Source organism: Melanerpes formicivorus, unplaced genomic scaffold (assembly GCF_026170545.1).
Source record: "Melanerpes formicivorus ecotype bairdi unplaced genomic scaffold, bMelFor1.0.p_v2 SCAF_58, whole genome shotgun sequence".
In the NCBI taxonomy this organism is placed as follows: domain Eukaryota; kingdom Metazoa; phylum Chordata; class Aves; order Piciformes; family Picidae; genus Melanerpes; species Melanerpes formicivorus.
In genome coordinates this window covers 586,527-827,303 of record NW_027142410.1, presented here as the reverse complement: position 1 = coordinate 827,303, position 240,777 = coordinate 586,527, and the positions used below count along the sequence as shown (strand labels likewise).

The window sequence follows — 240,777 nt, the reverse complement described above, 5'->3', positions numbered from 1 at the left end:
GGGAGGTTGTAGACAGGAGGGAGTGGGTCTCTTCTCTCAGGCAACCAGCACCAGAACAAGAGGACACAGTCACAAGCTGTGCCAGGGGAAGTTTAGGCTCGAGGTGAGGAGAAAGTTCTTCCCAGAGAGAGTTGTTAGCCATTGGAATGTGCTGCCCAGGGAGGTGGTGGAGTCACCGTCCCTGGAGGTGCTCAAGAGGGGATTTGATGTGGCACTCGGTGCCATGGTTTAGTCATGAGGTCTGTGGTGACAGGTTGGATTTGATGATCTTTGAGGTCTTTTCCAACCTTGTTGATTCTATGATTCTCTAGAGCAGCTGTGTATCAAAACTAAAGCCTAACCAAGGTCAGAAACTGGCATTTTGAATTCACTCCTTGCAGGTTAGTATGTTATGACTGGAGCTGAGAGCAAGCAGAAAGTTGTCCTGTGCTAATGCCTCTGAGGGTTTTCATCAACACATGCAGGTTTCTGACCAGTCACGCCTTAATATCCTGCAAGCCCTTGTCCTTGCTCAGAACCTCACTATATTTTCCTGAAATTCAGGCAGTGCAGGTTCACATAGTCACAAGCTGTGATGGTGGCAGTGTGCTGGCCACAATGGGCGCCATTCAGGGGCACACCATAGCCCATGGGGGTCATCTATCACAGTAAATCTGTGCCTGAACTTCAGCACATCTTCATGAACTGTATTTTTGGAATTATCATCTCAAACTGCTATCAATATTCCAGGTTTGAATTAGTCACTGAAGATGAGACAGTCGCTGAAGATGAGACAGTCACCAAAGACAAGAGAGGGTGGAGGGCACCCACAATAATAAGTAAGGAGACAGAAAGATGGTCCAAGGGCAGAGAACAGATTGCAATAAATGGCAGAGCATTTTAAGGCTGGCAGGACTTTTCCACCCTAAAACATCCTGGTTTCCTTTCTCTTCTGTAGACCTTTGATGTGGAGATGATGTATGCTAGGCCAGTGTGGACATGTACAGTCTCTTTGAACTCTTAGGGAGACCGCTACACCCTAAATGTAAGCTCTTTGATAGCAAATCAAGGCTCAGTGGCCTGTGACATCTGCCTCCTCTCATGTGGTTAGGCATGGTCTCTTGCATGGCTATGCCATGGCCATGTATCAGGAACAGTGTGGCCAGCAGGAGCAGGGAGGTCATTCTGCCCCTGTACTCAGCACTGGTTAGGCCACACCTTGAGTACTGTGTCCAGTTCTGGGCCCTGCAGTTTGAGTTGCTGGAATGTGTCCAGAGAAGGGCAACAAAGCTGGAGTGGGGTTTGGAGCACAAGCCCTAGAAGGGGAGGCTGTGGGAGCTGGGGATGCTTAGCCTGTAGAAGAGGAGGCTCAGAGGAGACCTTATTGCTGTCTACAACTACCTGAAGGGAGGTTGTAGCCAGGTGGGGGTTGGTCTCTTCTCCCAGGCAACCAGCACCAGAACAAGAAGACACAGTTGGAAACTGTGCCAGGGGAAGTTTAGGCTGGATGTTAGGAAGAAATTCTTCACAGAGAGATTGGCCATTGGAATATGCTGCCCAGGGAGGTGGTGGAGTAACCATTACTGGAGGTGTTTAAGAGGAGACTGGATGAGGCACTTGGTGCCATGGTTTAGTTGATGAGATGGTGCTGGGTGATAGGTTGGACTTGATGATCTCGAAGGTCTTTTCCAACCTGGTTCATTCTATTCTATTCTACAAACATGTTAGGGCAGCTGTCTGTCCACATTTGAGAAGCACAGGAAATAGTGTAGCTGCTTTTGAACTCTTCCATGGGGAACAGCTATTAGCAACTCTAGGGCAAAGCCTACTTGCTGGCCTGGTGTATATTTGCTTCTAGACTCTCACTCGCTATGAGCCAGAACTCAAGTGATCAAATTTCTGACTTCATGGGCTCCATTCCCACATCTTAGTTTCCTTCTCTGCAGATATTCAAGACCCATCTGGAACTGATTGTGTGCAACCTGCTTTAGCATGTGGGGTGAACTAGATGATCTCGAGGTCCCTTCCAACCCCTACTGTTCTGTGAGCTTGATGTTACAGTGCTCTGCCAAACTCCTAGCAAAATTTTTGGAGAGCTGAGTGAAGAAGGAGCTTCAGGACCTCATCATAGGTAGGAATCTATGGAGCTGAGTCCTACCATGCCATTGTAGGGCTGTGGAGTCCTGTGGCCATGCAGTGCTGCCCAGCACAGCTCTATGGGTCTGGCTTTGCTGGCAGCCTCCACATCAGTTACCTCTGTGAAAACTGCAACCCCAGTAAAGGACTCAAACACCAGCTGTATAGCTTTAGAAGATGTGCATCATCCAAGCAAGGCTACCGTGTGGTAGGGTGGTCCCTCAACAACTTCTTCACCTCCACAGTGAAATGCAGACACACCCTCAGCACTGCTGCCCTGAAGAAGGCCCCGCAGCCCCTGCCTGTGCCACAGCCGCGCTGTGCGTGACAAGGCCAACCTGGCTATTGCCCAGCACAGGCTGACACCCTCGGGCTGCTCTCCCACCCCGGCCTGTTTGTCCCACGCAGGCCCCTGCCCTGCTGCTCGTCCAGAGGCGTCCCGTGCTGACAGGGCCAGAAGCGGCCAGCGCAGACCGGGGGTATTCACAGCACACAGGCCAGGACCCCGCAGGGCGGCGGGCACGGCACAGCGGGTCTCAACGCGCCCCGCGTTCCTCTGCGTCCCGTTTATCTCATGGATGGGAGACACACTCCCAGCTGTCTCCCTGCAAGGCGTCCGAGCTCGCCCAGCCGCTGCTCTAAAGCCCGCTAGCGGCCGCTCAGTAACGGTCGCGGCCCCCCACGCTCCCCGCCGCGTTTTGAGCCGCGCGGGCCGCCGTAGCACGGGCGGGCTGGCGGCCCGGGGCTGCGGGCGGCGCTGCGGCCGCCGGGGGGAGCGGCTGGGCGGGCGCTCGCCCCTGGGCTCCCGGGGCTGGCGCGGGGCTGGGCAGGCGGCCTCGGCCCCCCGCGTCTGTCCGAGACCGGAGGCTGCGGAGCCGCCCCCTCGCTGCCGCCCCCGCAGCCGTTGAGGGAGCGGCCCCCGCCCCGCCCGCGGGGGCGGCCCGCGCCGCGGCCCCTCCTCGGGGGAGGCCGGCTGCATGGGCAGGCGCTGCGGGGCACCGTGGCGGCCGACCTCGCTGCTCCTGGGCACCAGGTACGAGAGGTTTAACTGGGCGCGTGGGGCTGAGGCCGTTGGGAGCGTTGGGGGGTGGTGTGGAGGAGGAGGAAAGGAGGCGCGTCCCCTTAGTCCGCAGTGCTGCCGCCGCAGAGAGGGGCTGGCGGTTGTGCTGACTCGGACGTTTCTCTCCTTCTCTCTCCCCTTCTCTCTCTCCCGCTTTCTCTTACCCTCGCCCCCATTTTGCACGGAGACCGGGAGGATAATTTACTGCGGGCTTTGACTGTATCCCTCTTTCCCCCCCGGCCACCGTCGGGTCTTCGTGGAAGGTGACGCTTTTGACGGGGGTCTGTAAATCGTTCGTGGCAGTTACACTTCCTTCTCCATCCCCTTGATGAATGGGAGGTGCGGGGATGTGAAATATTCTCTGCCTTTTATTATTAGATAGCACCCACTCGAACTAAGTGTGTACTTGAAGCAGAGCTAAATTTGTGAGAGTTAAAAACTCCCATGTGTTTATTCTCGGTGTGCTCCAGCGACTTGGCGTTTAATGATCAAGTACAGCCTTGTGCTTTCCAGACCGAGGAAAGCCTAAGGTGGAAGGGATGTGTATGGAGCAAAAGCAAGGGGCTGGGTGGACCCCGTTAATGGACTCCAAGGGTTGGAATATGTGTCTTTGTGGTAAAATGATGCTGACACATAAAACATCTAATTTTGCATGGGGGAATTGGTTTAGATGTGCCAGTCGGTGCTAAAAAGATGGTAATTTTCCCGGAAGCCTCTGAGAACAAGTAACACAGCACCTACCCTTACCCCAAACCCAGGCATTTGGCGTCTCATGCAGAGTGAGGCTGGAATTTATTGCAAATGTCGTATTGACCCGCGGATGCATCTTTCAGTTTAGATTACTGCTGATTTGATCCTCTGGAATCTGCAAAAGGAAAGTCTGCCAGCCTCTGTGAATAGCTTTGCAGCGTAACAGGAGTGGAGCTCCCCAGCAGAATCTCCGAGAGCTATGTGACCGACTGTGAGCGAAGCTGAGCACATCGGTATTCCTGCCTCGGACCTGGGCAGGGTTTTGGGGGCGTGTGTGAGTACCCTGCTGGCACCCGGAGATGATGTCGGTCGAAGGGTCTACCATAACGAGCCGGATCAAGAATCTGCTTCGCTCCCCTTCCATTAAGCTGAGGAGAAGCAAGCCTGGGAACAAACGTGAAGACATAGGCAGCAAGGTGAGTGCTGCGTGGTGCCGCCAGCGTGCTTCAACTTTGTTGCCTAAGGTCCCATCGATGCTTACGATACTGCTTTGGGAGACCTGGTGTAACTGCTTAGTGATGCAGAGCAAGTGATAGGTGACCATGGTCGGTCTCATAGTTGGGATCTTTACTGTGCTACAGGTGTGTGCTAAAGTCAGGTGCCCATTGTTCATGCTCTTTTTGCTCGTGTGGTGTGTACCCAGTCTGCGTTGGAGAGCTTCTGGGCTTTCCCACGCTGTGGTGTGTGCAGTTGATACTGGTGACTGACAGGGGTAAGATAATGCTGCCTCTTCCTCCACGTTTCCAATTCTAGCCTGCGTTACCAGCAGCTAACGACACACAAAGACTTGTTCTGTGTAAGCAATTGCTCTCAGCCCTGCAAAGGAGTGTTCTGTGAGTGTGTGGGGAAGGGTAGGATGGTTTGAAAGATGGAGGATGCAAGACATGTCTTGGAGGTGGCAGTTCAGATGAGCTCTGTCTTCCACAGGTCTGGATGTGCTTTTCCCCATGTTCCTCCACTCTGTGTCTCAGAGTCCCTTCCTTTGGGGATGTCTTGTCTGGAGCATAATTGCTTCTACCTGAAAAGTCTGTCATTCTTCTTGGTGTTGTAAAGAATGCCTGACAGACAGTCAGTCACTGGGAACGGGCTGGTGTCATGAGGAGGATGACTTAACCCTGGCTGCAGGGAGAATAGGAGTTGGGTGGCATTGCTTGTGCTGACAGCAGGCGCCTCTGAGTCAGGGCATCTCATTCTGTCCCTGCCACTGATTCACTTGTAACCCTGGGCAAATCACTCAGCCTTTTCATATCTCTGTCTCCATAAATACAAAGCTTAATCCCTCCCTTATTACAAAGACACACTAATTAATAAGAAATGCTTGTAATCCGTGACTGAAAAGTGCATTAATTTGTCTCAAAACAGCAGTGCTTCAGAATTTACCTCTCTGAGTGGAAAAGTGTGTGACACCTTGCCTAAATGACCTGTCCTCAGCATGAAACCCTGTTCTTAGAACTCTGGTTCAGGTTGGAGTTTTCCTGAGATGGCTGTTTAATACCAAGGATCACAATATTCTTGTCTTGCCAAGTGAAGCAGAAACCTGCTGGGCTTCCTCAAAGTTGTCTAGAGGAGACAGCTACTTTCATGACCCTGGTGTGTGTGCAGCCTGGGGACTGCCAGTGAAATGTGCTTTGGAGCTATTGCTGATGAACAGATCATTGATCTGTATTCTGCAGACCTCTGTCAAAAGCCACCTGTACCACCATGTACAGTGGGCACAAGATTATGCAACTGTAAACAGGAGCTAGGGTCTGCACACCCTTTTCCAGAGTTGGGACCTGCTGCTACATACCCCAAGTATTCTCTGGTACCTGTTTCATTTTGTTTTCCTTGCCACATGCCTTTTGGAAGAGCTCCATTGTATCCCAGTGCACAGGCAGTGCTGCCTGATCCCCTGGGGATACTGTGGATTCATTCCACACCATCAAATTAGGGTTTGAGGGCTGAATTTTATGTATCTTACTAGTAAAAGCAGTTAATCAGTGAGATGCAAGGGAACTGCTGGGGAGTTTGCTGGTAGAAGCTGTTTGTCATGATGAGGAGTTAGGTGCTCTGCTCTGAATTTCCCTCAAATGAGTTATGGCCTGCCTTCAGTGGGACAGCTGGAGTGGGCAAGGCAAAAAGGAGTGGGTTCCTTACCAAAGATGAGCCCATGCTGGGTATCTGTGGAGTTGCTCCCTCTGCTATGTGTGTGCTCCTCTGCCTTCCAAGATGAGAAGTAGCTCTACTTTCTGAAAGAGCAGAAAACAGATCCTCTCAGTCTGCTATTTGGTGTGAGTGTAAATCCCTTGAGACTGGAATTGAGCATCATACACATCCCTCCCAAAAGACCTTTTGCAGACCTGCTGGGAAGGGGTTTTCAGGCTGCTTTGTCTCTTGGACTTTTTGAGAAGTGGCTGCTTCAAGAGATGCATGTGACTGCAGTCACATGGATGTATGGAAGGCCCAGTGAAGCTGGTGGCGTTGGCTGGTCATCTCTGCTGGATGCTGCTTGGTTACATAGGATAGAGCAGGACTGGTGCACTAGATTAGTGCCTAAAAGGTGATACCATGTTTTGTACATGCCCATGTAGGTGAAGACCAAGCCCTCAACACTCTTGTGGTTCCTCAGAGTCCCTTAAACTTTATTGCAACCAGCTGCTCAATTTAAGATGGACAAGCACCCTCAGTGGCACTGCTTTGACTTCCCTGAGCAGTGATTTTCCCCCTGCGGTGGAAAGTGTCCCTACTGCCCCTGCTCCTTCCAAAGCAGCCCTTGGATGGTGTGAGACCTGCCAGACCGCCTCAGTGGTGAGGGACAGACCCCTTGGGCAGTTTGTCATGCTGAGGAGAAGCCCTGTGAAAACTGCCCCTGTGAAAGCAGCTGTGCAGTGCTGGGCTGCATGTGGGCAGGCTGTGGGAGGCTGGCTCTGCAGAGACCTGTTTGTGCACTGCTCTGAAGGGGGAGTGTGGGTAAGCAGAGATGTTTGCATGAGGGCTGTGCCGGACATGCAGTGTGCTCCTTGGGAGCTGTACAAGAGAGAACTTGTTTTGTGACTTCTCTTAGGACTTATTTCTTGCCTATAATTAATGCATGGTTTTGCTGTACAGCCCTGGGAGATCTCTGGAGGAGCAAAACTGTGGAACCAATACATAATCATGGATATTAAAAATCATCATAAATAAAGCCAGGAGAAGGAACAGAAGCTCTTTAAGTAAACAAGTTGGATGTAGTGTTTGGTTCTGGGGATGCTTTTTGAAGGCAGCTTTTGTTTTGTGAGATTCAAATTGGTTTTTTTTTGTCTGCCTGACTAGCTCTGTGTTTAGACCTCTTTTTTTTTGTGTGTGTCTTCTGATCTTCATGGTTTGAATCCACTTTTTCTGCTCTTTCTAGTTCTCTGGGGGTTTTTATGTGCTTGCTTGAGTACAGTGGACTTAAGTCTCAGCCTGTTGATTGCTGGGATTGTAACGTGTCAGTGTGGTGGCTGGAGGAAAGAACTTCCTCAGATAAGTTGGTTGGCCTGTGTTTGATTTCTAGGGCATTACTGACCCAGCCATGCATCTGGCCACTGTGCTTGTGATTCCTCTAGAGACACAGAGTTAAGAACTGGGCTCTGGGTGCCTTTGAAGCACCATCCGTCCCCCTGAATGAGCAGCGCTAGTAGCAGGGTGGGTGTAATGGGTTGAGGCAGACCTCCTCCCCACCACGGGCAACAATGAGACTCAGACAAACGGATTGCAAAAGTGGGGGAAAGTTTAAATGAGAAGTGGTGAAGGTTTACAGAGGGCCAGAAGCACAGTGACTAAAGAAATCCCAGAAGTGTCCCATCCCCACCTGAGGGTACACCCAAGACCCCCAGGGCTCCTTCTTGCCCCCTGTCCCATTCCACTGCTAGGCTAGTCTCAGCTGGCCAGATCTCCTGGAGGTGTTCAAGAGGGCATTGGACGTGGCACTTGGTGCCATGGTCTAGTCATGAGGTCTGTGGTGACAGGTTGGACTCGATGATCTTTGAGGTCTCTTCCAACCAAACTGTGATCTGAGACTGCCCACCCCCCCGGCCTTGGGCCTAGCCCAAGGCTGGGAGACATCTCCCCCAAGTTACCGGGGGGCAGCGAGGGAAGAAAGAGAAAGTGCCAGACCCCACGCTGGATCTTACAGTGGGCACAGGGAATTATGGTATGAAACACCTGGTTTCCTGTGTCCACCCCTCTGGGCTGGACTTCTGGACACAGGAAGTACTCCTTGTATGAACACAGCAGAGGGCACCCAGCCCAAACTGCTACCGTGGGGAAGCCAAGGATTGTGCTATCTCCCATTGCTAAAATGTCCTGGTTGCTGTAGTACCCTGCAGCTTGGCACACAAATCTGTCTCTACTCACAGAAGGAATGTACCTGAGCAGGTAGAGCTCCTGCAATTTGTACAGTTAAGCTGGGCTCTTCTAAATACAACCATCTTTTTAACTGGCAGAGCTGTGCTTGTTTCAGGGGGTGTGGGGGTACCAACAGTCAAACCAGATTATCAGTGTCAACCTAGAAACAAATTGCTACAGAACCTGCAACAGGCTTTTTCCCTGAAAGGGTGAGCCAGTGAGTCAAAGGAAGCCCTGTGGAATTTGCTGCTTGTTTCTTTGATCTCTCCTGTTTTTTTCTAAGCCAGAAATATTTCAACTTGCCAGCTTAAAAGAGAGCTTAGACTAAAACCTGACATTCCCCAGCAGGAAGTCATTCAGCACTGGGACTGTTCTGTTGTGGTCTCCCCTCTCCAAGTATCATGCAAGTATGTGCAGCTGGAGCTCCAGTTCCTACTCCATGATGCTGGGCTTGACTGGGTGGCTCTGCAAAAGCTCTTTGAGAGCTTTTTACCTGAAAATGAGCCCTAAGTTGCTCTTAGTGGGACAGGGTTTCCTGTCCTCCTTTGCCGAGACTTGGTCTGTTCTCAGTCCAGCCTCTGGGCTGCCATCAGCCTGATGGTAGCTCCCTTGTTAGGACATCAGAAGCATGTACATGTACCTCTGAGTGGAAACAGATTGAAGAGGGAAACAGAACCATGGAAGCTTGAGTCCCCCTCATGCCTTGTCATGCCCCTCACATTCCCAGTGTAGCCTGAGAAGCTGCAGGTCTTGGCTAGGACCTCAAGCTGTCCTGGTCACAGGCCTGGCTGTAGTTTTCTGCCTTCAGTACACAGGCTTTTTTGTTTGAAAATATTGTAGCTTCCAGCACAGATCAGTTTAGACCACTCCTAGCTGTAACCAGATCAGCTGAGAATTGCTGAACCTGAACTGGAGCAGAACCAAAACCCATACAAGTTTGATTCACTGATATAAATGCTTCAGAAATCATCACCTCTTATTAAATCATTCAAGGTGCAGCTGAGGCTTGTTGCAGGGTGGGATTCTTTGTGAGTCTTTGGAAATAACTTAGTCCTGTGGCAGCAGAGCCTGCTGGATTCCTTGTGGGAGCACTTCCCAGGGAGCTAGATGGGGGGCTTAGCAGCCTGTCTGTGTGGGGGTGAGGATGAGAGCAGCCTGCCTGATGCTGTCATAAGTTTTTTCCTTGGCAGGCTTTGGAAGAGTCTTTTACATAATGGTGAAGCTTTTGAGAAGCTGTTCAATGCAGCATTGTCCTGTTCACCTTCCCCACTCTACTGGAGTCTGAGCAGTGCTCAGCCCACCAGGTCTGGAACAGGTACAGCCAGTGGCACAGATGAATGGGGAGCTTGGTGCCATGGTTTAGTCGATTAGATAGTGTTGGATGATAGGTTGGACTTGGATGATCTCAGAGGTCTTTTCCAACCTGGTTAATTCTATTCTCTTCTAAAGGCTGCATCTAAACCTGGTCTAGCTTTCTGCTGCTGTGCCTGTTCTGCTTCTACATCCACGAATGTTGCTTGGCCTCAGTTGATAGCTTGGTATCTGTCTCACAGCTTTGCACTGCTCAGTCTAAACACACCCAATTGCTTCAACAGCTTAGGGGCTGCTGTCCAGAGATAGAAGGGATTTCATGTCTGTCTCTGGTTGGGCTAATAATGATGTTCAGAAGGTGAAGGCAGGTTAGTTTCTCTATAGCCAGACCTGCATATCAGTGGCATGTTTGTATCTGTGGATAGAGTCAGAGGAAGAACTGGGAGTGTCATAGCTCAAGGGCAGAATCATTCCCTGCTGGGTTGCTCTGGTCCCCTCTGCTCCATCCTCAAATACATGGTGCTCAAGGTGACCTTGTGATGGTTAGCAATTTCACACATAAGAGCTTCCTCATTCCATTCTTCACCCTATGAATGTTATGCCTCATGCTGAAATTACAGGGTGACCTGCTTAGCTCTCTGGCCATGAACTGAAGCCAAACATAGGTCTCTCAATGTGACTTAGAGCCACAAGGCTTATCAAACCTGGTTATTTTTTTTCTTCTGCTGGTGGACTGCAGCATCAACTGCTTTTGGTTCTTGAATTATGCTGGACATAAAATCATATAGCAATTCAACATGCTTGGGTTTGTAGCCCAAAACTGTATCCATGAAGCACTGTGTGATCCTTCCTGCCAATCTTGGGGCAGGATTGCTGAAAAGATCCCCTCTTCTCTCCTGCCCTAAATAATGTGCTGTCTTGACCATGAAAGACAGGAGGAAGACCTCTCCATGACAGGGAGGAGTGATGGTGTGCTAACAGCTGGGGTGCAGTCAGCATGAATAACAACACAAACCAGAGGTCACTTGCCTAGTGGGCTTAAATGGTTCTTGCTTCCCCTGGGTGGTTATATGCTGCTTATCTGTGTGGTCTTTCAGAGCTGCTGAGGTCTTGCCTTTCATGTTGTTCTTCACCTCCTTCAGCTGAGCTGGGTATTCTGAGAAGGCACGTGGGACTTGCCTAACCTGGCTGGAGAGCCTTGTAAGCAGGTTACTCTGCCCTGCTGTACTGGATAAGCTCTCTGCATATAGACTGACAACCCCCTTCTGCCTGTGGGCTGCTGTTCTGCAGGGGGCTGTGAATCCTGAACTATTTTGCCAGGCTGGGGTGCTAAGATGGCAGAGGTCAGGGCTGGTCAGAGGTGTTGCAGGTGGTACATTTGCTGCTTGCTGGTCAGAGCTGTTGTTCACTGTGGTGCAGGCTGTTGGAGAAGGGAATCTACAGACTAGGCAGGAAGAGACCTCCTTCCAAGTGTACTGTCTGTTTCATTAGCTGGGTGCTTGGTGCTACCTGTGCTGTATCGCCTCATTTCTTTCAAGAGGGCAGAACAGTTGAAGTGATGGTTGGGAGTTGGGCCAGATTGGGCCACTGGCTGTTATTTCATCACCAAGAGTTTGCAAGGGCCTGTGAAATGATTTGTATGTTATTTTATCCTCCTCTATGTCTAGAGGAAAGCAACTGGAGGGCATCACCTCTGTTTCCAGATGAGAAAGTGGTGGTCAGCATTTTGTTGCCCTAGTAAATGTGAGTAGGTAATTCGCTTCCTGTTGATGAGGTCTTAAGGAGAAGTTGCTGGATTATCCTTGGTCCAATTTTCTCCATGAGACTGAAAGCAAAGGCATGTGCTAGCTAGTCATGGCTTTTCTAAAAAGTCTCTTTTCTTGGATTTTTGGGGCAGGGAGTGGCACTGACATGGTTTGCAAACTGCTTGGCAGAATGGAGCCCTGATATTAGTGCTGAGTGATCCCAACTAAAGTTTGAATAATTAATAGCACCAAGGCCATTTTCAGTCACTTCAGGCTTCTGTTTGTGTCAGATGTAGCTGCCTCCACAGAGCTGGAAGTTTCTGAGGGTTCCCAAACATGTGCAGTGTGGTTGTGGCGTGCTCTCTGCTCTGCTTCCAGCTCCAGATGTGGGCTGGTCCCTGTGCCTGAGATCTTGCAGGCTCTGCTGAGCCTGTACCCACCAAAGGGAGGCTGCTGCAATTCAGAAAAACCTCCCACTATTTCCTTTCACCACAGTGCTGCTGAGCCTTGCCCTCAGCATGTGTCATATCGTGCAAGGAAAGCACAGCTGAGGCCTGTGGCTGTTGTAAGCAGCAGCAGATCTGTGCCTCGTGATCTGTCATCAAAAATACTAGTGCAGAGGTGAGGTGCTGCTAGTACTTGTATGACCATGGGCTGGAGGAGCAGCCCAGTTCCCCATCTCTGTCTTGCTTTAGTGAGCACTGGACATCTGTGTTTGATAAAGTAGACCTAACCCAGAGGAGCTTCAAGATTAAAAAAGAAGGAAAAAAAAAAGGTGTGTGTGGAACAGGATGTGCTTTCCCTACACAGACATGGCTCCAAACTGCCATGGGAAGTCTGATACAGACCTAGGAATTAAATCCTGATCCTCTGGGGCCAAATCTTAGCTTTAGCCACAAAGCCCAGCCTCTTGTAGATTACCAGGGATGCTTCTCACCTCTCCTACGTGATGACTCTCTGTTCATTTAATATTCTTTGCTTAAAAGCCCCCAAACTGTGCTGTTGTACATGCTGACTAGGTTCCCTTGTCACTAAAGATTTTGGTACTTCTGGTGATGATGGCTTTCCAACAGGCTCAAGCAGATTAAGCAGCACACGAATTAGAGCTGTGGAAACCCCAGTCAGCCTTGTAATTTTGCTAGTGTCCCAGGAGACCAGTACTGTTGTTAGTTACTGTAGGGAAACTGGTTGAAAATAGTACTATAGAAAAGTCTATGAAGTGCTGGTGTATTCAGTGTTTCCAAGTCAAGAGCAATAAAAGCCAGTCCTGCTTGTTCTCCCAAATACAGTATTAAAATTCACCAGTGGCTGGGAGGGCTAATGTGATTTAACAGGGACTATGACATTCCTTCCTTACAGGGATGGATCTTTGATTTCTGCATCTTCCAAGCAATTTTGCCTGGTGAGGCTGAAATTTCTCCCAGGGTGGATCTAGAGAGACTCTTCTCTCTGGGAAAAGGGAGATTATTGGAGGTTGCATAGTAGCAGAGAGTCACAACGTTAACAAATGGCTTGAGAGCAGGCAGATGGAGGAGTTTCTGAAAGGGGGAGAAAGCAACTTTGTGGCAGTGTCAACAGATTCAAGGTTACAGACTTGTAGAGCTCTCTCCTCCAGTTTATCTTCTGAGAAAGCACTGTGAAAAACAGTGCTGCCTGCTCAGAAGCCCTTCCCCATCGACAGGCAGGCCCAGCGCGGGGCAGCTGTTGTTTGAAGTGCCAGTGCTGAAGTGTTGGCCCTATCTCCTCTGCTAACAGTGGTAGCCTTTGAGCTCTCCTCAGGGCTTTGAAATAGGCTGCTCACCTTTGAGTAGCACATAAGGGGCTGCTGCCTTTGAAGTCTTGTTTGTAGTAGGGATGCTTTTGCTTGCCAAAAATAAAAAGTACCATTGCTCAGCCCAGGACTTTGCAGCAAAGGAGCTCGAGCTCATTACACAGTCCTGGACACAAACCTGATGTTGGAGTTCCTGAAACATTGAATAGGACAGAGGGTGAGAAGAGTGTGTGCAAGGCTTGCCTTCTTGCTTGGGGACTGCTCTTTAGAATGGAATTATCCAGGTTGGAAAAGACCTTTGAGATCATCAAGTCCAACCTATTATCCAACACCATCTAATCAACAAAACCATGGCACCAAGCACCCCATCCAGTCTCTTCCTAAACACCTCCAGTGATGGTGACTCCACCACCTCCCTGGGCAGCACATTCCAATGGCCACTCTTTCCATGAAGAACTTCTTCCTAATATCCAGCTTAAACCTCCCCTGGCACAGCTTGAGACTGTGCCCTCTTGTTCTGGTGCTGGTTGCCTGGGAGAAGAGACCAACCCCCACCTGGCTACAACCTCCCTTCTCAGACTGTAGTCAGACTAACTGCTGCTCAGGACTTGTTCTCTATGCTTCAGCCATACTGTGGGGACCATAAGGGGATGGGGATGATGTCAGAGGTATCCAGACTGAGCGTGAATGGAAGAGTGTGCTTGGCCCTGTGCTAGAAATGATTTGCAAGCTGAGCTTCCACCACAATCTGTCTTAAGGGTGACATGGTATCAAAAAAGTCTGTTGCATGATCCTACCTCTCAAAAAACCAGGCTATACCAGTCAAAGGGCTTCTTTTTGCCAGTTGCATTGCATCTTGCTTTTTCTGCAAGAGCTTTGTCCGGGCTAAGAGTGAGGGTTTTCACTCCTAACCAGTGTTTCTGTGCTGCTGAAATGTGTGAAGGTAAAGAGAAATTTGAAACAGAGCTGTGTATTTTTGACTTTTAAATGCAATTAAAGAGTCTTGGTTCTGTGCTTTGCTCTTCAGACTGTATCCAAGCTTCTTTTTTTCCCCCTCAATGTAAAACAGACAAGATACTTATCCACTTACTGCAAAGTGTCCTAGCATCCAGGGCTTTAGAACAGCTGCACAACTCCTTGAGTTTGGCTTATCTCCCAGTTTGAACTAGATATAGTGGTCCCAAGTGCATTTGTTTTGAACCTGCTTTGGGGTGTCATCCTTCTTGAGCAGCTGGGTTCTAAAGCATTGCTGACCCTGAACTGTAACAGATAATTTTGGGATCTGCTTCGTATGTGGAAGCCCATCTGGTCTTAACCCACGTGGTTTTCTTGCACTGAATCATGGCCAGACAGGTTAAAAAATGGTTCTGTGCATCTTGCCCAGCCTGTGCCCTGAACCCCCACTATGAGAGTGAAGGTGGAGGGAAATGGGGACAGGATGACATAAATGCTCTTAATGAAATGCATTAACATGTATTTCTGATGTGTGTGTGGTATCAATGGATGCAGTTGTTGCTGAACTCTGCTTTTGAGGCTGGAATTGGGATTCCACCTTCTCCTGCATGGGGAGGATAATCTTCCTCCCTGATAATCCACGGTTTGCAGTGTGTCTCTCTGCAGGCTCCCCAAGCTAAGCTGCTGAGATGTATTTTACACGCGATCAGCAGCGTGAGTAGCGTGCTGGGGGGGAGGGCAGGGGCAGGGTACTCTGGGCTGGAGCTGGCTTCCTTAAGCTGCCTCGCTGCTGCCTGCTTCGGCTGTGACTTCTGGCAGAGGGGGTCTCCGGCACCACTGTTGCGGTGGGTGGCTTACAGATGTTGGTTCTGCAAAGCTCTTTGCCCGCTGTCTGTAGCGGGCTGCAGATAAGCTGTGTGGTGGCATAAATACGTTTTTGATGGAGCCATCAGGGGACAGGAGCACAGTGGTGGGGGAGGTGATTCTGCTCTCTGTTGAAGCTGCTCCATGTCCTTGATATGAGCATCTCTGCATATAAACATGACTATTAATGAAATGGCCAGAGGGCTGATTTACGGCCTCCTGCGAGGCGGGCTGGAGCTGGAGACAGCTGGTGGGCCACCAGCAGCACAGCTGCAGCTGCCCAGCCTGCCCCTGCTGCCCCCTCATGCCCTCGCTGCCCCCACTGCCCCCCCTGCTCCCGCAGCCCTAGGCTGGCCGCAGCCTCCCCTGCTGGTGCACCACCTCCCCCTCCCTCTGGTCCTGGGATACAGCCACGCTGCTTAATTTAAACATGGGTTTGGGAGAAAGCAGACAAACCAAGCTTCCGGTCTAGACAAGCCCCATATGTTCTGCTCAGTATCGTCTCCAGCGTCTGGGTCCTTCGTGGCGGAGCTCTGGGGGCCGAGGTTCCGAGCCGAGCGGCGGGGCTGGCGGAGCACCAGCAGTAACGCTGTCCTCCGTGGTACAGGATACGCTTGCGTGAGATGCATTGGGCAGCTTCCAGCTCTGCCTCTGTGCCGAGGGAGCGGAATTGTCCTCTTAGCGCAGGGAAATCTGCCTCTTGAGAAAGAAGTTGTTTTACAGGGCACCCGGGGAGCTCTGAGGTCACCAGGGGTGGAGAATTACTGCTTGCTGTGAAGAGCCCTGCGATGTTCCAGTGGGGAGAGAATACTTGCTGTGTTAAGGCATTTAGATTTTCTGTCACTGCTTTCCAGAGGTTTAAAACACCTGGGAACGCTCATCACCTACTGCCTAAAGGTTTGTTGGCAAGTGACAGGAACTCCTTTCTACTGGTAGCGTTTTCTAGCACTTAGGGCCTGTTGTGCTGGGAGGAGCAACCTGGCCTGCCTTATCCAGCAGCTCTGGCTGAGGAGGGGAGGAGGCTGTGCAGGGAATACTGTTAACTCTCCAGGCAGAGAGGAACTGGTATTCCTGCTCTGGGCTGTGGGGAAGGGAGTTGTGGGCCTGGAGCGTGTTTGTGTAGCACTTGGGATTAGCTGAGTTGGGGAGCTCTGGTGCTGAGGTGCTGGCAGAGCTGTAACTCATTAGTGATCTGTGTAAGCTGCGGAAGCAGCTAGGGCAGAAGGAAGGGCTTAGAAGCAAAATCCATTATAAAAATGTCAAAGTGGGTAAGTTCCCTGCCTGGAGAGGGGGTCCTGTCTCTAGGCAGCCAAGGGAATGATGCCTGTGCATTGAGGCTATCCCTCTGAAACAGATTTATTTCCAGATCTGCTGCCTGGGTTGTGTCCCGTGTCCTGCCCTCCCCCTCTCTAATGTGATTTAATTTGGATGCTTTTCTCAGATCCCCAGAAAGGAAAGTAGTGTAAACAGCTGCCAAGCAGGATTTTGTGTTGTAAAGCATACTTAAATGCTGGGGCCTGGTTGGATGATGGTATGAGTACGTTCCTATTTTCCTGCATGTGTGTGTGTTTAATAGGAAGAACATACTCTGCCCTGGTGGGATGTATGTTACTTTCCGTACTGTGCCTGCTAGTAGAGTAACTTAGAACCCACTCTTTTCCTCAGCTTACAAAGTGTCACTGGCATTGTGTTACAGCTGTAACATACACAGAGTCTTGCACTGCTCTTTGTGTAACTTTTACAGTCGTAATGACCTTGAAGAGTGTAAAAGAAACCTGAATGCAAGCTCTGGCACCCTTCCTGCAAGTACTCAAGCATGTGCTTCGTTTCGTGTGAGGCAGTGTGAGCATGAGCAGTGCTGCTTCACCCACTGGATGTAAAGGCCTCTGTGTCTGATTGCAAGATCAGAGTCTGTGTGTGATGAATCATTTCATGCACATAACTGTGTGTGTGCACTTGTTATATCATGCAGTTGTCTGTATCATGTTGTTTTGACCAGTTTAGCTGTGCTTTGTCTGTTAATCCATATCCCCTGAACATGGTGCTAACCGATCCTCTGAAGCCTGGAACAGAGGTAGTTTCTCTTTCCCTGGTTCCTACTTCCCAAGTAACCAAGTTAACCAGAGGAATTATTTTTTCTTCTGTAGCCACATCATCATCCTCAAAGTGTGGTATTGTTTTTTGATTTCCCCTTTTCTCCCAGCTGGAGACTCCCTGACAGAGCCTCCTCTGACCCAAGCAAGATGCTGACTTGCCATGTTCAGGAAGGGCAGCTTCATCCCTGAAGTTACAACAGGTTTATGCAAGGATAAAGCTGGGTTATTTATACCCCAGGAGAAGACACACCTGTCTCTGCAGAGACCTGAGATGGTGGCCATTAACTTTTCCACATCATGTAACCAAACATGCTGTGCCTTCTTAGATACTTCTGAAGTGCTGATTATCCTTTCTTCCACTTTAAAGTCCAGTCCCATGCGATCCAGACATAAGAAAGGGCAGGATTTATCCCCCCACCCAGTATTTAGCTGTTGCAGAAAAACAGGTGATGAAAGGTTGTTTTAATGTAATATGGGAAGACTGGCAGAGCTATCTTTGCAGCCCTTGTTGGTCTGTGGCTCCTGCACTTTGCCTTCCTTGTTTCTTTTCAGTGTGTGAGCTGATGGGTACTGATCTAAACTCAGGCTCATTAAAACGTGGTAGGGTTACTGATATTTTCAGTACAAGCAAGGTTTGCAAATAGAGGTGTGCAAATCTGACTATCTTCTGTTTGTCCAGCCCTTAAGTTTGCAAGATGACTTTAAATTGCAAGTGGCAGATGGTCTGTGTATTGCAGGGCTGCCCTTGTGCTGGCCCACACCCTGGTCTACCCCTTTGTGGTCTCTTGGCAGTCAGACACTGTATCTCAACGTGACAAGAGCTGGCTGTTAGCCTACAGCTATAAATCTGTTGGGACTGTACTGGAGGTCTGTCAGTGCTGTGCAGGTGGTGAGCAGCTCACTTAGCTTCTGGGTGGATGACTGCTTTGTTTTATTTATTTTCTGAGCATGGCTGAGGTGCTAGAGCCTGGTCACAGTGGAGCAGCAGAGTTAGCAGTGTTTATGGGACATTCTTTCCAATTGCTGTGGTCTAAACACATGGACACCAGCATTGAGTTACTTCTGCCTGGAAATAAGCCACAGAGCTATAAATAAAGTAAGTTTGAACTGTTGCAGTAATGTTGTTGGTATAAATAGGAGAATGGGACAGCACCGAGGCTTCCCTTCCTCTGAGTTGGTTCAAGAAGATGTCTTGGGGCTCCATCTTCAGTGGAAAAGGTTAGGCAAGGTGGGTGAAAGCAACAACAAAATGCCATATGGCTTGCCTTCAGGGAGGATCATGAAGTGAGAGGTATTTCATAGAATCATAGAATCAGTCAGGGTTGGAAGGGACCACAAGGGTCATCTAGTTCCAACCCCCCTGCCATGGGCAGGGACACCCCACACTAGATCAGGCTGCCCAGAGCCTCATCCAGCCTGGGCTTAAACACCTCCAGGCACGGCGCCCCAACCACCTCCCTGGACAACCCATTCCAGGGCTTCACCACTCTCATGGAGAAGAACTTCCTCCTCACATCCAGCCTGAATCTCCCCACCTCCAGCTTCATTCCATTCCCCCTAGTCCTGTCACTCCCTGAGATCCTGAGAAGTCCCTCCCCAGCCTTCTTGTAGGCCCCCTTTGGGTCTGAAGTGCTGGCTTCCTGCTTGACAGTTGCTCAGCTCTTTTCTCTTGTGGTGGAACATCTGTCAGAAATCCTACATGGTTCAGTTTGCAGCAGCCAAGTGTCCCAAAGCCATGGGGTTTGGTCTTTGACAGTCTCTTGGTTTCCTGTGACTCTCTAACTGTTGCTGAGTTTTCTTGAACTCCTTCTGGCAGGCAGTTCCCTGCTCAAGCTGTTAGACAAGTAGTCTGGGTACTTGTGGAGCTTCCAGTTGCCCTGGCCATCGTGTTGTGACGTGTCGTATGGAGAAGTATGTCGTTGTGGGGTTTCACAGCTGCTTTGCTATGCTGCTGTCGTGGTGAACCGTGTGGAGTGTGCATAGCACTTCTCTGAGGCAGTGCAATTTCTAAGGCCCTTGCTGGTTCTTTGTATGAGATTGTTTAGTGCAAGTCTTTGCTCGGTCAGCTTGGCTGCTGTAGCAGATTGCGCCAGTTTCTGTCACTAACAGATTTTTATCTCACCCAAAAGAAATGTAGGAAGTGACTGCTATAGAAATAGCAGAAAGTGCTGATAAGCACTCAGCAGCCAGTGGTAGTCTTTGCCTGTGGCTGCTGTTAATTCCATCTTTAAATGCTGAAGTGCTTGTTTGTCTTTGGCTAATTTGTAATGAGATCCTTCCACAATATTGTCTCCTCAGCTTGTGATGCTCTAAGGACATGAGAAGCTAGGTTTGAACGTAGGAGTGATGTCTTTTCATAATCAGACAGCTACAGCTAGAAGAGAGGCATGACTGTGGGCAGCTGGAGCACTTTGAGTTCAGTGTCCCATGAACAATTCTCTGTCATGATTTCTTTCTGCAGTACTTCTTTTCTTTTTTTGTGAAGAATCTGAATCATCAGTTGTGTTCTTACAAGTGTGGCAGGCAATCAGCTCCATTTCATCCCACACACCTTCCCTGCTTGGTGATGAGAATTGCAGCCTGGCTTCATGCACAGGCCAGTCCCTGTGCAGGGCTGACAGTTAAGCTTGTATTCAGCAATTGCCCACTACCTAGCTGCCCAAGCACCACAGCAAGGAAGGGGCACAAGCTGCACAGAAGTTTGCAGCTGTCTTTTTAATGGAGGAATGGAATACAGTTTGAGCAGGGTTAGTATGGTGGTCCAGTACAAAGAGCCAGCAGAGATGTTCTGACTCTTAAGCACTGCTTTGCTTTGCTTTGCTTTCAGTCTTTGCTTTGCTGTTCAGTCTTGCCTACTTGCCCTTCAAGTGTTTGTCTGCTTTTTAGAGCCTTTGTTTCAACCCTAGAAATGTACCTGGGACTTGTAGCTCAGGTATTTCTGAGCTGCACTGAGTGTCTGAGTGTCACTCAAAGTAACATATTGGCACCTAGTGCCATGGTTTAGTTGATTAGATGGTGTTGGGTGATGGGTTGGACTTGATGATCTCAGGGGTCTTTTCCAACCTGGTTAATTCTGTATTGTTTCTCACCAAGACAGGATCTGATAAATGCTTCTGAATAGGTGCACTGGCTAAGCCACACCTTGAGTCCTGTGTCCAGTTCTGGGCCCCTCAGTTTAGGAAAGATGTTGGCTTGCTGGAACGAGTCCAGAAAAGAGCAACAAAGCTGGGGAGGGGTTTGGAGCACAGCCCTGTGAGGAGAGGCTGAGGGAGCTGGGGTTGCTTAGCCTGGAGAAGAGAAGGCTCAGGGGAGACCTTCTTGCTCTCTACAACTACCTGAAGGGAGGTTGTAGCCAGTAGGGGGCTGGTCTCTTCCCAGGCAACCAGCACCAGAACAAGAGGACACAGTCTCAAGCTGTGCCAGGGGAAGTTTAGACTGGGTGTTAGGAAGAAATTCTTCGTAGAGAGAGTGATTGCCTATTGGAATGTGCTGCCCAGGGAGGTGGTGGAGTCACCATCACTGGAGGTGTTCAGGAGGGGACTTGATGGGGTGCTTGGTGCCATGGGTTAGTTGATTGGGTGGTGTTGGATAATAGGTTGCACTCGATGATCTCGAAGGTCTCTTCCAACCTGGTTAATTCTATTCTGTTCTATAATTATTGAGCAGAACATCTTGTCTTGGGAGCATTGACTCTTTGCTGAAGTCCGGAGTTCCATAATCTGTTTTGGGGCTTGTGTGTGTGTGTTCTGCTTTTTACAGCAGCATTTTTTACTAACAACTAAACATGTGAAAAGAGAAGTACTTTGAAGTGTTGAAGGAACAGGAGGTGGTTGTGTGCCTGGGTCTAGGGCTTTCTGACCAAGGGCAGTAAAGAAATGGTGGCTGTTATGGTTTGCTTTCTCGGAAGGATGGCAGGAGCTCAGTGATGATACATACAAAGAGGTTTTTAAGCCTGTGGATAAAATTTGTTTCCTCTGAGTATGGTTTTAATTCCTCAATTCTCACATTTGGTAATGCTACCAGTTACCCATGCTGCTGAGCCTAAGTATAGGCTACAGGAGACCTGGTTTTCCAGCCTTAGTTCCCCCTGTTTCAGGGTTCAAATTGCTTAGATGGCAACCTGCTCCCTTTTTCTTTTTGTTAAGCCACTTCTAACAAACTCCTCAAGCAAGTTATGTTGGTCAGTTGTACTCATTTACAGCCTTTGTTTCCTTCAGGAAAAGAAACTGAAACAGTGCTTGAGAAAAATCACAGGAAGAAGTGATTTAAGGATGAAGTACATGAAGAAGGAAAGTGGGCTGAATGGATGACTTAATGAGTTTGTTTATGAGTGCTTTGTAGTTATCTTTAGTAGTTATCTTTATGACCTTTTGTCTCTGTGGTTTATTGTCTAGTGGTGGTTTCCTCTGTGTGTATGTCTAAGGGAGAGAGGTGTTTCTTGCTGCTGACTTTCAGGGAGAGTTATTCAAGTCTTTGGGGTGCTGGCTGTAGGCCATAAAACTTTGAAGAAATTGTAGCTGTTTGGAAAAGACTAAGCCAAGTCCTACATCTGGGGTGGCTGTGATTGTGACTGACAGTTGCACCTCTCCTGCAGCACCAGTTTGCATCTTTGAAGTAGAAAGATGTCCCAACGGTGCCTGCTTGAGTGTGTTTGCTGGACTTGTCCATGCTGGTGGTTGAGCAGCAGGTGCAGTGATGGTGACACAGCAAAGGACTTTCCATCCATACTGGAATAGAAGGAGGTAGCAACAAGGCTGTGGAGGAGAACCAGGGAACTCCAGGCCAGTCAGTCTCACCTCTGTGCCCAGAAAGATCATGGAGCAAATCCTCCTGGAGGCACTACTGGCTCAGAAGAATAGTGAAGAGGTGATTGGGAACAGTCAGCATGGCTTTGTCAAGGGCAAATCCTGCCTGACCAACCTGGTGGCCTTCTATGAGCAGGTGACAAAATTAATAGCTGAGGGGTGGGCAACTGATGTCGTTTCCCTGGACCTGAGCAAAGCCTTCGACACTGTCCCGCACCACATCCTGGTCTCCAGACTGGTGACACATGGGTGTGATGGGTGACCACTAGATGGATAAGGAACTGGCTTGATGGCCGCACCCAAAGAGTGGCTGTCAATGGCTCCATGTCCCAGTGGAGGCCAGGGACAAGCAGAGTCCCTCAGGGATCAGTCCTGGGACCTGTCTTAATCAACATCTTTGTGGGTGCCATGGACAGTGGCATTGAGTGCACCCTCAGCAAGTTTGCTGATGACACCAAGCTGTGTGGTGCAGCAGACAGCTGGAGGGAAGGGAGGCCATCCAGAGGGACCATGACAGGCTGGAGAGGTGGGCACAAGCCAACCTCATGAAGTTCAATAAGAGCAAGGGCAGGGTCCTGCATCTGGGTCGAGGCAATCCCAGGCACAAATCCAGGCTGGGCAGTGACTGGCTGGAGGGTAGCCCTGAGGAGAGAGACTTGGGGGTGCTGGTGGATGAGAAGCTCAACATGAGCTCTCAGTGTGCACTTGCAGCCTGCAAAGCCAATCAGATCCTGGGCTGCATCAGGAGAAGTGTGGCCAGCAGGTCAAGGGAGGTGATCCTCCCCCTCTGCTCAGCCCTGGTGAGACCCCACCTGGAGTACTGTGTCCAGTTCTGGAGCCCCTATTACAAGAGGGATGTGGAGGTGCTGGAAGGTGTCCAGAGAAGAGCCACGAGGATGATCAGAGGGCTGGAGCACCTCTCCTATGAGGACAGACTGAAGGAGTTGGGGCTGTTCAGTCTGGAGAAGAGAAGGCTCCGAGGTGACCTCATTGTGGCCTTCCAGTATCTGAAGGGGGCCTACAAGAAGGCTGGGGAAGGACTTCTCAGGATCTCAGGTAGTGATAGGACTAGGGGGAATGGAATGAAGCTGGAGGTGGGGAGATTCAGGCTGGATGAGAGGAGGAAGTTCTTCCCCATGAGAGTGGTGAAGCCCTGGAATGTGTTGTCCAGGGAGGTGGTTGGGGGGCCCCATGCCTGGAGGTGTTTAGGCCCTGGCTGGATGAGGCTCTGGCCAGGCTGATCTAGTGTGGGGTGTCCCTGCCCATGGCAGGGGGGTTGGAACTAGATGATCCTTGTGGTCCCTTCCAACCCTGAATGATACTATGATACTATGAGATAATGAAAGTCAGTGGTTGTGCTGTTCTCTTGAGTTTGTTCTCTCAATCTTTGGCCTGTGTTTCTGTGTAAAGCTTCTCTTGGATGACACAGTCTCCTTTCTGGCTGGCAGGAGAAATCTCCTGAGTGCTCAGCATCCACGCTGACAGACAGATGCAAAGAGCTTCTTAATTCTAGGAAGCACGAAGGACAGATGATGATAAAGGCTCTTCTGTAAGAAGCTTATTCCTCAGGGCAGAGGGCAGGGAGCAGTGCAGGAAGGGATTGCCGAGAGCTAGGCGGTGAGTGGTGGCTGGGGGTGGGCAGGAGGATTGGGTGGCCTCCATCCATATAGCATGGGTGGGTCAGGGAAGGCAAGAAACTCTCATGCTTTCCTTTGGATTAATTTTTTTAAGCATTCTTTGAATATATGGTCTCTAGCCTCAAGAAGCAGTGAGATACAGCATGGTGCAGTAGACAGGTACTAGAATTTGGGAGGGGTAATGCTATTGCCAGCTCTGCTGCTGATTTGATGCATAACCATAATCAAGACCTTTACCTCAGTGTTTCTGCTCTTTTGCCACCTGCTCCTCTTGTATCTGGTTATAGATAGCAAGCTCTATGAGAGTGCATGTTACTGCCTGCTGTAAGCACAGGAGGCCTTTGTGGTTGGTAGGACTTCTTGCAACTACAGTGAAACAAACCTTAAATAGTCCAGATAATGTTTAGGGAAAGATTGAATGCTAATCCCTTTACCATCTGCCTCCTTCCACAGGGATGCTTGCCTGTGTGATAAATGCCATGTACTTGCTCTGTCCCGTCTGTTGTTCCAATCTTAGCATCTTTTCAATTGCTGATAAGTGGGGTTTTAAATATAATTTAGATTGGCTTAAACCAAACCCATTTTCTAATCCCCCAAGGATGCAAGGATGTACTTTCCCCAGTAGCATCACTGCAGTCTTAGGGAGATGCAGGCATAGAAAGATAAGGTGTCCAGTCCTGGGCGGGGGTTGGGGTGTTACAGACAGGAGCCTTCAAGCACTGGGAGAAGTGTGGTCTCTGGCCTCCAGAGGAGGGGGCAGATAACTTGCATGGTGTGAGGAATCTGGGTGAGGCTTTTACATACAGAGAGTCTCTTGAAATCTTTCCTGGGAACATAAATATGGTACTTACAGCTGTTCTTCAAAGAAACAGAGTGGCTGCCTTCATGGCAGTGAGGGCTGGGGAGGTAGGGACAGGATGGAGAGACACAGTTTACAAGTGGCAGATCACAGTATCACAGTATCACCAAGGTTGGAAGAGACCTCAAAGATCATTGAGTCCAACCTGTCACCCAACATCTCATGACATCTCATGGCATCAAGTGCCACATCCAGTCCCCTCTTGAACACCTCCAGGGATGGTGACTCCACCACCTCCCTGGGCAGCACATTCCAATGACAAATGACTCTCTCCATGAAGAACTTTCTCCTCAGCTCAAGTCTAAACTTCCCCTGGTGCAGCTTCAGACTGTGTCCTCTTGTTCTGGGGCTGGTTGCTAGAGAGAAGAGACCAACCCCTTCCTGTCTACAACCACCTTTCAGGTAATTGTAGAGAGCAATGAGGTCTCCCCTGAGCCTCCTCTTCTCCAGGCTAAACAACCCCAGCTCCCTCAGCCTCTCCTCATAGGGCTGTGCTCAAGGCCTCTCCCCAGCCTTGTTGCCCTTCTCTGGACACATTCAAGTGTTTCGATGTCCCTCCTAAACTGAGGGGCCCAGAACTGGACACAGAACTCAAGGTGTGGCCTAACCAGTGCAGAGTACAGGGGCACAATGACCTCCCTGCTCCTGCTGGCCACACTATTGCTAATGCAGGCCAGGATGCCATTGGCCTCTTGGCCACCTGGGCACACTACTGGCTCATGTTTAGGCAGCTGTCAATCGGCACCCCCAGGTCCCTCTCTGTTTGGCAACTCTCCAGCCAGATGATGACTTTTAGGACCGAGCTGCTGTACAAATCAGGGGTGAGGGATACAGATAGATTGATTTGGCATGGAGTGATAATGTGTGAATAAAGAAACCACAAATGAATTGTGAGCATCACCTCGGCATAGCTCTAGCTTGTGTGTTTCTACTCTGGGACTCAAAGTTAACTATGAAGTTCCCCCTCTGTGTTCTGTCTAACAGCACACTGAGCCCTTTATACCAAGAAATAAGCCCCAGTGAGAAGAAATGAAGGAGATTATAACATGGTGATTTTCCTGAAGCATTGAGATGTGGCTTCCCTGGTTCTCTGTGGCAGGGTTAACTGTGGGGAAGGCTTTCTGTGCCCTCCCAGCCTATCTTCCCTGTGTCCATGTTTGGTTTGAACGTATGCATTGTTTATAGAGTTCAGCAGAGGTGATTTAGGATGGAACTCCTCACCACGGCTGTGCTGGTACGAGAAATGCTGTGTCCGGGCTCCTGTGCTCCACTTCTCTGGAGTCAGAGTTAGGCAGAGCTGCCAGTTTCCTTGGACTGGATGCTCATCTCTGACATGAAGCTGTGGACTTTTAGCTGTGGGCTGTTCATATTTAGGAACAGGCCCAGCTTGGGGCCAGGACTGTGGGGAGGGACTTTGGCTAAGCTGCAGAGGGAGCAGCCTTGCCAGCCTGTACCCACATCCCTCTTTGGCTCTTTTCCTCATTCTTGTCTCTTGAGTGCTAAAGCCTGGGCAAAACAGAGGGGAAAGAGCCTTTCCTATCTGGGGAGCGATGATTAATGATGATAAACAGTGACCCTTATGCTGAGAGAACCATTTGTTCCTGCTTGATTTCAAACCTTATATGAGTAACTGAAACGCTGCCCAAGGGAGCTGTATTTACTTCTTTTACTTCTACTCACTGAAGCCCTTTCTTTGCCTATATTCAGGCCCTGTGTGTGGATTTGTAGGAGACCAATATATAACCCTGCCAGAAAGTCAGAAGTTGCTTCCTTTGATCTCCACTGTTGGGACAGATTGATAGAGGAGCATTGCAAATCCTCACTTGTACCAAATCCTTATACAGATGGTTTTCCATGCAGGGGAAGGGAAATTGGTTTCCTTTCCTACAATGAAGAAGAAATCACTGGACAAATTGCCTATGTGTGAGAGCAAAGGCACCCCCTGTGTGAAGTCTGGTATTTTGCCTGCTCACTTTCCTTATGAAAAACTAATGCACATCTGCAAGTCAGAAGAATCTGTTCCTTGTGAAGAACTGATCCTGCAGAATTCCAGGTCTCAAGAGCTGAAGGTATGGTTTCTTTGAAGCCTGCCCACACAGGATGTGCCTCCTTGCTGCGTCCCATAGGGCTTGCCTGCCCATGGAGCTGGTCCGATTGTCTCCATGTGCAGATGCTTAGTCTGGAATAAATCAGGATTGACTCTTTGTGTGCCTGTATGCAAACCTGTAGCCTGTTTGAAGTCACTTTTTTTCTGGTTTAAAATACACATTCATCACACAATCCTTATAAACTTTGCTTGCATTGACAAAAAGCATTCCCCACACCAAAGTCAAACAGCATCATCACAGCATCAGCAAAGGCAGACAATTTGCATACATTCCACCCTTGGTCACATTTGTATCTCTGAAGCAGAGATATTCTGAAAGTTTTGTGAAATCATGGACAGCAGCACTCTGTGCTGGGTTAGGAACTGGCTGGAGGGCTGAGCCCAGGGAGTGGTGGCGAATGGTGCCACATCCAGCTGGCAGCCAGGCACTAATGGTGTGCCCCAAGGATCAGTGCTGGGCCCCATCCTGTTTAGTATCTTCATTGATGATCTGGACGAGGGGATTGAGTCAGTCATCAGTAAATTTGCAGAGGATACCAAGTTGGGAGCAGATGTTTATCTGCTAGAGGGTAGAAGGGCTCTGTAGAGGGACCTTGACTGGCTGGACAGATGGGCAGAGTCCAACATGATGACGTTCAACAAGTCCAAGTGCTGGGTGCTGCACTTTGGTCACAACAACCCCAGGCAGTGCTACTGGCTGGGGTCAGAGTGGCTGGAGAGTGTCCAAACAGAAAGGGACCTGGGGGTGCTGATTGACAGCCGCCTGAACATGAGCCAGCAGTATGCCCAGGTGGCCAGGAAGGCCAATGGCATCCTGGCCTGCGCTAGGAAAAGTGTGGCCAGCAGGAGCAGGGAAGTCATTGTGCCCCTGTACTCTGCACTGGTTAGGCCACACCTTGAGTCCTGTGTCCAGTTCTGGGCCCCTCAGTTTAGGAAGGAGGTTGAGACTCTTGAATGTGTCCAGAGAAGAGCAACGAGGCTGGGGAGAGGTCTCAAGCACAGCCCTATGAGGGGAGGCTGAGGGAGCTGGGGTTGTTTAGCTGGAGAAGAGGAGGCTCAGGGGAGACCTTCTTGCTCTCTACAACTTCCTGAAGGGAGGTTGTAGATGGGTGGAGGCTGGTCTCTTCTCCCAGGCAACCAGCCCCAGAACAAGAGGACACAGTCTCAAGCTGCACCAGGGGAAGTTTAGACTCAAGGTGAGTAGGAAGTTCTTCATGGAGAAAGTTGTTAGCCATTGGAATGTGCTGCCCAGGGAGGTGGTGGAGTCACCATCCCTGGAGGTGTTCAAGAGGGGATTGGACGTGGCACTTGGAGCCATGGTCTAGTAGTCATGAGGTGTTGGGTGACAGGTTGGACTTGATGATCTTTGAGGTCTTTTCCGTCCTTACTGATTCTATGATCTCATGAAAATCAGAGTTGGGGCTGCTTTTATGGTGAGTTGATGGCAGGGTGGGAGAAGTTGCTGCTTGCCCTGTCTTTAGCCAGGGTTGATAAGGTTACACACCCCTCTCCTCATCCCTGCAGTATTTTAGAAGAAATTAGACCTGGGTGTGGGGGTGGAGAAGAGAAACTGGGGGATCAGCCTGGTGTTAAGCGAAGAAACAGAAAGTAATAATTTAATGATGGCTAAGTCATGCTGCAGAAGCTGGTAGGAAATTAACCCTCTATGTATCCTCTTCTGCAGGCCACAGGGATACTTGCAGATGTGTGCTGGTGTCAGGTTTGAGTTCCTTCACTACGGTTTCTGGTGGAGGGGCTTTTAATAGCCTCCCACCCGCTTCCCTGGGGCTGCGCAATGGTATTTGTGGCCTCCCTGGGGCTGCCTTAGTCCAGGTGCTTGAAGAAGAAGGCAGAATGCAGATTCAGCACGTAGCCCCTGACAGCTGGGGCTGACGGGTCAGGAATGCAGTTCTGACAGCTGGAATTGGACTGCAAGCAGCCAGCACGGTGGGGAGGCCAGGAGGGGAGAGCAAGCAAGAGGGCCTGTGTGGAGAGATGGACAAACGTACACTCTGTGCAGGCACGTGTGGAAAGACAGCCTGCAGGGTCCTGCTCACGTTCCCATTCTTCTCTCTCCTTCCCTGTTCTCTTCCCAGTTGTCTCAGCTGCCTGGATCACTTCTAATAAATACGTGCACACCCCTCTGCAGCCATTGTCCTGGCACCTGGTAGAGCCATTAGAGCTGAGGCTCAGCACTTCCATCAGAACACCCCCAGATCCCACCTCTGCTTTTGTGCAGGTTTACAAATGTAATGTAATGCTTCCTCTAACTCAGCAATTCAAAACCCCTGGCAAGCTGATTTCTGCCACTCCTGTGCATAGTTTATGTTGTTCCCTGATGTTCTTAGATCTTGAAATCAGCTTGCCCAGAATTAGGAACTGCCTGTTGGAGGTGGTGGTGTTCTGATCAGGTGGTTGGTTTGGTTGCCTGGTTTTTCCTTTCTTTCTCTTTTTCTTTGAGACTGGCTCAAATGTGAGGGCCTGTTCAATGGTCAGACCTGGCTCTGAATTGTTTCACCCCATGAAACAATTGAACATTGGCTGGAAACACTTTGAAGTGTTGCAGCAAGCCTTTGTGTTGGATTGCATGAAACTGGTTTGATGATGGTCTTGGAGAAGTTCCTAGAGGGTCAGTTAGGCAACTGGTGCCACTCTGCAACGGTGGCAGTGAGCAAGGCTTGTGAGATTTGCTGAGGGAGACATGGAAACTGCTCTGTCAAGGCAGAGATGTTCTGAATTGATTGTGTGTTGGAGCTTGGCTTACTACTGTGGCTTTTGCAGGTGGAGTATTTTCAGTCTCCAGGCTTGTTCAGACAGTGCTCCCCTAGCCCTGGATGCTGAGGGATAGAAAGCTAAGGCTGGAGAGGAGGGAGGGGGTAGAATGTAAAAGTGCATATTCTGTGTGCACATATAACACCAGGGAGGCATTGGGTATGGGAAGGACAGAAACCAACTGTAGAGCTAAGTGGCTTTGTTGTTTGTGTGCTCTTGTAAGTCAAACATCCCCTGCAGTTAATTCCATCCGCCCATCTTCAGCCCTCTCCCAGCCAGGCCAACAACAAAAGCCCCCAGCTCCCCACAAAAACAAACAGACAGAGGAACTCGGGCCAAAGCCAGACCTTTGCACGTCAAGCTCGAGTGCAAAATGACTGTTTCACAGCTGTGTTAAAGCCCTGAAACGTAGGCTGTGCAGAGGGAAGGCTGACAGCCCTTTAAGTAGAACAGTATACTGTAATTAGTGCTCTGTGTTTCATGTGCCAAACGAAGCACCGCAGAGCAAAATGTAAAACTTGAAGCCTTTGTTATTCTGCAGCAGTAACAGGAGATCAGACAGCGTGTTCAGACGGTGGATTGGAGCCTGCAATGTGTGCGCAGGTCCCTGGAGGTTCAACGTGCTGTTTCGCGGTGGGGCTCGGGGGCAGCAGGAGGGATGTACAAACAGGGCCAGCTGTGAGGTTTGGAGCTCTGTATCAAATGTCACTTATGTAAGAAATAGATGGCTCTTTCTTAAGTGCTGACACTGACAGTGTCCTGCCACGATGCATTTTCACATATGGGATGCCAGGGTGTGTTGATCCGACGTTGTGGCAGCACGGGAAGCCTGCTAGAGCGTGCACAGCCGTCCTGGAAACACTGAGCAGGATACAGGCAGAGAGGTGGGAAAACCGCAGTGCTGTGGTGAAACTCAGGCCTGATGTTGGGGTTCCCTCTCTGAGTGTTTTGCCAGGACTGAAGAGCTTTGGGGTCTGGAGTTGGGCCCTAAGAGCATTTAATTTACTTTTTTTAAAGGCAAAAATTTGCAGACGACACCAAGCTGGGGGCAGGAGTTGATCTGCTGGAGGGTAGAGAGGCTCTGCAGAGGGACCTCGACAGGCTGGACAGATGGGCAGAGTCCAAGGGCAGGAGATTGAACACATCCAAGTGCCGGGTTCTGCACATTGGCCACAGCAACCCCATGCAGTGCTACAGGCTGGGGTCAGAGTGGCTGGAGAGTGGCCAGGCAGAGAGGGACCTGGGGGTGCTGGTTGATGGTAGGTTGAACATGAGCCTGCAGTGTGCCCAGGCAGCCAGGAGGGCCAATGGCATCCTGGCCTGCATCAAGAACAGTGTGGCCAGCAGGAGCAGGGAGGTCATTCTGCCCCTGTACACTGCATTGGTTAGGCCACAGCTTGAGTCCTGTGTCCAGTTCTGGGCTCCTCAGTTTAGGGAGGAAGTTGACTTGCTGGAACGAGTCCAGAGAAGGGCAACGAAGTTGGTGAGGGGCTTGGAACACAAGCCCTATGAGGAGAGGCCGAGGGAGCTGGGGTTGCTTAGCCTGGAGAAGAGGAGGCTCAGGGGAGACCTTATTGCTCTCTACAACTACCTGAAGGGAGGTTGTAGCCAGGAGGCGGTTGGTCTCTTCTCCCAGGCAGCCAGCACCAGAACAAGAGGACACAGTCTTAAGCTGCGCCAGAGGAGGTTTAGGCTGGAGGTTAGGAAGAAGTTCTACACAGAGAGAGTGATTGCCCATTGGAATGGGCTGCCCAGGGAGGTGGTGGAGTCACCATCACTGGAGGTGTTCAGGAGGAGACTTGACAGGGTGCTTGGTTGCATTGTTTAGTTGATTAGGTGGTGTTGGTTGATGGGTTGGACGTGACGATCTTGAAGGTCTCTTCCAACCTGGTCTGGTCTGGTCTGGTCTATTCTATAAGGACAGATGATTCTGTAGCCACTCCTCAGACAAGGCAGTAGCTGATGTGTGTGGCTGGTAGCTGGTGTGCTAGGGAAGACTTTGCAAAGTAGCCCTCATGAGTTATGTATCTCTGGGGTTTCTGTGTCCACCGCTTCCTCAGGAGCACGTGCCTTCACGCATACATTATTAATGTGCCCACATTCAGCCAGGAGAGGGGTGAGAGCAGGCACGCTGTGCAGAGGGTGATAGATGAGGTCTGATGGATGTTGTCTTTTCATGCTGACTCAAGTGCTGCTACTTAATTAAATGGATTCAAACGTTAACTGTGTTATACACAGGCCCGTGGGAAGGCTTTTAAAACAGAGCTTGTCTGCATGTGGACATTTATTGAAGTAGCCATTCTGGAGTGGAATGGAGTAATTGCACTGTAAGAACTCCCTCTGAGGATGCTCTTGTTCGTGAGTAAGAGTCAGAAAGGCTTTTGGAGAGGAAGGAAGAAGTTGAGACCAAACTGTTGATTCAAGAATAGGATTTCCCTTTCCATAGGGGAGCAGAGAGGAGAGAACAAGGGATTTGTAGCCCAAGAGCAAAGCAGCAGTTCTTACCTGTGTCTTTGCTGAGGAGAGTAAGTGACCTCTTTGCTGCTCACTGTGAATAGAATAGAATAGACCAGACCAGGTTGGAAGAGACCTTCAAGATCATCATGTCCAACCTATCACCCAACACCACCTAACCAACTAACCCATGGCACCAAGCACCCTATCAAGTCTCCTCCTGAACACCTCCAGTGATGGTTACTCTACCACCTCCTCAGGCAGCCCATTCCAATGGGCAATCACTCTCTCTGTGTAAAACTTCCTCCTAACCTCCAGCCTAAACCTCCCATTTAAATGATATTAAATGTCAAAAAGGCAGATTGAATGTCAGGTAATAATGGGAAAAAAGAATGGAGAACAATCCAGAAGACTTTATTTTTCTGCTCTCTAAACACTTGCTGTGACCACACTCTGAAGCTGTACACAATCTTTGTGTTTCCTCTTCATCTCAAGAAGATTAGTGGGCTTGGAAGGTGGCTCACAGAAGAGCATCAGGGCTGATATGAAATGGCTCTCAGGACACTCAGAAACTGAGTAAGTGTAGACTCTTGTACTTGGAACACATGACTTGTAATAACATAGCTCCTTATAAAACTAGGAGCCACCTGAAGATGGTAGGTGGGGATTGGCTCTTCATGCTCTCTTCCATACAAGAACTAGGCCACATCAATCAGAGCTAGTAGAAGTGAGGTTTAAAACGCCATGTTCTCCTTACAACATATACCAGACTGGTGGAATTCCTTGCCAAAAGATGTGAATGATGAACTTTTATAGACATAGTGGATGAGTTCATGGTAGAGAACTCTACTGGAATAGGTTAAAAACTGAGAATATCTATTTTGAGACTAAGAGACTGCCAAGGAGGTGAGGAAGGTGCAAAGTTGCTTTCCCTGCTCTGAAACTTTATCTATGCATTTGATTATGATACTGTGCTTCCTTGCTTTTCTCCTTCGCTGGAAACAGGAACCAGGGTTAGATGGATGTATCTGATCCAGGATAGCCAGTTTTATGAAGCCCCTATTACAAGAGGGATCTGGAGGTGCTGGAAGGTGTCCAGAGAAGGGCCACAAGGATGATCAGAGGGCTGGAGCACCTCTCCTGTGAGGACAGACTGAAGGAGTTGGGGCTGTTCAGTCTGGAGAAGAGAAGGCTCCGAGGTGACCTCATTGTGGCCTTCCAGTATCTGAAGGGGGCCTACAGGAAGGCTGGGGAGGGACTGCTCAGGATCTCAGGTAGTGATAGGACTAGGGGGAATGGAATGAAGCTGGAGGTGGAGAGATTCAGGCTGGAGGTGAGGAGGAGGTTCTTCCCCATGAGAGTGGTGAAACCCTGGAATGGGTTGTCCAGGGAGGTGGTTGAGGCCCCATCCCTGAAGGTGTTTAAGCCCAGGCTGGATGAGGCTGTGGCCAGGCTGATGTAGTGTGGGGTGTCCCTGCCCATGGCAGGGGGGTTAGAACTAGATGATCCTTGTGGTCCCTTCCAAGCCTGACTGATACTATGATACTATGATAAAAGTTTGGAAGAGACACATCTGCCTGGTGGACATGGTTTTCCCAGGCTGTAGCCTCCTGCCTTACGCTGTAGGTACTGGGACATTCGGGCAGCCTTGTTCAGTAACACCAAATTCATTTCCCCTTGGTGTTTTTGAACACTGGAGGGTTGCATGTGTCCTCTCAAATGTGTTGCTTCTTTATTTCCATGCTTCAGTAATTTGCTGTTGTAGAGAATGATGAGTTTTGGGGCCCAGAGGAGAGCATAGTTAATATTAGAAGGTGCAACTTAGGTGATTGAGTCAGAAAACTCTTTAATTTCTTGATCTTATGAGTGTGGGGAATTGGGGCTGAATATTACTGAACTCCTACTTAGTGTTTTGTGGGCCTGGGAGGATGATGGGATGAGCAGCATCATCATTCAGCCTACAGCTGAAACCCTTTGAGGGATACCTGGTGTTAAAAATGGCCTTCTCTGGAAATTTCTTTTTCTTCTCTTTCTCTAAGGTGAAAGCAGATTGCAGAAGTCTGCTGGTGGCCAAGCAGGCTTGGACACAGGGGCTCCTATCCAGCAGCTATGGCTCAGTAGTAAAACAGTTGAGCTGCAGAGATGCAGAGAGTGTCTTTGAATCATAGAATCAATAAGATTGGAAAAGACCTCAGAGATCATCAAGTCCAACCTGTCACCCAACACCTCCTGACTAACTAAACCATGGCTTCAAGTGCCATGTCCAATTCCCTCTTGAACACCTCCAGGGACGGTGACTCCACCAACTCCCTGGGCAGCACATTCCAATGGCCATTCACTCTCTCAGTGAAGAACTTTCTCCTCACCTCGAGCCTAAACTTCCCCTGGCACAGCTTGAGACTGTGTCCTCTTGTTCTGGTGCTGGCTGCCTGGGAGAAGAGACCAACCTCCACCTGTCTACAGCCTCCTTTCAAGTAGTTGTAGAGAGCAATAAGGTCTCCCCTGAGCCTCCTTTTCTCCAGGCTAAGCAACCCCAGCTCCCTCAGCCTCTCCTCAGAGGGCTATGCTCCAGACCTCTCCCCAGCCTCGTTGCCCTTCTCTGGACATGTTCAAGGGTATCAATGTCCTTCTTAAACGGAGGGGCCCAGAACTGGGCACAGGTCAGGCAGGACTGTCATTGTGACTGGGTTGTCCCCTTTGGCACGTGTTTTGGTGGCAGTTATAACTGCACTGGGAGTGTTTACTACTGCTTTCTAACAGCAGGCAGGTTAGATGTGCAGGCCACAGTGTGTACCTCCCGTGTGGCTTTGCAGTGCAGGTGGTCCCAAAGGGATGTAAACAATGGGAAGGAGGAGAGTGTTTGCAGGGGGCTGAAATTAGGCTGATCCTTCAAGGATTTCTGTGTTTTCCTTTTAGCATGTGGAAACAATTGCACGTGGTGACTTCCTCAAAACAACAGAAATAGCTCCATGAAGTATGAAACTCACTGCGTGAGAGCTGGGAACAGCTGGTCGCGTATCTTGTTTCCTGAAAAGACAAACAAGGCTGGCAGGGGTTGCTCAGACCAGCCTGTCCAAAAGATTATCTGCACCTCAGCACCGAGGCAGATGTGGCATGGCTTTGTCACGCAAGCATGGGCTTCCCCCTCATGCTGCATGGAACCATGCCTGAGGGAAGCAAAGGCAGCTCTTGGACGTGTCCTTGGACTTTCAGGTGTGATTTGGCTTCAGCAAGCCCCTCTCCCTGGGAAGAGCTGGCTGGCATGAATACCTGTCTGTATACTGAGTCCTGGAACTCAATTCTCTGCTGGTCTGGTCCTACCAGGTGTGGGAACTATCTGATGATCTTGGAATCTGCTGTGGAAGGAACAGGGGAAGTGATAGGATAGAATAGAATAGAATTAACCAGGTTGGAAAAGACCTTTGAGAGCATCATGTCCAACGTATCACTGACACCATCTCACCAACTAAACCATGGCACCAAGTGCCTCATCCAGTCCCCTCTTAAAGACCTCTGGTGATGGTGACTCCTCCAGCTCCCTGGGCAGCACATTCCAATGGCCAATCACGCTTAAGCAGAAAGAACTAAACATTTTTAGCGCTTGTGCAGCTCCGAGCAGCCACATTTAGGTTTTGGCCTGGAAAATGAGTGAATCTCAGGTTTTGCAAGGCAGGTAGTTAGCTGCACAGCTGATTCTGGTTTTGGTGCCTAAGAGTGTGGGGAAAAAAAAGTTGATCCTGGAAGGAATGGAGATGGAGTGGTTACAGGTAACATAGTGGCAGTGGTAAGTGAGCTGCAGAAGCAGGTTGTGTGGGGATCGATTCGACAACCCTTGCAAATTGCATAGAGAACCTTGGCCCAAAGTGCCAAGCGCTATTAATAGAAGCCTCCAGATGAAGTAACAAATGTGGAGAGCCAGCCTCCTCCTCCCTGCACCTCTAATTTAGGCATGCAAAATGACAGGTTTAATCTTGCAGTTGTTTCCAGGGTTGGAGGAGGGTGCTGAGGTGGCCCATTGATTGCCTGTGAGCGCCTGAGCAAGCAGGGACATGTCCCTCGACTGCGGGAAGCAGAGCGGGCCAGCGTGGGAGCGATCGGGAATGAACGTGGTGTCTCAGGTCTGCAGGGGGACTCTCCAGGTTCTGGAGTTAGCTGGGAGAGGTGTGTCAGGGGATTTATTTCTGATTGGGATGTGCTGAAGTGCCACCTGGGAGGCTTGTTTGAATGGCAGTGGTTCCATGAGGAAGTGGACTCCCATCTGGCTGTCATTTTGGAAGTGGGATAATGGCAGACCTGTGCCCACAAATTTCCTCTTTGCTAGTGAATTTTAGTTCCAGATTAGGAAGTTGAAGTTGGTGTACTTCAGCCCTGTAGTAACTACATTAATATTTGTTTTGTTTTAGCTAGCAAGCTGAGAGGGATCCAGTTTATCCTGTGTTTCTCTCTGAGCTATTTTTTCTGTTCTCCTGTTGTGTTTTGTGCTGAGTGACTGAACCTCTTGCCCTTATGTCACCTAGTCTGGGGTTTGTTCACGGGGATAAAGCTGTAGTACACTGTGGGCAGGGTGGTGGGAATGGAGCTCACAAGTGTCACGAGATCAAAGTTTAGATTTGCATGCACTCCTTTTTGAAACAAGTAGATTTTGTTACTCAAGGATTGTTATGTGGAAAGTCTTGTAAGAACATCCATTGGACAGGCTTATGGGGTTGTCTTTCAGGTTCTTTACATTAGGAGGGGTTTAAAGATAAGCCTAGGAGCAAAAGAGGGAGAGTCTTTTTCAGAAAGTTAGTTATGAGTCACTGGACACAGGTATCTATTTCCATGGCACTAGGTGTATCAATACCAGTGCTACAGCCTTGATAGTTGTCTTTTTCTAGTGGAAAAAGTGATCTGTTGGAGGCCAGAAGGTGCTTATTGGCAATAGAATAACTGGACCCCAAGACTGAGCTGGTCCTTCTGTGTCAAGCTTTGTGCTGACCATAGGAGGAAGGTAGACAACCTCCTGGCACTGCCACAACGATGCTATTGGCAGAGCAGCGGGGGGCTTCCAAAGACCCTAGAGCAAGAGAGGAAGCTGGGGCAAGCATGACATTTTGTTGTTGGTAGGGTGAGAGTGCCAGGATGAATTTGTGCTCTTCTTTCATGTCCCTCCGTCTTGAAGACCATGAGGGGGGAGATTTTTCTGCACCACCAAGCACAGGGTAGGCTTTGAAGGTGCAGCTGGGATGATCTAGTTGCCACTGGAGGAAGACAGTTTTTCTTTCCCCTGGCTTTGAACTCCCTGTGGCTTCCCCAGCCTGGCAAACAGAAAACAAAAACTGCACCATGGTTTTGTGCTGTTTTGGCCTGCTGGGCAGGCAGCTGCCATGCCAGTGCTGCCATGAGGGAAATGGCAGGAGGTGTCACTGGGCTGCGTGGGATGAGGGGGGGGAAAGAGCTTGACCCCTCCAGAGCAGGCAGTTGTAAGATCAGCTCAGCTGTGGCGTAACACTTAATGCTGAGAGGCTCAACATACATCCCCACAGAGCAAAAATGTACCTGTTGGTGAAAGTAGGTTGCCAAATTGCTGCTGAATGGCTGCGTAGCCAAGGTCAAGTAGTGCCCCGTAGGAGAGTTGCAATTACAGCCAGCCTGAGCTCAAGCCTACGCTAAGCACAGCATTGCTAAATTGATGTTTGCTGACAGCATCAAGTAATTGGTGCCTTATCTGGATTGGAGCACTTAAATGGCACATGTCTCTTCCACTTCCTCCCTCCCAGTCAAGAATGCAGTTTCTGTAGAAATTTAAACCTCTTGTAGTTTGATGGGTTGGGAACTGCTGATAAGAGCTGGAATCTCAGCAGCAGGACTGAGTTCTCCTTTCTGTGCATTTGTGAGGCTGCTTTAGGAAGAAATGTTTGGAAGTGTTGCTAACGAGCCTGGAAGAGTGGATATCCTCCCAGCCTCCTTCCTCCTCCCCAACATTTGTGTTCCAGCTTAACACTGGGACAAAACTATTTCCTTTCCTTACCAGTGGATTTGTAAATAGGTTTTTAATTGTATGTTCTTCTCCTAAACAAAAATCCAGTGGGTTTTTGTAAAAGCCATGTTCCCAGAGACAGTCATTTCACTGGGGAAGGGGACAATTTGGTGTCCTCTCATACTGTCTCAAAGTATCTGGGGTATATTATTACCAAAATGGGGGGGGAGGGGGGGGGAAGAAGATGTTTCAGGGGCTGAGATATGAAATCTTCCATTTTCCATGTCACTGGTTTGAAACAGGCCACATTTGAATGGCTGGCTCTAAGTGGTGGCACCTCATCCCTGCTTTACCTGCTGAAGCAAGGTGGTTCTCGGGAGTTACTTCTGTCTCTAGTGTGTGCACTGGGCCATGAGCAAAATGACACCTAGTGCCTTCACCCCACAGCAGAACTCCTTAGGGCTGGTAAGCTGCATGGTCAGGGTGTCTTGGGGAACCTGCTCTGCCCCTGCCTTTTGTGCACCATGTTGGTATAAACACAAGATGTTCATCTCCAGGGCAGCTATTAAAGATAGCAGTAATTATTACAATAGTCACTTACTAAGCCACGTCCACGCCCTTAGGGCTTTAGCCAAATATAACTTAGATGATGATGATGATAATTAAAAACAGGGGACTGTGACCCAGCGAAATGCATGAGTTTGGCAGGGACAGCAGTGCTGGGGAGGAATGTATGCATCAAATTCATTGTAAATAAAATCAAGCTGTGCAAATGTAAAGGAAAGGGAACAATTTTGTGTCGGTCAAAACAACCCCAGGGCTGAGAACTGGTTTGTGTTCAGAGGTTGAGTCCTTTCATGTCAGAGAGCAGGTTTTGTGCAGTCTAATCTCACTGCAGCCTTTTACTTTGGGCTAACTGCAAACTCCTGATGCTTCCTCTGCTATGGAATGCTCCCCAGAATCTTGTCTTGTGTCTCTTTGTCCTCTTCCCTTTTTTTTGATTGCTTTGCCTGACTTCTTGCCTCAGAGGCCTGCCTATGAATCTTTCTATCTTCCAAGTAGCTCTTCCCAGTTGCATTCGTTTTCTTATCATAGAATCAGTCAGGGTTGGAAGGGACCACAAGGATCATCTAGTTCCAACCCCCCTGCCATGGGCAGGGACACCTCACACTACATCAGGCTGGCCAGAGCCTCATCCAGCCTGGGCTTAAACACCTCCAGGGACAGGGCCTCAACTACCTTCCTGGACAACCCATTCCAGGGCTTCACCATTCTCATGGTGAAGAGCTTCCTCCTCACGTCCAGAAGTACTTGTAATACCTACTTCTGCAGCTACTTCTTCTCTCACCTGCTTTTCTTATGATGCAAGAGGTGGATGCTGAGCCCAGGGAGTTTGTGGCCATGCAAGTGTAGATGCCAAAATCAGCACTATCAGAGAGAATAGTTAACAGCTGGAAGTTCTTGAGTGTGGCTGAGATGAGGATCTGGCTGCTGCTCTGGACAGGTATCCCATCTGAAAAGCAGAAGGTAGGAGAGAGAGCCACCAGTGTATCTAAACCCCTCCCTGTACCTCTGTCCCAGAGATTAAGGTCTGCTTAGGGAGATGCCAATGTCACCTCTGAACCAGTTGATGTCCTAAAAATAGTGGAGATCTTTGCTCAGGGGTGAGAGCATTGGTCATTGGTGTATGGATTTGTGAACCCAGCCATGTAAGCTGTTCTGCCCTTTGAGATTCCTGGGGAGGGATGCCCTGTTCCCTGGGTGTGATTTCCCATTCCAGCACTGTGGGAAGAAAATGTATTCTTCAGTTCCTGGGAACCTGGGACTGGTAGCAGGCTGCATGAGCTATTAGTGGATGGAAGGGATAAAGAGAGTGGGTCAACCTGGAAACATGTTTTGGGAAGAAGCACCAGAAAAGTGATTTGCTGCTCTTGCTTGGAGCATGGGAATTGCAGGACAGTGAGTATGCTTCTCACCAGCACTACCTGCTGCCTGCAATCCTCTGACTTTTGACACAGACAAAGTAATCAGTGGAATGATGACCCCTTCTATGTACCCTAGCAGTATTTTACTGTGCCTGAGTTGCTTCTCTACCTGGATGCTTGCCAGTGCATTTCTGGGAGCTGAGATTCACCTCAGTGCCAGTGTGAACCAGACCATCAGCATCTGTGTGTAGGTCCATCTGAACTGCACTCACCTTTCATAATATTTCTTGTTTTGTTTTTCTCCTTCACTAGGTGACTTTGGAGAAGGTGTTGGGGATAACTGTGTCGGGAGGCAGAGGATTAGCCTGCGACCCCAGGACTGGCCTCGTTGCTTATCCAGCAGGGTGAGTCACTAGCCACATTCTTCAAAGCTAAGACAAAGCAGGACTGATGTATCAACATGAAGATTTAGGGTGTTTCCACCATGGTCTTCTGCAGGGAGGCCGTTTGCCTTTCTTTACTCTTTTAACACCAGAGAACAATGGCACTGAGCACTGTTAGTGTCATTAGCAAGGGAGAGGATTGCATTTTACCCACCGAGTGTTAATGGGATCCCTTTTGGTGGAACCCTTTTCCTTTTCTCTGATTTGGATGTGGGCTTTTTAACTCTGCTCTGTAGTGTGGTGAACTTGCACGTGACTCCATGTGCTCAAGCCAGTGAATACCTAATGGAACAGGTGATGCTTTCAATGAACTGACAAAAGCCTTCTTGCAGATTGTGACTTTGTGTGTTCCTCATCCAAATGAGGAGAAAGATTTTAGGCTGGCAGCCCCTTGCATGTGGGTTCTCTGGAGTGCAACACATCTATCAACTGCAGTCTAAGTCTAGATAGAGATATCCAGAAGGAGACTCTGATTTGGACAGAAAAAGAGATACCTTGAGAGAGGTAGCTGACGGCTGGAGAGGTGGCTTTGTGAGCTGCACGTCTAGCAAAATCGTAGACAACTGAGAACAGATCCTGATTGTGCTGAAGGCAGAGCTCACCCAAAGGGCTTGTGTCCCTGGAGGAGCAGAGCATGTCATTCTTGCTGATCTGTGGGATGAGAATTATCTGAAAGAACAAAGCCCTGGAATTATGGGCTGTGAAAGAGGCAGGCAGAGATATCAGATGGCATTTTGAAAAGCTGAGGAGGAAAAACATTTTACCCTGCCAGTGTAAGTGTGGTTATTGAGATGGGATACATTTATGAGTGAGGTCAAAAGATATGATACTGTAGTGGGAACAGATTGGAAAGACAGAAGAGTGACTCTTGAGGAGGACCCTCACTGCCTTATGTAGCACTGTGTGGGGATACTCTAGCTGGCTGGGTTACAGAAGTTCACATGAGCACAGCTCTTCTTACAAGCTACTTTATTCTGCTGGTCAGCAAGCTAAAGGAGAAGAGGAAGGGCAGTATCCTCAAGAGGCATTGCACAGCTATGCTCTTAGACACAAAAGCTGAAAGTAGAAATTTTTGTCCATCCTGGTGATAGCCTAGTTCACAGAATCACAAAATCATTGAGGTTGGGAGGAACCCCTTGAAATCATTTGGGCCAACTCCCATGCTTAAGCAAGGTCACCCAGAACAGGTTGCTCAGGGCCACGGCCAGGCAGCTTTTGCATATCTCCTGAGATGAGGATTTACACAGCCTCCCTGAGTAGCCTGTTGCAGTGTTTGACTGTTCTCACAGGAAGAAAAAACCCTCAACAACAACCACCAGCCAATCAACCAAAAAACCCACCACACACACATGAATAATACCCCTCCCCAGAAGCCCCCAACCAAACAAAACAGCGACAAAAAAGGGAAAAAGAGAGGAAAAGATTGAAGACAGAAAAAAGAAGTGTGGGGACTTTGTTCTGTTTTTCTTTTGTGTTCAGTTGGAATTTCTTGTGTTTAAATTTCTACCCATTGCCTCTTTTTCTGTCAGTGAGCAGTCTGTTAACTTCCAGACTATTTGAGATCCATATCTGCATTGACAGCATCCTTTATGCTTGAGCTCTTTGGATCCAGGCAAATGCATTCCAGCATGTGTTGCCTCTTCCTCTGCATCTTTTCTGATACTGAGTAAGTTCAGACTTGAAGAGGGCAAGGAGGGAGAGAAGCAAACAAGTGGAGCAAACAGATGTTTTGGGCTCATGCATAGCTAAAGATAGATTAGTTAATAGTGATGTCCTCTGATGAGCTTGTGCATGCCTAACATTGATTTAATCAAGCATGAGGACACCTGGGATTCTTTTGGGTAATTAAAAGGTTATGTGATTCCTTAGGGCTTTACAGAGAAATTCCTGTTCTTACTTGTTGGTGATGGCATCTCATGGCCTGGGCAGGAAACCTCTGGAATATACTGCTGTAGCAGTTCAGTGGCTTGTGTGACTTGCTGCTCTTGTGCCATGGCTGGCATGTTCTGTGATGCTGCTGTCATTTGCTGCAGTCAAGACAATCTCTAACAAAACCAGCATTAGTTCAGGAGTTGTTGTTTGGTTTGTGCTTTTTCTCTGTTCTCATTTCACAGTATCACCAAGGTTGGAAGAGACCTCAAAGATCATCAAGTCCAACCTGCCACCACAGACCTCATGACTAGATCATGGCACCAAGTGCCACGTCCAATCCCCTCTTGAATTTCCAGTGAATTTCTCTTGATGTGCCAGAATCCTGGCATTGGCTGTGTTTATGTCTATTTGTTTTAATTTACTAGACACCCAAAGCCTCTTACGTGAGGCTGATGTAACAGACTGGAAGTGGCTCATGCACATTTGGTTCATGACCTGTCCATGCAGCTTGGTCATCTTCACCTGTGCTGCAGGTTCTCCAGGGATTTCCTCAGCCTTCCGCTCAGCTGAGGTTTTGCAATCCTGGCCTGCAGATGCTCTGCTCCTCCAGTCTGCCCTACCCTTAAAAGCTGGATTTAGGTAACAGCTCTGTATTTTCCTAAGAGCACTTTCAACATACCTAGGTGCATTTGGTTAGGATCAAAACAGCTGCCCCAGGTGCCCTGACTTCACCCACTTCAGTCATACGAATGCATACATAGTGAGGACTTGTGCATGAGAAGCTCAGGCATTCTTTGAGCAGCGCCTTAGCCATGGCCTCTGGTTTGCCTACAGTGAATTAAACAAAACCCAACCAACAATCTGATTTCATTGCTGGATTTTCTCTTTCCTGGAGTTTCTGAACCTCCTGAAAGAAGCAGTTCCCAAAGCCACAGTGTCCTGAAAATGGCCAATGTGGTCCCCATCCACAAGAAGGGTCAGATGGAGGAACCCAGAAACTCCAGGCCAGTCAGCCTGACCTCAGTGCCAGGGAAAGTGATGGAGCAGATTATCCTGGCAGCAATAACTGCACACCTGAAGGACGGCCAAGGGCTCAGGTCCAGCCAGCATGGATTTAGGAAGGGCAGATCCTGCCTCTCCAACCTGATCTCCTTCTATGATCAGGTGACCCGTCTGGTGGATGTGGGGAGGCCTGTGGATGTGGTCTACCTGGACCTCAGCAAGGCCTTTGACACCATCCCCCACAGCAAACTGCTGGCTAAGCTGTCAGCTTGTGGCTTGGACCACTGCACTCTGTGCTGGGTTAGGAACTGGCTGGAGGGCCGAGCCCAGAGAGCGGTGGTGAATGGTGCCACATCCAGCTGGCAGCCAGGCACTAGTGGTGTGCCCCAGGGATCAGTGCTGGGCCTCATCCTCTTTAACATCTTCATTGATGATCTGGATGAGGGGATTGAGTCAGTCATCAGTAAATTTGCAGATGACACCAAGTTGGGAGAAGATGTTGGTCAGTTAGAGGGTAGAAGGGCTCTGCAGAGGGACCTCGATGGGCGGAGTCCAATGGGATGGCATTTAACAAGTCCAGGGTGAAGGTTCTGTTGGTGCTCCTCCCTATCTCCCTGTGTATTGAAAACTTCACTATCTCGTGGTCACTGCACCCTAGGCAGCCTCCCATGATCACATCTCCCACCAGCCCTTCTCTATTGGAGAACAGCAGGTCAAGCAGAGCCTGTCCCCTGGTAGGCTCAATTAACAGCTACATCAGGTAGCAGTCCTCCATTTGCTCCAGAAATCTTCTGGACTGCCTCCTCTCTGCTGAATTAAGTTCCCAGCAGATATCTGGCAGGTTGAAGTCACTCACAAGGACAAGATCTGATCATCTTGAGATAGCCTCCAGTTGCTTATAGAATAATTTGTCAGCTTCCTCATCCTGGTTGGGTGGTCTATAACAGACTCCAACCAGGAGGCCACTGCTTTCATATAAGGCTGTTGTCTTGGGAGATAAGGCAACACAGGTGAGAAAATGACATCCTCTCTGAAGGTTGTACATCCACTGCCTACACTTGCCTGTTCTTATGCTGGCAAGTGAAATAAACCCAAAGTAGCTTAGTTTAATCTGTCAGAGTTATGCAGGGACTAACAAAGTCAGTTTTGTGGGAGGGGTGAGGGGCGAGAAATGCAATTGTTAAGGACCAATGCTCTGTCCTTTTCTTGCACATTTCCTCCCTCCCACCCCCCCCTTTGCTTTTTCTCTGCTCTCATTTTGATTTATTCTCTTTTGGTGGTGTTTCTCTTTTCCCTTCCCCCCAGTAGCTAGTTGAGGTTCTGTTTCCTAGTAACAAGAAAGGAAACAAAGCTAAGAAAATCCTCTGAGGATGACTTGCATTGAAAAAGTTAAAAAAGGAGTGGACACAACATCTCCATTTAAATTCTAGGTCAGTTGCTCAGATAGCTTGGGTCAGCTTATCTGGTTTTGGGGTTGTGCTTGCTGTTGTTTTTCAGCCCTGTGGGTTTGTATGACTGATTTAGTTTGCTTCTCTTTATTCTTCTTGCCTTGGCTCCCCACTGATAATGATAGCTGGTTGGGAGCCTTGTCTTCATGTGAGGCACTTGCTTGCTTCAGGGTGCAGCCTGTCTTTTTCCTTCATAGGAGCTCTTCAGCATGCTCTGCCTTTTTGAACACTATTCTGTTATGTTCTGTCCAAATCAATCCTCCCTCTAACTCTGCTCAACAATTCCCAGCCATCCTGATAGAAGTCAGGGATTTTCACCTTAGTGTTCCCTGCTGGTGAAACGTATCCCATACATAGCACGTGTGATGAGTTCACCGCTCTCAGCTTGCATGTTTTTTCCCCTACCTTCAGCTCTCTAGCATAGCTCTTAATATACAGCAACTCCTGCTGAAGGCAGACACGGTTTTAACACAGTGAATCCTCTTTGAGGCACAGTGAAGTGAGTTTCTTTGGGTTTCTCCCAGAAACTGTTGTAGCCAGCACCGATGTGGTCCCCTGGCTCTGTCGGTGTGTGTGCAGTACATCTGCTGAACAAATGGTTTGGAAGTCCCCATATTCTGTACCAGTTCAGAATGAACCACCCTTGTTTGTAGTTAGGAAGGGAGGGACAATGAAAGAAGGAACCATACCATCAAAACTAAGATGAGATATTCTCTTCTCCTGCTGCTTTCTAGCCACAGGATCTTGATGAAGACCTGGACTTGTTCTGTTTCACCTTTATCACCCTGAGGGTTTTTTTAAGACAGGACAACTAATGTTCAGAAATGAATAGTGGTGTGGTGTGTGTTCAAAATCAGAAGACTGCACAGCTGCCCAGGCAAAATGTTATTTTGCTGCTGTTGTGCCATTCATGTGGGACATAAATGCAGCAACCTCTCAAGTGCCAACCTGCACTGCAGCAGAATCGAGCCAGTCTCCTTCATTTGCTGTGTCTCCTTCTGTTCCTTGGCTGGTTTGCAGTACTGAGAGGAAGCCTCTTAGCTCTGTCAGCCCTTCTGACTCATACCCCTCCTGGCTCTCTGTCCACAGATCAGGGAGGTAAATGTCAGGTCCTGCAATCACAGGGCTGTGACCATGGTCTGTGTCATAGTGAAGGGAGGAAGAGGAGGAGCACGGTGGGAAATGAGTGAGTTGTTTTTAATCCAGCTAGGAGTCTGCTCAGCACGTGTGGAGCTGTCTCACATAATTGAGTGGTAAATCCCACTGGGATCTGAAAGAAGTGGCTCCAGAAGTGGTTGCTGGTTTTGTCCCAGATACCTCTTTCCCGTTCCGGTAGATAGACTGTAAAGCTAAGTGGTTTCCAGCCCATCCTTGGAAAGTTTTAATCATCATTTTCCATCATTATGCAGATAAATTGCTCCACAACGTAATAAATTATCCTCTTTGAACAGTTTCCCTTTACCTTAAGCTGCATATAACCTGCAATGGAAGAGTAACATTTAGGATAGACGTTGTGTGACTTTCCCAGGTGTGATGCTGCTTTGCTCTCTCTCTCTGTCCTCTTTACAGTGGAAAGTCTTGGGCAGTGGGGTGCAGTAATGAATTGAGAGGCACACCTAATAGGTGACAGCTGGTGAAAGATGCAAAATGCTGTTCTGAACTGAATTTTGTTTTCAAGACTTGGAACCATTGAGGCCAGGTTAGAAGTGGTGGCTACAAGGACAGTGAAATCCTGATTTATAGGATGATAAGTACCCCTGCCTTATTCCAGGGATGATCAGAGGGCTGGAGCACCTCTCCTGTGAGGACAGACTGAAGGAGTTGGGGCTGTTCAGTCTGCAGAAGAGAAGGCTCCGAGGTGACCTCATTGTGGCCTTCCAGGATCTGAAGGGGGCCTACAGGAAGGCTGGGGAAGGACTTCTCAGGATGTCAGGCAGTGATAGGACTAGGGAGAATGGAATGAAGCTGGAGGTGGGAGATTCAGGCTGGAGGTGAGGAGGAAGTTCTTCACCATGAGAGTGGCGAAGCCCTGGAATGGGTTGTCCAGGGAGGTGGTTGGGACCTCGTCCCTGGAGGTGTTTAAGCCCAGGCTGGACGAGGCTGTGGCCAGGCTGATCTAGTGTGGGGTGTCCCTGCCCATGGCAGGGGAGTTGGAACTAGATGCTCCTTGTGGTCCCTTCCAACCCTGACTGATACTATGATACTATGATAATTGATCACTTTGCTGGAGTGTCCCAGTGGTGGTTGCCTTTAGAAATCCACTGCTTTACAGATCCAGTGTACCTTGTGGTACACATTAACTTTGTGCAAAGCTCTCCTGCTCTCTGCAGGTACAGTTCTTCACTCATTTTTCCTAAGCATAGATGCTAACACCCTTGGGCTGGATCCCAAATGCAGCTTTAATAGGTACAGGGACATTGAAATACTCAAACTGCTGGGTTGCCAGTAGATAAATGCAGTTCTGCTGATGCTGCCTCCTTCAGTTTTACTTAACCCAAACTTCTGAAGGAGAATGTCTAGGCCTTCCTTGTATATTCTGTTTTAAAGAAGAATCCTGTGGTGTTGTAAAGACTGTAGAAACCTGCCCTAAAATGAACATAGTTCTCATCTGTGGTCTAAAGCAAATGTCAGCATCTTTGGCCACACCAGAAGCAACATGCTTAGTCCTTTTTAAAATAGGACAGTTGCATTTCAAGGAGGAGACTTCTTTCCCCTCCTTGTCTCCTAGGAATCTGGACTGTTGTTAGTGCATTTCTTGTGAGTGTTTCTACTGTGCTTGTATGTACCATCTGGGAAGATTTTCCAGCTGGCACAATTGTGGTGGACCTGGAGAGGAAGATAAGCAAATCCCCTTCATTGAGATTGCTAAACATGATTTGAATTGAAGAGCTGCAACTGCAGCTGTGTTTGAGTTGGGCCATTACAACCAAACCACACAGATTTGCCTGTGCCAAGAAGGAATAACACCAAGTTTCAGAGTCCTGAAAGTGTCCAAAAAGATGATGAAAAGTATCCAAACCCTTTGCTCTCTTTCCTTCCCCAGCAATAGATCTCTCAGAAGGAAGCAGAGATACTTCAACTCTTAAATCTCCCTGTTCTAAATGCCCACTGGAGCATATCTGCACTGAGTCATGAAGACCTGAAGTGTAAAATACTTCCTTTCATTCCTTGCTTTTATTAATGTAGATTAGACTGGGAGGGTGGGCAGAGGAAGCCTAATCCAGTGTTAGTTTCTGGCAAGTGAGCAAACTCTCTGCACTTGTGACAAGAGAATGGAGAACCTCTTTGCAGTAGTGCTTTATTTTCAGACCAGAGAATCATAACTGTGATATTTTTATTTCAGAGTGGTTTTAAGGGGGCTAAGGCTTCTTCCCTGCTCTCTTGCTGTTGACCTATTTGATTCACAGATATCAAATATGCAGTCCTGAAGCTAATGCCCTTTTCCTATCTAAGGAGCAGTTAAATGCAGTTCTGAATCCCTATCAGAAGTTCTACACAGAGAGAGTGATTGCCCATTGGAATGGGCTGCCCGGGGAGGTGGTGGAGTCACCATCACTGGAGGTGTTCAGGAGGAGACTTGATGGGGTGCTTGGTGCCATGGGTTAGTTGTTTAGGTAGGTTGGATTAGTCGATGGGTTGGACACGATGATCTTGAAGGTCTCTTCCAACCTGGTCTGGTCTATTCTATTCTATTCTATATAGACAAAGGGAGATGAAGAAGCAGTGTAGGGATAGGACAAAGGGCAGTAGTTTCAAACTAGAAAAGAGCAAATGCTGATTGCATGTTAGGAACAAGTTCTTTACCATGAGGGTGGTGGAACACTGGAACAGGTTGCCCAGGGAAGTAGTTGAGGCCTCATCCCTGGAGATACTCAAGGTGATGCTTGACAGGGCTTTGGGCAATCTGATCTAGTTGAGGATGCCCCTGCTGACTGCGGAGGGGGTTGGACTAGGTGGACTTTGGAGGGCCCTTCCAACCCAAACCATTCTGTGATTCTATGAAACACAACAGCATTAGTGATCACCCAGAGCAGTGGACAAACTCCCCTGGTATGAGTCCAGAGAAGGGCAATGAGACTGGTGGGAGGTCTCGAGCATAAGCCCTATAAGGAGAGGCTGAGGGAGCTGGGGTTGCTTAGCCTGGAGAAGAGGAGGCTCAGGGGAGACCTTATTGCTGTCTACAACTACCTGAAGGGAGGTTGGAGCCAGGTGGGGGTTGGTCTCTTCTCTTAGGCAACCAGCACCAGAACAAGAGGACACAGTCTCAAACTGCACCAAGGGAAGTTTAGGCTTGAGGTGAGGAGAAAGTTCTTCACTGAGAGAGTTGTTTGCCATTAGAATGCGCTACCCAGGGAGGTGGTGGAGTCACCATCCCTGGAGGTGTTCAAGAGGGGATTGGATGTGGCACTTGAAGCCATGGCTTATTTAGTCATGAGGTGTTGGGTGACAGGTTGGACTTGATGATCTCTGAGGTCTTTTCCAACCTTATTGATTCTATGGTTCTTAGTGGAATGGAATCAAACCTGTCAGCCAGGTTTCCATCAGCCAGGCTCCAAGTGTGTGTGTGTGTGTGTGCAGGGGCTCTTGATGTCATATCTAATTAACTGAAAATCTTTACCTGCAACAACCAACTGTGGACATAATATTTGGAAGACTCTTAAATAATGAGATAGCCATGAATCATCTGCAGCCCTGCAGCAAATTGGCTGAAAAGGGAGACAAATAGGACAAAGTGTCAGAAGAGCTGGGCAGAAAAGCTTCATACTAAATCAGAGGGAGGCTGTGGTGAGTCTCTGCTAAAAGAGCTGCTGTGTCTGCTGCATGCACTGAAAACTGACTGCAGCACTGAGGTGTTTCAGTGCTGGAGGCAAGGTGTTGGAAGCCTGAGCACAGCTGCTGGCTGAGGAAGTGGTTAATGCTGTTTTTGCCAGCAGTGGAGTAGGTTTCAAGCTCTTGTGATGGACAGTGGGAATCTTGTGGGATGCTTGGCTTCAGTACCTGTTGTGCCTTTGTGCCTTGTGTCACACTTGATACTGAAAAACTAGTCAAGGCAGTGGTGCTGTTTGGCTTTGCCAGCTCCCTTGGAGACAAGCTGGTGTTTTGCTGTATGTAGAACTGCTGTTTTGACGTGCACAGAGCTTCTGGTTACGTCTCCAGAGTGCCATACACTTAATCCAGCCTTCAGGTTACAAGGGGATGGGTTGCTGTTCTGTAGCCAGCTGCTAGAGCCTCAGGAGAAGGAGAGATGAAATGTGATGCTTTGTCCCGCAGTTGCTATTTGAGGCTCTGGCAGCAGCAGCAGGTCTGACAGGACATCCTCCCTCAGGCTGCCAGGTACCAATGTGCCTGTTTATCCCCTGCCTTTCCACAGAAGCCAGGTGATATCAGCCCTTTCTCCCAAAACACTTCCTTTGTACACCCCATCCTTTCTTGAGTGAGCCTGTGCTCATCCCTACTTCTGTGCTTCCTCCTTTCTATTCAGGAAAGGGCTGGACTCATGCTGCTCTATCTCCAGCATGCTGCTGCTATAGAATGTCCCCAAGTGAGGAGCAGCACTCTGTGCTTCCTTTTGTAGCCCTTCCAGTGGTTGGACCCACCCTGTGGGCTCAGGGATAAATCAGAGTTGGAATCTGGTGACCCTTGGTAGCAGAGTTTTAAACAGCAACAGCCACGAAATAAAGCAAACCCCAAACCAGACAAGACCAAACAACCCAATAAAACCCCTTGACCTGTTTAGATTGCCAGATGGGATGAGGAAAAGCTCTTCACAGAAACATTTGTTGGCCATTGGAATGTGCTGCCCAGGGAGGTGCTGGAGTCACCATCACTGGAGGTGTTCAAGAGGGGTTTGGATGTGGCACTCGGTACCATGGTCTAGTTAGTCATGAGGTGCTGGGTGGCAGGTTGGACTGGATGATCTCTGAGGTCTTTCCCAACCTTATTGATTCTATGGTTTTGACATTTAGACTTTTTCAAGGGAATGGTCCAATTGCAATGAAACATTTTGGGGAAAGGTTTCACAAATTTGCTCACCAGGAGTCCTGTGGAGATAGGGAGTAACACAAATGGGAGCAGGTGCCTTTCCCCAGGACAAGTTGCCTGAGAGCATTGCCTTTGGGTATGGGCTACTCTGCTTTGAGTTGAGCAGAAAACTGGGTTCAGTTCAGAGATAAGCTGGTAACCCTATTTCTTCTTTCCCTCCTCACCTTCAAAATTACTGTGTTAGGGGCAAGAAAATCATGAAATGATTTGGGTTGGAAGGACCTTTAAAGGTCATCTAGTCCAACCTCCCTGCATTGAGCAGGGACATCTTCAACTAGGTCAGGTTGCTCAGAACTGCATCCAACTGTACCTTGAGTTTTTCCAGGGATTGGGCATCTGCTGCCTCCCTGGGCAATGTGTGCCAGTGTTTCACCACACCCATTGTAACAAATTTTCTTCCTTGCATCTAATGTAAATCTCCCCTCTTTTAGTTTAAAACCATCACTCCTTGTCCTGTTGCTAAAAAGTCTGTCCCCATCTTTCATATAGGCCCCCTCTAAGTACCGAAAGACTGCAAGGCCCAGAGCCTTCTCTTCTCTTAGCCTGTCTTCACAGCACAGTATCACACAGTATCACTAAGGTTGGAAAAGACCTCAAAGATCATCGAGTCCAACCTGTCACCCAACACCTCATGACTAAACCATGGCACCAAGTGCCACGTCCAGTCCCCTCTTGAACACCTCCAGGGATGGTGACTCCACCACCTCCCTGGGCAGCACATCCCAATGATGAATGACTCTCTCTGTGAAGAACTCTCTCCTAACCTCCAGCCTAAACTTCCCCTGGCACAGCTTGAGACTGTGTCCTCTTGTTCTGGGGCTGGGTGCTAGAGAGAAGAGACCAACCCCTTCCTGGCTACAACCACCTTTCAGGTAGTTGTAGAGATCAATGAGGTCTCCCCTGAGCCTCCTCTTCTCCAGGCTAAACAATCCCAGCTCCCTCAGCCTCTCCTCATAGGGCTTGTGCACAAGTAGGGCTCATGAAGAGGCAGTGTACCCCTGCTTGAGTGCCTAATACAGTGTGCTGCTCCTGCCTACTGTCCCACAGCTGGTTCCATACATGGGACATGTGCTTGGGTGATGTTGTGGTAGGCATATGCACAGAAAGTTAAGGGCTTGATTGAGGTAAAGAACACCAGAAGCTGCCAACTCCATTCCCTCTGTGTCCTCTTTTCTCCCTGTTCCCTGCTCTGGGCAAGCCTCGTTCTTGGCAGAGACAGGAGAGCAGAACAGGGTAGTGATGGAAAGAAGTGCTCTCAGAATGGTTTTGTAGAGGAAATTGGATGGAAGATGCATAGTCATGTCTTCAGTGCTGCATTTTGCATTGTTTTGAGCATCAGAGTGTTTTTTACACCCAAATGCTTTGATTTCTTCAAAGAAATAAGCGAAAGCTTTTCTTTATCCACCCCTCTCCTGTTCCATACCATGTGCCTTTGAACTTTGGCCCTTCAGAGCCACAGCATGGCACACAATTGTGTTAACTGAAAGCAACTTTTCTGCTTAATTGACAGTAAACCTGAGGGTGGCTTTTAGTGTAAGAATGACTTTCAGGACCCTTATTCTGGGCCAAGGAAGGCTCCTTGCCTGCAGTGTGCATGGAGGCAGCTTGAATGTGCTCTCGCCTCCAGTGATGGAAATCCTGGAGAGGTGATTTCTTTCCATGTGTGATGCTGCAACAGGGCGAGTGAGCTGTAAATAAAGTTTGGTAGTGTGGGTAGGGCAAATCTAGTTAGGTAGCTTCAGTCCCACACTGCCTTGCATGACTAGTGTGGCAGGTCCAGGCACTGCCTGTGCAGTGTGTCTTGGGGGGGCCTGAAGTATTAGCTGAGACCTCAAGAAAGATTATATTAGAGTGTGGATTCTTGCTGTCACCAAAAATGTTAGAGATGAAGAAAGTGAGAGCAGGGAAATGGGAATGCCCTTTATATTCTTTTCCCTCCACCTTTGCAAGACTGCAGTGAAAATTCTTGTGACAAAGAAAAACCACTTGACTCCCCTGCCACCACTTGAATCCTCCACTGCTTCCCTGTGCTGGATTCCTGAAGCTGCAAGCAGGGAAAGGCAGGGCTTCTTGGAGCAGTCCTGTGAATTTACTGCTCTTTGGAGTGAAAATGACTCCTGCCATTTTCAGGGGATCTCCTAGTTCCAGGGCAAGGATGCTGGTCAGAGCTGCTACAACAGTTGCTATTTAATGATTTTCTTGATCATAACTGACTTCCACCTGCCTTTACTATCATAGAATCAATAAGATTGGAAAAGACCTCGAAGATCACCAAGTCCAACCTGTCACCCAACACCTCATGACTACTAAACCATGGCACCAAGTGCCATGTCCAATCCCCTCTTGAACACCTCCACGGACAGTGACTCCACCACCTCCCTGGGCAGCACATTCCAATGGCCAATAGCTCTTTCTGTGAAGAATTTTCTCTCCACCTCAAGCCTAAACCTCCCCTGGTGCAGTTTGAGACTGTGTCCTCTTGTTCTGGTGCTGGTTGCCTGGGAGAAGAGACCAAACCCACCTGGCTACAACTTCCTTTCAGGTAGTTGTAGAGAGCAATAAGGTCTCCCCTGAGCCTCCTCTTCTCCAGGCTAAGCAACCCCAGCTCCCTCAGCCTCTCCTCATAGGGCTGTGCTCCAGGCCTCTCCCCAGCCTCATTGACCTTCTCTGGACACATTCAAGTGTCTCAATGTCCTTCCTAAACTGAGGTGCCCAGAACTGGGCACAGGACTCAAGGTGTGGCCTAACCAGTGCTGAGTACAGAGGCAGAATGACCTCCCTGCTCCTGCTGGCCACACTGTTCCTGATGCAGGCCAGGATGCCGTTGGCCTTCTTGGCCACCTGGGCACACTGCTGGCTCATGTTTAGGCAGCTGTCAATCAGCACCCCCAGGTCCCTTTCTGTTTGGCTGCTCTCCAGCCGCTCTGACCCCAGCCTGTAGCACTGCATGGGGTTGTTGTGGCCAAAGCATGGCACCCAGCACTTGGACTTGTTGAATGCCATCCTGTTGGACTCTGCCCATCTGTCCAGCCTGTCAAGTTCCCTCTGCAGAGCCCTTCAACCCTCTAACAGATCGCCGGCTGCTCCCAACTTGGTGTCATCTGCAAATATACTGGTGGACTCAATCCCCCTATGAGAAACAGTGACTGCCCTCAGTCCCTTACTGTGCCAGTTGTACCAATTTGATTTTCAAAATGGGAGGCAAGTTAGACCTAATCCCATGTAGATGGTTGCTTTGATCCTTTGTGCTTTGATCTCATTAACCAGCATGTGAACTAAAGGGAAGCACTGTCAAAAAAACCCCCAAAATCCCAACAACACAAAACCCCCAACAACAACCAAGAGTCAGTGCTGTGCTGGGGGTCACCAGCAGTTTCTGTGCAAAGAAGCTGAAACGAGAGAATGAGCATGTTTGCTTCATGTGATAACAGAGCTAAACACTCTGGTAGAGCTCTGCAAGTGGGAAGCTGTGAGAGGTTTGGAAAGCCATCACATGCCAGTGAAATAGGCAGGAGGAGTGGTTACAAAGCTCCTGCTGCCTTGGCTATTTTGGAACATGGAGAACTTTTCTCAGCTTGAAGCTCTGCAACTCCCTGGGGTTTGCTTGAGAAAGGAGGGGGATGGCATAGAGCAGGAGTGCCCGAAACCCTCTGTACTCTGTACCTGCAGGTAGTAACCTGCTCTCTTCTCTACCTGCTCTGCATCTCTCCAGCAGTTCTACCTCCAAGCAACCAGAGCCTTGGTGCAGCAACACGAGTTGTTCTTGAGCCAAGTCCTGAGCTTGCATAATAGCAAGGAGGGGGGGAATGGGGACTGAATAGCAAAGGCTGGGATGAAAATGAGATACCAACTGCCTCAGCTGAGCTCCACCCTTTGCAAGAATCTCAAAACAGGCACTATGTCTCCTGGCAACCCTGACACAAATCACAGAGTTTAACTTAAAAGATGTACATACAGTCCAAAGGATATATCCCATCACCAGGTGCGAACAACAGGGAAGTGATGCTTTTTCCTCTTCCTGGGAGATCTAGCATGGGTTTCTCTTGGTGTCAGGAAGCCAACAAGTTAAAGGTGAAAGAGCATCATGTTAGGATAGTCAAGAAGTGCCAAGAAGCAGTGTGTATTTGGTATGTTGTAAGTGTGCCCAGAAGTGCCCTGGTTATTGCTTCGGAACCAGATGTTAGACTTGGCCCTCCCTGCTAGGCTGGTTCTGGAAGCTGTGTCCAGTGCTGGAAGCTGTGTCCAGTACATGAAAACTGGGCTATTGTCCACCTGAACCTGGTTCTTCAGGTTAGCAGTCAAGAGCCAACAGAGCTGATACCAGCCACTTCCGTGCCTGTGGTGTCAGTTACTAGGCTTTTGCAACGTTGACCTAATGCTGCTTGATCTTGGCTTGTAACCGGGCTATGTTTCTCTGTGACAGAAGATGTAGATATATGAGAAAGCAAAACTGAGTTCTGTTGTGATTGCTTCTCCTTCCAGGAAAACTGTCTTTTCAGATCTCCTGACAGCTGATGCTCGTTAGCTCCTCTGAAGAAAGAGTTTAGTGCGTTTAAAGTGTTCTGTATTATGCTGAGATACAGACAAATTCGAGATGAATGCTCATCTTCCCTTAAAGCCAGAGCTGTCACAATGCTTGGAGCACAGCCCTATGAAGAGAGGCTGAGGGAGCTGGGGTTGTTTAGCCTGGAGAAGAGGAGGCTCAGGGGAGACCTTCTTGCTCTCTACAACTACCTGAAGGGAGGTTGTAGCCAGGTGGGGCTTGGTCTCTTGTCCCAGGCAACCAGCACCAGGACAAGAGGACACAGTCTCAAGCTGCACCAGGGGAAGTTTAGGCTTGAGGTGGAGAGAAAATTCTTCACAGAAGGAGCTATTGGCCATTGGAATGGGCTGCCCAGGGAGGTGGTGGAGTCACCATCACTGAAGGTGTTTAGGAAGAGACTTGATGGGGTGCTTAGTGCTATGGTTTAGTTGATTAGATGGTGTTGGGTGATAGGTTGGACTTGATCTCCGAGGTCTTTTCCAACCTGCTCTGGTCTGGTTTGGTCTATTCTATTCTATTCATACCACACAGGCGGAACTGGATTTTGCCAACCTGGCAACATCTGAGCTGTACCTGCTCTGAGAAGGGGCAGTGCTGGGGCACAGAGCCTACAGGAGCTCTTTACATTTAGGACTGGGACCTGCAGAAGGCTGCTCCTGGGTTGTGACACCACCAGCAGCTGTGGGGAGAAGCAGGATCCCCCTGTCCCTTCTTCCAGCATCCACCATCCTGACCTCATAGGGCTCCAAATAGGCAAGGTCGGCAGGAGGCTTTATAGCCTTTTAGCTGGCCCTGGCAGCCTGCTGCCCAAGGCAGCTGTGAGCTTTGCCTGTGCCTAGAGGAGCTGCAAACAATGACAGTCTGAGTGGGTGATTCTTTAACTGCATGCTTTTGAAGAAATGGGTTTGGATCTTTATGTCTCTTACACTGTTACAGAGCCGCAGCAAAGCTGAGGCTCGCCGAAGCATTCAGGGAGAAAAGCTGCTCCAGTTCCTCTGCCGCAGTGGGGGCTTTCGTCCTCTGCTCTGGAATGCAAAGGAGATCAACGTTGGGTCAGTGAACAATCAAGAGGCCTGCCCAGCCTTACCCCTGCATGTCTGTTCTCTCCAGGGAGATGACGGTGGGGACAGGGCTGGGACACAGACCTGCCTCAGTCTGGTTCTTTCTGAAGGTTAATTAGCTGAGAGCAGGGTGAGAGTTTAAATTGCATTACTTATTGGGTTGCTCCTTTGATGCCACTTTAATACTGACTGTACTACTTGCTCATGGTTAAACAATTAAAGCCCTGGGGCATCTCTCATGAGCTGTCATGTTCATCTGCTCCAGATGATTAGTTTGATGTATAGATCTTTGTCCATGGTCCCAAGCTGCTGAGGCAGTGAGGGAATGCTCTGGCTGTGCTTGCTGCTGGAAGCGGTGGTGTCAGCCAGTTGCTTGCAAGCAGGATATATTTTTCCTTTGGGATTTGATTTTAAAGGAAGACACTACTTCAGCTTTTGAAGCTTTTGTGGTGTGGTGGGAGCTGCTCCAGCAGAGAAGCCGGTGCAGACCTGAAGTGTAGAGCCAGATGATCCTGTGGAAGCCCAGCTGGGTTTGCAAATCTCTGCAGGGAGCTGCTTGCTCCCAGGAGGGTGCCTTCAGAGAGGGCCCCCATCTTCTCTGTTGGGCTGAGGAGATGAATTTGCTCAGCTCTTGATGGCAGATTGGTTATTCTGCAGGAATTTTATTGCAAACTTAACTTCCCTTTATCTCTGCCTTTAGAATAGAATAGAATAAACCAGGTTGGAAGAGACCTTCAAGATCATCGTGTCCAACCCATCAACCAATCCAACCCACCTAAACAGCTAACCCATGGCACCAAGCACCCCATCAAGTCTCCTCCTGAACACCTCCAATCTTGCCTTTCCCTCTGAATTGCTATGTGCCTGGGCTTTTAAAATATTTTCTCTCTCTCTCTCTTCTGTTTTTTTCCCTCTTCAATTTGTTTTTCATTGCTTGCTCTTCCCCTAGACCTGTGCATTTTCTTTCCTCTCCCCTTGGGCTTTGTTACATTCAGTGTTGTTTATGAGCAGAGAGGAAGCACACCTCGTATACATGGACTGTGTGTACACATCAGAAAAGGCAGGAGTTTATTGTTAGTATAACTGAACTATTAATACTCTAGTTCAGGAATCATTTTACTCTGCCACTGATTACTACAGAGAAACAAATGATATTAATAATGTATTAGAATGCTTCAATACAGAACAAGTCTCAGTAATTGTGCTAGTGCAGCAAAAACTCTTAAGACAGTTCTTCATTTCTGTGCAGTGTTCCTGGTGTTGTGCTTGTCTTGCTTCTCTGGATCTTAAAGTGAGTTGTTGGAAGGTAAAAGCACAAATCTTCAGCCTCTGTGGCCCTTTACTGTGACTGTCCCTGGATTCTTCCTCACTCCAGGGCCCATCTGGGTCATTTTTTGTGTTTGCTAACACACTTCCACAGCCTTCTTAGCTGGTCTGCAGCTCCCCAGTGCTTCTGAATTCACTATGTATGGTGTCTTTCCTGCATTGTTGGGTGTTATTTCTTTGTTTTCCCTCCTTCAACCTGTTTTGACCAGCTCCAGGTCTCTGTGTCTTTAACAGACCTTGGGTGAGTTGTTCACAGCCATGGAGTCCTTGCTGCCAAGCATGTGCCTCATCTCTTATCACTCTGTGGCTGTACTCCTCTGCACTGCATCCTGCATCTCCACTTCTCAAGGCCTCTGCTATCACACCATGCCTGCATTTCTCTCCAGTACATGATTGTGTTAGCTGTAAATATCTCAGTCTAGAAAAAATAACTGCTTGTTACTGTTATTTATATAAAACTCTGGCTGTGTCACACAGAGAGAAAAGGATGTGCAACAAATTAGCCATAGACACCTGGTCAGTTAGAGAAATTGCTGTCACAGCTCAAATAAGTAAAACAGAGCTACAGGCAGATCAAGGAAAGTTCAGAATGGGCAAGGCCAGGAGCTTTTCAGACTCAGCACAGAGCTTACAGCCTGTTGCAGTGAATGGCAAATCTGGGGGTGTCATCCAGATGCTGAAGGAAGAGGTTCTGGCTCTTGAGAGCTAGTGGAGGGGTGGAGCACAACTGGTGAGCAAGAGATCCCCAAAGCAGGTGTCTTGGCTGGCCTGTCAGGATGGAGGGTTGTTCTCTTCTACTTGTCCAGGTGCCTGTGACAGCTATAACTTTGGGAGGAGACCACAGCATATGGAGACAAGTCCTCTCTCAATAATTAGCACAGTATGCTGTGATTCTGTGACATCCATCCTGGAAAAAGTTGCACTCTCAGCCTTATGCAAAGCTCTTCAGGCTTTCAGCCATGTTCTGGCTGTTGTTCCATCCCTCTTGGTTGCATCTGGGACCAGCCAGGTTCTGCTTAAGGCTCCATTTTCTCCTGCTTCTCAGTCTCTCCTGTCTGACTGATGGGCACATTTTCTTGTGAACTGTCTCAGTGATCCTTTCATTCCTCCAACCTCCCTATCATCAGCTGCCCGTTGCTCCAGTCCCTGGGGCTGCTGCTCATTTGCAGTGTTCAGTGGGTGTTTGCCAGGAGTGCTGAAATACAACACAGCTCTGCTTCTCCTACCCTCAGCCTAGCTGATTTAATGCCTCATGTAGGTGTATTGCTGGTGTTGCTTCCCTGCCCCTGGGGAAGTGAGTGGTTTTGGAGAGAGGAATGTGGACTCTGTGCATGTGTGTTACAGTGTGGTCACATACAGTCAGCCAGGGGCCCTGTGTATACCTACACACACACCTGTATGTACACCTGCACACATGTAAGTGTGTGCACATGCATTTGGCATCAGTGCCTTGTGTCCTTTGAAGCTTGTCAGACAGTGTGTGTGCAGCTGCTGCTTTGCCTGGCCTTGCTGTTCCACCTACCTGTGCTGCAGGCTGGAGGAGAGATGGGGTGTTTCACAAGGCAGAGGAGATGGCCTGTTCCCAGTCTGCTGGGGCAGACTTTTATCCCTGTTTTCTCATCCATGAGGTTTGTTTTTTCCTTTCCTGGCCTTGGAGTGTTGCAGGGAATGAGGGTTTTTTGAAGGTGAAGTTCCTGCTGAATCAGTGGTGACTAGGCAGCCGTGAGCCATAGCTATTAACTGGAATCATTTTCATCTCCTCACAACTGTAGTAATTCCCAGTTGGTTAGCTGGTTTGAATTCTGTGGTTTTCCTCTGGGCCTGCTCCTCCCCTCTGCTTTCCCCACGCTCCCTCTTGCCCAAGTCTTTCACAATCTCTGTCTGGCACAATCTCTGCCTCCTCATCAAGCAGCTCTGTGCAGCCATCACTCTCCCAAGGGCACTATTGCTGTGTCTCTGGCTCCAGCATGGCTGCTGTGGAGTTGTGTGCAACTTTCCTGTAGGGAGTCAGGACCTGAGCTGTGTTTTGTCCCTGCATCCGTTTTGTGCAAAGCCTGGAGTCTGATTCTTTTTCTGATTCATCACTGCCTTATGTTTGCCCTGTGTCAGAAGAGTTGCTGGTTTAAAAACTCTTCCTTCTCCCTCTTCTGCTCTGCCCCTTTAAAAAGAGACCTTGAAATAACCTCGTGCTGGAGGTTTCTGTGCTGAGATGGAGTTTTCCATATATGATAGTTCCAGGGAGGCAAGGATATGTTGCAGTGAGATCAACTGGACTCACTAGAAATCACTGCAGCCAGTTCTTGTGAGCAAAGAGTGCCCTTGCACTGTGGCAGGAGGGCTTCTGCAGAGCTTCTCCTCTCTACCTGGTAAAGCCTAAACGTCAGTGGTGTCTATGAGTATGCAAGCCTGGAGAAGAGGAGGCTCAGGGGAGACCTTACTGCTCTCTACAAATACCTGAAGGGAGGTTGTAGCCAGGTGGGGCTTGGCCTCTTCTCCCAGGCAACCAGCACCAGAACAAGAGGACACAGTCTCAAGCTGCACCAGGGGAAGTTTAGGCTGGAGGTGAGGAGAAAGTTCTTCACAGAGAGAGTTGTTAGCCATTGGAATGTGCTGCCCAGGGAGTCACCATGCCTGGAGGTGTTCAAGAGGGGATTGGACGTGGCACTTGGTGCCATGGTTTAGTAGTCATGAGGTGTTGGGTGACAGGTTGGACTTGATGACCTTTGAGGTCTTTTCCAACCTTGTTGATTCTGTGATTGTAAGAGAGGTGTGGGCTGGTCAGTGTACAGTCACAATCTGTGCTCTTTATTGGATCTTTTCGTCCATTTATGGGTTGGGGTTTTTCAAGTCTTTTTGAAGTGCTTTGGGTGTCTGTGTGTCTGTCCCTGCCATCCACAGCCTGAGGCTGGATGTGTGGCTGGTTGTTTTAAAGACATAGTCTGGCAGGTGTAAAGTGGCTGTTGAGAGCTGCTGGTGGAAGCTAGTGTTTGCCCTGTGAAGGGCAGGAACTGCAGGGGAGCTTCCTGGGCCCTGTCCCCTCATTTGCAGCAGAGCCTGTATGTAGGCAGGCACAAACCACACCGGCAGCATCCCCATCAGGTCGTGGGGAGAGCAGTTGCCTGTTCTGGTTGTCATCAGATCACATAGGCACTGGTGGGGTTTTTGGGTGTGGGTAGGTGGGCATTTTGAGGTTCCCACATTTGGGGATGTAGTATTTATTCCCTTGCATGGTTTGCTCTTTTCCCTCAGTCCACTGAAGACTGGATGGGAAGGGAGCTGTTGCTGGTGTTATCCTACTTCAGCTGAGGAGAGTAATCAGAGCACTATCCAGTAGTTATGCAAAGCAAATGACACTGGGCAGAGACAGGGAGGCTGCTTGGTTCCTTCATCTTGTGTTCCCTCCTGCTGGACATGTCTGCCCTATCAGCCAACGAAATGTAGATGATGTGAATTCAGTAGCCTGAAATGGTGATGGTGGGGAAGCTGGTGGGGATTATCTCTACAAATCCTTCTTGCCAGTTCTACTCTGCCTTCTTATAAACTCTATTTACTGGGCTGCTCTCCCTCTTCTTGTGTGTGGGTGTCCACTGGCTTAGGATCTCTCAGAATGTCAAATTTCTAGGCTAGGAGAATAATCTGGGTAAGAGTCTAAAGTCTGCCCAGTTCATCCCTAGGCCTGGGCTTCTGGAGTCAAGTTTGGCCTGGTGTGGTTGTGTTTTCTTGGAGCAGAGCCTATTCTGTGGTGCCTTTGAGCTCCCACTCCTGGAGGTTCAGGGTGCCACAGCCTTTTTAAGAGAGCATGCTCCTGGTTGGCAATCAGAAATTCATCTGTGTTAGCCTAGCAACACATTAAACATATTATTTTTCACAGTGAGGTCCTCATTCAGCATTTGCAGCTTTCATTATCCTGTGCTGGTGTCTGAAGCATGAATGTATCATAGTATCAGTCTGGGTTGGAAGGGACCACAAGGAGCATCTAGTTCCAACTCCCCTGCCATGGGCAGGGACACCCCACACTAGATCAGGCTGGCCAGAGCCTCATCCAGCCTGGGCTTAAACACCTCCAGGGATGGGGCCCCAACCACCTCCCTGGACAACCCATTCCAGGGCTTCACCACTCTCATGGGGAAGAACTTCCTCCTCACATCCAGCCTGAATCTCCCCACCTCCAGCTTCATTCCATTCCCCCTAGTCCTATCACTACCTGAGATCCTGAGCAGTCCCTCCCCAGCCTTCCTGTAGGCCCCCTTCAGATACTGGAAGGCCACCATGAGGTCACCTCGGAGCCTTCTCTTGTCCAGACTGAACAGCCCCAACTCCTTCAGTCTGTCCCCATAGGAGAGGTGCTCCAGCCCTCTGATCATCCTTGTGGCCCTTCTCTGGACACCTTCCAGCACCTCCATATCCCTCTTGTAATAGAGGCTCCAGAACTCCAGGTGGGGTCTCACCAGGGCTGAGTAGAGGGGGAGGATCACCTCCCTTGCCCTGCTGGCCACACTTCTGATGCAGCCCAGGATCTGATTGGCTTTGCGGGCTGCAAGTGCACACTGAGAGCTCATGTTGAGCTTTTTGTCCACCAGCACCCCCAAGTCTCTCTCCTCAGGGCTGCTTTCCAGCCAGTCCCTGCCCAGCCTGGATTTGTGCCTGGGATTGCCTCGACCCAGATGCAGGACCCTGCACTTGCTCTTATTGAACCTCCTGAGGTTGGCTTGTGCCCACCTCTCCAGCCTGTCAAGGTCCCTCTGGATGGCCTCCCTTCCCTCCAGCCTGTCTGCTGCACCACACAGCTTGGTGTCATCAGCAAACTTGCTGAGGGTGCACTCAATGCCACTGTCCATGGCACCCACAAAGGTGTTGAACAAGCCTGGTCCCAGGACTGATCCCTGAGGGACTCCGCTTGTCCCTGGCCTCCACTGGGACATGGAGCCATGGACAGCCACTCTTTGGGTGCAGCCATCAAGCCAGTTCCTTATCCATCTGGTGGTCACCCCTCACACCCATGTGTCACCAGTTTGGAGACCAGGCTGTGGTGCGGGACAGTGTGGAAGGCTTTGCTCAGGCCCAGGTAAATGACATCAGGACCTGTAGCTGCACATCTCACTCTCGCCCTTCCAGTCGTCTTGGTTGTGCGGTGGTGCAGGAAGCTCCGAAGGCTTTTCTGCTCAGGCAGTGACACCCAAATCTTAACCTCTCAACAGATACATCTTTCTCCTCAGCATGCATGTCATTAATCAGGCTTGGATGAAAACACCTATTCAGTTACATAGGCAGCGTGCACATCCTCTCCGCTCGCCGTTAGCCTGCTCCCAGAACTGGCTGAGAGCTAAAGGAGCTTTCTGGCAGGAAGAGTTGCCACAGAGAAAATTAACACCAGCTTTTGTAGACACTGCTTCACTCTGAGCAAGCTTCCCTTGGCAACCAGTGCAGTGCAAGAAAAGATTTTTGTCCTGATCAATGTCTTTTTTTTATATTCTTTTTTCATACATTTAGTGTGTAGGAAGCCATTGTGCTCTCATTTGAACAGCTTTGGGGGGTCTGGGGGGGAGCAGAGAGCAGAGTATGAGCCACAAATTGAGAAATGGACTGACTTTAAGGGATGGGACTGCTTGCTCTTTTCATTTGTTCTTGCAGCAGCATGAAAGGGACAGACTGTGGGGGGAAATGAAAGCAAACGTTTGTGTTGATGTCTTAATGGAGGTCTCTTTCCTCCACACAACATCTCAGTTCAGGAAAGATGCTGAGTTACTGGAGTGTGTCCAGAGGGGGGCAACAAAGCTGGGGAGGGGCTTGGAGCCCAGGCCCTGTGAGGAGAGGCTGAGGGAGCTGGGGTTGCTTAGCCTGGAGAAGAGGAGGCTCAGGGGAGACCTCATTGCTGTCTACAACTACCTGAAGGGAGGTTGTAGCCAGGTGGGGGTTGGTCTCTTCTCCCAGGCAACCAGCACCAGAACAAGAGGACACAGTCTCAAGCTGTGCCAGGGTAGGTTTAGGCTGGAAGTTCTTCACAGAAAGAGTGATTTGCCATTGGACTGTGCTGCCCAGGGAGGTGGTGGAGTCACCATCACTGGAGGTGTTTAGGAAGAGACTGGATGGGGTGCTTGGTGCCCTGGTTTAGTTGATTAGATGGTGTTGGGTGGTAGGGTGGACTTGATGATCTCAAAGGCGTTTTCCAACCTGGTAAATTCTATTTTGTTCTATTCTAAACCAACTCCTGCACCATCACCATGGAGGACCCTTCAGCCCAGAATGAAGGAAAAGCAAGGGGGACAGCTGCTTTGCATAAATTCTTTCCAAACAGCTCACAGAGAAAGGCTGAGGACCCTTGCAGACCTCAACATCTGGATCATTGCTGGGGCCTCTTTTTAGGGAAGCAAGGAGACCCCACTGGAGGTGTTTAAGAAGAGACTGGATAAGGCACTTGGTACCAAGGTTTATTTGATTAGATAGTGTTGTGTGTTAGGTTGGACTTGATGATCTTGAAGGTCTTTTCCAACCTGTTCTGTTCTATTCTGTTCTATTCTATTCATTTATAGCATAGGGTGCATGCATTTAGGAGAGGAGGGCTTGACCTATGAGCTCTGCCTCTCACAAGATAGGGCAGTGCTGAGCTGATGGATAACTTGAAAGGAATGCTGCCACGGGCTTCCCATTTTCCCAAGCCCTCTGGAGGGGAGGTGTCCTGCAGAGGAAGGAAAGAGGAAAACTGATTTCTGCAGAAATCTGGCTTTTGTTAGCTTGTTGAGGAAGGAGGTGGCTGGGGGAAGGCAGCTGAAACTAGGGGAATGTACATGGAAACAAGAGAGCAATGAGAAGAGCAAAATGCCCAAGAATTAGGATTTTACTAAGAGCAGGAGAAGAAAAGGCAAAAGTGAAGGTGGGGTGTGTGTGTTTGTGGAGTGATCCACTGCTGCTTAGTGAGCCAGACACTTCACAGAATCATAGAATCAATAAGGTTGGAAAAGACCTCAAAGACCATCAAGTCCAACCTGTCACCCAACACCACATGACTACTAAACCATGGCATCGAGTGCCACGTCCAATCCCCTCTTGAACACCTCCAGGGACGGTGACTCCACCACCTCCCTGGGCAGCACATTCCAATGGCCAATAACTTGTTCTGTGAAGAACTTTCTCCTGACCTCAAGCCCAAACTTCCCCTGGCACAGCTTGAGACTGTGTCCTTTTGTTCTGGGGCTGGTTGCCTGGGAGAAGAGACCAACCCCCGCCTGGCTACAGCCTCCTTTCAGGCAGTTGTGGAGACATTTCTGGAACTCAAGCTCCTTTGAATCTGCATATATGGTGCACAGTTGTGCAACCATGGAAGTTTGGAGAGCTCTGTAAGGAACCTTTCACACTTTCTGGCTGTGGCTGGCCCAAGTGGGCTCCCTGATGAAGGCAGCTCAGGTTGTCTTCAAAAACCTCAGGCCATGCTGTGAGAGCTGATTCCCTCCTTCCTTTGTGTTTGAGGTTATCAGAATGTGCTACATGAAAGAGAACTGAGAGAGGTTCCACAGCCAAGCTGTTTTTAAAACCCTCCTGCACCATGAAGGTGTTCTTCAAGGTTGTGGAGTGGCATCACAGGCCTAGAAATAACACCTTTAACTATGTATGCCATTGCCAAGGGCCTCTGCAGACACCAGGGTGCAAACAAACAGGACACTCGATCTCAGCTGGCGATGGATGGTTTCTACAGCAGAAATCCATACAGGAGTCAATAGTTTCTATAAATATCTTGGAAATCAGAATGTGCTTGTGGATTATAAAGGTGCTGTGGTCATCAAGCCCTGCCTGCAGCTGCAGAGGAGGTAGGGTTTGTGCTGAAACAAGGGTGTTAACAAGGCTGACCTTCTAAGCAGCAAGTGTGCAGCAGGGTCAGTGTTTCTCTCCAAGTCCTGTGTGAGGTGCTTATAGTGCTAGTCTTGGTTCTCATATTGACACTAACATTTAAAAAGGTCTCTTCAGACAAAGGTCTCTTGAGAACTTGAATTTCTTTTGAAAGCTCCACTGTAGGAAAGGGTTGGAGTGGGTGGAAGAGGTGATGTGGCCATTACTGAAGTGTAGGTTCAAAGTACTTTGCTTGGTTTACATCCACAGTTGGAAGCCAGGAACAAAAAGATCATTGCTGTCTTCCCTTGCATCCTTTCCATCCCTCTGGCTGTAAAATACTAAATGCAGTCTTCTAGAGGATCAGGTAAAGGTGGAGGATGGATAGATGGGTGTATGCTCTTGTATGCAATTAATTCTCCATGGTAATTGTTTTAGTATTTTAACTGCTGGGAGATTAAAGCCAGCAGAAACAGGAGTAGATACTTCTGAGCCTCCTGAGGGCTTGGTAGCCTTACCAGACTTGGAGGTAGTGTGGAGGAGCAGGCAGGTCAGCAATCTGAACATTCAGTGTCCTCATTCCCTTTATTTTGCTAGACCAATTTCCTTTGCTAAAATGGAGCACATCCAGATTATTAATGAACTGTGAGCTACCTTGTATGGAGAGCTGCTGCAAGTTGTGCTGGGGAACAACTTTCTGGCTATGTGGAGGTGGATGAGCAGCTCTGGTGCCACAGTTAGCTGTGCTGTGAGTGTCTGAGCAGGCAATTGTGGCCACCCTGAACACTCAGAAGAAATCAGAGTGCTGTAAATGTGTAAATGGTTAATTTCTGCTCTTTAGCATGCAGTGGACTAGAAACCTTCCCAAGCATTTCAAGAGTGAGCTAGTTTTCAAAGCTGGATGCTTTCAGAACAGTATCTGTGTCCTGCTGTAAGACTGGTGGGTGGCTTGCCTTCTTCCTGAGTAAGGTGTCATTGGAGTTGGCTGGAGTCCTGGTTGACCCCTGTATATGGCAGACAAGAGAGGGATGGAAATCAGCATAGCAGTGGGGTAGCTCTTGTTGGGTAGCAGCTAATTTAAGAAACCAAGTTTGGAAGACTGGTTTATCATGGCCCAATGACTTTATTGGCATAACCAATTAGCAAGTTTCATAGTGTCATAGTATCAGTCAGGGTTGGAAGGGACCACAAGGATCATCTAGTTCCAACCCCCCTGCCATGGGCAGGGACACCCCACACTACATCAGCCTGGCCAGAGCCTCATCCAGCCTGGGCTTAAACACCTCCAGGGATGGGGCCCCAAGTTAAGTTAGTTATTAGCTTACAACTCAACGTGGCACTGTACAATCTTGTTTGACTCAGTCTGTGAGTTAAAAATTACCTTCTTGTAGCATAAATTGTGGCTTGCTGAGCAGTAAGAATATTGTCATTTATTCCCTGCACCCCCAGTAGAGTTTATCAATGATGGGGTCAAACTCAGTGAACTGAGCAAGGCAAAGTTAAAATATCCATGTTTGTCACAGCTGCTCTAGCACTAGAATAGAATAGAATAGACCAGACCAGGTTGGAAGAGACCTTCAAGATCATCGTGTCCAACCTAACATCCAACACCACCTAATCAACTAACCCATGGCACCAAGATCCCTATCAAGTCTCCTCCTGAACACCTCCAATGATGGTGACTCCACCACCTCCCCAGGCAGCCCATTCCAATGGGCAATCACTCTCTCTGTGTAGAACTTCTTCCTAACATCCAGCCTAAACCTCCCCTGGTGCTGCTTGAGACTGTGTCCTCTTGTTCGGGTACTGGTTGCCTGGGAGAAGAGACCAACCTCTGCCTGTCTACAACCTCCCTCCAGGTAGTTGTAGACAGCAAGAAGGTCTCCCCTGAGTCTCCTCCAGGCTAAGCAACCCCAGCTCCCTCAACTCGCCTCATAGGGCTTGTGTTCCAAACCCCTCCCCAGCTTTGTTGCCCTTCTCTGGACACATTCCAGCAAGTCAGTGTCCTTCCTAAACTGAAGCTGTGTTGTTGCTCTTGGAGTGGTTTGTTGGTTGGCCCTGTGTGAGTGCCGGGTGGCTTCTACCTTCACTGTGGGTTCTGGACTCAGCCAAGTGCTGGGAAGGGGAGAGGAAGCCTGCTGGTGGACAACCTGCTCCAAAGAGCAGCTATGCTGAATTCCTGATTTTAAGTGACCAAAGGCTCTCTTGTGTAAGTTAATGGCAAAGCCCTGGCCCTTAGTGGTTCCCTGTACTATTCTAGGAAGTGGTTTGTTTGCTTGCCTGGTTTGAAGACCATGGTTTGTATTTTGGATCTTTCCTGTGTTTTTTCAGCCTCTTGTTTGAAGTCTGTTTTTCTGCAGTTCCTCACAATAAAACAGAAATGTAGATTTAAGAGCTGCATAGGAAAGTCTGTACCAGGATTTTGTGTCTTTCCTTCATTCTTCCTGTTTTTTTGAAGCTTGTTTTGAGCACAATTCATCACTGTCACAACTCAGCAGGATTTTGGTCCATTAACCCTGTCCAGCTCCACATAATGGAGTTTTGCTTTGCTTTTCTGGCTAGCTGAAGGCTTGGGATTAGATCGATTTTCACATCTGCTAACTTCCTGTTTCATATCTCATGATTTGCAAGGCTTAACCTCCCCTGACTTGTTAATGGATCACAAGCCACCTGCTTCTTTACACTAATCCCTAAGAAATATGTAGCATAGCTTTGATTTAAAACTCTCTGTATTGGTTGCCCAGAGTAAAAAGTGCAGCAGGATCAATCCCAGTCGGAGCAAACTGGTTATTTACTTTCCCTACTCCTCCACAAGTTAACCTTTCCAACCACAGCTCTCTGCCTTAACTATCAAGAAAGTTTGGTGTTTTTATTGCCATGGCCTTCAGAGTAGGGCACGAGTGGAGAAGAGTAGGTGAAATGGCTTGGGTGGAGAGGAGTAGTCTAAAGAGGGAGAGACGTACCTTGTGAATGGTTGGTGCTTGGGAAGGTAAAGCTTTGGTACCATCTGATGGTGTCCTCTTTGAGCTGCTGGAGCATGGCATCTTCTGCCAAGCTGAGCTCAAGGTCTTGATGTGTCAGTGCTCCCTTTCTGCTCTCTTTTCCACTTCAAAATTTTCACTGCTCCTAGCAGGGTAGCCTGGTCAGGCCAAAGGAAATGTCAGCTGTCTGCCCTAGGAGAGGAGATACCAGAGGCATCACAGGCCCCTGTCAACCCTCAGCTGTGCCTGTAACACTGGTAGCCCTGCTAGCCCTGCCAGCTGCTGGGGATGTGGAGAAAAGCCTGTAAGACACAGCACTTGTCCTGTGCAGCACGGTGCTGGGGTGTGCTCAGCCCTGTGCATGAGTGTGCACTGCCTGTCTCGAAATGTGGCTGAGGTCTGTAGGTGGGTCTGCACTGGGCTTCTCTGATGCCTCAGATTTCACCTTTTTGCTTGGCTGCTTCAGGCCAACTTCTCTGCCCAGTGCATTTCTCCCCCTGACTGACATCTGTAGCCTGGCACACGTTGCAGGCAAGGTGACGTGAGTGAAGGCCCCAGCGTGGCAAAGGCTGCCGGCAGTGGAGCAGGAGACTCCCACAGTGCTCCCCTGGCACTGCAGCGAAGGAGGAGCTGGGACTCGCCAAGCCCTATAGGAGCAGAGGGACTGCTGAAAACCACAGTTGCTATTTCAGAGGTGAAGTGAGAGTTAGGGCACAAGGTCATCAGAGCAACTGCTGTTCTACCTCCTCTGACTCAACCGTTACACTTCTGGGAGGAGGCAGTAAGGGCTATGTGCTTTCTGTTACTGGTCCCTGCTGCTCTCTGCTGTGAGACAACTGCTGTTAAGTGAGGATTTAAAAATGGTGTGCAGGGGGAGGGGGGCTCCAGTACCTGAGACTGCCTGAGACTGGTCATGGTGGGCTGAGGCACCAAGGCAATGTGCTATGGGCAAGATGATTAGGGAAGTGGGGTCTCTCTTCCTTCCCTCCCCTTTCAGTCAGCAATTGCTTTGCTCCCAGTGGAGGTGACTATATTGCAGTGATAAAGCAGGAGTTTACTACTGCCTGCTTTTGCAGTTCATCTTGGAAGTCTCCTGAACAAGTTACTTATTCATATACATCCCTTGGGTCAATAGTTTTTGGCACCATGTGTCTCATTTCTCAATTGGCCAGCCACTTGTGCAGAATAGTTTCTGTCCTGCCTAGTGTTAGGACCAGGCACAGAAATTTGGCCCCTATGCCTCTCCTTCTTCCATTCCTCCAGACCTTTACTGAAGGATCCCCTCTTTCTTTCTTGCTGACTCTGTTGTAGACATGCTGGTTTGGTGCCCAGGACACAGGGTCACTTTCATGGCAGGGCACATAATCCATTAGGGCTGTTGTACAAACCTTCATGGTCACTTTTCTGTCCAGCTTGGGCAATTTGAGACTTATGGCTCCTGGATGCTAGAAAGGTAATTATTTATAGTACTACCACATGCTACTCCTCAATATGGAAGAGACTTTGATCCCCCTCTGGGCTGCTCTTTTTCTGTGTGATTTCTGGTTAACTCCAGCTCAGACTGAGAGATTAGGGGGTGAAACAGCTCTTTGGGGCTGTTTTTGCTGCTACTCTGCCAGGAAGCATACATATGGTGACAATCGACTCTTTTCTGTTCTGTTTCCTCCATCTAGGTGTGTTGTTGTGCTGTTCAACCCCAGAAAAAACAAGCAACACCATATTCTAAACAGTTCCAGGTGAGTGAAGCTTTACACTGGGCTTGCTTTTTCTGTGGGAGGTGAATTCAAGTGTTTTAATGGCTTGAGTGACGTGCAAGACCTGCCATTGCTCCAGGCTAAATCCCCTCAGTGAGAGCTGCCTTGGGGAGAGGCTGCCCGCTGGTTTGACTCCAGCTGCTTCTAGTGAGGTGCTACTGCTGCTGAGGTACCACCACTGAAACATTGTGGCCTCAGGAGGAGCTGCTAATAGGCATGGCATGGAGGAAATCTTACTTCATGGTGTCTGACTTTTTTGTCTTCACCTAAAACCCTAACCTCTGTATTGAGGCTGGGACTGGGACATGGTACTTCATCTGAATAAAGGCACAAGAGTGAGCTTTTGGAGCTTCCCTGGTGCTGTAGGCATGCTGCTTGAAACTCAGGCAGCAGGGAATCCCCACAGCAAGTGGTGGTAGATCTCTGGTAAAGCAAACCCATTGTGTCAGCCTCTTATGTGTAATTTTAGCCTCCTTCCAGTTTGTCTCAACCTACTCCCCCGTCATGACGTATTGAAATGAAATCACACGTTGGAAATGTTTCTTAGTGCCCTTTTCTCTGTTGTAGGAAGACAATTACAGCACTTGCTTTCTCTCCAGATGGAAAATATTTGGTTACAGGAGAGGTAAGTGTGAGAGGCCACTCCTTATCCATTGCCTTTGGAAGCAGAGCAGAGGGTGTTAGGAGAAACCAGCCAGCGAACTGCCCTGACAGACAAATGCATTTCAGTATTGCATCTCTGGGTGGACCTGCTGGGTTATGAGTGGCTCTGGGTGCTCCTGTTGGCAGATGGATTGTCTAGGGTGGCATCTATGGGTGGAAGGAAGAGTGAAAATAAGTGGAAGAGTACACAGCAGGGCTGTACTCTAGCATCAATGAAGAGTACTTGGGTGGTCCTTAACCTTGGTCTGAGTTTAGCATTGTCCCTTTAGGATTTCAGGAAGTAACTGAAGCCAGTAACAGTGCTGTGGAAAAAGTGAAAAGTGCATGTGGAGTGGAGCTTTAGGAACAGTGACAGAAGATGCTGGTGCCTGTGGTTTGGCATTGTGTGTCTGGCTGGGGGCGACAATAGCTTCCTCTCTCCAAACGTGCCCAAGGGGGACTGCGCTGCGTGTCTGCTCTGCCTTAGAAGTTCAAGACACAGGCTGTGTCATGAGGCTGGAAATGCTTGGTGCTGGAAATCCACACAAATGCTGACTGTGCACCATATGGTTGAGCTCAGTTTGTTCTTACGTTTGATTAATGGTTATTTACCACTAGCTTCTGTGCCTCTGTAAGACGCAGGGGTGGGAGCATGTGTGAAGCAGGTCCCCTTCTGAGCCTCAGCCACAGAGAAGTATGTCCCAGGCCTGTGTTGGAGCTGCCAGGGTGGAGGCTGTTCACTCCAGAGGTCTCATGGCAGCTGTCATGTTCACTGGGTGGTTCCCAAGCTGGACCTGAATCCTGCATGGATCAGGGATAGGATAGGATAGGATAGGATAGGATAGGATAGGATAGGATAGGATAGGATAGGATAGGATAGGATAGGATAGGATAGGATAGGATAGGATAGACTAGACTAGACTAGACTAGACCAGACCAGGTTGGAAGAGACCTTCAAGATCATCACGTCCAACCTATCATCCAACACCACCCAACCAACTGCCAACCCAACCATGGCACCAAGCACCCTATCAAGTCTCCTCCTGAACACCTCCAGGGATGGTGACTCCACCACCTCCCTGGGCAGCCCATTCCAATGGGCAATCACTCTCTCTGTGTAGAAACAAAGGGGGCTGGGGATGGAGGCTACCTTGACACAGAAAAAAGTGAGCACAATTTTTCCATCAGAGCATCAGGAATCATTGTTATTAACCCTTTAGTGAAAACATGAGGGTTTATAGCTGTCATTTGTTTTAATGTAACTCTGGACTTCTTAATGTAACAAACCCCCTTTATATAATAATAATAATAATCATGATATATATATTTGTCCCTGTTGTTAATTTCTGATGGCTGATGCCTTCTTTTTTCCCTTTTTATTTAGTTTCCCCCCACCCCCAATCTCTGATGCTGTGTTTATTTCATGTGGGAAAAGTGGTGAAAAATGAAGGGTGTAGTTTTCTTCCTAGCAGCTCAAAGTCTCCAGTTTGAAACTTCATTGGGATAAATGACAAATTGAGTTTTAAAAAGGAAATAACAAAAATAAAAAAGCCTTTCCAGTTATACTTGAAAGTTCTTTTTATTTTTGTTGGCCTTGTTGCTAAACATGTCTCCTCCTGCCCTGTTGTAAAACCATTCTGTCTTTGGGATCCTCCCACGTGCCTGACGTTTGAGTTATTACTTAGGCTAGCAGTGTCCCCTACCGGTGTCAGCAGCCTGGGCTTAGTTCACCCTCTGTCCCAGAGGGAAATACTTTCCAAGTTCACTTTGTCAAGCTCACTTTTAGCAGCCTCATGATAGCTCTGCCTAGTAACACTTCAGTTTGCTGCACGGTTGGCTTTTCAGGAAGGAGAGCAAGGAGGTTAGTCTGTGGCCACCAGATTATGAAATGTGTATTCTATGTTTCAAGTCCAGCAGAAAATGAATGTTTAACTTTTGTCTTTCTTTCTGTGCATGGAGCTATGGATTCCTCATCCCTGGTGATGTAAGAAGGACACTGAGACTCTTGAACGTGTCCAGAGAAGGGCAACGAGGCTGGGGAGAGGCCTTGAGCACAGCCCTATGAGGAGAGGCTGAGGGAGCTGGGATTGTTTAGCCTGGAGAAGGCTTAGGAGAGACCTTATTGATCTATACAACTACCTGAAAGGAGGTTGTAGCCAGGTGGTGGTTGGTCTCTACTCCCAGGCAGCCAGCACCAGAACAAGAGGACACAGTCTCAAGCTGCGCCAGGGGAAGTTTAAGCTGGAGGTCAGGAGAAAGTTCTTCCCAGAGAGAGTTGTTAGCCATTGGAATGTGCTGCCCAGGGAGATAGTGGAGTCACTGTCCCTGGAGGTGTTCAAGAAGGGATTAGATGTGGCACTCGGTGCCATGGTTTAGTAGTCATGAGGTGTGGGGTGACAGGTTGGACTTGATGGTCTTTGAGGTTTCTTCCAACTTTATTGATTCTATGATTTCACAGAGCTCACTTCTGATGAGCATTTCTTAAATGGTGGAGTATCACCATTTGCTAAGGTCTTGGGATGTATGCTAAGATGCTCAGAAATAGAGTTATGTATGTACACGACTACTTTGGAGAGCTGCTGATTCAGCTCATTGCCAGTCGTCTTGAGACCTGAGCTCTGCCTTGCTGGAGGAGGAACTGTTCCAACTGCAGTAAAATCTGACCACAGCATTTTTCTAGGCCACAAGCAGCTGCTTGGCAAAACTTTTGAACTGACAATTGAAACATGCACCACAATTCTGACTTTTGTAAAGCTTTGACTTCTCCTTGTGATCAGACTTGCCTCTCCCACACAATCAAGTGACTTACTTAAAACTGATCAGAAAAACTTCCATTTTGCCAGGTTGCCATGGATATGTTATCTTGCAAGCTACTGTTTTGACAGACTTCAATGAGCAATCTTGAACAGGCTTTTGAGTAGGATTTGCCCATCAAGCACATTTTGGGCCAGCATTTCAGCTCGTCTTTTGTGCCTTGTTTTATTTGGGTTTAATAACAAACAATTAAACAAAAGAATAGAATTGTCTGGCAGAAGGTGCTGAGTTGGCATTTCTGAAGTCTATGGCCCTCTGTTTCCCTGGAGAGCAAGAGTAAAACCAGACCCTCTGTTACCTTTTCCTCTGACACTTCCCTGCCCCTACTCTTTCAGGCAGCATGCATTTGGGTGTTAAACTTTGTGACAGAATGATCATAGAATCAATGAAGTTGGAAAAGACCTCAGAGATCATCAAGTCCAACCTGTCACCCAACACCTCATGACTAACTAAACAATGGCTTCAAGTCCCACATCCAATCCCCTCTTGAGCACCTCCAGGAATGGTAACTCTACTACCTCCCTGGGCAGCACATTCCAATGGCTAACAACTCTCTCAATGAAGAACTTTCTCCCCACCTCAAGCTTAAACTTCCCCTGGCACAGCTTGAGACTGTGTCTTCTTGTTCTGGTGCTGGTTGCCTGGGAGTAGAGACCAACCCCCACCTGTCTACAACCTCCCTTCAGGTAGTTGTAGAGAGCAATAAGGTCTCTCCTAATCCTCCTCCAGGCTAAACAACCCCAGCTCCCTCAGCCTCTCCTCACAGGGCTGTGCTCAAGGCCTCTCCCCAGCCTTGTTGCCCTTCTCTGGACACGTTCAAGAGTCTCAATATCCTTCTTAATTTGAGGGGCCCAGAACTGGACAAAGTACTCAATGATGCTGCTAAACACCCAAAGGCCTCCCTCAAATGGTGTTCAAATGGTGTGATATTTATCCCAAGTCATGTCATGTCCTTGCATTAGGAGCAAAGAATGTGATAGCCTTTTGGTTCACTGAATCCAGAGGTATGATCTGTTATAATCCTTTTTGTGAGCTGGCTCTGACTTCCCACTGCAAAGATCAGAAAGCATCAAAAGCAGCATTCTAGTCTCTGGCTGTTTTGTGAGTAGCATGAGGAAAGGATCAAAGCAGGGGGATGGTATGAATGTTTTCAGACACCTGTTGAAATGCTTGTACTGAGGCTGTCACTCTCAACATGGGCTTTAAATAATTGAAGGAACTTTTAAGCTTATTGTGAGTATGCTGTCTAGACACCTTTCTGCAAGCTCCCCCCCCACCCCCAACATTTAATGTGTGTGAGGATGTCACAGCTGACCTTGGGAATTATGTTTCCTGTTCTGTCTGGTTCTTGTCCTCTCCAGAGCGGGCACATGCCAGCAGTTCGAGTATGGGATGTGGCCGAGCGAACCCAGGTGGCTGAGCTCCAGGAGCACAAGTATGGTGTGGCCTGTGTGGCCTTCTCCCCCAGTTCCAAGTACATTGTTTCAGTGGGGTACCAGCATGACATGATTGTCAATGTGTGGTCATGGAAGGTAAGTTCTCCAGGAGGTTGGGTGGACCACAGGGTACAGCTAAATGAAAAAGAGTTGAGAGCCTGACTGCAAACCATTGCAGGTCCAGCTTTCTGCTTGTTAGAAGTTCTGTTGTTGTTTGTTGGTTTGACATTCTTAGACACAAACAAGTTTGTACATGAGAAAGGACCATGGTCCCTTAGGGAAGGTCTAAATAATTCCAGTGAAAGGATGTTCTTTATACTTGGAGATATGTGACAGCTTGCTGTCCCGTTGGAGCAGTCTGGTCTCTGAACCCTTGTCAAAGCCTTGTGCTTTTTAGAGGCCTCTTAAAAGACATTTGTGAGGTTGAGGAAGGAAACTCATGAACCAAGGATTTATTTTGTGCTGTAGTGGATGCTCTTGGTGTGTTTTGGTATTGTTGTGTCAGGGTTTGTGATAGTCTGATCTCATCCTTGATGACTGAGAAAAGGAGTGCAGGAACATCACAGCAGGTGAAAGCTGTAGAAGGTCACTGTCTGCTGTGGGTGGGGACAGCACTCTGGAAACAAATCCTGTGTCATACTCTAAAACAACATTTAAGTGTGTGCTGTTTGCATATATGAAAGAAAACATCTATTGTCTGTAGGCTTGGAGGATTTTGTATTAATAAGTGCTAAGCAGTTATTTAGCCCCTGCTACTTCTTCAGGTGAAAGAAATGTGATTTAAAAAACCCTTCAATGTCTCTGTTAGGTCTCACAAGGTCATGAAATCACAGAACAGTTTGGGTTGCAAGGAGCCCTAAAGATGATCTAATTCCATCCTCATGCCACAGGCAGGGACACCTTCCATTAGATCAGTTTGCTCAAAGCTCCATCCAGCCTGGCTTTGAACATTTCCATGGAGGGGGCATCCACATCTCCTCTGGGCAGCAGTGTCTGGCCACCCTCACAGTTAAGAATTTCTTCCTAATATCTACTCTAAATCCACCTTCTTTCACTTTTGTAACTGTTACCCCTCATCTTATCTCTGCACTCTCTGGTAAGGAGTCCTTCCTCATCTTTCCTGTAGACCCCCTTTAAGTACTTGGAAGGTGACTATAAGGTCTCCCTGGAGCCTTCTCATCTCTTGCACTTTTAAGCCTGTGCTCATTTAGTATGTTTCTCTCTTCATCACATTTCCTGTGCTGTCATTTAAGATCTCACTGTGAGTTCTCCTGCGTAAGCTGGTTTGACCTTGCTATTCTTTTGCATAGCTGAACTGTGTAGTGATAAAACAGAGGTGAATTTGAATGCTCAGCTTTTTGGTTCTTTCTTGCTGTACAAAGGAAAGCAGTGACTTGGAGATGGTCACAATGCATGGCATATATGAGCCAGTACAAGTAGCTTTCTTTTCCCTTGCTTATGTAGAGTTTTCTGTTCACTGGGATCCTGCTATTTATACTTACGTGCACAACGGCACGTAAGTGGGAGGTGAGGACCATCTCACCATTCTGCACTGAGACACACACTTTAAACATATATTCCACACTCTGGCTGTCAGGAGGTCCAGCTAGCCTTTGTTTTGCAGGCTGGTTACTAAAGCTAGGGAGACTTTACCTGACCAAAGTCATAGATGTGAAAACATATCTGAAGCACTTTCCTGCATTTTTAACCACAGCCATTCTTCTGTCCACCCTGCTGCCGCTTCGCTTTCCCTGGTTTTCCTGGCTGGGAGACTTAGTCATTTGACTGTGGTGGAAGAGAAATCCCCTGTTGTCTGTGGGGTCTCCTTGCTTCCCTAAAGAAAGGCCACAGCAATGATCCAGATGTTGAGGTCTGCAAGGGTCCTCAGCCTTTCTCTGTGAGCTGTTTGGAAAGAATTTATGCAAACGCCTGTCCCCCTTGCTTTTCCTTCACTCTGGGCTGAGGGGTCCTCCATGGTGATGGTGCAGGAGTTGGTGATGGTGCAGGAGTTGGTTTAGAATAGAATAGAATAGAATTAACCAGGTTGGAAAAGGCCTTTGAGATCATCAAGTCCAACCTATCACCCAACACCATCTAATCAACTAAACCATGGCACCAAATGCCTCATCCAGTCTCTTCCTAAACACCTCCAGTGATGGTGACTCCACCACCTCCCTGGGCAGCACAGTCCAATGGCCAATCCCTCTTTCTGTGAAGAACTTCTTCCCAACATCCAGCCTAAACCTCCCCTGGCACAGCTTGAGACTGTGTCCTCTTGTTCTGGTGCTGGTTGCCTGGGAGAAGAGACCAACCCCCACCTGGCTACAACCTCCTTTCAGGTAGTTGTAGAGAGCAAGAAAGTCTCCTGTGAGCCTCCTCTTCTCCAGGCTAAGCAACCCCAGCTCCCTCAGCCTCTCCTCATAGGGCTTCAGATCTGTCAGCACACAGTCCTGTGGGGCTCTTGGAGTGATGTGATTTGTATGCTGAGGCCATTGCATTGGTAAGACTGGGAGCTACCAAGACCCTGAAAGGAAGGGTCAAGGAAACACAAGGGGATTAAAGTGGTCCACTGTTGTCAACAATGTGCTGAATGGTTGGAAACCCACCACAGGCAAAGAGCAAAACTTCTTTATTCTCAGTTCTACTGATCCCTGGGGAAAGCAGGAGGAGGAAAACTGAGTGCTGCTATTGTAGACAGGGAGCTCTTGCTGTCTGCCTGTTCTGCTTGGGCAGTGTCTTTCTGTTTTCTGTCCCTGCCATGTTCTTCTTCATTTCCCAAACTCTTTGGCATTTTGAGGTGCATGTTTGAAGTGTAGCAGATTCTGCTTTCCTCCTTCCAGCCCAGGCATGTTTTTTTGTGTGATTTGGGTCTTTTGATACGATGTCACATTTTTAAAGAGGAGAGAGAATTTATGGAGGAATCAGGTACTGTATTCCCTGCAGGAAGTACCTGCTCCCCACCTTGAATGCTTGGCCCTCCTTGCTGCCTGAGAGCTGGGAGAGCTCCTTCCTGTGCTGGCCTGTATATGCTTTTGCTGTTTAGAAAGGGAAATGGGTTTGCTCCAAGCTTCTAGTGATTGTGAAACCAACGTGTTTATCGTGGCTCAGGCAGCAAGTTCCTGCAGGCACTGGTACCTGCTGATGTGTTCTCCGTCCTAGTCAGTGTGGAAGTGGAAATGAATGTAAATGTGAATTGTACTATCTGCCAAACCACTGCTCCCAGCTCATGCTGGGGAGGTTCTAATCAGGGGCAAAGGGGAAATAGTTTGGGCCTCATCTTTTTTCACTGCTGCAGCACTTGTCCTGGATATGTGCCTGGAACTGAAAATTGAAGAATGAGTTCACTGAGCAAAGAAATTAAGCTATCTAAACAATTATGTTTCCAGAAAAACATTGTAGTGGCAGCCAACAAAGTTTCAAGCAAAGTGACAGCTGTGTCATTCTCAGAGGACTGCAGTTACTTTGTCACTGCTGGAAATCGACACATCAAGTTCTGGTACCTGGATGACAGCAAAACCTCCAAGGTGAGAGAAGGTGCAACAAGGCCAAGCTGTGAACAGGCATTTCCATCTTACGGCAGGGTGGATTTTGCCCCACTGAGCTGTGGGAACTGGAAACTGTTAGATTTTGCTGGGATTCAAGCATAGTCCTCTACCCCTGGGTCTCAAGTTGTATTCTCCCTATGGGTTGGTAGCACCAAAGTTTGTTTTATCCCACAGTGAGGTAGAGGTATGGCTCCTGGAGCCTGCATAGCAGCATGCTTGCTCTTTAGTAGTCACATAACCCAAAGGACAGAGAAAAACCCCAACAAAACAGAGAAGAGCTGCAGTCAATGAACATTTTGGAATACAGAGGTGGGGAGAGTGGTTTGATGTCGGTATGAGTATCTCAAAATGTTGTCAGTGTTATTTTGAAGTGTCAGCTAGATTGTTTAAACCTTTAGCCATGCTTCTCTGAGGGACAGAATTCACACGTGATAATGGTTCAGTATGCTCATGAACAGATGTTCCTGCTTCATAGCATCAGAATTGTTTCAGCTGGAAAAGGTCTCTAAGATCATGCTTGGGCTCTGCTTTGGCATATGGCATAAATCATGGGTTGACCATGGAAGGGTTATTGCAGTGGTTTGCCCTGCTGTCTCTGGGTCCTGTGTTTGGATGTGTAGTTTCAGTGGCACTAACAGTGCTCTGTGCTACTGGTGGTCCCCATACACCGTGCAACCAATAGGTCTGCAGCGAGTCAAACATGCCTCTCCTCAGAGGCTGCTTGCAGCTCTCTTTCTTGGAGCCATTTCAGTACTCAAGGCTTTTTCTAACAAACTGTGTTTTATTTCTAGGTCAATGCTACAGTCCCCTTGCTCGGTCGCTCAGGATTGCTTGGAGAGCTGAGGAACAACTTCTTTGCAGACGTGGCTTGTGGAAGGGGCAAAAAAGCTGACAGCACCTTCTGTATCACATCCTCAGGCCTGCTCTGTGAATTCAATGAAAAAAGGCTGCTAGACAAATGGGTGGAGCTGAGGGTGAGTTTTACATCCTCCTGTCCTGCAATATTTGTGCCTGCTGAAGCAGAGCAGGAACAACAACTAACAAGGGTACAGGGAGCGCGAGATGCTGGGCCACCAGCAGCGAAAGTCATTGGGTCTCTGCCACTTTGTGATCTGTTCTGGAAGGCCAGGCAAAAATAGTGTTGCTTCTTGGCAAAGGGGGTTTATTAATCATTGAGGCTCTTTCATTCTCAACCTCAGCGTTACAGTTACTGCTCTTCTGGCAAAGCAGTGTCCTTATGTAACTTTGGCCACCCCTGTGTTGTCCCTCCTGGCTTGACCTGGAAAAGTAGGAGTTCTAGAAGGGTTCTGATTTCTCTCCATCCACCAATGTTTTCCTTGGCTTGTGCATCTCCAGTGCAGGTTCCCAAGGTACTAGTTGGTTTGACTATTCTAAACCACCACGTTACGCCATAGTTAGAATGTGGTTGTGCTTATTTGCCTGCAAGATGCTCACCTGAAAGGATCCACTGTATTAAAATCAAGGGGGAAAAAAAAGTCTATCCATGCTGCCACTCAAGTGAAATGCTTCTTCTTTTCTTTCGTTTCCTCTCTAAAATCTGCCTTTCCCTCTCGCTCAGAATACAGACAGCTTCACAGTAAGTTGGAAAAAAGCTTTGCATTGAACTCATCCCCCTGTCACCACACTCCATTTTGTGCCATTTTCTGTCATTGGTACAGATCCCAATGGGAGGGGAAGAAAATCCATTCTTTTCTTAGTCCCTTGTGACAGGTAATGTATTGGTGTGAGGTGCTGCTGCTTGTCTGCCAGTGGTGCTGAAGGTCACAGAGGAGCAAAAAGCAACATTCAGAGTAAGACTCAGCAAATGTATAGCTCTGCTGACCTCCACCACAATGGATGGCAGAGGAGCTGGGCCTTTTCCTTAACCGCTTGGAATCTGCAATACACCTTTGCTAGGAAGCTCCTCAGAAAGGAAAGATGGAATTTTAGGGTCTCCTTACTCCCAGGGCTTGAGTTCATTTCACTTCAGCTCTTCTGACCATGGTCCTTTGTCTGTCAATTTGCTCTTCTTCCCGTTGTGTGTCTGGTGACCTTTGAAGCGAGAACACATTGCTTATTTGCCTTCTTGTGTGCTGTGTCCTCCCCAGACCACTGTGGCAAACTGCATCTCTGTGAATCACGACTACATCTTCTGTGGCTGCGCTGATGGCACCGTGCGGATTTTCAACCCTCTGAACCTTCACTTTGTCACCACCCTGCCCAAGCCACACTTCCTGGGAACAGACATTGCGAGCATCACTGAGGCCAGGTACCGTGGAGAGGGTGGAAGGGGAACAAGGGAGGCTTGTGGGGGTTAGAACCCCTCCCCAGATCTTTGCTATCTGGTGTGGGCCCTGTTTATGGATTACAACTGGCAGCCTGTTGTAGGTCTCCCTGAGTCGTTGAAGCCCTGCCTCGCATGGCTGGGCTACAGCCCACAGCTGGTTGCTGGACTATACAGCATATCTTGCTCCTCTTCTCCCTTGGGTTGCTTGGGCCTGATGGTCTTTTGACATTGGTTGCTATGAGCAAGCAGATAGAAGGCACAGAATGCTGTGGTGCACTTCAGTTGTTCTAGTACTGTGGCAAGTTCTTTGCTTGTCTCTGGTGAGGGCTGAAGGCTCTTCTCTGTAGCAATGTAATGACATTGCGAAGAGACCCAGGCTCTCCTGGGGTGTTTTTCCAAAGGCTCCTTTGCAGTCTTTTATAGATCCAAATCTACTGTAGTTTGTAGTTTTAATTATTCCTCAATTTGTGCATTCTGTTGTCTTGTTTTCCTACCTTGCTCCTGTATCTTCTGCCTTGTCTCCCTGTTTCTCACCTACTGAGCTGGGTAGTGTGATTTCCATACAGTTGTCAGACAGCTTGTGAAGGCTTATGCTGAAGAGAACCCTTCATGTCTTGCTGTTTGCCAGGCCTGGTTGGAGCCTTTCCCAGTGTTCTTCTTTTGGCCTCTTTCACTTCTGTCACTAGTGGGGAAAGTAATCCAAAGGTGTACAAATCCACCAGCCACCATTCCACTGGCTATCTGGAGTTCCCAAGTCTACAGATGGATACTCTTTTGGTTTCTTTTCTTTGTCTTTTGTTCCTCCCTTTGCATCTCAACAGGTTTTCTTTAAACCTTTTGTAAGAACTTGAGGGAAAGGGTCAAACAATGCATTGAATAGTCTCCCTCCAGAGGATCAGTAGGTGATAAGGATGTTCCATTTAGGAAGCCAGAAAAGGAACTCTCTCAATTTCTGGTGTTACCAGTTTCTGTTAGTGCTGTGATTTAACACATCCAAGTGCCAGGTTCTGCACATTGGCCACAGCAACCCCATGCAGTGCTACAGGCTGGGGTCAGAGTGGCTGGAGAGCAGCCAGGCAGAGAGGGACCTGGGGGTGCTGGTCGATGGTAGGCTGAACATGAGCCTGCAGTGTGCCCAGGCAGCCAAGAGGGCCATTGGCATCCTGGCCTGCATTAAGAACAGTGTGGCCAGCAGGAGCAGGGAGGTCATTCTGCCCCTGTACACTGCACTGGTTAGGCCACATCTCGAGTCCTGTGTCCAGTTCTGGGCCCCTCAGTTTAGGAAGGAGGTTGACTTGGTGGAACGAGTCCAGAGAAGGGCAACAAAGTTGGTGAGGGGCTTGGAGCACAGCCCTGTGAGGAGAGGCTGAGGGAGCTGGGGTTGCTCAGCCTGGAGAAGAGGAGACTCAGGGGTGACCTTCTTGCTGTCTACAACTACCTGAAGGGAGGTTGTAGCCAGGTGGGGGTTGGTCTCTCCTCCCAGGCAAGCAGCACCAGAACAAGAGGACACAGTCTCAAGCTGCACCAGGGGAGGTTTAGGCTGGAGGTTAGGAAGAAGTTCTACACAGAGAGAGTGATTGCCCATTGGAATGTGCTGCCCAGGGAGGTGGTGGAGTCACCATCACTGGAGGTGTTTAGGAAGAGACTGGATGGGGTGCTTGGTGCCATGGGTTAGTTGATTAGGTGGTGTTGGATCGGTTGATAGGTTAGACGCGATGATCTTGAAGATCTACTTCCAACCTGGTCCTATCCTATCCTATCCTATCCTATCCTATCCTATCCCATCCTATCCTATCCCATCCTATCCTATTCTCAAGCAACTGCATACACGGACCCTTTAAAAACACTCTGTGCTGCTCTTGGGCATCAGCTGAGCAGCAGAGATATTGATGTGATTCTTAACCATGCATTTTTGGGCTGGTTACAATCTTAACAGCAGTTGTAACATTTTTAATGTTACTTCCAAAGCAGCTCGAAACACAAGACTCCTTATATTCCCATGCATGCCGGAGCTTCTCTGTGGGATGCCAGTTGCCTGCCATGAACTGCTCCTAGTTGTATCAGTGACTTGATTTTTTCATAGGTTTTGAGCTGTTCTCTTCTAGTCCTCAAAGCTTTGTACCTGCAGAAGCAGGACTCAAATTGTCTTGTGTGCTGTATGTGCTTTGGTGCTCGTCCCTGCATCTCCATGAGTCCTTGTAAATTACCTGCTGTCAACTGCCTGGCACTGAGGTTATAACTACCTTATTTGATGTTATTAGGAGTTCTGTAGGATGGCTGCATTCACCTCAAGTTATGAGAGCAGCTCCTTCTCTATGTGCATGGCAGCAGGACTTGATAGAAGACACACAGGGTTCACATGGTGTGATCGTGGTCTAACCTGGGGCAAAAGGGGTTTTATTGTTCTGCAGAATCCCTCTGGTATTAAGTTTGCATTGGAGAGCTTGGCTATTTAGAAGGGACTGTACCCATCTACATTTTCCCATCTGGTGAGCTCTTTTAAGCAGCACCAAGATGGGCTGTGTAGTGTGGGGGTGGAAGGGAAGCATGTCAGACAAGCATCTGCTGAAATGAAATGTTTCTTTGTCCCTTGTGCCAGGGTGCTCCCGTCTTTGAGTGCAGTACTTGCTCTTTGGCTTGGTCCCACACAAGAGCAGTTCCTGCAATCAGAGAACAAATATAGTACCCACCAAGAGATGATCCCCACCCTCCCCTGTGTTTTGAGCTTATTTGACTTGGATTTTACCACCTGGCTGTGCAGGAGTAAATGATGATCTCTGGTGATGATCAAATGTCCAGTTTGGCCCTTCTTCAGGGAATCTTGGTTGCCATCTATGGTGGGACTCTGAGCTGGATGGCAAGGAGAATTAGTTTTGCCATAGGACTTCCAGGCTTCTTTTGGGACTCTGGTTGTTCAGGAGACAAATCTTCCCAGCCGGCTACACTCCCTGCTTACACATTCCACAGCGTAGTGTTACCTCGCCAGTGCCCTGTGGAGAATCTGAGCACTCCTGCTTCACCTCCTGGCTCTGACACCCGGAGGGCACAAGCTGACCGGGTTGTTGTTCTCTCTTTGTGCAGTCGCCTTTTCTCTGGTGTGGCTGATGCAAAGTATCCAGACACAATTGCCTTGACCTTTGACCCCACCAACCAGTGGCTTTCCTGCGTCTACAATGACCACAGCCTCTACGTGTGGGATGTCAAAGACCCGAAGAAAGTGGGCAAGGTGTACTCCGCTCTGTACCACTCTTCCTGCGTGTGGAACATTGAGGTATGCTGTCTGCAGACATGAGTGCTGGATTGCAGCTTTCAGCCAAGGAAGCCATCTAAAGAGCTGCCAAAGCTGAATGAGAACACTAACTGCAGAGAGAGAGAAAATCAACTTAAATTTCAAAGTTTCTTCAGGGTTGGAAGGGACCACAAGGATCATCTAGTTCCAACCCCCCTGCCATGGGCAGGGACACCGCACACTAGATCAGGCTGGCCACAGCCTCATCCAGCTTGCTCTTAAACACCCCCAGGGACGGGGCCTCGACCACCTCCCTGGACAACCCACTCCAGGGTTTCACCACTCTCATGGTGAAGAACCTCCTCCTCACATCCAGCCTGAATCTCCCCACCTCCAGCTTCATTCCATTCCTCCTAGTCCTATCACTACCTGAGATCCTGAGAAGTCCTTCCCCAGCCTTCCTGTAGGCCCCCTTCAGATACTGGAAGGCCACAATGAGGTCACCTCGGAGCCTTCTCTTCTGCAGACTGAACAGCCCCAACTCCTTCAGTCTGTCCTCACAGGAGAGGTGCTCCAGCCCTCTGATCATCCTTGTGGCCCATTCCTCCTGTGGTTCATGTGGTTGACACGGGGCTTGAGTTGGAGCTGGGGCCAGTTCTTTGGCTGCACAGTTGAACAAATGTGGTAGAAACAGTGTGTTACAGGGAAGAAAGTCTCTCCGGTAAAAGGTGAGAGGTGGGATAAGGAGCACAACTGGGCAAAGCTGAATGCAGGGGCTCCTTTCACAAAATGCACAGCAGTTTACTGCTGACCTCAAAATTTTATTTGAGGTCAGTGGTGAGCAAGTGCTTCCCCATGAAGAAAGGGCTGAGATCTCACTTTGGGTCCTTCTAAACCTGTTCTAGGACATCTGGAAGTAGCCTTCCAAGTGGCTGTCATCTTCTCGTCTGTCTAGTTGGCTCTCCCTCAGGGGGAAAACAGGAAACAATGTAATTGTTAATATGCTGAAATGTGTCCAAGAGTGGTCAGGAAATGGGGAAGTGGAAAGAAAGTAGGAAGAGATTGCAGACTCTTTTGGCTATTATTTATTAATGGCATCTCACCCTTTCCTTCTGCATTACCAATCGACAGTGGTGGTTGGAAGTTGCAGACAACCGTGCAAGGTTTTTGTTGCATTGCTGCTGCATAGTCTTTAAGGTGTTGTCTTTGAACTGTTGGAAATAAAGGATGTTGGCTTGTCACATGCTTCCTAAGGAGATGTTCTATGTTCAGGGAAGCTCAGTGAGAATTTGTATGAAGTGAACATGAAAAGCAGATTTTCACTAGGAGAACTGATTGGCTCTTGCCTTTACAAAATACAGAGGACAACCCTTTCATCTTTAGCTTGAAACTTGCTACCAGTGTCTAGGATGCCAGCTGCCAGGCAGTCTCATTCAGAGGTTGTTTTTACCTGCCCTTAGATGTACCCAGAGGTAAAGGACAACAACCAGCCATGCCTCCCCCCTGGTTCCTTCATCACGTGCTCCTCTGACAACACCATTCGCCTGTGGAACACTGAGAGCTCCAACATTCATGGCACAGCCCTGCACCGAAACATCCTCAGCAATGTAAGAGCCTGGGTTTGATCACCTCCCTGCCCTTGGGGTTTCCCTTTCTCGTGCATAGGCATTCCCAAGTTAATGCCCAAACTTCTTTGGATGGCTAAGCCAAGACAAGCTTCTCTGTAAAAGAGCACAAGTCTGCTAAAATGTATGAACAAACACTAAGGGAGTATCAGGTGAAAGATAGTTTGTCTGTTTGCAGAAACCACCCAAGGATTCATCAAGCTTAGTCTCTTCCAAAATGGCTCATGCCATGTTCTTCCAGAAAGCTGTTCCTCTGTGATATGTAACCACTTCAAGATTAGTTTGAAAAAGTTGCATTAAATAAAGGCAGAGGTTTGGGAGATTTGAATGAGAAAGAGTTTACACTCACTTCATCTATATCAGAGGGAGGATAATGATAACAAGCAGTGATTACTTATGGGTGGTTGTTCCCATTCTCAGTTGAGCTGGAAGATCCATGGGCACAACAGCCCTGACCTGCCTGTTGTCAGCAATCTGCTGGTAGTGGAAAAAGTTCCTGCTTTTTCTGTTGGTTCTCAAAAGGCATGGGCTGACTTGGATGATCCCTAGAAGTCTTGGCAGATTCTGACTGTGTCCCCTGATGTATTGTGATCTCTAATCCCAGAGCTTGTCTGCTGTGTGGGAGGTGCTGTTAGTTTCTAGCTTGAAGTGAAATCTTTTGCAGGAGTGATTGTGAGACAGCTGTGAAACTTTCATCCTGCAGTATGACAGGGCTGTGTGCTTGCTGCTAGCTAAAAGATCCCTCTAATTGCAGCCTTGCTGCCAGTGAAGTGTGTGTGTTGGCCAGGAGCCCAGCTTCTAAGGCAGATGCTTTAATATTTTGTGACCAGCTCATATTTCTGGGTGTGTTGTGTTCTCAGGACTTGATGAAAATCATCTATGTAGACGACAACACTCAGGTACTTCTGGACACTGATTACAACACAGCAGGAAGTGCAGAGAAAGCTGATGCACAAGTGATGGATACAAAGGTGGGGATACGCACTGTCTGCGTGAGTCCCAGTGGGGAGCACCTGGCCTCAGGGGACAGGATAGGCACCCTCAGGTAATCCCAAAATGCTGCTGCTGCAGATTGCAGGCTGGGCAATCCAAATGAATCAAACCCAGGTCTTGCTAATTTTATGAAACGCACTGCAATCAGCCATTTTGTGTCTTAGGATATATGAGTTGCACTCTCTGAGGGAAATGCTGAAGGTGGAAGCCCATGATTCCGAGATCCTCTGTCTGGAGTACTCCAAACCTGATACAGGTAAATGCTGTGGAGCTTCTTCCCTTCTGCATAGGAATGTAGTGGTGAGCAAGTCAGAATGTCCAGCCATGCTATGTCAGGTATTTCAGTGATGAGCTACTTCTGGATTTCAGAGCAGGCTTGTAGCAATGGGCCAATAAAGCCTGACATTGAAAAAGGGTTCTTTCTCATACTTGGAATATTTTAGGTTGATCTTGAAACTTCTGTCTGTTTATATAGTGTGAAATCCAGGGGCCTTCCTTTATGTCCATGCATGGAGTTAGCTACACCATCATGTCTTATCTCTTGAAAAGCCATTTTACAATAGTGACTGTAAGAGTGAATGACTTTTTAGTAATGGTCTTGCATGCTTTTTAACTTTCTGACAGGCTTAAAGCTCTTAGCCTCAGCCAGTCGGGATAGACTGATTCACGTCCTGGATGCTGGGAAGGACTACAGCCTGCAGCAGACCCTGGATGAGCATTCTTCTTCCATCACTGCTGTGAAGTTTGCAGGTAGAGAATCATGGTCTCCCTCTGAAGCTGGAAGACTGCTGTTTTCCCATTGTGGCTGTAAACTAGTTCTAGCTGCTTAAACACTGGATTAGGCCAGGCTAAAGCTGGAGCTGCTTTTTTTGTCATCTTCTAGCTGCAGAAGGTGGCATCTGGCAATATTTGTGTTCTTTTTCCTATTTGTTTTTTCTCCTCTGTTGCTTCTCCACTCAAGAAACTTCTTCTGATTGAAGTCCTCAGCATTTCTTTGGACAGCTATTTTTTGTTTGTGAGGAGAACTGTGGAAGTCATTCTCCATAAACCCAGAAACCCTCAAAAACCATTTGATGATTAACTAGTCACAAATAACTTTGTTAATGCAAACCACTCTAAGACTTTGCATTTATGGTAGTGGAGCACACAGCATCCCCAGTACTCAGTTATTACTGAGAGCCACATGTTAGTGTGGTGTATTGTGCATTTGTAGGGAAGCAACAAGGGTTGGCTGCTCTGCCAGGGAAAGCCAGAAACTGAGACAGAAAGGCCTCACTGGCCTTGGGGAAGTCCCATAACACCTGAGCAAGGGGGAACAGATCAAGTGCAGTAACAGTAACCAGATTCAGCCGCTGGTCTGGGTCACCAGACAAATCAGTAGTGGTAAGACAGATCAGCATTTCAAGGTCAGAATCAGTCTGGAGACAGTGATCAGGGTCAGCTGCAGTTCAGTGTATGCCAGGCAAGCCCATAGCAGCAAGGTGGGTTTGAGTTCAAATTAGGAAGCAAATGGGTCAGGGTCAGGATTTGGAGCCGAAGGCTGCGTGGCCAGGCACAGGTGTGTTAGGGTTCAAGGGTGAGAGCCTCAGCCCCTAAGTGAAGGGACCTTGCTGAAGCTTCATAGCAGAGGTTCTCCAAAGCCACTGTGACACTCTTTCCAAGGAGCCCCACAGCCAGGAAAAGTTACTCTGATAGGTCTGTCTTAGCAATGAGCTGACTGAATGCAGCCAGCTAAATAACTAGGAGGTGGGGGAGCTGCGCTCAAAGGCTGCTAGGGAAGGCCTTTGTGCTAGTCTGTCAGCCAAAATGCTGTTGTTCTCTTAAGTGGGTGCAGTTCGAGTGCACTTGTGTGGTACTGGATCCATTTTTATTATGTGGAAGTTTACCAGGGGTTGCAAAAGAGTGCTAAGGGAAGAAGGGAGATCTGATCATGCAGTAACAAAGGGCAGCAAGAAATGTGACTGACTTGAAGGACTGAAAAGTGCCTGTTGTCTGTTTTCAGCTCATACTGAGTATGAGCTTGTCTTCTTGCCACAGTGTGCTGTGGCACGTAGAGAATTAACAGGTGAGCATACTGTTGAGGGAGAAGACAGAATTACAACCTAATCTGTTGTGCAAAGCCTCAGACACGATGATCTTGAAGGTCTCTTCCAACCTGGTTTATTGTTCTGTTCTGTTCTGTTCTATTCTATTCCTGTTCTGTTCTATTCTATTCCTATTCTGTTCTATTCTGTTCTGTTCTATTCTATTCTGTTCTATTCTGTTCTGTTCTATTCTATTCTGTTCTGTTCTGTTCTATTCTATCCTTATGCACCCTGAGCACTACCAAACGCTGCGAAGGGGCTTCTGTTTTGCTGCGGCGGGTAGGAGTCAGTCATAGCTAATCATTACAGGAATAAATGAGCAGGGGTAGAAATAGCAACATTTCCCCCACCTTGCATCTGCATTCATCTTTGATCAGCTCCTGCTTTTCTGTTCCAGCCAACGATGGGAAAGTGAGAATGATAAGCTGTGGGGCAGACAAGAGCATCTATTTCCGCACGGCGCAGAAGGTAACCTTGCCACAGCTTTTTGTGCTCTTGTTGAAATAATCTCTCCACAAAGGAACTCCTTTAAAGAGTGGTATCAGAGTTTCTGTAGGACCCTGTTGCTATTTCAGCTTTAGTGTTTCCCACTGACTCAGTGTGAGAGGTTACACCTAGAAAACTAGTTCTGTGAAGCATGCAGCAGCTGCTCCCAGGCTGACCTCGCTCAGTGAGGGGCAAAGCAAAGGATTGTTAGGATATTTGCTTTTCTTTTGCTGCCAGGGCTATTGTGAGTAGTAGTAAAAGAGTGTGGGGTAGAAGGAGGACTTCATTGTGCCACCAGACTGAGCTGCTTCTGGCAGACCTGGTTAGTGGGAGTCATAGAATCAATAAGGTTGGAAAAGACCTCAAGGATCACCAAGTCCAACCTGTCACCCAAGACCTCATGACTACTGAACCATGGCACCAAGTGCCACGTCCAGTCCCCTCTTGAACACCTCCATGGATGGTGACTCCACTACCTCCCTGGGCAGCACATTCCAACAGCTAACAACTCTCTCTGTGGAGGACTTTATCCTCACCTTGTGCCTAAACTTCCCCTGGTGCAGCTTGAGACTATGTCCTCTTGTTCTGGTGCTGGTTGCCTGGGAGAAGAGACCAACCTCCACCTGGCTACAACCTCCCGACCCCAGCCTGCAGCTCTGCATGGGGTTGTTGTGGCCAAAGTGCAGCACCCAGCACTTGGACTTGTTGAATGCATCATGTTGGACACTGCCCATCTGTCCAGCCTGTCAAGGTCCCTGTGCAGAGCCCTTCTACCCCCTAGCAGATCCCAACTTGGTGTCATCTGCAAATTTACTGATGACTGACTCAAACCCCTCATTCAGATCATCAATAAAGATATTGAAGAGGATGAGGCCTAGCACTCATCCCTGGCGGACCCCACTAGTGACTGGCCTCCAGCTGGATGTGGAAGGACTAGTTGTGCTGGCTGTGTGAGAAGTTCTATCTGTGTTTAGGAGTTTTCAGTAATGGGTTAGCTACTTGATTTTGACACAGCCTTTACCACACTCTTTAGACAGGAGAAGGGGTTCAGTTTACCCGAACACATCACATTGTCAGGAAGACCACTCTGTACGACATGGACGTGGACCCCAGCTGGAAATACGCAGCTATCGGATGCCAGGATCGTAACATCAGGTTAGTTTACTTCTTGTCTGGAAAATGTTTATGCAGTCACATCTGAGTTGGCCAAGGTGATCCCCTCTCCATGGTTGCCTCTAGGTTCTTTGACACGGCATTTTCACACAAATCTGAAGCCTCACCTCGAACTCTGTGAGGCTAAACTCTACCTTTCCTCTTGCTGATAAAAAGCTGTGGGTATATCTAAATGCCTATGGGAGTCTTGTGAGAACCTGTGAAGTCCTGTTGAATAGCTGGGACTGTAGGAACCTAAAACTGAGCTAGGTGTGACTGCCTTTGGCCTAGTGGAATCCATTTGCTGCTCCCTTTTTATCCGTTTCTCCACTCTGTTTCTTCAAAGGAGTTGGGCTGTAGCTGTGTCTCCTCCTGTTTTATCTGGGTGAGATCCCCAGAGTTTTGTTTATAGCTAAATGCCACTACTGATGTAGTTAGCATTTGTAGTCTAATGTAAAGAAAGCTTCTTTCTCTCTTAACCCTTTCCTTTAGTATGAAGGAGCCACAGGTATTTTTATAGCAGGGAAGACTTACTGGGGCTTACTAAGAGCTGTCCTTGCTGCAAAACCAATAGCCATTACAAGGTTTTCTCCCTCCCATTCGACCTCTCCTGCAGTGCCATGATGCTGTACTTGTCTTTGATTATAGGCTTGAGAATCAAGACTCAATTTTAATTCAGATAATGTGATATTATGTTGTCTGGTCTTGTTCCTCTGCATTGCTTTCAACATGGTTTCCCAAACCATTGAAGTTACTGGTGGTGATAGTTCCTAGAGGTCATTTCTGCAAATCTTGTGGCTTGACCCTGTATGTCATGTGAAATAAGGAACAGAAAAAGAAAAGGATCCTGGTGACAAGACCCACACAGCAGTATCTGGGCAAGATGAGAGATGTTGTCTTATGTCATCCCCCTCAGGGTTTTCAACATAAGCAGTGGGAAGCAGAAGAAACTTTACAAGGGATCCCAAGGAGAAGATGGCACCCTCATCAAAGTAAGCTATTTCCTTTCTTTTTCCCATTTTCCTTTTTTCCATTCCTTATGAATGCAGCTCAGGGCTGCATGAAATGAAATGCAAATCTGAACATGGTAGCTTTTTTCCTTCTTCCTGCATACTTTGTCCCTTATCCTCCTGCTGCTTTTTCCTACCTCCATCCTGAAGGGCTGGTGATGTATCTGGGTTCCATCAGGTTAAACAGGCAAGGAATCACTGGATGCTGAAGTTGATGTATAACTCCTCTCTCTGTCCTGTTTCTGAAGTGAGGCATAGGCCCATGCTGTAAAAACAAGTAGGACTCATGGGAATGGTTCAAAGCTGTGCCAGGGGAGGTCTGAAGTGGACATTGGGAAGTATTTCTTTACCAGAAGGGTAGTCAAACACAGGAACGAGCTTTCTTACAGAGGTGGTTGATGCTCTGCATCCGTCAGTATTTAAGAAGCATTTGGACAACACCCTTAATACATGCTTTAACTTGTCAGCCTTGGTCAGACAGTTGCACTTGGTAATTGTAGGTTCCTTCCAGCTGAAACAGTCTAGTTTATTATTGATGGGTGTGAACATCTGGGTAACATCTCAGCCCTGGTGAGACCCCACCTGGAGTACTGTGTCCAGTTCTGGAGCCCCTATTACAAGAGGGATGTGGAGGTGCTGGAACGTGTCCAGAGAAGGGCCAGGAGGATGATCAGAGGGCTGGAGCACCTCTCCTATGAGGACAGACTGAGGGAGTTGGGGCTGTTCAGTCTGCAGAAGAGAAGGCTCTGAGGAGACCTAATTGTCGCCTTCCAGTATCTGAAGGGGGCCTACAGGAAGGCTGGGGAAGGACTTCTCAGGATATCAGGTAGTGATAGGACTAGGGGGAATGGAATGAAGCTGGAGGTGGGGAGATTCAGGCTAGAGGTGAGGAGGAGGTTCTTCACCATGAGAGTGGTGAAACCCTGGAATGGGTTGTCCAGGGAGGTGGTTGAGGCCCCGTCCCTGGGGGTGTTTAAGAGCAGGCTGGATGAGGCTCTGTCCAGCCTGATCTAGTGTGGGTGTCCCTGCCCATGGCAGGGGGGTTGGAACTAGATGATCCTTGTGGTCCCTTCCAACCCTGAATGAAACTATGAAACTATGAAACTATGAAAAAGGGAGAGCAAAGCAAACAGCTTCAGCATCACATCTTCTGTTCTCTTTCTCTTTGCCTATTGTATTTGCTGAAAGGGTGGGTTTTTTCAAGCTAGAGTGATGAAAAATACACACTGCACTGTGCTGCTGGTAAGCTCAGGTGCTTGGTTATATCCTTTTCAGACCACAAACCATGAAATATTGCTGGGAGCTGGATTTTTGGTTTTAATATCCCTTGGTTTGGGTGTTTTGTTGGTTTTTGTTGGGTTTTTTCATGTGTGGCTCAAGTAGGGAATCTTGATTATTTTTCATGTTGCTTTGTTCACGTTTAGGACAATTGCATAACCAAGGGATTAGATTTTTCATGTTGCTCTGAGATAATACACATTGCAGTCTAACAAGGGAAAGCCAAACAGTGACATTGGAAGCAAAAGACCACAGCAACAAACTAACTATAACCAAATAAAGTTATCATTATTTAGATACCATGTCTCCCTCAAAACCCAGACGTTTTTGCTCAGCTCTTTAAAGTTCTACAGAGGACAAAGCAGGACAATTGGTGACAGCAGCTGTATTTGTTGTGTAGTGCCACTGCAGACCTAGTGAGGCATCTGGAAGGGATTTTATGTTTGATCCACGGTAAAGCAGCAAATGGGTGTATATGAAAAGAAAACCCAGCCCAACTCAAAGAGTTACTAATGCTGGAGATTTGACAGCATCATTATCAGAGACGGTTTCTTGTATCACAGTATTCTGGTAGTGTTGAGTTGTTTTTTTATTCCTCTTCTCAATCAATGGGGGAGTCTTTTAAGAATTCACTTAAATCTCTCCACTCTGATAATTTTTGCAGGATGCTTTTGGCATGTGTGTGGGGCTTTGTGTTTTTCTTTTGATCTTTGTGGTTAAAAGGAGGTAGGAGAGAATAGAATAGAATAGACCAGACCAGGTTGGAAGAGAACTTTCATAGTTTCATAGTTTCATTCAGGGTTGGAAGGGACCACAAGGATCATCTAGTTCCAACCCCCCTGCCATGGGCAGGGACACCCCACACTAGATCAGGCTGGACAGAGCCTCATCCAGCCTGCTCTTAAACACCCCCAGGGACGGGGCCTCAACCACCTCCCTGGACAACCCATTCCAGGGTTTCACCACTCTCATGGTGAAGAACCTCCTCCTCACATCTAGCCTGAATCTCCCCACCTCCAGCTTCATTCCATTCCCCCTAGTCCTATCACTACCTGAGATCCTGAGAAGTCCTTCCCCAGCCTTCCTATAGGCCCCCTTCAGATACTGGAAGGCCACAATGAGGTCACCTCGGAGCCTTCTCTTCTGCAGACTGAACAGCCCCAACTCCTTCAGTCTGTCCTCATAGGAGAGGTGCTCCAGCCCTCTGATCATCCTCCTGGCCCTTCTCTGGACACCTTCCAGCACCTCCAGATCCCTCTTGTAATAGTGGCTCCAGAACTGGACACAGTACTCCAGGTGGGGTCTCACCAGGGCTGAGCAGAGGGGGAGGATCACCTCCCTTGACCTGCTGGCCACACTTCTCCTGATACAGCCCAGGATCTGATTGGCTTTGCGGGCTGCAAGAGCACATTGAGAGCTCATGTTGAGCTTTTTGTCCACCAGCACCCCCAAGTCTCTCTCCTCAGGGCTGCTTTCCAGCCAGTCACTGCCCAGCCTGGATTTGTGCCTGGGATTGCCTCGACCCAGATGCAGGACCCTGCACTTGCTCTTATTGAACTTCATGAGGTTGGCCTGTGCCCACCTCTCCAGCCTGTCAAGGTCCCTCTGGATGGCCTCCCTTCCCTCCAGCTGTCTGCTGCACCACACAGCTTGGTGTCATCAGCAAACTTGCTGAGGGTGCACTCAATGCCACTGTCCATGGCACCCACAGGGATGTTGAACAAGACAGGTCCCAGGACTGATCCCTGAGGGACTCTGCTTGTCCCTGGCCTCCACTGGGACATGGAGCCATTGACAGCCACTCTTTGGGTGCGGCCATCAAGCCAGTTCCTTATCCATCTAGTGGTCACCCATCAAACCCATGTGTCACCACTTCGAGATCATCGAGTCCAACCTATCACCCAACACCATCTAATCAACTAAACCATGGCACCAAGCACCCCATCCAGTCTCTTCCTAAACACCTCCAGTGATGGTGACTCTACCACCTCCCCAGGCAGCACATTCCAATGGGCAATCACTCCCTCTATGAAGAATTTCATCCTAACATCCAGCCTAAACCTCCCCTGGTGCAGTTTGAGACTGTGTCCTCTTGCTCTGGTGCTGGTTGCCTGGGAAGAGAAGAAACCAACCCCTGCCTGTCTACAACCTCCCTTCAGGTAGTTGTAGAGAGCAATAAGGTCTCCCCTGAGCCTCCTCTTCTCCAGGCTAAGCAACCCCAGCTCCCTCAGCCTCTCCTCATAGGGCTTGTGCTCCAAACCCCTCACCAGCTTTGAGAGAGAGGTTGAAGTCTGTCCATTGGGGGTGCTGCCTTCACAATGGAATAGAAAGAATTAACCAGGTTGGAAAAGACCTTTGAGATCATCGAGTCCAACCTATCATCCAACACCATCTAATCAACTAATCCATGGTTCTCCATCCAGTCTCTTCTTAAACACCTCCAGTGATGATGACTCCACCACCTCCCTGGGCAGCACATTCCAATGGCCAATCACTCTTTCTGTGAAGAACTTCTTCCTGATATCCTGCCTAAACCTCCCGTGGCACATTACTGCATTCAGTATAAGTGTCTTTAATATCTGATTAGGATGGAGATAGTTTTAAGTTTAGTTGGTTTGGAGATGCATTCTGGGATGCTGGATAGCCTGCTCATCAATTTGGAATCCTGTGGGAGCTACTTACATTTTATTCTGTTAACTACTAGGACTCTCTTGGGTATTCTGGACCATTTTCATGCAGTTTGAAGGCACTTTCTCACCAGCTCTTTGCACTTCTCTTCTAAACCAGGTACAAACAGATCCATCTGGTCTTTATATTGCAACCAGTTGTTCTGACAAGAACCTCTCCATCTTTGATTTCTATTCTGGAGAGTGTGTGGCAACCATGTATGGACATTCAGGTAAGGCACCTGAACTCTGGAAGTGGATATTTTCTGCTGATGACTATGCAGCAGGGTCTGATACCAGGAAAAGCTTTCTGATCACAGAACCACAGAATGTTAGAGGCTGGAAGGGACCCTGAAAGATCAACAAGTGCAACCCCGCTGCCAGATGGGGATCACCTGGAGCAGGTCACACAGGATGGTTCCTCCCTAAAACTAGAGTTTACCCTGCAGCTATTTTGGAGTAGGTTGTAGTTGAATGGAGTTGTAAAAGCTTGCTTCCTTGTAATTCCAGCTTTTTTCAGACTGCACTTTGCATTGCAGAACACAATCACCCACATGCTTGCCAGGCCATGTATCTGTTTACACAGTTTTTCTAATAGTCCTTAAGGCAGTTGGTGTTTTTTTGGGGTATGCTAAGTTTCATCATATACCCTCAGCTCCTACCACACAGGGGTTGCTTTATCATAAAGAGACTTCAGTCTTGGTGCTTAATTTTGTTGTTCTCTTTCCATGCCAAGCCCAGATTCCTTGTTAAATGCTTATGGTAATTGGGGCATATTGATCTGTGAAGCGTGTTGGCTTTCATCAGCGCTGGAGTTACAGATAGGCTGTTTGGCTAATGATCTCTTCTGCCCATTGGCAGGGGATGTAGCTTTATTTTGTGTTTTTTTTTCTTGTGCTTTATTTCACACAGAGATTGTAACTGGGATGAAATTCAGTAACGACTGCAAACATCTGATCTCTGTTTCCGGTGACAGGTAAGAGAAGCTTGTTTGTATCAGCTTATGCCATCTCACACTAGATGTAATGTGTATCCTGAAGGAAGGTAGGTTTGTTTTTTTTCTTGTAATAAAAAAATGCTTTATGAATTACAAATACATTTCAGAGCTTTCTGAATCTTAATTTTCTCCTGTGGGCTGAGCTCACAGTGCTTATATTAACCTTCTGTGGAATGAGGCGCTCATTCGAAGTACATCCCCTGTGGTTTTCTGAGTGTAAGTACTGTTCCCTGCTGGAAAGGAGGCAGGAATATGGCCTGTTTCCTCACCAGCCTTCAGGTCTGTAATGTAAGGCAGCTTGTGATGTTCTTACCAGTGATGCCAAAACCTTGTCTTGCAGTACTCCTGTTGGTGAGGTGAATGAGCCTGTCTTGCAGCAAAAGGGACAGGCCTATCCCCATTCTTTGATCCTGTCCATCTGGTCCCCTTCCCCACTACCCTAAGTCAGCTGTGCTGTGGCTGACCCCTCATTAAGCTGATTCAGGTCACTACATCAGCCCCCTCCCCCTGAGCTGAGTTTTCTGCTGATTTAGTGAGCTAAATCAGGTCACCAAAAGCTTAAGTAATCACTAGCCAGAGCCCAAGGGAACAAGGGAGAGGATGTGCCTAACGTGATGATTGCAGAGGTGAGTGGTCCTGCCGCTTTGGGAATTGGTGAATGCTTAAATCTCAAATGCTTAGGTACATAAACACTGAAATAAATTTTTTCCTTTGAGAAAGATGGTTCCTGAAGTACTATTTCAAGGCCAGAGCAACCCAGATTCTCTACCTCTTTTCTATTAATAAAACACAATTGAACTGGTAAAAGAGTTTTAGAAGGCGAGTTGTTACAGAACATAGAATACATCACCTCAAGTCTCTTTAGTTGGTCTTTCAGTAAGAAGTAACTTTAGTTTCTCTCTTTCTTTGCCTTTCATGTGAGTGAATAGATTAGGGGAAAAGTTGCAAAAGAGAGTCCTTCTTTTTTTTGTGGATTTCTGATAAATTCCAGAAGCATGGAAGGTTTGAGGTCCTTAGTGATCCTTGTGATTTAGGGCAACATTCTCTTACTTACTATTGCCACGAAGGAAAGAATAGTATTTTTCACTGAGGGTGTGCAGGAGGTGGAGAAGAAGTTTGCTGTAAGGAAATTCAGAAGCATGTTTTTCAATGGAGAACAGGAAGATAGTCTGTTCACAGACATCAGCATGTGCTGAGAATAAAACAGAATAGAAAGAAAAACAGATGAGGAAGGCCACAAGGACTGGAAGACCCATATGAGAAAAGTACTGCAAGGGGGGAAGAAAAAAGGCAGCAAAAGGAGTAGGTGGGAACATGCTTTGTGTCAAATGTTTAATGTTCATACTGTTTGCTGCTCTGGGTCTGCAACTGTGGGGGTGGCAAAAATGAACAAACCAGATTTGCTTTCTGAGTTTTGTTTCCTGCTCTTCAGTATTTTTCTCAGCAGCAGTTGATGGTTGCTGTTACTCTGGAAAGAGCTGCTGCTTGAGGGGAAGCAGCTGGCTGCCTCAGGTTGCCATAGTTCCCAGATGCAGTGCCTCACCACTTTCTGCTGGCTGAAAAGCTGGGGCGGGAAGATGACGGCACACTGACTGTTGAAGGGAAGCGTCTGTGTGTGGCTTCAGTAGCTGGGAGTGATGCTCCTGAGTGTTGTGACAAAGGCAGTGGCACTGGGGGCAGGAAGGGAAGCTTTACTTTTTCATTCGAATCTCCACAGACCACAAAGTGGGGCTTCTGTTTTCTTTCTGAGTGGTAGGAATATAAAAGCCTTTAAAAACGTCTTTTCACAAGAGGAGAAAACAGAGAAGGTGCAGGCGTCCAGGATCCTGGCACATGCAGCACTTGTCTCCGGTCAGGGAGACTGAAATTCGTGGCCATTGTTCAAAATGGCAGAGCAAATGGATTTTTACAGACTAGCAAGGAAGAAGGGAAAGCCCCTCACTGAAAACTCCTTTGTGAATTGGAGTGCCCATGAGTGCGGTGGCCCTGACGGGCCTTGAGGAAGTGGATTAAATCCTCTTTGAATTCCAGAGCGGGCTGCAGGGTTTTGTGAGCGATAGCAAAAGCACCGCCTCTGTTTCTACGTCAGTGTGAGTGTACCCAGCTAGACAGGAAAGGTGGGTGAGATGAAAAGAGTTAGTGCTGAGTTTAAAGTTCAAAGAGAATGGTGGTTACTTTACATTCTAGTAGCTGAAGATGAGATACGGTGTTCTCTAACGTGATGAGGAGTTTTTTCTTTATTTAATTTAGGTTTTAGCCAGTTGTCTGAAGAAAGTGAGATCATGTTGTTTGTTTACCCTCTCTCAAACACTTCTGAATCCATTGACCAAATTCTTTAGGAGTTTTCTGAAGGGCATCTGAGTGAAATATTAACAGCAGCCTGAGTACAAAAAGCACTGCCGCGTAACCACAGCCATTATTACACCCCAGAAACTCTGTGGGGTGGTGGGCATGAGGAAGGCCTCACCCATGGGAGCAGTTGCAATCGGATGCTTCAGCTTAGCTACTGTCAGAGGATGCCAAGAACCTCTGTAGGCTCCTCTTATCCTCCTGACCACTGAGGAACTTGTCATGGCATTTCCTCCAGCAGCTGGTCAGATAGGAGTCCGTGCACATATCTCTGTGGTTGTTCTTGCCCACAGGGAGTCAGCCAGGCAGGTTTTAGCCTTTTGTCATGAGGTTTGTGATGGGATTGAATTTCTGTAAAGCTGTTTCTATGTGTGTGTCCCTGCCACAGGCAGAAGGGTTCTTGTTTGCCTCCACAATGGGAACTGATGTCGATAAACTGAGCTGAGACTTGACCTAAGCCTCACCCTTTCCCTCTTCCAGCTGTATCTTCATCTGGCGTCTGAGCTCAGAGATGACCATCAACATGCGGCAGCGACTGTCTGACATGAAGCAGAGAGGGAAGCAGGCAGAAAAGTCTCCTCCACACAAAGCAACTGGACTCATGAGGTGAGCAGAATAGGCTGGGAAGAGGTGACTGGCTTTCTAGGGTTTAATGAAGTATAGCATTGAGGTGCAGCTGTAAGTTTCCTCCTCTCTTCAGCAAAATGTTCTCTTGTTCTTCTGTTGCATTTGCCATGGGTTTTGTGCCTCCCTTCTTTGGGTACAGAAGCCTGACTTTGATTTTCCAGACATACTTAGTGGTGTTTAACTGATGACAATATATATGCAATGCCCCTTGTATCTTCATTGAGTTGAATGTTGTGGTCAAAAACTTCAATAAGCATCTTACCCGGCACTACCGAAGCTGGTACACAGCATCCCACCAGGGAAGCCTTGCTCCTTCATGAAGAAAGTTCTCTGGACCTAGGCTGAATTTGATTTCCAAGCTGTTTTCTGCAGTGTCACTACTAAGGTATGAGCTGTTTGAGTTTGCCATTTTGATTATCGCTCTGAAAGAGTCCTTGCAGTTGTGCTGTGTCTTTGTGAAATATTTTCCAGAGGCTTTGAAAAAGGTCACCTAAAAATAATTGTAGTATAAACAATAAATATAAAAATCATTTCCATGGGAAAAGTTCTTGGCAGCTAAATCACATTATTATTTTTTGCTCAGTAAACAGCATGCCTAAAAACAGATTTGCCACGGCCTAGAAACTGAGTATATCTAAATTTATCTGGTGACCTTTCTTTAAAAAGTGGTGCTTAAACACAGACCCTGTTTTTAAGCAGAGCAAGAGTGACAGGGGATTATGGATTATTAGGGTAATATATTTGGTTTCTCTGTAGTTAGTAAGTAGCTGAGTCTGATTGGAGTGTTAGCAGTGCAGGAGAGAGTTCTGAACAAGCCAGTGTGGGATCAAAGTGGAGAAAAAACAACACACACAAAACTTTCATGGCATGTTCCTCAATTTTCCCCCTCCAAATGACTACAAATTGAGTTCTGGATACACAATTGCCAAAACACTGGAGGACTTACCACAGTGGTGGTTGTGTTGAGTATCGCAAGGACCTTCCCACTCCTTTTGGGAGCAAGTGATGTTGAAACAAGTCTGTCTGCATAGTTTCATTTGGGAAAGTCTTGATCTGCTCATTCTTGAAACGAGTCTTGTCTAGTAAGTGCTTTTGGTGTGGATGCTGGGAGAACTCAGGAAGCCTTTTTTTTCTAGCCAAAATTCTGGAGCTGTCAGGCAACATGCTTTTTATAGCAGACTCTCCATCGCTCCAGCAGCTGCAGCCTTACCCTAGGCAGGCTCAGCCAGTGACAGATAATCCCGGCCCTCTTCCGCATTAGGTGATACTTGTTTCCGTCACAGACGCTTGCTGAAGGGCGGTGTTACTGCCACGCCAAGCTCAGAACTATTAAACTTGTTTGGTAACCTCTTTGCAAGCCTGGAACCTACTTGTCTGGTCAGCTCTGAAAGCTTGTTTTCAGTTTTGATCGACTGCCGTGGTCACTGGCGACCTGCAAAGACAGAACTCCAGAGCATTTTTGGACTGAGAACTGAATATGGAGGAAGAGCCTCTTGGACCAGCGTTACTGAGGTGGGAGAAGGAAAGCTAATGAACTCGAGTAAGATTGGTTTTCTAGGTGCCCTGTACCTGCCCTGCTTGTGTTGCCAAAATCTGGCTGTGTAGGTTGCAGTGGAGAGCTGGGTTGCTCCTTGCAGTGTAAAACTGTTGTCTCAAAAGGACTTGCAGTGTCATAAGCAAGCCCCCTGCCTGGTGATACGTCATTTCTTCTACTAGGTTTTCTCTGGAATAGTGTTGCTAGAATTTGGTGAGAGAAGTGATGCATTCTGCTAGCTCCATAGTTTGAGTGTATGACAGGAGGAGTAATCAAAATGATACTGGAGAAACAAAACTGAGCTGAGCAGGCAGTGGGGAACTGAAAATTTCCGGTTTAGGGCAGTGCTGTCTTTATCCAGCTGCAGCTGGCGGGGAGGGAATTGGCCCAATTTAGTAATATCTGAAGTGTAAACACACAGAGGATGCCTTTCTGGGTCAAACCAGAGCTCCATGAAGCCCAGTATTCTGCCTGTGACAGTGGCAATGGAAGGTGATACTTAGTGAGATGCTCTGTGAGCCTTGTTTTATGAACCTTTCTGGCCCATTTGACTCATGCTCAATTGTTATGTTAGGGGTGCTGGGAGGTGCATCTCTACCTGTTCCCTTTAGTATTTGGTCACAGACCCATTGTCCCCTGAATTTGTGTAAATCCTTTTTGAACTTTGTAATATCATCTGCTTCTGCAACCTCCTTTGGTGATGTGTTCCCAGGGTTTACTGTTGTCTGTGGAGAGAAGGACTTTTTTGTCTCTATAAAACTATACCCCTGCTACTTTCACTGGAAGCTCCCTACTTCTGAATGTTGTGAGCTTTGGTCAACTGTCCTTCTACATCCAGCTATCTCTAGTCCCCATGGATTTGTAAACCTTCACCATGACCTCTCTTCAACCAACCTTCTCTCCAAGCTGACCCTTTTCAGCCCCTCCAAAAACTTCTAGAAAGACTAAATCCTCTGAAGGGGTTTTCTGACTCAACCTCTCTTCATCCAACCTTCTCTCCAAGCTGACCCTTTCAGTCCCTCTAAAATCTTCTAGAAAGACTAAATCCTCTGAAGGGTTTTTCTGACTCAACCTCTCTTCATCCACCCTGACCCTTTTCAGTCCCTCCAAAAACTTCTAGAAAGACTACATCTTCTGAAGGGTTTTTCCTGACTCATCTTTATGGGACCTTGTGTTATTTTGGATATAATCTGACCTGTGTGACCCACAGTTCTCCACAGTGCCCCTGGGAGGCTTTCAGTTCTGCCTTCAGGTTGTGACAATTGCAGATGTCTGCTTTTCTTTCATCTGCTGAACGTGAGGAGCTTTGATTGTTTGGGATAACAGAACTTGTGCCTGACTGATGGTGCTGGTACGTTTTGGATTTGAAGCATTTATATTTTCAGAGAAGGAACCCTGTAAAAGCCTTACCACAGGGGTTTGATTTTGATTCGGGTTTAGAAAAGCTTGCCCTAAGTTTTGGGAGGGAAGCTTTACATTGATTCTGCTGTGGAATGTTTGCAGGGCTTGCAGTCATGTTTGAGCTGAGCAGTTCTATGTTTTTCATTTTAAAAATCGTGTTTTCCATTTCACTGAAGCTCTAGTATAAATAACAGCAGAGAGAAACATTATCCAAATTAAATATGGATGCTGAAGAAGTTCTCTGTGTCTCAGATATATTTGGAAAGAAGACCTCCTTATCAAATTCTCAGTGAGGCTTTGGTCCAGCCCAGCAAAGCTGTGTGGTTTCCAGGGTTCCGAACGGGGCATGCTTTTGATGCCAGATCAGAAGTGGTGCCTGAGTCTGTGCTGAATGACTGCAATTGGAATGCCAGGGAAACTTTGAAGTCAGCAGCACTGTGATCTTTCTGTGGGGAAAAGCAGGGTAACTTTCTTTTTAAAACCCTCAGGCACCTTGTGTGTTTGTGTGGGGGACGGGGTGGTAGGGAGTGGGAAGCAATCTGCTAGTGATCCCTGCCATGCAGAATGTTGCAGTTTCATAAATATGCCCCTAAAGCTGAGCGTTTAAGTAGCACAAGATCAGAGTGAGAATGCTGACAAACATACTTCTTTAAAATGGATACTTGCCATTCTTGTCTGGTTTGTTTTGAGAAAAGAAGGAAGAGTTGAATTCAGGACACACACAAAAGAGAGAGAGAGTACCTAGCATCGGATATCTTAACACTAGAACTCCAAAAGGAAAAATGTTTTCACTGTGAGGGTGACAGAGCACTGGAACAGGCTGCCCAGGGAGGTTGTGGAGTCTCCCTCTCTGGAGATACTCAAAACTCATCTGGATGCATTCCTGTGTAATGTGGTGCAGGTGATCCTGCTCTGGCAGGGGGGTTGGACTAGATGATCTGTCAAGGTCCCTTCCAGCCCCTGAAATTCTGTGATTCTCTGATAAAGATATGTGGCCTTTTAAAGTCTGTGTATGTGTCCTGAAAACTTCCTAATTAAAGGTCCTTCTCTGCCATTGACTCTGTTTTGGCAGACCCTTTAGAGACTAGGAGCTGATTCTGCCCAACTGTACAGGGGCAAGATCCAGGCATGGTACTAAAATGGAATAGTTCTTCAGGAAAGGAAGAAGACAAGAGCAAGGGCAGTTAAAATCCTTGCTCTGAGTCATGTATATGATGAGAACTGGACAAGTCTGTACATGCCCTTCTGGAATAGCTACTCTCAAACACTATAGTGATGCATTGTTTGGGTTTGGCTGAACTCACTCTCAGCAGGAATTCAGCAAATCCCAGAACTCTTATTTCTTTGCTTTCTGTGTACTCTTGTGTGATACTTATTTGGAAGCAGCATCTGAGCTTGAGACCTCAGCCTACATTACTGAGACTTCCCTCTAACCATGAACAAGAACTGAGGAAGAGTTGAGTATATGTGTGCCACAGAGTACTTAGAAGAAAATCCAAAGTACAGAGAGGAAGAGAGAAAGAGAGGAGAAAGTTGGGAAGTCTGAATTGCAGGATTAACGTGGGCAAGCACAACAGTTAAAACACTCAAGGCCTTGTGAAGCTAGGTTTCGTTTTCAGGAGTATCTCAGTTTCAAGTCAGTGGACCTAAGATTCTTTTAAAAACCCTTTTCAGTTATCTCCCTTCAAGTCACAGGACTGAGTTTGAAAAACATATTTAAGTTGTAAAAAGGAAGATGTAGAAGAAGGGCATGAATTTTTGCTGGGATAATGCAAGATAACCCTACCTTTGCATCAAACACATGTGACTTCATAATGCATTTGGCACTTCCTGTGTGGTATGAAACTTCCCCCCCCCCCCCCCATCCAACTTCCAAAGTATTCTCTGAATTCTCTTACTCAGCTCCTTTGAGGCTATTGGAACATGCTTTTATCCCCACTACTAGTTTTGTCTGTCACCATCTGATGGCTAGAGGGGATCTTTCTATTTGTAACATGAAACACATTAATAGCATTCTGCTTCATTGACAGTTCATGCAGGAGTTTAGTGAAGGTAGCCTTGCCTTGCCATATCACCTCATCATAGTGAGGTATCCAACCAGTTAGATGTTGAAGTGTTTAATGGTCCCACACTCCTTCCTCAACAAACTCCTCAACCAACCATAATTAATACAAGCAGAAGTAACCATGGAAGTAACTGTTGAAGTTACTGATAGAGGGTTAACATACCATATAGAAATGTAATATACCTCATGGGATGCAACCTTAAATGTGCTGAGGGGCTTGAGCTTTGTTGCTAATCCCCTGCTTAGACACAAGAATCTGAAAGTGACAACATGGACACAGGAGGAGACAGTAGAAAAGATAAAGAGACTGACAAACTCAAATGTCAAAAGTAGATGAGGACAACCAAACACAAAACTGTTTCACTGAAGGACTCTGCAGACTACTTCCCTGTTTCACTCTTTTTGCCAGAACACCTCAAAGCTCGTTTGAAAGCATAGTTCTTGCTCAGCATTCTTAATCCGATGGAAATTAATGTTCTGCCACTATATGGGAAGGGAAAAGATTAAAATACCTGAACTAATTCTTTCCACATTTCAATACTGCCTGGTATCTGTTAGCTGCAGGAGAAGCTGGTCCTTTGCCAGACTGCTCTGTGTTTGGTGGCTGAGCTATTTTTACTTCATGAATAAGGCTTGGCACTCAACACCCACCAGTGATACCCTGCAAAATGTCACTAATGACAAGTTTGACACTGTAGCTCAAGGCCGTGGAGTGGGTGCTGCTCAGATTGATTCGTTAGAGATTCTTTGTTCAATTATTGTCCCAAGTGAGTTTGTTCATTTGGTTCTATTGACTGAAGGGGTGGAAGGAGAGGAGACAGGGAAGATAGAGTTTGATGTTGGTAAGTGCCCTTGATTTGGTGTTGGGGAATTCTATGCAGGGTATGCCTCTGAGGTCTGAGTGGGAACACTTGTCTGATCTGCTTTGATTAAAGACCTGCCCCCAGTATGTTTTACATTATTGTTTGTGGCTGAAGGCTAAGAAAGACAGCATGGTGCTTTTATGGTGTGTGGGCTGTGCCTTCAGGTTCTGCCTGGTGCAATCCTTGATGTGAACCTGTCTCTTATGTGATATTTTACCATATACCAAATTGTTGTCAAACAAGGAGTATCTCTGTGACACTTTTGATGTGTAAAACAGTTCCAGAGAAGAAATGCTCAAGGCTGGGTAAAACATTTGCCTTTCAAATATGTTCTACCATCTTGACCTTACCAGTTTGCAGGGTCTGAAGTGGAAGGCCAAGTTTTAATTCTGTTTGACTTTCACAGACTCATTTACTTCTGTTCTGGTTTCTGTCATCCTTCTGCACATATGAGCTGATTGCTGTGTCAGACTCTGCACAGCCTTGTGCAGAAGTTAACTTGCCGTTTCTCAGAGATGGGATTTGGTAGAGCAAGGGCAGTTTGGGTGAGTTGAGGCAGCCTGCTGAGCGTGAATGGAGAGAAGGCAAAGAACTGCCTGGTGTAAGGATTGAAATGGTGGGCAGTTCTTGAGATAGACCATAATACTCCTTCCAATTCCTACCTCTCAGGCATGAGTCCATCTCTGCTCTGAATTCTGTGCCTGCGCTCTCATCAGACAGCGACAAGGATGGTGAAGACGAGGGGAATGATGAAGATGAATTGCGTGGGTTGCAGTCTTTCCACATTCAGTCCAACTGCAACACTGAGAGAGACTCAGGTAGGAATGGGAGAGGGGCAGACTTGGAGAAAAAACTGGGATGAATGGGAAGTGGGGAGAAGATGAATGACACTGGCTTGTATACAGCAAGACAGAAGGAGAAAGACCAAGTCAGAAATGGGTGGATCAACACCAATGGCTAATGTGTTGTCCCTTCCCATAGCTGAAGAGGGGTACACTTTGGAGAGTTCTCTGACTAGATATGTAGTTGATAAATTGCCAGGTTTCTTGCTAGTTCAAGCTAGCCAAACAAATATTAGATTAGTGCCCTGGATTTGTGTCTACAAGCTATTAGAAATCCATAGAAGCCAAAAGAGATCCTTATGTAGGGTTCTAGAGATGTCTGGTAAAACTTACATTAGAGATTAATGTTGACTGATATGAGATATTTTTGCTACTGATGGTAGCAGTGTCTTGGGGCAAGGTTGTTTTCCCCAGCTTTTGGTGAGTCACTGCACTGTGAGCAGGTGTTCTGCAATAGATCTGCTGAGTCTGTGAAAATCTTACGTAAAACAGTACAGTTCCTTTGAAAGCTTGATACAATGATTTGGTAGTCTGTGGGAAAGCATATGTGGGCAGTGGTCTTCTGTCCAAAAGGTATAGGAATGCTGTCTTTGAGGAAAGGTGAGGCAAGAGGTCTTTGAAAGGCTGTACTGCTGGCCAGGGATGTCAACTAGCTGCGTATCTTTTTTCCTTTTCAGATCCAGACCTTACCCTCTCCAGAAGCCTTTCCCATTGGGAAATGAGGAGGGTGAGTTGCTAGATCTTCAAATTGTATTTCTTGTCACAGGGAAACTGGAAAAGAAATTCTCACAGAGAGGGAAAACTTTTGCACTGTTGGGAAAGGTGTAGCTGTGGTGGGAAACCATTGGGAAGCCTCACTGTGAAGAGAAACTTGGGGGTGGCAAAATGGAGCCTTGTTTAAGAGACAGCTTCACTGGGGTGTTTTGCATTGGTATCTTTCCATGCTTTAGCCCCTTCATTTCTGGGCTGAATCTCATGTGGTGCTGAAGCTGATGGTACACTTGGATCCAAGATGGGCATTTAAATGTTTAGTTCTGCAAGAAGCAGCAACAGAAGTATCATCTGTACTTGGTGGTTTATGCTTAAGGGAGAAACTGTAAGCTGTTTCACAGAGGGCTTTGGGGCTTTTGTGGAGGCAGACATAATGATGTTTTTTCTGTGGGTCCTGTATTTTCTCTCCTGTTTTCCCATTGACAGAACTCTGTCTCTAAGACTGTCGTTTGTTTCCCTTCAGGCCAAAGAGCTAGCAGCGATCCAGCGCTCGGAGGCAGCGATGAGCAAGATGCCGCGGCAGCGCGGGCGCTGGTCCCAGCCCAGCAGCAGCATAGAGATGACCGTGAAATCCATGCTCGACTTGCGCCAGCTGGAGTCTTTCTCTGCTTCCCGTTCTCCAAGCAGAGACTCACTGTCTCAAAACAGCACTGGGGATGACAGAGAAGAACAGGCAGATCTTCCTGTGCACATCAACAAAGTAAGGGCAGTATTGCTCTGAGGAGGTGAATCTACTCTGAGAGCACCTGTCCTGCTTCTGTTTGATCATCTATGTTTATATACTATGTTTATACCTATATATGTCTTTATTACTAATACTATAACAGCATCTATAACCTGATGCTGTTATAATATCATAGAGTCATTGAATCGTTAGGGTTGGAAGGGACATCAAGGATCATCTAGTTCCAACCCCCCTGCTATGGGCAGGGACACCTCAGGTTGCTCAGAGCCACATCCAGCCTGGCCTTAAAAGCCTCCAGGGATGGGGCCACCTCCCACCTCCCTGGGCAACCCGTGCCAGTGTCTCACCACCCTCATGGTGAAGAACTTCTTCCAAACATCCAATCTGAATCTACCCATTTCTAGGTTTTTTTCCATTCCCCCTAGTCCTGTCACTACCTGGCACCCTAAAAAGTCCCTTCCCAGCTTTCTTGTAGGCCCCCTTCACATACTGGAAGGCCACAGTAAGGTCTTCATGGAGCCTTCTCTTCTCCAGACTGAATAGCCCCAACTCTCTCAGTCTGTCCTCACAGGAGAGGTGCTCCAGCCCTCTGATCATCCTCATGGCCCTTCTCTGGACACGTTCTAGCACATTCAGATTCTTGCTGTAACAGAGGCTCCAGAACTGGACATAGTACTCCAGGTGGGGTCTCACCAGAGTAGAGGGGGAGAATCACATCGCTCGACCTGTTGGCTATGCTTCTCTTGCTGCAGCCCAGGATGTGATTAGCTTTCTGGGCTGCAAGTGCAGACTGCTGGCTCATGCTGAGCTTCTCATCCCCCAGCATCCCCAAGTCCTTTTCTTCAGGGCTGCTCTCAAGCCAGTCACTACCCAGCCTATATCAGTGCTTTGGATTGCCCCAACCCAGATGCAGGACCTTGCATTTGGTCTTATTGAACCTCCTGAAGTTGTCATGGGCCCACCTCTTCAGCCTGTCAAGGTTCCTCTGGACTCGTGTTCTTTGTATCTTTAGAGCTGACTCCAAAAGTCTTCTGAGAAACATGTTTAGATAACTCCTTTTTCGTTGGTACTCCAGGGATGTGTGACTCTGCCACAAGTTGCATTCCAATGATGGGGATTACTTCATGTGTTCTTTTAGCTTTTTGATTCTTTATGGCAAAAAATAAACTGAGAAGCCGAGCTTGAAATAACAGATGTGCACCTGAGTCCCTCTTAGCTCACTGTGCTGGGGTGCTCATATGATGCTGTGCTACATTATCAAGTGCTCTTTAATCTTTGCATTGATGGGTCACAGCAGGTAGAGTGTACTCATACCTCAGGAAGCTAATGCCTGTGTCACAGTAGCAGTCTGGTGGCTAACATTAGGGATTTTCCTTCCTTTGTAACTGTGTGACTGAGAAGAGGATTAGGTTTGCTGCATGCAGCAAGTCAGTGCTTTTCAGCTATGGCCCACAGGCTTCTCTGAACTATGGCTGATCAGTCTGTGAAAGGTAATGGTAGAACCTGCTGCCACATGTCTTACACTCCTGATGTGTGGTCAAAGGATAGGGAGCCCAGTACTTTACCAGAGCAATTTAGAGGACTGCAAACAGGAAACACAACAGGAGACTACGTCAGGAATTTGTCAGGTTTAGTAAATAAGGAACAAGAAAGGCATAGGAGTGCTGTGTTTTCTGATCTTAGATTTCTGATCATGTTCTGTGCCGTAATGCATACTTTCTAGCTCTGCACAGCACTTGCTGACTTAAGGGAGAGACACTGGTAACACCTCATTTGTTCTCTTTTGCCTTGTAATATCTCATTTTCTCTCTTTTCAAACCAGGTTGGCAGCTCAATACCTCCCCAAGAGAATCGATCTTGTGTGCGACCCCAAGTGATCCAGCTTGTGCCTTGTGAAGAGGGGATTTTCTCTCAGGAACTGGAGCCTTCTGAGAGTGAGGAGTGTGTAATCTACCCTGAGCAAGATGAGATCAATCCCACAGACACAAGCAGGTTAAATATAAACTCTCTGCAGTGCATGGCTTAGATGTTTCTGGTTTAGTTTGCTTACAGCTTGTGTGGTAACTTGGATGAGTTGACATAATCTGCCTGATTGATGCCAGACGTGTTTAGTGGAGGGGTTTATGCCAGCCTGACGCTAAAGGAATCTGAAACTGAGAGGGCACTATTAAAATAGGCTTTCCTCTGAGGAAACTGCACATGAGCAGCCTCCTCCAAGGTTGTTTTTTTGTTGCTATTGAATAAACAACTTGGGAGCAGCCTTTTTGCTCTCTCCCTTATCTGGATTGAAATAAGCAGGGGGAAACTTGAGAACTGGAAAACCACCCAACAGTGACTTCTACAAGTCAGTGTAATGTCTACCCAGGAGAAATGACAGCACACTATTGCTTATGACAATCTCAAATGTAATGGGGCAAGAATTTAACGAATGTAGTGTGTGATGACCCTTTTGTGGGGAATAAACAGCTTGCGTGAGACAGATGGAATTGAAAAGGGCACTGGAGACAGTGGAGACCTTTTTTCCTGGTCTGATGTTTCTTCTGTTTTAGTTTACCTCACTTAATTTTCTGTTTCATTATGTGCTCCATTATTTTTTTTCCCTTCCCTGAATCTCCCTTCCCTTCTTAACCTGATACTAATAGCTGTTTAATTTCCTGTGTCTCCTCCAGCTCTGTTGCAAGGAGTGGGCCGATAGCTTTAGACAGGCTTTTATGCAACAGTGCATGCCAAGATTTTGCAGCTGAAGCTGCTAGGTTTCTCCCAGTTTCTCTTTATTTAGATTTTAAATTTTATTCTGATAACATTTGGACAGAGCAGGCCTGTGTGCTGCTCCATCACGTAGGAAAGAGAGGCCCTCTGGTGATGTTGGTTACGGACTGGACACATTCCAAAGGATACAGGGCTTGCAAGCTGCCAGGGGTGATTGCCATTCAGTTCTGTTGAGTGACTTCTGCATCCTACCTTGTGTTGGAGAGTGTCTGAAACCAAAACATTTTATAAAGTAGAAAACTGAGGTCCTCAGGCACCAGGCAAAAGAATGTTTAATGAAATAAGGCTCATGAAATGGCAACAGAAATAGGGAACCCTGCCCTACAATACTGTGTGTTTGTACTGCATTCTTCAGTAAATGAATCTTGCTCAAATCCAGATTCTTCTCTATTTTGCAACACAGATGTTGCCCAAAGAACCAGATCATAAACATGAAAACCCAGAATATATTAGAGCTTGTACATCTATGGCAAACTGGAGTTTCTATCTGAGTACAGGCTGGTTTTAGTCCCTTTTTCATTATGCAGACCTCTGTTTGTTCCTCACCTGTGCTAGAAATGAAGCCAGGACAGTTTTGTGTTGGTGCCTGGTGATCCTGGGAAAGTGACAACACCCAGGAAGTCAGACAGTCCCCTTGAGACTTCACTGTCCAAGCTTAATGAAATGCAAAAAAACATACTGTATAATGATGAGAGAAATCAACTTCTTTTTCTCTTTAAAGCCTTACTTTTGTAATCAAGGTTTTACTAACACAGGTAAGGCCTTATTAAAGTCAGAATGTGCTTCTTTACATGCAAACCAAATATCTCTTCTAGTGCTGTACATTTCCTGTCTCTCTTGTAGTGAGTTCCAGGTAAAAGCATTGCCCCATGGGAAGCTAAGTAGAGGTTATCACAGTAATGGATGCCCAGACAAACACAGTCCTGACAGTGCCTGCTCTGTAGATTACAGCAGCAGTCGCCTGTCCAGCCCAGATCACCCAAATGAAGGTAAGGTGCAAAGACATTATAAATGTCCTTATGTGATGTGGAACAGTGGTGAAACTTGCTGTAATGGTTCTGTGCTATGTTTATCAGTAGTTATCCTGAGCTGTAATTCTTGATCTTCTTCATGATCTGCACTGAGGTCACACCTCTGTTAGTCCTGCTAATGTTGCTGTAAGGATTTGGGTGAAGCCACTGTAGAAGCAGGAGTTGGTTAAAGTGCACTTCCCTTGCATACCTGTGGCTTTCTTTTACCTTGCTAGGTAAGGAGACAGGTTTAGTATTGATTATCCCTTAGGCTCTGCTGTTTGTGGGATATGGAGATTAGAGAAATGCACTTAATGTTGACTGGCTTTTGGTTTAATTTCTAAGTTTGATTTAGCATCTTTGCTGAATTTACTTCTTTACCTGGCTAATGTTGCTGTGATTACAGATATTACAGGCTTGGGGTTTTAAATTGTCTTTTCCCAGATTCTGAAAGCACTGAGCCCCTAAGTGTGGATGGAATCTCAGATCTGGAGGGAGAGGAAGGAGAGGAGGATGTGGGTACTAGCATGCCTGAAGGAGAAATCCCCCAGACACCTGATCAGGAAAAGTTCCTCAAGCAGCATTTTGGGTCCCTGGGCAGCACTGATGGAAAAGGTACAGCTGTTTTGCTCAGAGGGTGGACTTTGTGAGGTCCCTCCAAATTTGGGCCTTATATATAAAGCAAACCAGGCTACAGGTTCTGCTAGGCTTTTGTGAGTGGGGGTGTGTATGAGGAAGCAAAAATGGGGAACCAGTGTAGCAAGGCCTGAACAAGAGCAACACTTTCTAACACCATTGGTCTGTGTGTAAGTTTGTGTGGATGAGAATGGGGTCTGTGTCAGTTTGGGTTAATACTGCCCCTAGAATCCTTTAGAACTGTTCTCCTGTATCAGGAACAGTGTGGCCAGCAGGAGCAGGGAGGTCATTCTGCCCCTGTACACTGCACTGGTTAGGCCACACCTTGAGTCCTGTGTCCAGTTCTGGGCCCCTCAGTTTAGGAAGGAGGTTGAGTTGCTGGAAGGTGTCCAGAGAGGGGCAACAAAGCTGGGGAGAGGCCTTGAGCACAAGCCCTATGAGGAGAGGCTGAGGGAGCTGGGGTTGCTTAGCCTGGAGAAGAGGAGGCTCAGGGGAGACCTTACTGCTCTCTACAACTACCTGAAGGGAGGTTGTAACCAGGTGGGGGTTGGCCTCTTCTCCCAGGCAGGCAACCAGCACCAGAACAAGAGGACACAGTCTCAAGCTGTGCCAGGGGAGGTTTAGGCTGCATGTTAGGAAGAAGTTATTCATAGAAAGAGTTATTTGGCATTGGAATGTGCTGCCCAGGGAGGTGGTGGAGTCACCATCACTGGAGGTGTTTAGGAAGAGACTGGATGGGGTGCTTGGTGCCATGGTTTAGTTGATTAGATGGTGTTGGATGCTAGGTTGGACTCGATGATCTCGGAGCTCTCTTCCAACCTGGTTAATTCTAATTCTCCTGCCCAGACTAGTTTTTCCCGCTGTGTATAAAAGTGTGCTCACCCGCTCCCGTAGGTGACATTTAGTGGCCTCTAGTGGTACTTTGAGGCATAACAAATGTCACAAAAGAAAAGGCTGAAATGCTGGGTGGAGGGAGAGAATAAGAGAGGCATCAGAGTGGCAAGGGAGCTGTTTAGTCTCTATGGACCAACTCCAGAACAAAGCGTATCATTTTAGAATTGATAATGGTTGCAGGCAGCAATATCTGTGTGAGTTTTCTGTTTTCTCTTTGTTTTTTCCTTTTTTTGTGTGTTTTGGTTTGCTTTTCTTTTTCCCCTTTGATTGGTTTGTTTTCCTCTTGAAGCCAGTGCCTCACAGTCCTACAGGGAGGATAGGACACAAAGGGAAGTGAAAAAGGAGGAGGCATACCCTTAGGGAGAGTGGCAGTTTAAGGCAGAGTAGGCAAAGGCAATGTAATTATCTCATTCTCTGTGGTTTTAGTTCAGAAAAGCCCCTTGGATACAGGGGAGCATTTGATAGTTGCTGTGGTAAGAAAATGTGCATCAGAATGTTTGTAACTAAACTGCTCCCTTTTTCTCTCTACTTTAACCAAAATTTTTAGGTGGCTCATGTAGGAATCTGGAAAGAACTGAAAACCTCAGCATTTCCTCTCGCTTTCTCTCCCAGTCCCCGGCTCTCAGGTATGCCTTTGCTTGTTTTGAGTGTTTTCTGTCTATTGTTACTGGTGTGAGCAGGTCTTGTGCTGGGCTCTGGGTCAAAATAGTTGAGCAAACTTCTTGCCTTGGTGTGCCTGGCGCAGCAAAGTGCTAGCACATCACCTGGCCAGCTGCATCCAGGTCCTGGTGATTTGGACAGGCCATCCTGTACCACTTCAGCTCTTCTATTTCTTCCTAAAGCAACACTGTTGTTTTGTTCTTTTTTCCTCTTTCAATAATGTGCTTAATTGTTTCTTTATTAGTGCCATGATTGATTAAGTTAGAGGGGATTGCTAATCATCTAATTTACTCTTCACTGTTTATGCTCTGTTTATGCTTTTGCATTTCATTTGGCTTGGACAATGAAAGTAGGCTCGTCAACTTTTCCTTTGTTGTACAGTCCTTTCTCACTCAGCTTTGTTTCTCACTCCCATGCCTTCTCAGGGTGCTTTGGTGTCTTATAAAAAGGCCAATGGGGATATTATTCTTCCAAAAATGCCTTTAATCCTAAAGCACCTCACAAGGCCTCTCCAAGCTGTTTCTTTTGTTGTTCAAAAAAATTCCCAACAAGGTAAACAACCACAAAAACCTGAACAAAAATTGGGGCAATTCTTTCTGTTAATTTGGGTTCTTGAACAGTTGAAAGAAAAAATACTTTTCTATTCCTTTAAAAATAACAGCCTGCAATCTGAGCTCCAGTTAATTCCATTGTATAGGAGATACCAGCTGTGCCTAGATTCACCATGTCAGGGCAGTTTTATTTTCTCACAGCCATATTCAGATACCGCTGCTGCCACCAGGAGTGCCTCTTAATCTGTCTCCTGTTGGGACCATATGTTTGGGAAGACAGTGGTTAGCTATTTTGTAAGCTTCTGGGGAGTTGCAGTTGTGAGTGAAGGAAGTCACTAGCGCTCTAGACATCTAACAAGAGAGGTAGTTTTAGGCTATGAAAGCCCCTGGGTTTTTAATCTGCTTAAACATGCCAGATTGAAAGATTTCCCTTTTCTGAGGTAAGCCCACTGTACCTTTTTGAAGTGGAGAGGAAGAGGAATTAGGCTTTCCTCTTGAAGACACTGAAGACATTGACCAGCTTTCCTAGAAATTATTCTTTCATAGTGTTAGGGAAATATCATTACCTTCTCTCAGGGTATCTTAGAATTGAAAAGATGCCATTGTTCGTAAGGAGAGCTGAGAGAAAAGACCTGACTTAGCTTTTCCCAGTCTTCCCCCTGCCTGGAATTTTCCCTTCTCTTTTGCCTTCACCTTTTACAGTGCCCTCCCTGAAAACAGTGACCCAATGCTATTTGCAGTCGCACAGCCTAAGGGCAAATGAAAACCATTGCTTCCAGGGTGGAGTAGAATGAAGTCTGAACAGGCTAGGGCCGTTTTGACTTAAAAATATCCAGACAGGGAAGGGCTCCGTATCCCAGAGAAAGTGGCTTTGTGCATGAGCCTGTTTGTGCAGGGCAGCACAGGTACTTGTGTTAACTGGAATGTCTTTGTCATGTTCTCTAGACGATTGTCCCTCTCTTCATCAAATCTGGTACTGGATTCAAAGCCCGTCGAGCTGCCAACCCGGTTTACACCAGACCTACTGAAAAATGGCAGCAGCCACCCTGGTGATGCTTTGGAGAACAGCCAGCTTCTGGAGACTGCAAATTCAGATTGGGCTGTTCAGGCTCAGAAGAAGCGCAGACCAGCTTTGGAGGCCAGCAGAGCTGGCACGGCTCCTGGCCGGGGTGCAGCGACCTTCCCTGAAGGCCCTGTGAACGCAGGGATGAGAAAGGCACAGTCAGTTCACGACCTCGTTCATGAGGGTAAGGATGCAGGTTGGGATGATGCTATAAATCCAGGAATGAAATGGGGAGATCTGGGCTTTAGAAGCCATTTGAGTTAAGCTTGTCTTTCTCATTGTGAGCTACAGGCCAGGCTTTGCCTGTCTTACAACAGCCTGTCAAGGGAGAGCATTTTTAATTTGTAATGCAGATGCTGGTCTCCTAATTATCGGTCTCTGATATTTGTCTGGCAGCTGTGGGAGGAGCCATGCCAAGAGTGAAATGAACTATTTGCAAAGAAATTCTCTCTTGCTTGCTCCAGGCCAAGACTGAAACTCCCTGGGGTAGGGAGGAGAGAGAGCGAGGGAAGGAGGAGAAAGTAACAGGAAGCTTACTGTATCCATGCCCTTTATAGAACTCCATTTCTGAAATAATCAAGTCATGAACCATCAATATTCACTGAGTTTGGGTTTTTTTTAATAAAAACCCCCCACTTTATCACTGCAACATCATGCAGAAGTTTTTGCCTCCTTCCTCTGACCTCTCCATTAACAGTCACGGTGGTCTGAGGTCTTCTGTCCACACACTTTCCGAACAAGTCTCTGTCATCAGGTAAGCAGCAGCGTATGAGCAGGATGAGGGATGGGCAAAATGAGAGCTGTGAAGGCTTGGTGATCCTGACCTGAAGGAGTGGTTCTGTACACCTCTCCCAGGTGCTGAGGCACGTAGGCCGGAGCAGTTCTGTCGCACTCCGATTTTGGAATTCCCTGCTGGCTCTCGTCTATTTTTGGTATGTTTGTCTGTTTAATTTTCACAGATAAGGCTCCTGGAGTCATATCTTCTGCCAAGCAGCGTCCTCAGACTCTTTTGGTGGTTGAGAAGGATCCCAGACCTAACAATTGCAGGGTGTTATCAGCCAGTATGTTGAAGATGGATGGATCTGGTGCTCTGCTGGCCAAAGATGTCAGGGCTGGAAAACCAAAGTCCTACATGAACCCTACGACCAGCTTCCGGGCTAAGATGTCAAGGAGTGTATCTGTAGGGGAAAATCTGTACCTTGGTTGCTCCACTGAAATGTTGACTGATGGGAGGACTAGCCCTCCAGTGGTAGAGAAGACACAGCTTAGTTCCACAGGAGATGCTGAGAAGATGAAACTACCAGTGAAAGAAAATACTCCAGTGAAAGAAAATGCTCCAGTGAAGCCAGCACTTCAGCCAGTTGTAAACTGCTCTTCTCCCAAGTCCTTCCACAGCAAGTTAGCATCGTCAAACCGAGCACATCTGATTCTTGATATTTCAAAGCCATTGCCTGATAGACCCACGCTGGCCTCCTTCTCACCCACTACCAAAGCAAAAACCCTGCTTGAGCCACAGTCTCCACAGTCACCTGCTGGGGCCTGCAAAAAGAAACCCTCTTTTCCTGAGGTTCGAGCCTCCAAGAAGGAGAGCCAAACTGCTGGGTCTCTGGTTCCTGGTAGAGAGATCCCGACAGGACTTACTAAGGAGAGCCCAGTGGAGAGTCCAGTCTCAAGGATGAGCTGCCAGGATGAGCCAGGGGTCACTAATTCAAAACTGAGGGAGTTGTCAGAGGGCCGGCACCTGAGGTCTCCTGAGGGCTCACTGCCCAGGTGCAGGGAGAGGATCACCGGCATCGCCTGTGTGCTAGACAACCAACCTGGACTTTGCCCACTAGACCCCAGCAGGCCGAGGTCTCCTACATCTATAATGGCCTCGGCACAGGTCCCAGGTGTGCATGGATACCCATCTCTTATCTTCCCCCTTCTGTCTCCTGTCTTTGTGAACCGCCTCACGATCCCATCACATTTCTTTACGTCCAGCTTCTGGCCTGTCTCGTCTTGTCTGCACCTGTCTCGTTCCATAAGCCATCCCCTCAATGGTGAGACACTTCTTCAACCTGACATCTTTTTCTCAGTCTTTTATTTCCATTTCCTCTGAGTCTTATGTCAGAAGGTTGTTTCTAGATGAGTGTTTTGTAGACCTCAACACTCAAGTTTTCAGTTGTACCTGTAATTACCTGTAGAGGCTCAAACCTCTTTCTGGTCAATACTAAAATCTGATGTGCTGGAAATCCCCATCAGGGTGTGGGTTACATCCCCTGTGTCCCTCTCAGAGCATGTCTGACCAGCAGCTGATGGTGTAGGTCAACATGTCCTTGCAGGTGTTCAAAAAGGGATGTCACTTGAAGCCATGGTTTAGTGGTCATGAGGTATTGGGTGACAGGTTGGACTTGATGACCTCTAAGGTCTTTACCAACCTTATTGATTCTATGATTCTATGTGCTAGCTGAACCCATGCAGTGCTACAGGCTGGGGTCAGAGTGGCTGGAGAGAAGCCAGGCAGAAAGGGACCTGGGGGTACTGGTTGAACATGAGCTAGCAGTGTGCCCAGGTGGACAAGAAGGCTGATGGCATCCTGGCCTGTATCAGGAATAGTGTGGCCAGCAGGAGCAGGGAAGTCATTGTGCCCCTGTACTTAGCACTGGTTAGGCCACACCTTGAGTACTCTGTCCAGTTCTGGGCCCCTCAGTTCGGGAAAGATGTTGAGGGAGGTTTAGGCTGCATGTTAGGAAGAAGTTCTTCATAGAAAGAGAGATTGGCCTTTGGAATGTGCTGCCCAGAGAGGTGGTGGAGTCACCATCACTGGAGGTGTTTAAGAAGAGACTGGATGGGGAACCATGGTTTAGTTGATTAGATGGTATTGGGTGATAGGTTGGACCAATGATCTCAAAGGTCTTTTCCAACTTGCTCTATTCTATTCTATTCTATTCTATTCTATTCTATTCTATTCTATTCTAACCCAGCAAGCACAGATAACAGTGAAGTTATGCCAGGCTTCACTTTGGTACTGCACAAGTGTGCAGGGTCCGGAAGTGTTTGCATGTTACAGGCCTTACTTTAAGGTACTCCAATTGAATGAAAACTAGCAGGTAACTTCAAACTGAAGTGAAAATCTTGCCATTCAAGGCAGGAGAACTTCTGGTGGCAGAGAACACACAATTTAGTCCCATGGCATTCTGACCTTTTAGGTCAGAACCCAGAAGTTTCCTTCTCCTTCCTGAAATACTAGGCTGAGCTGTGCTGGGGGAAGCTGGATGTTAATCACAGCACTGATGCTTTGTACCTTCAAGGGGCCATACAGCCCATGGTTTTCAGTCTCTTTTGCTAAGTTGTTCTCATCCATATCCAAGGATATCCACCACAGTGGCTAAGCACAGCATTTCTGCACTGAAGCACTGCAGGGGGTCAATCAGGTTTCAGTGCACTGTTAGTTTAATTTTGCATTTCTAGAAGGAGGGGTCAAACACTCTAAGATTGAAGTGCTGTTATGTGAAGCAGGAATGGTGTTTGTTGGAGGGACCTGCTGTTCTGATCATAGTATCATAGAATCAGTCAGGGTTGGAAGGGACCACAAGGATCATCTAGTTCCAACCCCCCTGCCATGGGCAGGGACACCCCACACTAGATCAGCCTGGCCAGAGCCTCATCCAGCCTGGGCTTAAACACCTCCAGGGACGGCGCCCAAACCACCTCCTGGACAACCCATTCCAGGGCTTCACCACCCTCATGGTGAAGAACTTCCTCCTCACCTCCAGCTTCATTCCATTCCCCCTAGTCCTATCACTACCTGATATCCTAGGAAGTCCCTCCCCAGCCTTCTTGTAGGCCCCCTTCAGATACTGGAAGGCCACAATTAGGTCACCTCAGAGCCTTCTTTTCTCCAGACTGAACAGCCCCAACTCTTTCAGTCTGGCCTCATAGGAGAGGTGCTCCAGCCCTCTGAGCATCCTTGTGGCCCTTCTCTGGACACGTTCCAGCACCTCCACATCCCTCTTGTAATAGGGGCTCCAGAACTGAACACAGTACTCCAGGTGGGGTCTCACCAGAGCTGAGTAGAGGGGGAGAATCACCTCCCTTGACCTGCTGGCCACACTTCTCCTGATGCAGCCCAGGATCTGATTGGCTTTGTGGGCTGCAAGTGCACACTGAGAGCTCATGTTGAGCTTCTCGTCCACCAGCATCCTCTGGGCTGCTTTCCAGCCAGTCACTGCCCAGCCTGGATTTGTGCCTGGGATTGCCTCGACTCGGATTCAGGACCCTGCCCTTGGTCTTGTTGAACCTCTTGAGGTTGGCTGATACCACAGGGTATTTGCTTTGTAGAACAGGGAGTGCATCTGATACTTTTAGACCCTGGTCCCCCAGGGGTGAGGTTTTGTCCAACAGCAAGTGCAGCCTGGACCTGTGGAATGATATTTTACAGAGGAGAAGTAAGAGTCCAGTTGTCTACTCTTAAGCTGAATGTTCTCTTGTAGACTTGGGACTCAAGCTACATATTGCACTGGTTTGGGTCAATTGCTAGGGATCTTTGCAGAATTAGCACAGAAAGTGCAGAGAGAGCAGGTTTTTTTCCCCAGCAGTGATTATTTTTATTTATTTAAGCAGCACCCAATGCATAGCACACCCTGACAGAATATTTATTTAGCAGTGTCCTTGAGCAAGTTAAAATGATTTAGCACAGTGGATCCCCAAGTTTCTGTGTTTTGGTTTGGTTTGGTTTTTTTCTTGTCAGGCAGCTGTCAGCCTTCAGCTTCTTGCAGACTAAGTTAAGTCAAATTTCAAGTGGTAGATCTGGAAAAGCTGTTCAGATCCAAGCTGGTTACTGCTGTGGGAAATGTACTGTGGCTTCTGTGAATCATAGTGTGGCAGTTCAGATTAGAACTATAGGTTTGACAGAGATCTGTTCTGCTTCTGATTCACTCTGTGACTTTGGGTTTCCACTTAACATTACCGTCTCTCCTTTTTCCTGCCTGTATAACAGCTGCAGGTAAAGGGACTTAACTGTTGTTGTTAAAGCATTTTGACATCTACAGTTAAAATGCTGTAGATGTGCTTAATACTGTTGCTGTGTTTAATATTCTCTGCTGGTTTCTCAAGAGCTCTGCTCTGCACACCTAAGAGGCAGAAAATGCCTGTTACCACAAGCATTTGTGTCATGTTTGGGACCCTTCTCCAGGCTGGCAGCTCACAGAGCTGGAGACCAGCATAAAAAGCATGATCAGTGGAGAAATTCCAGGAATAATCATGAGAAGAAGCAGCTGAGTTTAAAACAATAAGAGGGGAGGAGGGGAGCAGCAAAATAAATAAATAAACAACAGTGGAGGGGGGAAAAAGGCAAGAATCTTGGACTACACTTAAGCCCACTGTGCTCAAACTCTACAAGATTGGGTGATCTGGGAACAAAAAATGCAGATGGAAGGATTTGTTCATGTCCCTTTGTTCTTCTAGATGTGTTTGCTTATGTTTGAATAGACCTTTTTTCCAGCTGTATTTATTTATACTTCATGTAGATGTATTCACAAAATCAGTTAAGGTCCCTTCCAGGCTGTTCAAAGGTGATGGTCTTAAAACTGCCAAAATAATAGTGCTAATGCAACCAAGTTTTGTTTTTAGGTAACTGAAGGAAGTGAGATGGCCTTTGTTCAGGCCTTTGCAGTTTGAAGATAACTGCAGATTGTGTGTGTGTGTGTCTGTGTCTTTGTTTGTGGTTTATGTCTAACTCATGAAAGCACTTATTTCATTAAAACTTTGCAGGCCTTCAAGTCTGATGCTCTGGAGATAATACCTGATGAGGGCAGGCAGAAGATGGTCTCCTTTAGTTGCTTGCTTTTATTTTTGATATTTGAATTCCAGTGTATCAGCAGTGCATGTCCTGGGTTGCTCAGAAATGTGATTCTGTTGCGACTGAGTTGGTTGTCAGCACTCCCCCAAAACCTCAGTCCTCACTAGACAGCACTGTAATCATTCACTATAATCCTTCATCCTCAGTGCTTGGCTGTACACTGTTCAGAAGGATACAAGGAGGAGGAGCATGTAGATTTCTGACTAGGTGGAGGCTAAATTAGAGGCTTCTCAGGCCCAGTGCCTTTTGTTACTGGAAGCCTTCATTTGGACTTGAATTTCATTATAATGGAGAACGACACAAGTGATCTGTGACTGTCCTGGGCTGTAACAAAAACGTGCCATCTGAGAAAAACTATTGCTGACTTTGGAAAGGCTAAAGACAGGGAAAACAGGAACGTTTAAACAAGCTGTGCCTCAAGGCAGTATGAAGGAAAGCTCGTGTAGAGCTCTCCTGTTTAATGATTGGCTTAAGCCAGCCCTAAGCATTGAATTAGTGTGTGCACGTGGTCTTCCAAATGTGCTTTCTTACCCAGCTGCTGGATTGCAGGTATTGGAGTGTGTCTGTGCCTTAGTCTGGGTTTTTGTTCTCTCCTCCCCTTCAGAGTCGTGCATCAGCGTGGAGCAGTGTGAGCACGTGGTGTCCGAGCTCCAGGACAGCATGCGCAAGGCCATCCATCTCTACCGCACGGTGAGTCGCCTCAGGCACGGCCTTTGTCACGGCCATCAAATATATGAGCTGCCTGCTTGTCCACTTGGCTGCATCTTCAGCTTGCACCAGGGAGGCAGAACTCCTGATTTCCAACTTTTGGATTTTCCAATGGCTTGCCATGGTACTCTGAGCACGCCAATTTCCTTTCCAGCCTGTTTAGCCTATCTGTAAACTGAAGATAAGTGTGCTCCTTTCTCAGAGGGGTATTAGGGAATTAGTTAATATTTATACAGCGCTTCAGAGAGATGAAATGTTATAGGAGCTTTAAGTTTTATTATCCCCATCTGTTCTCTGTCTTTGATGCCTGGGAAAGGGATTAGCAAATGAGAGGTACCATGGGAATCCAGCTGTGAGATGGAGCATGCAGTCACTTGCCTGTCCCTCTTGCTGCCAGACCAGAGCTGCATGCAGAGCAGGAAGACAGCTCCTTGCTCCCTTGTTTAGCATTGATCTGCCAAGTCTCCTGCAATGAGCCTGAAACTTCCCACGGCACGCTTCTGCCCCGTGGGCCTCTGTAGCTCTGGCCTTAGTGCTTGCATTAGCTCTCTGACCTTGCTGTGTTCCTGTGACCAGCTGCATCTGGCAGAGAGGAAGAAAAGGAGTCTGTCACCCTGTGCTGCAGCTGGGAAACAGGACACCTCCTTATATATAAGGAGGAACCTAAATAGGGGAACACTGCCTGTAAATGTGCATGACATCTTTACCCTACTGTGGTAACGCCTCTGGGTTCTGTGTGACTGGCACTGTGGGATGCATGCCTCATTATATGACTAAATTGACAGTCTCAAACGGTGAAGAAAAGGGCACTCGAATAGTCTGCAAGTCTTCATGACTCCACTTACATAAAGGGCCAAAACTACTTGTTTGGTGTTCTACATAAACCCAAATGCCTTTTCCCCCCACCCCTTCCTTAATTTTAGGTGTTAAATGATATGGAGTCTTCTACTGACAAAGATAAAATAGCAGGCCTCCTGACACAGACATTCTCCTCAATGAAGAAAGAATTGGACTCTTTGAAGGATGAGGAAGGGCTTCCAAAGGTTAAGGAGGTACTGAGAAAGCCACAGGATACCACTACCCCACTGAATGAAGGATGTGGTGCCAACCTACCGAGTCCCAAGAGTTTGGGGGATGAGCAGACACTAGCTTTGCTGGAACAGTACTCGGAGCTTTTGCTACAAGCTGTGGAACGACGCATGGACAAAAAACTCTAAGAAGGGTGGCTTTTGAGTGTTTGTGAGCACACAGAAATAATCCCAAGAAGAGGACCACAGGGAGAGCTTCAGACTGATGCACTGGTCTAGGGCTGGTGGGGAGACCAATACAAGTTGATTTCCTCGTGCCCCTACAACTGACTTTCTCCGATTCTTAGCAATGTGCTGGCCACAATTTTAATAGTTTTTCCCCAGTTGTCTTCAACTTCCTGTCTCTAGACAAAGAATTGAAAGAGGAATTTGGAGAAATTGCCTTGGAATTTCTTCATAGCCAGGAGGTCAGGATGTTTGGCACCTAAAGGAACAAAGAAAATCCAGTTTATCCAAGAAGTTCTGAGCTGTTGATTAACAACAAAGGCGTCCAAGTGAAGCCAATCCCTTCCTTCTCCAAGGCTTCCTGAGAGTCAAGAAGCAGACTTTTTATGGGTTTATTTATTAATTTATTTTTTCTGACTGTTGCTCTGTGTCACATTTGTGGCTGTTCCCTTTGTCCTTTAACAAAAACTGTCAATCCCTTTGCCCTATCCCAGCGAGAAACAATCTCTGTATTATAAACCCCCCAAGAGGGAGACAGGCTGGAGTGTCTGTGCAATTAATGAACTGTTTTCCACTTAAAGCTTGTCTTGCTGTTCTTTCTTTTCCTGCCTTAGTTTTGTTACCTGGAGTAATCCTTCCGTTGTCATGACAACCCTGTCTGCTTTTCTCTTGTTTCAAGATAGTCCCCACACTGTATTTTATCTGCCTTCACCTCCCCAGGAAGGGTCTGCTACCCTTGGACCCTGCTTTGAAGATTACTTTGTGAATTCAGTAGTGCTATTTTTAATCTGGAATCTGATGTTGTGTTGATCCTTCTGACTGGGTTTTCTGCAGGCATTTTAAACGTGGGATTTAGATACAAACATGGAAGTTTGTTTCAGCTACCTTTCGTGATTAGGAATTGGCTGTGGTCTTTGGTATTGCCATGACTGGGAACTGTGAGGTAATGAATTACTCGTTGAGAAGTGACATGAGAAAAATGGTTTCCATCTCTTGCAGTGTAACTCTGGATTTGAGAGCTCTTCAGTACAATGGCTCATCCATCTCATTTGTTCCTTTCACTGTGAGAGGAAAATATTTGCTTCTTGCCTTTCCAGGCAGACAATATTTGCAATCCCAAGAATGCTGAGATTCTCTTGTCGTTTGTAAAACTATTTCAGCTACTCATACAGAAAATGGTTTTCCCAGAACTTTGATCAAGATATTTTGGCTTGTGATGACCACCGTTGCCCCAGCCTCTTAGCTTTTCATGAATTTCTGGTCTGGGGAACAGAACATCTTCCCTTCTCGCATTTTTGTGTGCAATACTCTTCTTACCCTGTGGAGCTTCTCTAAGGCCATGCTAACTTGTGTTTGTTGTGGCTTAAAACTGTCCAGTGATGTGGTTTTGGTCAACGATAAGCTAAGAACAAAAGGTTTAAAGCCAATGAAATTCTTCAGCACCTTCCCCTGATCTCCCATTCCTTTGCACAACAGGGAGAGTACACAAAATGCTTTATTTCTTCCTCCATCTCCAGTCTGTCTTGTATTTATTTTAAGGCAGAGCAGTGTAATCCCAGTTTATAAAACCAATGCAGGCAACAAGCATTTGGTGGGAGAGTCACTGCATGGAAGCCAGACCGCATCACTTGGTTCCACAGGTTACAGGCTTGAAGCCGTTCTCTTTTGTTTTTACCTTCCTGGCTCTCTGAAACCCTGTGGCACTTGGAAATGTGGTCTGTTGTCTTCTCTGTCATTTTGTGACTGGAGATCTGCAGTGCAGCCTTTTTTTCTACTGGGCTGTCCAGAGTGGTGTAAAATGGCCTATTTCTCACCAATAATTCTAAGGCTGAATAATCTGCAGTTCTCACTCTCCCTCCAACAGGCTTGCTGGCTGATCACACTGCCAAGCACTTCAGGACTTGGCAGTGTGGGAGCACTTTGAGAGCTTTCCACCTGTTCCTGCCTGTAGTTTAAATCTACCTAATCATGTTTCAGGTGTCCTGGCTAACTTTTTCTTCCATGGGCTTGTACTGAAACTTTAAAACATGTTATTTTCTAGTCCTGTCTTGGCATTGCACTGTGCTGAATCAGCTGATGTGCTCAGTCCCAGGGGCTGCTGCTCTTGCACAGACAAGTTTTGCAGAGGAAGGCAAGTCGAAAACCAGGGGGGGACGTTTCTGGCCTCTTCCTTGAGTGGAAAGGTTTGCTGGAGATGCAGTGAGTGGAATGTATGATGGCAGTCATGTTTGGTCTGTGATGGAGTTAGTGTGGGTCAAGTTTGCTTTTGAGGTGACTAGTTTCTCCACTTTCAGACTGTGAACATAAGTCCTAGTATACAGGAAATGTCTTGCTGTACTGGGACCACAAGACACTCAGGTAAAATAGCAGTCCCTTCAACCCAGGTATCTTTTGGTACTGGTGATAAAGGTTTGAGGGTCCTTTATATTACTCCCCTGTGCAATTTATTCCATTTTATAACTTAAACGTTGAGGTAGTGACAAAAAAAAGTCAGAGATGATACAGAAGAGCCAGTGGCAAGAATGAAATTCCCACTAAGGTAAAGAGCAACAGCCAGTGAAGCTGGCTTGGAGACATGAAACAAAGCTCCTTGCAAATGAGTTGGGTGAAGCAAATCTGATTTTTAAGCTGATCAGAGTGGCTTTTGCTTCTTGGAATGGATTTTGCTTGTGATCACAGCTGCATACAGGAAGCCAGAGGTTAAATTGCATCAGAATGATGGTAAGAGAAGTGTTGGGCAAGTGGATCAGCGGGAGGATGGTTGTGTAGTTTAAAAGTAGAATAGTGTATGTAGGACGCTTTGGAAAACAGAGTAGAAGTAGCGATGGTCTTGGCTTGAGGAACATCATCTGGCCAATATCTGTGAGGGATACAGTACAGAAGGGCCTCAGGAAAGTAGATTTAGGACTGAGATGGTGATCCGTAATTGAAGAATGAATTGGAAGGGGTTGGTTTTTAAATGTGTCCTACTGAGCCTCATGTTTCTTCGCTTGCTGTCCTCTGGGCATCTATTTCGTCTAAAATGGTAGTCATGAGCTATTTGCTCAAGGCTTGGATGTTACAAATTGAGTAGCAGAAGCCTAGTAAAGGAGATGCTGGTGCCACAAGTTTGTTGCTGAGAGGTGTGAGGAGATAGTGTTGCTCTTTATAATTTGAGACTGATCCAACGGATTCTTCCCTTCTAAACTTCCTATTGCTGGCAGTAGGAAATGCTCCTAAAAACCCTAGTTTACAGAACAAAGAGAAGATAAATGCGTTACATTTTGTTGCACCTTGTGAATATATTTCACCACAGGCTGTCCGTTAGGGCCAGGCAGAGAAATGCTGAACAGTTACTGCCTGGGAAGTTGAGGGGCTTATGAGAGGAGGTAATAGACTTCAGTCTATCCCACTTACCGGTTTGTGTGTGTGTCAGCATAGGCACAACCGGACGCCTGTTCTAAACCAAGTTATTTGTTTAACATAGAGCCTGGAAAGGTAATTGAATCTACCAATCCTCTTTACATACATTTAGTCCCCTCAAATCCAACATTCCTCATCAAAACAAGGATACTTGTTGGGCTTTTTCTCCCATCTTGTAAATAGCGTTACTTTGCCTGTTTGATCCTTGGTTCGCTCTTGAGCTCAGTAGGATGGGCTACAACCTGAGAGGGCACCAAACTCTTTCTGCTTGTTTGTTTGTTTGTTTTCCTTCTTTTTTTCCTCTCTCTCTTCAGCTGACTGGTAACGCTTTCCTCCTCTTCATCCCTCAGTAGCACCAGTAGACATGAGTATGGGAGCCTGCATTTTTTCCACCTCCTCTCAGGTTGTCCTCTCCTTTCTGTGGGACCTCCCAGGCAATGGTTGGGACAGGCCTTACCGGAGCCCCCTCCCCAATCCCCCATTTTCCAGACTTCATCATAACTCAGAGGAATTGGGACATTTCTTTCTGGGAGTAGAAACATGCAAACTTGATTTATGTGGGTTTTTTTTTTTAGAAGAAAGAATATGTATATAGTTATATATAAGACAAAACCGAAATACAGGTATTTAAATGCCATTGGTAAATTGATGCATGTATACGGTGTCTCCCCCCACCCCATCCTCTTGGATGTGTAGCATCCAGGATATTAAATGACAAAAACCTCATTGAAATAATAGACAGGTCTCCTAAGCAGCCCCTGGGTGAGAAGGGGCTTCCTTCTCTGGGTACAACCTGCACGTCCCACATTGTGTGTCAGTAACAGGGGGGCTGCTGGGACTGTTTTGCTGTGGGTGACCTGCTGTCACGCGTGGAGGGGAGATGCGTGGGGCAGCAGTGTTAAGAATAAGCCATGTCCGCTCTGCATGTCTTACCTGTACTCAAGGCAGGCAACTCCTCACCCTGGGCTCTCCCAACACTACCCTTTCCCTTTCACCCCTTAAAAACCACCCTGCCCAAACAGCAACAAGAAGTCCCTCCTGCTTTATTTATAAACGTGTGTTTTTATACTTTTGGCTTACTTACTTAAATCCTTTAAAATGTCCTTTTATTCTTTTCTTTTTAAGTTTTGGAAAAGGTAATAATAAAAGTCGTTTGTTGGGTTTGTTTGTTTTTTTCTGTGGTTGGTTGTTTTTTGGGGTTTTTTTTTTGCACTGTGAGCCCCCCCCCCCCCCCCCCCCCCCCCCCCGCCATCGGGAGCTGTTTTTAACTCTGTATTCATTTGTACTCCGTGTCTTAAACTGTTTCAATAAAAATGTGATCATTTGTTACGGAGCTGCGGCGCTCACTGGCGACCAGCGCTCGGGATGGCGTGGTCCCGGAGGGAGGGCAGGAGGGCAGACGGGGCGGCCGAGGAGGAAGGGTGGGAGGAGGCAGGCGGCACCTCCTCCTCCGGGGCCGGGCCGGGTGCCGCTCCTCTCCTCCGCCAGTGGCCGGGCTGCGGCGTGGGCGCCATGGCGGAGGGCGCGGCGCTGCGGGCCGTCAGGGGCTGCCTGGCTGCCTTCCCGCGGGAGGCCCGCGGTGAGCGCCGGGCCGGAGCCCTGGGCGGGGGCGGGCGAGGGGGGCGCAGCCCGGCGGGAAGGGGGTGGGAGGCAGCGGGGGGTGGCCACGCCTGTAACAGCCGTGCGGGAGCAGAGGGCGGCGGGGCCGGCGCAGGGCCTGGCGCTCTCCGAGGGCCTCGGGGCGGCCATGTGGGAAGGACGAGGCGGTCCCCGGCTGCCCCGACCCTGGCTGGGCAGCAGGACCGGCAAATGGCAACTCCGTGCCGTGTGCTGCAGCATCCGGTTCTGTTTTCATCCCAATGTTTCCCAGGTGAAGCGGCAGCAGAAAGGCCCTTGCATGAAGAAAAGGGAGCTCTAGAAATGTCTTATTTTCCTACGTAAAAGACAGCCAAGCACTACGCCAGCTTCCAACATCATTCCTGTAGTACCTGTATAAGGGGTGCATCCGATGCATGTGTCCTTCACGCCCACTCTCCTCTGGGCCCGCAGCGTGGCCATCTGTGACTCATGGCAAGAGAGCCGTGGGTGGGAGGGAGGGGGCATGGTCTAAGCTACCCATCTGGCACTGGCACCGTTCCCAACTGGCTCCAGCTTTAAAGAGAGCAATTTCTGGAGCTGGTGGACAGTGCTTGCTTTCAGCTGAGTGAGTGCCCGTGGTGTGGGGGTTTTGCAGCCCGGGTGACAGCGGAACGCATTTCTCTCAAGAGCTGTGAGAAACTGTTTGTCTTTTGCCTGGACAGAGCTGGGGTGGTTGGAGTCCATACCCTATCTTGATAGACCTCCATCCCCACTGGAGTTTTATCGAGAATGGGTGAGTCCAAATAAACCTTGCATAATTCAGAATGCCATCAGCCACTGGCCGGCTCTGAAGAAATGGACCGCAGCATACCTCAGGTATGAGTGAGCTTTGGAACAGAACCCACTGGTTAACGTTGGTTGATCTCAGTCAAAGGCTATTCATAGCTCAGATTCTTCTGGGATTTGGTATGAAGGTCTTGAGTCCTGCCAGCATGCCCAAAATTCCTGCACATAGTGCCCTGTCCATTTCTGGTGGGGTCCAAAGGGTGGGTGTGTACAGCTGACAAGATCAGGTTATCTAAGCCAGTCCAATCGCTATGCTCTGGCCAGTGCTCCACCCTGTAGCCTTCCAGCTGCAGTGCTGTGAGAAGAGACTGACTTGTTGGTGGCTGAGTACACCTTGTTTTCCTTAAAGAATCTCAAACAACAGGCATTTTAAAAATGACTGCATTTTCAAAGAAAGTTCACTTAAGAGGGGGGATTTGTGGTTGTCTGTGGATTAGACCTGTACCTGTGGGTTAGAGGCAATCCCAGGCACAAATCCAGGCTGGGCAGTGACTGGCTGGAAAGTAGCCCTCAGGAGAGAGACTTGGGGGTGCTGGTGGACAAAAAGCTCAACATGAGCTCTCAGTGTGCACTTGCAGCCCGCAAAGCCAATCAGATCCTGGGCTGCATCAGGAGAAGTGTGGCCAGCAGGTCGAGGGAGGTGATCCTCCCCCTCTGCTCAGCTCTGGGGAGACCCCACCTGGAGTACTGCCTCCAGTTCTGGAGCCCCTATTACAAGAGGGATGTGGAGGTGCTGGAAGGTGTCCAGAGAAGGGCCACAAGGATGATCAGAGGGCTGGAGCACCTCTCCTATGAGGACAGACTGAAGGAGTTGGGGCTGTTCAGTCTGCAGAAGAGAAGGCTCCCAGGTGACCTCATTGTGGCCTTCCAGTATCTGAAGGGGGACTACAGGAAGGCTGGGGAGGGACTGCTCAGGATCTCAGGTAGTGATAGGACATGGGGGAATGGAATGAAGCTGGAGGTGGGGAGATTCAGGCTGGATGTGAGGGGGAAGTTCTTCACCATGAGAGTGGTGAAACCCTGGAATGTGTTGTCCAGGGAGGTGGTTGGGGCCCTGTCCCTGGGGGTGTTTAAGCCCAGGCTGGATGAGGCTGTGGCCAGCCTGATCTAGTGTGGGGTGTCCCTGCCCATGGCAGGGGGGTTGGAACTAGATGATCCTTGTGGTCCCTTCCAACCCTGAATGAAACTATGAAACTATGAGATTCCTTGTGGAACTAAAAGCCATTAGCCTCATAATGTGTGTATCTATCAGTCTCTCTGTCCACCCCTTCTCTGTCCTTGTTTGCTTTTGAGCATATGGCCACCCAAATTTGCCTGGGTTGAGTGATCTCCAGAATAATCAGGCTCTGTCATGATTCATGAAAAGAAGTGGCTGAACAGGGCCCTCTACCTGCATGGAGGGAAAGGAAGGCCCTTTGTGAAGTCACCTTTTAGGAGAGAATTTGGAGGTACAAAAACTGCTGCAATTGCCTTGACCATGGGGATCAGTTGAAGCAGAATGTGAGTCAACACCAGAGAGTAGAAAATCTAGTCTGGAAACAACCCATTTGTGGAAAGCCAGGCTTATGTTTGCTGCCCATGAAATGATGTTTCTAAAGTAACCAGTGTCCATATATGGGGCAATTGCAGGTCTGGATATAAACCTTTGATTTATTTTGCAGGGAGGTAGTAGGCCCCAAGGTAGTGAGTGTGGCAGTAACACCAAATGGTTATGCAGATGCAGTGTTTCAGGACCGTTTTGTCATGCCAGAGGAGCGCCAAATGCCTTTCATGGACTTTTTGGACATCGTGGAGAAGAAGGTGACCTCTCCCAACGTGTTCTACGTGCAGAAGCAGTGCTCAAACCTCACTGAGGAGTTCCCTGAACTTGTCTGTGATGTGCAGCCTGACATACCATGGATGAGTGAGGCACTTGGTAAACCTATTTCTCCTATATTCAGTAAATGTTCTGTATGGAGCTCTAAAACAATCCTGCTAGCTACACGGTGAACGTTTGCTCTCTTTCTGGATGCCACAGCTCAGTTTGATTTCATCCCTGTAGAAAGCAGAAGTGGTAAAATACTTCATAATGGAATAATCCAAGTTTTGGGTTTGGATTACTCTAAGCATTGGTGTCTCAGTTGTGCAACTGGGTCGTCACAACTGAGGCAATGTGGGGAGTGCCACATAGCACTTCTTTACGTATAGCAGCTTTTCTTTCCCTTGAAGTCATGTTTCAGTGTGGCTTCACACCATTGCTGCCAAAGCTGACATAACTGTGGTGGGTTGAAATTACCCCCCCAAAATAAAATTGCCAGACCAGTTCAGTTGAAAGCAAATGAAGCTGTATTTACAAGCATCCTACAGTCTACAAGTATGGAATGCAATGGATGTGTACAAAATATGCAATGCTTACATATATTTACAGGTTATAAACAACACAAGAACCCTCCTGGACAAAACCAGGGGGGTATCAACAGCTTCCTGTTCTTCTCCCCCCCTGTACACAGGACAAGAGAAGAAAGGAGAGAAGCAGAGAGAGAGCTTATTAGTACTTATCCAAAACAAAGAACGTGGTCAAGGTCAGCAAGCTCGCAGAAGCAGCAGCTAGTATCTGCCAGAGCAAAGAGAGAAAGCTAGTTTATACAAACTATGTTACTAGTCAGACCAATGGGATTCATTTAGACCTTGCCATTATTTTTCTTTTGCACCCAATACTGATTTATTTATGTGCTATCACTTTCTGTTCAAGATCTGTGGAAAGTTTTCTAGGTACAGCCTAAAACTACCACGATAACAAAGGAGTGAAACGCCACAGCCCTCACCACCCTTGGTGAAATTACAGCTGTGTGTTTCTACTTAAACACTGTTCTGTTTTGGTTGGTTTCTATTTTACAGTGTGTCTTTCCTTAAAATGTCAATGAAAATTATTTGCTGTCATCATAGAATAGATTGAGTGGGAAGGCACTTTTACCAGTCATCAAGTCCCATCTACCTGCGAGGAGCAGGGACAAATTCAACCAGATCAGGTTGTTCTGAGCCTCATTCAACCTCATCTCTAATGTTTCCAGGAATGGGGCATTCACCACCTCTCTGGGTAACCTGTGCTGGTGTGTTTCACCATCCTCAGTATAAACAATTTCTTCTTTACCTGTAGTCTAGATCTGCCTTTTCAGTTTAAAACCATCACCCCTTGTCCTGTCACAAGAGGCCTTGCTAAATAGATTGTCTCCATTTTTCTTATATTATTAGAATAAACTTTTATTATTAGAATAAACCAAACCAGGTTGGAAGAGACCTTCAAGATCATCGTGTCCAACCCATCAACCAATCCAACCCACCCAAACAGCTAACCCATGGCACCAAGCACCCCGTCAAGTCTCCTTCTGAACACCTTCAATGACGGCGACTCCACCACCTCCCCGGGCAACCCATTCCATAGCGCAATCACTCTTTCTGTATAGAACTTCTGCCTAACATCCAACCTGAACCTCCCCTGGCGCAGCTTGAGACTGTGTCCTCTTGTTCTGGTACTGGGTGCCTGGGAGAAGAGACCATCATCAGCCTGTCTACAACCTCCCTTCAGGTAGTTGTAGAGAGTGATAAGGTCACCCCTAAGTCTCCTCTTCTCCAGGCTAAGCAGCCCCAGCTCCCTCAGCCTCTCCTCATAGGGCTGTGCTCCAAACCCCTCACCAACTTTGTTGCTCTTCTCTGGACTCGTTCCAGCAAGTCAACATCCTTCCTAAACTGAGGGGCCCAGAACTGGACACAGTACTCGAGGTGTGGCCTAACCAGTGCAGTGTACAGGGGCAGAATGACCTCCCTGCTCCTGCTGGCCACACTGTTCTTGATGCAGGCCAGGATGCCATTTGCCCTCTTGGCTGCCTGGGCACACTGCAGGCTCATGTTAAGCCTACCATCAACCAGCACCCCCAGATCCCTCTCTGCCTGGCTGCTCTCTAGCCACTCTGACCCCAGCCTGTAGCACTGCATGGGGTTGTTGTGGCCAATGTGCAGAACCCGGCATTTGGATGTGTTAAATCTCATGCCGTTGGACTCTGCCCATCTGTCCAGCCTGTCCAGGTCTCTCTGCAGAGCCTCTCTACCCTCCAGCAGATCAACTCTTGCCCCCAGCTTGGTGTCGTCAGCAAATTTACTGATGATGGACTCAATGCCCTCATCCAGATCATCAATAAAGATGTTAAAGAGCACAGGGCCCAGCACTGATCCTTGGGGCACACCACTAGTGACTGGCTGCCAGCTGGATGTGGCACCATTCACCACCACTCTCTGGGCTCGGCCCTCCAGCCAGTTCCTAACCCATCGCAGTGTGCTCCCGTCCAAGCCATGGGCTGACAGCTTGGCCAGGAGTTTGCTATGGGGGACGGTGTCAAAGGCCTTGCTGAGGTCCAGGTAGACTACATCAAGTATATAGACTACATCAAGTATATAGACCCCCCTTAAGTACTGAGAGGCCACACTAAGGTCTCCACAGAGCCTTCAGCCTTCAGGCTGAACAACCCCAACTTTCTCATCCTATCTTCATAGGAGAGGTGTAGGTGAAGGTAAACATGTACAAAGCTGTGCTGTGGTTTCTCTGTGAGCTAGGTCTTAGGGATTCAGACTGTGGAAACAAAGTGTTGTAGCCATTGATTTAGGGATGGATGATAACTATGTCATGAAGTCTGATGGGCACTACAGTGGCTTCCCAGCGTAGGAGGAGGTTGCTGTTGCTCACAGAATGCTATTTGCAATGAAACCTGTCATAGTTATCTAGGAAGTTAAAGAGCAGAGTTGGGGGAAAATTAGCTGAAAATCATTTGAAATGCTTTTAAACATGACACTTGACACTCAAATTTTGTTGCCAACCTTGCTCTTTAACCATGCAGGGAGGAAGCCTGATGCTGTGAATTTCTGGCTTGGGGAGTCGGCTGCAGTGACATCTTGTACGTATCGTGTGGAGCTGTGAATCTTCTGTGTGCTTTCAGCACAGCTTTAAGTGGGCTTGTTTTGAGTTGGTGATAGAATAGAATAGAATAAACCAGGTTGGAAGAGACCTTCAAGATCATCGCGTCCAACCTATCACCCAACGCCACCTAATCAACTAACCCATGCAACCAAGCACCCTGTCAAGTCTCCATTCCAATGGGCAATCACTCTCTCTGTGTAAAACTTCCTCCTGACCTCCAGCCTGAACTTCCCCTGGCACAGCCTGAGACTGTGTCCTCTTGTTCTGGTGCTGGCTGCCTGGGAGAAGAGATCAACTTCTGCCTGTTTACAACCCCCCTTCAGGTAGTTGTAGAGAGCAATAAGGTCACCCCTGAGTCTCCTCCTCTCCAGGCTAAGCAGCCCCAGCTCCCTCAGCCTCTCCTCATAGGGCTTGTGTTCCAAACCCCTCACCAACTTTGTTGCCCTTCTCTGGACTCGTTCCAGCAAGTCAACCTCCTTCCTAAACTGAGGAGCCCAGAACTGGACACAGGACTCAAGGTGTGGCCTAACCAGTGCAGTGTACAGGGGCAGAATGACCTCCCTGCTCCTGCTGGCCACACTGTTCCTGATGCAGGCCAGGATGCCATTGGCCCTCTTGGCTGCCTGGGCACACTGCAGGCTCATGTTCAGCCTACCAACAACCAGTACCCCCAGGTCCCTCTCTGCCTGGCTGCTCTCCAGCCACTCTGACCCCAGCCTGTAGCACTGCATGGGGTTGTTGTGGCCAATGTGCAGAACCCAGCACTTGGATGTGTTCAATCTCCTGCCCTTGGATTCTGCCCATCTGTCCAGCCTGTCGAGGTCCCTCTGCAGAGCCTCTCTACCCTCCAGCAGATCAACTCCTGCCCCCAGCTTGGTGTCGTCTGCAAATTTACTGATGATGGACTCAATGCCCTCATCCAGATCATCAATAAAGATGTTAAAGAGGATGGGGCCCAGCACTGATCCCTGGGGGACTCCCTGGTGGCTCAGTAGGAGCTCAGGAGGACTGTGTGCTTTCTCTGACAAGGCAGGTCTACTTTAAGATGCTTTTTTGCTTCCTTTCCTCTGCACTTCAGCCTCTGGGTGAATCTACCTGGCACTGTGTTAGGTTAGGCAGTGAAAATTAGCTTTGTTGTATACATTTGATACAACATCACATTCTTACTTTCCACTCTCAATGGCTGCAAGAGGAGGAAGTGGCCTGATGATGGCAGGACAAACTGATAGCTTAAGATTACTGTAGTTTCTGGTGTAGAAAAGGAATTAACACTGACTTTTCTCTCTGTTTTGTTTGTTTGTTTTTCCTTTCTTCCCAATCCTAGTACATAAAGATCATTATGAGAACTTGTACTGTGTGATATCTGGAGAGAAGCATTTTCTACTGCATCCACCGAGTGACCGTCCCTTCATCCCATACGGTACGTGGCTTACTGTGCAGTGTGTCTGGAGGTTGGAAGGAGGAAAACATGGAAGAGGAGGCAGAGACACTGTCCCCCACAGCAAACTCCTGGCCAAGCTGTCAGCCCATGGCTTGGACAGGAGCACACTGCATTGGGTTAGGAACTGGCTGGAGGGCCGAGCCCAGAGAGTGGTGGTGAATGGTGCCACATCCAGCTGGCAGCCACTACAGTGCTACAGGCTGGGGTCAGAGTGGCTGGAGAGCAGCCAGGCAGAGAGGGACCTGGGGGTGCTGGTTGATGGTAGGCTGAACATGAGCCTGCAGTGTGCCCAGGCAGCCAAGAGGGCCAATGGCATCCTGGCCTGCATCAGGAACAGTGTGGCCAGCAGGAGCAGGGAGGTCATTCTGCCCCTGTACACTGCACTGGTTAGGCCACACCTCGAGTACTGTGTCCAGTTCCAGGCCCCTCAGTTTAAGAAGGAGGTTGACTTGCTGGAATGTGTCCAGAGAAGGGCAACAAAGTTGGTGAGGGGTTTGGAACACAGCCCTGTGAGGAGAGGCTGAGGGAGCTGGGGTTGCTTAGCCTGGAAAAGAGGAGGCTCAGGGGTGACCTTATTGCTCTCTACAAATACCTTAAGGGAAGTTGTAGCCAGGAAGGGGTTGGTCTCTTCTCCCAGGCAACCAGCACCAGAACAAGAGGACACAGTCTCAAGCTGCACCAGGGGAGGTTTAGGCTGGAGGTTAGGAAGAAGTTCTTCACAGAGAGAGTGATTGCCCATTGGAATGTGCTGCCTGGGGAGGTGGTGGAGTCACCATCACTGGAGGTGTTTAGGAAGAGACTTGATAGGGATCTTGGTGCCATGGTTTAGTTGACAAGGTGGTGTTGGATGATAGGTCAGACGTGATGATCTTGAAGGGTCTCTTCCTATTCTATTCTATTCTATTCTATTCTATTCTATTCTATTCTATTCTATTCTATTCTATTCTATTCTATTCTATTCTATTCTATTCTATTCTATTCTATTCTATTCTATTCTATTCTATTCTATTCTATTCTATTCTATTCTATTCTATTCTATTCTATCCTATTCTATTCTAATGTTTAGAAAGTGTTAAGACTTTCCAGCACGAACAGAAACCTCTTCTGTTTTGTGCTGCAGGTAGTTTGTAATACAAACATTATTCTGACATGTCACAGCCCTGTGAAGTAATAGATTCATTGATGCTTTGTGGCAGCCTCTTCATCTTTAGAATGTCTAAGTTATTTAAGTCAGTGTTGTAGCATGGCATCTTTGATGTTTAACAGGTTTTGCATTCTGCCTCTGATTCTTTTCCCTAGGGAGATGAAAAATAAGTGGTAATTTAATGAAATATTCAAGTTACTAACTGAATCTCTGAAAGCTGGAGGAATGAAGAAAAAGAGATTCATATGGCAGCTTTACTTCACATTGCCCACTTGCTGTTTCTTTATATTGCTTTCCTCTATGCCCAGTAATAGTTTGTTATATTACAGTGTCATCTAGAAGATGGAAAGCTTAACTATGTGCCCCATAAAATAAGATTTTATTTTCCCATTCCTTCACTTGCAAACCTTCAGACTAAGTGAATGCAGAGTGCTATGGGACACAAATATAAATTCACATAGATATGTGCCCTGCTACAGTGTTTTATCTGTACTGGTTGTATTTTCTTAACAGCCTTGCAGTCATAGAATCATATAATGGTTTGGGTTGGGAGGGAACTTTAACTTAATCATCTAGTCCAGGCCTCCTGCCATTCACTAGATTGCTCAACACTCCATCTAACCTGCCCTTGAACACTTCCTGTGATGAAACATCCAGTTTCACTGGGCAGCCTGTTCCAGCCTCTCATGACCCTCAGTGTGAAAAATTGATTCACAGAATCACAGAATCAGCAAGGCTGGAAGAGACCTCAAAGATCATCAAGTCCAACCTGTCACCACAGACCTAATGAATAAACCATGGCACCAAGTGCCACATCCAGTCCCCTCTTGAACAGCTCCAGGGATGGTGACTCCACCACCTCCCTGGGCAGCACATTCTAATGGCTAATGACTCTCTCAGTGGATTCCTTACATCCAGGCTAAAACTACCCTTTTCTCACTAGGAAACCTTGGTAAAAAGTCTTTCCCTCTTTTCTTTTAAGCCCATGTTATCCACTGAAGGGCTGCTATTAGAGTTCCCTGGAGCCTTCTCTTCTCCAGAATGAATCACCCCATCTGTCCCAGCCTTTCTTGACAGGAGAGGTGGTGTCATATGTATACAAATGTATGAAATACACATGCATGGTCTGAGTCATGCTTTGTAAAACCAGTTACTGCTGTCTACAACTACCTGAAGGGAGGTTGTAGCCAGGTGGGGGTTGGTCTCTTCTCCCAGGCAGCCAGCACCAGAACAAGAGGACACAGTCTCAAGCTGCACCAGGGGAGGTTTGGGCTGGATGTTAGGAGAAGTTCTTCACTGAGAGAGTGATTGCCATTGGAATGTGCTGCCTGGGGAGGTGGCGGAGTCACCATCACTGGAGGTGTTCAGGAGGAGACTTGATGGGGTGCTTGGTGCCATGGGTTAGTTGATTAGATGGTGTTGGGTGATAGATTGGACTCGATGATCTCGAAGGTCTTTTCCAACCTTGTCCATTCCATTCCATTCCATTCCATTCCATTCCATTCCATTCCATTCCATTCCATTCCATTCCATTCCATTCCATAGAAGGGAGGTAATATGTACTTTTTATAGCATGTAGCGAAGACAACTCTTATAGTTTTGAACACCAGGTTAACAGAGAAACTCTTTGAAGGGTGGGCTTAGAAACCACATGTGCTGAAGCCGTGGAAAAAAAAGCAATCTGTAATATAGGAATCAGTTGAAGAGCCTTGTCAGATAAAATTAGAAGTGAAGGGCTGGCCACAAGTCACCAATAACTCCTGTTGAGTGCTGTCTTATTTGACTGACCTGAGGAGAAACACCAGGATATGGAATAATGTGTAAGTCAGGGATGCCTTTATGACTTCTGAAAGGGAAACAAGACAAAATAGGAACTAAATAGGACCAGGAAAAAGATGGGGTTTGGAGAAAATCATTCCTGTGAAGGAAGAAGTTTGGAATTCCAAACACTAAGGCAGTTCAGCAATCAGATTGATTTTAAATTAATTAAGAAACTAGATACAAATCTGAAAGGGCAAAGGGAAGGACACTAAGTTGAAAATAGTTTTGTCTTAGTTTTCCTTACATGTGGTGAAAATGTGACATGCCCTGCCATTAGTTTCTCCAAGAGCTGCTCTGAGTTGTGTCATTTAATTCAATTCACTCTGTGGTTTCAGAGCTCTATCAGCCAGCAACTTACCACGTATCAGAAGATGGCACATTTGAAATTGTGGATGAGGAGAGTGCAGATAAGGTAAGAAGTATACAAAAGAACACAAGGTAAGAGGTGTATAAAGAACGTAATCAGTACAGTAAAGGTAGTTTGGGGGACTGCTGAGCCCTCAAATCCTTCATTACTGGACAAAGAATGCCTAGATATTTCATTTACTATTCACAAAGGATTGTTACTGCACACCTCAAACCATTGATCCCATAAACTGTCTTCCTTGCACCAAAGAAAGAGATTCAGTAAAGGACTTTTTGATGAATCAGCAATAAAGGGATTCAGAGAATCAACAAGGTTGGAAAAGACCTCAAAGATCATCAAGTCCAACCTGTCACCCAACACCTCATGACTACTAAACCATGGCACCAAGTGCCACATCCAGTCCCTTCTTGAACATCTCCAGGGATGGTGACTCCACGACCTCCCTGTTCAGCACATTCCAACAGCTAACAACTCTCTCTGGGAAGAACTTTCTCCTCACCTCCAGCCTAAACTTCCCCTGGCGCAGCTTGAGACTGTGTCCTCCTGTTCTGGTGCTGATGGCGGGGGAGAAGAGACCAACCCCCTCCTGGCTACAACCTCCCTTCAGGTAGTTGTAGACAGCAATGAGGTCTCCCCTGAGCTGCTTCTTCTCCAGGCTACACAACCCCAGCTCCCTCAGCCTCTCCTTGTGCTCAAGGCCTCTCCCAGCCTCGTTGCCCTTTTCTGGACATGTTCAAGTGTCTCAATGTCCTTCTTAAATTGGGGGGCCCAGAACTGGACACAGTACTCAAGGTGTAGCCTAACCAGTGCTGAGTACAGGGGCACAATGACTTGATGTCATTAAGACTGAAATAGACTCCTCTGCATTGACTTGCTTTTGGTTCTCTACTCTGGGCTCAGTTTTGCTCTACAGCAGTGTCACCCAGAGCAATAAAACATACCTGTCTCAAGGAATAAATGGTGTATTCGCAGCAGTAGCAATCTTTATTTGATTAAAATGTACAGATCTGAAGGTGCTTTACAAAAACTCAGTAGCCTTTTGTATCTGATGTCTCCCATTTTGCCTCTGTAACGGGTGACTAAACACTACAGCTGAACCTGAGCTGGGACTTTTGCTCTATTTTCAGAGCAGTGCTCATGGAATCTTGTGGGAACATTCCTGTAGCACAGTGAAGTAGAGTCATGAGGTATGGCATAGAAGAAATGAATGTAGGCAGGAGGGATTTCCCAGCAGGAAGGGAGGTTTTAGCTCCAGGGAATAAAATTAGACCAGAGAGCTTTAGAAGAAGAAAGGAAAGAGTGGTGCAGATAAAATACTCAAGTACTGAATGTAGGAGGAACAAGAAACTTCGAGGGCTGGAGATGCTTTGAAAGTATGCCACAGGACTGAAATGTTGTGGCTGACATTAAGCACCTTTGTCCCTAGTTAGCAGTGCTTCACCGAAGGAGACAAATCTTTGCATCCCTTCTTGTGGAATGCTCTGTAGCCATGCAGTTGTTTGCTAGGCGAAATACATGCTTTGTAACCTACTGAGTTTGGTTAACAGTTATTTTTCTGGAAGCTTGCTGGATTCTTTTGCCAGAGTCAGTAACATATACATGTTCTTTTGCTTTTAGGTGCCCTGGATCCCCCTGGACCCCTTGAACCCAAATCTGGAACTATATCCAGAGTATGCTCAGGCAAAGCCTTTGCAGTGTACAGTGAAAGCTGGTGAGATGTTATACCTGCCTTCTCTCTGGTTCCATCATGTCCAGCAGTCACATGGGTGTATAGCAGGTAAAATACACTGTGTTTCCAGATGCCATGGAATCATGGTTTGGGTTGGAAAGGACCTTAAAGACCATCTGGCTCCAACTCCCCTGCCATGGGCAGGGATACTTTCTGTTAGACCAGGCTGTTCAAAGTCCCATCCAATCTGGCCTTGAACACTTCCAGGGAGGGGGCATCCCTAATTTTTCTGTTGCAGTGTCTCACCACTCTACAGTGGAGAATTTCTTCCTAGTATCTAATCTAATATCTTCCTAATATCTAATCTTTCAATTTGAAATCATTTTACCGTTACACTCTCTGGTAAAGTCCCTCCCCATCTTTCCTGCAAGCCCCCTTTAAGTACTGGAAATCTGCTATGAAGTCTCCCCAAAGTCTTCTCTTCTCTAAGTGAACAACCCCAACTCTCTCAGCCTGTCCTCACAGAGGCTATGTTCCAGCCCACTGATAGTATGTTTTGGAGCTGTGGTGTGTGTGTGTAGCTAGATATCCCATAGCAAAGCACAGCTGAGACCAAAGGTCCTTTTCAGACCATCTGCCTCTTCTCAGGAGGAAATAACAATCTTGGCAGATGCCATGGAGCTGCCTCCTTGCAGTGTTTTGCTTATAATTCATATAATTGTTGGCAAGTGCTGGGGATGTAGGAGAAGAAAAAGCCTTTTCTAGTTGTCAGGTCTGGAGAAGGATAGCTATTTCAGTGATCCTCTCCCAGTTTCTGTTTCTGACATGGAGCTAAGCAGTCAGTCTGCTGAGCCTGCCAACTGCAAGCTGGTCATCTACATACCTTGCACAAAGAAGCTGTGTGTTTTATGTGCTGTTATCACACCAGCAAAAAAGGATCTGGGAGAAGAAAAGGAAACCAAAACCTGTATGAGTTTTAGATGTGGATGTAGACACAATGTAGAGGATACTGACTTGTCATGTGAGCTGGAATCTGCTCCAACCCAGTCTCTCACCCTGCTAATAAGCCTGTGCTTGTGTTACTGTTCCTCAAAAGCCTGGTCACCTCTTTCTTTGTAAGATTTATCATCATCATGCTCTCTATTTCTATTTCATTTCCAGAATTTCAAGCATTGCTTATTTGGTGCAGGTGGAGGGATGGGGATGGCATGAAGTATGATTGTTGTCTTGTGCAAAGTTTGCAGGGTTTGAGAATGCAGAGTTTTTGCTCTGCCTTACCTGGAATAGTTCTGTCTGCACAGGATGAGTAAACACAGTATATCAGACAACATAACATTACCATTTGTGTGACACTGCAAATATTGCAAGCCCCTCCCTCACACTTTGTGTTTTTCTTTCAGTGTTTGCTGTACTGTGATAAAAAGACAAGCTAGCAGTAAAGCATTCTCTTTTCCCAGTACTCCTGCATCAGTCCTTAGAGATTCTTTACAAAAAGTAGGGTTGTTTCCAACTGCAAAGCCCAGGCCACTCTCTTGAGCTGTCAGAAATATTAAACACTTGATGAGCTTATTTAGTCTCCAGTCTGTTAACTGCACTACAGTCTGTATACACTTGGAAAATCAACATTCTCTGGCTCTGGTCTGAAGCTAGAGCATACATCCTCCTCCACAAACCATTGGCACAACATAGTTCTGCTTGGCTTGTTTGTTTTTTCTTTAGAATACATATGCCAAAATTAAAATGAGAAGCAGAATTAAAGCACAGTCTAAACATCTTGCCAGCTTCTGCTTCAAGGAATCTCCAGTGTAGAGCCTGAAAAAGAGTTGCTTTGGGTTAAGACAGAGGTGCATGGGCAGCACTATTCAAGAACTCTAGTGTTTACTTACAGTATTTTTTGGTATGGTCAAAGGTTTGCTCATTTCAAGGCTCAGTCACTAAGGAGAAGCAGCCTGTACTAGTTGAAGTCTGAGGTCTGTGGTGACAGATTGGACTCGATGATCTTTGGGGTCTCTTCCAACCTTGGTGATACTGTGAAGTCTGTAAAAGAGTCTGTGAATGTGTTTGTAAATCATTACATTCTAGCCTTAGAAGTGTTTCTGTTTTTCCTTGTCTCTTCAGTGAACTATTGGTATGACATGGAGTATGACCTCAAGTACAGCTATTATCAGCTACTAGATCATCTCACAAGAGCTGTGGAAGTGTTATAGCAGAGGTGGGGGACTCAAACTTGTGATCTGTCTCTGATGGGATACAACCATCAGCATCTTTGACTGGAGAGCAAACGTGATTCAGGTGAAAAGAACTGAATGCTAAATTATCCTCAGCAATGTCTGTCAAACAGATCATGGATATTTTGCTTGATTTCAGAGTCCAGATCACCTGACCAGATCTTTTTTTTGTCTGCAAGTTTGGTACCAGTAGTTTCAGGTCTTTGTGTGTTGCCTCAGTGATGGTGAGCAAAACAGAACTGGAAGGGAGGCAGTCTTAAGTTTTGGAAACCCAGAACAGAAGCCACAACTGTTTGTTCAGATCCACAGACTGTTTTCACAGTAGCCCAAGCAGACAAGGAGAAATCTGCTCCTCCACCCACTGGTGCATCAGGCTGCATCAGTCCAACAAATGCATTCTGCTTAAGGCAAAAGTCCTGCCCGGTTCTAATTCACTAAATTCAGTATTTGTGGTGTTATGATGGTGAGAAGTTGGAACTTCTTCAATAAAAGGTCAGTTTAAAAGCTTGCTTCTCTACTAATTTCTTTGTGTATCTAGGAGGGCATGCAAAAGCCAGTGCTGGCTGTTTTCCACATTAAGCTACATGGTTTTATTGCTGCTTTTGGGTTTTTTTCCCCCCACTGTTGTATTTAAATGTGGCCACACTCTTTTATGTCCTGAGTGGTGACTTTGGAGTTGCTTTGCCGGATCTACAGTCAATCTGTACGTCACCTGTGGTCTCGTGGCATGATCTGTGATTCTGCAGCTGAATGATTGTTTCATTCCTTTGCTGCCTAGCACATGCTCAGGTGAGCTGTGTAAGCCAGAAGCCTGCTCCTGCAGCCTGAATTCCCATTTGTATTTCTACAGAATGGGATGAGACTGCAGGACAGGACTGGAAGGTGATCACAGAATCAACCAGGTTGGAAGAGACCTCCAAGATCATCCAGTCCAACCTATCACCCAGCCTTATCCAATCAACTAGACCATGGCACTAAGTGCCTCATACAGTCTTTTCTTGAATATCTCCAAAGACAGCGACTCCACCATCTCCCTGGCAGCCCATTCCAATGGCTAACAACTCCCTCTGTGAAGAACTTCTTCCTAACATCCAGCCTGAACCTCCCCTGGTGCAGCTTGAGACTGTGTCCTCTTGTTCTGGTGCTGGCTGCCTGGGAGAAGAGACTGATCCCCTCCTGGCTACAACCTCCCTTCAGGTAGTTTTAGAGAGCAAGAAGTTCTCCTCTGAGCCTCCTCTTCTCCAGGATAAGCAACCCCAGCTCCCTCAGCCTCTCCTCAGAGGGCTTGTGCTCCAAAACCCTCACCAGTTTTGTTGCCCTTCACTGGACATGTTCCAGTACCTCAACATCTCTCTTGAATTGAGGGGCCCAGAGCTGGTCACAGTACTCAAGGTGTGACATGACCAGTGTTGAGTACATGGGAAGAATAACCTCCCTTGTCCTGCTGGTCACACTATTCCTGATATAGGCCAGGATGCCATTGGCTTTCTTGGCTACCTGGGCACACTGCTGGCTCATGTTCAGCCTACTATCTGCCAGCTCCCCCAGGTTCCTGTCTGCCTGGCTGCTCCCCAGCCACTCTGTCCACAGCCTATAGAACTGCTTGGGGTTGTTGTGGCCAAAGTGTAGAACTTGCACTTAGCCTTATTAAATCTCATCCCACTGGCCTCTGCCCACCCTTCTAGTCTGTCAAGGTTGCTCTGCAGGGCCCTCCAACCCTCCAGCAGATCAACTCCTGCTCCCAACTTGGTGTCATCTGCAAACTTACTGATGATGGACTCAATCCCCTAGTCCAGATCATCAATAAAGATATTGAACAGGATGGGGCCCAGCACTGATCCCTGGGGGACACCACTGGTGACTGACTGCCAGCTGGCTGTGGCACCATTCACCACCACTCCCTGGGCAAGGCCCTCCAGCCAGTTCCTAACCCATTCACACCAGCATTGCAAAGATGTGGTATGATTGTTTATGAAACCCCAAAGCTGGTATTTCTCCTCAAATCCTCAAACAGTTCCTTAGAAACATTAGTGATATGGGGGAAAATTTATTTGCCAATTGCTAATTAGGAAAATGCAGTTCCTCTTTTGGCAGGATTGGTTACTGTGAACAGAAAGTTAACCATTCTTTTACTTTCTTTCTTTGGGGTTTGTTTTTGTTTTGGTGGGGCTTGGGTTTGGTTTTGTTTTCAGGAAACATGGCTAAAGTGTAAGGCATTGGTTTACCTTTTGGCAGTCATTCAGAAACTGCTGAAACCTCCGGAGGAATTAAGGGCAGGCTTTGTCACAGCTGGGTTAAGATGTCACGTTACTTCAGGCTTTCCAGCTAGTTTGTGCTCATTGTGCCTTAGCAAAGGTGCCCAAGCCAGTTTTTTACAGTCGAATCCGGACTTCCCCGCTGCTGACTTTTGAATGAATCTCTTTCTGTAGCCAGAATTAAGATTGGGACCGAAAAGGCCAGCTCGGGCGCGCTGGTGGTGCTGCCTGCCCTCTGAGCTGGAGTGTCTGGAGGGAAGAGTGCTCTGAACTACATCTCCCAGCAGCCCGGGTGTGTCGACTGAAGGAAGCCGTCATGGCGGTGCCTGCTGGACTTTGGGCAGGGATCGAAGCCTGGCAAGGCTTGTGGCGAGCCGTGTCAGGCAGTTTCAGGCAGCCCGTGTGTGGCCGCACAGAAGGGGGCAGCTCCGGTGGCAGCAGCAGAGCCGGGATGGCGGCGCGGGTGTCGGTGCTGCCTGCCCGCAGGTGCCTGTTCGATGACCCGGTGCAGATCCTCGTTGCCGGTCTCCAGCCGCAGCAGGCGGTGACCCTCCGAGCCAGCCTGGTGGACGAGAGCGGGGAGCTTTTCCAAGCCCACGCTCTCTACAGAGCTGGGAGCCGCGGCGAGCTCGACCTCAGCCGCTCCCCAGCGCTCGGGGGCAGCTATGTGGGAGTGGAGCCGATGGGGCTGCTGTGGACTTTGCAGTCTAAAACGCCCTATAAGCGACTGGCAAAGAGGAACGTCCTGACCCCTTTCCATGTGGACGTGGAAGTTTATGATGGCCACGGGGACATGAGCCACTTGCTGGGAAAATGCACCCATGAACGGTGGTTTTTAGGAGAGGGGGTGAAGAGGATTCCAGTCAGAGAAGGTCGTCTAAAAGCAACCCTCTTCCTCCCTCCTGGTGAGTGTTAATTCAGTGCTGGTTTTCAAGGTGTGACTTACGCCTGGTATTGTGCCCCATGGCCCCTGGATGCACTCGACAACCCAGAGCAAGGCCTCAGGTAATGGTTTGCTCAGGATGTGCATGGTCCTGCTACATGGATCCTCACAGTGGAGCAGGGAGGAGCAAGTGTTGCCCAGATAGGTCAAGTGCTGAGGCACAAGGATGCAGGGATGGCAGATTAAAAGTCTCTTCTGTTTCTTTGGGGTTTGGTTTTGCTTTTGCTTTTGTTTTTTGGGTTGGTTGGTTTGTTTGTTTGAATAGAGGGTCTTGAAGATCTCTTCTGTGGTGAGAATTCTGGGAAAAAGTGTGCTTGTTTCTTAGCTCTTCTGTTTAGTCCCCCTGGTCTTCAGCAGAGCTGTGAGGTGTGACAGCTCTGGCTGTGGAGTGAGGAATGATGAGGTGTGATGGGTGGGAGCACTACACTCAGTCTGTAGCCAGCCTAGGCTGGTCCAGCAGCTGCCACAGGTCTCCCTGAAGGCTCTAGACTTATGTGCCTCTCTCTTTGGCTAAGGAAAACCCAAAGAGTGAAGTCTCTGCTCCACTGAGCAATGTCACTGCATGGAATGCTTAGGAAGATGGGATACAAATGAGAGAAGCAAGGTCTTTAAACAGGCATCACATTCCACATCTCCATACAGAGAGCACTGGGACTGGCTCCAGCGTAAAGCTGCTCTGAGCCCTGAACTGCTTACATTCCTTGAGTAGTACTTAAAATACAAATCTCTTGCTCTGTAATGAATGAAAAGTCCCTTCCAGCTGCAGTGACACCACATCTTGTAATGGAAATCTGGCTATAAGAACGGGCAGAGCAGCAGCAGTAAAGAAGAGCTGCAAGAGAGCTGAGAGGGCCAGGGCTAGTTACCCAGATCATGCTGAAACCTGAAGTGGTGCAGGTTGGTGCTGACCTTTGTGGTGTATTTCATAACCCAAGTATTCCCTCTGTGGAAAACCTGTCAGCATAGTTGCTAAAGAAGTGCAGCTATGCAGCAATACTGTTTGTTCACTGCCCCCCAACGGCCTGGGAACATCTAGGCCAACGTCAGCTGAAATTCATGGTGGGAGAAGGATGCCTAAGTTCCTATAATGAGTTCCTAAGAGAAAAATATCCAGATCAGTGTCCTTACAGTGATTGTATGTGTGCCTGAGAATGACAACCTCCCCTTCAGAGGATAATTTCTTTCTGATAATTGCTGCCCTGATGTGTGCTGAGGGGCCACTGCTGGAAGGACAACTGTGGAAACTTTCCTCTCTGATTATATACATACCCCCCACATCTTTCATTGCAGGACCTGGTCCACTCCCTGGACTTATCGATTTGTATGGATCCGGAGGAGGTCTTGTTGAATACAGAGCAAGTCTTCTGGCTAGCAGAGGCTTTGTGACTCTGGCTCTTGCTTACATGGCCTTTGAAGATCTCCCTCCTATGCCAGAGGCTCTTGAACTCAGCTATTTTGAGGAAGCTGTGAACTTTCTGCAGAAACAGCAGCAGGTAAGAGAAGAATGACGATGCTCTTCCTGGTGGAAACTACGTTCCAGTTTTCTGACTGGAATGCTACGTGTCCCTGAATGCAGCTAAGTCTCTGAGAAGTTACAGGGGGGCAGCATAAGTTGGTTTAAACAGTTACTGTGCTTAACTAGCCTCAGATGTAGTGAACCTTATGCACTCGTAGATAAACTGGAGGATAACAGGTTGACTGGAGGAGACTGTAAAAGAACAATAGCATGAAAGAAAATCAGTGCAAGTAAACCCATGAAAAAGTGGTATTCCAAAGGGGACCTTGAGGAGAGAAGATCAAGGGGGCTTGGCAATACAATAATGAGAGCAAATGTCTCACCAGGATGTAGAGTGCGTAAAGAGGCTTTGTCTAGAGGTGCCACCAGCAAGAAAAAGTGTTGCAAGAGGAGAAACGTTGAGGAGCTCTAGAATTCATAGCCTTGTGAAGGCTCAGCAAAGGGATAGATAGGGGAGTGATATAACCTGAACAGAGAGAGGAAAAAGTGTTACAAGAGGAGAAATGTTGAGAAGCTCTAGAATTCATGGCCTTGTGAAGGCTCAGCAAAGGGATAGATAGGGGAGTGATATAACCTGAACAGGGAGAGGAAAAAGCATTGCAAGAAGAGAAATGTTGAGGAGCTCTAGAATTTATAGCCTTGTGAAGGCTCAGCAAAGGGATAGATATGGGAGTGATACAACCTGAACAGAGAGAGGAAAAAGTGTTGCAAGAGGAGAGATGTTGAGGAGCTTTGTGAAGGCTCAGCAAAGGGATAGATATGGGAGTGATACATCCTGAAGAGGGAGAGGGAAGGAATAAAGTGTGAGTGGTCTTAGGTGAGGAGTGAGGAAGCAGAACTGCAGGAGTTAGGTCAGCCCAGGAAATGAGGAGTAGTCGGTAATGCTTGTTTTCATAACTGTGTTTCAGGTGAAAGACACTGGGATTGGCGTTTTGGGCTTGTCTAAAGGAGGTGATCTAGCCCTCTCCATGGCCACATTTCTACCTGGAATCAAGGCAGCTGTCAGCATATCTGGAAGCAGCTTTAATTCTTTCGTTCCCTTGCGGGGAGCTGGCTTCACTATTCCTGCCCACCCGTATGATTTGCAGAAGATGAAGACCAGTGATGAGCCTGGCGTGGTGGATTTCTCGGATATCCTGGTTGATCACAGGGACCCAGCAACCTGGGATTGTCGCATTCCCTTGGAGAGGTCCTTGGCCAAGTTCCTCTTCCTGTCTGGGCTGGATGACAGGAACTGGAAAAGTGACCTCTATTGCCAGGACGCTGTCCAACGCCTTCAGCGGCATGGGCGGGAAGCGGAGTTTTGCTCCTATTCTGGAGCTGGGCACCTGTTGGAGCCACCATACTTGCCCTTGTGCCAGGTTTCGGTCCACAAAGTGCTTGGGATGCTTGTGCATTGGGGAGGGCAGTGGAGGGAGCATGCCAAAGCCCAGGAAGATGCATGGCACAGGATACAGGCCTTTTTCTGGCAGCACTTGACGGACTCAGATATCCCAAGGAGCAAACTCTAGTGGAAGCTGTCAAAGGTGCTGACCAGAGTTGGTATTTCAGCTCTCACTGGATCTTGGAAGCTCACTGAATGTTTCCTGGCCTGCTTTCCTCTAAACCCCAGTGTTGCATAGTTGTTCATTTTCATCCCCCAAATATTTTTCCAGTTGTCAGTTGAATTTTGTGTTGTTTTCTGCCCCCTGCTGCACTGTGGATTGGCACCATCTGACCTGCCTGTGTGCTGTAGTCATCTGAGAAAACCTGGCAACCCATCATGCGAGAGTGCATTTGTACTGAGCCAGCTGCACTGCACTTCACCCTCAAAGCATCTCCTCTGGTAGCAGGGAATACTGTCAAAGGAGAAATTTTATGCTGAGTTGGTTAGTCTTTAACTAACCTAGCTCTGACCAACAGCTTTTTGGGACAGCAGACCAGTGCACTCTCCTTTCCTCTTGGTATCATTTTCTCACATTTCTTAGTAAAAATGTTGTGGCAGGTCTGATCTCATCTAAGTGAAGAGGCACTTTTATGGCTTGTTTTGAAGTGCAGCAGTAATATATTTTCCCTGGTACCTCAGAAGCCAGAAGCAGTGAACCTTACCCAGGTTACTTACTGGTTGTATCTCCTGCTGACTCCAGATAAGTTACATACCAGGGCAAAGCTTCCACTGTGCTGCTCAATAAATACCATGTGTGTTATGTGTATGCACACTTTACTTGAAATTAACATAGGGTAGAATCATAAAGTGCATTGGGTTGAGAGAGACCTGTAAAGGTACCTAGTCCAACACCCCTGCCCTGAGCAGGGACATCTCTAATTAGATCTGGTTGCTCAGAACCCCATAAAGCCTGACCTTGAGTGGCTGCAGGGATGGGACCTCCACCATCTCCCTGGGCAAACTGTTCCAGTGTCCCACCACCCTCCTAATAAAGAACTTATTCCTGTTATCCAATCTAAATCTACCCATCTAGTTTAAAACCATTGCCCCTTGTCTTCTCTCTCCACACCCTTGTAGACAGCCCACCCACTCCTCCCCCACACACTTTTATGTAGGTCCTCTTCAGGCACTGGAAGGCTGCTGTAAGGTCTCCCTGGAGCTGCCTTCTGGCTGAACAACCCCAACTCTCTCAGCTGACTTCAGAGGAGAAGTGCTGCAGCCCTCTGATCATTTTTGGGGCCCTCCTCTGCACCCTTTTAGAGGACACAGTCTCAAGCTGCAGCAGGGGAGGTTTAGGCTGGATGTTAGGAAGAAGTTCCTCACAGAAAGAGTGATTTGCCATTGGCATGGGCTGCCCAGGGTGGTGGTGGAGTCACCATCACTGGAGGTGTTTAGGAAGAGACTTGATAGGGTGCTTTGTGCCATGGTTTAGTTGATCAGATGGTGCTGGATGATAGGTTGGACGTGATGATCTCAAAGGTCTTTTCCAACCTGGTCCATTCCATTCCATTCCATTCCATTCCATTCCATTCCATTCCATTCCATTCCATTCCATTCCATTCCATTCCATTCCATTCCCTAACGATTCTATGATACTCTGTTGTCACAGTTAGCAGTCAGCAGTCAGGTTCAAGGAAATCAGTATTGAAGCTAAAGGATGAAGGGAGCTGAGTGGCACCTCCATCAATGACAACAGCACGTAGGATCTCTTTGTGGTGTTGCTCTGACATGAAAGCTTTGCCCCTCTCCCCCCACCCCCCTCCCAGTTAAAAGCTCTTTATTCATCTCTTGGATGGCAGAAGAAGTCTGAGAAAGCTGACTTAGCTGTGCCACATACAAACAGCAAAATACACCAGCCAGCCCAGGTGCACTGAGAGCTCTTCTTACATCATCTGTCCTTCTTTAATTTAACTCAGCTTTGAAACTTATCTCCAGGAAACAGAAACTGAAGGGTGACTACTATCAGATAATTGCAAATGGCCTGACTTTGATAAAATGCTCATGCCTGTTCTTCAGTGGTTTGCTGAAGAGTTGGACAGCTTAGCATTTGTGCTGCTGAAGAGGTGGTTTACACTAATGGGGCTCAGATCACTTTTCTTTTTCCCTTTTCCCAAGTTAGTGGCAAAAATTCTTGTAATGGCAGCCTGTAGGGTCAGGGTGCTTTACATCATTTCTCCTGGCTTGCAGATCAGAGTCTTCAAAGAACATCATGGAAGCTGTTTAATTAAAGATAATTGATCTTCAGCTGCAAAAAGACAGGCTGATAAAACTAATAAAAATTGGATGGGGAAAAAGCTCTTCTTGTAATCCACTTGTAATGGAAAAGTGCTTCAGATATAAATAAGAGCATCAAAGGACTAGTTGGAACGGAAAGATCTCGGCTTGATGCTTACATCAGTCATGCCTGTGCCTAGCACTTTGCTCTACATTTCTGTTACAGGAGTGAAAAATGCTTGTGCCAGAAACTGAGAGGCAGTCTCCCCCCAGGTAAGCTGCTATGAACAAATTAATCCTAAGGGAACAGTACATCTTGCAGTGCTCCTCTGGGGCATTTCCTGAGCTCATTTGGAATCAGGCAACAACAGGGATTGCAGATCTGCCAGTGCATACTTAAAACTTCCCCTCTTTGCTCTAGTTCAACTTCTGCTCTCCCTACAGAGAGAGAAGACTACCCCCAAAAGAAGTGGTGTGAAAAAAATAGATCTCTCAATTCTATTCTAGCCTTACTGCCCAGGCCCCATGATTCTCATGATCTGGATGAATGCATTCTAAGATGTATGATGTGTACGAAATGAAGTGTCCCTGAAGCAGGCCACAGGCTTTTTGCATGCTGTGAGAAGTCAGGAGAGGTTTTCTTCTTTCCTTTCTGGCCTTTCTGTATCACAGTGCAGATTATTTTCTTTATATAGCTCCATCCTGCTGTCTGGAGAAGAGGAGGCTCAGGGGAGACCTTATTGCTCTCTACAACACCCTGAAGGGAGGTTGTAGCCAGGAGGGCATTGATCTCTCCTCCCAGGCAGCCAGCACCAGAACAAGAGGACACAGTCTCAAGCTGCACCAGGGGAAGTTTAGGCTGGAGGTGAGAAGAAAGTTCTTCACAGAGAGAGTTGTTAGCCATTGGGATGTGCTGCCCAGGGAGGTGGTGGAGTCACCATCCCTGGAGGTGTTCAAGAGGGGATTGGATGTGGCACTTGAAGCCATGGTTTAGTTAGTCATGAGGTGTTGGCTGACAGGTTGGACTTGATGATCTTTGAGGGCTTTTCCAACCTTACTGATTTTATGATGCTATCTACTCAGTGGCCCTTCACAAAAAAACCCTCTAGGCACTTCTGACAGTTTGGAAACACTTGGGCACTGCATGGAGCAAGATGCTCTGTATTTCTCAAGACTTCTTTCCTCATACTTTGCCATGTGTGTTGTTAAGCTGTAAAAAGCAGTTCTGGATGCTCTTTACTGAAGACTAGGTCCAATCAGGTGTTTCACTGAGCACAAGCTAAAGCTCATCCTGAAGCATGTTGATGCACCTACAGTATAACTTGGAAGAAACTGCATGTGAGAGACTAAAAGCTTGTCTCTCCTGGTGTGACTCAACAAAGATAAAATCACTTGCTGCTTGCCCAGACAATAGCTGATGTGTGTTGGGCAGAGCCACTGGAAGGACTCTTGGAAGGTGCAAAGATAACATAGCTCACTGGGCCACAGCTGGCCTGACAACAATGGACTGACTCCACCTTCGGGAATATTCATAAAACACCATCTCCACCATCAAGTATCCTGGAAAGGGAGGATGGTGAGACAATGGATTCACCACCTGTTTCCTGAGGTGTAATGAGTGTGTGGGCAGGCAGAAGACTTCCTGGGGAATGATACCTGGATATTTACCTAAGGATGATTTCCTGGCCCCTGATTTCCTGAGGGACAATACTTGGACACATACCTAAGGACTAAAAACTGTATAAAAGACTTGAGCCACTACTGGCTCAGCTGCAGAAGAAAAATGGAGATGAAGGAAAACACAGGACAATGCCGCTGAGAAGGAACACATGAGAGAAGGAAAAGGCCGGGACAAGGCTGCTCTGAAGAAAAGAGGCCATGGAGCCTGGAAGAAGCAGACTGAACCCTCTCTGTGTGTCCTAAGATCCACCTGCTGCAACTCATGGAGCTGAAGAGGCTGCCCAGAGGACCACATCTCTTCTCCAGCCAAAGCCTCAGCACCCTTTCTCTACAGACCCAACATCTCCTGCAGCACCTTTCCTCCACAGACTCAAACTGTCTTGGGGGGGGTGGGGGGTGAGAGGGGTGTGGTAATATAATTCCTCTCCTCTCTCTCCTCTCTCTCCTCTCTCTCCTCTCTCTCCTCTCTCTCCTCTCTCTCCTCTCTCTCCTCTCTCTCCTCTCTCTCCTCTCTCTCCTCTCTCTCCTCTCTCTCCTCTCTCTCCTCTCTCTCCTCTCTCTCCTCTCTCTCCTCTCTCTCCTCTCTCTCCTCTCTCTCCTCTCTCTCCTCTCTCTCCTCTCTCTCCTCTCTCTCCTCTCTCTCCTCTCTCTCTCCACTTCTGATCCATCCACTTTATTTCCCTCTTTCTCTCTCTTTTTCTATCTTTTTCTCTCTCTCTTTCTCTCTCTTCCTCTTTCTCTCTCTTCCTCTTTCTCTCTCTTCCTCTTTCTCTCTCTTCCTCTTTCTCTCTCTTCCTCTTTCTCTCTCTTCCTCTTTCTCTCTCTTCCTCTTTCTCTCTCTTCCTCTTTCTCTCTCTTCCTCTTTCTCTCTCTTCCTCTTTCTCTCTCTCCCTCTTTCTCTCTCTCCCTCTTTCTCTCTCCCTCTTTCTCTCTCCCTCTTTCTCTCTCCCTCTTTCTCTCTCCCTCTTTCTCTCTCCCTCTCCCTCTCTCCCTCTCCCTCGCTCCCTCTTTCTCGCTCCCGCTCCCTCTTTCTCTCTCGCTCCCTCTTTCTCTCTCGCTCCCTCCTTCTCTCCCTCCTTCTCTCCCTCCTTCTCTCCCTCCTTCTCTCCCTCCTTCTCTCCCTCCTTCTCTCCCTCCTTCTCTCCCTCCTTCTCTCCCTCCTTCTCTCCCTCCTTCTCTCCCTCCTTCTCTCCCTCCTTCTCTCCCTCCTTCTCTCCCTCCTTCTCTCCCTCCTTCTCTCCCTCCTTCTCTCCCTCCTTCTCTCCCTCCTTCTCTCCCTCCTTCTCTCCCTCCTTCTCTCCCTCCTTCTCTCCCTCCTTCTCTCCCTCCTTCTCTCCCTCCTTCTCTCCCTCCCTCTCTCTGTTTGCATTTCTGTCTTTTGTACTCAAAACTCACTCAATTTTCTCCCCTATATTAGTGTTTTGCTAAGACATATGTAATTCTAACATTTCAGGAAAAAATCAATCACTTTGTAGTGCTCCATACCTGTCATTCAGAAATGGAATCCGAGCCAACTATAGTATGAAGTGCCAAGAAAGTGATACTTTGTTTGAAGGTTGGCTGGAAGGAAAATTAATGATTCTGATGAACTTATGCTCCTTGTAGCATTTGCTGCAAAATACCACTGCCATTTGTCATTGCCCAGGACAAAAATGAGAGATGCTAAACCTCATTGTTTTTCAGACTCTTAAGAAATTGTCCACACAAAATTTGCATCAAACCTTAAAGTCCCAGGGCCCTGACACTAGGTAGCACTTAGAGAGCCATATTTAAATGAGTTGAATTCTGTTAAGTCAGACTTATATCTTTTCAGTGACATAAGCCACTGGACATCTTGCTTTTAGACTGTAACTTTATGTCTGCATTAAAGTCACTTCGGTTGAAGGTGTGATTTTATCACAGAATGATAGAGGTTGGAGATCTGGAGATCATCTAATCCACACACACCACCCCCACCCCCTACCCCACCACTAAAACCCCAGTGACCCAGAGCAGGTTGCACAAAATTGCATCCAGGTGGGTTTTGAGTCTTGCCACAGAAGGAGCCTCCACAACCTCCCTGGGAAGCCTGCTCCAGCTCTGCCACCCTCTCAGTTCTGGTTCGTGCCCATTGCCATTTGTCCTGTCACTGGGCACCACTGAAAAGAGCCTCACTCCATAAGCTTGCCCCTCCACCCTTTAGACATTGATAGTCATTGATAAGATCCTCTCTTAGCTGTCTCTTCTCCAGGCTGAACAGACCCCTGTGTTGCAGTTTAACTGTTCTAAGAATACCTTGCTGCCCATAGGGGTGGTCATGCCTTTTTCCTGCTTGCTGATCTGAGATGTAATCCTGTGGAAGGAAAAAAAAACCCCACAAAAGAAGATTAAAATGTTCAGCTGGATCAGAGAAGGAAATAGCAGGGGCATGCATGGGGTTATCAGGAGAAGCAGTGGTGAGCAATACCCTGCCTTTCAGGGTCAGCACGGCTTTATGCCAAACCAGGATAACTAACTCTAGCAGTTTTTAGTTATGGTTGTAATAATTAGTCCATCTGATCCTAAATTGTGATCCATTTCTGTATGCAGGGAAGTGAATGCTTGATGGCTCATTGTGTGCTGCTCTGCTCTGCGATGGATCCGGTCCTGCAAAAGAATTTTAGTGGTGAGAGAACAGTGAAATATGAATACAGAAGACAAGCTGCATAGACAGCCTGAGGGAGCTGTCCTGCACAGGAGCAGAGCATGTGCATATCTCTGCCTTCAGTCAGACAAAAACATTCAAGAGCAGTTCTATAATTTTAATATGCTATAAATTCAGTAGGACAGTTTTGAATCACTAAGGCTGGAGAGCTGGGTGCAGGCAAACCTCATGAAGTTCAGTAAGGCCAAGTGCAGGGTCCCATGTCTGGGGAGGAATATCAACGTGCACCAGCACAGGTTAGGGGCTGCCCTGCTGGAAAGCAGCTCCACAGAGAAAGACCTTGGAGTGCTGGTAAATAGCAAGTTCTCCATGGAACAATGTGCCCTTGTGGCCAAGAGAGCCAATGGTGTCCTGGAGTGCATCAAGAAGGGCATGTCCAGCAGGTCTAGGGAAGTTCTCCTACATCTCTGCTCTGCCCTGGTGAGACCATACCTGCAATACTGCTCCCAGTTTTGGGCTCCTCAGTTCAAGAGAGACAGAGAACTGCTGGAGAGAATCCAGTGATGAGCCACAAGGATGATTAGGGGACTTGAGCATCACCCCTGTGAAGAGAGACTGAGAGCCCTGGGGCTGTTTAGTCTTGAGAAGAGAAGGGAGGGGATCTCATCAATGTATTTAACTATCTGAGGGGTGGGAGTCAAGTGGATGGGGCCAAGCTCTTTTAGGTGGTGCACAGTAATAAGACAGGGGACAACAGGTTCAAACCTGAACATAGAAGGTTTCACCTCAACATGAGGAGAAACTTCTTTACAATGAGGCTGATGGAACACTGGAGCAGGCTGCCCAGGGAGGTTGTGGAGTCTCCGTCTCTGGAGGCTTTCAAAACCCACCTGGATGCATTCCTGTATGGACTACCCTAAGTGAGCCTGCTTTGGCAGGGGAGTTGGACTCCCCTGTTGGGAGTTGGGAGAGGTCCCTTCCAACCTCTAATGTACTGTGATAAGCTTGTGCCATCTGCAGGAGTCTGTCCTTGGATAGTGTCAGTCTGATGTTCTCAACCATCAAGCACTAACTCAAAATGGATTAATTGTTACAGAATTAGAATCACAGAACCAATCAACCAGGTTGGAAGAGACCTCCAAGATATCAAGTCCAACTGATCACCCAACACCATCTTATCAACTGGACCATGGCACTGAGTGCCTCATCCAGGCTTTTCTTAAACACCTCCAGTGACGCTGACCACAGCAGCTCCCTGGGCAGCCCATTCCAATAGGCAATCTCTCTTTCTCTGAAGAACTTTTTACTAAGAGCAAGCCTAAACTTCCTCCTGCACAGCTTGAGACGGTGTCCTCTTGTTCTGGTGCTGGTTGCCTGGGAGAAGAGACCAACCCCCACCTGGCTACAACCTCCCTTCAGGTAGTTGTAGAGAGCAATGAGGTCTCCCCTGAGCCTCCTCTTCTCCAGGTTAAACAACCCCAGCTCCCTCAGCCTCTCCTCACAGGGCTTGTTTCTAGCAGTTCCTCCCATCTTTGGACCATTTTGGGTCAGAGACGCTTATCTTCTTAATGCAGGAGGATTACTTTGATACCTAACAGCATCACTACTGTCGTGCACGGGAAAGAAGTTAGGGGTCTGTACTTTTTGGTAGAAATACCACTTCCAATTGCTGGAACAGCCCAGCACTTACTGCCTTCCTGACAGTCTGTTTGCCACTCCCTGTAAAGCTGAGACCTCCTGGGCTCCATTTAGATCAGCAACATACAGAGACAGCTTCTGCACTTCTGTGCCTCCTAGGACAACCTTCTATGGTTGTCTGTACCCTCACCTGAGTGCAAAATATGTGTTTTTTCTCTACCTTTTGCACAGTCTTGCAGCACTTGGGGTATTTCTTCTTATTTTATTATTACAGAGCATCAATCCCTAAGGAGGGAAAATTAATTTCACCAGAACAAGAGGACATAGTCTCCAGCTGTGCCAGGGGAAGTTTAGGCTGGAGGTGGGGAGAAAGTTCTTCACAGAAAGAGTTGTTTGCCTTTGGAATGTGCTGCCCAGGGAGGTGGTGGAGTCACCATCCCTGGAGGTGTTCAAAAAAGGATTGGATGTGGCACTTGAAGCCATGGTTTAGTTAGTCATGAGGTGTTGGGTGACAGGTTGGACTTGATGATCTTTGAGGGCTTTTCCAACCTTACTGATTTTATGATTCTATCTACTCAGTGGCCCTTCACAAAAAAACCCACTCTAGTCACTTCTGACAGTTTGGAAACACTTGGGCACTGCATGGAGCAAGATGCTCTGTATTTCTCAAGACTTCTTTCCCCATACTTTGCCATGTGTGTTGTTAAGCTGTAAAAAGCAGTTCTGGATGCTCTTTACTGAAGACTAGGTCCAATCAGGTGTTTCATTGAGCACAAGCTAGAGCTGATCCTGAAGCATTTTGATGCACCTACAGTATAACTTGGAAGAAGCTGCAGAATGAAAGTAGGCAAAATGCCTTTATTGGAGAAGAGTCAATTATTTTTTGTCTCTTTCTCACTTGACAGAGACCAGACTGTTAGAAGTGGGCACCAGGGCTCAGGAAACTTCTTTCATTCCCCAGGCTGTGGCTCTGGCCCACTGCCATTGGCTCGAAGACAGACCACACTGCTTCAGCTTTGGGGATGTCCCCAGGGAGCCTGTGCTGTCTGTTGGGAAGTGGAGCATGATAATGTTATTTTCCAGGGAAAGGGTGTGTTTGGAAGGCCCGTATTTGCTGATAGGGGTGTTTTGTTCATCTTGCAGGAAAAGATTGTAAGTGGCACTTCACAGGGGAGGATTCTCTCAGCTGGGCTGTTCTGAGTAACTCCATAGTCTCCTTTCTTAAGATATATGCAGATGCAATTAAAAACATTACATTAATAAACTCTTTGTGTTCTATCAGAGTGTATCTGGAGGCAGTTTTATGCTGATTATTCATCTTCATGTTTGTAGTATGAGGTAGGTAAATGCTCACACTGGACATTAGGAAATACTTTTTCATGGAAAGACTGGTCAGGCATTGGAATGTGCTGCCCAGGGAGGTGGTTGAGTCACCAACCCTGGATGTGTTTAGAGGTTGTTTGGATGTGGTGCTTGGGGATATGGTTTAGGGATGAACCTTCTAGAGTAGGGTTATCAGTTGGACATTGTGATCCTGAGGCTCTTTTTCCAACCTGAGTGCTTCTGTGATTCTGTGAAAATCATCTGAAGCCTTTCATTAGTCTGATAGCCTTCAGAACCTTCTTGACTGTTTTCTGTAGGATGAATGATAATTAAAGAACACAATCACATGGCTACCCTTCCCTCTACTTCAGGATCAAGGTTAAAATGCTGTTTGTGTGTCCATGCTTATAACCAAATATATGAAAGAGGCTATCTGAAGTGACTGATTACTGTGACAGTGTTCAGGGCTTTAAATAAGGAATGGGGATTCCTGCTGAATACCTGATCATCTTTTATACAATAATTTGCATGCTAGATACATAGTGACTGGTAAACACCTCTGTTCTGGTGAGGAAGGCAGTTAGGAAGGTAGTTCCTTCAGTATATGGGTTGTCTTGCATGTGGGCAAAACAGCCAGACCTTGAGAAAGGGTTCAGCTAAGCCACTTCCAGTACCTGAAGGGGGCCTACAAGAAGGCTGGGGAGGGACTTCTCAGGATCTCAGGTAGTGATAGGACATGGGGGAATGGAATGAAGCTGGAGGTGGGGAGATTCAGGCTGGATGTGAGGAGGAAGTTCTTCCCCATGAGAGTGGTGAAGCCCTGGAATGGGTTGTCCAGGGAGGTGGTTGGGGCCCCATGCCTGGAGGTGTTTAAGCCCAGGCTGGATGAGGCTGTGGCCAGGCTGATCTAGTGTGGGGTGTCCCTGCCCATGGCAGGGGGGCTGGAACTAGATGATCCTTGTGGTCCCTTCCAACCCTGACTGATTCTGTGATACTATGATAACCTCCCTTCAGGTAGTTGTAGACAGTTCTTCCCCATTCACCACACTCATGGGGAAGAACTTCCTCCTCACATCCAGCCTGAATCTCCTCACCTCCAGCTTCATTCCATTCCCCCTAGTCCTATTACTACCTGATATCCTGAGAAGTCCCTCCCCAGCCTTCTTGTAGGCCCCCTTCAGGTACTGGAAGGCCACAATGAGGTTGCAGACAGGCGGGGGCTGGTCTCTTCTCCCAGGCAACCAACAACAGAACAAGAGGATGTTGGGAAGAAATTCTTCATAGAGAGAGTGATTGGCCATTGGAATGTGCTGCCCAGGGAGGTGGTGGAGTTGCCATCACTGGAGGTATTTAGGAGGAGACTGGATGGGGTGCTTGGTGCCATGGTTTAGTTGATTAGGTGGTGTTGGATGATGGGTTAGACTCGATCTCCGAGATCTCTTCCAACCTGGTTTATTCTATTTGTATTTCTCCTCTTCTGGAATGTGTACATTCCTTGGGCATCATCTTTCACAGAAACTGTGTACTAGCTTCTTTCTGCCCTGCTCATCAGATGAGGTATTACAGTCCAAGTCTCTCTGCAAATAACTTCCATTGCTTTATGAAAAGAACAGAAGGATAAAGGGCAAAAGAAGAAGAATCTGCACAAGAATCTGTCCATTTGATTTCTCAGGAGTCTGTCTGTCACAGAAAAGGGAAAGGAGATATTTCATACATGCCTAGATTTCATCAGTAACGGGGTTTTTGCCTTTTAAATCAATACTCAGCATGAGAAGAATTTTGATAAAAAGTGATGATAAAATATTTCATTATGATTGCCATTGTCATTTCCCTGTCACAGCTCCTGTAAGATTTCTTATCCTTCCCAATCTCAGCTGCTTCAGAGGTTTGCTCATAGCTCTTGTTATCAGTGAAAGAGTGTAGTCACTGATTTATTAAGTCCTACACACTTGCAAATGATTTCCAATACTTCTTATCATCAACATTTTATCATCATCCTTCAGCTCTGTGGAAGACAATCCTGTGCAGCTCAAACAGTGGCCTTTTGAAAGTGGTCCATTACAAGCCCTGGTGCCTGCTACTGTCTCACAAGTGGTTGTTTAACTAGTTTCCACTTTATGGTGAGAAAATATGCAGAAATATTTCTCTCCAGTGCAGTACATGCAGAAGAATTTCAGTACGTGCAATACTCAAAATCAAGATCATAACCCAGCTAGGCAGAACCAAAAATCATCTCCAACAGAGGTATGAATTGCACCATTCTAAAGAAAAGGAAGACAAAGAGTGCATTCAAGGGGTATCAGCTTGTGGTCTTGAGTGACAGGCTGGACTTGATGATCTTTAAGGTCTTTTCCAACCTTATTGATTTTGTGGTTCAGGCAATGAGGCTGGGGAGAGGCCTTGAGCACAAGCCCTATGAAGAGAGGCTGAGGGAGCTGGGATTGTGTAGCCTGGAGAAGAGGAGGCTCAGGGGAGACCTCATTGCTGTCTACAACTACTTGAAGGGAGGTTGTAGCCAGGAGGGAGTTGGTCTCTTCTCCCAGGCAACCAGCACCAGAACAAGAGGACACAGTCTCAAGCTGTGCCAGGGGAAGTTTAGGCTGGAGGTGAGGAGAAAGTTCTTCACTGAGAGAGTCATTGGCCATTGGAATGTACTGCCCAAGGAGGTGGTGGAGTCACCATCCCTGGAGATGTTCAAGAGGGGATTGGATGTGGCACTTGGTGCCATGGTTTAGTCATGAGGTCTGTGGTGACAGGTTGGACTTGATCTTTGAGTTGCCTACCAACCTTGGTGGTACTGTGGATATACTGTGGAAATTACCTCCAAAATAAAATTGAGGGACCATCTCAGTTGGGAAGCAAATGAAGCTGTATTTACAAGCAAAACTACAATCTAGAAATATGGAATTCAATTAAAATGTACAAAATATGCAATATTTATGTGCATTTACAATTTATAAACAGCACAACCCCCTGCACAAAACCAGGGGGTTACCAACAGTTTCCCCCTCTCTGCTACTTTCCCCCCTTACCCTGTACTAGGGGAGAGAGAGAGAAGAGCAGAGAGTTGCTTGTTAGTATTTAGCCAAAAGAATGCAGCCAAGGTTAGCAAGAACCAAGCAAAAGCCACCAGCTAGTATCAGCTAGAATGAAGAAGCCAAAAAGAGAAAGAGTTAGTTTAAGCAGCTAACCTTATGTTAGTTATCAGACCAATGGGATTATTTAGATAGAATACAGGATGCAGAATACAGAATTAATCAGGTTGGAAACAACCTCAGAGATCATCAAGTCCAACCTATCACCCAACACCATCTAATCAACTAAACCTTGGCACTAAGTGCCTCATCCAGTCTCTTTTTAAACACCTCCAGTGATGGTGACTCCACCACATCCCCAGGCAGCCCATTCCAATGGGCAATCATTCTTTCTGTGAAGAATTTCTTCCTAACATCCAGCCTAAACCTCCCCTGGTGCAGCTTGAGACTGTGTCCTCTTGTTCTGGTGCTGGTTGCCTGGGAGAAGAGACCAACCTCCACCTGGCTACAACCTCCCTTCAGATAGTTGTAGACAGCAATAAGGTCTCCCCTGAGCCTCCTCTCCTCCAGGCTAAACAACCCCAGCTCCCTCAAGCTGCTCCTCAGAGGTGTGCTCCAAACCCCTCACCAGCTTTGTTGCCCTTCTCTGGACACATTCCAGCAACTCAACCTTATACTTGGTGGGGTTTTTTTTTGCATTCAACAGTCATTTATTTACATTCTACCACTTTTCTACTCAAGCTGTGTGGAAAATTTTGTAGGCATCAGCCTAAAACTGCCAAACAATTCTTGAAGTATGCAAGTGTGTGTGTGTAGAAGACTGTGTTGGAAAGGATGGGAGGAACGGAGAGTGGAAGGCAAAGGAAACCCAGAAGGTTAAAATCTGTTTTGTAATGACTTGTATATTTTTTGTAGAATGTAGGGTGTGGTGGGTTAACACCTTTTTCTGAAAACAAAAGAAGAAGCAGGGGGGAGGGCTTGTGGGTACTTTACCCTCCCTGCAGGGCGTTTCCCCCCTGGGAAAGCTGAGTCTGTTCCACTCCCCGCTCCCTGCCCAGCTAGGGTATAAAAAGCAGGACATCATAGCTGTTGGATCTCCTTTTTGGCTCCTGCCTCTGCTGGATGAGAGCTACTGCAGCTGCTCTCCTGATCCTCAGCCACGTGGCCGGACCTGATCCTTCTCCCTGCTGCCTCTGCACCTCCTCAGAGAAAGACTGGTTTTGTGTTGTTCTTTTCTGTCCCCCTCCCATCCATTCTTGTTCCTTGCCCTTGTGAACCTTGTTTTTTCCCCTGTTATTGATATATATATATAATTTGAAGAAAAAAAAAAATTTGCCTCTCTACTTCCAAGCTGACTCCAGATTGTTGCTTAGTAGGTTTGCTCCTTACCCTTTTTTTTTCTCCTCTCCCTGTTTGGAGGGAGGAGGTGGGGGGGAATGGGGAAGAGATTCTCAGCCTTTTCCCCATTTGAGCTTTTAACTCTCAGTTAAGGCTCAAACCACTACATAGGGTCACCAGCAGAAATCTCCCTCTGGCAGAAGAAGTCCATATGCTAGTGAAAGCAAGATGGCTCAGCTCCCCGGCAGCTGGCTGGTTTCACCGTGCAGTGCCAGAGGCGCGCACACGGTAAGCCCAACGGCTCCGGGATTAGGGGAATCAGCAATGGTTAGGAGATGCCCATTGCTCAGCCACAAGGTGAATCCATTTTGCTCCCTAGACCACTGAATCACAGTATCACTGCCTGCCACAGGACACAATGCCTCCTTAGAAACAAGCCATGGAAGTCTGTTTTGTACACTTTCGTAACAAAGTGGCTTTGCAGTGGGTTATTATTAGCGCGCTTACTGTGCGCTGACACCACAAAGAGGTAGTAACTGCTTTCCATCACTCAGCCTCCAGCGACAGCTCGTAGACATTTCCTCAAGATCTCTCCCTTTAAGGTCGAGGTAGAAACCAAGGAACAAATTCTGCTTCTTTCATTTTTTTGTTGCTTTCACTCAGATTTTCCCCTCACTACTCAGACATGAAAATAACACGGTGCTTTGTTCTCCAGCTGCTAGAGAGTCTTGAGGTAGAAAGGTAAGAAAGTGGGTTTTTTTTTCCTCCCCCTGGGGAAAAGATTAGCACTTAGTTGCATAACTCTGTTTTATCCTCTTAAAGAAAAGTGGGAAAAGTCTCCTTGAAATAGCCATTAGACTAAAAGCTGAGGCTTTCCATGGGGTTCAGGAGGCTGAGATTCGTGCCTCGGCTCTGATTGATGAGGTTCTCCCATTTGTCAGTGTAGTGTTCTGATCAGCAGGATGCTGATTGTTGCTACACAGGTGGTTATGGTGGGTTCAGAAGTCTTGATTTTTATTCCCCATTAGATGAACAAGTTTTGAAATCTTGGTGGGTTTTTCCCTCCCCCCCTTCATGGTTTAGTTGATTAGATAGTGTTGGATGATAGGTTAGACTCAATGATCTCAAAGGTCTTTTCCAGCCTATTCTATTCTATTCTATTCTATTCTATTCTATTCTATTCTATTCTATTCTATTCTATTCTATTCTATTCTATTCTATTCTATTCTATTCTATTCTATTCTACTCTACTCTACTCTACTCTACTCTACTCTACTCTAATTCCACTCCATTCTAATTTTCCATTCCATTCCATTCCATTCCATTCCATTCCATTCCATTCCATTCCATTCCATTCCATTCCAATTTTCTATTCCATTCCATTAAATTCCAATTTTCCATTCCATTCCATTCCATTCCATTCCATTCCATTCCATTCCATTCCATGAAGGCTTTCTTGTATCGACCATTTTCTTACACATCATATAATGTGACCTTAACCTTTTGGTAATTTCAATTCCTCAGGATATATGGTGCATGCTGTGCTCTGTGCTTCCCTTGGTTCACCTGGAATATTATGCCCAGAAGAGGGGGAAGGAAGACCTGAGATAAACACAACTTTTTCCTTTTTTCTTTTATTTTTCCAGTTTTCTTTCTCTACTGAGTGAGTTTTGTGCAGGCTAAGGACCACTGCCTACTAACAAAAGGACTGTTTGGAAAAAATCAATCCCATTCATCTTCTCTCTCCTCTTCATTGCATTTCCTGGCCAAGCTGTCAGCTCGTGGCTTGGACAGCAACACTCTGGGCTGGGTTAGGAGCTGGCTGGAGGGCTGTGCCCAGAGAGTGGTGGTGAATGCTGCCATGTCCAGCTGGAGGCCAGTCACTTAGTGGTGTCCCCCTGGGATCAGTGCTGGGCCCAATCCTATTCAATGTCTTTACTGATCATCTGGATGAGGGGATTGAGTCAGTCATCAGTAAATTTGCAGATGACACCAAGTTGGGAGCAGGTGTTGATCTGTTAGAGGGTAGAAGGGCTCTGCACAGGGACCTTGACAGGCTGGACAGATGGGCAGAGTCCAACATGATGCATTCAACAAGTCCAAGTGCCAGGTGCTGCACTTTGGCCACAACAACCCCATGCAGAGCTACAGGCTGGGGTCAGAGTGGCTGGAGAGCTCCCAAACAGAATGGGACCTGGGGGTGCTGATTGACAGCTGGCTAAACATGAGCCAGCAGTGTGCCCAGGTGGCCAAGAACGCCAAAGGCATTCTGGCCTACATCAAGAATAGAGTGGCCAGCAGGAGCAGGGAAGTCATTGTGATCCTGTACTCTGCACTGGTTAGGCCACACCTTGAGTCCTGTGTCCAGTTCCGGGCCCCTCAGTTTAAGAAGAACATTGAGACTCTTGAACATGTCCAGAGAAGGGCAATGAGGCTGGGGAGAGGTCTCGAGCACGAGCTCTATGAGAAGAGGCTGAGGGAGCTGGGACTGCTTAGCTTGGAGAAGAGGAGTCTCAGGGGAGACCTTCTTGCTGTCTACAGCTACCTGAAGGGAGGTTGTAGCCAGGAGGGGGTTGGTCTCTTCTCCCAGGCAATCCTCACCAGAACAAGAGGACACAGTCTCAAGCCGCGCCAGGAGAAGTTAGCCATTGGAATGTGCTGCCCAGGGAGGTGGTGGAGTCACTGTCGCTGGAGGCGTTCAGGAGGGATTGGATGTGGCACTTGGTGCCATGGTTTAGTAGTCATGAGGTGTTGTGTGACAGGTTGGACTTGATGATCTTTGAGGTCTTTTCCAACCTTATTGATTCAATGATTAATTTTCTGGGTATTTTCATCATTTGTGTTCTGGCTGGTTCTGGTGTTCTGGTACACTAGGAGTACAATGGGCTGAGGCAGGTAATACCTCTCTGCCTTTCAATTCCCAAATGAAAAAAAAAAAGGTAACTTGAGTTGTTAAGAACTTGAAGGAGTCATTTGGTCCCTGTTATTTGCATGTGCAAGTTCTCCCTTCATTTGTGTTGAAAAGAGATGAGTATTTTGTCAAGAGAGTAATTAATTGTCCTTCTCCATTCCTTTCAGCTCTCCACATAAGGCTCTTTGGCTTTCCAGTGCTTTCCTGCTTTTCTTTTCTTCTCCCTGCAGAAGAGCATAATTTTGCACTATCAGTGAACATAAATTCAGTCCTCAAAGGAATTAAATTTCCTGGGCTCAGGAAGGAATCCAGAGGTTAGTTTTATAAATCCTATGTATGGTCTGTGCCTGTCCCAGCTTTTAGCCAAGTCTGGCAGCAGAGTAATTTCAGCTACCACTCACGTAGTAAACCACATTTCTTTATGACCTCTTAGCCAGCTGTTCAGGCTAAATCATTGTACATACAGCCATGACCTGACTAATGCGTGTGCACGCCTCAGTAGCTTTCCTGTTAGTCTGTCTGTAGAATGGTGTAAAGTTCTCCTTATGAGGTGGTGTTCCTGGGAAACAGAACCTTCTGCTACACGTGTGTCTCAGTCCAGAGAGGGAAAGAGACTCAGTTCTTTTGAATACTCCTGTGTTATGAAATTAGAGGCACAAGCGAGGCCAAAATACCAACAGCTAGACTATTTATTGCACAAATAAAGTGGATGGATCAGAAGGAGAGAGAGAGAAAATAGAGGGAGAGAGAGAAGAGGGAGAGAGAAAATAGAGGGAAAGAGAGAAGAGGGAGAGAGAAGGAAGAGGCAGAGAGAAGAGGAAAGGAATTATATTACCACACCCCTCACCCCCCCAAGACAGTTTGAGTCTGTGGAGGAAGGGTGCTGCAGCTTTGGATGTAGAGGAGGGGTCATTGCTGTCCTCTGAGCAGCCTCTTCAACTCCATGAGTTGTAGCAGGCAGAACTTCCAACACAGAGAGAGGGTTCCTCTTGGTCTGCTTCTTCTAGGCTACATGGTGCACCTAGTAGGTGGTGCAGTGCTGTGCTTTGGATCTAGTGTGAAAACAGTGTTGGTAACACACTGGTAGTTTAGGTGGTGCTCAGTAGTGCTCATCTTAAAGCTTTTTCAGCTTTCCATGCTCTACCAGAGAGCAGGTGCACAAGAAGCTGGGAGGGAGCATGGCCAGGAGAGCTGACCCAAACTGGCCAAAGGGATATTCCATACAATAGGATGTCATGGCCAGTACATAGACTAGGGAGAGTTGGCCAGGAGGGGAAAATTGTTGCTGGGGCATTGGTCAGTGTGTGGTAAGCAATTTGTCTTTTCTTGGGTTTTATTTCTCTCTCTTTTTATTTTCTTCCTTTTCATCCTAATAATAATAATAATAATAATAATAATAATAATAATAATAATAATAATAATAATAATAATAATAATAATAATTTTATTTTAATTCTGAAACTGTTCTTATCATAACCCACAACCTTTACTTGGTTTTGATTCTCCTCCCCATCCCACTGGAGGGGGCAGAGGTAGGAGTGAGCAGGTGGCTGTGTGATGCTTAGTTGCTGGCTGGGGTTTAGCCATGCCACAGGGGTGTTGCAGTAATAGAGAGGAGATTATATGTTAGAGAGATTTAAAGATGGTATTTGCTCAAGGGCAGAGGGGCACCTCTTAAACCCTCCCTGTGAAATGATGAAGGAATGGCAGGCCCAGCAGAAAATAAAATACCTGTATGTCTGGAGCATGGCAAATGCTGCCATGGCAAGGATTCCTGTAGGGCAATAGGCCTCCTTCTTACCTTTATCATTAACACAACTGTTCATGTTTGTGGGTTGCCTGTGAGAGACTCTGTTTCCTTGCCACCTATGGCTCTCCAAATGCATCCTTGGCTTACTGTCATCCCACAAGAAACACAGCAATCCCTGAGCTTTGTTCTGGATTCACAGAGGTTTTCTGATAACAAAATACCTCTGCTCTCATAAGTGAGGCTTCTTTCAGAGGAAAGGAAGGGTCTCTAGCAGTATCTGCCTGCTCTAAAGGCTTCTTGTTTCAGCTCACCTGATGAAGTCCTGGACACTGTGTCCAGCATTGCTGACCACAAGGCTACTGTGAGACCAGATGTCACGCATCCTGAAAGGCTTCCAATGGCAGTCTGTGGGATTTTGCACCTCCAGAAGTACTGGACAGGAGATCAGCACCTTACAGAAATGAATGCTGAGTGAGTACAGGGATTGATTTTTCCTCTTTCTTCATTCCAGGACCATGATTTACTGCATGGGTATGAAGTCAGTAATGGAGCAGTTGATAATGGAGACTCATAAACTGGGGTTAGAGCATTTCTCTGTGCAGAGATTAGATGTAACAATTGTTTGCCATTGAAACTCCATTCAATTTGTAGTCTGAAGGCTGCTCTGGAGTTTCACTGGTACATTGCCTTCATCTGACCTTTTGCACAAGAACACACTTTATCCAGGCCCAGGAGAAAGATTAAATACTTTGTTGGCTGTGGAGGAAGGTGGCTGTAAAAGAAACAGCAATGAAAGATAAGGGGACAGGCAAGCTGGATAAAAGCACATATATACTTTTTTTTAATATGTATATATATATAAACTCCATTCTCTCACTTGGATACAACACATTAAAGATAAGCTTTGATGTGAGATGGTTTCCTTCTTCTGCAGCTTACTTGAATAGTAGATTGTGATTTCACAAAGGAGGAGTAGCTGCTAGAATTTCCTTCCAGCTCCAATGAGTGGATCAGAAAATGGCTTTCCAGAGTAAAAAGCATTTACAGTTGCAGAACCAATAGTTTACATGTCCTTTCTGAGCTTTTTGAGAAGGCTCAGCTACCCCAGCTGGATCTCACAGTGGGTTTAGACATTTACAGTTAGATTTTCATGGGTCACAGGCACTTCAGCTGTGCAGGCTGCAGCCGTGGGGGGTGCCCTGTCAGGTAGGTCCTTGCTAACTTGCAGCACAGTGTCAAGGACTCTCTTTCTGACACAACTGTACCAAATGTCTCTCCAGACAAACAGCTTTGTTGTCAGGTATGTTGGAAAGAAAGGAGAGAAAGAGAAAAGAGAAAGAGAAGATAAGAGAGAAAGAGAAGAGAGAAAGAGAAGAGAAGAGAGAAAGAGAAGAGAGAAAGAGAAGAGAAGAGAGAAAGAGAAGAGAGAAAGAGAAGAGAAGAGAAGAGAAGAGAAGAGAAGAGAAGAGAAGAGAAGAGAAGAGAAGAGAAGAGAAGAGAAGAGAAGAGAAGAGAAGAGAGAAAGAGAAGAGAAGAGAGAAAGAGAAGAGAGAAAGAGAAGAGAAGAGAGAAAGAGAAGAGAGAAAGAGAAGAGAAGAGAAGAGAAGAGAAGAGAAGAGAAGAGAAGAGAAGAGAAGAGAAGAGAAGAGAAGAGAAGAGAAGAGAAGAGAAGAGAAGAGAAGAGAAGAGAAGAGAAGAGAAGAGAAGAGAAGAGAAGAGAAGAGAAGAGAAAGAGGGGAGAAGAGGAGCAAGAAAGAGGAGAGAGAAAAGAGAGGAAGAGGAGAGAGAAGGAGGAGAGAAGAGAGAAAGGAAGGGATAAAGAAAGAGAAAGAAAGAGAGAAAGAAAGCGAGAAAGAGAGAAAGAAAGAAAGAAAGGAAGGAAGAAAGAAAGAAAGGAAGGAAGAAAGAAAGAAGAAAGAGAGAGAAGAGAGAAAGAGGGAGAAAGAAAGAATGAGAAAGAGAGAAAGAAAGAATGAGAGAGAAAGAAAGAAAGAAAGAGAAAGAGAGAGAAAGAGAGGGAGAAAGAGAGAGAGAGAAAGAGAGAAAGAAAGAAAGGAAGAAAGAAAGAAAGAGGAAGGAAGGAAGGAAGGAAGGAAGGCAGGCAGGCAGGCATGCAGGCAGGCCGGCCGGCTGGCCTGAGACACCTTCCTTGTCCTCTGAGTAAACAAGTGCTGAGGTCTGTACCTACCACTAGAGACTCACTGAGGGACACTAACCACATGACTTCAAAGTCTTCTTTGTCTGTTATTGTTCTTAACTTTGCATAGGGATTCTCTGTGAGTCTGCCCAGAGCTTTGCACTGCCACAGCAGTAAGAGTTATTATAATTCCTGTTGAAATGCACTGCTAAGTCTCACAGAGATGATTCAGCTGCCTGTGTATTTCCGTGGATATTTTAGTATTATAAGAAAGTATAAAGCCCCCACTGTCACAAGGTTTGAGAGAGTCCGTTTATAGAGTCAATGCAAGGCACTTAACCTCCTCCAAAACAGGGAACAGGCAAACATAACCTTCAATTGCTAGCTGGAAACTCTCATTCTGCTATGGCATAGTCTGAAGAAAAGACAGGATGTTCCCGAAACTCTAACCAGAGCAAGATGCTGTGATTGACTTTGGCATACAAGGATCAGAGAGAAAATACTTCAGTAGTTTGGGTGTATAATGGTGCTTGTGGCTTTGACAATGAAGAAGAAGGTCTGATGATTTGTCTCCAGTCAGACATTTTGAGGGAACCTTGTAGCTACTCAAGCCTTCTGTGGGATCTCTCCAGCATGTATCCCAGGTTATTGCAGCAGCTCTGTCAGCTCAGAGCTCTCAAGCTTATTTTCAGCTGGCATGTCCCTGGTCCTTCCTTGCACATGCATTTCAGATTGTCAGCATTGCAAGGTTTGGTTCTGTGTCTTCACTTCTGAAGTGTCTTGAGAGGGAACACTGGTGGGAGAACACACTGTTGAGGAATAAGGAATAAATTGGGGAGGTGGATTCCCAGTTGGTTTTCAAGGTGATTGCAGCCATGCTAAGCTTCTTCCAGGTATTCCAAAATGTTGTGTCAGCATTCACTGCACATAAAGCCTGTCTTGTTTCAAGGGAACAGCATAACCACTTTGACATACAGCTGTTTTATTTAGTTTGGCCAAAGGGAACAGCCCTACTTGGATTCAGAATACAAACAATTATAACACAGATTTGATTTGTTTTGGTTTGTTTTTCAAGCAAGGAAAATTCTACCACAAATACAGAAGCTTTACACCTGGGGAGGTGGAGAGGAAGACTCCATTATCAACATGGAAAAGTGTACCATTATTTGTAATCATTCTCTTTCCCAGCTGTGGAGAGTATGTCAGTGTTTACTGTCAATTTCAAAGTGCATTTTGCTTTTCACTATGTCCTCTTGGCAGCAGGAGGACATTCTGTAGCAATTACTCCAAAACCCTACTCCTTTTTACCCCCTCTGCAGGGCTCCTTTCAATCCCTGCCTAGGCATGTCCATGGACAGCACTTCCATTGCGAATTGGAGCGATGGTGAAGTGAAGGCTGCAGTCTGTCAGTCACAGGTAAGAGAGCTAAGGAGAGAACTCATGAACCTACACACCAAAGAGGCCTCAGCCGCAGAAGGCATGGTCACTGCACGTGTGTAGCAGGGTGACATGCACACTGTCTAGGGGAAAAGTTGCTGTCGCTGTAGCAAAGTAAAACTGACAGGGCACAAGGTGGCAGCATAATCTCACTAGTCAGGGTGACAGCGTTTGAGGGGCAGGTCATTGATCTTCCGCTGGAGAGGAGAAGGCTCCAAGAAGACCTTATTGCGGCCTTCCAGTATCTGAAGGGGACTGGGAAGAAAACTGGGAAGGGACGTTTTAGGGTGTCAGGTAGTGATAGGACTAGGGGGAATGGAGCAAAACTAGAAGTGAGTAGATTCAGATTGGATATTAAGAAGAAGTTGTTCACCATGAAGGTGGTGAGACACTGGCACAGGTTGCCCAGGGAGGTGGTGGAAGCCTCATCCCTGGAGGTTTTTAAGGCCAGGCTGGATGTGGCTCTGAGCAACCTGATTTAGTGGATGGCAGAGAGGGTTGGATGTTGAGTTGCTGAAACATATCCAGAGAAGGGCGACAAAGCTGGGGAGGGCTTTGGAGCACAAGCCCTATGAGGAGAGGCTGAGGGAGCTGGGGTTGCTTAGCCTGGAGAAGAGGAGGTTCAGGGGAGACCTTATTGCTCTCTACAACTACCTGAAGGGAGGTTGTAGACAGTGGTGGCTAGACTCTTCTCCCAAAGAACCAGCACCAGAACAAGAGGCCACAGTCTCAAGCTGTGCCAGGGGAGGTTTAGGCTGGAGGTTAGGAAGTTCTTCATAGAGAGAGTGATTGGCCATTGGAATGGGCTGCCCAGGGAGGTGGTGGAGTCTTCATCACTGGAGGTGTTTAGGAGGAGACTTGGTGGGGTGCTTGGTGCCATGGTTTAGTTGATTAGATGGTGTTGGGTGATAGGTTGGACTCAATGATCCCAAAGGTCTCTTCCAACCTGGTCTGGTCTGGTCTGGTCTGGTCTGGTCTATTCTATTCTATTCTATTCTATTCTATTCTATTCTATTCTATTCTATTCTATTCTATTCTATTCTATTCTATTCTATTCTATTCTATTCTATTCTATTCTATTCTATTCTATTCTATTCTATTCTATTCTATTCTATTCTATTCTATTCTATTCTATTCTACCCTGCCCTGCCCTGCCCTGCCCTGCCCTGCCCTGCCCTGCCCTGCCCTGCCCTATCCGATCCTATCCTATCCTTGAGGTCCCTACCAGCCCTGACAATTCTATGAACTCAAACTCCTGTTCTAACAATCAGGCAGTCTTGTGTCCAACTAGCTGCTGATTCCCAGCCTCTAAACTACTGTGCACAGGGGTGAAAATATGTTATGTATGTAGGTGAAAATCCTGTTACATCACTATTCAGACTAACATATGTAACATGAAATCAGATGCACTGTGATGGTGTTGAAATAAATTGGGTGCCTGGAGTTCAACTCTGGACAAAACAATTGCAGCAGCATGTTAGATAACTGATCAATAAAAAAGCAACATTTAGGGAACATGTACCTTGCAAAGCCTATGCAGCTGAGAGTCATGTTTGTTCTGTTTGCCCTTCCTTTCCTCTCTTGAGAACACACTATTCTTGAGAGCACACTAATTTTAGTCTCTTCTCCCAGGCAGGCAGCACCACAACAAGAGGACACAGTCTGAAGCTGTGCCAGGGGAGGTTTAGGCTGGAGGTTAGGAAGAAGTTCTTCACAAAAAGAGTGATTGCCCATTGGAATGGGCTGCCTGGGGAGATGGTGGAGTCACCATCACTGGAGGTGTTTAGGAAGAGACTGGATGGGGTGCTTGGTGCCATGGTTTAGTTGATTAGATGGTGTTGGGTGATAGGTTGGACTTGATGATCTCAAAGGTATCTTCCAACCTGGTTAATTCTCCTATTCTAATTCTCCTTTTCTCCTACTCTTTTCTGACCCTTGCCTCACACATTTCTTCCTGAACATTGATTTTATTGGTTTTTTAATGGTAGTGCTGAGTGAATGTATTATCTGTGAAGAGCTTATGTATTGTATTATTCTCTTTCTGGTTTAGCTATATGTAAATGATCTGTATTCAGTTTTTCATCTGCCTCTCTGCCTGCCTACCTCCATGTCTCTTTAGAGAAATCTGGCCACTCTTACCAGTCTTCATCATCTGTGCCTTTCAAATGTGCAGTACCTGATTTGGACAGCGAGAGCCATAACAGGGAGGGATGATTCATCACATCAGTCACCACATTACATAAGCAGGGTGATAACAGAGAACATTTCTAGCAGCAGTATTGAATTTAAATACTTTCTTCAGGAACAAAAGGACGCCAGGGGAGGTTTAGGCTGGATGATAGGAAAGAAGTTCTTCACAGAAAAGAGAGATTGGCCATTGGAATGTGCTGCCCAGGGAGGTGGTGGAGTCACCATCACTGGAGGTGTTTTAAAAGAGACTGGATGTGGCACTCAGTGTCATGTTTTTGTTGATTAGATGGTGTTGGGTGTTGGCCTTGATGACCTCAAAAGTCTTTTCCAACCTGGTTAATTCTGTAATTGTCTGTAAAAATAAATGGAGGTATCTGCATATACTAGGAAAAAACCCATGAGATTAAGGCCACAAATGTGTTCATTTTTAAAACCAATTGCAAGGGGTTTGTTGTTGTTGTTTTGTTTTTTGTTTGTTTGGGTTTGTTTGATGTTGTTGTTGTTGTTTTGTTTTGGTGTGGTATTACATCAGAATGAAACCATAGGTAGTTAGATCATAGAGTCATAGAATTGTTTTGCATGGAGAGGACGTAAGATCACAGAATCGCAGAATATGGTTGGAAGAGACTTTCAGGATCATCAAGTCCAACCTTTGACCCAACACTAAACCATGTCCCTAAGTGCCAGGTTCACATGCTGCTTGAATACCTCCAGGGATCATCTAAGACATCTAAAATCACAGAATCATTGAATTGTTTTGGCTGGAGAGGACCTCTGTGATCATCTAAGATGTCTGAGGTCATAGAATTGTTTCTGTCAGGAAAGACCTCATCTAAGATCATTCAAGACATCTTTCAGGTGCTCTTTTTTGAGAACATAGAATCATAGAATTCTCAGGGCTGAAAGGGACCTCAAGGGTCATCTAGTTCCAACCCTGCTGCCATGGGAGGGGACACCTCACACTAGATCAAGTTGCTCACAGCCACATCCAGCCTGGCCTTAAAAACCTCCAGGGATGAGGCTTCTACCACCTCCCTGGGCAACCTGTGCCAGTGTCTCACCACCCTCATAGTGAACAACTTCTTCTTAATATCCAATCTGAATCTACCCGTTTCTAGTTGGGTTTTTTTTTTCCATTCCCCCTAGTCCTATCACTCCCTGACACCCTAAAAAGTCCCTCTCCAGCTTTCTTGTAGGGCCCCTTCAGATACTGGAAGGCCACAATAAAATCTCCTTGGAGCCTTCTCCTCTCCGGACTGAACAGCCCCAACTCTCTCAGTCCGTCCTCATGAGAGAGGTGCTCCAGCTCTCTAATCATCCTTGTGGCACTTTTCTGGACACCTTCCATCACCATCCAGATCTTTCTTGCAACAGGGACTCCAGAGCTGGACACAGTTCTGGTAGTTGGTTGCATCTGCTAAGTGAATCTGATGTTTTGGCAGATATGCAAACTGCGCTTGCAGGTATTTCCCTGCTGCACTTACAGGAATGGTTTTGGAGGACACTTTTGCAAACATTATACTTCTGGAGATGAGGTAAAATTCCATATTGGGGGATATGGACATGCTGGAAGGTGTCCAGAGAAGGGCCACGAGGATGATCAGAGGGCTGGAGCACCTCTCCTATGGGGACAGACTGAAGGAGTTGGGGCTGTTCAGTCTGCAGAAGAGAAGGCTCTGAGGTGACCTCATTGTGGCCTTCCAGTATCTGAAGGGGGCCTACAGGAAGGCTGGGGAGGGACTTCCCAGGATCTCAGGTAGTGATAGGACTAGGGGGAATGGAATGAAGCTGGAGGTGGGGAGATTCAGGCTGGACATGAGGAGGAAGTTCTTCCCCATGAGAGTGGTGAAGCCCTGGAATGGGTTGTCCAGGGAAGTGGTCGAGGCCCCATCCCTGGAGGTGTTTAAGACCAGGCTGGATGAGGCTCTGGCCAGCCTGATGTAGTGTGGGGTGTCCCTGCCCATGGCAGGGGGGTTGGAACTGGATGATCCTTGTGGTCCCTTCCAACCCTGACAGATATTATGATACTATGATACCTTGGTTCTGCATACCTGTTTAGATGGCAATTGCTCTATCCTGGTTTACCTTTGCCAGCCAGTGCAGTTGCCTCTGGGAATCTGTAACCCAAGTTTAACGAAGTAAAATAAAAAGTAGAAGATTGCACACTACCCTTCCCACCAGCCCATCTTCTGGGATAAGCAATTTGCCACATGGTGTCACTGCGACTTTAGGCAGCAAAACCTTTAACACTAAACCCCCTAGCAACTCAAAGTTGTCCAAGTATCCCAGCCATGGGATGTTATCTATGGAGCTGCTTCAGCAAAAAAGGCAAGGTTGTGGAAGCTTTGCTGTAGGAGTGTTGTAGGAAAATGCTATAGAACAAAGCATCTGTTTCCTGGCTTCTTCTACTTTCCTGGAATGCATCAGAAATATTTTTAGCCCCAAAGTGCTTGTTCCCCAGATGTCTGCATCTGGAAGCAGGCTTATATGGAAAGTTCTATCTTAAGTGGTTGCAAGTCAGAACTTTAAACATTCAGTGGTGCTGGACTTATCCTACACTTTAGTTACAGTCATTTTCTGTTCCTCTTGTCTTTGTATATCTAAGTGCACAACATCCTTTGGCTCTGCTGAGCAGAGGAAACTTGGCCTTATTAAGCTCAAAGCAACATAAACTGCAGCTCCAGGGACCCACTAAATGCCATTTAATCCCAGCTAGTCCTGAGGAATGCTTTGTACAGCACACCTGCTCAAGAGAGCTGTGCCAAAGGCAGATGTATTGGCTGATTAAGGAGTTTCATAATGTACAGCTATAGCAACAGGGAGAGAAACAGTTGCGTGCAGATATGGTAGGAGCTTTAGCCAAGAAGATGGTATCTGGCTCAGGGCACATGGAAAGACTGCAGAGGAAGTGTTGGTGTGCATTGTGTCTTCTCTGTCAAATGGTGAGCATAAAGTAGAGGCCTTATGCTAACATCCTGGTAGTCTGTATAGGTTATATTGAAGCCATATAGAAAGGATAAATGGATGGCAATGACTTTCCACCCCTGCAGAGTGCAAGGTGCTCTGCTTTGATTGCTAGGATATTAGGTAGCTGGAGTGCTCCTCCAGCCTCCAAAAGCTGGAGTGCTTGTGGTAGGCTGGACTCAGTGATCTCAAAGGTCTTTTCCAACCTGATTAATTCTGTATTCCTAAGTCAGCTGCTCTGCTTTGTAAAAAGCTTACTCTCCACATAGCTGTTCTAAGTGCTGTTCTAAGGCAGATAATTCTTAGTGATAGTTTTGCTACTGGTTTTGTTTGGGCCAGGAGTTCACTTGTAATACAGCTGTTCTGATTAGAATAGAATAGAATAGAATAGAATAGACCAGGTTGGAAGAGACCTTTGAGATCGAGTCCAACCTATCATCCAAAACTATCTAATCAACTAAACCATGGCACCAAGCACCCCACCAAGTCTCCTCCTAAACACCTCCAGTGATGGTGACTCCACCACCTCCCTGGGCAGCCCATTCCAGTGGCCAATCACTCTTTCTATGAAGAATTTCTTCCTAACATCCAGTCTAAACCTCCCCTGGCACAGCTTGAGACTGTGTCCTCTTGTTCTGTTGCTGGTTGCCTGGGAGAAGAGACTAACCCCCACTGTCTACAACCACCCTTCAGGTAGTTGTAGAGAGCAATAAGGTCTCCCCTGAGCCTCCTCTTCTCCACGCTAAGCAACCCCAGGCCCTCAGCCTCTCCTCATAGGGCTTGTGCTCCAAAGCCCTCCTCAGCTTTGTTGACCTTCTCTGGACATGTTCCAGCAAGTCAACATCTTTCCTAAACTGAGGGGGAAAATCCAGGTGGGCAGGGAAGGAGAGGGAGGGGGTTTGATGGCTATATGTTCAATTCAAGCCAAGTTATGTTTAGAATTATTTGGTCTACAGAGCATGGCTCTGTGAAAATTCTGGTGCTTCAATATAAATTTTGGTTCCGTGGTATGAGCTGAGGAAGTGGTGGTGTTAGTCTTGCCTTGAAAGTGACAGGAGACTAAGCACTAAATAAAACCTAACCTACCAGATCTCTCCAGCTAGACCAGAGGAGCAGAGATGCCTTGGAGTATGTGACTCCCTTGAAGAAACAGCAGCAGCATCCAGGGTGGATTCAGAACACCAGAACACATTTGTGAGTAGCAGACTATGTTGTGTTTCCTCTTCTTACTTGCAAAGTAGAAACAGCTTAGAATTATGTTCAGTGATGTTTATTTAGGAACACTTGAATATGATTTTGGCCTGTGAATGCTCCTCTTTTCCACTCACCATTGCTTCTGTAAATATCTTAACTGGAAGAATTCTCCATTGACCTCTGTGCTGGTGGTGGATCTTCTGCAGAGGATAAAAACAGTGTATAGTTCATCCTGGGGGAAAAAGAGCCTGAAGCAGGAAGCAGCATTGAACAGTGATCTGGAAAAGCAGATAGGGTCTGCTGTTGGAGAAGGTGGTACAAGGAAACTTGGGAGTAAACCAGGCACCATGCCAAAACAATTTGTCCTTGCTCCACAGATCTTGGAAATTGCTGACCTCATTATCCAGACACAAAACTTCTCTTGGTAGTCTGCAAGGGAGTTTGATCATAACTGTAATTATCCTAATGGTGCTGCTGCCATGATGCTCCATAAACAGGAAAGGCTGAAACCCCACTGACACAGATGAGATGCAAATGAAGAACTGGTGTCTCTGCTACAGGGATAGGAACAAGAAATGGGAACTGGCTGAGGAAATCCCTTAAGATTTGTTTTCAGGAGCTGCTTTTGCAGTGTTTGCTCAGGGAAGAAAGGTGTGAAGAAGGGGAGGGATGTGTGCTTCCTCCCCTTGTGGTTTTATGAAGCCTAGGCCCTGGAACCAAGGCTCCTTCTGGGAAAGGTTTTCTGTGTTGCTCTGTGCAGTGTATTTTCTGGGAAGCTCTGTTACTCTGTATTTGTTGGAACAGGTACACTACAGATCAGTGCCAAGGGTGTTTAGTTTCCAACACTGTTAGACTACAGAGCAAGTCTCCCTGAAATAATGGAAACAGCCTGTCTCGTCTTGGGACCTTTGTTCTAAGGCATCTAGACCATCACTGCCTGTTCATTCAGCCTTACAACAGGGCTCTGAAGCCCTCAATACAGGAAGGGCATGGACCTGATGGAGCAGGTTCAGAGGAGGGCCATGAAAATGATCAGGGGGTTGGAGCACCTCTGCTATGAGGACAAGCTGAGGGAGCTGGGATTGTTCAGCCTGGAGAAGAGGAGGCTCCAGGGAGACCTAATAGCAGCTTTCTAGTACCTGAAGTGGGCTACAGGAAGGATGGAGAGAGACTGTTTACAAAGTCCTGTAGTGATAGGATGGGGGGCAATGGTTTTCAACTAGAGAAGGGTAGATTTAGATTGGATGTTAGGAACAAGTTCTTTACCATGAGAGTGGTGGAACACTGGAACAGGTTGCCCAGGGAGGTGGCTGGGGCTCTTTCCCTGGAGAGATTCAAGGCGAGGCTTGGGAGGACTCTGGACAACCTGATCTAGTTGAGGATGCCCCTGCTTACTGCAGAGGGGTTGGACTAGATGACCTTTAGAGGTCCCTTCCAACCTAGACCATTCTATGATTCTATGCATATTAGTCAACTGCAGGCTCATAATATATATTTCAGATGAAAAGAAAAGCTTGATGCATGGAAGAAAAAGAGATTTTAAAAGCTAGGATCCCCTATGGTTATTTAGTCTGATCTACACAAAGCATGCATTTTTCTCAGTAATTCCCAAATCAAGTCTCTGATGTGTGATTGAGCTCCACATAAAAGATAATCATCCAGTCTCGATTTAAATTTAGCCGTCATGTGGGAGGGAAATGTGGTGAGGAGGCTGAGAAAAGTCAGGGGTCACAATGTGATAGGAAGGTGTAGGAGGGAAAAATACATAGTTTAGCTATAACACAAGTTTCAAAGATCAGAAATAGACTTTATTATCATTCATGGCACTCAGGCTGTACAGAAAGTCAACAGAGGAGTGAGCCCCATTTTGTTAAAAGTGCAAGAAGTTCTCAGATAAGCAGCTCAGGAAAAAAACCCAGCCCTGCAATCTAAATAGGTGACATGAACACCAACACAAACACCAACAGAAATGACAAAACAGCAGTAAAAGGACAGGAGTAGGGCAATATTTAAGCCCATGAATAAGATGTGGCATGTTTGATTTTTGTGGGGAGCAGAGAGAGAGAGAAGCCTGAGCTAATGCTTTGTGCACACTCCTTTACCTGTCCCATTCACCAAGCACTTACGCCCCTCAGCTGACCTTTTCATCTGAGACGTATCTTATTAATATCAGGCTGTTCCTGAGAGGAACGTGTGCAAGTGCTTGAGAGGATCATATCTTTCAAGTTTTTAAATGCATGAGATGATAACTATAGAATGGATAACAGAGGAGCTGGCATTGCTTACCCACACCACCTGCTAAGCCATCACCAGTCACTGCAGATCAGGAAGATGTCTCAGAATCTTTTCCGCACATCCTTTTCCAACCCCACAGAGACAACTTTGATCGGTCAGAATTTTACTGCAGGGTGGTTTTTGACTGTCTCAGTTTTGCCTAGCACCCCTCAGGAGGTGTAGTGTGGGAGATGAGGATTTTATTCACACTTGGCACCACACAGGGAGCAGTAAGAGCCCTGAGATGCTCTGCTGTCAGCTTGTTTGGTGTTAGACGCTGTCCTTACACGGACAGACCACATAATGGTGATGCCTACATGTGTCAGAAGGAAGGAAGTGAAGCTGGAATAATAACAACCAGAACTAGAATTAAGAAATCAAATAGGTGTTCTTGTCTCCAGAGGCTAAAATGGATTGCCATGGGTTCACCTGTAGTTCTTGTTTCAAAATGTTAGGTATGAAAGCAGTTGTTAATAGACAGCTATTAAGCTCTGCTTCCATTTAGGAAGGCACCAAATAGCTTTACAGTATCTTTGTTTCTTGGCTTTGCAGTGAATACCATAAAATATTCTGCTGAAGCTATTAATATAGACTTCTTTGGACATGAATATACTGACATATGAAGAAAGCTATCCTGCTCACTGCTCCTTGCAGACTGTCCCTGGTGCTGGGTGAAACCATTAATTAAGTTTCTGACTCCCAGGTTATTCCCCGCAGAGCTGAAGGACGTTTTGCTGGGGGCAAGCAAACAGCATTGAGCTGCATCTGTAATAAAGTACTGCAACCATTCATTTAATTTGATTCAGAGCCACATCAGGCTAGAGAATGTCCTATATGGAATAAGAAGTATCTTCAAGTATGAATTCAGAGGGTGGGACACATGCTGACCCATGCTATGGCTGCTGGACGTTTTTGTGCTCTCTAGACCATGTGTAAAGTGATCTCTTCCATGACACAGACACTTAGTGGGAAACACACAAAATTTCTCTGAACCATGACAGTATACAAAGTTTGGGTTCATAAATGGAAGATTTCTCAAAGGGGTGTTCACAAACAGTAAGCATTGGGAGGGAGGGCCAATGCTGTTGCTGTTCTGTAACAATAGATTAATGATATTTTTTCTTTGCATTTGTAGTTTGTCTTCCCTCTGAGCTGCTCCAGTTTCTCTGATCTCAGGTGAACTGGCTGTTGCTACTTTCATTTCACACCACAAATTGTTCACTAGCTTGCCTAAGCCGTGCAGAGCAGTTTTGACAGAGCTAAGGGGTATTCAGATGGGGCAGGGATTCCACTGCCATTTTAGTTCTCTTTTCCTCTCTCCTCTTTTTCCTGCAAGCAAGAGAGTGCAGCTGTTGCACAAGGCATTCTGTGCTCCACATATCTGTCCCTGTTGTCAGCTGTTTGTGTATCAAGTTTGAGGAGGAGGTAGAAATATGAGGTGTGCTAACAGCAGTCAGGTACTTCCCATTCACAGTTTTAGCATCCACGAGGAAGTGATGTCTGATTAGTCTGATTAATAGAGCTGATCATAAGTTTCCTGACGCAACACTTCTCCCTTTGAAAACGCTGATTGGGTTTTGTATTACTGGGTTGGCTGGTTCTCCAGCTTCGTAGAAACCTGCTTGGAAAGTTGTCATGCTGTTGTGAACCTTGTGACCTGCTCCACTGGCTACCCACCATTCTATGATGCCATGACACTGCTGGCTCCTTCCAATTACCAGGGGCTACCCCCTAGGCTGGTCAGCAGCTGAATAAGCTACCCATTAGACGTCCTTCATCCAATTCCTTTGCTTCCAGCTTCCTAGATCTCTTAGCTTCAAAACTTGCAGCCTGCCCAGGTGACTGCCTAACCACCCAGGTGGCAGCAAAACAGCTAGGCAGGCAGAGTCCTAGCAAGAAAGCTGGCGAGGGACTTTTTAGGGTGTCAGGTAATGATAGGGCTAGGGGGAGTGGAAAAAAAAACTAGAAATGGATAGATTCAGATTGTATGTCAGGAAGAAGTTCTTCACCATGAGGATGGTGAGACACTGGTACAGGTTGCCCAGGGAGGTAGTAGAAGCCCTGGAGGTTTTTAAGGCCAGGCTGGATGTGGCTCTGAGCAGCCTGGTCTAGTGTGAAGTGCCCCTGCCCATGGAAGGGGGGTTGGAGCTAGATGATCCTTGAGGTCCCTTCCAACCCTAACAATTCTATGATTCTGTGTGAACTGAGGCATCAGCCCAGAAATGTTTTGAAGTTTTTCTTATGTATGTGAATGACACCTTTTTGGGAAGGGTGAGGGGAAGTGTGCCAACACGATTTCCTCTGTGGGCTGAACATTCCAATTCCCAGCAGTGGTGCAGGCAAGTCACAGGACATTTTACCTTTTTGTGGTTCACAGCTTGCCTGCTGGTACTTGGCTGACAAATGCATGCAGTATGTGTGTGAGTACCCAGCGGGGAAGACCAACAATTAGTGGACTTGAATCATACAAGGTGAGGGTCTCTGCCACTTTGCATGGGGACAGATTGCAGAGTACAAATTGTGCGTGTTGCAGGGCTGGCACCATGACTGGTTTCTGCTTTGCTGCGTTGGCAGGCTGTGGGTGAGGCTTGACTCCTGGAGATATTGATGAGATTGATTGCTGCCTGAAATCTAGTCTCCTATCAGATCTCTGCCCCTGGAAGATAGAGTCTCTGAGTGGGTGCATCTCTTCTAGCCAGATTCTCCCTGGCTAGGCTCAGGAGATCTTATTTTGGACCTTTGGCACACAGACCTGGATCCTCTGGCAAAGGAGACAGTGTAGGTAGCTTATTTTGATGCTCCCTTTGAAAAGGCTCAATGCCTCTCATGACCTACACAAAAATGTTCTGGCTTGTAGGCCACATCATGTTTCACCTGCCTCATAATGTTGGAGGCCTAAGGTTTAAAATAAACCCCTAGTTCCTTGAGATGCTGAAGGCTGTACATTTCTGTTAGCTTTGGTATGAATTCCTGCTCTGAGTTCTCAGGTTTCAAGAAGCGTTGTATAAAAATCTTGGCAGCTCCAGTCCCAAAGCATTATATGAATTGAGGTTAAAAAAGTTTTGTACCTGTGAGACATCAATTTTCTGCTGGAATGAAAGCATTTAAAACTGCAGTCAAGTGCTATATTTGATGTGCTGCTGAAACAGAAGAATTAACCCAGACCTGATATGGATGTATAGAGACACCCAGAGCTAGCATCAGGCTCCATGGAGGACTCTGCCTTGGCACAAGTTAGAGAAGCTTTCATGAGACCAGCTGAGATGCTCAGTGTGTGTTAAGTGCAAGACTCTCTGCTCACATTTGGCTGCCTCATACACAGGGCTACGGGAAGCAGGTGACAGAAAACTGCTTTCATTCAGCTGGGATGAAGCTGGGAGTGCTTTCAGCAGGGTGAATTCCCAGTGACACCATCAGCAAAACTCCCTAACTTTCTTTTGCCACAAGAGTTGTGTGAATGGACTGGAAGATCAGGCACACACCTAAGAGAGACATTTTTCTCATCAGAAATATTTCCCACAGGGGTAAGTATCAGTGCAGAAGGAGCTTTTGTATTAAAAGCCTCATGACTCTGTAGAGTCCATGAAGTCCTCATGAAGCAGTCTTCTGATGCTGGGAGTTATAAGCCCCCAGGTCTGAGTCACAGGGATCTTAATTGCTGTATATAAGCTTGCAAGGCTCGTAAGTCACAACAGCTCCAATGGCTAAGCCAAACTCTATTACTTAGTTTTGAATTGTTGCTATAGCTCATCTAGAGACTTTGTATTTTATTTTTTGTTTCCCAGAAAAATAGGCACAGTAATGAACATAAGTGAAGGATGGGGAAAATTGAGCTTCCAGTTTTGACAACCTTTCAGTAACCTCAGAAGAACCCATACAAAAAGGTACTGAAAAGCCCCACAACTCTCTGGCACTTGCAATGATCCACTCACAGGGATGTGTACTGAATTATCCAATATCCTTTCCACCTCTGACACTCATTTCCCCATGGATCTTCATGCTTTTTTTGCCCATTGGAATGGGCTGGCTGGGGAGGTGGTGGAGTCACCATCATTGGAGGTGTTTAGGAGGAGACTTCATAGGGTGCTTGGTTGCATGGGTTAGTTGATTAGGTGGTGTTGGATGATAGGTTTCACACAATGATCTCGAAGGTCTCTTCCAACCTAGTCTGGTCTATTCTATTCTATTCTATTCTATTCTATTCTATTCTATTCTATTCTATTCTATTCTATTCTATTCTATTCTATTCTTTAGGCAGCTCTTATGGACAATGCTATTTGTCCATGGTCAGATTCCCACTGAGCTTAAGGTGAATTTGTTCCGATAAGCTGAGGTAGTGACTATAAAACCACTGAAGAAGGGCAGCCCTGGATATTCCTCAGAAAAAGATAAAAATTAGTTTGCTACTGCTTCAGCTTCTCAAATGAGCTTAGCATTGGGCTAAAGGAGTGTCAATACTGTTCAGAACTCTTGAGGCTTGGGATTGGCAGGGGAGCAAGGCCGCCTCTTCCAGTGACAACTTGGTCTTAGATGAGTTTTGCTGCAGTGCAAAACTTCACCCTCAGATATAAGTCTTGAGCTTTTAAGCTATTTGGTAAGGATTCTGTGACAGTATTCACTTCTTTGTGATTAGTATGCCTGCATACTTCACAGGTAATTCCCAAGATGCTGCTGATACACTTGGATGTATTCAGTTCACCCTGAATTGTCTGTTTCTGTATTTCTTTGCTCCATCTCTATGCTCAGATGAGTGATTTTCTTACATTTGCATGTCACTAAAGTCTTCCAGATTACCTGAGCTGGGGCTTTAATTAGAAAGCCAACCCATCAACTACACCAACCTACAAAATAATATAGTGAGGATACCGGCTACTGTCTTTAGTCTGGTTAATTTTGGAGGGTCTCCTGGTTTCAGCTGGGGGCTACTACAGAGGGTTACTTAAGAGGATAAGCCATTGCCAGGAATGAATAAATTGAACCCTGAAGGACTTGCCTATTATTTGAAGTACATCCTTGTACATCTTTCATCCCCTTTTTAGCCAACAGATGTTGGTTGTGCTCAGGTAAAGGCAAAACCTAAAATAAAGTCACATACGGAGCTGAAAGAGGATTTGACACAGTACCAAAGGAAATATCGATGTGTGTGTGTACCATACAATCACAGTAACCTTTGCTTTTTAATTACTCTCCCCCAGTATAATATAAGATGAATAATAACATTCAGTAGCAGACATTTCCTTAGTAGGTCTTGCCCCAGAGAGTGAAAAGCAACAGGAGAAAACAAGAGTTACTCTCTTGATTCTAAAAGGGTGGCTATTAAAAAAATACAAGAGGCTGATGGCAACTAAGAAAGAAACCCTTCTCTTGATAATTTGAAGCTAAATACCAGGACTATAATTCAAGTCTTCCTGTCAGCCAAGTGGTGAAGTGTAATACTTACTTAACTCTTCTGAGGTCTTTACTCAAGCAATTTCATACTGACATCAGTGTCAGACTATTTGAGTAAGATCTGAAGATAAAGGTCCCAGAAACTGGCTTGAGTGGTATGACATGGAGATATCTTAATTATTTCAATTAGATACTCTGCAAGCACTTCATTTAAAAATAAAGGAACAAGTTCTAAACATAAACACAGTGGGCTTCAACCTGTGGCTTTACATTGACGTGTCTTGGAAAGATAACACCTCCAGTCCTCAGATAGCCCAGGTAAGTAATAAGCAGCTTCCTCCCATCTTGAAACTGCAAAGATCAATATCTTGCTGTACTTGCAACCACACCTCCCAGGTGTCTAAGGAAATTAGTAGCTCTCTTACTCTGGCCAGGAAAAAGGGCCAGTGATACTGGCTTTACTGAGTGATATCTTTGCTTCAGATCGCAGTGGTTCAGGAGATAGGTAAGAGGATGTAGCACCTTTTACTTTTCTGAAACAGGTTTAGATCTTGATAGCCAGAAGGATGGTTCATTTACAAATGCTGCTATCACCTCACTGCTACTGAGGTAGGCAGCTTGGTATTTTGGTCTGATTAGCATCAACTGTACCAAAGAAACCCCCAAAACAACACCCAAAAATCTGTGTTGGGAAAGCATTCGAGGACCTCAAACAATTTCAAACTGAAAGGGAGGTTGTAGACAGGTGGGGGCTGCTCTCTTCTCCCAGGCAACCAGCACCAGCACAAGAGGACACAGTCTCAAGCTGTGCCAGGGGAGGTTTAGACTGGATGTTAGGAAGAAATTCTTCATAGAGAGAGTGATTGCCCATTGGAATGGGCTGCCTGGGGAGGTGGTGGAGTCACCACCATTGGAGGTGTTTAGGAGGAGACTTGATAGGGTGCTTGGTGCCATGGTTTAGTTGATTAGGTGGTGTTGGATGATGGATTGGATGCAGTGATCTTGATCTTCCAACCTGGTCTATTCTATTCTATTCTATTCTATTCTATTCTATTCTATTCTATTCTATTCTATTCTATTCTATTCTATTCTATTCTATTCTATTCTATTCTATTCTATTCCTAGCTGTGCTGTTTTGCTCCAAAAGGATGAGGTGGAAAGGAAACACTGAAAAAATTAGAAAGCTTTTGTTTCAAAATGTAAATGTTTCAGTTTTGAAGGGTCCCCAAACCTGGCATTTCTGAAGCTTTGCTTTGTAGCTTCCAGTTTCACATGGCAATGTTGAACTGAAAAATGGAAATACATTTCGATACACCTTTTTGCTCTGTTTTGATTAATCTTTGCAGTGATGTCCTGGCTTAAAACCTATGACAAGTGGTTAAATAACTGAAATATGGGGGGGGGGGGGGGGGGGGGGAAGATAGGAAAAAAGAAAGAAAAGATTGGACTTGAGCTAGGGGGAAAAAGCCCCACCCTTTTCCCCCCAATTTCTGAGGACAGGTTGAAAATGTTTGGTTTGAATTTGAAAATAGACAGTTATTTTCTCAGATTAACTTTTCTAACCTAGACACTGAGCTGAACAAAGTATTAACTGGGTTATGAGGCAAAAGGGAAGGGTCTGGCATCTCCCACTGCCATCTATTTGAAAATAGACAGTTATTTTCTCAGATTAACTTTTCTAACCTAGACACTGAGCTGAACAAAGTATTAACTGGGTTATGAGGCAAAAGGGAAGGGTCTGGCATCTCCCACTGCCATCTATTTGAAAATAGACAGTTATTTTCTCAGATTAACTTTTCTAACCTAGACACTGAGCTGAACTAGGTGTTTACTGGGTTAGGAGGCAAAAGGGAAGGTTCTGACATCTCCCACTGCCACTGTCGGGCACAACAAGTAGTCTGTGCAAAGCTGCACGGCCTTCAGCCTCTACCTCCTCAATGGTGTGGCTGCATCCAGCCCTAGGAAGATCCCCAGCTTGCATGGGGGTGGGTAAACAAATGTTGTCAATCCAATTCATAAGATATTTATTTATATGTATATTTTTTATGGTTTTTTTTAATCTATAGTTATTGGCTGGTTTTATTTCCATTTATTTATATTTCTAGTTTTAATTTTTATAGTCATAGGCTTAATTTATTTATATTTAGTTATATGTATCTTCTTAATTTTAATTTTTATTTATAGTTATAGATTCCTTGTATTTATAATTATGTTCCTATTTATATTCATATGAATGTTTCAGTAACTGCCATCCTTGCTTGTGATGCTCTTAGGATCGTGTGTGGCAGGACTAATGAGACAGTGCCTCAGTGAGGGCTGTGTTTGGACTCCAAAGCTGAGACCTGTTTGTGTGAAATTTTACTGTGCTCTTGCCATTGCTGGGGACAATAATGAAATCCACTAAATGAGTCTTCAGTACCTTCTGTTGGTTCTGACCCACTTAGCTCTACGTTTCTGCCAGTGGGATGATCCAGATCACAGCCATTTCGAGTTGCTACCATGCTACTGCTTGGTTTCTGGCAGCTCAGCTGTAGCTCTGAGTAACTTCTTGCAAGGGACTGTTAGTGAGCAGCCTGCTGCTGGGTAAGTTGCATGAAGCTGAACACTGCATTAATTAACTTTTATTTCTTGCATACTGGGAGCAGCATGGGCTTGCATTCCTTCTGACACTGTTTCACGTGCTGTCTCGTGTGAGTTATCCCAGTGCCAACAGGTAGTGTATGAAGCAATTTAACCACAGTGTAATCAGATATGGGGGTTTTATGTCTTTCCCCCTCCACCCCCTGCTTATTTCCAAGTGCTTTCTTAACATTAGCTCAGAAAAGAAATAAGATTCAGTCATAAAGGTAGAATGACAGCAGCTGAATTAACCCTTAAAATCTGGAGTCCCTCTTCTCTTTGCCTCCTGAACTGTCTTTTCTAAACTTAAAACTGCAGATCCACTGTTAGGTTCTCTCAATCTAACTCCACTGGTAGAAGGTTGACATGACTGTCCTTCCTCTAAAAAGAGGAGGGAGATGACTTTCTGTACCCCCATGAAGATATCTCCTGCTATTGAACTAGCGCTGTGCCCTCTTTGCTTTAGACACCACCTTTTAGTTTTGTCCTTCCTTCTTTATGCAGGTGACTTTTTTGGTCTTAATTTCCCTATACTGTACTTTTTTTTGTGTCTGTAGTAAGGCCTGATATCACATAGCCCATCTCTCTCATGTCCAGGAGGAAATGGACATGGTACTTGTCAGTGTGCTTGTTGACAAGCAAAACAAAATGTTTGAAGTGTTTTGGCCATGCTGTTTTACTGGAAACTGAAGGGGCTATTGGAAAAACTACTCTGATAGCTCTCCAAAATAACTTTTGCACCTTGGTTTGAAGACATGCTGGGAGCTTTTTTCCTTCTTCCCTGTTCCACTAAGACCTGGGTTTCCCTGCTGCAGCTGTTCTGTTTTTAATGTGTTGCTGCGTTTCCAGGCAGACAGACCCCTCTTTGAATAAAGTCCATTTTGTCTCTGGCTGGTTTTCCATTTTCCTTCTCTTTAGGAGGCAAAGTTTTCAGGCTGCTATTTTGATCTTTTGAATTCACTACAGCAACAGAACCTGTGATCAAAGCTGCATAGGCAGCAGCTTTTTTTCCCCCCTCCCTGATCTGGAAATGGACCTCCTCTGGAAATGGAATACTACAGACTCCTGGGCCCAAGGAAGCGTGGAGAAGAATGCATGCACCACAGCCTTGACTGGTCCTGTTAAAGCCCCCAAGTGAGGCTGTCAAAACAATGTTACCACAGGAACACAAGATCTGCATAGTTAATTGCTCTGATCCCCAGAGTGCTTTCTGATGAGTTTGGCTTCTGTTTTTTTTCCCTGGGAGTTTTGCAGCTGCCCTTTTGATTTGCTGGAAGCACACAGCAGGCATTTAGATGAGTTATATTTCCTTTTAATAGTTCAAAGATGGCAACATAACTGAGCACTTGAGTTCTCACCCTGCTGCGTGGTTGTGGTAGTTTTAGGCTATGCCTTTAAAATTTAGCTGCAGATGTTGAGCAGAAAAGTAGAGAAATGTAAATCATAGAATCAGTAAGGTTGGAAAAGACCCCAAAGATCATCAAGTCCAACCTATCACCCAACACCTCATGACTACTAAACCATGGCACCAAGTGCCATGTCCAGTCCCCTCTTGAACACCTCCAGGGACAGCGACTCCACCACCTCCCTGAGCAGCACATTCCAATGGTGAACAACTCTCTCTGTGAAGAACTTTCTCCTCACCTTGAGCCTAAATTTCCCCTGGTGCAGCTTGAGACTGTGTCCTCTTGTTCTGGTGCTGGTTGCCTGGGAGAAGAGACCAATCCCCTCCTGGTTACAACCTCCCTTCAGGGAGTTGTAGACAGCAAGAAGGTCTCCCCTGAGCCTCCTCTTCTCCAAGCTAAACAATCTCAGCTCCCTCAGCCTCTCCTCGTGAATCACTCTTGGGTGTAAAAAGGAAAACAAAGTATTATTCTAAACAAATAAATTGGACAACTGTTCTGGGGTAAAAGCAGCTGTGTCCTAACAATTCTTCACATTTCACTTCCATTCCCATTCCTTTTATCTTCCCCTCTGATCATGGCTGTTCTGCCTTATCTGGGAGAAGATAACGCTGCTGGCTGACCTTGAGATAAGGCTAACAATGTTTTCTCCCAGCTTCTCTATCTCTCTCTTGGTACAAGGGGGGTTTAGGAGGTTTGGGTGGGGTGTGGTGGTGCAGTGGAGCAGCTTCCCTGCTCTCTTTTCTTTTTTGACCAGGGGGGTTTCTGTGTTGTTTGCTAATTGTAAATATCTGTATGATATTGTAAATATTGTATGTTTTGTACATATTCATTGCATTCCATCGTAGAGTGTACTTTTTGCTTGTAAATACAGCTTCATTTGCTTTTGACTGAGTTAGTCTGGCTTAAGTTAATGCTGGTGGAAACTTCAACCCACCACATTGGGTAAGCCAGCATCCATGGTGGCTGCATGGCCAGCCACAGCAGAGCCTTTGTGAAATATCAGTTTGAGCTGTTGTCACTTGTATAAGCCCAGAAACATCTGACTACAACTGGTTTTTGACAGTTTTTAATGCAAAATTCTTTTACAAGTGGTTTAATTGTGATCCACAGTGTGCATCAGAGTTTCAGGGGAAAAAAAACCTAAAGCCAAAGATTTCAGGTAAATATCCTCTTTTGCTAAAGAATTACTGCAAGTACATTTCATTTTTTCTCTTCTCTTTCTAAAAACCAGACTCATAGCTACTATTTAATGACAATTAACTCTTGGCACCCTCCCTTTCTGTCTGTGTAAGGCCACATTTGTCTTTTTGGTGAGGCTTGGTCCTGTCTGATATTACTAGTGTCTCCCAGTGAGGACTTGCTTTACTGCAAACTTGACTCCTGGCCTTTTTCACTCTGGGTCTACATGACATCCAACATGAAATTACAAGTGTGGATTAAGGTACAGTCAGAACACAACACCTGAGAGGCACTGCATGGGTTGTCCATCAGTGGTCCACAGTAGGCATGGGAGAGGAGGAGGAAGCCAAGCCTCTGCCATCTCCAGAGGATGCCATCGTTGTCACCAGTAAGCTGATGGGGAAATACAATGGGAAGCTGGGAGGTGTGTGATATTGTCATGTTCTTGTAAAAAGTACAGAGAAAAGCCCAGGAAATATGCAGCCTTCCCTGTCAGCACTGGGTCTCCTTCTCTGGAGTCATTCAAAACCTGCCTGGATGCATTTCTGTGCAGACCACCATAGGTGATCCTGCTTTGGCAGTGGGGTTGGACTCAATGATCTCTGGAGGTCCCTTCCAACCTCTAATGTTCTGTGATTCTGTGATCTCTGCATTGACAAGGTAATCTTCCAGCAGGTACTTGGAAGTAAAGAGTTTTGATTTACTTCCTGCTAGGAACATTCCAAATAATATACCAAACCAAGGGAGAGTTGAAAAGAGCATCCAGAAGTGGGTTGGTTTCCCACCAGAAATGTTAATAGATGTGATCTGGCTATTGCTTTGCTTGGATTTTACTTTTTTTTTCTCGCATTTTTGTTTTTTTTTCTTATTTCTTTTTCCTTTTTCTTTTTCCTTTTTCTTTTTCATTTTCCTTTTTTCATTTTCCTTTTGTCTTTCTTTTTTTTTCTTTTTCCTTTTTTATTTTCCTTTTTCTTCTTCCTTTTTATTTTTCCTTTTTTCTTTTTCCTCTTTCCTTGTTTATTTTTTCTTATTTTTCTTCCTTTTTATTTCTCCCTTTTTCCTTTATTTTTCCTTGGTTTTTTTTGGTTTTTCTTTTTCTTTTTTCTTTTTCCTTTTCTTTCTTTCTCTTTTTTCTTTTTCCTTTTTTCTTTCTCTTTTTTCCTTTTTCCTTTTTTCTTTCTCTTTTTTCCTTTTTTCTTTCTTTTTTTCCTTTTTCCTTTTTTCCTTTCCTTTTTCCTTTGTCCTTTTTCCTTTTTCCTTTTTCCTTTTTCATTTTTTCTTTTTCCTTTTCCCTTTTTCCTTGTTTATTTTTTCTTATTTTTCTTACTTTCACCCCCTTTTTCCTTTTTGCTTTTCCCTTTATTCTGTTTCCTTTATTCTTTTTCCTTTATTCTTTTTCCTTTTTTCTTTTTTTTCCTTTTTCCTTTTTCCTTTTTCCTTTTTCCTTTTTCCTTTTTCCTTTTTCCTTTTTCCTTTTTCCTTTTTTCTTTTTCCTTTTCCCTTTTTCCTTGTTTATTTTTTCTTATTTTTCTTACTTTCACCCCCTTTTTCCTTTTTTCTTTTGCCTTTTTCCTTTATTCTTTTTCCTTTATTCTTTTTCCTTTTTTCTTTTTCCTTTTTCTTTTTATCTTTTTACTTTTTCCTTTATTCTTTTTCCTTATTTCTTTTGCCTTTTTCCTTGCTTATTTTTTCTTATTTTTCTTCCTTTTTATTTTTTCCTTTTTCCTGTTTTCTTTTTCCTTTTTTTTCTTTTTCCTTATTTTCTTTCTCTTTTTCCTTTTTTCTTTTTTCTTTCTTTTTTCTTCTTTTCCTTTTCCTTTTTCCTTTTTTTCCTTTTTAATTTTCCCTTTAAAAAATTTTTTTTCTTTATCCTTGTTTCTTTTTTTCTTGTTTGTTGTTTCCTGTTTCTTGTTTTCTTTTTCTTCTTTATTTTTTCTTCTTTTTTCTTTATTCTTTTTCTGTTGTTTTTTTTTTTTTCTTTAATATCCTGGAGTGTTTTGTAGAGAAACTTAAAATACTGAAAATTTAACTACAGAGTAGATAAGTGGAAGAGATGGGAAGTGCAGGAAGACTTTTTTGAACATGGCAGAATCCACCCCAAATCCTGTCAGGGCAATAACAAATTGTGAGAGGTACTAAAGCGACAGGCAAAGATGTGGTAACTGCAGCTTTCCTCTCGCCTCTGACACTGCCTATCTTCCTGTCTCAGCTGTAGGCAGAGTCTTCTCCACACCGAGGAGGCAGAGGGTGGAGCTCAGCGCCTGTATAAATTATATGTGTCCTTCAGGTTTTTCCAGCAGCAACAACAAGCTGTGAGCGTGTTTGTCAGCTGACAACAGATCTGTTACCCAAACTGGGCTTTCTGTTGCTGTCGCCATCTTGCGTGTCATGGGGAGCCCACCGGCCAAGGTAGGACAACTGTAGCTCCATGCTTTTGCTCTGGCCCAGCACCTGGCTGTTGGGACCTCCCTGCTCCATCTCTCAGCAGAGAACTCTCCTCTTTCCGTCTGCTGAAGTGCAGAGACAAACTGCTGCTGGTGCGATGTGGTGGTCTTGAGCTTTGCAAATGTTCGCTTTTCCTGTTTCACCTCACGGTAACCAGCGTGTAAGCGAGCTACAGCAAAACCACAGCCAAATGTGGACTTTTTCTTTGATCATGAGGTGTACATGCTGGAGGGAAGAGAGGGGCTCTGGCCATCATGAGTTTACCTGGCTGTAAAATGAAACTGCTTTAGCCCTACTGCCTGCCTGTCTTGGGATAGTACTTGTTTGTTGCTTGCCCCAGCTGAAAACCCCATCAGAATTTCTAGCAACACAGCATAATTTACATTACTTTAGCTGCAGGGGAGAGTTCCGATCAGCTCTATGGCTAATTTAGCTATCTTTTAATGTAATGTGATTCTAGGAGAACTGTTTCATGTCTGGACTTGAGTTTTCTAGTAGCAAGTTCCATTCAGAGATTTTTAACTGATAGTTTTTAGCATAAAGCAACAGAACTACTAGCTGCAAGTTATTTTCTCTTTTATATCTTAAAAAAAGTAAAGAAAACAGAGTCTGAAAGGCCAGATGTGAATTATTTGCATCTACCAAACCCCATGTCAAATTTTGGAGGAGATAAAAGAAATGTGGGCATTCATGGTTTGAAATGTAGTGAGATACAATGATATGTGCCATAGCTTATAAGGAGTCATTAATCATTAAGAACAGAGAATATTTACTGTACTTGTGTCATGCTAACATTTGCAGATGAAGCTAAAGATTCAGGAAGATAGGTATCAGTAGCTTGAACTGAGAGGTCAAACAACAGATGAAAAATAGTCCAAGGTTTGATGCTCAGGGCAAGAGAATAGATATTGTAAATGTAATGTGCTTTCTGGATAACATCTGTGTCTCATCTGTCTCCCTGTTAGATCCAGAGTTACCTATCCATCATAGATATCTACATTATCTAACAATTTAACATGTCAGTGTCCTAACTAATACGACAATTTTGGATCTGATAGATGAGTAAATAGCTCTGATTAAAATGATATCGACGAAGCCTCAATTACAGCAAAAAGTTCTTGCAGCCGATGTTCCATGTAGACACACTCCTGGTTAACAGGCACCACTGCCAAAAAGTTAGAGAGCCAGGCATGGCTTCAGGTCAGAAAAGTTTTGTTCCTGAGGAAGGAAACACTGCAGGTAGCTCTGCAATTCTGCCAGGCTAATGCATTTTTTCAGTACGTGTAAATTGGTAGACGGAAATGAGAACAAAGTGAGTTTGTGGTTTTTATTCTCTGTGTGTGTGTGTGTGTATTTTTTCCCTCTTCTTTTATATTAATTTGAATATAAAGTTAACATAAAGGCAAGTTTTAATATAAAGGCAAGTTGACTAGAAAAGTCTGGATACTTTGAACTATGAAGACACAGTAGAAGTCTCCCAGTTCATCTTTTGCTGTTTAAAAAAAGCTACTAAGTTGGCACAGCAGTGATGGGTAACATTAATTTGCAACTTGCTGAGAATGCTTTTGATATTCTTAACAGGGTCTTTCCTTCTGCTCAGACAAGAATAAATGCTCTTTAGTAGTTTAATTTGGTGGATGATGGGATAATTTTCATGTAGCCAAATACACAGAAATCCTGTCAGTACAAAGCCCAGGAGACATCTGCTCATGCATGTAAAAAGGTGACAGAATCACAGAATGTGAGGGGTTGGAAGGGACTTTGAAAGATCATCCAGTCCAACCCTCCTGCCAGAGCAGGATCACCTAGAGCAGATCACACAGAAACACACCCAGGCAGGTTTTGAGTATCTCCAGAGCAGAGTCCAAAACCCCCCTGGGCAGCCTGTTCCAGTGTTCCATCACACTCACAGTGAAAAAGTTTTTCCTCATGTTTACATGGAACTCCCTATGCCTCAACTTCCACCCACTGCCCCTTGTTCTGTCAACAAAATGGGAGTATGGGAATGCATCCCAAATCCACAATGTCTCCTGTAACAATCCATCAGAAATAACATGTAATAGACAGTCAATGTTTGTAAGGCAAATCAGATTTACTCACTAACTGGTCAGCTTCCACTGATAAGATTTTGATATCATGATTCCTGAGGAAAATGTGGATTTCATGGTCATGCTGTCTTCCTTCTATCCTCTCTCCTGGGTCAGCATATTTCCTCAGCCAGTCACTCCTCCTGCCATAACTTTGTATTCCTCTAACTTTAACAAAATCAGGCAGCTGGTTGGAAGGACAAATTGCTAGCACTATTCTCACTGATAGAGGAGCAAATAAATTCAGCCCATACCAAGTGTTAAAGGATCCATGTGGAAGAGAGTAATGTAGTCACAGACTTGGTGGAGTGGGTGTAATGGCTGGACTTGGTGATCTCAGAGGTCCTTTCCTGGATGATTCTGTGAGAGCACTTTAGAAACAGGATGGTCATTAAGCTTTCTATTTGTGTGTGTGTGTTTTAGAACTATATATCTTTCACCTTCATTGATGTATTTCCCTGTTGTTATTGAACAAAATCCTCAGTATCTAAAGCAAGATAAGTTGTGAGAATATGGCAAATGGTCATATTGGATGTGAGATCTTGTACATAAACTACTGTACAGCTTCTAGCACACCACTGAAGAAAAGTAATCCATGATAGCAAGCAATTATTCATATCTGAAAGACACTGATAAAGCTGAGTGATAAATCTTACATCTATTTACAGAATGCCAAAAGTCAGAGAGCAAACTTCTCATATAAAATGCATGTGTTATATTCTGTGGTAGTATTTCTGCTCAGAGAACTGCTGAGGTTTGGTGCAGGGGGAGCAAAATGTTGAGATTCCAATCTACCAAAAAATGAAAAGGAAAAAGAGGTAGTAATGGGAGGAGGCTCCCGAATTGCCAGGCTGTGCAGAATCTACTCCCCCACCCAGAAGATTAACATTCTAGTGGAGGTAGCCATGAGATCTTCTTCTGGAGGCAGCATGGGAGGACAATAAGGAGTTAAAAAAATATTAGTTGGTGTTTCTTCTTTCACTGCTATCCAAAGCCCATCTTGGTAGGCTCCTCATAAATATGAGCTTTGAGATGTCATGCTCTCAGTAGGGATGAAACCTTGACATGACTAAGCACCTATAAACAGGAGAATTATGTGTCCTCCTGAAGCTGGCTGGCATATGACTCTTCTCTGGAAGCCAAACAGTAGACCAGCAATGTGTATTATTACAGTGAACGAGGTGTTGGCAACAGATGTGTTAAGGTTTGGCACAGCTATGGCAATTCTGCCATGCTACTTCTATCTCTTGTTCACACTTTTCTATATTTCAGTCTTGAAATAAATGGCTTCCCCAAAACTTGCTTTGAGAGTGTAGAAATGTAGTTTAGTGCTAAATGCTATCACATGAGAAGTTTAGGGTTTTTTTTCCATTCTTCCCCCCTCATAATTTTTTAGCTTACTCTTTGGGACTTTGGGTAGGATGCTACTTCATGGTCTGGAGTGTGAATGTCTAGGATGCAAACAGACACATGTAGCTGAATCCTGACACTCTGTCATTGGCCTCAATGTGGCACTACTAATTTCCCAAAGGAAAAAAAAAAAACCAAACCAAAAGAGTGATATGCTTCTGGGAAAGCTGCCTTTGACTCTGGCTATCCACAGAGGGGGGTTTGTTACTCTCTTTGTCGCTATGAAGGAAATTCTTTCTCCCAAGAAGGTGAACTAGTAAGGACAAGACCAATATAGCTGCAAGGCTGTCAAGAGCTGTCCTGGATATAGTGTCTGTGCATATCAATTTGCATTAATCATTAAATTGGCTTAGTTGATTAGATGGTGTTGGATGATGGGTTGGACATGATGATCTTGAAGATCTCTTCCAGCCTGGTCTGGTCTGGTCTGGTCTATTCTATTCTATTCTATTCTATTCTATTCTATTCTATTCTATTCTATTCTATTCTATTCTATTCTATTCTATTCTATTCTATTCTATTCTATTCTATTCTATTCTATTCTATTCTATTCTATTCTATTCTAAATTCTATTCTATTCTACTCTATTCTCTGCTTTTCATATTATGAAAATATCAAATGGTAGATCTAACCATATTGATTCCCCCCCCCCCCCCGGAAGAGTATTCTGAAGTGTCAGCACTTTTGGGCAAGGATATTAGTTTAGATCACCCAGATCAGATCCTAACAGTGTGCTCTGGACCTTTGTAGAAGAAAACTAGTTCTGCCTTTTTCTGATTAAAAAAAAAAAGGAAAGAAAAAGAATTAGCCCATTTCTGAATGGTTTGGGATGGAGTAAGTCAGTCTTAGGAGTGCAATGGCTTCTGGCTTCCCTGGGTTCATTATGGCCACATTTACTCATCTGATCCTGTTTATCTTTTACTCTGTGATGACACAAGGACTAGGCTGCACCTTATCAGAAGGAGCAAATGGTCATCTTTGATGATGTTCCCATTGGTGGGCAGGTGTCGACATGTTTAAGGGAAATGATTGCTGTTGAGAGGGGATGGGAGGAGGAGTGAGGCTCTCTGACTCCAATGGAAGACGAGGGTGAAACCACAACACTTAATTAGAACAGAAACTACTCTCTTGATGAACTGCAGGGACACCATTTTTATAAGCCATTGGAGAATTCTGATCACAAAAGATTCAAAGCAAATTGTATACCAGCAGCTGCTTCTCCACTGAAGGCAGACTCTGAGTATGGTTTGGGCTTCTGTTGAGCAAGGGGGAAATTAATTACAAAATAACATGGAATTAACATATTAATTAAAACCAGTCAGCTCTGTAATTGGCTACATAATCTAATATTTTATGTTAATGAAACCCACTGGGAATGCTGACTGAGTGTTCCAGTTGGTACTTCTATGTCAAATAACTATTTGCACAGGAAAATTAAAGTCAAAATGCTGTCAGTGGGCAACTGGAATAATATGCAAGTGTCCTAACTGGAACTTGTCCAAAATGCCTTAACTTCAGAACATCACATATATGTCAGTTTTGAACTGGAATAAAACATAACAACAACAGTTCCTGACATGCAAGAGCAAGTGTGTCTTGCATTTTTTATACAGAGAGGATTTCAATCAGCCAGTAAGAGGCCAGGAGACAAAGTAATCTGATTTAGTAGGTTTAACGAGGTTTCCCTGCTCAGAGAGACTCTTGGATATTAAGCCTTTATTTCAGAGCATTAATCCACAGTTCAAATGGCATCCATTTGATGCAATTTACATCTAAACAAAGCTGAATGAAACTGAACAAAGTTATGTTCTCCTCTCTACTAAACATGCCCAGTGGTCTCCACTCCATTTAAAAATAATGTCATATTAACTTTAGCAAGTGACTCCTTCTGTAGAGAAGTTCCTCCTTGCACAGCAGTTTGTCTCTCCAAAGTTACTCATTTCATTGTCAGGAAAACAGCTGAGGGTATTAGCATTCAAAATAGAATTGTCAAATTGTTTCCTGAGAGTGTTACAGGGATACTGTCATTTAGACAAACAGATCAGGAACTTTTAGAATAGAATAGAATTAATCAGGTTGGAAAAGATCTCAGAGATCGTCAAGTCCAACCTATCACCCAACATCATCTAATCAACTAAACCATGGCACCAAGTGCCTCATCCAGTCTCTTCTTAATCACTTCCAGTGATGGTGACTCCACCACCTCCCTGGGCAGCACATTCCAATGGCCCATCACTCTTTCTGTGAAGAATTTCTTCATAACATCCTAAACCTCCCCTGGCACAGCTTGAGACTGTGTCCTCTTGTTCTGTTGGTGGTTGCCTGGGGAAAGAGACCAACCGCCAGCTGTCTACAACCTCCCTTCAGGTAGTTGTAGACAGCAATAAGGTCTCCCTTGAGCCTCCTCTTTTCCAGGCTAAGCAACCCCAGCTCCCTCAGCCTCTCCTCACAGGGCTGTACTCCAAACCCCTCCCCAGCTTTGTTGCCCTTCTCTGGACATGTTCCAGCAACTCAACATCTTTCCTAAACTAGGCAGTGTATCCTTAAAGCTGCCATTTGAACTAATGAAACACTTTCAACGTGGTGTGGCCCTGTTTTAATTTACTAGTAAAAGCAGGACTGTATGCTATTATTGCTGACAAGCTGTGCAAAAAACCAGGTAAAACACTCAAATGAAAAAGAAATATATCTAAATGTTCTTATTTGAAAAAAATAAGGGAATGTTTCCCCACATTTAGTATTGTTATGTGTCTGTGTTCTGTGCATTCATTCAGGCTTATCAGGAGGTCTTTTGGAAATGGCAAGTATTTTCTGACCAGCTTAGGTTGGGAAGCTTAATTCTTTGTTAGGATTTGGAACAAGTAATGGTTTAGGAAGGGATATTTAAAGGTCATCTAGTCCAACCCTTCTGCAATAAGCAGGGACATCTTCAACTAGCTCAAGCTGATCACTGTCTCATTCTGCCTGACCTTAAATTCCATTAGGTAGTTTCAAGATGCCTAATGATATTTGATTAGATGATATTATACCTCCAAAGCAGGGCGCTTTTTCTTTATCTGGAGGGTGTCTGCTGGACCTGTGGTGCATGCGCTCAAAGTCAGTTCATTCCTCTAGATGCCTTTTGGTGAGCTTGGCCACTTGCTTACAAGTGTCATGATAATTTAGTCCTAGCTGGGATACAAATAAGGTTTTAGAGCACTTTGGTGAACTATCATGTCCAGGCTTAGTGTCAGTGCTGTACTACAGAACCCAGGCAGGCTCCTCGTATTGCCTTTCAAAGGCCCAGTTTTGTCATCCCTGTGATAGACTGGCATTGCAACCATCACCACGGCCATGCATACATTAAGTTGCATCAAAACAGGCACCTGTAGGGTGATTACAAAACCTCTTCATACCATTCTCTGAATCTGTGTTTTCTTTCTCAGTCTTCCCTTACTCAAGCTACTTAGCAAATAGCTCAACAAACACATAATATCATTTTGGCATGGTATACTTCCATTGGGTGGTGGTCCCCTAACTTCAAACAGACCAGCAGAAGGACAGATTGTCCCCTGCATGGTTCAAAACACACCTTGGTTTTGGCATTGTGAGCTGATGAAACTAATTTCACTTGTTTTCTCTTGCAGATGAAGTTTTGCCCCATCCACATGCTTTCTGTCAGAATCATACAAGCTAGGAACATCAAATCAAGAGACCTGCGTGAGTTGTGGTTTGATTGTGTTTTTAGTCACCTCCAGAGTTGACACAGTGAGCAATGTTCACATGTTTTGAAAGTATACAAACAATGTACATACAGCACAGCAACAGAAGTACTATTGGCTGGGCTAAAATTAGATCAGATGCCTGAGGTGTCAGGAGATTGGAGGTTGCATGTCGTGGCATTCCAGGAAACTGGTAAAAACCAAGACCCTCAGAGGAATTTCCTGGGCCAACAAGGGAAGGTAGACCTTGTGGGGACACTGCAATCTGTACATCTGCTGTACATCTACTTGGGGTTGTTAGGTTTGGATGTTCACACACTGATGGACCTTTCACTGAAATGCATTAGTGATACACAATATTAAAAATCCCTTGAAATAGAGAATTTCAAGCCTTTTGAAACATCTTCTTATTCCAGGTATTTGCTGTTCTCAGGTGACCTGTCATGGTAAATCATGTAGGTAGTTTCTGATGAAGGAGGGCCTCTGCAGGTCCAGCCCTAAGCACATGCTGAATGTGCAGGCAAACCAGACTTTTCTGTTTACTTTTGTATTCAGTATTCCTTAACTCATCTTATCTTCACAGCCTCCTCTGGCTGCTTCTCAAGGTGTCCTATGGACCAGCCATTCAGCTGCCATTTTTGCAGAGGTCTCCTGTGGGTCCCTCAGTTAGGACAGTGACCTTGAGCTACCTTTTTTTCATTCTTGAAACCTCTGATCTGTGTATTCCTCTAGTGAAACCCAGCATGTTCAGCTAAAAGATCACCACTTTGCAGCAAGTTAGAGACCACTTACAGCTCACCATGCCAGCCAAGCACAACACTGGCCTAGCCTGGATGCAAGGGAGACCAGAGGGAGTGAATCCTCTCTTGGTTGAGTAACTACAGTCCAAAGGACTTCCCATATTCCCATGGCAAATGCCATGTAGCAACATCTAGAGGTGGACACTGGAGAGGTGGTAGTGTGACAAGGCCTGTGTTTCTGAGTTTCAATGATCTCTTCTATCTACTCTATTGAAGGGTCAGTTCCACTTTCCTGCCAAAACCTTGCTGGGCATTGTTATTCACTGCTTGATACCAGTCTGAAGTATTTAGGCATCTCGGGCTGCAGTAGAAATCTTCCATCAAGTCCAGACTCCAGCTCTGAAAGACATCACCTTGGAGATTTCCTTTCACACCGTTGTCAAGCTTCACAAAGTAAATGTGCTTTCCCACCCTGGCTCTTCTCGAAGGATGGCTGCACGAGGCACTGACTGCACTAACCCTAAGGAGTAGATCTAGGCTGGAAGTGAGAGAAAGATTTCTGACTTGCTCAGGCCCATGCTGGCCTTCAGCTGCAATAGATCTTCTTCCCTAGTACCTAACTTCTCCAGGCGGTCAACACATCCCCTCCGCATGTTTGACTAGACTGAGCACGCCAGCCTCCTCTGATCTTCTCTGTAATGTGTGGTCTCCTTTCCCATAATCATCCTAACAGCTCCTCTTGGAACTAGCTCTAGCTTCAGTTTTTTAACATTGTTGACTGGACTTGTAAGGAATGTGGCCAAGGAGTGGTCAGTGGGGTCTTTTATACCTCTTTCTCTTCATGTGGGAATCATGGCTCTTGGTGTACTTTGTGTGTGCATGAGTACATTTGCAGTTTGTAGTTACTCAGGAATCAGGTGGTTTCCCTTGGCTGCTTCCAATCAATGGTCTCTTTACTTTTTGTTTTTTAAGCATTACTATTTATTAGTCCCCAGAATCATGGCCATGCTCTACTTCTAATCTATAACATTGGCATCAGGTGTTTAATTTTTCTCTGCTACAGTGACTGCATCAGACTGCTATGTGCGCTTGTGGCTGCCATCTGCTTCAAAGGGAAAGCTTCAGACCAAAACCATCAAGAATTCTGACAACCCAGTCTGGAACGAGACTTTCTACTTTAGGATCCAGAGAGAAGTTGAGGTAGTAAAAAAAAAAATAGACTGTCACCATTTTGAACAGCTGGGAATCCTCAGCTGACCCCCTGTCGATCAGCTGTGCTAAATAACTTCAGAAAATGCTTGTCTGACTGAATTTACAACCCACTGATTAGCACAAAAGGGAGACTTCTGCAGGAGGTGTTCCCCTGAGCTAGTTATAGAAATGCCTATATCTAAGGTGGCCCAGATTCCCTTTGTTGTCACCTGGGAAAAGTATGTGGATGGTTAATTTAGAAAGAAGTTTCCCTCCACTGGTTGAAAGTGAAGGGCTGCTGTGGAGCAGACAGCAAATTTAATCCTATGCTAAGATGTGTTAAAGGGACTCCAGGGATGAAAAAACTGAGGGTGTTCTTTGGGCAGGTTATCAGTGTGGTGCAGAGCGCTGACATCTTTTCTGTCTCAGGATAGCAAGAGCTGTCTGTCATATGTAGCTGTCCTCTATTTCATGATAAGTTTCCAAAAGCTGGGTTTAATGGTGGCATTCCACATTAACAAACTCCAGAAGGAATTCTTAATTCTCACTGCTGTCCTAAGCAATCAGTTTATAACCATGTCGGTCTAGTAGTCATGAGGTCTTGGGTGACAGGTTGGACTTGATGATCTTTGAGGTCTTTTCCAACCTTGTTGATTCTATGATTCTATGTTTTGTTTCCATGTCATAGCAGCTCAATAAGAGTTCCTATTTATTTTCTTGTACTACCAGAACATTTTAGAATTGGCAGTGTGTGATGAAGATCCCCTCACCAAAGATGACATGCAGTTCACAGTTCTTTTTAATGTTGCTAGAATCAGACCTGGGGAGACAGTCCGTGAGACATTTGCTTTGAAATCAGAGGTAAGGACTGAAAACAAGAGGGAGAGATCAGCAAGACTGCATTGTCTACATTGGCTTCCATGTCAAGTGGGGTTTGGGTCTGCATAAACAGACGTCCTTGTATATGGTTATCAATATCTCATCGAAACAGGTATCGTTGTGCTGGATTTTTGGGACTTCATTAACCTCTTTTCACAGATTCAGAAAGTGAAGCAGCTTGTCTCTCATGCCCACCACCTCTGTGGAGGAAAAAATATGTTAACAGGGAGCATCTGTGAATAGTAATTTTAATCTTTTATAATCCAAATAGATAACTTCCTTACCTTTTGGCTTTATTCCACTTTTGCCATGCTTAGACGATATTTCCTCTTAAATGGCAACTTTTTATTAGAAACACGAAGACAATCCACTCACCACTTGCATTAAATGATTCTTTCAAGGCTTCTCCTGCTGGTGTTCACACTGGGTTTCATTCTAAGTGATTCAGGTTTCTGTAGCTCATAGTAAAGGGGCACCTGCTTTGCTAACATCTTTGGTCTTATATTAAGTAGGTCATGAGAGAGTTGTCCAGGGATCAAAGCTAGGATAAGTCTGTGACAACTCCTGAGCTTGCCTGAGCTGTGGTTGAGGTATCGCTACATGCTCATTGCAGGAAGGAGGCAGTCCATAGCCCAAAGAACAGCTACTTCTCAAATGCTGAAAGCTTGTTAACATGGATCCTCCTTGTGACTCTGCAGGCTGGTGCCATGCACATCTCAGCCAGTGGGTGAGTCACTGGGAAACAAAGTGATTCAATAACCACCTCAGTCCAAAGTACTCTTCCCAGCTGCATCTCTACTGGTTTCAGTGTGAATGTGAATTAAATCACAGAATGTTAAGGGTTGGAAGGGACCTCCAGAGATCACTGAGCTGAACCCCTCTGCCAAAGCAGGATCACCTAGGGCAGGCCGCACAGGAGCGCATCCAGGAGGGTTTTGATGTTAGTCACATTTGTTGCTGGGCTTCAAAGCCTTTCCCCCACGCACACCATCTGTGCCGAAAGTCCTTACCTTTCTGTTTCAGTCAAGCTTCCCCTCTCTGATTGTGTCTTTGGAAATATGTACATTTCTCCCTATCCCACAAGGGGAGGTTATTAATCTTGTGTGCCTTTTGCAGGCCTGTGGTTTCCATTGCAATCTCAGCCTTGGAAAGAGGTAGCACACAGCTTTATTGGAAACATTAGCAGAAGACATGTCAGCCATGGAAGTGCTTCTTAAGTATGTCCATACTGCCAAATTCTTCCAGCCTCCAATAATCAGTATTTATTTTACCATCTTCTTTTTAGAAAGAGACGTGTACTAAGAAATGGGAAAGTTTGGAAGTAGAATTCTGGATGGAAAGAATGTGAGTACAATTCCAAACTGGTAAAGTATAGATCTGCCAGGGAGTAAGATATCTCAGAGAAAGAGAAACTCCTTCCAGCTCTCCCTCTCAGCAGGCAGCCAAACCAACAGTTTCAAACCTTTTTTCCTTCCTTTTAATCTTAACTTCCCCAGTTAAATCTGCCTTTCAGCGTATTTCATACAAACCTTACCTTTTGCTTGTCGTGTATCCTGGTCATGGAAATGCAGTAACATTGGCATGAAGTGATAACTTGTACACAAGATGCACATAAAACTGAAGAGACGCTCTTCACGTTGTTAAGACTAATTGAACAGTACCTAGAACACTCTGGTGTTTCTAAAAGGCCAGGAAATTGTATTGTTATAAAGATGGAGAGAGAGAGAGTGATGTGGACAGTGTCAGAAAAGTCAAAATGTCACATTGTATTGTCAACATACAACACAATACAATACAATAAAAAATAGTAAAATTAAGACCATCCCCCTTAAGCTGACAGTCAACATTGGTTGGAGGAGAACAAATTCCATAAGATAAACTTTTTCCTCTCTTCCAAATGCTACCACAAACTCAGCTGAAAAAAAAAGACCCCAAATCTTAACATGTTCTGACATACTTGAGCTTAGGATTTCCAAAAGTGAAAAAGGAATATAGTCCAATCAAAACTGACTACCTGCATGGTTAGAAGAAAGAACTGTAAATAAAGCTTCTCATTCTTCAACATGGAAAAGCTGCAGAAGAGTATCACTGAGGAGCTTGGTTAATTTCTGCCACAAAGAAATTCAAGAACATCTATTCAATTTATCTCTGAGAGAGACTGTAAGAGATGGGATAAGGATCTCCTGTGAATGTGGAAGCTGTCACAGCCAGTTACATGAAAAGGCAGAATAAGATTTGAAATGGGACTGAGCAGGTTCAGACATGAAAAAAGAGGAATGTCTTTCACCATTCAAGTTACAATGTGTTCAGGGGATCCTCTTAGGAGATCAGACCTTACTATTTATGTTTAAACACATTCTGCAGCTGAAATAGAATTTTTAAGGCTTAGAAGTGGTGCTTGCTAAAATATCCTGGACTTGGCAGAAAGTCTGAGACTATGTCCTACATAACTTCAGTGGTCCTTTCAGATACATGAAAGCACTTAGGAATGTGTGCAACGTAGTGATGTTTGAGTATTGGCCTTAATGAGAGATGCTGTTAGTAGACTCGAAGGTTACTCACAGGATTAAATAACTACATCCGTTCAGTGGCAGATCTAGGGCTCCAAATGTGTAGGACAGAGAGTTTTTATTACTTGCCTCTGTGTTTTCCGGTCATATATATAGCACATTGGGAGCTAATTCTCTTTTACCATTCATCTGTGATCAATAGTAAATTATAATCTGGAACAGTCAGAAGTGTCTTTCCTAATAAGTATTTGCAAACTACACTAATAGCAGTCTTTGCTTTCTGCAAGTTGTGCAGTCATGTGTTAATAGCAGGACATGACTCCACACAGACCAGTATCTCTTTGTTCTGCTGTATCCTAGCATAAAGTTCTAAGCTTTGGTATTCCTATGGGCTCTTCTGTCTCGCTTCTTGTTTGGCTACTACATTTTGCTTCATATGCTTAGCAGGTGATAATGTATCAATAAGCCCTTTAGAAAAGAGATTGTGGTACTAACATAACTGTATGCAGTTCTAAGCAAGAAAGATCATAAAACCATTTTAAAAACATACCAGATGCTCATACAGGTTTGTTTTGTTTTGTTTTGTTTTGTTTTTCATATTGATTCTGTCTTTTCAGTCCTGGCCCTCCAGAGCAGCTCATTACCAATGATGTCCTAGTGGTAAGTTTCACATATGAATTTAGTTTGGAGTGACTTTTCCTTCATTTTGGTTCTCCCTTCTTGCCCTCAGCCACCTGATGTTTTATAGAAACAACAGGAGCTACTGTGATAGATAAGAGCATTATAAGGTGAAAGATGTGGGACAATTCCCATTCAAAGCTATGGCTTAACTGTTGACCTCTCCATGCAAAAAATAGAAGCTGTGTTACTTGAAGTCATCCAGTGTTAAAAAATCACAAGATCACAGGATCATAGGGGTTGGAAGTGACCTCTGGAGATATTTGAATCCAAAACCCCTGCCAGAGCAGGACCATACAATCTAGTGCAGGTCACACAGGAACACATCCAGATGGGTCTTGAAAGTCTCCAGAGGAGGAGACTTTCTGTGAGCCTGTCCCAGTGCTCCATGACCCTTACAGTAAAGAAGTTCTCCCTCATGTTGAGATGGAACTTCCTGTGCTGTAGTTTGCATTCATTACCTCTTGTCTTATCACAGGGCGCAAATGAGCAGAGACTGTCCCTTCCTTCCTGACACCCAGCTCTCAGATATTTATATACATTTATTAGATCCCCTCTTAGTCTTCTCCTCTCTAGACCAAAACACCCCAGATCTCTCAGCCTTTCCTCCTAAGGCAGTGCTCCAGTCCTTTAACCATGCTTGTAGCCTTCTGTTGTACTCTCTTGAGTAGATCCCTGTCCCTCTTGAACTGGGGAGCCCAGAACTGGATGCAATATTCCAGGTGGGGCCTCACTAGGTCAGAGTAGAGGGTGAGGAGAGCCTCCCTTGATCTGCTGGACACACTCTTCTCAATGTCAATATTTTGCCTAGCTGTGGTTTGTTAACTTTGCAGAACCCCATATTTGTTGGTGCTCAAAGCAAAACCTGCTCGTGTTTCATGTAACACAGCATGGCACTTGGGAGGAAACCTCAAAGGTTATAAAAGGGATGAGTCTGTAGAAGGCAGTGGTAAGTATTCAGGGTGCTTGTGACTGGAAGGTTATCTAATGTAACAGCTTTTTTGGGACATTAGTTTTTTAATAAAGAGTTATTCTTACAATTGAACAACAGAGCCCCTGTTTGGTGCTAGTTAGCATGTGGTACATTACCTACCTCCTTGAGCTGGCCCAGCAGCTAAGGAGTACAAAGTACTTCGTGCCAGCTACTCCAAGCCTGCACATGATTTCCTTTAACACCCCTGAGGCAAAGTAACACATATTCTGTTCTTTCCCCCTCATTTTCTGTGTGAGGCATAAGTGCTGTAATGACTGGCACGCATTGTTCCTGAAATGGTTTGGAAAACTCTCCTGGCACGAGTTATTAAAGGTGAACTGGAATGACTCAGGAGGAGGGGAGGGTGGAATAAATCCATGATCTCCCTACACCAAGACCAGCCAGAAGATGCTTTCTAGACTAATCACTGCCACAATACACAGAAACTCATCATCAGGTGTCCCCCCCCACCCTTCCTAAATAATAATGAGATATATGTGTAGCAGTTTGGGCAACAGTGTGTTGCACAGAGTTTCCTGGTTTTGGCAGAACTCAAACGGGTATAGCAACCTCTGGCAATGCATAAGCTAGTTCCGAAACCCAGTGTAACTGGGCTACTGTCCTGGGATAATGAGCTCTGAATGCACTCTTGTGCAGCTGGATTGCTTCCACCACTGAGACCAGTTTAGTTGGCTCTATGTTGTAGGCAGCATTTGTCTGCGTGATGCTTCATTATTAGCTACAGATGTGGCATTTGCTATCTGGCCTGGTGGATGTGGGGCAGGCTGTGGATGTAGCCTATCTGGACTTCAGCAAGGCCTTTGACACCATCCTCCACAGCAAACTCCTGGCCAAGCTGTCAGCTCGTGGCTTGGACAGCAGCACTCTGTGCTGGGTTAGGAACTGTCTGGAGGGCTGAGCCCAGAGAGTGGTGGTGAATGGTGCCACAGCCAGCTGGAGGTCAGTCGCTAATGGTGTCCCCCAGGGATCAGTTCTGGGCCCCATCCTGCTCAATATCTTTACTGATGATCTGGATGAGGGGATTGAGACAGCCATCAGTAAATTTGCAGAAGACACCAAGTTAGGAGCAGGAGTTGATCTTCTAGAGTATAGAAGGGCTTGACAGGCTGGACAGATGGGCAGAGTCCAACATGATGGCATTTAACAAGTCCAAGTGCCAGGTGCTACACTTTGGTTACAACACCCCCATGCAGTGCTACAGGCTGGGGTCAGAGTGGTTGGAGAGCAGCCAGGCAGAAAGGGACCTGGGGGTACTGGTTGACAGTAGGCTGAACATGAGCCAGCAGTGTGCCCAGGTGGCCAAGAAGGCCAATGACATCCTGGCCTGCCTCAGAAGTAGTGTGGCCAGCAGGAGCAGGGAAGTCATTCTGCCATTGTACTCAGCACTGGTTAGGCCACACCTTGAGTACTGTGTCAGTTCTGGCCTCTCAATTTAAGAAGAACATTGAGACTCTTGAATGTGTCCAGAGAAGGGCAACAAAGCTGGGGAGAGGCCTCAAGCACAAGCCCTATGAGGAGAGGCTGAGGGAGCTGGGGTTGTTTAGCCTGGAGAAGGGGAGGCTCAGGGAAGACCTTATTGCTCTCTACAGCTACCTGAGGTTGTAGCCAGGTGGGGCTTAGTCTCTTCTTCCAGGCAACCAGCACCAGAACAAGAGGACACAGTCTCAAGCTGTGCCAGGGAAGGTTTAGGCTGGATGTTAGGAAGAAGTTCTTCCCAGAAAGTGTGATTGGCCATTGGAATGTGCTGCCTAGGGAGGTGGTGGAGTCACTGTCCCTGGAGGTGTTAAAAAAGGGATTGGATGTGGCACTTGAAGCCATGGTTTAGTTAGTCATGAAGTGTTGAGTGATAGGTTGGACTTGATGATCTCTGAGGTCCTTTCCAATCTTATTGATTCTATGATCTTCACACTTTTCCACTACTGTCTCTTACAGTCCCGCGAGGTTTGCTGCTTGGCAGTGCAAGTGGACGTTAATGAAAGCAAGAAATATTTGAAAGGTATGCTGATTTCTTTGTGAGGTGAGGCCATGACCAAATCAATCCTATCGTTATCATGCAGACCCAGATGGAGGCACTTAGGACATCTAAGAATACTACAAAGACAATAAAATGTAATGCAGTCAAAGTCCCTGAACTGCCTCGAGCGGTAACGTCAATCTCTGCATATTTTCCTTGAAGCTACCAAGTCTGGACACAGTAAACTTTGCTGGTGGAAGTATGAGAGGGTGTTGACTTGAGGAGCACTCCAAGCTCTGGGTTGAAGGCAGGGGTATGAGTCCCTGTGCTGTCGGGAACGTTGCCAGTGTGGCAGCTTACAGAGGAGTTACTAGAGGCAATGACTCCAGCAGAAAGTTTGCCAGCTCTGTTAGCTGTTTTGCCTGAACAGCAGTACTATTCTCTAAACAAATCTGTTTTCACTAGAGGGTAAAAACCTCGTGCTTTCTGTGCCTGCATCTCATGAGGGAACACAGAGGACTACAGAAGACACAGATACTTTCTACTTCCATTGCGTGAAGGCTTGGGAGCCAATCCTGAGAGTCAGGCTGCAGGTAATGGGCACTATACAGTACCACTCTTCTACTGCTTCCTTATTCACAGTGTCACCAACACTGTAAAGAACTGGATTGTTTCTATTCTGTGAGTAAACCCCTTTTATTTTGCTCTCTGTAGAAAGTTTCTGATCAGGAAGACGACAACAGCAATTTGAGTGACACCTTAACAGTACCTCTGAAATTTCTCCCTGTCGGACATACAGTGAAAGTAACCCTCCCTGTAAGACATGTAAGTGCTTCACCACTTGTATCATTTTTTGGAGAGAAGAGTAGAAAAACCTCAGTATTTAACACCATCACTTTAAATAAATAAATAGGTTAATAAATCTGAGTGAGAGGTTTGTGCAAATACAAGTTGTCTGTGAGAAAGGTTAGGTTTTTCTTGAGAAACAGACATTTTCTGTCAAGAAAATCAATACTTGGGAACTCAGCCTGGCCAGTTTTAGATGCGTTTCAGGCCAACTTCTGCTGTGCTTTACACAGTTGAACAGTCAATACCCCCAACAAGGCTTTGGGATGCCACATTGCTCTTTATCAAGCTCAGGGGCTAGCTCACTCTATAACGTGCAAATTTAGGATGCTAAACTTAGATGCGTTGAATGTTGCCCTCAGAGAAAAATTCTGTTGCATTCTTCTATGTGTGTAGTCATGATGGTAACTGGTGGAGAGACAGAACTCTAAGATGCTTTAAAAGCAATAGAATAGAATAGAATAGAATAGAATAGACCAGGTTGGAAGAGACCTTCAAGATCATCGCGTCCAACCCATCAGCCAATCCAGCCCCCCTAAACAACTAAACCATGGCACCAAGCACCCTGTCAAGTCTCCTCCTGAACACCTCCAACGATGGTGACTCCACCACCTCCACTGGCAGCCCATTCTAATGGGCAATCACTCTCTCTGTATAGAACTTCTTCCTAACATCCAACCTAAACTTCCCCTGGCACAGCCTGAGACTGTGTCCTCTTGTTCTGGTACTGGCTGCCTGGGAGAAGAGACCAACATCCGCCTGTCTACAACCTCCCTTTAGCTAGTTCTAGAGAGCAATAAGGTAGCAGTGATGCTGCCTTGGGGCCAGATGTCCTTTCCCAGACCTTGCAGCAAATGAGAGGCAAAAATAGGAGAAGAATTTCTCAGCAGCCTATTCCATGAAGAGCAGGGAGAATGTCTGTTTCACCACTAGTGATTCCCCACCCCTCTGTTTGGACTCTCTTTTCTGTTCAGTAATGTTCTGAAAAGATGTGGTGACTTGACTATCCCCTTGATAGGACAAGCGGCAATGGCTTCAAACTGGAGAGGAGCAGATTTAGAATGGATGTTAGGAACAGGTTCTTTACTATGAGGGTGGTGGAACACTGGAATAGGTTGTCCAGGGAGGTGGTTGGGGATCCTTGGAGATATGCAAGGTGAGGCTTGACAGGGCTGTGTGCAACCTGATCTGGTTGGGGGTGTCCCTGCTTACTGCAGAAGGGGTTGAGCTGGATGACCTTTGGAGGTCCCTTCCAACCCAGACCATCCTATCATTCTGTCACTGTCTTTATGTGGCTACTGTTCTTCATCCTCAAGAACAGGAGAGTGGCAATGTGATACTGCTGCTGGTTTAGGATGGTTTATGGAAGAGGCGTATTCACAGTGAGGAAGAAGTAATTTTTCACAGCCCACTCATCTAGTCACTTCCACCCAACCTGCCTCCTTTGTGTTTTGAGGTTTTTTTTTCCTTCTTCTATAATATCTTCAGTGTTTAGTTGCTTTCCTTCTCTTGCTTGGCACAGTTTTCCAAAACACAGGGTGGTAGTGGTGTGCCTTTCCAGGAGGCACTGAAAATCTGGAGCTCAAAACTTCTCTCTTCTCCAGTCATTCACATTCCTGATGTCATTTCTTCATTTACAGAATGTGCCACTGCAGTTGTACCTCCAGTTAAATGATTGGTAAGAGAACTCTTTTCTTTTTTCCCCTCTACAGGTTTTATTACTCTTTGAACTGTGGATTCTAGAACAGAGAATCCTTTAGTTAGGTATGAGGAATGCACAAGACTAGGGGCAAAATATAACAATAGTTAAGCTGCTATTAAAGAGTCACCACAACAGATCAAAGTTAAATGTCCTTGGGGCAAAAGACTCACACCAAGATGTAACATCAAACAAACAAACAAACAAAAAAAAAAAACTAAAACCTAAACTAAACCAACAAAAACCCCCAAAAACATTATGAGAGTTTCAAACAGTGAGGAACTTAGTCACTGAGTGAGAGAACAAAGGACTGAGATTGAAGGCTTCTTTAAAAGGGACATGGAAGCAGGAAGAAGGCAGAGGCAAAAGGGAATTTGAAATAATCAAAACATCCAGAATTCATGTGTTACTCAAAGCACTCAGATATTCTTAACTAAATGGATTATGGCTCTGGTGATATCAATGGAAAGAAGAACAAGCCGGGGAAGACAAAATGTGACACACTAAACTAATGAGAACAAATAACCCAAGATTATCATACTATCAGTCAGGGTTGGAAGGGACTACAAGGATCATCCAGTTCCAACCCCCTGCCATGGGCAGGGACACCCCACACTAGATCAGGCTGGCCAGAGCCTTGTCCAGCCTGCTCTTAAACACCTCCAGGCACGGGGCCCCAACCACCTCCCTGGACAACCCATTCCAGGGCTTCACCACTCTCATGGTAAAGAACTTCCTCCTCACCTCCAGCCTGAATCTCCCCACCTCCAGCTTCATTCCATTCCCCCTAGTCCTATCACTGCCTGATATCCTGAGAAGTCCCTCCCCAGCCTTCTTGTAGGCCCCCTTCAAATACTGGAAGGCCACAATAAGGTCACCTTGGAGCCTTCTTTTGTTCAGACTGAACAGCCCCAACTCTTTCAGTCTGTCCTCATAGGAGAGGTGCTCCAGCCCTCTGATCATCCTCGTGGTCCTTCTCTGGACACCTTCCAGCACCTCCATATCCCTCTTGTAATAATTATCTGAACATCTTTTTCATCTTACTGTTTCTGTACAAATCTGTGGTACAAATCCCCACAAAGGACACCCTTGACTGAGCAATATGAAGCAGAAACAGAAAAGATTCAGCTTACAAAGCTACTGAAAGACACAAAGAAGCCTGCTTTTTCCCCCCTCCATATTAGCTATCCTTAGCTGTCATTAAAACTCATATTGAAACATCAGAAAATAAACTACACAGAAGCAAAGCAGTTGATGTCTTTGAAACTGGAAGCTGTGATTCTCTCTCTAAAACTGAACAGTGAATCATGATTTTTTTAAATGATGTCTAGTAGAGTGTAGTTGCTGTAAATAGCCTCATATACATTTTAAACACCTGTGCCTCTGGGCTGATTTATGTTTCAGCACAGAAAAGCTGGATGTGCGCTTTGGGTATGACCTGTGCCGAGAAGAGCAAGAATTCCTGATGAAAAGGAAGAGAGTGGTTGCCAATGCCTTGAAAAGGGTTCTTCATCTGGGAAGAGATCTACATGCACATGAGGTCTGTGAGCTGGATTCCAAGCATGGGGTGTGGGTCTATTGAATTAGAACTGGCACAACTCCCCACAAAATTTCTAGTCATTTTTGCATGTTGATGCCAAACCCATTGATCTGAATAGCAGCAGAGCAGAAGCTCTCAGTGTGGCATACCCCATCCTCATCTGTTCCTGACTCTATTCTTTTCAATGGGTCAGGACATAGAATCATAGAATGGTCTGGGTTGGAAGGGACCTCAAGGATCATCTAGTTCTAACTTTCTGCCATGGGCAGGGACACCTCACATTAGATCAAGTTGCTCAGAGCCACATCCATCCTGGCCTTAAAATCCTCCAGGGATGGATGAGGCTTCCACCACCTCCCTGGGCAACCTCTTCCAGTGTCGCACCACCCTCACGGTGAAGAACTTCTTCCTAGCATCCAATCTGAATCTACCCATTTCTATGTTTTTTTTTCCATCCCTCCTAGTCCTATCACTGTCCTATCACAGAGTCCTGACACCCTAAAAATTTCCTCCCCAGCTTTCTTGTAGGCCCCCTTCAGATACTGGAAGGCCACAATAAGGTCTCCTGGGAGCCTTCTTTTCTCCAGACTGAACAGCCCCAACTCCTTCAGTCTGTCCTCATAGGAGAGGTGCTCCAGCCCTCTGATCATCCTTGTGGCCCTTCTCTGGACACGCTCCAGCATGTCCAGATCCTTCCTGTAATAGGGGCTCCAGAACTGGATGTAGTACTCCATGTTGGGTCTCACCAGAGCAGAGTAGAGGGGAAGAATCACCTCCCTTGACCTGCTGGCTATGCACATAATACACAACCAGAGCTTTCAACACCCTGATGCAGTGGGTGAGGAAGATATGAGGTGTTGGTGCATTGTGTTAAACACAGCCCAGCCAGACAACCCCAAACAAGTAGGAAAACAGATGCACTGGAAATTCACCTCACATGGATATTTATGAAACCACTGTGATGTCCCTTCTTTAGGCTTACCTGTGGGTTGGTTTTTCATTTTCAAAACACTTTTCAGAAAAACTCAGAATTCTTTAGAGTGGAGAAAGACCATATTTTTAACAAGCTCCAGCTGAAGGATGCTTGGTTACCAAGATCCAGCCTTAATTCTTAAGTGAGCATTTATTTTCTTGCTGGAATTATATTGGCTGAATGGGTGCTGTCCAAAGAATTGGTTTGTTTGCTTAATAGATTTTTTTCTTCTCTGAACTCTACTCAGGACATCACTGAAGCCATTTTGAATTCCATTTATTACCATTAAAAAAATTATAGTCAAATCATACCATTAACTGTTATGAATTTGTGGTGGGTTGAAGTTTCTCCCCAGCATTAACTTTCAAGCCAGACCAACTCAGTTAGAAGCAAATGAAGCTGTATTTACAAGCAAAAAGTACAATCCCAACTATAAGGAACAAGGAGATGAAGGAAAGTGGAAATCACTGCATATTCAAACTCATCCAAGCATTGGGGTTTGGGGAAACCCACTGAGTATCTGGAGGTTGATTTAAAGAAGGTACTGGTAAAGTCTGACTGAATGTTGATTTAATGGCATTGTCCTCCAAAGTCTGCTGGGGAAATTCTAAGAGCTGTAATTAGGCTTTTCCAAGTGAGTAACTTTTTGAAGATAATGCTTATGTTTTGAACAGGTCCCAGTCATAGCTGTTATGGCAACAGGTGGCGGCCTCAGAGCAATGTCAGCTATGTTTGGCCACCTCTTAGCTCTTCAGAAGCTCAATCTGTTGGACTGTGTCACCTATGTCACTGGGGCGTCTGGCTCCACATGGTGCGTACAGAGCATGAGATTTGTGTTTTGGCTGGCTGTGACATTACATTTCCCCAAAGTGAGAGAGATGCACCTCTTTCAAAGTCTTGCATTGTTAATAAGTTTGATTAGTTCAGAGTGAGGCAGATGCTCTTTTACCTCTTCCAAAAGGGGTGAAAGGAAAACGCGCACACAAAGGATGGGGCAGAATTGGAAGGCTGAAATGGAAATGCTATCCATAGCTACATGCACAGTACAGGGCATGTAACATACACAGAATCCATAGTCTGGGTTTAACACAGAAGCTGATTAAGCTAAAGCTTCACACAAACCTCCTTTTAAATGAGGCCAACAAACCCATGCCCTCATGCCTGCCCCCCCATAGATGCCTCTCTACCCCTCACACCACACCATTGTGACGCAGCTTAAATTCAGCTTGGCAGCTTCAGGCCCCAATTAGGCCACTCCAGACCTCAATTAGGCCACTCCAGACCTAATGGGTAGCATTGCCAAGGCCAACACCAGGCTTCCCCTGCAAGAGATAACAGCCTGTGTGTCCTCCGGGGAGGAGAGAGAGGATGGAAAGGGACACAAATCTGACTCTGCAGCCAGTTTTGTAGGGATGCAGGACTTATGGGAATGAAGTACATTCTTGTCCATATCCTGGGTTCTCTGGACCTCCTGGAGGTTTGTAACTTTGTGGTTCTTAAAGGCACCTAGCCTCTAAACCATCACATAAGTAAACATAATACCCTGCTAAAGCTATTACTGTTGGCTCTCAATCAGAACTTCAGTTTGGGCTTGCTTTGATGAAAGTGGTTGGGGAAATACAGCAAATTTCCAAACCTATCTGAATAAGTTGATGATTTTCTCATGTTTCTGTTCTTCAGGACCCTAGCAGACCTATATGAGCATGCTGACTGGTCACAGAGGTCTCTGGAGGGGCCACTTAAGGCAGTAAAAGAACAAGTGACAAAATGCAAATACAACCTTATGTCTATAGAGCATCTGAAGTACTATCACAAGGAGATTGCTGAGAGGGCAAAAGCAGGACATGTGTCATCTTTTACAACTTTGTGGTCACTTGTTCAGGAAATGTTCTTGCATGAAAAGGTATGTCTGTGGTCCTGCCACACATCCAAGAAGCATCCACTCATTTTCATTAGAGCTTTACTCTTTGAGAGCATGACATAATGCGTGGAACCAATCCAAAGTGACAGAGGCATCCCAGTGTGATTAGTAAACAGTGACAGAGGATAGAATATGGAATAGAATAAACCAGGTTGGAAGAGACCTTCAAGATCATAAACTCCAACCCTTCATCCAACACCATCTAATCAATTAAACCATGCAACCAAGCACCCCATCCAGTCCCCTCCTAAACACCTCCAACAACGGTGACTCCACCACCTCCCTGGGCAGCCCATTCCAATGGGCAATCACTCTCTCTATGAAGAATTTCTTCCTAACCTCCAGTCTAAACTTCCCCTGGCACAGCTTGAGACTGTGTCCTCTTGTTCTGGTGCTGGTTGCCTGGGAGAAGAGACCAAACCCCACCTGGCTACAACCTCCCTTCAGGTAGTCGTAGACAGCAATAAGGTCTCCCCTGAACCTCCTCCTCTCCAGGCTAAGCAACCCCAGCCTCCCTCAGCCTCTCCTCATAGGCCTTGTGTTCCAAACCCCTCACCAACATTGTTGCCCTTCTCTGGACACAATCCAGCAAGTCAACATCTTTCCTAAATCACGTAGCCAGGACCAGTGTGGCTAATGTTTTGAAGGTGCCTCTGTACTAGGGTGCCCAACAGCTAGTAGGCAAACTATCAGAGAGAACTGTGCAATGCCCCCCAAAATTCAGGTCTTCAGTCTGACACTTAAGAGCTAGAGTTATTTGTCCTCATAAGAACATCAGTCTCAGCCTTAGTGAAGATCTGTTGGGTGCAGGCAATCAAGGCACTTAGACATTAATGAAGAGGTTACTAGGCATCAAAAAGGCAACCCGGAAGGAAGAGCTGGAACGTGGAGGAAGAGACCTCATAAAGATGTGACTCATTAATTCCTCTGAGTTGTAAAACACCTGTTATCCTCTGTACTCAGGTAGATTGTGGCACAATGTTTTGCCTATTGCTTCTCCAGAGATTTACTGTGCTATTTTTCAATCTCTTTGATTAGCCAAGAAAGTACAAACTCACAGACCAGCGCAAGGCTTTGGAGCATGGACAAAACCCACTGCCTTTCTATGCAGTCCTCAATGTGAAAGGTGAAAAGTTTGGTACCTTCAAATTTAGAGGTAAGCATTCCTAGAGTCTCTCCTGGCTCTGAGCGAGGAGCAAAGAGAATTTGGAGGGAGAGTGTGTGAGTGTGGAGAGTAACAGGGCCACACACCTGTTGCTGGCCCTGGCTCAGTATTCATCTTTTAACAAAATGTCTGTTTGGCAGACTGCTGGGTGTTGATTGGAAAGAACAGATCTGCTGGGTAACATGCTCAGGGCATTTCTGAAGATCTGGGCTGAAGCTCTACCTGTAAAATTGCTTTGCAGAGCTGCTGTGAAAAGTGGCTCTGTCACTTCCTTGAATACTACACTGATGAGGGTGTAAAAATGGGGTGGAGTATGGCTGCTAAATGGGCATGATATGACACCCTTTAAGTGGACACAGGCTACTTTCAACAAAAGGTGTTTAAAAAAGCAGGTATTGGAAAGACAAAAAAACCCAACAGTAGTTGTATTTGGCTAGGTTTATAGCTACTGTTCTACTGCAATACCCATCCAGGACAGCTTGAGTCGGGAAACTCTGTGGCCGTGCCCACACTGTGATACTTTCTAGTTAGGAGCTGGTGTGTCTTCAGGCTGCTTTGTTATATCATGTAGACTGACAGGTTTGGGTTAGTAGAGGTTGCATGCCAGTCATGCCTGGTGGGTTGGATCACACTTGCATTGTTGTACCTTTGATGCTCTTGATTTAGAGGCAAGTGGGATCCCAGAATCTTAATACAGAAGTATATATATATATATATATCTGAGCTTGTGAAGCTAACGTCAGACTCTTTCTAAGGAGCAAAAGTGAGTTCCTTTTGTATGCAAATCACCTCCCAGTTTTTGTGGGACTAGACAGAGTAATTTGCAATGCAAAGCTACTGATAGTACAGAGCTGCTGAGGCAAGTAGGGTTTGTGGAGCTTGTGGGTAGCTTTATCCACAGGGAAGTTGTTATTGGTACAGTAAGCATGCCATGTGTCAACTCTTTTCTAGAGTGGGCAGAGTTCTCTCCTTATGAGGTGGCCATACCAAAATATGGAACCTCCATTCCTTCAGAATATTTTGACAGTGAGTTCTTCATGGGAAGGAGAGTGAAGAAGCTGCCAGAATCTCGGATCTGCTATCTGGAAGGTGATCTATCAGCACAATGTAGTTAACCACAACATGGTGGAAAGCATGGCACTAGCTAACCACTGTGTTGTGTAAACACTCATTCCAGCAGCTCTGCTCTGTGTCTTGATACAATGGATTTTTTATCTTTTTGTACACTTCTGCTCTCTGTAAAGCTTGTTTTCCTCTTGCATTCACTTTTAACCTGGGTGGATTTGGGGAAGTTGCAGTAGGTTCTCCTTCCCATTTTCTGAACCAAACAAGAAGGTGGAGAAAGCAAGTTGGGGAAATAATAAGCCTTTCTTCCCTGCCTCTTCCACACCATTAACTGTATTTCTAGGCAGTGCATTGCTGGGGCAGAACTGGAAGGAGCTGCAAATAAAATATAAATTATTTAGGTCAACCCATCAAGGTGAGAACTGTTTGAGCTTAATGGGTTCATAACAGTGTACTAATCTTCCCTGCCCATACAGATGAGGGAAGCCCTTTTAAACTCCAGCCTTGACTGACTGTTGGGCCTCTAAAGGTGAAGGGGAAAAGCAGCAAGTCAGAGAAATCTATCTGCCCCTTGCAGATTTTGAATCCTTGTCAGAATTTTAGCTTTTGATACCAAAACCAAGGATGTTCAGTGGAGACAGAAATTGTGTTTCTCTCACTGTGAAGTCTGCTAGAGATTGAATTTGTTCCTGGCATGGGGCTTAATGACAAAGGATAGTTCTCTCTTTTCCAAAGGCAGACTCACATACAGAGAAAATTGTCTTTTGACCTTGGATCAGCTGAACTCCAGAGGAGAAAGACATGTCTGAAAGGATGGGGAGGGGAAAGTGTCTTACTCTCTACAACTACCTGAAGGGAGGTTGTAGCCAGGTGGGGGGCTGGTCTCTTCTCCCAGGCAACCAGCACCAGAACAAAAGGACACAGTCTCAAGCTGCACCGGGGAGGTTTAGACTGGATGTTAGGAAGAAATTCTTCATAGAGAGAGTGATTGCTCACTGGAATGGGCTGCCTGGGGTGGTGGTGGGGTTGCCATCATTGGAGGTGTTTAGAAGGAGACCTGGAGGGGCGCTTGGTACCATGGTTTAGTTGATTAGATAGTGTTAGATGATGGGTTGGATCCAATGATCTTGAAGATATCTTCCAACCTGGTCTGGTCTGGTCTATTCTATTCTATTCTATTCTATTCTATTCTATTCTGTTCTATTCTATTCTATTCTATTTCAAAGAATAATTCAGCTTAAAGAAGGGCTTTGTGCTTGTGGGCCTTACCATGCTTTCAAAACCTGCTTGCTTTCTTAAGGACACAGCAAACACTCAAAACCCAGAGTCTGAGTGACTGATACCTCTTGTTACTCTGTACTATATAGTGACTGGTCTGTGTGTTGTTATCTTGTGAGAAAGGACACTGAAGTACTGACACCATTATGTTTGAACTCTGTGAGACCTATTGCTTTAGCTGTGTCACAGCAGGGTCAGTTCATGTGGGCCAGTAACAGCTAGCATGGGTACTTCTAATATCAGTGGTCAGCGTATGGCGGTGCAGTACTTTTCCCATGTGGTTTGACTTGCAGGTCTTTGGACAAACATCTTCACGAGGAATTTGCTGGATGGCTTGTACTGGTCCTCAAATTCAAATGAGTTCTGGGAACGATGGGCCAAAGATATGGTAGATATAGGTAAGCATTTTAACCCCCAAAGTTCAGGGGAGGATTAAGACAGATGTGCTATTGCTGCTGCTTGTGAATAACCTCTCACATGTTCTCCTTAAACTGCTGTGTGTCGTGTTGTGTCACTGTGTATCTTCCAGCATGATGTTCACCTGTGTCAGAATGAGTACCATGTGATGTTTTAATTTAATTTAATTTAATAATTTAATTTAATTTAATTTAATTTTACTTTATTTAATTTCATTTCATTTAGTTTCATTTAGTTTAATTTAATTTAATTTAATTTCATTTAATTTAATTTCCATTTCATTATTTTTTAAATTAAATTTAATTAATTTTATTGTATTTATTTTATTTTATTCTATTTTGTTTTATTTTATTTTATTATTTTTATTTATTTTACTTCATTCTATTTCATTCTTTTTAATTTAATTTAATTCTATTTTATATTCTATTTTATACTTTTTAATTTAATTTAATTTAATTTAATCCTATTTTATTCTATTTTATTTTACTCTATTCTATTCTATTCTATTCTATTCTATTCTATTCTATTCTATTCTATTCTATTCTATTCTATTCTATTCTATTCTGTTTTATTTTATCCTATTCTATTTTATTTTATTCTATTCTATTTTATTTTTAAAATAATTTTATTTTAAACCCTGAGGCATGCTTTAAATGTTACAAATGTTCTCAGTTTAAAATTCGCCCATGGTCTGCTCAGTAGCGCCTCCCACGGCAGCAAATGGGAAAGGCAGCTTTTACTGTCCCGCACCACATCCTGGTCTCCAAACTGGTGACACATGGGTTTGATGGGTGACCACTAGATGGATAAGGAACTGGCTTGATGGCCGCACCCAAAGAGTGGCTGTCAATGGCTCCATGTCCCAGTGGAGGCCAGGGACAAGCGGAGTCCCTCAGGGATCAGTCCTGGGACCTGTCTTGTTCAACATCTTTGTGGGTGACATGGACAGTGGCATTGAGTGCACCCTCAGCAAGTTTGCTGATGACACCAAGCTGTGTGGTGCAGCAGACACGCTGGAGGGAAGGGAGGCCATCCAGAGGGACCTGGACAGGCTGGAGAGGTGGGCACAAGCCAACCTCATGAAGTTCAATAAGAGCAAGTGCAGGGTCCTGCATCTGGGTCGAGGCAATCCCAGGCACAAATCCAGGCTGGGCAGTGACTGGCTGGAGAGTAGCCCTGAGGAGAGAGACTTGGGGGTGCTGGTGGACAAAAAGCTCAACATGAGCTCTCAATGTGCTCTTGCAGCCCTCAAAGCCAATCAGATCCTGGGCTGCATCAGGAGAAGTGTGGCTAGCAGGTCGAGGGAGGTGATCCTCCCCCTCTACTCAGCCCTGGTGAGACCCCACCTGGAGTACTGCCTCCAGTTCTGGAACCCCTATGACAAGAGGGATATGGAGGTGCTGGAAGGTGTCCAGAGAAGGGCCACGAGGATGATCAGAGGGCTGGAGCACCTCTCCTGTGAGGACAGACTGAAGGAGTTGGGGCTGTTCAGTCTGCAGAAGAGAAGGCTCCGAGGTGACCTCATTGTGGCCTTCCAGTATCTGAAGGGGGCCTACAGGAAGGCTGGGGAGGGACTTCTCAGGATCTCAGGTAGTGATAGGACTAGGGGGAATGGAATGAAGCTGGAGGTGGGGAGATTCAGGCTGGATGTGAGGAGGAAGTTCTTCACCATGAGAGTGGTGAAGCCCTGGAATGGGTTGTCCAGGGAGGTGGTCGAGGCCCCGTCCCTGGGGGTGTTTAAGAGCAGGCTGGATGAGGCTCTGTCCAGCCTGATCTAGTGTGGGGTGTCCCTGCCCATGGCAGGGGGGTTGGAACTAGATGATCCTTGTGGTCCCTTCCAACCCTGAATGAAACTATGAAACTATGAAACTACTCGTAGGCTAAAGTACAAAGCCTCGGTGTAACTTGAAAGATTAAAAGGTAGAAGCTGTGCTTGCTTTAAAGAAAACCAGCTGTCTCCTTGTTGAAATGGGATTGATCATGTGCATATGGTTCATAGACTCATAGAATCAGTCAGGGATGGAAGGGACCACAAGGATCATCTAGTTCCAACCCCCCTGCCATGGGCAGGGACATCCCACACTAGATCAGCCTGGCCAGAGCCTCATCCAGCCTGCTCTTAGACACCTCCAGGGACAGCACCTCAACCACCTCCCTGGACAACCCATTCTAGAGTTTCACCACTCTCATGGTGAAGAACTTCTTCATGTCCAACCTGAATCTCCCCACCTCCAGCTTCATTCCATTCCCCCTAGTCCTATCACTACCTGAGATCCTGAGAAGTCCCTCCCCAGCCTTCTTGTAGGCCCCCTTCAGATACTGGAAGGTCACAATAAGGTCACCTCAGAGCCTTCTTTTGTTCAGACTGAACAGCCCCAACTCCTTCAGTCTGTCCTCACAGGAGAGGTGCTCCAGCCCTCTGATCATCCTCGTGGCCCTTCTCTGGACACCTTCCAGCACCTCACACATATTCCTCTTGTAATAGGGGCTCCAGAACTGGACACAGACTGCAAGAAACTTAGAGGGGGGGAACCCACAGAAAGAGTGTGAGGGCAGCTGGGCAGAGAAGGTGCCCAGCAGAAAAGATTGCTGATGGTTTTCCTTACATTTCCTTCTCTGTTTCAGAAAAACATTCCCCTGAGGAGGACATCACTGTCATCGAGCCTCCGTCTTGCTTGTCAGGGAAGTTGTATGAAATGTTTCAGGACATTATGACCAAGCGTCCACTGCTGGCAAAGTCTCACAACTTCCTGAGAGGCTTAGAATTTCACAAGGATTATATCCATCAGAAAAAATTTATTGAATGGAAAGGTAACTGCAACAAAGAGTTAGCTGCAGCGTGCAGGTAACATCTCAGATTGTTTTGGTTTAAGACTTTGGAAATCTCCCCTTTAGAGATATTTTCTCGGGGCTTGGATGTCTGCTGAGGTGGAACTATGTTTATGGTGTCTGCTTCTCTAGGGTAATGGGTTAAAATTAAGTAGTTCATGTCAATCTTTCACCTCCTGAAGATATCTGTAGTGCCAACCTTTCACCTCCTGAATATATCTGTAGTGCGTGTCAAAGTGTGGTGTTTTTCTACAGGAATTTTGTCACTCCCTGTAGGTACAACAGTCAAAATATTCAGAAAGGGTAGAATCTTTTCAGGTCAAGAAACAAAGGTGCCACTGGAAACATGAAAGAGCTGGTTATTATGTGGGTCAGATGAGGAAAAGGCCTGGCTGCAAGCATGTGGTTGCCCATGTATGGTATTTCTGCTTGATGATTCTACTTATCCAGAGAGCTCTCTTTAACCCTTCAGAAACACAAATCCCAAGATCCAACAACAGCAACTTAAAGCCACATGTTAAACAAAGAGAGTGTGTAGGCGTGATGTATAAATTGAACAGCAGCTATCTATGGCCTGTGCTCTGCATGTAGGCTGAATCAACAGTCATGATAGTTGTACTTCAAAAATCTGTGAAACGATCTATGAAATGATGGCAAGGTGGTGGAGCTGACATTTTGTGCATCACAAGCCTTCCTGTAATCCCAGCATCCTCATTTATTCCATGAGCTGTGTGGGAGGACCCCACTTTATTAAGATTAATCTGACTTCAGCAAGAAAACATGTGTTCTCTGCCTCCTCTGAGCCCTTCCCTTTGCCAGCTTGTGTTTTCTCTCCTCTGCTTCACAAAAGTTACAGCAACTTTTGTTGCTGGTTGCCACTACTACATGGTTGAATGACAGTGGCAAGAGATGGTGGAGCTTTTTTGTGGATTAAGGCAGAGCCTACAGTGCGCTGAGACCTGGGGTCAGAGTGGCTGGAGAGCAGCCAGGCAGAAAGAGACCTGGGGGTACTGGTCGATAGTAGGCTGAACATGAGCCAGGAGTGTGCCCAGGTGCCCAAGAAGGGCCAATGGCATCCTGGCCTATATCAGGAATAGTGTGGCCAGTAGGAGCAGGGAAGTCATTGTGCCCCTGTACTCAGCACTGGGTAGGCCACACCTTGAGTACTGTGTCCAGTTCTGGGCCCCACAGTTTAGGAAAGATGTTGACTTACTGGAACATGTCCAGAGAAGGGCAACAAAGCTGGGGAGGGGTTTGGAGCACAAGTCCTATGCGGAAAGGCTGAGGGAGCTGGGGTTGTTTAGCCTGGAGAAGAGAAGGCTGAGGGGAGACCTTATTGCTGTCTACAACTACCTGAAGGGAGGTTGTAGCCAGGTGGGGGTTGGTCTGTTCTCCCAGTCAAGCAGCACCAGAACAAGAGGACACAGTCTCAAGCTGTGCCAGGGGAGGTTTTGGCTGTATGTTAGGAAGAAGTTTTACACAGAAAGAGAGATTGGCCATTGGAGTGTGCTACCTAGGGAGATGGTGGAGTCACTATCACTGGAAGTATTTAGGAAGAGACTGGATGGGGTGTTTGGTGCCATGGTTTAGTTGATTAGATAATGTTGGATGATAGGTTGGACTCAATGATCTCAAAGGTCTCTTCCAACCTGGTCTGGTCTAGTCTAGTCTAGTCTAGGCTAGGCTATGCTATGCTATGCTATGCTATGCTATTCTAAGATTTTTGCATCCTCTTCTGACTGCCTGCATGAGACCAATCTGAAACTAGGTTTGGGTCCATCTCTAGGAGCAGAAATGATAGCCTGATAGCCTTGTGGGAGGTGCAGTCCCCAGAATATAGCTGGGTTTTAACAGCTTCCCTGCAGCTCAAGTAACCTGACACATTCAAACAAGACTTTAAATGCCATGTGAAAAGCCTGATTTTCATGGTAAGAAATTTGAGAACCATAGCCTGGAGTGAGTGTAAAGCATTTTCAGCAGGGTTCATGCTTTCAGGGGAATTCCTTGGGCAGAGTCCTCTTTTGAGTGTGGGATGGCAGAAGAGACTTCCCTAAGGAAATGCCCACTTCTAGCTCACATATCCAGCCATGGAGAAAAGCTGCATTGCTCCATCTCTGTGTTAAAAAACGAGTAAGAGAATTTTAACAACAAAAACATATTCACTAGGCCATAGAAAACTAAACTGTGTGCTCTGTTTCTTCTGTGAGGGGCTGCAAGCAAATGTCTGCCATTGCAGCAGAATCTGTGAATTCCAAGCAGCCATGAATGCTGAAAGAAATCATTTTTATAAAGACCTGACAGTGAGAGAATGGAAGAATAAATGAGTTATTACTTCAAGCTGCTGTCAAACATTCCAGGCTATGGAACAAGCTAGAGTTACTCTGCATGGTTTAAATCAACTCTACAGAATGAGGCCGAGGAGGCAGAGACGGAAAGAAGGGAAAAGCTGGAATTTACCTGCAGTGTGCATGTGATCCTCAGTTTCTTACAGTGCCTAAGCACAAATGATGTAGGGCTCAAGGGGTCTGCTCTGGGCTTTGCTACCTCCTTTTGTGAGCTCAAGGAACATTCTTAACACTCTTTTGATATTTAAAACCATGGCAAAATGCTTCTTACTTCATGGGACTAGAAATGGTACCAGAGGAAAAACAGTGGACTTGCTGGCTATGGGTCAGGGTGGAGAGGTTGCTAGCAGAGAAACAAGGGTCTAGGTGTTAGAAACTGGCTTTAGAACTCAACTTGCTTGTTGTTATAATCCCCTTTTGGCTCCTTTTGGTGTTAATATGAGGTTTAATCAATTCAAGCAATATATTAAGCTGTTGGTAGGGGATGCTGTGTGCATGATGTGTGGGATTATTTTGTTTTGCAGCATGGCTATGATAATTTCTATGAGAGATCACTGAAGGTGATTTTCCACCTTTTGTAAGGACTTTAGTGCTAAGAATGGAAAAGCAAAAATAACCCAATGCAAATGTGCAGTGATGTACTGCATTTGTTAGCTCCGTTGCTACACTGTGAAATTGGTTCTGTTCACGTTTTCCCCTTTTCTTAGGGGAAAAAAACACAAGGCAAAATTTATGTTCTGTGAAAAAACACTCCCCGGAGCAGCTGTGAGAGCAGTGGAGTCTGTGCTTCACTTTTCTCTGCCTGGCTGCCTCATGGCCTGCCATGTGAGTGTGTCTGGGAGAGTATGGGAACAGGCCAGATGTGTGCACAGATGTGTAGTTTGGAGGGCATGCTCCTGAGGCCCTGTTTGTGGACTCACAATACAGAGGGAGGTGAAGGGGCTGCCCTTAACGTGTAACGCAGAGAGAATTACTCACTCCTTTCCTACCAATGCACCACTAACTGTGTTAAAATGTTTTTCAGACACTGTGCTGGATGCTTTCCCTAACAATCTGACACCGCTGCAGAAATACCTTTGCCTGATAGATGTTGGCTATTTCATCAACACCAGTGGTGCAGCACTTTTCAAACCAGAGAGGAACGTGGATGTCATCATCTCACTTGATTATGGTTTGGGGAACGTGTTCAAGGTGAGAAGATTAACATGCTCTGCTCCCTTCAGTCCTGGTAAAACTCTCATTGTGTTATTAAAACTTCCAAGTAAGTGTCTCTCTGAATTTTGATCATATGCTCAAGAGCAAACCAGTCACAATATCTTGGAAGAGGAAAGAAACTTCCTTCAAGATCAAGACCATAGGAACTGTTAGGCTTTTTTCTCTGGAGTGGATTGCAATATACACTTAGAAGCCTCAGGGAATTGCAGCTGCTGGGCACATGACCTTGGTTTCTCCTGGTCTGTCCTCATGACAAATTCTAAGTGTTGTTTTTCCCTCTGGCTGTAAAAAAAATACCAACATTGTAGGCAGGTAAGAAGCCTCTTCTGATTTGTGATGAGTGGTGGCAAAAAGGAGCTGTAGCTATTTTGGATTACACATTCATTGCTGGGCAGTTCTAGGGACCAGGTTAAAATGCTGTAGTTTTTCTATTATACCTCAGTAAACCTGATTCTTGTCCTAGTGCTGGTTTAAGGCAATGGCATTCCCTGTCCACAGCAATTAGAGATGACATACAAGTATTGCAAGATACAGAAAATCCCATTCCCCAAAGTGGAGCTAAGTGAAGAAGATGAGAAGAACCCAAAGGAATGTTACGTGTTTTCGGATGCAGAGGACCCCAGAGCACCCATAGTCATCCATTTCCCTCTGGTGAATGACAGCTTTAAGAAATACAAGGAGCCTGGTAAGAGCTTTCTAGTTGAGTTCAAGCCTTTTTTTTTTTTGGGGGTGGGGGGGGTGGGTGGGTGGGGCACAGCATGGCTCCTATTTGTCCTTTGTAGCAATAATTTAGAGTGAGGACACAGCCTTTATGTGAATAGAATAGAATAGAATAGAATAGAATAGAATAGAATAGAATAGAATAGAATAGAATAGAATAGAATTAACCAGGTTGGAAAAGACCTTTGAGATCAAGTCCAACCTATCACCCAACACCTAATCAACTAAACCTTGGCACCAAGCAACCCATCCAGTCTCTTCCTAAACACCTCCCGTGATGGTGACTCCACCACCTCCCTGGGCAGCACATTCCAATGGCCAATCACTCTTTCTGTGAAGAATTTCTTCCTAACATCCAACCTAAACTTCCCCTAGTGCAGTTTGAGACTGTGTCCTCTTGTTCTGGTGCTGGGTGCCTGGGAGAAGAGACCAACCCCCACCTAGCTACAACCTCCCTTCAGGTAGTTGTAGACATCAACAAGGTCTCCCCTGAGCCTTCTCTTCTCCAGGCTAAGCAACCCCAGCTCCCTCAGCCTCTCCTCATAGGGCTGTGCTCAAGACCTCTCCCCAGCCCCGTTGCTCTTCTCTGAGTATGTTCAAATGTCTCAATATCCATCTTAAACTGAGGGGTCCAGAACTGGACACAGTACTCAAGGTGTGGCCTAACCAGTAGCCTCCATGTGTGGTTCACAGGGTAGGCTGGCAAGCCACAGCAGCCTCACTGATGTTGATTGAGACACAGGAGAGGAAAAGGCTGTGCAGGGCACACTGGAGAAGGCAGCATTTGTAGTGGTAAGATGTTGGGGAAAAGACAGAGGCAGAATTCCTCCTCAGTTTGGGAAAGACCAAGAATTGGTTGGTTCTCCCATACTCTCATGCCTTTGTGCCATCCACTATCTTGAGGGAGAGAATTAGGAATTCTCTCCAGCAATAATAAGAAGGATATTTGTGGCCCAAGAGTCAAAGCACAAGGAACAGGCATGTGGCTGCTAACAGCTGAGTCAAACAATTCTGTTGTGAATATATTCAGAAAAATAGATAGCAGGAGGTGGAGATGCAGTGGTTGGTTGGCCTAAGGGTAAGAAGCATAAAAGATACTGGCTGTCCTACCTTGGCCTTGCTATTACATGGTGCTGGTACAAGCATTGTGGGAGAAGCAGTTTGCTTCCTTTAGTAAGTGACAGTGAGCAGAAAAAGCTTCCAGAAGAGCTCTCTTACTCTGTGGTGTACACAAAGGAAAGCCTTAGCTCAAAGAGCAGGGCCATGTCCCGTGCTTGCTAAAGAGCTTTGCACATGGGTTTGGCAGCCCTGTGCATGTAATTAACAGACTGCAAGACCTGGAGTTTTCCAGGTGACACAGCTCACATCCTTCCTCCCTTTCTCCAGGGAATTCAGCAACAGACATAACTTTGCTATAGGGACATATGCAGCTGGGTTGGTTCTGCATGGAGGCCTGGAGCAGTGGGGTCTGCTCTCAGGTGTTGTCTTTGAATGCAGCAGCAAAAGCCATGGAAGAACAAGAGAGCCTCAGTACAGACTAGGTTTTTCCAACAGCATGTGGGATACTCCATGAAAAAACAGACAGGCAGGATCATTTTGATGCCTCTGCTGTCTGACTTTCTTAATCTGAGACCTTCCTCTGAGCTGGAGCTCTGGTAACAAGACATTCTGAAGTGCCTCATGCAGCACCCTTTGAGTTATCAGGCTAGGGGGAACTTCTAGTCTCCCTTGCTACTGCTTAACACAGCAGACACAGCATTCACTCTCCTTCCAGCTTTACCCAATGTGGTATTGTGGTACTGGGACCACAGCAAAATGGATGCCTCTGAGGGAACATGTGGGGAAAGTTATGAACAGAAGTAAAACAGGTTAAGTAAAGCTCTTTTTCTGCTATGATGTTCAACAATGCTCAGAATATTTGTGCAATAAGAGGCACACCAATAAAATCACCTCTAGAAACTCTAGGGAGGAAGAGAGGAGATGCCCAGTGGAAAGTACTGGGCTTGTTAGATAGTGGCTGAAGGTGGTTCAAATGGCAATGCATGGTGAGATGTAGTCATTGAGCTGTGGCTAGCAAGGTGAGCCTCTCCAAATAAAAGCTGGATGAGATTACACAGAGCAAAGCAGCTGCTGCAGCTTCTCAGTGTTCCAGGCTCAAATCTGTGGGCTGTGATGCTCACCTGCCTGTCTCTGAGTGGCCAGTGATTCATCAATCAAACTGACAGCCAGCAACTGAAGTGGGTGGTTGGGGGAGGAGGGACCTTGGCAACCTGCTTGCACAGATTTCAAGTTTAACAGTGAGGCTTTTCATTTCTAGATGTCTGAGAGACACCTTGTGGAATGTGGGTACTTATTTTTATTGCTTTTAACTGTTTAAATTCTAGAAAAGATAATCATCTCGTGCCTGTTTAGAATGCAACTACAGACTGTGCTTTTGTGTGCTTGAAGCAGATGCAGCTCTACCTGGATAGCACAGACTATTCATCTCTCTGAATATTGAGAGACTCAATAGAGGAAAACTTGGACATTTTTAGTACAGACACTTCTAGTGCACAGCACTCTGAGATCACAGAATGGAAAGGACTGGAAGAGACCTCTGAAGATCATCTAGTCCAAGATCATCAAGCCAAGAAACTCCTAGGATAGAATCAAACCTGCCATGTCTCAAACCAAGTTCACATGTTATTTTCATGAGGTTCTGGTAGATAAGGAATATATCAGCAGTCTGTTTGTAGTCATCTCACAACACACTTGTGGTTTGGGCATGTTTGCCTCAGACTGCAAGGAGCTAAGCGAAAAAACCCAGATGGTAAACTTAACTCTAAACACTTTGTAGAATCATACGCAGAAGGCTGCTGAAATCCCTGGCAGAGGGTCTCTGGTGGCCTTTTAAAGCAAAAGGATTGATCTAACAGGGAGGATGGATGCTGGCATCTCCAAGAGATTGGGTTAACTTGAGGCTAAGTTGAAGGATTGGAAAAATCAGAGAGTGATGTGAAGTGCTCTGTTCCCTCTGCCCCTCAGCACTCTCTAACACACACTCCTCTGTGGTGTCACAAGACCTCTATCTATGTACTCAATTGTCCACTTGCTCTAGTTGGCAGATGTGCTCTTGTCACTGCTAATCAAGGCCTGATCATGAATTTTGAAAGGTGTTTCAGGTGTCTGGCTTGCCTGAGAATCAGATTTCTAGGGTTTGGGAAAGGATGTGGATGCAGGGCTACTCTGCCATGGAATGATTGTTTGCATAGGATGAGGGGGAAGGTAACAATTCCTGCTAGTCCTGCTTAGAGTTTTCCAGATATGATGAGGAGGGGAAAGGAGGATTGGCTGGGGAGGTGGACCAGGAATGGCTCTTTCAAGCTGTGGGTGGGTGCAGTCTTTCCTGGAGGCTGTTTTTAGCAGCACTTTCTGCTGTGTAGTCCAGTCTCCTCCAGCAGCCTGTGTTTTGTGCCCCAGGTTCAGCTCCCTGTGATTGATGGCTTTTGTGTTTCTCTGCAGGGGTAAGGCGCTCTCACTCAGAGATGGAAGAAGGCCAAGTAAATCTGGAGAACAACTGCTCACCCTACTACCTCATCAGACTAATCTACTCCTCTGAAAACTTTGACAAACTTGTGAATCTGAGCAAATACAACATCCTCAATAACAGAGAGCTGCTCCTCCAGGCAATCCGGAGTGCCGTAGAACGGAAGAGAAGCAGCAGGACTGGGAATTTCCCTGGCTACGCTGGAGCTGGATACCTCTAGGCTGGGAACAGTGCCTCTGGCTCTGTTTCCCACTGGAGGCTGCAGCACATTACAGTCGCATTACATCACAGTCGCATTACATCACAGTCACACTACTACACATCACAGTGTTGATTATTTGCAGGAAACCTCTACATTTCTCATCTTGCCATGTTCCAAGTGTCTAACTTTCAAAAGGGTTTATTTAATCTTCTTCCTTTAAGTTATCAGACCATGAGAGCCTCACATGGTTGTCTTACTTGTTAAGAAATTAGGGTCCTGGTTAGCAGAGGCCATCCAGGACCTCCCTGGTAGATATCCTATAGAATATGGTGGTGGTGATAGCTATAGTTCTTTGTATGTGCCTGTCCCCTCAATCCTGAGCCCACTGTCAGTGTCTTTTCAATGCTTTGTTGCAAACCCAGTCCTGGCCATTTGCATTCAGTAATGTCCAGATTTTCAGACAGGCTGAGCTAGTAGAACTTGCACTGAATTGGTGGGCTCAGCTTTGAAGTCAGGCCAGAGAGTCATATATATATCTGTGAACAATGGCCAAACTGCAACAGGGGCAATTGCATTGTCCTCTAGCTGATTTAGAAATCATTCCTTTTTTTCCCCCACTTCCCTGCAAGAGTTTGGCACAGAAATGCTGCTCCAGACTGCCATGAGGGGGGCAGTTACATTTCAAGGAGAGAGGATGTTAGCTGCAGTGAGCAAGTATGGTTCCTTTGAGCCTCGGCTGGTGGAAAAATTGTGCATAAGGCATGAGTGATGATAGTGATTTATACAGCAAGCTTTTGATACCAGAGACTAGAGAGGAATGATTGCCATAGACTCAAGTACATTTAATTCAATAGTCTTGACCAAGACATAAGCTGGTGCTCCTTACAGATGTAGACTGAATGTAGGCTAACCCATCTCGCTGACAGAGTGCACAGCCGTTGCATCTTCAATGATGAGTTTTTCCCTTTGCAGCCTTCTCTCCTTAACATCACAGGCGAGGTATTTTTGACAGGTGCTACACTAAACCAGAGCACAAATAAAATTAAAACAAAAAAAAGAAAAAGGAAAAGGAAATTCTTCTATTACATTTCCCTGCTGGAGGAAAATATTTGGCTTTCATTTGGAGGAGACTTTGCCTTGGACTAGGAGCTTGGAATATCTTTGCAGCCCTCCACTATATTAAAAATGGTAGGGAAGGATGCTGAGCAATACAAAACAGAGCTCCACAGAAGTCCAAGTTTCCTGACTTCCAGGCACCAGGATTTGGACCTGCTTCTGCCTTATTTAATCCAAGCACAGCATATTCATCGTGACCTCCAAGGAAAATCTTATACATTTCTCCTGTGTTGGAAATTTACTTGACATTTAGAATTATTTTCACTTGAAGTCCAAAACTAGACAGAGGAAGAAGAAGAGAGGTCTGCCTTTTCAGGCTATGCAGACAGTATTCAAGCTCAGGGGGAGAGGATTTACAAAAGGCTTCACTGCCTGAACCCTGCATCTTACTAAATGCTGTTATGTTGCAAGCAAAGGCAATGAACAAGCCTCAGCAATATTCCTTGTCCAATCCTTATTTGATGAGCTAAGGAATACCATGTGGAACCTTGGGAGTCTGAACAGCTCGAATGCAACTGTATGACCGAGTTCAGAACATGGGAAGATAAGAACTAGTCATGAGATACTGGCTGCAAGAGAAAGAGCCATTTCGAGTTGAAAGGTGAGATGACAGCAGAGGGCTAGCTCAGAAGAGAGAGTCCCACCAGCAGTATTTGTTCCCTTTGTGTAGGAGAGCAGCAGCACGTCCTGGCAGAGTGTTGCCATGGTGCAGGTATGTACATGTACACATGGCTGGGTGTGCACTCTCTCTGTGCTCCTCTGGCTGGCCCTGTAGAGAAACCTCTTCCTAAACTTGCTTGCATGGAACAAAAACTGATTCCAGTATGACTGTGAAGAGGGTGTATGTGCTGTCGTGTCCCAGGGTCTGTGACACCTGTGTTCTGTGGCCTGGTGCACCCTGATTCACCTGGGCTCCAGTCAGTGTTTGAACCCCTGCTCACCTCGGCTAGCCGGTGGGAACAGAAAGGGTTGACAAGGAGTGGTGTCATCATCCTGCCTGTTTCCGTGCCCTCACCGTGTTGATGTGCGTGGGGCATCAAAATTTTGCTCGTGTCTTCCAGCATTACACCATTATACAGGAGGTGCAGCAAAGGGCTGAGCTGGAGGAGAGGTCTGAGGGGGGCTGAACAGTAGCAGCCAATGGTGGCTTTCCTGCTGCAGTAGTTAAAGGGTGCTGTTCAGTCAAGGACTCTGATGTTCTCCACAACAGACTGGGATTTCTCTTGACACTAAACCAATACCATCTAACTGAGCTGGAGGACTTGGTTGTCAGGAGCAGAGATTCAGGGCAGCCCCTGCTGAGGAGATTTGTCAGGAACAAGCCCAGCAGTGCTGTTGTGCCATTGCCTTTTGTTGTTCTGTATCATCCATACTGAGGTTTTACCTCCTCTGCCTGATTGCTATGCTATGCTATGCTGCTGCAAAAAGCTATCCTTGTCTTGTCCATGGGCTGCTGTGAGTCATCTGTAACCCTCCTGAGCCTTGGCAGTACATGCCCAGCAGAGAAGCATTTCAGCCAGGATGAGAAAAGCCATGTGTTTTTAAATGCTCCAGAGAGAGATGGTTGAGGTGTGTTTAGTGCATTCAGAGTGCTGCTAATGCAACAGAGATGCCCTCTAAAATGGAAATGAGCCAAAAATCTCCTCACAGTGCTTTCAGATAACCCACAGAGACTAACTTTTCTGAGGGGCCATTAAACCCTGTTACAGAGGGAGAGAGGTAGCTGTGGGTAGGGAAGAAGGTGGCAAGACTCTCCCTTTTCTGGGAGAGCCATCACCCAGGGTTGTGCAGACACTTAAAGCATGGCTGGGGACTGCCCAGAGGCACATATAAGCACGTGCCCCTTGATCTCCTTGGGTGCCCCTGTAGCTTTAAATGGTAATAGCTGGGTTTTTAATGTATTTTTGCATTTCAGAGCTTGAAGTTACACGAGGGCTGGATCATTGCCTCTCAGGCTGTTTGGGTTTATTTTGGGGTTTGGTTTTGTTTGTTTGTTTTTGTGGCATAATATTGAGGGAGTGTGCTGCTGGCCTGATGGTGGGGCACAAGGACCTGCAGGACGTTTGTGAGGGTAAAGGCTGCTGGTGGACTCTGCAGGGTGGAGGGACCCACACCTGACACGGGGTCTTGTCCATGCAGCTCATTGGGACGTGGTGGCTGGTACATGCTGTCTCCCAAGGCACTCCTGGGCTCTGGTTCAGAGCATGCAAACTTGCACAGCCTGAGCCCCCCCAACGCTGTAGAGCTGAGCTGCAATGATGTATGGCTGATCTGTGCTTGGGGCTGCTCCTTGGACTTTGTTTCCTTTAGTGTGTAGACCAAGTCCAATGGAATGGACCATCGAAATGTTGTGTGCTTGTTGCCCAAAGGCCGTGTGTTTGTTTCTTGTCCCCAGTCTTGCCACACGCTGCCAAATGGCTGTTTGAGCAGCGTGCATCAAATGCAAAACAGGCACTGCAAGGAGAACACTGTCTCTCTGCAGCTTGCCATCAAAAGGTGTGTGTGTGATAAGGCTCAGGGCCTTGCTGGTCTGGCCTGATGTCTGCTTAAGCACCGAAGATGGATGCATGCCTGCAGGAACCTCATCCGCAACGCGCCCCAGATCACTGCTCTCAGACGAACATTTTGCTGGAACCCCCCTGCAAGGACAGAGCTTGCTATCTGCTGCCAAACACGAGGAAAGCATCAAGTTTGTTCCTTTAACTGTTAACTCTCTTCCTAGAAACTGCTTGCTTGTGCCTTTTAGCCATTTAATAATATATTTATTAAAAATTAAAGATTGCAAAGGAGCACCAGGCCCATGACAGTCTTTATGCACTTCAACACAAGGCTGTGTTTCTCCCCATGGTATTAGCTAGATGCCTGCTGAGCACTCTGTAGGATATTTACTGGGTGGAAAAAGGCAAAAAAAGAATCACAAAAATATGTTCTGGTTTACAAAGGCATTGAGAGCCTGGAAAAAAGTGGAACAAAATCTACCTCCTATGTTAAAGTCCTCTTTAGTGGAATGGCACGAGGCAGGGTAGCTGCACTGAGCCATAGCCAGAGGCTGGATTTTGCCTCTTGGTGATTTGATTTAAATGTGTACAAAAGCCTGCCTCTCATTGAACTTCACTGTTACTGGTTAAATGGGGAGTTTAAAACACCAAAGTTTACTTTTGTAAAAGCAGTTGAAAATGACTATCAATAAAGGAAAATGCATCAGTTTCCCATTACTTTAATTTTCTGTATTGTTTTGTGACAGGCAGCAGTTCTGGCAGAGGTACAGCAGATGAGAGAGCTAGACTAGACAAAAAAACATAACGATTAGATCACCTTGTTGGATGCGAGTGGCTGATCTGGATCAGTCTGAACACAAATTTAAACTCTAGGTGTTGTGTTTTCCCATAAAGTATTTACATAAACTTGGTGCTAGGCACTCTCCTTCGCTGCCACAGAAGCACAGAATCAACCAGGTTGGAAAAGACCTCAGAGATCATCAAGTCCAACCTATTACCTAATACCTAACACCTCATGACAATTAAACCATGGCTCCAAGTGCCATATCCAATCCTTTTTTGAACACCTCCAGGGACAGTGACTCCACCACCTCCCTGGGTAGCACATTCCAATAGCTAACAACTCTCTCTGGGAAGAACTTTCTCCTCACCTTGAGCCTAAACATCCTCTAGTTCATCTTGAGACTGTGTCCTCTTGTTCTGCCACTCATTGCCTGGGAGAAGAGACCAACCCCAACCTGCCTATAACCTCCTTTCAGGAAGCTGTAGAGAGCAATAAGGTATCTCTAGAGCCTCCTCTTCTCCAGGCCAAACAATCCCAGCTCCCTCAGCCTCTCCTCATAGGGCTTGTGCTTAAGGCCTCCCCCCAGCCTCATTGCCTTTCACTGGATGCGTTCAAGAGTCTCTATGTCCTAAAATTGAGGGGCCCAGAGCTGGACACAGTACTCAAAGTGTGGCCTAACCAGTGCTGAGTACAATGGCAGAATGACGTCCCTGCTCCTGCTGGCCACACTATTTCTGATGCAGGCCAGGATGCCATTGGCCTTCTTGGATACACACTGGGCACACTGCTGGCTCATGTTCAGCCTACTAGCAACCTGTAATGTGTTGGGGCAGACCCCCTCCCCACCACGGGCAGAAATAATGACTCACGCCATTTTACCTAGCCAGCAGCAGGGGACGAAAGAGGAAGTGAAGACCCCCCGCTGATGTTTTATAGAAGAGCAGATGATTGTGGGTGAAATAACCTGGTTTGCTGTGACCACCCAGTGAGCTGGACCCTTTTGGGACCTCCCAGGTGTGGTCTGTGCAGTGGTATCTGGGCTAGCATCCAGCCTAAACCACCACACAACAAGTACCCCCAGGTCCCTTTATGCCTGGCCACTCTCCAGCCACTCCGACCCCAGCCTGTAGCTCTGCATGGGGTTGTTGTAACCAAAGTGTAGCACCCAGCACTTGTTGAATGCCATCATGTTGGACTCTGCCCATATGTCCAGCCTGTCAAGTTCCCTCTGGAGAGCCCTCCTACCCTCTAGCAGATCAACAACTGCTCTCAACTTGGTGTCATCTGCAAATTTACTAATGACTGACTCAATCCCCTCATCCAGATCATCAATCAAGATATTGAACAGGATGGGGTCCAGAACTGATCCCTGAGGGACACCACTAGTGCCTGGCTGCCAGCTGGATGTGGCACCATTCACCACCACTCTCTGGGCACAGCCCTCCAGCAATTTCTAACCCAGCACAGAGTGCTGCTGTCCAAGCCATGGGCTGACAGCTTGGCCAGGAGTTTGCTGTGGGGGATGGTGTCAAAGGCCTTGCTGAAGTCCAGGTAGACTACATCCACAGCCTTCCCCACATCCACTAGGCGGTCACCTGGTCATAGAAGGAGATCAGGTTGATCAGGCAGGACCTGCCCTTCCTAAATCCATGTTGGCTATAATTTAATCCCATAGCATTTTCATAGATTCATAAAATGGTTTAGGTTGGAAGAGACCTTGAAGACCATCCTGGCATTGGCAGTGATACCTTGCACTAGACCAGATTGCTCAAGGCCTCATCCAACCTAGCCTTGAACGGCTCCTGGGAGGGGTCATGCACAGCCTCCCTGAAGGACCTGTTCCAGTGTCTCACCACCCTTATGGTAAAGAGTTTCTTTCTAATATCCAGTCAAAATCTACCCTCTTGCATTTTTAATGTGTGGATCACCTTTGAAAGGTCAACTGTCTATCCTGCAAGAATCTGGCAAACCACAGAAAGTGCATTTTATTAGGAAATAGCTGGTCTCTCCCCCCCCCCCGAAAGTGCTGCTCAGGTGGCTGCCAAGAGATTTTTTTGTTTTTCCATGGATCACAGTGAGGTTGCTGCTGACATTCAGCTGCTGTGACTCTGCAGAATGCCATTCAGAGCACTGCAGGCAAATCTCTCGTGCTGAAGCTGCCCTGACTCCGCAGGGCTACTGATTCAATGGGTCCTTTACATCAGCACCTCAAGGCAAAAATAGAGCATGAAAACATCATAAGACAAGCATTAAGTGCAATTACCTTTCATCAGTGGAGGCTGGAGATAGGGTTGCAGTTATTCTTAGACTGATCTCGTCTAAGACCACAGCAATGCAGTTTGGTGTGACCAACAGTCCCTGCAGGTGAGGCTCAGCTCAGACCCAACAGCTTCTAATGGCAATAACAACCTCAAACCATTTAAAGACTGAAATCTTCCATGGGCCTGCAGTCTGGGCCACCTGGATTGCTACAGTTCAGCTTCTGGGAATCACAGAACAGTGAGGGTTGGAAGTGATCACTGAAGATCATCTAAGTTCAATCCCCACCCTGCTAAATCACCTCGAGTAAATCACACAAAAACATGTCCAGACTGCTTTCAAATGACTCCAGAAATGGAGACTTCACAATCTCTGTGGGCAAACTGTTCCAGTGCTCTGCTACCCTCAAAGTGAAGAAGTTTTTCCTTATGTTTACAAATGGTGACAACTCTTTTCTGGCAATTGCTGCCATTATGATTATCATTCCTCTCCTGGAATAGCATTTTGACTTGTCATCTAGTTTCCAATGCAACAAAGTGGTGTGAAAAGAAGGAGACCTTTGTATCCAGAAAAATCCCTGCAGTCCATATGAGGGTCTAGAACTTCTTTAACCAGGGTTGGTGATCTTTACCCTCCCAGTCCTCAGCCTTAACCACTGAAAGGAACTAGTAAAACAGCATTGCTGTTGGGATGGTGAGTTTGGAACATGACTGTGTCCTAACGCAAGTGCATGTGTGGGTGTGCACACATCTGTCCATCAAGGAGGTTCTGTCTAGTTCCCTCCAGGAAAAGATTCAGGTCAAGATAGCTGTCCACTTAATCCAGCAGGTTCATAGCAATTATTTTCCAAAGTTCCAATTTGTTATCTCTGCTTTGACTGCTAGAAGCTGCAATGAGGCAGCCTGGAGGCTATCAACCTAGCCAAGAAGGAAAATGAAAGGGGAGACTTAAAAGTCTAAGTGGCCTTTATTACATAGATTCAGGTTTCTGACTTGACATATGAAGAGGCATCAAAGAGCCCTGTCAGGAGACTGTCTCCTGTGTGGGACAGAGGCACGAGTCAGCTGGCCAGATCTTTTGTCCTGGTACCTTTTCTCCTTGTCCAGAACCCAGGTTTGCAATGTTGCAAGAATTGCTGTGAGTTCACTTAGCTATTTGCTCTTTAACCATGTAGATATCAATGACAGAAATTCAGAGTAACAGTGGGGCCACTACAGAGACAAATGGATGAGTAAAACCTGATCATGGACCATATAGAAGAGGCTGAAGTATTCCATACTTCTTTTCTTCATTTTCTTCTCAGTACTCATGGATAAAATCTGGGCAGGGAAGGAGTTGGGAAATCCAACACTGGGGAAGCAACATATCAGGTCTACTTAGAGGTCAGAGTGAAGTGCTGCACTAGCAGGATGTGTGACACTGAAACTGCTGCTTTATTACCTATGAAATATTATGGTGGCTGGAGGAGATCTCTCATGATGGACTACAGTCTAATGTGAAGGCAAGAAAGGATCTAGTAAAGTATACATGAGTCCAATCAGCCTCACTGAGATCGTACATCAAATCCTCCTGGACTTCATTCCAAGCACATGAAGGACAAAGTGCCAATCAGGAGCATTCAGAAATGGATCTACTAAAGGGGCGTCAAACTTGGGCCACATGGTTGCTTTACACAGTGAGGCAACTGTTAGGTTATGTGATCACATGGAGGAAAGTAGATGTAATACACTTCAGCTTTAGTAAGGCTTAGACCTTGTCTGTAAGAGCATTCTCTTTGGATGCTGTCTTGTGGATAAGCAGACTGTTAGAGGGCTCAGAAACTGGCTGAGCTGCCCTGTACAATGGCAACAATTAAGGCTTGACTTCTAGGCATTGGCTGGTGACAAATGGAATATCCTGGGGTGAATACTGTGCTGTGACTTCATTAAGAGCTAGAGCACATCCTCAGTACATTTGGGGACAACACTAAAAAAAAAATCAGAGAGTGGTTGGCATGACAGAGGACAAATCTTCAGTCCAGAAGGACACTGAGGAAATTGGAGGGTTGAATCAAAAGAAATCTCATGAGGCTGAATAAGGCCTCATGCAGGCGCAGGATATGCCCCTTGGTCATCAGAGACTGAGCAGCAGCTGCCTGAGTAGCAGCTCTGCTGAAAACATCTGGCAGTTACAGGGGAAGCTGCAGTCAGTATGAGAAGGCAGAGCAAATAAAGCAAAGCATGTAGTGGACTATGTCAGGAGTGTAACCCCACTTAGCTGGGAGTGATGAGGACATGCATGTAATATGGAGAACAGTTTGGGGATGTCCAGGACAAAGGGGAAGCAGAGAGACAAAAAGTGGTGTGGTGGAGGCCTACCAAGATGGTCAGGAAGTTGAGGGCACACAGCCTATGATGAGAGGAGACTGGGAATGTTGCACGTGCTTAGTCTGGCAAAAGAGAAGGCAGTGTGACAATGCCTTCAACTGCTGAAGTGCAAGTACAAAGCTGATGGGCCCATGCTGCTCTTGGTAATGGTATAGGATGTAGCAGAAGACAACAGGCACAAATCTTGGCTTGGAAGGTTCATGCAGAAATGTAGGAAAATATTTACTTAGAATAAACCTTTATTAGAATAAACCAAACCAGGTTGGAAGAGACCTTCAAGATCACCGTGCCCAACCCATCAACCAATCCAACCCACCCAAACAGCTAACCCATGGCACCAAGCACCCCATCAAGTCTCCTCCTGAACACCTTCAATGATGGTGACTCCACCACCTCCCCAGGCAGCCCATTCCAAGGGGCAATCACTCTTTCTGTATAGAACTTCTTCCTAACAGCCAACCTGAACCTCCCCTGGTGCAGCCTGAGACTGTGTCCTCTTGTTCTGGTGCTGGCTGCCTGGGAGAAGAGACCAACCTCTGCCTGTCTACAACCTCCCTTCAGGTAGTTGTAGAGAGTGATAAGGTCACCCCTGAGTCTCCTCTTCTCCAGGCTGAGCAACCCCAGCTCCCTCAGCCTCTCCTCGTAGGGCTTGTGCTCCAAGCCCCTCACCAACTTTGTTGCTCTTCTCTGGACTCGTTCCAGCAAGTCAACCTCCTTCCTAAACTGAGGGGCCCAGAACTGGACACAGTACTCGAGGTGTGGCCTAACCAGTGCAGTGTACAGGGGCAGAATGACCTCCCTGCTCCTGCTGGCCACACTGTTCCTGATGCTGGCCAGGATGCCATTGGCCCTCTTGGCTGCCTGGGCACACTGCAGGCTCATGTTCAGCCTACCATCAACCAGCACCCCTGGGTCCCTCTCTGCCTGGCTGCTCTCCAGCCACTCTGACCCCAGCCTGTAGCACTGCATGGGGTTGTTGTGGCCAATGTGCAGAACCTGGCACTTGGATGTGTTCAATCTCATGCCGTTGGACTCTGCCCATCTGTCCAGCCTGTCAAGGTCTCTCTGCAGAGCCTCTCTACCCTCCAGCAGATCAACTCTTGCCCCCAGCTTGGTGTCGTCAGCAAATTTACTGATGATGGACTCAATGCCCTCATCCAGATCATCAATAAAGATGTTAAAGAGGATGGGGCCCAGCACTGATCCTTGGGGCACACCACTAGTGCCTGGCTGCCAGCTGGATGTGGCACCATTCACCACCACTCTCTGGGCTCGGCCATCCAGCCAGTTCCTAACCCAGCTCAGAGTGCTGCTGTCCAAGCCATGGGCTGACAGCTTGGCCAGCAGTTTGCTATGGGGGACGGTGTCAAAGGCCTTGCTGAGGCCCAGGTAGACTACATCAACAGGCCTCCCCACATCCACCAGGCGGGTCACCTGATCATAGAAGGAGATCAGGTTGGTCAGGCAGGACCTGCCCTTCCTAAATCCATGCTGGCTAGGCCTGATCCCTTGGCCATCATGTAAGTGTTGTGTTATTGCACTCAGGATGACCTGTTCCATGATCTTGCCTGGCACTGAAGTCAGGCTGACAGGCCTGTAATTCCCTGGCTCATCCAACCGGCCCTTCTTATGGATGGGCACCACGTTGGCCAGCTTCCAGTCCTCTGGGACCTCGCCAGTGAGCCAGGACTGCTGGAAAATTATGGAGAGTGGCTTGGCCAGCTCATCTGCCAGCTCTCTCAGCACCCTAGGATGAATCCCATCTGGTCCCATGGACTTGTGGGGATCCAAGCTGCTAAGGAGAGTTCCAACCACTGCCTCATGGAACATAGGGAAACTGTGCAGCTCCCTGGCTCCTTCTGCCAGCTCTGCAGGCCAGCTGTCTGGAAGACGTTCTGCCCTTCTAGTGAAAATTGAGGCAAAGAAGGTGTTAAGTATCTCTGCCTTTTCCT

At 46.5% G+C, this 240,777-nt stretch overlaps 4 protein-coding genes across 9 annotated transcripts; all 4 read left to right on the top strand.

Annotated features, from left to right (window-relative positions):
* Positions 1-2,932: 2,932 nt before the first annotated feature.
* Positions 2,933-127,323, top strand: MAPKBP1 (mitogen-activated protein kinase binding protein 1). 4 transcript variants are annotated; one of them, XM_068161400.1, is made up of 32 exons: positions 2,933-3,148; positions 4,009-4,341; positions 39,844-39,935; positions 69,744-69,806; positions 70,392-70,449; positions 74,642-74,812; positions 78,103-78,240; positions 79,053-79,235; positions 79,841-79,858; positions 80,370-80,530; positions 83,630-83,819; positions 85,238-85,384; positions 86,263-86,447; positions 86,560-86,651; positions 87,020-87,145; positions 88,877-88,947; positions 89,999-90,120; positions 91,034-91,109; positions 95,193-95,304; positions 95,984-96,047; positions 98,898-99,023; positions 105,577-105,725; positions 106,427-106,476; positions 106,984-107,220; positions 109,028-109,197; positions 110,818-110,963; positions 111,429-111,599; positions 113,062-113,140; positions 114,671-114,972; positions 115,748-116,677; positions 116,769-116,827; positions 121,232-121,312. In XM_068161400.1, exons 2-31 carry the CDS (start codon positions 4,225-4,227, stop codon positions 116,810-116,812), a joined length of 4,590 nt encoding a protein of 1,529 aa, XP_068017501.1. In that variant the 5' UTR covers positions 2,933-3,148; positions 4,009-4,224; the 3' UTR covers positions 116,813-116,827; positions 121,232-121,312. The 4 variants fall into 4 exon arrangements, with proteins under 4 accessions (XP_068017501.1, XP_068017498.1, XP_068017499.1 ...); XM_068161397.1 differs by adding an exon at positions 122,259-127,323 and having other exon boundaries at positions 2,934-3,148; positions 115,748-116,827; positions 121,232-121,317; XM_068161399.1 differs by lacking the exon at positions 116,769-116,827 and adding an exon at positions 122,259-127,323 and having other exon boundaries at positions 2,936-3,148; positions 121,232-121,317.
* Positions 127,324-127,462: 139 nt separating this feature from the next.
* Positions 127,463-142,540, top strand: JMJD7 (jumonji domain containing 7). 2 transcript variants are annotated; one of them, XM_068161405.1, is made up of 8 exons: positions 127,463-127,569; positions 128,291-128,444; positions 130,076-130,329; positions 133,283-133,339; positions 134,687-134,782; positions 138,104-138,180; positions 139,753-139,912; positions 141,923-142,540. In XM_068161405.1, exons 1-8 carry the CDS (start codon positions 127,503-127,505, stop codon positions 142,009-142,011), a joined length of 954 nt encoding a protein of 317 aa, XP_068017506.1. In that variant the 5' UTR covers positions 127,463-127,502; the 3' UTR covers positions 142,012-142,540. The 2 variants fall into 2 exon arrangements, with proteins under 2 accessions (XP_068017506.1, XP_068017507.1); XM_068161406.1 differs by lacking the exon at positions 127,463-127,569 and adding an exon at positions 127,654-127,860.
* A 2,077-nt stretch (positions 142,541-144,617) lies between these two features.
* On the top strand, positions 144,618-152,434 carry LOC137452747 (acyl-coenzyme A thioesterase 1-like). Its single transcript, XM_068161404.1, has 3 exons — positions 144,618-145,192; positions 146,521-146,723; positions 147,655-152,434. The coding sequence occupies exons 1-3, from the start codon at positions 144,739-144,741 to the stop codon at positions 148,255-148,257; spliced, it is 1,260 nt and encodes a 419-aa protein (XP_068017505.1). The 5' UTR covers positions 144,618-144,738; the 3' UTR covers positions 148,258-152,434.
* Positions 152,435-191,794: 39,360 nt separating this feature from the next.
* PLA2G4B (phospholipase A2 group IVB) lies at positions 191,795-234,115 on the top strand. 2 transcript variants are annotated; one of them, XM_068161401.1, is made up of 21 exons: positions 191,795-191,881; positions 199,041-199,113; positions 200,132-200,308; positions 200,919-201,055; positions 201,776-201,907; positions 203,211-203,269; positions 205,053-205,095; positions 208,040-208,103; positions 208,527-208,654; positions 208,776-208,886; positions 210,548-210,585; positions 212,011-212,146; positions 213,794-213,930; positions 214,800-215,022; positions 216,079-216,196; positions 217,157-217,294; positions 218,842-218,946; positions 221,591-221,776; positions 225,164-225,330; positions 225,853-226,039; positions 229,576-234,115. In XM_068161401.1, exons 1-21 carry the CDS (start codon positions 191,861-191,863, stop codon positions 229,818-229,820), a joined length of 2,625 nt encoding a protein of 874 aa, XP_068017502.1. In that variant the 5' UTR covers positions 191,795-191,860; the 3' UTR covers positions 229,821-234,115. The 2 variants fall into 2 exon arrangements, with proteins under 2 accessions (XP_068017502.1, XP_068017503.1); XM_068161402.1 differs by lacking the exon at positions 200,132-200,308.
* The last annotated feature ends 6,662 nt before the right edge of the window (positions 234,116-240,777 follow it).

Bases quoted from the DNA above. Each gene is read 5' to 3' on its own strand.
- LOC137452747 (XM_068161404.1), top strand. From the start codon at position 144,739: ATGGCGGCGCGGGTGTCGGTGCTGCCTGCCCGCAGGTGCCTGTTCGAT. The intron at 145,193-146,520 runs GTGAGTGTTAAT...CTTTCATTGCAG, and splicing joins AACCCTCTTCCTCCCTCCTG to GACCTGGTCCACTCCCTGGA. The intron at 146,724-147,654 runs GTAAGAGAAGAA...ACTGTGTTTCAG, and splicing joins TTCTGCAGAAACAGCAGCAG to GTGAAAGACACTGGGATTGG.
- MAPKBP1 (XM_068161397.1), top strand. From the start codon at position 4,225: ATGATGTCGGTCGAAGGGTCTACCATAACGAGCCGGATCAAGAATCTG. The intron at 70,450-74,641 runs GTAAGTGTGAGA...TGTCCTCTCCAG, and splicing joins AATATTTGGTTACAGGAGAG to AGCGGGCACATGCCAGCAGT. The intron at 83,820-85,237 runs GTATGCTGTCTG...ACCTGCCCTTAG, and splicing joins CCTGCGTGTGGAACATTGAG to ATGTACCCAGAGGTAAAGGA.
- PLA2G4B (XM_068161401.1), top strand. From the start codon at position 191,861: ATGGGGAGCCCACCGGCCAAG. The intron at 199,114-200,131 runs GTGAGTTGTGGT...ACTCTATTGAAG, and splicing joins CATCAAATCAAGAGACCTGC to GGTCAGTTCCACTTTCCTGC. The intron at 208,887-210,547 runs GTAAGTGCTTCA...CTTCATTTACAG, and splicing joins TAACCCTCCCTGTAAGACAT to AATGTGCCACTGCAGTTGTA.
- JMJD7 (XM_068161405.1), top strand. From the start codon at position 127,503: ATGGCGGAGGGCGCGGCGCTGCGGGCCGTCAGGGGCTGCCTGGCTGCC. The intron at 133,340-134,686 runs GTACGTATCGTG...TCCCAATCCTAG, and splicing joins GTCGGCTGCAGTGACATCTT to TACATAAAGATCATTATGAG. The intron at 138,181-139,752 runs GTAAGAAGTATA...TTTTGCTTTTAG, and splicing joins ATGAGGAGAGTGCAGATAAG to GTGCCCTGGATCCCCCTGGA.